We start from the raw sequence: 288,358 nt of genomic DNA on the forward strand, positions 1-288,358 counted from the left end.
TCAAAATCTGTCAGATATTGTCCAAATCATTTTTTATTTAATTTCTAGACATGTGAAATGCATGAACTAGTGCAAAAAAGTCTAACAAAATTGGTTTGATTTTTTTTAGTACCTTTCAGTTTTTTTTAGTTTTCACATAAGGTCCGGGGTCAGGACAAAAGACAGATTTTTGACAAATTTCAAAATATGTCAGATATTGTCCAAATTATTTTTTATTTCACGTCTAGACATGTGAAATGCATGAACTAGTGCAAAAAACTGTAACAAAATTGGTTTGATTTTTTTTTGTACTTTTCAGTTTTTCTTAGTTTTCACATAAGGTCCGGGGTCAGGATAAAAGACAGAATTTTGACAAATTTCAAAATCTCTCAGATATTGTCCAAATCATTTTTTATTTCACGTCTAGACATGTGAAATGCATGAACTAGTGCAAAAAAGTCTAACAAAATTGGTTTGATTTTTTTTTTGTACTTTTCAGTTTTTCTTAGTTTTCACATAAGGTCCGGGGTCAGGACAAAAGACAGATTTTTGACAAATTTCAAAATCTGTCAGATATTGTCCAAATCATTTTTTATTTAATTTCTAGACATGTGAAATGCATGAACTAGGGCAAAAAAGTGTAAAAAAATTGGTTTGATTTTTTTTTAGTCCCTTGCAGTTTTTCTTAGTTTTCACATAAGGTCCGGGGTCAGGACAAAAGACAGAATTTTGACAAATTTCAAAATATGTCAGATATTGTCCAAATCATTTTTTATTTCACTTATAGACATGTGAAATGCATGAACTAGGGCAAAAAAGTGTAAAAAAATTGGTTTGATTTTTTTTAGTACCTTTCAGTTTTTTTTAGTTTTCACATAAGGTCCGGGGTCAGGACAAAAGACAGATTTTTGACAAATTTCAAAATATGTCAGATATTGTCCAAATCATTTTTTATTTCACTTCTAGACATGTGAAATGCATGACCTAGGGCAAGAAAGTGTGAAAAAATTGGTTTGATTTTTTTTTAGTACCTTGCAGATTTTCTTAGTTTTCACATAAGGTCCGGGGTCAGGACAAAAGACAGATTTTTGACAAATTTCAAAATATGTCAGATATTGTCCAAATCATTTTTTATTTCACTTCTAGACATGTGAAATGCATGAACTAGGGCAAAAAAGTGTAAAAAAATTGGTTTGATTTTTTTTAGTACCTTTCAGTTTTTTTTAGTTTTCACATAAGGTCCGGGGTCAGGACAAAAGATAGATTTTTGACAAATTTCAAAATATGTCAGATATTGTCCAAATTATTTTTTATTTCACGTCTAGACATGTGAAATGCATGAACTAGTGCAAAAAAGTGTAACAAAATTGGTTTGATTTTTTTTTAGTACTTTTCAGTTTTTCTTAGTTTTCACATAAGGTCCGGGGTCAGGACAAAAGACAGATTTTTGACAAATTTCAAAATATGTCAGATATTGTCCAAATTATTTTTTATTTCACGTCTAGACATGTGAAATGCATGAACTAGTGCAAAAAAGTGTAAAAAAATTGGTTTGATTTTTTTTAGTACCTTTCAGTTTTTTTTAGTTTTCACATAAGGTCCGGGGTCAGGACAAAAGACAGATTTTTGACAAATTTCAAAATATGTCAGATATTGTCCAAATTATTTTTTATTTCACGTCTAGACATGTGAAATGCATGAACTAGTGCAAAAAACTGTAACAAAATTGGTTTGATTTTTTTTTGTACTTTTCAGTTTTTCTTAGTTTTCACATAAGGTCCGGGGTCAGGATAAAAGACAGAATTTTGACAAATTTCAAAATCTCTCAGATATTGTCCAAATTATTTTTTATTTCACTTCTAGACATGTGAAATGCATGAACTAGGGCAAAAAAAGTGAAAAAAAATTGGTCTGATTTTTTTTAGTACTTTTCAGTTTTTCTTAGTTTTCACGTAAGGTCCGGGGTCAGGACAAAAGACAGATTTTTGACAAATTTCAAAATATGTCAGATATTGTCCAAATCATTTTTTATTTCATTTCTAGACATGTGAAATGCATGAACTAGGGCAAAAAAGTGTAACAAAATTGGTTTGATTTTTTTTAGTACTTTTCAGTTTTTCTTAGTTTTCACATAAGGTCCGGGGTCAGGACAAAAGACAGATTTTTGACAAATTTCAAAATCTGTCAGATATTGTCCAAATCATTTTTTTTTTCACTTCTAGACATGTGAAATGCATGAACTAGGGCAAAAAAGTGTAAAAAAATTGGTTTGATTTTTTTAGTACCTTTCAGTTTTTCTTAGTTTTCACATAAGGTCCGGGGTCAGGACAAAAGACAGATTTTTGATAAATTTCAAAATCTGTCAGATATTGTCCAAATTATTTTTTATTTCACTTCTAGACATGTGAAATGCATGAACTAGGGCAAAAAAAGTGAAAAAAAATTGGATTGATTTTTTGTAGTACCTTTCAGTTTTTCTTAGTTTTCACATAAGGTCCGGGGTCAGGACAAAAGACAGATTTTTGACAAATTTCAAAATCTGTCAGATATTGTCCAAATCATTTTTTATTTCATTTCTAGACATGTGAAATGCATGAACTAGTGCAAAAAAGTGTGAAAAAATTGGTTTGATTTTTTTTTAGTACTTTTCAGTTTTTCTTAGTTTTCACATAAGGTCCGGGGTCAGGACAAAAGACAGATTTTTGACAAATTTCAAAATCTGTCAGATATTATCCAAATCATTTTTTATTTCATTTCTAGACATGTGAAATGCATGAACTAGTGCAAAAAAGTGTAACAAATTGGTTTGATTTTTTTTAGTACTTTTCAGATTTTCTTAGTTTTCACATAAGGTCCGGGGTCAGGATAAAAGACAGATTTTTGACAAATTTCAAAATCTCTCAGATATTGTCCAAATCATTTTTTATTTCATTTCTAGACATGTGAAATGCATGAACTAGGGCAAAAAAAGTGAAAAAAAATTGGTCTGATTTTTTTTAGTACTTTTCAGTTTTTCTTAGTTTTCACGTAAGGTCCGGGGTCAGGACAAAAGACAGATTTTTGACAAATTTCAAAATATGTCAGATATTGTCCAAATCATTTTTTATTTCATTTCTAGACATGTGAAATGCATGAACTAGGGCAAAAAAGTGTAAAAAAATTGGTTTGATTTTTTTTAGTACTTTTCAGTTTTTCTTAGTTTTCACATAAGGTCCGGGGTCAGGACAAAAGACAGATTTTTGACAAATTTCAAAATCTGTCAGATATTGTCCAAATCATTTTTTATTTCACTTCTAGACATGTGAAATGCATGAACCAGGGCAAAAAAGTGTAAAAAAATTGGTTTGATTTTTTTTAGTACCTTTCAGTTTTTCTTAGTTTTCACATAAGGTCCGGGGTCAGGACAAAAGACAGATTTTTGACAAATTTCAAAATCTCTCAGATATTGTCCAAATTATTTTTTATTTCACTTATAGACATGTGAAATGCATGAACTAGGGCAAAAAAGTGTAAAAAAAATGGTTTGATTTTTTTTTAGTACCTTGCAGTTTTTTTTAGTTTTCACATAAGGTCCGGGGTCAGGACAAAAGACAGATTTTTGACAAATTTCAAAATATGTCAGATATTGTCCAAATTATTTTTTATTTCACGTCTAGACATGTGAAATGCATGAACTAGTGCAAAAAAGTGTAACAAAATTGGTTTGATTTTTTTTTGTACTTTTTAGTTTTTCTTAGTTTTCACATAAGGTCCGGGGTCAGGATAAAAGACAGATTTTTGACAAATTTCAAAATCTGTCAGATATTGTCCAAATCATTTTTTATTTCATTTCTAGACATGTGAAATGCATGAACTAGTGCAAAAAAGTGTGAAAAAATTGGTTTGATTTTTTTTTAGTACTTTTCAGTTTTTCTTAGTTTTCACATAAGGTCCGGGGTCAGGACAAAAGACAGATTTTTGACAAATTTCAAAATCTGTCAGATATTGTCCAAATCATTTTTTATTTCACTTCTAGACATGTGAAATGCATGAACCAGGGCAAAAAAGTGTAAAAAAATTGGTTTGATTTTTTTTAGTACCTTTCAGTTTTTCTTTGTTTTCACATAAGGTCCGGGGTCAGGACAAAAGACAGATTTTTGACAAATTTCAAAATCTCTCAGATATTGTCCAAATTATTTTTTATTTCACTTATAGACATGTGAAATGCATGAACAAGGGCAAAAAAGTGTAAAAAAAATGGTTTGATTTTTTTTTAGTACCTTGCAGTTTTTTTTAGTTTTCACATAAGGTCCGGGGTCAGGACAAAAGACAGATTTTTGACAAATTTCAAAATATGTCAGATATTGTCCAAATTATTTTTTATTTCACGTCTAGACATGTGAAATGCATGAACTAGTGCAAAAAAGTGTAACAAAATTGGTTTGATTTTTTTTAGTACTTTTCAGTTTTTCTTAGTTTTCACATAAGGTCCGGGGTCAGGATAAAAGACAGATTTTTGACAAATTTCAAAATCTGTCAGATATTGTCCAAATCATTTTTTATTTCATTTCTAGACATGTGAAATGCATGAACTAGTGCAAAAAAGTGTGAAAAAATTGGTTTGATTTTTTTTTAGTACTTTTCAGTTTTTCTTAGTTTTCACATAAGGTCCGGGGTCAGGACAAAAGACAGATTTTTGACAAATTTCAAAATCTGTCAGATATTGTCCAAATCATTTCTTATTTCATTTCTAGACATGTGAAATGCATGAACTAGGGCAAAAAAAGTTAAAAAAAATTGGTTTGATTTTTTTTAGTACTTTTCAGTTTTTCTTAGTTTTCACATAAGGTCCGGGGTCAGGACAAAAGACAGATTTTTGACAAATTTCAAAATCTGTCAGATATTATCCAAATCATTTTTTATTTCATTTCTAGACATGTGAAATGCATGAACTAGGGCAAAAAAAGTGAAAAAAAATTGGTCTGATTTTTTTTAGTACTTTTCAGTTTTTCTTAGTTTTCCGGGGTCAGGACAAAAGACAGATTTTTGACAAATTTCAAAATCTGTCAGATATTGTCCAAATCATTTTTTATTTCACTTCTAGACATGTGAAATGCATGAACTAGGGCAAAAAAAGTGAAAAGAAATTGGTCTGATTTTTTTTTAGTACTTTTCAGTTTTTCTTAGTTTTCACATAAGGTCCGGGGTCAGGACAAAAGACAGATTTTTTACAAATTTCAAAATCTGTCAGATATTGTCCAAATCATTTTTTATTTCATTTCTAGACATGTGAAATGCATGAACTAAGGCAAAAAAAGTGAAAAAAAATTGGTCTGATTTTTTTTAGTACTTTTCAGTTTTTCTTAGTTTTCACATAAGGTCCGGGGTCAGGACAAAAGACAGATTTTTGACAAATTTCAAAATCTGTCAGATATTGTCCAAATCATTTTTTATTTCACTTCTAGACATGTGAAATGCATGAACCAGGGCAAAAAAGTGTAAAAAAATTGGTTTGATTTTTTTTAGTACCTTTCAGTTTTTTTTAGTTTTCACATAAGGTCCGGGGTCAGGACAAAAGACAGATTTTTGACAAATTTCAAAATCTCTCAGATATTGTCCAAATTATTTTTTATTTCACTTATAGACATGTGAAATGCATGAACTAGGGCAAAAAAGTGTAAAAAAATTGGTTTGATTTTTTTTAGTACCTTTCAGTTTTTTTTAGTTTTCACATAAGGTCCGGGGTCAGGACAAAAGACAGATTTTTGACAAATTTCAAAATATGTCAGATATTGTCCAAATCATTTTTTATTTCACTTCTAGACATGTGAAATGCATGACCTAGGGCAAGAAAGTGTGAAAAAATTGGTTTGATTTTTTTTTAGTACCTTGCAGATTTTCTTAGTTTTCACATAAGGTCCGGGGTCAGGACAAAAGACAGATTTTTGACAAATTTCAAAATATGTCAGATATTGTCCAAATCATTTTTTATTTCACTTCTAGACATGTGAAATGCATGAACTAGGGCAAAAAAGTGTAAAAAAATTGGTTTGATTTTTTTTAGTACCTTTCAGTTTTTTTTAGTTTTCACATAAGGTCCGGGGTCAGGACAAAAGATAGATTTTTGACAAATTTCAAAATATGTCAGATATTGTCCAAATTATTTTTTATTTCACGTCTAGACATGTGAAATGCATGAACTAGTGCAAAAAAGTGTAACAAAATTGGTTTGATTTTTTTTTAGTACTTTTCAGTTTTTCTTAGTTTTCACATAAGGTCCGGGGTCAGGACAAAAGACAGATTTTTGACAAATTTCAAAATATGTCAGATATTGTCCAAATTATTTTTTATTTCACGTCTAGACATGTGAAATGCATGAACTAGTGCAAAAAAGTGTAAAAAAATTGGTTTGATTTTTTTTAGTACCTTTCAGTTTTTTTTAGTTTTCACATAAGGTCCGGGGTCAGGACAAAAGACAGATTTTTGACAAATTTCAAAATATGTCAGATATTGTCCAAATTATTTTTTATTTCACGTCTAGACATGTGAAATGCATGAACTAGTGCAAAAAACTGTAACAAAATTGGTTTGATTTTTTTTTGTACTTTTCAGTTTTTCTTAGTTTTCACATAAGGTCCGGGGTCAGGATAAAAGACAGAATTTTGACAAATTTCAAAATCTCTCAGATATTGTCCAAATTATTTTTTATTTCACTTCTAGACATGTGAAATGCATGAACTAGGGCAAAAAAAGTGAAAAAAAATTGGTCTGATTTTTTTTAGTACTTTTCAGTTTTTCTTAGTTTTCACATAAGGTCCGGGGTCAGGACAAAAGACAGAATTTTTACAAATTTCAAAATATGTCAGATATTGTCCAAATCATTTTTTATTTCACTTCTAGACATGTGAAATGCATGAACTAGGGCAAAAAAGTGTAAAAAAATTGGTTTGATTTTTTTTAGTCCCTTGCAGTTTTTCTTAGTTTTCACATAAGGTCCGGGGTCAGGACAAAAGACAGAATTTTGACAAATTTCAAAATATGTCAGATATTGTCCAAATCATTTTTTATTTCACGTCTAGACATGTGAAATGCATGAACTAGTGCAAAAAAGTCTAACAAAATTGGTTTGATTTTTTTTTTGTACTTTTCAGTTTTTCTTAGTTTTCACATAAGGTCCGGGGTCAGGACAAAAGACAGATTTTTGACAAATTTCAAAATCTGTCAGATATTGTCCAAATCATTTTTTATTTCACTTCTAGACATGTGAAATGCATGAACTAGGGCAAAAAAGTGTAAAAATATTGGTTTGATTTTTTTTAGTACCTTTCAGTTTTTCTTAGTTTTCACATAAGGTCCGGGGTCAGGACAAAATACAGATTTCTGACAAATATCAAAATCTGTCAGATATTGTCCAAATCATTTTTTATTTAATTTCTAGACATGTGAAATGCATGAACTAGGGCAAGAAAGTGTGAAAAAATTGGTTTGATTTTTTTTTAGTACTTTTCAGTTTTTCTTAGTTTTCACATAAGGTCCGGGGTCAGGACAAAAGACAGATTTTTGACAAATTTCAAAATATGTCAGATATTGTCCAAATTATTTTTTATTTCACGTCTAGACATGTGAAATGCATGAACTAGTGCAAAAAAGTGTAACAAAATTGGTTTGATTTTTTTTTAGTACTTTTCAGTTTTTCTTAGTTTTCACATAAGGTCCGGGGTCAGGATAAAAGACAGATTTTTGACAAATTTCAAAATCTCTCAGATATTGTCCAAATTATTTTTTATTTCACTTCTAGACATGTGAAATGCATGAACTAGGGCAAAAAAAGTGAAAAAAAATTGGTCTGAATTTTTTTAGTACTTTTCAGTTTTTCTTAGTTTTCACATAAGGTCCGGGGTCAGGACAAAAGACAGAATTTTTAAAAATTTCAAATTATGTCAGATATTGTCCAAATCATTTTTTATTTCACTTATAGACATGTGAAATGCATGAACTAGGGCAAAAAAGTGTAAAAAAAATGGTTTGATTTTTTTTAGTACCTTTCAGTTTTTTTTAGTTTTCACATAAGGTCCGGGGTCAGGACAAAAGACAGATTTTTGACAAATTTCAAAATATGTCAGATATTTCACGTCTAGACATGTGAAATGCATGAACTAGTGCAAAAAAGTGTAACAAAATTGGTTTGATTTTTTTTTAGTACTTTTCAGTTTTTCTTAGTTTTCACATAAGGTCCGGGGTCATGACAAAAGACAGATTTTTGAAAAATTTCAAAATATGTCAGATATTGTCCAAATTATTTTTTATTTCACGTCTAGACATGTGAAATGCATGAACTAGTGCAAAAAAGTGTAACAAAATTGGTTTGATTTTTTTTTAGTACTTTTCAGTTTTTCTTAGTTTTCACATAAGGTCCGGGGTCAGGACAAAATACAGATTTCTGACAAATTTCAAAATCTGTCAGATATTGTCCAAATCATTTTTTATTTAATTTCTAGACATTGTGAAATGCATGAACTAGGGCAAGAAAGTGTGAAAAAATTGGTTTGATTTTTTTTTAGTACCTTGCAGTTTTTCTTAGTTTTCACATAAGGTCCGGGGTCAGGACAAAAGACAGATTTTTGACAAATTTCAAAATATGTCAGATATTGTCCAAATTATTTTTTATTTCACGTCTAGACATGTGAAATGCATGAACTAGTGCAAAAAAGTGTAACAAAATTGGTTTGATTTTTTTTTAGTACTTTTCAGTTTTTCTTAGTTTTCACATAAGGTCCGGGGTCAGGATAAAAGACAGATTTTTGACAAATTTCAAAATATGTCAGATATTGTCCAAATCATTTTTTATTTCACTTATAGACATGTGAAATGCATGAACTAGGGCAAAAAAGTGTAAAAAAATTGGTTTGATTTTTTTTAGTACCTTTCAGTTTTTTTTAGTTTTCACATAAGGTCCGGGGTCAGGACAAAAGACAGATTTTTGACAAATTTCAAAATATGTCAGATATTGTCCAAATTATTTTTTATTTCACGTCTAGACATGTGAAATGCATGAACTAGTGCAAAAAAGTGTAACAAAATTGGTTTGATTTTTTTTTAGTACTTTTCAGTTTTTCTTAGTTTTCACATAAGGTCCGGGGTCAGGACAAAAGACAGATTTTTGACAAATTTCAAAATCTGTCAGATATTGTCCAAATCATTTTTTATTTCACTTCTAGACATGTGAAATGCATGAACTAGGGCAAAAAAAGTGAATAAAAATTGGTCTGATTTTTTTTAGTACTTTTCATTTTTTCTTAGTTTTCACATAAGGTCCGGAGTGATCGGGGTCAGGACAAAAGACAGAATTTTGACAAATTTCAAAATATGTCAGATATTGTCCAAATCATTTTTTATTTCACTTATAGACATGTGAAATGCATGAACTAGGGCAACAAAGTGTAAAAAAATTGGTTTGATTTTTTTTAGTACTTTTCAGTTTTTCTTAGTTTTCACATAAGGTCCGGGGTCAGGACAAAAGACAGAATTTTGACAAATTTCAAAATATGTCAGATATTGTCCAAATCATTTTTTATTTCACTTATAGACATGTGAAATGCATGAACTAGGGCAAAAAAGTGTAAAAAAATTGGTTTGATTTTTTTTAGTACCTTTCAGTTTTTTTTAGTTTTCACATAAGGTCCGGGGTCAGGACAAAAGACAGATTTTTGACAAATTTCAAAATATGTCAGATATTGTCCAAATTATTTTTTATTTCACGTCTAGACATGTGAAATGCATGAACTAGTGCAAAAAAGTGTAACAAAATTGGTTTGATTTTTTTTTAGTACTTTTCAGTTTTTCTTAGTTTTCACATAAGGTCCGGGGTCAGGACAAAAGACAGAATTTTGACAAATTTCAAAATATGTCAGATATTGTCCAAATCATTTTTTATTTCACGTCTAGACATGTGAAATGCATGAACTAGTGCAAAAAAGTGTAACAAAATTGGTTTGATTTTTTTTTAGTACTTTTCAGTTTTTCTTAGTTTTCACATAAGGTCCGGGGTCAGGACAAAAGACAGATTTTTGACAAATTTCAAAATCTGTCAGATATTGTCCAAATCATTTTTTATTTCACTTCTAGACATGTGAAATGCATGAACTAGGGCAAAAAAAGTAAAAAAAAATTGGTCTGATTTTTTTTAGTACTTTTCAGTTTTTCTTAGTTTTCACATAAGGTCCGGGGTCAGGACAAAAGACAGAATTTTGACAAATTTCAAAATATGTCAGATATTGTCCAAATCATTTTTTATTTCACTTCTAGACATGTGAAATGCATGAACTAGGGCAAAAAAGTGTAAAAATATTGGTTTGATTTTTTTTAGTACCTTTCAGTTTTTCTTAGTTTTCACATAAGGTCCGGGGTCAGGACAAAATACAGATTTCTGACAAATATCAAAATCTGTCAGATATTGTCCAAATCATTTTTTATTTAATTTCTAGACATGTGAAATGCATGAACTAGGGCAAGAAAGTTTGAAAAAATTGGTTTGATTTTTTTTTAGTACCTTGCAGTTTTTCTTAGTTTTCACATAAGGTCCGGGGTCAGGACATAAGACAGATTTTTGACAAATTTCAAAATATGTCAGATATTGTCCAAATCATTTTTTATTTCACTTCTAGACATGTGAAATGCATGAACTAGGGCAAAAAAGTGTAAAAAAATTGGTTTGATTTTTTTTTAGTACCTTGCAGTTTTTCTTAGTTTTCACATAAGGTCCGGGGTCAGGACAAAAGACAGAATTTTGACAAATTTCAAAATATGTCAGATATTGTCCAAATCATTTTTTATTTCACTTATAGACATGTGAAATGCATGAACTAGGGCAAAAAAGTGTAAAAAAATTGGTTTGATTTTTTTTAGTACCTTTCAGTTTTTTTTAGTTTTCACATAAGGTCCGGGGTCAGGACAAAAGACAGATTTTTGACAAATTTCAAAATATGTCAGATATTGTCCAAATCATTTTTTATTTCACGTCTAGACATGTGAAATGCATGAACTAGTGCAAAAAAGTGTAACAAAATTGGTTTGATTTTTTTTTAGTACTTTTCAGTTTTTCTTAGTTTTCACATAAGGTCCGGGGTCAGGACAAAAGACAGATTTTTGACAAATTTCAAAATCTGTCAGATATTGTCCAAATCATTTTTTATTTCACTTCTAGACATGTGAAATGCATGAACTAGGGCAAAAAAGTGTAAAAATATTGGTTTGATTTTTTTTAGTACCTTTCAGTTTTTCTTAGTTTTCACATAAGGTCCGGGGTCAGGACAAAATACAGATTTCTGACAAATTTCAAAATCTGTCAGATATTGTCCAAATCATTTTTTATTTAATTTCTAGACATTGTGAAATGCATGAACTAGGGCAAGAAAGTGTGAAAAAATTGGTTTGATTTTTTTTTAGTACCTTGCAGTTTTTCTTAGTTTTCACATAAGGTCCGGGGTCAGGACAAAAGACAGATTTTTGACAAATTTCTAAATATGTCAGATATTGTCCAAATCATTTTTTATTTCACTTCTAGACATGTGAAATGCATGAACTAGGGCAAAAAAGTGTAAAAAAATTGGTTTGATTTTTTTTTAGTACCTTGCAGTTTTTCTTAGTTTTCACATAAGGTCCGGGGTCAGGACAAAAGACAGATTTTTGACAAATTTCAAAATATGTCAGATATTGTCCAAATCATTTTTTATTTCACTTCTAGACATGTGAAATGCATGAACTAGGGCAAAAAAGTGTAAAAAAATTGGTTTGATTTTTTTTTAGTACCTTGCAGTTTTTCTTAGTTTTCACATAAGGTCCGGGGTCAGGACAAAAGACAGAATTTTGACAAATTTCAAAATATGTCAGATATTGTCCAAATCATTTTTTATTTCACTTATAGACATGTGAAATGCATGAACTAGGTCAAAAAAGTGTAAAAAAATTGGTTTGATTTTTTTTTAGTACCTTGCAGTTTTTCTTAGTTTTCACATAAGGTCCGGGGTCAGGACAAAAGACAGATTTTTGACAAATTTCAAAATATGCCAGATATTGTCCAAATTATTTTTTATTTCACTTCTAGACATGTGAAATGCATGAACTAGTGCAAAAAAGTGTAACAAAATTGATTTGATTTTTTTTAGTACTTTTCAGTTTTTCTTAGTTTTCACATAAGGTCCGGGGTCAGGATAAAAGACAGATTTTTGACAAATTTCAAAATTCTCTGAGATATTGTCCAAATTATTTTTTATTTCACTTCTAGACATGTGAAATGCATGAACTAGTGCAAAAAAGTGTAACAAAATTGATTTGAATTTTTTTTAGTACTTTTCAGTTTTTCTTAGTTTTCACATAAGGTCCGGGGTCAGGACAAAAGACAGATTTTTGACAAATTTCAAAATATGTCAGATATTGTCCAAATTATTTTTTATTTCACGTCTAGACATGTGAAATGCATGAACTAGTGCAAAAAATTGTAACAAAATTGGTTTGATTTTTTTTTAGTACTTTTCAGTTTTTCTTAGTTTTCACATAAGGTCCGGGGTCAGGACAAAAGACAGATTTTTGACAAATTTCAAAATATATCAGATATTGTCCAAATCATTTTTTATTTCACTTATAGACATGTGAAATGTATGAACTAGGGCAAAAAAGTGTGAAAAAATTGGTTTGATTTTTTTTTAGTACCTTGCAGTTTTTCTTAGTTTTCACATAAGGTCCGGGGTCAGGACAAAAGACAGATTTTTGACAAATTTCAAAATTTGTCAGATATTGTCCAAATTATTTTTTATTTCACTTCTAGACATGTGAAATGCATGAACTAGTGCAAAAAAGTGTAACAAAATTGATTTGATTTTTTTTTAGTACTTTTCAGTTTTTCTTAGTTTTCACATAAGGTCCGGGGTCAGGATAAAAGACAGATTTTTGACAAATTTCAAAATCTCTCAGATATTGTCCAAATTATTTTTTATTTCACTTCTAGACATGTGAAATGCATGAACTACGGCAAAAAAAGTGAAAAAAAAATTGGTCTGATTTTTTTTAGTACTTTTCAGTTTTTCTTAGTTTTCACATAAGGTCCGGGGTCAGGACAAAAGACAGATTTTTGACAAATTTCAAAATATGTCAGATATTGTCCAAATCATTTTTTATTTCACTTATAGACATGTGAAATGCATGAACTAGTGCAAAAAAGTGTAACAAAATTGATTTGATTTTTTTTAGTACTTTTCAGTTTTTCTTAGTTTTCACATAAGGTCCAGGGTCAGGACAAAAGACAGATTTTTGACAAATTTCAAAATCTGTCAGATATTGTCCAAATCATTTTTTATTTCATTTCTAGACATGTGAAATACATGAACTAGGGCAAAAAAAGTGAAAAAAAATTGGTCTGATTTTTTTTAGTACTTTTCAGTTTTTCTTAGTTTTCACATAAGGTCCGGGGTCAGGACAAAAGACAGATTTTTGACAAATTTCAAAATATGTCAGATATTGTCCAAATTATTTTTTATTTCACGTCTAGACATGTGAAATGTATGAACTAGGGCAAAAAAGTGTAAAAAAATTGGTTTGATTTTTTTTTAGTACCTTGCAGTTTTTCTTAGTTTTCACATAAGGTCCGGGGTCAGGACAAAAGACAGATTTTTGACAAATTTCAAAATATGTCAGATATTGTCCAAATTATTTTTTATTTCACTTCTAGACATGTGAAATGCATGAACTAGTGCAAAAAAGTGTAACAAAATTGATTTGATTTTTTTTTAGTACTTTTCAGTTTTTCTTAGTTTTCACATAAGGTCCGGGGTCAGGATAAAAGACAGATTTTTGACAAATTTCAAAATCTCTCAGATATTGTCCAAATTATTTTTTATTTCACTTCTAGACATGTGAAATGCATGAACTACGGCAAAAAAAGTGAAAAAAAAATTGGTCTGATTTTTTTTAGTACTTTTCAGTTTTTCTTAGTTTTCACATAAGGTCCGGGGTCAGGACAAAAGACAGATTTTTGACAAATTTCAAAATATGTCAGATATTGTCCAAATCATTTTTTATTTCACTTATAGACATGTGAAATGCATGAACTAGTGCAAAAAAGTGTAACAAAATTGATTTGATTTTTTTTAGTACTTTTCAGTTTTTCTTAGTTTTCACATAAGGTCCAGGGTCAGGACAAAAGACAGATTTTTGACAAATTTCAAAATCTGTCAGATATTGTCCAAATCATTTTTTATTTCATTTCTAGACATGTGAAATACATGAACTAGGGCAAAAAAAGTGAAAAAAAATTGGTCTGATTTTTTTTAGTACTTTTCAGTTTTTCTTAGTTTTCACATAAGGTCCGGGGTCAGGACAAAAGACAGATTTTTGACAAATTTCAAAATATGTCAGATATTGTCCAAATTATTTTTTATTTCACGTCTAGACATGTGAAATGCATGAACTAGTGCAAAAAAGTGTAACAAAATTGGTTTGATTTTTTTTTAGTACTTTTCAGTTTTTCTTAGTTTTCACATAAGGTCCGGGGTCAGGACAAAAGACAGATTTTTGACAAATTTCAAAATATGTCAGATATTGTCCAAATTATTTTTTATTTCACGTCTAGACATGTGAAATGCATGAACTAGTGCAAAAAAGTGTAACAAAATTGGTTTGATTTTTTTTTAGTACTTTTCAGTTTTTCTTAGTTTTCACATAAGGTCCGGGGTCAGGACAAAAGACAGATTTTTGACAAATTTCAAAATCTGTCAGATATTGTCCAAATCATTTTTTATTTCACTTCTAGACATGTGAAATGCATGAAATAGGGCAAAAAAAGTGAAAAAAAATTGGACTGATTTTTTTTAGTACTTTTCAGTTTTTCTTAGTTTTCACATAAGGTCCGGGGTCAGGACAAAAGACAGATTTTTGACAAATTTCAAAATATGTCAGATATTGTCCAAATTATTTTTTATTTCACGTCTAGACATGTGAAATGCATGAACTAGGGCAAAAAAGTTTAAAAAAATTGGTTTGATTTTTTTTTAGTACCTTGCAGTTTTTCTTAGTTTTCACATAAGGTCCGGGGTCAGGACAAAAGACAGATTTTTGACAAATTTCAAAATATGTCAGATATTGTCCAAATTATTTTTTATTTCACTTCTAGACATGTGAAATGCATGAACTAGTGCAAAAAAGTGTAACAAAATTGATTTGATTTTTTTTTAGTACTTTTCAGTTTTTCTTAGTTTTCACATAAGGTCCGGGGTCAGGATAAAAGACAGATTTTTGACAAATTTCAAAATCTCTCAGATATTGTCCAAATTATTTTTTATTTCACTTCTAGACATGTGAAATGCATGAACTAAGGCAAAAAAAGTGGAAAAAAATTGGTCTGATTTTTTTTAGTACTTTTCAGTTTTTCTTAGTTTTCACGTAAGGTCCGGGGTCAGGACAAAAGACAGATTTTTGACAAATTTCAAAATCTGTCAGATATTGTCCAAATGATTTTTATTTCACTTCTAGACATGTGAAATGCATGAACTAGGGCAAAAAAGTGTAAAAAATTTGGTTTGATTTTTTTTTAGTACCTTTCAGTTTTCCTTAGTTTTCACATAAGGTCCGGGGTCAGGACAAAAGACAGATTTTTGACAAATTTCAAAATCTGTCAGATATTGTCCAAATCATTTTTTATTTAATTTCTAGACATGTGAAATGCATGAACTAGGGCAAGAAAGTGTGAAAAAATTGGTTTGATTTTTTTTTAGTACCTTGCAGTTTTTCTTAGTTTTCACATAAGGTCTGGGGTCAGGACAAAAGACAGATTTTTGACAAATTTCAAAATATGTCAGATATTGTCCAAATTATTTTTTATTTCACGTCTAGACATGTGAAATGCATGAACTAGTGCAAAAAAGTGTAACAAAATTGATTTGATTTTTTTTTAGTACTTTTCAGTTTTTCTTAGTTTTCACATAAGGTCCGGGGTCAGGACAAAAGACAGATTTTTGACAAATTTCAAAATCTGTCAGATATTGTCCAAATTATTTTTTATTTCACGTCTAGACATGTGAAATGCATGAACTAGTGCAAAAAAGTGTAACAAAATTGATTTGATTTTTTTTTAGTACTTTTCAGTTTTTCTTAGTTTTCACATAAGGTCCGGGGTCAGGACAAAAGACAGATTTTTGACAAATTTCAAAATCTGTCAGATATTGTCCAAATCATTTTTTATTTCACGTCTAGACATGTGAAATGCATGAACTAGGGCAAAAAAGTGTAAAAAAATTGGTTTGATTTTTTTAGTAGCTTTCAGTTTTTCTTAGTTTTCACATAAGGTCCGGGGTCAGGACAAAAGACAGATTTTTGACAAATTTCAAAATATGTCAGATAATGTCCAAATTATTTTTTATTTCACGTCTAGACATGTGAAATGCATGAACTAGTGCAAAAAAGTGTAACAAAATTGGTTTGATTTTTTTTTAGTACTTTTCAGTTTTTCTTAGTTTTCACATAAGGTCCGGGGTCAGGACAAAAGACAGATTTTTGACAAATTTCAAAATATGTCAGATATTGTCCAAATTATTTTTTATTTCACGTCTAGACATGTGAAATGCACGAACAAGTGCAAAAAAGTGTAACAAAATTGGTTTGATTTTTTTTAGTACCTTTCAGTTTTTCTTAGTTTTCTCACAAGGTCCGGGGTCAGGACAAAAGACAGATTTTTGACAAATTTCAAAATATGTCAGATATTGTCCAAATTATTTTTTATTTCACGTCTAGACATGTGAAATGCATGAACAAGTGCAAAAAAGTGTAACAAAATTGGTTTGATTTTTTTTAGTACCTTTCAGTTTTTCTTAGTTTTCACATAAGGTCCGGGGTCAGGACAAAAGACAGATTTTTGACAAATTTCAAAATATGTCAGATATTGTCCAAATTATTTTCTATTTCACGTCTAGACATGTGAAATGCACGAACAAGTGCAAAAAAGTGTAACAAAATTGGTTTGATTTTTTTTAGTACCTTTCAGTTTTTCTTAGTTTTCTCACAAGGTCCGGGGTCAGGACAAAAGACAGATTTTTGACAAATTTCAAAATATGTCAGATATTGTCCAAATTATTTTTTATTTCACGTCTAGACATGTGAAATGCATGAACAAGTGCAAAAAAGTGTAACAAAATTGGTTTGATTTTTTTTAGTACCTTTCAGTTTTTCTTAGTTTTCACATAAGGTCCGGGGTCAGGACAAAAGACAGATTTTTGACAAATTTCAAAATATGTCAGATATTGTCCAAATTATTTTCTATTTCACGTCTAGACATGTGAAATGCACGAACAAGTGCAAAAAAGTGTAACAAAATTGGTTTGATTTTTTTTAGTACCTTTCAGTTTTTCTTAGTTTTCACACAAGGTCCGGGGTCAGGACAAAAGACAGATTTTTGACAAATTTCAAAATATGTCAGATATTGTCCAAATTATTTTTTATTTCACTTCTAGACATGTGAAATGCATGAACTAGGGCAAAAAAAGTGAAAACAAATTGGTCTGATTTTTTTTTAGTACTTTTCAGTTTTTCTTAGTTTTCACATAAGGTCCGGGGTCAGGATAAAAGACAGATTTTTGACAAATTTCAAAATCTCTCAGATATTGTCCAAATTATTTTTTATTTCACTTCTAGACATGTGAAATGCATGAACTAAGGCAAAAAAAGTGAAAAAAAATTGGTCTGATTTTTTTTAGTACTTTTCAGTTTTTCTTAGTTTTCACGTAAGGTCCGGGGTCAGGACAAAAGACAGATTTTTGACAAATTTCAAAATCTGTCAGATATTGTCCAAATCATTTTTTATTTCACTTCTAGACATGTGAAATGCATGAACTAGGGCAAAAAAGTGTAAAAAAATTGGTTTGATTTTTTTAGTACCTTTCAGTTTTTCTTAGTTTTCACATAAGGTCCGGGGTCAGGACAAAAGACAGATTTTTGACAAATTTCAAAATCTGTCAGATATTGTCCAAATCATTTTTTATTTCATTTCTAGACATGTGAAATGCATGAACTATTGCAAAAAAGTGTAACAAAATTGGTTTGATTTTTTTTAGTACTTTTCAGTTTTTCTTAGTTTTCACATAAGGTCCGGGGTCAGGATAAAAGACAGATTTTTGACAAATTTCAAAATCTCTCAGATATTGTCCAAATTATTTTTTATTTCACTTCTAGACATGTGAAATGCATGAACTAAGGCAAAAAAAGTGGAAAAAAATTGGTCTGATTTTTTTTAGTACTTTTCAGTTTTTCTTAGTTTTCACGTAAGGTCCGGGGTCAGGACAAAAGACAGATTTTTGACAAATTTCAAAATCTGTCAGATATTGTCCAAATGATTTTTATTTCACTTCTAGACATGTGAAATGCATGAACTAGGGCAAAAAAGTGTAAAAAATTTGGTTTGATTTTTTTTTAGTACCTTTCAGTTTTCCTTAGTTTTCACATAAGGTCCGGGGTCAGGACAAAAGACAGATTTTTGACAAATTTCAAAATCTGTCAGATATTGTCCAAATCATTTTTTATTTAATTTCTAGACATGTGAAATGCATGAACTAGGGCAAGAAAGTGTGAAAAAATTGGTTTGATTTTTTTTTAGTACCTTGCAGTTTTTCTTAGTTTTCACATAAGGTCTGGGGTCAGGACAAAAGACAGATTTTTGACAAATTTCAAAATATGTCAGATATTGTCCAAATTATTTTTTATTTCACGTCTAGACATGTGAAATGCATGAACTAGTGCAAAAAAGTGTAACAAAATTGATTTGATTTTTTTTTAGTACCTTGCAGTTTTTCTTAGTTTTCACATAAGGTCCGGGGTCAGGACAAAAGACAGAATTTTGACAAATTTCAAAATATGTCAGATATTGTCCAAATTATTTTTTATTTCACGTCTAGACATGTGAAATGCATGAACAAGTGCAAAAAAGTGTAACAAAATTGGTTTGATTTTTTTTAGTACCTTTCAGTTTTTCTTAGTTTTCACATAAGGTCCGGGGTCAGGACAAAAGACAGATTTTTGACAAATTTCAAAATATGTCAGATATTGTCCAAATTATTTTCTATTTCACGTCTAGACATGTGAAATGCACGAACAAGTGCAAAAAAGTGTAACAAAATTGGTTTGATTTTTTTTAGTACCTTTCAGTTTTTCTTAGTTTTCACACAAGGTCCGGGGTCAGGACAAAAGACAGATTTTTGACAAATTTCAAAATATGTCAGATATTGTCCAAATTATTTTTTATTTCACTTCTAGACATGTGAAATGCATGAACTAGGGCAAAAAAAGTGAAAACAAATTGGTCTGATTTTTTTTTAGTACTTTTCAGTTTTTCTTAGTTTTCACATAAGGTCCGGGGTCAGGATAAAAGACAGATTTTTGACAAATTTCAAAATCTCTCAGATATTGTCCAAATTATTTTTTATTTCACTTCTAGACATGTGAAATGCATGAACTAAGGCAAAAAAAGTGAAAAAAAATTGGTCTGATTTTTTTTAGTACTTTTCAGTTTTTCTTAGTTTTCACGTAAGGTCCGGGGTCAGGACAAAAGACAGATTTTTGACAAATTTCAAAATCTGTCAGATATTGTCCAAATCATTTTTTATTTCACTTCTAGACATGTGAAATGCATGAACTAGGGCAAAAAAGTGTAAAAAAATTGGTTTGATTTTTTTAGTACCTTTCAGTTTTTCTTAGTTTTCACATAAGGTCCGGGGTCAGGACAAAAGACAGATTTTTGACAAATTTCAAAATCTGTCAGATATTGTCCAAATCATTTTTTATTTCATTTCTAGACATGTGAAATGCATGAACTATTGCAAAAAAGTGTAACAAAATTGGTTTGATTTTTTTTAGTACTTTTCAGTTTTTCTTAGTTTTCACATAAGGTCCGGGGTCAGGATAAAAGACAGATTTTTGACAAATTTCAAAATCTCTCAGATATTGTCCAAATTATTTTTTATTTCACTTCTAGACATGTGAAATGCATGAACTAAGGCAAAAAAAGTGGAAAAAAATTGGTCTGATTTTTTTTAGTACTTTTCAGTTTTTCTTAGTTTTCACGTAAGGTCCGGGGTCAGGACAAAAGACAGATTTTTGACAAATTTCAAAATCTGTCAGATATTGTCCAAATGATTTTTATTTCACTTCTAGACATGTGAAATGCATGAACTAGGGCAAAAAAGTGTAAAAAATTTGGTTTGATTTTTTTTTAGTACCTTTCAGTTTTCCTTAGTTTTCACATAAGGTCCGGGGTCAGGACAAAAGACAGATTTTTGACAAATTTCAAAATCTGTCAGATATTGTCCAAATCATTTTTTATTTAATTTCTAGACATGTGAAATGCATGAACTAGGGCAAGAAAGTGTGAAAAAATTGGTTTGATTTTTTTTTAGTACCTTGCAGTTTTTCTTAGTTTTCACATAAGGTCTGGGGTCAGGACAAAAGACAGATTTTTGACAAATTTCAAAATATGTCAGATATTGTCCAAATTATTTTTTATTTCACGTCTAGACATGTGAAATGCATGAACTAGTGCAAAAAAGTGTAACAAAATTGATTTGATTTTTTTTTAGTACTTTTCAGTTTTTCTTAGTTTTCACATAAGGTCCGGGGTCAGGACAAAAGACAGATTTTTGACAAATTTCAAAATCTGTCAGATATTGTCCAAATCATTTTTTATTTCACGTCTAGACATGTGAAATGCATGAACTAGGGCAAAAAAGTGTAAAAAAATTGGTTTGATTTTTTTAGTAGCTTTCAGTTTTTCTTAGTTTTCACATAAGGTCCGGGGTCAGGACAAAAGACAGATTTTTGACAAATTTCAAAATATGTCAGATATTGTCCAAATTATTTTTTATTTCACGTCTAGACATGTGAAATGCATGAACTAGTGCAAAAAAGTGTAACAAAATTGGTTTGATTTTTTTTTAGTACTTTTCAGTTTTTCTTAGTTTTCACATAAGGTCCGGGGTCAGGACAAAAGACAGATTTTTGACAAATTTCTAAATCTGTCAGATATTGTCCAAATTATTTTTTATTTCACTTCTAGACATGTGAAATGCATGAACTAAGGCAAAAAAAGTGAAAAAAAATTGGTCTGATTTTTTTTAGTACTTTTCAGTTTTTCTTAGTTTTCACGTAAGGTCCGGGGTCAGGACAAAAGACAGATTTTTGACAAATTTCAAAATCTGTCAGATATTGTCCAAATCATTTTTTATTTCACTTCTAGACATGTGAAATGCATGAACTAGGGCAAAAAAGTGTAAAAAAATTGGTTTGATTTTTTTAGTACCTTTCAGTTTTTCTTAGTTTTCACATAAGGTCCGGGGTCAGGACAAAAGACAGATTTTTGACAAATTTCAAAATCTGTCAGATATTGTCCAAATCATTTTTTATTTCATTTCTAGACATGTGAAATGCATGAACTATTGCAAAAAAGTGTAACAAAATTGGTTTGATTTTTTTTAGTACTTTTCAGTTTTTCTTAGTTTTCACATAAGGTCCGGGGTCAGGATAAAAGACAGATTTTTGACAAATTTCAAAATCTCTCAGATATTGTCCAAATTATTTTTTATTTCACTTCTAGACATGTGAAATGCATGAACTAAGGCAAAAAAAGTGGAAAAAAATTGGTCTGATTTTTTTTAGTACTTTTCAGTTTTTCTTAGTTTTCACGTAAGGTCCGGGGTCAGGACAAAAGACAGATTTTTGACAAATTTCAAAATCTGTCAGATATTGTCCAAATGATTTTTATTTCACTTCTAGACATGTGAAATGCATGAACTAGGGCAAAAAAGTGTAAAAAATTTGGTTTGATTTTTTTTTAGTACCTTTCAGTTTTCCTTAGTTTTCACATAAGGTCCGGGGTCAGGACAAAAGACAGATTTTTGACAAATTTCAAAATCTGTCAGATATTGTCCAAATCATTTTTTATTTAATTTCTAGACATGTGAAATGCATGAACTAGGGCAAGAAAGTGTGAAAAAATTGGTTTGATTTTTTTTTAGTACCTTGCAGTTTTTCTTAGTTTTCACATAAGGTCTGGGGTCAGGACAAAAGACAGATTTTTGACAAATTTCAAAATATGTCAGATATTGTCCAAATTATTTTTTATTTCACGTCTAGACATGTGAAATGCATGAACTAGTGCAAAAAAGTGTAACAAAATTGATTTGATTTTTTTTTAGTACTTTTCAGTTTTTCTTAGTTTTCACATAAGGTCCGGGGTCAGGACAAAAGACAGATTTTTGACAAATTTCAAAATCTGTCAGATATTGTCCAAATTATTTTTTATTTCACGTCTAGACATGTGAAATGCATGAACTGGTGCAAAAAAGTGTAACAAAATTGATTTGATTTTTTTTTAGTACTTTTCAGTTTTTCTTAGTTTTCACATAAGGTCCGGGGTCAGGACAAAAGACAGATTTTTGACAAATTTCAAAATCTGTCAGATATTGTCCAAATCATTTTTTATTTCACGTCTAGACATGTGAAATGCATGAACTAGGGCAAAAAAGTGTAAAAAAATTGGTTTGATTTTTTTAGTAGCTTTCAGTTTTTCTTAGTTTTCACATAAGGTCCGGGGTCAGGACAAAAGACAGATTTTTGACAAATTTCAAAATATGTCAGATATTGTCCAAATGATTTTTATTTCACTTCTAGACATGTGAAATGCATGAACTAGGGCAAAAAAGTGTAAAAAATTTGGTTTGATTTTTTTTTAGTACCTTTCAGTTTTCCTTAGTTTTCACATAAGGTCCGGGGTCAGGACAAAAGACAGATTTTTGACAAATTTCAAAATCTGTCAGATATTGTCCAAATCATTTTTTATTTCACTTCTAGACATGTGAAATGCATGAACTAGGGCAAAAAAAGTGAAAAAAAATTGGTCTGATTTTTTTTAGTACTTTTCAGTTTTTCTTAGTTTTCACATAAGGTCCGGGGTCAGGACAAAAGACAGAATTTTGACAAATTTCAAAATATGTCAGATATTGTCCAAATCATTTTTTATTTCACTTCTAGACATGTGAAATGCATGAACTAGGGCAAAAAAGTGTAAAAATATTGGTTTGATTTTTTTTAGTACCTTTCAGTTTTTCTTAGTTTTCACATAAGGTCCGGGGTCAGGACAAAATACAGATTTCTGACAAATATCAAAATCTGTCAGATATTGTCCAAATCATTTTTTATTTAATTTCTAGACATGTGAAATGCATGAACTAGGGCAAGAAAGTTTGAAAAAATTGGTTTGATTTTTTTTTAGTACCTTGCAGTTTTTCTTAGTTTTCACATAAGGTCCGGGGTCAGGACATAAGACAGATTTTTGACAAATTTCAAAATATGTCAGATATTGTCCAAATCATTTTTTATTTCACTTCTAGACATGTGAAATGCATGAACTAGGGCAAAAAAGTGTAAAAAAATTGGTTTGATTTTTTTTTAGTACCTTGCAGTTTTTCTTAGTTTTCACATAAGGTCCGGGGTCAGGACAAAAGACAGAATTTTGACAAATTTCAAAATATGTCAGATATTGTCCAAATCATTTTTTATTTCACTTATAGACATGTGAAATGCATGAACTAGGGCAAAAAAGTGTAAAAAAATTGGTTTGATTTTTTTTAGTACCTTTCAGTTTTTTTTAGTTTTCACATAAGGTCAAGGGTCAGGACAAAAGACAGATTTTTGACAAATTTCAAAATATGTCAGATATTGTCCAAATCATTTTTTATTTCACGTCTAGACATGTGAAATGCATGAACTAGTGCAAAAAAGTGTAACAAAATTGGTTTGATTTTTTTTTAGTACTTTTCAGTTTTTCTTAGTTTTCACATAAGGTCCGGGGTCAGGACAAAAGACAGATTTTTGACAAATTTCAAAATCTGTCAGATATTGTCCAAATCATTTTTTATTTCACTTCTAGACATGTGAAATGCATGAACTAGGGCAAAAAAGTGTAAAAATATTGGTTTGATTTTTTTTAGTACCTTTCAGTTTTTCTTAGTTTTCACATAAGGTCCGGGGTCAGGACAAAATACAGATTTCTGACAAATTTCAAAATCTGTCAGATATTGTCCAAATCATTTTTTATTTAATTTCTAGACATTGTGAAATGCATGAACTAGGGCAAGAAAGTGTGAAAAAATTGGTTTGATTTTTTTTTAGTACCTTGCAGTTTTTCTTAGTTTTCACATAAGGTCCGGGGTCAGGACAAAAGACAGATTTTTGACAAATTTCTAAATATGTCAGATATTGTCCAAATCATTTTTTATTTCACTTCTAGACATGTGAAATGCATGAACTAGGGCAAAAAAGTGTAAAAAAATTGGTTTGATTTTTTTTTAGTACCTTGCAGTTTTTCTTAGTTTTCACATAAGGTCCGGGGTCAGGACAAAAGACAGATTTTTGACAAATTTCAAAATATGTCAGATATTGTCCAAATCATTTTTTATTTCACTTCTAGACATGTGAAATGCATGAACTAGGGCAAAAAAGTGTAAAAAAATTGGTTTGATTTTTTTTTAGTACCTTGCAGTTTTTCTTAGTTTTCACATAAGGTCCGGGGTCAGGACAAAAGACAGAATTTTGACAAATTTCAAAATATGTCAGATATTGTCCAAATCATTTTTTATTTCACTTATAGACATGTGAAATGCATGAACTAGGTCAAAAAAGTGTAAAAAAATTGGTTTGATTTTTTTTTAGTACCTTGCAGTTTTTCTTAGTTTTCACATAAGGTCCGGGGTCAGGACAAAAGACAGATTTTTGACAAATTTCAAAATATGCCAGATATTGTCCAAATTATTTTTTATTTCACTTCTAGACATGTGAAATGCATGAACTAGTGCAAAAAAGTGTAACAAAATTGATTTGATTTTTTTTAGTACTTTTCAGTTTTTCTTAGTTTTCACATAAGGTCCGGGGTCAGGATAAAAGACAGATTTTTGACAAATTTCAAAATTCTCTGAGATATTGTCCAAATTATTTTTTATTTCACTTCTAGACATGTGAAATGCATGAACTAGTGCAAAAAAGTGTAACAAAATTGATTTGAATTTTTTTTAGTACTTTTCAGTTTTTCTTAGTTTTCACATAAGGTCCGGGGTCAGGACAAAAGACAGATTTTTGACAAATTTCAAAATATGTCAGATATTGTCCAAATTATTTTTTATTTCACGTCTAGACATGTGAAATGCATGAACTAGTGCAAAAAATTGTAACAAAATTGGTTTGATTTTTTTTTAGTACTTTTCAGTTTTTCTTAGTTTTCACATAAGGTCCGGGGTCAGGACAAAAGACAGATTTTTGACAAATTTCAAAATATATCAGATATTGTCCAAATCATTTTTTATTTCACTTATAGACATGTGAAATGTATGAACTAGGGCAAAAAAGTGTAAAAAAATTGGTTTGATTTTTTTTTAGTACCTTGCAGTTTTTCTTAGTTTTCACATAAGGTCCGGGGTCAGGACAAAAGACAGATTTTTGACAAATTTCAAAATATGTCAGATATTGTCCAAATTATTTTTTATTTCACTTCTAGACATGTGAAATGCATGAACTAGTGCAAAAAAGTGTAACAAAATTGATTTGATTTTTTTTTAGTACTTTTCAGTTTTTCTTAGTTTTCACATAAGGTCCGGGGTCAGGATAAAAGACAGATTTTTGACAAATTTCAAAATCTCTCAGATATTGTCCAAATTATTTTTTATTTCACTTCTAGACATGTGAAATGCATGAACTACGGCAAAAAAAGTGAAAAAAAAATTGGTCTGATTTTTTTTAGTACTTTTCAGTTTTTCTTAGTTTTCACATAAGGTCCGGGGTCAGGACAAAAGACAGATTTTTGACAAATTTCAAAATATGTCAGATATTGTCCAAATCATTTTTTATTTCACTTATAGACATGTGAAATGCATGAACTAGTGCAAAAAAGTGTAACAAAATTGATTTGATTTTTTTTAGTACTTTTCAGTTTTTCTTAGTTTTCACATAAGGTCCAGGGTCAGGACAAAAGACAGATTTTTGACAAATTTCAAAATCTGTCAGATATTGTCCAAATCATTTTTTATTTCATTTCTAGACATGTGAAATACATGAACTAGGGCAAAAAAAGTGAAAAAAAATTGGTCTGATTTTTTTTAGTACTTTTCAGTTTTTCTTAGTTTTCACATAAGGTCCGGGGTCAGGACAAAAGACAGATTTTTGACAAATTTCAAAATATGTCAGATATTGTCCAAATTATTTTTTATTTCACGTCTAGACATGTGAAATGCATGAACTAGTGCAAAAAAGTGTAACAAAATTGGTTTGATTTTTTTTTAGTACTTTTCAGTTTTTCTTAGTTTTCACATAAGGTCCGGGGTCAGGACAAAAGACAGATTTTTGACAAATTTCAAAATATGTCAGATATTGTCCAAATTATTTTTTATTTCACGTCTAGACATGTGAAATGCATGAACTAGTGCAAAAAAGTGTAACAAAATTGGTTTGATTTTTTTTTAGTACTTTTCAGTTTTTCTTAGTTTTCACATAAGGTCCGGGGTCAGGACAAAAGACAGATTTTTGACAAATTTCAAAATCTGTCAGATATTGTCCAAATCATTTTTTATTTCACTTCTAGACATGTGAAATGCATGAACTAGGGCAAAAAAAGTGAAAAAAAATTGGACTGATTTTTTTTAGTACTTTTCAGTTTTTCTTAGTTTTCACATAAGGTCCGGGGTCAGGACAAAAGACAGATTTTTGACAAATTTCAAAATATGTCAGATATTGTCCAAATTATTTTTTATTTCACGTCTAGACATGTGAAATGCATGAACTAGGGCAAAAAAGTTTAAAAAAATTGGTTTGATTTTTTTTTAGTACCTTGCAGTTTTTCTTAGTTTTCACATAAGGTCCGGGGTCAGGACAAAAGACAGATTTTTGACAAATTTCAAAATATGTCAGATATTGTCCAAATTATTTTTTATTTCACTTCTAGACATGTGAAATGCATGAACTAGTGCAAAAAAGTGTAACAAAATTGATTTGATTTTTTTTTAGTACTTTTCAGTTTTTCTTAGTTTTCACATAAGGTCCGGGGTCAGGATAAAAGACAGATTTTTGACAAATTTCAAAATCTGTCAGATATTGTCCAAATTATTTTTTATTTCACTTCTAGACATGTGAAATGCATGAACTACGGCAAAAAAAGTGAAAAAAAAATTGGTCTGATTTTTTTTAGTACTTTTCAGTTTTTCTTAGTTTTCACATAAGGTCCGGGGTCAGGACAAAAGACAGATTTTTGACAAATTTCAAAATATGTCAGATATTGTCCAAATCATTTTTTATTTCACTTATAGACATGTGAAATGCATGAACTAGTGCAAAAAAGTGTAACAAAATTGATTTGATTTTTTTTTAGTACTTTTCAGTTTTTCTTAGTTTTCACATAAGGTCCGGGGTCAGGATAAAAGACAGATTTTTGACAAATTTCAAAATCTCTCAGATATTGTCCAAATTATTTTTTATTTCACTTCTAGACATGTGAAATGCATGAACTACGGCAAAAAAAGTGAAAAAAAAGTTGGTCTGATTTTTTTTAGTACTTTTCAGTTTTTCTTAGTTTTCACATAAGGTCCGGGGTCAGGACAAAAGACAGATTTTTGACAAATTTCAAAATATGTCAGATATTGTCCAAATCATTTTTTATTTCACTTATAGACATGTGAAATGCATGAACTAGTGAAAAAAGTGTAACAAAATTGATTTGATTTTTTTTTAGTACTTTTCAGTTTTTCTTAGTTTTCACATAAGGTCCGGGGTCAGGACAAAAGACAGATTTTTGACAAATTTCAAAATATGTCAGATATTGTCCAAATTATTTTTTATTTCACGTCTAGACATGTGAAATGCATGAACTAGTGCAAAAAAGTGTAACAAAATTGGTTTGATTTTTTTTTAGTACTTTTCAGTTTTTCTTAGTTTTCACATAAGGTCCGGGGTCAGGACAAAAGACAGATTTTTGACAAATTTCAAAATATGTCAGATATTGTCCAAATTATTTTTTATTTCACGTCTAGACATGTGAAATGCATGAACTAGTGCAAAAAAGTGTAACAAAATTGGTTTGATTTTTTTTTAGTACTTTTCAGTTTTTCTTAGTTTTCACATAAGGTCCGGGGTCAGGACAAAAGACAGATTTTTGACAAATTTCAAAATCTGTCAGATATTGTCCAAATCATTTTTTATTTCACTTCTAGACATGTGAAATGCATGAACTAGGGCAAAGAAAGTGAAAAAAAATTGGACTGATTTTTTTTTGTACTTTTCAGTTTTTCTTAGTTTTCACATAAGGTCCGGGGTCAGGACAAAAGACAGATTTTTGACAAATTTCAAAATCTGTCAGATATTGTCCAAATCATTTTTTATTTAATTTCTAGACATGTGAAATGCATGAACTAGGGCAAGAAAGTGTGAAAAAATTGGTTTGATTTTTTTTTAGTACTTTTCAGTTTTTCTTAGTTTTCACATAAGGTCCGGGGTCAGGACAAAAGACAGATTTTTGACAAATTTCAAAATATGTCAGATATTGTCCAAATTATTTTTTATTTCACGTCTAGACATGTGAAATGCATGAACTAGTGCAAAAAAAGTGTAACAAAATTGGTTTGATTTTTTTTTAGTACTTTTCAGTTTTTCTTAGTTTTCACATAAGGTCCGGGGTCAGGACAAAAGACAGATTTTTTACAAATTTCAAAATATGTCAGATATTGTCCAAATTATTTTTTATTTCACGTCTAGACATGTGAAATGCATGAACTAGTGCAAAAAAAGTGTAACAAAATTGGTTTGATTTTTTTTTAGTACTTTTCAGTTTTTCTTAGTTTTCACATAAGGTCCGGGGTCAGGACAAAAGACAGATTTTTTACAAATTTCAAAATATGTCAGATATTGTCCAAGTCATTTTTTATTTCACTTCTAGACATGTGAAATGCATGAACTAGGGCAAAAAAGTGTAAAAAAATTGGTTTGATTTTTTTTAGTACCTTACAGTTTTTCTTAGTTTTCACATAAGGTCCGGGGGGTCAGGACAAAAGACAGATTTTTGACAAATTTCAAAATATGTCAGATATTGTCCAAATTATTTTTTATTTCACTTCTAGACATGTGAAATGCATGAACTAGGGCAAAAAAAGTGAAAAAAAATTGGTCTGATTTTTTTTTAGTACCTTGCAGTTTTTCTTAGTTTTCACATAAGGTCCGGGGTCAGGACAAAAGACAGATTTTTGACAAATTTCAAAATATGTCAGATATTGTCCAAATCATTTTTTATTTCACGTCTAGACATGTGAAATGCATGAACTAGTGCAAAAAAGTGTAAAAAAATTGGTTTGATTTTTTTTAGTACCTTTCAGTTTTTCTTAGTTTTCACATAAGGTCCGGGGTCAGCACAAAAGACAGATTTTTGACAAATTTCAAAATCTGTCAGATATTGTCCAAATTATTTTTTATTTCACTTCTAGACATGTGAAATGCATGAACTAGGGCAAAAAAAGTGAAAAAAAATTGGTCTGATTTTTTTTTAGTACCTTGCAGTTTTTCTTAGTTTTTCTTAGTTTCTTACATAAGGTCCGGGGTTAGGACAAAAGACAGATTTTTGACAAATTTCAAAATATGTCAGATATTGTCCAAATCATTTTTTATTTCACTTCTAGACATGTGAAATGCATGAACTAGGGCAAAAAAGTGTAAAAAAATTGGTTTGATTTTTTTTAGTACCTTTCAGTTTTTCTTAGTTTTCACACAAGGTCCGGGGTCAGGACAAAAGACAGATTTTTGACAAATTTCAAAATCTGTCAGATATTGTCCAAATCATTTTTTATTTAATTTCTAGACATGTGAAATGCATGAACTAGGGCAAAAAAAGTGAAAAAAAATTGGTCTGATTTTTTTTAGTACCTTTCAGTTTTTCTTAGTTTTCACACAAGGTCCGGGGTCAGGACAAAAGACAGATTTTTGACAAATTTCAAAATATGTCAGATATTGTCCAAATCATTTTTTATTTAATTTCTAGACATGTGAAATGCATGAACTAGGGCAAAAAAAGTGAAAAAAAATTGGTCTGATTTTTTTTAGTACGTTTCAGTTTTTCAAAAAAAAGTACTTTTCAGTTTTTCTTAGTTTTCAGGTCAGGACAAAAGACAGATTTTTGACAAATTTCAAAATATGTCAGATATTGTCCAAATTATTTTTTATTTCACGTCTAGACATGTGAAATGCATGAACTAGTGCAAAAAAGTGTAACAAAATTGGTTTGATTTTTTTTTAGTACTTTTCAGTTTTTCTTAGTTTTCACATAAGGTCCGGGGTCAGGACAAAAGACAGATTTTTGACAAATTTCAAAATCTGTCAGATATTGTCCAAATCATTTTTTATTTCACGTCTAGACATGTGAAATGCATGAACTAGGGCAAAAAAGTGTAAAAAAAATTGGTTTGATTTTTTTTAGTACTTTTCAGTTTTTCTTAGTTTTCACATAAGGTCCGGGGTCAGGACAAAAGACAGATTTTTGATAAATTTCAAAATCTGTCAGATATTGTCCAAATTATTTTTTATTTCACTTATAGACATGTGAAATGCATGAACTAGTGCAAAAAAGTGTAACAAAATTGGTTTGATTTTTTTTAGTACTTTTCAGTTTTTCTTAGTTTTCACATAAGGTCCGGGGTCAGGACAAAAGACAGATTTTTGACAAATTTCAAAATCTGTCAGATATTGTCCAAATCATTTTTTATTTCACTTATAGACATGTGAAATGCATGAACTAGGGCAAAAAAGTGTAAAAAAAAATGGTTTGATTTTTTTTAGTACTTTTCAGTTTTTCTTAGTTTTCACATAAGGTCCGGGGTCAGGACAAAAGACAGATTTTTGACAAATTTCAAAATATGTCAGATATTGTCCAAATTATTTTTTATTTCACGTCTAGACATGTGAAATGCATGAACTAGTGCAAAAAAGTGTAACAAAATTGGTTTGATTTTTTTTTAGTACTTTTCAGTTTTTCTTAGTTTTCACATAAGGTCCGGGGTCAGGACAAAAGACAGATTTTTGACAAATTTCAAAATCTGTCAGATATTGTCCAAATCATTTTTTATTTCACTTCTAGACATGTGAAATGCATGAACTAGGGCAAAAAAGTGTAAAAAAATTGGTTTGATTTTTTTTTAGTACTTTTCAGTTTTTCTTAGTTTTCACATAAGGTCCGGGGTCAGGATAAAAGACAGATTTTTGACAAATTTCAAAATCTGTCAGATATTGTCCAAATCATTTTTTATTTCACTTCTAGACATGTGAAATGCATGAACTAAGGCAAAAAAAGTGGAAAAAAATTGGTCTGATTTTTTTTAGTACTTTTCAGTTTTTCTTAGTTTTCACGTAAGGTCCGGGGTCAGGACAAAAGACAGATTTTTGACAAATTTCAAAATCTGTCAGATATTGTCCAAATGATTTTTATTTCACTTCTAGACATGTGAAATGCATGAACTAGGGCAAAAAAGTGTAAAAAATTTGGTTTGATTTTTTTTAGTACCTTTCAGTTTTCCTTAGTTTTCACATAAGGTCCGGGGTCAGGACAAAAGACAGATTTTTGACAAATTTCAAAATCTGTCAGATATTGTCCAAATCATTTTTTATTTAATTTCTAGACATGTGAAATGCATGAACTAGGGCAAGAAAGTGTGAAAAAATTGGTTTGATTTTTTTTTAGTACCTTGCAGTTTTTCTTAGTTTTCACATAAGGTCTGGGGTCAGGACAAAAGACAGATTTTTGACAAATTTCAAAATATGTCAGATATTGTCCAAATTATTTTTTATTTCACGTCTAGACATGTGAAATGCATGAACTAGTGCAAAAAAGTGTAACAAAAATGGTTTGATTTTTTTAGTAGCTTTCAGTTTTTCTTAGTTTTCACATAAGGTCCGGGGTCAGGACAAAAGGCAGATTTTTGACAAATTTCAAAATCTGTCAGATATTGTCCAAATCATTTTTTATTTCACTTCTAGACATGTGAAATGCATGAACTAGGGCAAAAAAGTGTAAAAAAAATTGGTTTGATTTTTTTTAGTACTTTTCAGTTTTTCTTAGTTTTCACATAAGGTCCGGGGTCAGGACAAAAGACAGATTTTTGATAAATTTCAAAATCTGTCAGATATTGTCCAAATTATTTTTTATTTCACTTATAGACATGTGAAATGCATGAACTAGTGCAAAAAAGTGTAACAAAATTGGTTTGATTTTTTTTAGTACTTTTCAGTTTTTCTTAGTTTTCACATAAGGTCCGGGGTCAGGACAAAAGACAGATTTTTGACAAATTTCAAAATCTGTCAGATATTGTCCAAATCATTTTTTATTTCACTTATAGACATGTGAAATGCATGAACTAGGGCAAAAAAGTGTAAAAAAAAATGGTTTGATTTTTTTTAGTACTTTTCAGTTTTTCTTAGTTTTCACATAAGGTCCGGGGTCAGGACAAAAGACAGATTTTTGATAAATTTCAAAATCTGTCAGATATTGTCCAAATCATTTTTTATTTAATTTCTAGACATGTGAAATGCATGAACTAGGGCAAGAAAGTGTGAAAAAATTGGTTTGATTTTTTTTTAGTACCTTGCAGTTTTTCTTAGTTTTCACATAAGGTCTGGGGTCAGGACAAAAGACAGATTTTTGACAAATTTCAAAATATGTCAGATATTGTCCAAATTATTTTTTATTTCACGTCTAGACATGTGAAATGCATGAACTAGTGCAAAAAAGTGTAACAAAATTGGTTTGATTTTTTTTAGTACTTTTCAGTTTTTCTTAGTTTTCACATAAGGTCCGGGGTCAGGACAAAAGGCAGATTTTTGACAAATTTCAAAATATGTCAGATATTGTCCAAATTATTTTTTATTTCACGTCTAGACATGTGAAATGCATGAACTAGTGCAAAAAAGTGTAACAAAATTGGTTTGATTTTTTTTTAGTACTTTTCAGTTTTTCTTAGTTTTCACATAAGGTCCGGGGTCAGGACAAAAGACAGATTTTTGACAAATTTCAAAATCTGTCAGATATTGTCCAAATGATTTTTATTTCACTTCTAGACATGTGAAATGCATGAACTAGGGCAAAAAAGTGTAAAAAATTTGGTTTGATTTTTTTTTAGTACCTTTCAGTTTTCCTTAGTTTTCACATAAGGTCCGGGGTCAGGACAAAAGACAGATTTTTGACAAATTTCAAAATCTGTCAGATATTGTCCAAATCATTTTTTATTTAATTTCTAGACATGTGAAATGCATGAACTAGGGCAAGAAAGTGTGAAAAAATTGGTTTGATTTTTTTTTAGTACCTTGCAGTTTTTCTTAGTTTTCACATAAGGTCCGGGGTCAGGACAAAAGACAGATTTTTGACAAATTTCAAAATCTGTCAGATATTGTCCAAATTATTTTTTATTTCACGTCTAGACATGTGAAATGCATGAACTAGTGCAAAAAAGTGTAACAAAATTGATTTGATTTTTTTTTAGTACTTTTCAGTTTTTCTTAGTTTTCACATAAGGTCCGGGGTCAGGACAAAAGACAGATTTTTGACAAATTTCAAAATCTGTCAGATATTGTCCAAATCATTTTTTATTTCACGTCTAGACATGTGAAATGCATGAACTAGGGCAAAAAAGTGTAAAAAAAATTGGTTTGATTTTTTTTAGTACTTTTCAGTTTTTCTTAGTTTTCACATAAGGTCCGGGGTCAGGACAAAAGACAGATTTTTGACAAATTTCAAAATCTGTCAGATATTGTCCAAATGATTTTTTATTTCACTTCTAAACATGTGAAATGCATGAACTAGGGCAAAAAAGTGTAAAAAAATCGGTTTGATTTTTTTTAGTACCTTGCAGTTTTTCTTAGTTTTCACATAAGGTCCGGGGTCAGGACAAAAGACAGATTTTTGACAAATTTCAAAATATGTCAGATATTGTCCAAATTATTTTTTATTTCACTTCTAGACATGTGAAATGCATGAACTAGGGCAAAAAAGTGTAAAAAAAATTGGTTTGATTTTTTTTAGTACTTTTCAGTTTTTCTTAGTTTTCACATAAGGTCCGGGGTCAGGACAAAAGACAGATTTTTGACAAATTTCAAAATCTGTCAGATATTGTCCAAATGATTTTTTATTTCACTTCTAAACATGTGAAATGCATGAACTAGGGCAAAAAAGTGTAAAAAAATCGGTTTGATTTTTTTTAGTACCTTGCAGTTTTTCTTAGTTTTCACATAAGGTCCGGGGTCAGGACAAAAGACAGATTTTTGACAAATTTCAAAATATGTCAGATATTGTCCAAATTATTTTTTATTTCACTTATAGACATGTGAAATGCATGAACTAGTGCAAAAAAGTGTAACAAAATTGGTTTGATTTTTTTTAGTACTTTTCAGTTTTTCTTAGTTTTCACATAAGGTCCGGGGTCAGGACAAAAGGCAGATTTTTGACAAATTTCAAAATCTGTCAGATATTGTCCAAATCATTTTTTATTTCACTTCTAGACATGTGAAATGCATGAACTAGGGCAAAAAAGTGTAAAAAAAATTGGTTTGATTTTTTTTAGTACTTTTCAGTTTTTCTTAGTTTTCACATAAGGTCCGGGGTCAGGACAAAAGACAGATTTTTGATAAATTTCAAAATCTGTCAGATATTGTCCAAATTATTTTTTATTTCACTTATAGACATGTGAAATGCATGAACTAGTGCAAAAAAGTGTAACAAAATTGGTTTGATTTTTTTTAGTACTTTTCAGTTTTTCTTAGTTTTCACATAAGGTCCGGGGTCAGGACAAAAGACAGATTTTTGACAAATTTCAAAATCTGTCAGATATTGTCCAAATCATTTTTTATTTCACTTATAGACATGTGAAATGCATGAACTAGGGCAAAAAAGTGTAAAAAAAAATGGTTTGATTTTTTTTAGTACTTTTCAGTTTTTCTTAGTTTTCACATAAGGTCCGGGGTCAGGACAAAAGACAGATTTTTGATAAATTTCAAAATCTGTCAGATATTGTCCAAATCATTTTTTATTTAATTTCTAGACATGTGAAATGCATGAACTAGGGCAAGAAAGTGTGAAAAAATTGGTTTGATTTTTTTTTAGTACCTTGCAGTTTTTCTTAGTTTTCACATAAGGTCTGGGGTCAGGACAAAAGACAGATTTTTGACAAATTTCAAAATATGTCAGATATTGTCCAAATTATTTTTTATTTCACGTCTAGACATGTGAAATGCATGAACTAGTGCAAAAAAGTGTAACAAAATTGGTTTGATTTTTTTTAGTACTTTTCAGTTTTTCTTAGTTTTCACATAAGGTCCGGGGTCAGGACAAAAGGCAGATTTTTGACAAATTTCAAAATATGTCAGATATTGTCCAAATTATTTTTTATTTCACGTCTAGACATGTGAAATGCATGAACTAGTGCAAAAAAGTGTAACAAAATTGGTTTGATTTTTTTTTAGTACTTTTCAGTTTTTTTTAGTTTTCACATAAGGTCCGGGGTCAGGACAAAAGACAGATTTTTGACAAATTTCAAAATCTGTCAGATATTGTCCAAATGATTTTTATTTCACTTCTAGACATGTGAAATGCATGAACTAGGGCAAAAAAGTGTAAAAAATTTGGTTTGATTTTTTTTTAGTACCTTTCAGTTTTCCTTAGTTTTCACATAAGGTCCGGGGTCAGGACAAAAGACAGATTTTTGACAAATTTCAAAATCTGTCAGATATTGTCCAAATCATTTTTTATTTAATTTCTAGACATGTGAAATGCATGAACTAGGGCAAGAAAGTGTGAAAAAATTGGTTTGATTTTTTTTTAGTACCTTGCAGTTTTTCTTAGTTTTCACATAAGGTCTGGGGTCAGGACAAAAGACAGATTTTTGACAAATTTCAAAATATGTCAGATATTGTCCAAATTATTTTTTATTTCACGTCTAGACATGTGAAATGCATGAACTAGTGCAAAAAAGTGTAACAAAATTGATTTGATTTTTTTTTAGTACTTTTCAGTTTTTCTTAGTTTTCACATAAGGTCCGGGGTCAGGACAAAAGACAGATTTTTGACAAATTTCAAAATCTGTCAGATATTGTCCAAATCATTTTTTATTTCACGTCTAGACATGTGAAATGCATGAACTAGGGCAAAAAAGTGTAAAAAAATTGGTTTGATTTTTTTAGTAGCTTTCAGTTTTTCTTAGTTTTCACATAAGGTCCGGGGTCAGGACAAAAGACAGATTTTTGACAAATTTCAAAATATGTCAGATATTGTCCAAATTATTTTTTATTTCACGTCTAGACATGTGAAATGCATGAACTAGTGCAAAAAAGTGTAACAAAATTGGTTTGATTTTTTTTTAGTACTTTTCAGTTTTTCTTAGTTTTCACATAAGGTCCGGGGTCAGGACAAAAGACAGATTTTTGACAAATTTCAAAATCTGTCAGATATTGTCCAAATCATTTTTTATTTCACTTCTAGACATGTGAAATGCATGAACTAGGGCAAAAAAGTGTAAAAAAAATTGGTTTGATTTTTTTTAGTACTTTTCAGTTTTTCTTAGTTTTCACATAAGGTCCGGGGTCAGGACAAAAGACAGATTTTTGATAAATTTCAAAATCTGTCAGATATTGTCCAAATTATTTTTTATTTCACTTATAGACATGTGAAATGCATGAACTAGTGCAAAAAAGTGTAACAAAATTGGTTTGATTTTTTTTAGTACTTTTCAGTTTTTCTTAGTTTTCACATAAGGTCCGGGGTCAGGACAAAAGACAGATTTTTGACAAATTTCAAAATCTGTCAGATATTGTCCAAATCATTTTTTATTTCACTTATAGACATGTGAAATGCATGAACTAGGGCAAAAAAGTGTAAAAAAAAATGGTTTGATTTTTTTTAGTACTTTTCAGTTTTTCTTAGTTTTCACATAAGGTCCGGGGTCAGGACAAAAGACAGATTTTTGATAAATTTCAAAATCTGTCAGATATTGTCCAAATCATTTTTTATTTAATTTCTAGACATGTGAAATGCATGAACTAGGGCAAGAAAGTGTGAAAAAATTGGTTTGATTTTTTTTAGTACCTTGCAGTTTTTCTTAGTTTTCACATAAGGTCTGGGGTCAGGACAAAAGACAGATTTTTGACAAATTTCAAAATATGTCAGATATTGTCCAAATTATTTTTTATTTCACGTCTAGACATGTGAAATGCATGAACTAGTGCAAAAAAGTGTAACAAAATTGGTTTGATTTTTTTTAGTACTTTTCAGTTTTTCTTAGTTTTCACATAAGGTCCAGGGTCAGGACAAAAGGCAGATTTTTGACAAATTTCAAAATATGTCAGATATTGTCCAAATTATTTTTTATTTCATTTCTAGACATGTGAAATGCATGAACTAGTGCAAAAAAGTGTAACAAAATTGGTTTGATTTTTTTTAGTACTTTTCAGTTTTTCTTAGTTTTCACATAAGGTCCGGGGTCAGGATAAAAGACAGATTTTTGACAAATTTCAAAATCTGTCAGATATTGTCCAAATTATTTTTTATTTCACGTCTAGACATGTGAAATGCATGAACTAGTGCAAAAAAGTGTAACAAAATTGGTTTGATTTTTTTTTAGTACTTTTCAGTTTTTCTTAGTTTTCACATAAGGTCCGGGGTCAGGACAAAAGACAGATTTTTGACAAATTTCAAAATCTGTCAGATATTGTCCAAATCATTTTTTATTTCACTTCTAGACATGTGAAATGCATGAACTAGGGCAAAAAAGTGTAAAAAAATTGGTTTGATTTTTTTAGTACCTTTCAGTTTTTCTTAGTTTTCACATAAGGTCCGGGGTCAGGACAAAAGACAGATTTTTGACAAATTTCAAAATCTGTCAGATATCGTCCAAATTATTTTTTATTTCACGTCTAGACATGTGAAATGCATGAACTAGTGCAAAAAAGTGTAACAAAATTGGTTTGATTTTTTTTTAGTACTTTTCAGTTTTTCTTAGTTTTCACATAAGGTCCGGGGTCATGACAAAAGACAGATTTTTGACAAATTTCAAAATCTGTCAGATATTGTCCAAATCATTTTTTATTTCACTTCTAGACATGTGAAATGCATGAACTAGGGCAAAAAAGTGTAAAAAAATTGGTTTGATTTTTTTAGTACCTTTCAGTTTTTCTTAGTTTTCACATAAGGTCCGGGGTCAGGACAAAAGACAGATTTTTGACAAATTTCAAAATCTGTCAGATATTGTCCAAATCATTTTTTATTTCATTTCTAGACATGTGAAATGCATGAACTATTGCAAAAAAGTGTAACAAAATTGGTTTGATTTTTTTTAGTACTTTTCAGTTTTTCTTAGTTTTCACATAAGGTCCGGGGTCAGGATAAAAGACAGATTTTTGACAAATTTCAAAATCTCTCAGATATTGTCCAAATTATTTTTTATTTCACGTCTAGACATGTGAAATGCATGAACAAGTGCAAAAAAGTGTAACAAAATTGGTTTGATTTTTTTTAGTACCTTTCAGTTTTTCTTAGTTTTCACACAAGGTCCGGGGTCAGGACAAAAGACAGATTTTTGACAAATTTCAAAATATGTCAGATATTGTCCAAATTATTTTTTATTTCACTTCTAGACATGTGAAATGCATGAACTAGGGCAAAAAAAAGTGAAAACAAATTGGTCTGATTTTTTTTTAGTACTTTTCAGTTTTTCTTAGTTTTCACATAAGGTCCGGGGTCAGGATAAAAGACAGATTTTTGACAAATTTCAAAATCTCTCAGATATTGTCCAAATTATTTTTTATTTCACTTCTAGACATGTGAAATGCATGAACTAAGGCAAAAAAAGTGAAAAAAAATTGGTCTGATTTTTTTTAGTACTTTTCATTTTTTCTTAGTTTTCACGTAAGGTCCGGGGTCAGGACAAAAGACAGATTTTTGACAAATTTCAAAATCTGTCAGATATTGTCCAAATCATTTTTTATTTCACTTCTAGACATGTGAAATGCATGAACTAGGGCAAAAAAGTGTAAAAAAATTGGTTTGATTTTTTTAGTACCTTTCAGTTTTTCTTAGTTTTCACATAAGGTCCGGGGTCAGGACAAAAGACAGATTTTTGACAAATTTCAAAATCTGTCAGATATTGTCCAAATCATTTTTTATTTCATTTCTAGACATGTGAAATGCATGAACTATTGCAAAAAAGTGTAACAAAATTGGTTTGATTTTTTTTAGTACTTTTCAGTTTTTCTTAGTTTTCACATAAGGTCCGGGGTCAGGATAAAAGACAGATTTTTGACAAATTTCAAAATCTCTCAGATATTGTCCAAATTATTTTTTATTTCACGTCTAGACATGTGAAATGCATGAACAAGTGCAAAAAAGTGTAACAAAATTGGTTTGATTTTTTTTAGTACCTTTCAGTTTTTCTTAGTTTTCACATAAGGTCCGGGGTCAGGACAAAAGACAGATTTTTGACAAATTTCAAAATATGTCAGATATTGTCCAAATTATTTTCTATTTCACGTCTAGACATGTGAAATGCACGAACAAGTGCAAAAAAGTGTAACAAAATTGGTTTGATTTTTTTTAGTACCTTTCAGTTTTTCTTAGTTTTCTCACAAGGTCCGGGGTCAGGACAAAAGACAGATTTTTGACAAATTTCAAAATATGTCAGATATTGTCCAAATTATTTTTTATTTCACTTCTAGACATGTGAAATGCATGAACTAGGGCAAAAAAAGTGAAAACAAATTGGTCTGATTTTTTTTTAGTACTTTTCAGTTTTTCTTAGTTTTCACATAAGGTCCGGGGTCAGGATAAAAGACAGATTTTTGACAAATTTCAAAATCTCTCAGATATTGTCCAAATTATTTTTTATTTCACTTCTAGACATGTGAAATGCATGAACTAAGGCAAAAAAAGTGAAAAAAAATTGGTCTGATTTTTTTTAGTACTTTTCAGTTTTTCTTAGTTTTCACGTAAGGTCCGGGGTCAGGACAAAAGACAGATTTTTGACAAATTTCAAAATCTGTCAGATATTGTCCAAATGATTTTTATTTCACTTCTAGACATGTGAAATGCATGAACTAGGGCAAAAAAGTGTAAAAAATTTGGTTTGATTTTTTTTTAGTACCTTTCAGTTTTCCTTAGTTTTCACATAAGGTCCGGGGTCAGGACAAAAGACAGATTTTTGACAAATTTCAAAATCTGTCAGATATTGTCCAAATCATTTTTTATTTAATTTCTAGACATGTGAAATGCATGAACTAGGGCAAGAAAGTGTGAAAAAATTGGTTTGATTTTTTTTTAGTACCTTGCAGTTTTTCTTAGTTTTCACATAAGGTCTGGGGTCAGGACAAAAGACAGATTTTTGACAAATTTCAAAATATGTCAGATATTGTCCAAATTATTTTTTATTTCACGTCTAGACATGTGAAATGCATGAACTAGTGCAAAAAAGTGTAACAAAATTGATTTGATTTTTTTTTAGTACTTTTCAGTTTTTCTTAGTTTTCACATAAGGTCCGGGGTCAGGACAAAAGACAGATTTTTGACAAATTTCAAAATCTGTCAGATATTGTCCAAATTATTTTTTATTTCACGTCTAGACATGTGAAATGCATGAACTAGTGCAAAAAAGTGTAACAAAATTGATTTGATTTTTTTTTAGTACTTTTCAGTTTTTCTTAGTTTTCACATAAGGTCCGGGGTCAGGACAAAAGACAGATTTTTGACAAATTTCAAAATCTGTCAGATATTGTCCAAATCATTTTTTATTTCACGTCTAGACATGTGAAATGCATGAACTAGGGCAAAAAAGTGTAAAAAAATTGGTTTGATTTTTTTAGTAGCTTTCAGTTTTTCTTAGTTTTCACATAAGGTCCGGGGTCAGGACAAAAGACAGATTTTTGACAAATTTCAAAATATGTCAGATATTGTCCAAATTATTTTTTATTTCACGTCTAGACATGTGAAATGCATGAACTAGTGCAAAAAAGTGTAACAAAATTGGTTTGATTTTTTTTTAGTACTTTTCAGTTTTTCTTAGTTTTCACATAAGGTCCGGGGTCAGGACAAAAGACAGATTTTTGACAAATTTCTAAATCTGTCAGATATTGTCCAAATTATTTTTTATTTCACTTCTAGACATGTGAAATGCATGAACTAAGGCAAAAAAAGTGAAAAAAAATTGGTCTGATTTTTTTTAGTACTTTTCAGTTTTTCTTAGTTTTCACGTAAGGTCCGGGGTCAGGACAAAAGACAGATTTTTGACAAATTTCAAAATCTGTCAGATATTGTCCAAATCATTTTTTATTTCACTTCTAGACATGTGAAATGCATGAACTAGGGCAAAAAAGTGTAAAAAAATTGGTTTGATTTTTTTAGTACCTTTCAGTTTTTCTTAGTTTTCACATAAGGTCCGGGGTCAGGACAAAAGACAGATTTTTGACAAATTTCAAAATCTGTCAGATATTGTCCAAATCATTTTTTATTTCATTTCTAGACATGTGAAATGCATGAACTATTGCAAAAAAGTGTAACAAAATTGGTTTGATTTTTTTTAGTACTTTTCAGTTTTTCTTAGTTTTCACATAAGGTCCGGGGTCAGGATAAAAGACAGATTTTTGACAAATTTCAAAATCTCTCAGATATTGTCCAAATTATTTTTTATTTCACTTCTAGACATGTGAAATGCATGAACTAAGGCAAAAAAAGTGGAAAAAAATTGGTCTGATTTTTTTTAGTACTTTTCAGTTTTTCTTAGTTTTCACGTAAGGTCCGGGGTCAGGACAAAAGACAGATTTTTGACAAATTTCAAAATCTGTCAGATATTGTCCAAATGATTTTTATTTCACTTCTAGACATGTGAAATGCATGAACTAGGGCAAAAAAGTGTAAAAAATTTGGTTTGATTTTTTTTTAGTACCTTTCAGTTTTCCTTAGTTTTCACATAAGGTCCGGGGTCAGGACAAAAGACAGATTTTTGACAAATTTCAAAATCTGTCAGATATTGTCCAAATCATTTTTTATTTAATTTCTAGACATGTGAAATGCATGAACTAGGGCAAGAAAGTGTGAAAAAATTGGTTTGATTTTTTTTTAGTACCTTGCAGTTTTTCTTAGTTTTCACATAAGGTCTGGGGTCAGGACAAAAGACAGATTTTTGACAAATTTCAAAATATGTCAGATATTGTCCAAATTATTTTTTATTTCACGTCTAGACATGTGAAATGCATGAACTAGTGCAAAAAAGTGTAACAAAATTGATTTGATTTTTTTTTAGTACTTTTCAGTTTTTCTTAGTTTTCACATAAGGTCCGGGGTCAGGACAAAAGACAGATTTTTGACAAATTTCAAAATCTGTCAGATATTGTCCAAATTATTTTTTATTTCACGTCTAGACATGTGAAATGCATGAACTAGTGCAAAAAAGTGTAACAAAATTGATTTGATTTTTTTTTAGTACTTTTCAGTTTTTCTTAGTTTTCACATAAGGTCCGGGGTCAGGACAAAAGACAGATTTTTGACAAATTTCAAAATCTGTCAGATATTGTCCAAATCATTTTTTATTTCACGTCTAGACATGTGAAATGCATGAACTAGGGCAAAAAAGTGTAAAAAAATTGGTTTGATTTTTTTAGTAGCTTTCAGTTTTTCTTAGTTTTCACATAAGGTCCGGGGTCAGGACAAAAGACAGATTTTTGACAAATTTCAAAATATGTCAGATATTGTCCAAATGATTTTTATTTCACTTCTAGACATGTGAAATGCATGAACTAGGGCAAAAAAGTGTAAAAAATTTGGTTTGATTTTTTTTTAGTACCTTTCAGTTTTCCTTAGTTTTCACATAAGGTCAGGGGTCAGGACAAAAGACAGATTTTTGACAAATTTCAAAATCTGTCAGATATTGTCCAAATCATTTTTTATTTAATTTCTAGACATGTGAAATGCATGAACTAGGGCAAGAAAGTGTGAAAAAATTGGTTTGATTTTTTTTTAGTACCTTGCAGTTTTTCTTAGTTTTCACATAAGGTCTGGGGTCAGGACAAAAGACAGATTTTTGACAAATTTCAAAATATGTCAGATATTGTCCAAATTATTTTTTATTTCACGTCTAGACATGTGAAATGCATGAACTAGTGCAAAAAAGTGTAACAAAATTGATTTGATTTTTTTTTAGTACTTTTCAGTTTTTCTTAGTTTTCACATAAGGTCCGGGGTCAGGACAAAAGACAGATTTTTGACAAATTTCAAAATCTGTCAGATATTGTCCAAATTATTTTTTATTTCACGTCTAGACATGTGAAATGCATGAACTAGTGCAAAAAAGTGTAACAAAATTGATTTGATTTTTTTTTAGTACTTTTCAGTTTTTCTTAGTTTTCACATAAGGTCCGGGGTCAGGACAAAAGACAGATTTTTGACAAATTTCAAAATCTGTCAGATATTGTCCAAATCATTTTTTATTTCACGTCTAGACATGTGAAATGCATGAACTAGGGCAAAAAAGTGTAAAAAAATTGGTTTGATTTTTTTAGTAGCTTTCAGTTTTTCTTAGTTTTCACATAAGGTCCGGGGTCAGGACAAAAGACAGATTTTTGACAAATTTCAAAATATGTCAGATATTGTCCAAATTATTTTTTATTTCACGTCTAGACATGTGAAATGCATGAACTAGTGCAAAAAAGTGTAACAAAATTGGTTTGATTTTTTTTTAGTACTTTTCAGTTTTTCTTAGTTTTCACATAAGGTCCGGGGTCAGGACAAAAGACAGATTTTTGACAAATTTCTAAATCTGTCAGATATTGTCCAAATTATTTTTTATTTCACTTCTAGACATGTGAAATGCATGAACTAGGGCAAAAAAGTGTAAAAAAATTGGTTTGATTTTTTTAGTACCTTTCAGTTTTTCTTAGTTTTCACATAAGGTCCGGGGTCAGGACAAAAGACAGATTTTTGACAAATTTCAAAATATGTCAGATATTGTCCAAATTATTTTTTATTTCACGTCTAGACATGTGAAATGCATGAACTAGTGCAAAAAAGTGTAACAAAATTGGTTTGATTTTTTTTTAGTACTTTTCAGTTTTTCTTAGTTTTCACATAAGGTCCGGGGTCATGACAAAAGACAGATTTTTGACAAATTTCAAAATATGTCAGATATTGTCCAAATTATTTTTTACTTCACGTCTAGACATGTGAAATGCATGAACTAGTGCAAAAAAGTGTAACAAAATTGGTTTGATTTTTTTTTAGTACCTTTCAGTTTTTCTTAGTTTTCACATAAGGTCCGGGGTCAGGACAAAAGACAGATTTTTGACAAATTTCAAAATATGTCAGATATTGTCCAAATTATTTTTTATTTCACGTCTAGACATGTGAAATGCATGAACTAGTGCAAAAAAGTGTAACAAAATTGGTTTGATTTTTTTTTAGTACTTTTCAGTTTTTCTTAGTTTTCACATAAGGTCCGGGGTCAGGACAAAAGACAGATTTTTGACAAATTTCAAAATATGTCAGATATTGTCCAAATCATTTTTTATTTCACTTATAGACATGTGAAATGCATGAACTAGGGCAAAAAAGTGTAAAAAAATTGGTTTGATTTTTTTAGTACCTTTCAGTTTTTCTTAGTTTTCACATAAGGTCCGGGGTCAGGACAAAAGACAGATTTTTGACAAATTTCAAAATCTGTCAGATATTGTCCAAATGATTTTTATTTCACTTCTAGACATGTGAAATGCATGAACTAGGGCAAAAAAGTGTAAAAAATTTGGTTTGATTTTTTTTTAGTACCTTTCAGTTTTCCTTAGTTTTCACATAAGGTCCGGGGTCAGGACAAAAGACAGATTTTTGACAAATTTCAAAATCTGTCAGATATTGTCCAAATCATTTTTTATTTAATTTCTAGACATGTGAAATGCATGAACTAGGGCAAGAAAGTGTGAAAAAATTGGTTTGATTTTTTTTTAGTACCTTGCAGTTTTTCTTAGTTTTCACATAAGGTCTGGGGTCAGGACAAAAGACAGATTTTTGACAAATTTCAAAATATGTCAGATATTGTCCAAATTATTTTTTATTTCACGTCTAGACATGTGAAATGCATGAACTAGTGCAAAAAAGTGTAACAAAATTGATTTGATTTTTTTTTAGTACTTTTCAGTTTTTCTTAGTTTTCACATAAGGTCCGGGGTCAGGACAAAAGACAGATTTTTGACAAATTTCAAAATCTGTCAGATATTGTCCAAATTATTTTTTATTTCACGTCTAGACATGTGAAATGCATGAACTAGTGCAAAAAAGTGTAACAAAATTGATTTGATTTTTTTTTAGTACTTTTCAGTTTTTCTTAGTTTTCACATAAGGTCCGGGGTCAGGACAAAAGACAGATTTTTGACAAATTTCAAAATCTGTCAGATATTGTCCAAATCATTTTTTATTTCACGTCTAGACATGTGAAATGCATGAACTAGGGCAAAAAAGTGTAAAAAAATTGGTTTGATTTTTTTAGTAGCTTTCAGTTTTTCTTAGTTTTCACATAAGGTCCGGGGTCAGGACAAAAGACAGATTTTTGACAAATTTCAAAATCTGTCAGATATTGTCCAAATCATTTTTTATTTCATTTCTAGACATGTGAAATGCATGAACTAGGGCAAAAAAGTGTAAAAAAATTGGTTTGATTTTTTTTAGTACCTTTCAGTTTTTCTTAGTTTTCACATAAGGTCCGGGGTCAGGACAAAAGACAGATTTTTGACAAATTTCAAAATATGTCAAGTATTGTCCAAGTCATTTTTTATTTCACTTCTAGACATGTAAAATGCATGAACTAGGGCAAAAAAGTGTAAATAAATTGGTTTGATTTTTTTTAGTACCTTTCAGTTTTTCTTAGTTTTCACATAAGGTCCGGGGTCAGGACAAAAGACAGATTTTTGACAAATTTCAAAATCTGTCAGATATTGTCCAAATTATTTTTTATTTCACTTCTAGACATGTGAAATGCATGAACTAGGGCAAAAAAGTGTTAAAAAATTGGTTTGATTTTTTTTAGTACCTTTCAGTTTTTCTTAGTTTTCACACAAGGTCCGGGGTCAGGACAAAAGACAGATTTTTGACAAATTTCAAAATCTGTCAGATATTGTCCAAATCATTTTTTATTTAATTTCTAGACATGTGAAATGCATGAACTAGGGCAAAAAAAGTGAAAAAAAATTGGTTTGATTTTTTTTTAGTACCTTGCAGTTTTTCTTAGTTTTCACATAAGGTCTGGGGTCAGGACAAAAGACAGATTTTTGACAAATTTCAAAATATGTCAGATATTGTCCAAATTATTTTTTATTTCACGTCTAGACATGTGAAATGCATGAACTAGTGCAAAAAAGTGTAACAAAATTGATTTGATTTTTTTTTAGTACTTTTCAGTTTTTCTTAGTTTTCACATAAGGTCCGGGGTCAGGACAAAAGACAGATTTTTGACAAATTTCAAAATCTGTCAGATATTGTCCAAATTATTTTTTATTTCACGTCTAGACATGTGAAATGCATGAACTAGTGCAAAAAAGTGTAACAAAATTGATTTGATTTTTTTTTAGTACTTTTCAGTTTTTCTTAGTTTTCACATAAGGTCCGGGGTCAGGACAAAAGACAGATTTTTGACAAATTTCAAAATCTGTCAGATATTGTCCAAATCATTTTTTATTTCACGTCTAGACATGTGAAATGCATGAACTAGGGCAAAAAAGTGTAAAAAAATTGGTTTGATTTTTTTAGTAGCTTTCAGTTTTTCTTAGTTTTCACATAAGGTCCGGGGTCAGGACAAAAGACAGATTTTTGACAAATTTCAAAATCTGTCAGATATTGTCCAAATCATTTTTTATTTCATTTCTAGACATGTGAAATGCATGAACTAGGGCAAAAAAGTGTAAAAAAATTGGTTTGATTTTTTTTAGTACCTTTCAGTTTTTCTTAGTTTTCACATAAGGTCCGGGGTCAGGACAAAAGACAGATTTTTGACAAATTTCAAAATATGTCAAGTATTGTCCAAGTCATTTTTTATTTCACTTCTAGACATGTAAAATGCATGAACTAGGGCAAAAAAGTGTAAATAAATTGGTTTGATTTTTTTTAGTACCTTTCAGTTTTTCTTAGTTTTCACATAAGGTCCGGGGTCAGGACAAAAGACAGATTTTTGACAAATTTCAAAATCTGTCAGATATTGTCCAAATTATTTTTTATTTCACTTCTAGACATGTGAAATGCATGAACTAGGGCAAAAAAGTGTTAAAAAATTGGTTTGATTTTTTTTAGTACCTTTCAGTTTTTCTTAGTTTTCACACAAGGTCCGGGGTCAGGACAAAAGACAGATTTTTGACAAATTTCAAAATCTGTCAGATATTGTCCAAATCATTTTTTATTTAATTTCTAGACATGTGAAATGCATGAACTAGGGCAAAAAAAGTGAAAAAAAATTGGTTTGATTTTTTTTTAGTACCTTGCAGTTTTTCTTAGTTTTCACATAAGGTCCGGGGTCAGGACAAAAGACAGATTTTTGACAAATTTCAAAATCTGTCAGATATTGTCCAAATTATTTTTTATTTCACTTCTAGACATGTGAAATGCATGAACTAGGGCAAAAAAGTGTAAAAAAATTGGTTTGATTTTTTTTAGTACTTTTCAGTTTTTCTTAGTTTTCACATAAGGTCCGGGGTCAGGACAAAATACAGATTTCTGACAAATTTCAAAATCTGTCAGATATTGTCCAAATCATTTTTTATTTAATTTCTAGACATGTGAAATGCATGAACTAGGGCAAGAAAGTGTGAAAAAATTGGTTTGATTTTTTTTTAGTACCTTGCAGTTTTTCTTAGTTTTCACATAAGGTCCGGGGTCAGGACAAAAGACAGATTTTTGACAAATTTCAAAATATGTCAGATATTGTCCAAATAATTTTTTATTTCACTTCTAGACATGTGAAATGCATGAACTAGGGCAAAAAAGGGAAAAAAAATCGGTCTGATTTTTTTTTAGTACCTTGCAGTTTTTCTTAGTTTTCACATAAGGTCCGGGGTCAGGACAAAAGACAGATTTTTGACAAATTTCAAAATATGTCAAATATTGTCCAAATCATTTTTTATTTCACGTCTAGACATGTGAAATGCATGAACTAGGGCAAAAAAAGTGAAAAAAAATTGGTCTGATTTTTTTTAGTACTTTTCAGTTTTTCTTAGTTTTCACATAAGGTCCGGGGTCAGGACAAAAGACAGATATTTGACAAATTTCAAAATCTGTCAGATATTGTTCAAATCATTTTTTATTTCATTTCTAGACATGTGAAATGCATGAACTAGGGCAAAAAAAGTGAAAAAAAATTGGTCTGATTTTTTTTAGTACTTTTCAGTTTTTCTTAGTTTTCACGTAAGGTCCGGGGTCAGGACAAAAGACAGATTTTTGACAAATTTCAAAATCTGTCAGATATTGTCCAAATGATTTTTTATTTCACTTCTAGACATGTGAAATGCATGAACTAGGGCAAAAAAGTGTAAAAAAATCGGTTTGATTTTTTTTAGTACCTTGCAGTTTTTCTTAGTTTTCACATAAGGTCCGGGGTCAGGACAAAAGACAGATTTTTGACAAATTTCAAAATATGTCAGATATTGTCCAAATTATTTTTTATTTCACTTCTAGACATGTGAAATGCATGAACTAGGGCAAAAAAGTGTTAAAAAATTGGTTTGATTTTTTTTAGTACCTTTCAGTTTTTCTTAGTTTTCACACAAGGTCCGGGGTCAGGACAAAAGACAGATTTTTGACAAATTTCAAAATCTGTCAGATATTGTCCAAATCATTTTTTATTTAATTTCTAGACATGTGAAATGCATGAACTAGGGCAAGAAAGTGTGAAAAAATTGGTTTGATTTTTTTTTAGTACCTTGCAGTTTTTCTTAGTTTTCACATAAGGTCCGGGGTCAGGACAAAAGACAGATTTTTGACAAATTTCAAAATATGTCAGATATTGTCCAAATAATTTTTTATTTCACTTCTAGACATGTGAAATGCATGAACTAGGGCAAAAAAGGGAAAAAAAATCGGTCTGATTTTTTTTTAGTACCTTGCAGTTTTTCTTAGTTTTCACATAAGGTCCGGGGTCAGGACAAAAGACAGATTTTTGACAAATTTCAAAATATGTCAAATATTGTCCAAATCATTTTTTATTTCACGTCTAGACATGTGAAATGCATGAACTAGGGCAAAAAAAGTGAAAAAAAATTGGTCTGATTTTTTTTAGTACTTTTCAGTTTTTCTTAGTTTTCACATAAGGTCCGGGGTCAGGACAAAAGACAGATATTTGACAAATTTCAAAATCTGTCAGATATTGTTCAAATCATTTTTTATTTCATTTCTAGACATGTGAAATGCATGAACTAGGGCAAAAAAAGTGAAAAAAAATTGGTCTGATTTTTTTTAGTACTTTTCAGTTTTTCTTAGTTTTCACGTAAGGTCCGGGGTCAGGACAAAAGACAGATTTTTGACAAATTTCAAAATCTGTCAGATATTGTCCAAATGATTTTTTATTTCACTTCTAGACATGTGAAATGCATGAACTAGGGCAAAAAAGTGTAAAAAAATCGGTTTGATTTTTTTTAGTACCTTGCAGTTTTTCTTAGTTTTCACATAAGGTCCGGGGTCAGGACAAAAGACAGATTTTTGACAAATTTCAAAATATGTCAGATATTGTCCAAATTATTTTTTATTTCACTTATAGACATGTGAAATGCATGAACTAGTGCAAAAAAGTGTAACAAAATTGGTTTGATTTTTTTTAGTACTTTTCAGTTTTTCTTAGTTTTCACATAAGGTCCGGGGTCAGGACAAAAGACAGATTTTTGACAAATTTCAAAATCTGTCAGATATTGTCCAAATCATTTTTTATTTCACTTCTAGACATGTGAAATGCATGAACTAGGGCAAAAAAGTGTAAAAAAAATTGGTTTGATTTTTTTTAGTACTTTTCAGTTTTTCTTAGTTTTCACATAAGGTCCGGGGTCAGGACAAAAGACAGATTTTTGATAAATTTCAAAATCTGTCAGATATTGTCCAAATAATTTTTTATTTCACTTCTAGACATGTGAAATGCATGAACTAGGGCAAAAAAAGTGAAAAAAAATTGGTCTGATTTTTTTTAGTACTTTTCAGTTTTTCTTAGTTTTCACATAAGGTCCGGGGTCAGGACAAAAGACAGATTTTTGACAAATTTCAAAATCTGTCAGATATTGTCCAAATCATTTTTTATTTCATTTCTAGACATGTGAAATGCATGAACTAGGGCAAAAAAGTGTAAAAAAATTGGTTTGATTTTTTTTAGTACCTTTCAGTTTTTCTTAGTTTTCACATAAGGTCCGGGGTCAGGACAAAAGACAGATTTTTGACAAATTTCAAAATATGTCAAGTATTGTCCAAGTCATTTTTTATTTCACTTCTAGACATGTAAAATGCATGAACTAGGGCAAAAAAGTGTAAATAAATTGGTTTGATTTTTTTTAGTACCTTTCAGTTTTTCTTAGTTTTCACATAAGGTCCGGGGTCAGGACAAAAGACAGATTTTTGACAAATTTCAAAATCTGTCAGATATTGTCCAAATTATTTTTTATTTCACTTCTAGACATGTGAAATGCATGAACTAGGGCAAAAAAGTGTTAAAAAATTGGTTTGATTTTTTTTAGTACCTTTCAGTTTTTCTTAGTTTTCACACAAGGTCCGGGGTCAGGACAAAAGACAGATTTTTGACAAATTTTCAAAATCTGTCAGATATTGTCCAAATCATTTTTTATTTAATTTCTAGACATGTGAAATGCATGAACTAGGGCAAAAAAAGTGAAAAAAAATTGGTTTGATTTTTTTTTAGTACCTTGCAGTTTTTCTTAGTTTTCACATAAGGTCCGGGGTCAGGACAAAAGACAGATTTTTGACAAATTTCAAAATCTGTCAGATATTGTCCAAATTATTTTTTATTTCACTTCTAGACATGTGAAATGCATGAACTAGGGCAAAAAAGTGTAAAAAAATTGGTTTGATTTTTTTTAGTACTTTTCAGTTTTTCTTAGTTTTCACATAAGGTCCGGGGTCAGGACAAAATACAGATTTCTGACAAATTTCAAAATCTGTCAGATATTGTCCAAATCATTTTTTATTTAATTTCTAGACATGTGAAATGCATGAACTAGGGCAAGAAAGTGTGAAAAAATTGGTTTGATTTTTTTTTAGTACCTTGCAGTTTTTCTTAGTTTTCACATAAGGTCCGGGGTCAGGACAAAAGACAGATTTTTGACAAATTTCAAAATATGTCAGATATTGTCCAAATAATTTTTTATTTCACTTCTAGACATGTGAAATGCATGAACTAGGGCAAAAAAGGGAAAAAAAATCGGTCTGATTTTTTTTTAGTACCTTGCAGTTTTTCTTAGTTTTCACATAAGGTCCGGGGTCAGGACAAAAGACAGATTTTTGACAAATTTCAAAATATGTCAAATATTGTCCAAATCATTTTTTATTTCACGTCTAGACATGTGAAATGCATGAACTAGGGCAAAAAAAGTGAAAAAAAATTGGTCTGATTTTTTTTAGTACTTTTCAGTTTTTCTTAGTTTTCACATAAGGTCCGGGGTCAGGACAAAAGACAGATATTTGACAAATTTCAAAATCTGTCAGATATTGTTCAAATCATTTTTTATTTCATTTCTAGACATGTGAAATGCATGAACTAGGGCAAAAAAAGTGAAAAAAAATTGGTCTGATTTTTTTTAGTACTTTTCAGTTTTTCTTAGTTTTCACGTAAGGTCCGGGGTCAGGACAAAAGACAGATTTTTGACAAATTTCAAAATCTGTCAGATATTGTCCAAATGATTTTTTATTTCACTTCTAGACATGTGAAATGCATGAACTAGGGCAAAAAAGTGTAAAAAAATCGGTTTGATTTTTTTCGTACCTTGCAGTTTTTCTTAGTTTTCACATAAGGTCCGGGGTCAGGACAAAAGACAGATTTTTGACAAATTTCAAAATATGTCAGATATTGTCCAAATGATTTTTTATTTCACTTATAGACATGTGAAATGCATGAACTAGTGCAAAAAAGTGTAACAAAATTGGTTTGATTTTTTTTAGTACTTTTCAGTTTTTCTTAGTTTTCACATAAGGTCCGGGGTCAGGACAAAAGACAGATTTTTGACAAATTTCAAAATCTGTCAGATATTGTCCAAATCATTTTTTATTTCACTTCTAGATATGTGAAATGCATGAACTAGGGCAAAAAAGTGTAAAAAAAATTGGTTTGATTTTTTTTAGTACTTTTCAGTTTTTCTTAGTTTTCACATAAGGTCCGGGGTCAGGACAAAAGACAGATTTTTGATAAATTTCAAAATCTGTCAGATATTGTCCAAATAATTTTTTATTTCACTTCTAGACATGTGAAATGCATGAACTAGGGCAAAAAAAGTGAAAAAAAATTGGTCTGATTTTTTTTAGTACTTTTCAGTTTTTCTTAGTTTTCACATAAGGTCCGGGGTCAGGACAAAAGACAGATTTTTGACAAATTTCAAAATCTGTCAGATATTGTCCAAATCATTTTTTATTTCATTTCTAGACATGTGAAATGCATGAACTAGGGCAAAAAAGTGTAAAATAATTGGTTTGATTTTTTTTAGTACCTTTCAGTTTTTCTTAGTTTTCACATAAGGTACGGGGTCAGGACAAAAGACAGATTTTTGACAAATTTCAAAATCTGTCAGATATTGTCCAAATAATTTTTTATTTCACTTCTAGACATGTGAAATGCATGAACTAGGGCAAAAAAAGTGAAAAAAAATTGGTCTGATTTTTTTTAGTACTTTTCAGTTTTTCTTAGTTTTCACATAAGGTCCGGGGTCAGGACAAAAGACAGATTTTTGACAAATTTCAAAATCTGTCAGATATTGTCCAAATCATTTTTTATTTCATTTCTAGACATGTGAAATGCATGAACTAGGGCAAAAAAGTGTAAAATAATTGGTTTGATTTTTTTTAGTACCTTTCAGTTTTTCTTAGTTTTCACATAAGGTACGGGGTCAGGACAAAAGACAGATTTTTGACAAATTTCAAAATCTGTCAGATATTGTCCAAATAATTTTTTATTTCACTTCTAGACATGTGAAATGCATGAACTAGGGCAAAAAAGGGAAAAAAAATCGGTCTGATTTTTTTTTAGTACCTTGCAGTTTTTCTTAGTTTTCACATAAGGTCCGGGGTCAGGACAAAAGACAGATTTTTGACAAATTTCAAAATATGTCAAATATTGTCCAAATCATTTTTTATTTCACGTCTAGACATGTGAAATGCATGAACTAGGGCAAAAAAAGTGAAAAAAAATTGGTCTGATTTTTTTTAGTACTTTTCAGTTTTTCTTAGTTTTCACATAAGGTCCGGGGTCAGGACAAAAGACAGATATTTGACAAATTTCAAAATCTGTCAGATATTGTTCAAATCATTTTTTATTTCATTTCTAGACATGTGAAATGCATGAACTAGGGCAAAAAAAGTGAAAAAAAATTGGTCTGATTTTTTTTAGTACTTTTCAGTTTTTCTTAGTTTTCACGTAAGGTCCGGGGTCAGGACAAAAGACAGATTTTTGACAAATTTCAAAATCTGTCAGATATTGTCCAAATGATTTTTTATTTCACTTCTAGACATGTGAAATGCATGAACTAGGGCAAAAAAGTGTAAAAAAATCGGTTTGATTTTTTTTAGTACCTTGCAGTTTTTCTTAGTTTTCACATAAGGTCCGGGGTCAGGACAAAAGACAGATTTTTGACAAATTTCAAAATATGTCAGATATTGTCCAAATGATTTTTTATTTCACTTATAGACATGTGAAATGCATGAACTAGTGCAAAAAAGTGTAACAAAATTGGTTTGATTTTTTTTAGTACTTTTCAGTTTTTCTTAGTTTTCACATAAGGTCCGGGGTCAGGACAAAAGACAGATTTTTGACAAATTTCAAAATCTGTCAGATATTGTCCAAATCATTTTTTATTTCACTTCTAGATATGTGAAATGCATGAACTAGGGCAAAAAAGTGTAAAAAAAATTGGTTTGATTTTTTTTAGTACTTTTCAGTTTTTCTTAGTTTTCACATAAGGTCCGGGGTCAGGACAAAAGACAGATTTTTGATAAATTTCAAAATCTGTCAGATATTGTCCAAATAATTTTTTATTTCACTTCTAGACATGTGAAATGCATGAACTAGGGCAAAAAAAGTGAAAAAAAATTGGTCTGATTTTTTTTAGTACTTTTCAGTTTTTCTTAGTTTTCACATAAGGTCCGGGGTCAGGACAAAAGACAGATTTTTGACAAATTTCAAAATCTGTCAGATATTGTCCAAATCATTTTTTATTTCATTTCTAGACATGTGAAATGCATGAACTAGGGCAAAAAAGTGTAAAATAATTGGTTTGATTTTTTTTAGTACCTTTCAGTTTTTCTTAGTTTTCACATAAGGTACGGGGTCAGGACAAAAGACAGATTTTTGACAAATTTCAAAATCTGTCAGATATTGTCCAAATTATTTTTTATTTCACTTCTAGACATGTGAAATGCATGACCTAGGGCAAAAAAAGTGAAAAAAAATTGGTCTGATTTTTTTTAGTACTTTTCAGTTTTTCTTATTTTTCACGTAAGGTCCGGGGTCAGGACAAAAGACAGATTTTTGACAAATTTCAAAATCTGTCAGATATTGTCCAAATGATTTTTTATTTCACTTCTAGACATGTGAAATGCATGAACTAGGGCAAAAAAGTGTAAAAAAATTGGTTTGATTTTTTTTAGTACTTTTCAGTTTTTCTTATTTTTCACGTAAGGTCCGGGGTCAGGACAAAAGACAGATTTTTGACAAATTTCAAAATCTGTCAGATATTGTCCAATTTTTTTTTTATTTCACTTCTAGACATGTGAAATGCATGAACTAGGGCAAAAAAGTGTAAAAAAATTGGTTTGATTTTTTTCAGTACCTTTCAGTTTTTCTTAGTTTTCACATAAGGTCTGGGGTCAAGACAAAAGACAGATTTTTGACAAATTTCAAAATATGTCAGATATTGTCCAAATCATTTTTTATTTCACTTATAGACATGTGAAATGCATGAACTAGGGCAAAAAAAGTGAAAAAAAATTGGTCTGATTTTTTTTAGTACTTTTCAGTTTTTCTTAGTTTTCACATAAGGTCCGGGGTCAGGACAAAAGACAGATTTTTGACAAATTTCAAAATATGTCAGATATTGTCCAAATCATTTTTTATTTCATTTCTAGACATGTGAAATGCATGAACTAGGGCAAAAAAAGTGAAAAAAAATTGGTCTGATTTTTTTTAGTACTTTTCAGTTTTTCTTAGTTTTCACATAAGGTCCGGGGTCAGGACAAAAGACAGATTTTTGACAAATTTCAAAATCTGTCAGATATTGTCCAAATCATTTTTATTTCATTTCTAGACATGTGAAATGCATGAACTAGGGCAAAAAAGTGTGAAAAAATTGGTTTGATTTTTTTTTAGTACCTTGCAGTTTTTCTTAGTTTTCACATAAGGTCCGGGGTCAGGACAAAAGACAGATTTTTGACAAATTTCAAAATATGTCAGATATTGTCCAAATCATTTTTTATTTCATTTCTAGACATGTGAAATGCATGAACTAGGGTAAAAAAGTGTAAAAAAATTGGTTTGATTTTTTTCAGTACCTTTCAGTTTTTCTTAGTTTTCACATAAGGTCCGGGGTCAAGACAAAAGACAGATTTTTGACAAATTTCAAAATATGTCAGATATTGTCCAAATCATTTTTTATTTCACTTATAGACATGTGAAATGCATGAACTAGGGCAAAAAAGTGTAAAAAAATTGGTTTGATTTTTTTTAGTACCTTGCAGTTTTTCTTAGATTTCACATAAGGTCCGGGGTCAGGACAAAAGACAGATTTTTGACAAATTTCAAAATATGTCAGATATTGTCCAAATCATTTTTTATTTCATTTCTAGACATGTGAAATGCATGAACTAGGGCAAAAAAGGTGAAAAAAAATTGGTCTGATTTTTTTTAGTACATTTCAGTTTTTCTTAGTTTTCACATAAGGTCCGGGGTCAGGACAAAAGACAGATTTTTGACAAATTTCAAAATCTGTCAGATATTGTCCAAATCATTTTTTATTTCACTTCTAGACATGTGAAATGCATGAACTAGGGCAAAAAAGTGTAACAAAATTGGTTTGATTTTTTTTTAGTACCTTTCAGTTTTTCTTAGTTTTCACACACAAGGTCCGGGGTCAGGACAAAAGACAGATTTTTGACAAATTTCAAAATATGTCAGATATTGTCCAAATCATTTTTTATTTCACTTATAGACATGTGAAATGCATGAACTAGGGCAAAAAAGTGTAAAAAAATTGGTTTGATTTTTTTTAGTACCTTGCAGTTTTTCTTAGTTTTCACATAAGGTCCGGGGTCAGGACAAAAGACAGATTTTTGACAAATTTCAAAATATGTCAGATATTGTCCAAATCATTTTTTATTTCACTTCTAGACATGTGAAATGCATGAACTAGGGCAAAAAAGTGTAAAAAATAAATTGGTTTGATTTTTTTTAGTACCTTTCAGTTTTTCTTAGTTTTCACATAAGGTCCGGGGTCAGGACAAAAGACAGATTTTTGACAAATTTCAAAATATGTCAGATATTGTCCAAATCATTTTTTATTTCATTTCTAGACATGTGAAATGCATGAACTAGGGCAAAAAAGGTGAAAAAAAATTGGTCTGATTTTTTTTAGTACATTTCAGTTTTTCTTAGTTTTCACATAAGGTCCGGGGTCAGGACAAAAGACAGATTTTTGACAAATTTCAAAATCTGTCAAATATTGTCCAAATCATTTTTTATTTCACTTCTAGACATGTGAAATGCATGAACTAGGGCAAAAAAGTGTAACAAAATTGGTTTGATTTTTTTTTAGTACCTTTCAGTTTTTCTTAGTTTTCACACACAAGGTCCGGGGTCAGGACAAAAGACAGATTTTTGACAAATTTCAAAATATGTCAGATATTGTCCAAATCATTTTTTATTTCACTTATAGACATGTGAAATGCATGAACTAGGGCAAAAAAGTGTAACAAAATTGGTTTGATTTTTTTTAGTACCTTTCTGTTTTTCTTAGTTTTCTCACAAGGTCCGGGGTCAGGACAAAAGACAGATTTTTGACAAATTTCAAAATATGTCAGATATTGTCCAAATCATTTTTTATTTCACTTCTAGACATGTGAAATGCATGAACTAGGGCAAAAAAGTGTAAAAAAATTGGTTTGATTTTTTTTTAGTACCTTGCAGTTTTTCTTAGTTTTCACATAAGGTCCGGGGTCAGGACAAAAGACAGATTTTTGACAAATTTCAAAATCTGTCAGATATTGTCCAAATCATTTTTTATTTCATTTCTAGACATGTGAAATGCATGAACTAGGGCAAAAAAAGTGAAAAAAAATTGGTCTGATTTTTTTTAGTACTTTTCAGTTTTTCTTAGTTTTCACATAAGGTCCGGGGTCAGGACAAAAGACAGATTTTTGTCAAATTTCAAAATCTGTCAGATATTGTCCAAATCATTTTTTATTTCATTTCTAGACATGTGAAATGCATGAACTAGGGCAAAAAAAGTGAAAAAAAATTGGTCTGATTTTTTTTAGTACTTTTCAGTTTTTCTTAGTTTTCACATAAGGTCCGGGGTCAGGACAAAATACAGATTTCTGACAAATTTCAAAATATGTCAGATATTGTCCAAATCATTTTTTATTTCACTTCTAGACATGTGAAATGCATGAACTAGGGCAAAAAAGTGTAAAAAAATTGGTTTGATTTTTTTTTAGTACCTTGCAGTTTTTCTTAGTTTTCACATAAGGTCCGGGGTCAGGACAAAAGACAGATTTTTGACAAATTTCAAAATATGTCAGATATTGTCCAAATTATTTTTTATTTCACGTCTAGACATGTGAAATGCATGAACTAGGGCAAAAAAAGTGAAAAGAAATTGGTCTGATTTTTTTTTTAGTACCTTGCAGTTTTTCTTAGTTTTCACATAAGGTCCGGGGTCAGGACAAAAGACAGATTTTTGACAAATTTCAAAATATGTCAGATATTGTCCAAATTATTTTTTATTTCACTTCTAGACATGTGAAATGCATGAACTAGGGCAAAAAAAGTGAAAAAAAATTGGTCTGATTTTTTTTAGTACTTTTCAGTTTTTCTTAGTTTTCCGGGGTCAGGACAAAAGACAGATTTTTGACAAATTTCAAAATCTGTCAGATATTGTCCAAATCATTTTTTATTTCACTTCTAGACATGTGAAATGCATGAACTAGGGCAAAAAAAGTGAAAAGAAATTGGTCTGATTTTTTTTTAGTACCTTGCAGTTTTTCTTAGTTTTCACATAAGGTCCGGGGTCAGGACAAAAGACAGATTTTTGACAAATTTCAAAATATGTCAGATATTGTCCAAATTATTTTTTATTTCACTTCTAGACATGTGAAATGCATGAACTAGGGCAAAAAAGTGTAACAAAATTGGTTTGATTTTTTTTAGTACCTTTCTGTTTTTCTTAGTTTTCTCACAAGGTCAGGACAAAAGACAGATTTTTGACAAATTTCAAAATATGTCAGATATTGTCCAAATCATTTTTTATTTCACTTCTAGACATGTGAAATGCATGAACTAGGGCAAAAAAGTGTAAAAAAATTGGTTTGATTTTTTTTTAGTACCTTGCAGTTTTTCTTAGTTTTCACATAAGGTCCGGGGTCAGGACAAAAGACAGATTTTTGACAAATTTCAAAATCTGTCAGATATTGTCCAAATCATTTTTTATTTCATTTCTAGACATGTGAAATGCATGAACTAGGGCAAAAAAAGTGAAAAAAAATTGGTCTGATTTTTTTTAGTACTTTTCAGTTTTTCTTAGTTTTCACATAAGGTCCGGGGTCAGGACAAAAGACAGATTTTTTTTAGTACCTTTCTGTTTTTCTTAGTTTTCTCACAAGGTCAGGACAAAAGACAGATTTTTGACAAATTTCAAAATATGTCAGATATTGTCCAAATCATTTTTTATTTCACTTCTAGACATGTGAAATGCATGAACTAGGGCAAAAAAGTGTAAAAAAATTGGTTTGATTTTTTTTTAGTACCTTGCAGTTTTTCTTAGTTTTCACATAAGGTCCGGGGTCAGGACAAAAGACAGATTTTTGACAAATTTCAAAATATGTCAGATATTGTCCAAATCATTTTTTATTTCATTTCTAGACATGTGAAATGCATGAACTAGGGCAAAAAAAGTGAAAAAAAATTGGTCTGATTTTTTTTAGTACTTTTCAGTTTTTCTTAGTTTTCCGGGGTCAGGACAAAAGACAGATTTTTGACAAATTTCAAAATCTCTCAGATATTGTCCAAATTATTTTTTATTTCACTTCTAGACATGTGAAATGCATGAACTAGGGCAAAAAAGTGTGAAAAATTGGTTTGATTTTTTTTAGTACTTTTCAGTTTTTCTTAGTTTTCACATAAGGTCCGGGGTCAGGACAAAAGACAGATTTTTGACAAATTTCAAAATCTGTCAGATATTGTCCAAATCATTTTTTATTTAATTTCTAGACATGTGAAATGCATGAACTAGTGCAAAAAAGTGTAACAAAATTCGTTTGATTTTTTTTAGTACTTTTCAGTTTTTCTTAGTTTTCACATAAGGTCCGGGGTCAGGATAAAAGACAGATTTTTGACAAATTTCAAAATATGTCAGATATTGTCCAAATCATTTTTTATTTCACTTCTAGACATGTGAAATGCATGAACTAGGGCAAAAAAGTGTAAAAAAATTGGTTTGATTTTTTTTTAGTCCCTTGCAGTTTTTCTTAGTTTTCACATAAGGTCCGGGGTCAGGACAAAAGACAGATTTTTGACAAATTTCAAAATATGTCAGATATTGTCCAAATCATTTTTTATTTCATTTCTAGACATGTGAAATGCATGAACTAGTGCAAAAAAGTGTAACAAAATTCGTTTGATTTTTTTTAGTACTTTTCAGTTTTTCTTAGTTTTCACATAAGGTCCGGGGTCAGGATAAAAGACAGATTTTTGACAAATTTCAAAATATGTCAGATATTGTCCAAATCATTTTTTATTTCACTTCTAGACATGTGAAATGCATGAACTAGGGCAAAAAAGTGTAAAAAAATTGGTTTGATTTTTTTTTAGTACCTTGCAGTTTTTCTTAGTTTTCACATAAGGTCCGGGGTCAGGACAAAAGACAGATTTTTGACAAATTTCAAAATCTGTCAGATATTGTCCAAATCATTTTTTATTTCATTTCTAGACATGTGAAATGCATGAACTAGGGCAAAAAAAGTGAAAAAAAATTGGTCTGATTTTTTTTAGTACTTTTCAGTTTTTCTTAGTTTTCACATAAGGTCCGGGGTCAGGACAAAAGACAGATTTTTGTCAAATTTCAAAATCTGTCAGATATTGTCCAAATGATTTTTTATTTCACTTATAGACATGTGAAATGCATGAACTAGTGCAAAAAAGTGTAACAAAATTGGTTTGATTTTTTTTAGTACTTTTCAGTTTTTCTTAGTTTTCACATAAGGTCCGGGGTCAGGACAAAAGACAGATTTTTGACAAATTTCAAAATCTGTCAGATATTGTCCAAATCATTTTTTATTTCACTTCTAGATATGTGAAATGCATGAACTAGGGCAAAAAAGTGTAAAAAAAATTGGTTTGATTTTTTTTAGTACTTTTCAGTTTTTCTTAGTTTTCACATAAGGTCCGGGGTCAGGACAAAAGACAGATTTTTGATAAATTTCAAAATCTGTCAGATATTGTCCAAATAATTTTTTATTTCACTTCTAGACATGTGAAATGCATGAACTAGGGCAAAAAAAGTGAAAAAAAATTGGTCTGATTTTTTTTAGTACTTTTCAGTTTTTCTTAGTTTTCACATAAGGTCCGGGGTCAGGACAAAAGACAGATTTTTGACAAATTTCAAAATCTGTCAGATATTGTCCAAATCATTTTTTATTTCATTTCTAGACATGTGAAATGCATGAACTAGGGCAAAAAAGTGTAAAATAATTGGTTTGATTTTTTTTAGTACCTTTCAGTTTTTCTTAGTTTTCACATAAGGTACGGGGTCAGGACAAAAGACAGATTTTTGACAAATTTCAAAATCTGTCAGATATTGTCCAAATAATTTTTTATTTCACTTCTAGACATGTGAAATGCATGAACTAGGGCAAAAAAAGTGAAAAAAAATTGGTCTGATTTTTTTTAGTACTTTTCAGTTTTTCTTAGTTTTCACATAAGGTCCGGGGTCAGGACAAAAGACAGATTTTTGACAAATTTCAAAATCTGTCAGATATTGTCCAAATCATTTTTTATTTCATTTCTAGACATGTGAAATGCATGAACTAGGGCAAAAAAGTGTAAAATAATTGGTTTGATTTTTTTTAGTACCTTTCAGTTTTTCTTAGTTTTCACATAAGGTACGGGGTCAGGACAAAAGACAGATTTTTGACAAATTTCAAAATCTGTCAGATATTGTCCAAATAATTTTTTATTTCACTTCTAGACATGTGAAATGCATGAACTAGGGCAAAAAAGGGAAAAAAAATCGGTCTGATTTTTTTTTAGTACCTTGCAGTTTTTCTTAGTTTTCACATAAGGTCCGGGGTCAGGACAAAAGACAGATTTTTGACAAATTTCAAAATATGTCAAATATTGTCCAAATCATTTTTTATTTCACGTCTAGACATGTGAAATGCATGAACTAGGGCAAAAAAAGTGAAAAAAAATTGGTCTGATTTTTTTTAGTACTTTTCAGTTTTTCTTAGTTTTCACATAAGGTCCGGGGTCAGGACAAAAGACAGATATTTGACAAATTTCAAAATCTGTCAGATATTGTTCAAATCATTTTTTATTTCATTTCTAGACATGTGAAATGCATGAACTAGGGCAAAAAAAGTGAAAAAAAATTGGTCTGATTTTTTTTAGTACTTTTCAGTTTTTCTTAGTTTTCACGTAAGGTCCGGGGTCAGGACAAAAGACAGATTTTTGACAAATTTCAAAATCTGTCAGATATTGTCCAAATGATTTTTTATTTCACTTCTAGACATGTGAAATGCATGAACTAGGGCAAAAAAGTGTAAAAAAATCGGTTTGATTTTTTTTAGTACCTTGCAGTTTTTCTTAGTTTTCACATAAGGTCCGGGGTCAGGACAAAAGACAGATTTTTGACAAATTTCAAAATATGTCAGATATTGTCCAAATGATTTTTTATTTCACTTATAGACATGTGAAATGCATGAACTAGTGCAAAAAAGTGTAACAAAATTGGTTTGATTTTTTTTAGTACTTTTCAGTTTTTCTTAGTTTTCACATAAGGTCCGGGGTCAGGACAAAAGACAGATTTTTGACAAATTTCAAAATCTGTCAGATATTGTCCAAATCATTTTTTATTTCACTTCTAGATATGTGAAATGCATGAACTAGGGCAAAAAAGTGTAAAAAAAATTGGTTTGATTTTTTTTAGTACTTTTCAGTTTTTCTTAGTTTTCACATAAGGTCCGGGGTCAGGACAAAAGACAGATTTTTGATAAATTTCAAAATCTGTCAGATATTGTCCAAATAATTTTTTATTTCACTTCTAGACATGTGAAATGCATGAACTAGGGCAAAAAAAGTGAAAAAAAATTGGTCTGATTTTTTTTAGTACTTTTCAGTTTTTCTTAGTTTTCACATAAGGTCCGGGGTCAGGACAAAAGACAGATTTTTGACAAATTTCAAAATCTGTCAGATATTGTCCAAATCATTTTTTATTTCATTTCTAGACATGTGAAATGCATGAACTAGGGCAAAAAAGTGTAAAATAATTGGTTTGATTTTTTTTAGTACCTTTCAGTTTTTCTTAGTTTTCACATAAGGTACGGGGTCAGGACAAAAGACAGATTTTTGACAAATTTCAAAATCTGTCAGATATTGTCCAAATTATTTTTTATTTCACTTCTAGACATGTGAAATGCATGACCTAGGGCAAAAAAAGTGAAAAAAAATTGGTCTGATTTTTTTTAGTACTTTTCAGTTTTTCTTATTTTTCACGTAAGGTCCGGGGTCAGGACAAAAGACAGATTTTTGACAAATTTCAAAATCTGTCAGATATTGTCCAAATGATTTTTTATTTCACTTCTAGACATGTGAAATGCATGAACTAGGGCAAAAAAGTGTAAAAAAATTGGTTTGATTTTTTTTAGTACTTTTCAGTTTTTCTTATTTTTCACGTAAGGTCCGGGGTCAGGACAAAAGACAGATTTTTGACAAATTTCAAAATCTGTCAGATATTGTCCAATTTTTTTTTTATTTCACTTCTAGACATGTGAAATGCATGAACTAGGGCAAAAAAGTGTAAAAAAATTGGTTTGATTTTTTTCAGTACCTTTCAGTTTTTCTTAGTTTTCACATAAGGTCTGGGGTCAAGACAAAAGACAGATTTTTGACAAATTTCAAAATATGTCAGATATTGTCCAAATCATTTTTTATTTCACTTATAGACATGTGAAATGCATGAACTAGGGCAAAAAAAGTGAAAAAAAATTGGTCTGATTTTTTTTAGTACTTTTCAGTTTTTCTTAGTTTTCACATAAGGTCCGGGGTCAGGACAAAAGACAGATTTTTGACAAATTTCAAAATATGTCAGATATTGTCCAAATCATTTTTTATTTCATTTCTAGACATGTGAAATGCATGAACTAGGGCAAAAAAAGTGAAAAAAAATTGGTCTGATTTTTTTTAGTACTTTTCAGTTTTTCTTAGTTTTCACATAAGGTCCGGGGTCAGGACAAAAGACAGATTTTTGACAAATTTCAAAATCTGTCAGATATTGTCCAAATCATTTTTATTTCATTTCTAGACATGTGAAATGCATGAACTAGGGCAAAAAAGTGTGAAAAAATTGGTTTGATTTTTTTTTAGTACCTTGCAGTTTTTCTTAGTTTTCACATAAGGTCCGGGGTCAGGACAAAAGACAGATTTTTGACAAATTTCAAAATATGTCAGATATTGTCCAAATCATTTTTTATTTCATTTCTAGACATGTGAAATGCATGAACTAGGGTAAAAAAGTGTAAAAAAATTGGTTTGATTTTTTTCAGTACCTTTCAGTTTTTCTTAGTTTTCACATAAGGTCCGGGGTCAAGACAAAAGACAGATTTTTGACAAATTTCAAAATATGTCAGATATTGTCCAAATCATTTTTTATTTCACTTATAGACATGTGAAATGCATGAACTAGGGCAAAAAAGTGTAAAAAAATTGGTTTGATTTTTTTTAGTACCTTGCAGTTTTTCTTAGATTTCACATAAGGTCCGGGGTCAGGACAAAAGACAGATTTTTGACAAATTTCAAAATATGTCAGATATTGTCCAAATCATTTTTTATTTCATTTCTAGACATGTGAAATGCATGAACTAGGGCAAAAAAGGTGAAAAAAAATTGGTCTGATTTTTTTTAGTACATTTCAGTTTTTCTTAGTTTTCACATAAGGTCCGGGGTCAGGACAAAAGACAGATTTTTGACAAATTTCAAAATCTGTCAGATATTGTCCAAATCATTTTTTATTTCACTTCTAGACATGTGAAATGCATGAACTAGGGCAAAAAAGTGTAACAAAATTGGTTTGATTTTTTTTTAGTACCTTTCAGTTTTTCTTAGTTTTCACACACAAGGTCCGGGGTCAGGACAAAAGACAGATTTTTGACAAATTTCAAAATATGTCAGATATTGTCCAAATCATTTTTTATTTCACTTATAGACATGTGAAATGCATGAACTAGGGCAAAAAAGTGTAAAAAAATTGGTTTGATTTTTTTTAGTACCTTGCAGTTTTTCTTAGTTTTCACATAAGGTCCGGGGTCAGGACAAAAGACAGATTTTTGACAAATTTCAAAATATGTCAGATATTGTCCAAATCATTTTTTATTTCACTTCTAGACATGTGAAATGCATGAACTAGGGCAAAAAAGTGTAAAAAATAAATTGGTTTGATTTTTTTTAGTACCTTTCAGTTTTTCTTAGTTTTCACATAAGGTCCGGGGTCAGGACAAAAGACAGATTTTTGACAAATTTCAAAATATGTCAGATATTGTCCAAATCATTTTTTATTTCATTTCTAGACATGTGAAATGCATGAACTAGGGCAAAAAAGGTGAAAAAAAATTGGTCTGATTTTTTTTAGTACATTTCAGTTTTTCTTAGTTTTCACATAAGGTCCGGGGTCAGGACAAAAGACAGATTTTTGACAAATTTCAAAATCTGTCAGATATTGTCCAAATCATTTTTTATTTCACTTCTAGACATGTGAAATGCATGAACTAGGGCAAAAAAGTGTAACAAAATTGGTTTGATTTTTTTTTAGTACCTTTCAGTTTTTCTTAGTTTTCACACACAAGGTCCGGGGTCAGGACAAAAGACAGATTTTTGACAAATTTCAAAATATGTCAGATATTGTCCAAATCATTTTTTATTTCACTTATAGACATGTGAAATGCATGAACTAGGGCAAAAAAGTGTAAAAAAATTGGTTTGATTTTTTTTAGTACCTTGCAGTTTTTCTTAGTTTTCGCATAAGGTCCGGGGTCAGGACAAAAGGCAGATTTTTGACAAATTTCAAAATATGTCAGATATTGTCCAAATTATTTTTTATTTCACTTCTAGACATGTGAAATGCATGAACTAGGGCAAAAAAGTGTAACAAAATTGGTTTGATTTTTTTTAGTACCTTTCAGTTTTTCTTAGTTTTCACACAAGGTCCGGGGTCAGGACAAAAGACAGATTTTTGACAAATTTTTAAAAATGTCAGATATTGTCCAAATTATTTTTTATTTCACGTCTAGACATGTGAAATGCATGAACAAGTGCAAAAAAGTGTAACAAAATTGGTTTGATTTTTTTTTAGTACCTTTCAGTTTTTCTTAGTTTTCACATAAGGTCTGGGGTCAAGACAAAAGACAGATTTTTGACAAATTTCAAAATATGTCAGATATTGTCCAAATCATTTTTTATTTCACTTATAGACATGTGAAATGCATGAACTAGGGCAAAAAAAGTGAAAAAAAATTGGTCTGATTTTTTTTAGTACTTTTCAGTTTTTCTTAGTTTTCACATAAGGTCCGGGGTCAGGACAAAAGACAGATTTTTGACAAATTTCAAAATATGTCAGATATTGTCCAAATCATTTTTTATTTCATTTCTAGACATGTGAAATGCATGAACTAGGGCAAAAAAAGTGAAAAAAAATTGGTCTGATTTTTTTTAGTACTTTTCAGTTTTTCTTAGTTTTCACATAAGGTCCGGGGTCAGGACAAAAGACAGATTTTTGACAAATTTCAAAATCTGTCAGATATTGTCCAAATCATTTTTATTTCATTTCTAGACATGTGAAATGCATGAACTAGGGCAAAAAAGTGTGAAAAAATTGGTTTGATTTTTTTTTAGTACCTTGCAGTTTTTCTTAGTTTTCACATAAGGTCCGGGGTCAGGACAAAAGACAGATTTTTGACAAATTTCAAAATATGTCAGATATTGTCCAAATCATTTTTTATTTCATTTCTAGACATGTGAAATGCATGAACTAGGGCAAAAAAGTGTAAAAAAAAATTGGTTTGATTTTTTTTAGTACCTTTCAGTTTTTCTTAGTTTTCACATAAGGTCCGGGGTCATGACAAAAGACAGATTTTTGACAAATTTCAAAATATGTCAGATATTGTCCAAATCATTTTTTATTTCATTTCTAGACATGTGAAATGCATGAACTAGGGCAAAAAAAGTGAAAACAAATTGGTCTGATTTTTTTTAGTACTTTTCAGTTTTTCTTAGTTTTCACATAAGGTCCGGGGTCAGGACAAAAGACAGATTTTTGACAAATTTCAAAATATGTCAGATATTGTCCAAATTATTTTTTATTTCACGTCTAGACATGTGAAATGCACGAACTAGTGCAAAAAAGTGTAACAAAATTGGTTTGATTTTTTTTAGTACCTTTCAGTTTTTCTTAGTTTTCACACAAGGTCCGGGGTCAGGACAAAAGACAGATTTTTGACAAATTTCAAAATATGTCAGATATTGTCCAAATTATTTTTTATTTCACGTCTAGACATGTGAAATGCACGAACAAGTGCAAAAAAGTGTAAAAAAATTGGTTTGATTTTTTTTAGTACCTTTCAGTTTTTCTTAGTTTTCACACAAGGTCCGGGGTCAGGACAAAAGACAGATTTTTGACAAATTTCAAAATATGTCAGATATTGTCCAAATTATTTTTTATTTCACGTCTAGACATGTGAAATGCATGAACAAGTGCAAAAAAGTGTAACAAAATTGGTTTGATTTTTTTTAGTACCTTTCAGTTTTTCTTAGTTTTCACATAAGGTCCGGGGTCAGGACAAAAGGCAGATTTTTGACAAATTTCAAAATATGTCAGATATTGTCCAAATTATTTTTTATTTCACTTCTAGACATGTGAAATGCACGAACTAGTGCAAAAAAGTGTAACAAAATTGGTTTGATTTTTTTTAGTACCTTTCAGTTTTTCTTAGTTTTCACACAAGGTCCGGGGTCAGGACAAAAGACAGATTTTTGACAAATTTCAAAATATGTCAGATATTGTCCAAATTATTTTTTATTTCACGTCTAGACATGTGAAATGCACGAACAAGTGCAAAAAAGTGTAACAAAATTGGTTTGATTTTTTTAGTACCTTTCAGTTTTTCTTAGTTTTCTCACAAGGTCCGGGGTCAGGACAAAAGACAGATTTTTGACAAATTTCAAAATATGTCAGATATTGTCCAAATTATTTTTTATTTCACGTCTAGACATGTGAAATGCACGAACAAGTGCAAAAAAGTGTAAAAAAATTGGTTTGATTTTTTTTAGTACCTTTCAGTTTTTCTTAGTTTTCACACAAGGTCCGGGGTCAGGACAAAAGACAGATTTTTGACAAATTTCAAAATATGTCAGATATTGTCCAAATTATTTTTTATTTCACGTCTAGACATGTGAAATGCATGAACAAGTGCAAAAAAGTGTAACAAAATTGGTTTGATTTTTTTTAGTACCTTTCAGTTTTTCTTAGTTTTCACATAAGGTCCGGGGTCAGGACAAAAGGCAGATTTTTGACAAATTTCAAAATATGTCAGATATTGTCCAAATTATTTTTTATTTCACTTCTAGACATGTGAAATGCATGAACTAGGGCAAAAAAGTGTAACAAAATTGGTTTGATTTTTTTTAGTACCTTTCAGTTTTTCTTAGTTTTCACACAAGGTCCGGGGTCAGGACAAAAGACAGATTTTTGACAAATTTTTAAAAATGTCAGATATTGTCCAAATTATTTTTTATTTCACGTCTAGACATGTGAAATGCATGAACAAGTGCAAAAAAGTGTAACAAAATTGGTTTGATTTTTTTTAGTACCTTTCAGTTTTTCTTAGTTTTCACATAAGGTCCGGGGTCAGGACAAAAGACAGATTTTTGACAAATTTCAAAATCTGTCAGATATTGTCCAATTTTTTTTTTATTTCACTTCTAGACATGTGAAATGCATGAACTAGGGCAAAAAAGTGTAAAAAAATTGGTTTCTTTTTTTTCAGTACCTTTCAGTTTTTCTTAGTTTTCACATAAGGTCTGGGGTCAAGACAAAAGACAGATTTTTGACAAATTTCAAAATATGTCAGATATTGTCCAAATCATTTTTTATTTCACTTATAGACATGTGAAATGCATGAACTAGGGCAAAAAAGTGTAAAAAAAATTGGTTTGATTTTTTTTAGTACTTTTCAGTTTTTCTTAGTTTTCACATAAGGTCCGGGGTCAGGACAAAAGACAGATTTTTGATAAATTTCAAAATCTGTCAGATATTGTCCAAATCATTTTTTATTTCACTTCTAGACATGTGAAATGCATGAACTAGGGCAAAAAAAGTGAAAAAAAATTGGTCTGATTTTTTTTAGTACTTTTCAGTTTTTCTTAGTTTTCACATAAGGTCCGGGGTCAGGACAAAAGACAGATTTTTGACAAATTTCAAAATATGTCAGATATTGTCCAAATCATTTTTTATTTCAATTCTAGACATGTGAAATGCATGAACTAGGGCAAAAAAAGTGAAAAAAAATTGGTCTGATTTTTTTTAGTACTTTTCAGTTTTTCTTAGTTTTCACATAAGGTCCGGGGTCAGGACAAAAGACAGATTTTTGACAAATTTCAAAATCTGTCAGATATTGTCCAAATCATTTTTATTTCATTTCTAGACATGTGAAATGCATGAACTAGGGCAAAAAAGTGTGAAAAAATTGGTTTGATTTTTTTTTAGTACCTTGCAGTTTTTCTTAGTTTTCACATAAGGTCCGGGGTCAGGACAAAAGACAGATTTTTGACAAATTTCAAAATATGTCAGATATTGTCCAAATCATTTTTTATTTCATTTCTAGACATGTGAAATGCATGAACTAGGGTAAAAAAGTGTAAAAAAATTGGTTTGATTTTTTTCAGTACCTTTCAGTTTTTCTTAGTTTTCACATAAGGTCCGGGGTCAAGACAAAAGACAGATTTTTGACAAATTTCAAAATATGTCAGATATTGTCCAAATCATTTTTTATTTCACTTATAGACATGTGAAATGCATGAACTAGGGCAAAAAAGTGTAAAAAAATTGGTTTGATTTTTTTTAGTACCTTGCAGTTTTTCTTAGATTTCACATAAGGTCCGGGGTCAGGACAAAAGACAGATTTTTGACAAATTTCAAAATATGTCAGATATTGTCCAAATCATTTTTTATTTCATTTCTAGACATGTGAAATGCATGAACTAGGGCAAAAAAGGTGAAAAAAAATTGGTCTGATTTTTTTTAGTACATTTCAGGTTTTCTTAGTTTTCACATAAGGTCCGGGGTCAGGACAAAAGACAGATTTTTGACAAATTTCAAAATCTGTCAGATATTGTCCAAATCATTTTTTATTTCACTTCTAGACATGTGAAATGCATGAACTAGGGCAAAAAAGTGTAACAAAATTGGTTTGATTTTTTTTTAGTACCTTTCAGTTTTTCTTAGTTTTCACACACAAGGTCCGGAGTCAGGACAAAAGACAGATTTTTGACAAATTTCAAAATATGTCAGATATTGTCCAAATCATTTTTTATTTCACTTATAGACATGTGAAATGCATGAACTAGGGCAAAAAAGTGTAAAAAAATTGGTTTGATTTTTTTTAGTACCTTGCAGTTTTTCTTAGTTTTCACATAAGGTCCGGGGTCAGGACAAAAGACAGATTTTTGACAAATTTCAAAATATGTCAGATATTGTCCAAATCATTTTTTATTTCACGTCTAGACATGTGAAATGCATGAACAAGTGCAAAAAAGTGTAACAAAATTGGTTTGATTTTTTTTAGTACCTTGCAGTTTTTCTTAGTTTTCACATAAGGTCCGGGGTCAGGACAAAAGACAGATTTTTGACAAATTTCAAAATCTATCAGATATTGTCCAAATCATTTTTTATTTCATTTCTAGACATGTGAAATGCATGAACTAGGGTAAAAAAGTGTAAAAAAATTGGTTTGATTTTTTTCAGTACCTTTCAGTTTTTACTTAGTTTTCACATAAGGTCCGGGGTCAAGACAAAAGACAGATTTTTGACAAATTTCAAAATATGTCAGATATTGTCCAAATCATTTTTTATTTCACTTATAGACATGTGAAATGCATGAACTAGGGCAAAAAAGTGTAAAAAAATTGGTTTGATTTTTTTTAGTACCTTGCAGTTTTTCTTAGTTTTCACATAAGGTCCGGGGTCAGGACAAAAGACAGATTTTTGACAAATTTCAAAATATGTCAGATATTGTCCAAATCATTTTTTATTTCACGTCTAGACATGTGAAATGCATGAACAAGTGCAAAAAAGTGTAACAAAATTGGTTTGATTTTTTTTAGTACCTTGCAGTTTTTCTTAGTTTTCACATAAGGTCCGGGGTCAGGACAAAAGACAGATTTTTGACAAATTTCAAAATCTATCAGATATTGTCCAAATCATTTTTTATTTCATTTCTAGACATGTGAAATGCATGAACTAGGGCAAAAAAAGTGAAAAAAAATTGGTCTGATTTTTTTTAGTACTTTTCAGTTTTTTTTAGTTTTCACGTAAGGTCCTGGGTCAGGACAAAAGACAGATTTTTGACAAATTTCAAAATCTGTCAGATATTGTCCAAATGATTTTTTATTTCACTTCTAGACATGTGAAATGCATGAACTAGGGCAAAAAAGTGTAAAAAAATTGGTTTGATTTTTTTTAGTACCTTTCAGTTTTTCTTAGTTTTCACATAAGGTCCGGGGTCAGGAAAAAAGACAGATTTTTGACAAGTTTCAAAATCTCTCAGATATTGTCCAAATTATTTTTTATTTCACTTCTAGACATGTGAAATGCATGAACTAGGGCAAGAAAGTGTGAAAAAATTGGTTTGATTTTTTTTTAGTACCTTGCAGTTTTTCTTAGTTTTCACATAAGGTCCGGGGTCAGGACAAAAGACAGATTTTTGACAAATTTCAAAATATGTCAGATATTGTCCAAATCATTTTTTATTTCATTTCTAGACATGTGAAATGCATGAACTAGGGTAAAAAAGTGTAAAAAAATTGGTTTGATTTTTTTCAGTACCTTTCAGTTTTTCTTAGTTTTCACATAAGGTCCGGGGTCAAGACAAAAGACAGATTTTTGACAAATTTCAAAATATGTCAGATATTGTCCAAATCATTTTTTATTTCACTTATAGACATGTGAAATGCATGAACTAGGGCAAAAAAGTGTAAAAAAATTGGTTTGATTTTTTTTAGTACCTTGCAGTTTTTCTTAGATTTCACATAAGGTCCGGGGTCAGGACAAAAGACAGATTTTTGACAAATTTCAAAATATGTCAGATATTGTCCAAATCATTTTTTATTTCATTTCTAGACATGTGAAATGCATGAACTAGGGCAAAAAAGGTGAAAAAAAATTGGTCTGATTTTTTTTAGTACATTTCAGGTTTTCTTAGTTTTCACATAAGGTCCGGGGTCAGGACAAAAGACAGATTTTTGACAAATTTCAAAATCTGTCAGATATTGTCCAAATCATTTTTTATTTCACTTCTAGACATGTGAAATGCATGAACTAGGGCAAAAAAGTGTAACAAAATTGGTTTGATTTTTTTTTAGTACCTTTCAGTTTTTCTTAGTTTTCACACACAAGGTCCGGGGTCAGGACAAAAGACAGATTTTTGACAAATTTCAAAATATGTCAGATATTGTCCAAATCATTTTTTATTTCACTTATAGACATGTGAAATGCATGAACTAGGGCAAAAAAGTGTAAAAAAATTGGTTTGATTTTTTTTAGTACCTTGCAGTTTTTCTTAGTTTTCACATAAGGTCCGGGGTCAGGACAAAAGACAGATTTTTGACAAATTTCAAAATATGTCAGATATTGTCCAAATCATTTTTTATTTCACGTCTAGACATGTGAAATGCATGAACAAGTGCAAAAAAGTGTAACAAAATTGGTTTGATTTTTTTTAGTACCTTGCAGTTTTTCTTAGTTTTCACATAAGGTCCGGGGTCAGGACAAAAGACAGATTTTTGACAAATTTCAAAATCTATCAGATATTGTCCAAATCATTTTTTATTTCATTTCTAGACATGTGAAATGCATGAACTAGGGTAAAAAAGTGTAAAAAAATTGGTTTGATTTTTTTCAGTACCTTTCAGTTTTTACTTAGTTTTCACATAAGGTCCGGGGTCAAGACAAAAGACAGATTTTTGACAAATTTCAAAATATGTCAGATATTGTCCAAATCATTTTTTATTTCACTTATAGACATGTGAAATGCATGAACTAGGGCAAAAAAGTGTAAAAAAATTGGTTTGATTTTTTTTAGTACCTTGCAGTTTTTCTTAGTTTTCACATAAGGTCCGGGGTCAGGACAAAAGACAGATTTTTGACAAATTTCAAAATATGTCAGATATTGTCCAAATCATTTTTTATTTCACGTCTAGACATGTGAAATGCATGAACAAGTGCAAAAAAGTGTAACAAAATTGGTTTGATTTTTTTTAGTACCTTGCAGTTTTTCTTAGTTTTCACATAAGGTCCGGGGTCAGGACAAAAGACAGATTTTTGACAAATTTCAAAATCTATCAGATATTGTCCAAATCATTTTTTATTTCATTTCTAGACATGTGAAATGCATGAACTAGGGCAAAAAAAGTGAAAAAAAATTGGTCTGATTTTTTTTAGTACTTTTCAGTTTTTTTTAGTTTTCACGTAAGGTCCTGGGTCAGGACAAAAGACAGATTTTTGACAAATTTCAAAATCTGTCAGATATTGTCCAAATGATTTTTTATTTCACTTCTAGACATGTGAAATGCATGAACTAGGGCAAAAAAGTGTAAAAAAATTGGTTTGATTTTTTTTAGTACCTTTCAGTTTTTCTTAGTTTTCACATAAGGTCCGGGGTCAGGAAAAAAGACAGATTTTTGACAAATTTCAAAATCTCTCAGATATTGTCCAAATTATTTTTTATTTCACTTCTAGACATGTGAAATGCATGAACTAGGGCAAGAAAGTGTGAAAAAATTGGTTTGATTTTTTTTTAGTACCTTGCAGTTTTTCTTCGTTTTCACATAAGGTCCGGGGTCAGGACAAAAGACAGATTTTTGACAAATTTCAAAATCTGTCAGATATTGTCCAAATCATTTTTTATTTCATTTCTAGACATGTGAAATGCATGAACTAGGGTAAAAAAGTGTAAAAAAATTGGTTTGATTTTTTTCAGTACCTTTCAGTTTTTACTTAGTTTTCACATAAGGTCCGGGGTCAAGACAAAAGACAGATTTTTGACAAATTTCAAAATATGTCAGATATTGTCCAAATCATTTTTTATTTCACTTATAGACATGTGAAATGCATGAACTAGGGCAAAAAAGTGTAAAAAAATTGGTTTGATTTTTTTTAGTACCTTGCAGTTTTTCTTAGTTTTCACATAAGGTCCGGGGTCAGGACAAAAGACAGATTTTTGACAAATTTCAAAATATGTCAGATATTGTCCAAATTATTTTTTATTTCACTTCTAGACATGTGAAATGATTGAACTAGGGCAAAAAAAGTAAAAAAAAATTGGTCTGATTTTTTTTAGTACCTTTCAGTTTTTCTTAGTTTTCACATAAGGTCTGGGGTCAGGACAAAAGACAGATTTTTGACAAATTTCAAAATATGTCAGATATTGTCCAAATCATTTTTTATTTCATTTCTAGACATGTGAAATGCACGAACTAGTGCAAAAAAGTGTAACAAAATTGGTTTGATTTTTTTTAGTACCTTTCAGTTTTTCTTAGTTTTCACACAAGGTCCGGGGTCAGGACAAAAGACAGATTTTTGACAAATTTCAAAATATGTCAGATATTGTCCAAATCATTTTTTATTTCACTTCTAGACATGTGAAATGCATGAACTAGGGCAAAAAAGTGTAAAAAAATTGGTTTGATTTTTTTTTAGTACCTTGCAGTTTTTCTTAGTTTTCACATAAGGTCCGGGGTCAGGACAAAAGACAGATTTTTGACAAATTTCAAAATATGTCAGATATTGTCCAAATTATTTTTTATTTCACTTCTAGACATGTGAAATGCATGAACTAGGGCAAAAAAAGTGAAAAAAAATTGGTCTGATTTTTTTTAGTACTTTTCAGTTTTTCTTAGTTTTCACATAAGGTCCGGGGTCAGGACAAAAGACAGATTTTTGTCAAATTTCAAAATCTGTCAGATATTGTCCAAATCATTTTTTATTTCATTTCTAGACATGTGAAATGCATGAACTAGGGCAAAAAAAGTGAAAAAAAATTGGTCTGATTTTTTTTAGTACTTTTCAGTTTTTCTTAGTTTTCACATAAGGTCCGGGGTCAGGACAAAATACAGATTTCTGACAAATTTCAAAATCTGTCAGATATTGTCCAAATCATTTTTTATTTAATTTCTAGACATGTGAAATGCATGACCTAGGGCAAGAAAGTGTGAAAAAATTGGTTTGATTTTTTTTTAGTACCTTGCAGTTTTTCTTAGTTTTCACATAAGGTCCGGGGTCAGGACAAAAGACAGAATTTTGACAAATTTCAAAATCTGTCAGATATTGTCCAAATCATTTTTTATTTCACTTCTAGACATGTGAAATGCATGAACTAGGGCAAAAAAAGTGAAAAGAAATTGGTCTGATTTTTTTTTAGTACCTTTCAGTTTTTCTTAGTTTTCACATAAGGTCCGGGGTCAGGACAAAAGACAGATTTTTGACAAATTTCAAAATATGTCAGATATTGTCCAAATCATTTTTTATTTCACTTATAGACATGTGAAATGTATGAACTAGGGCAAAAAAGTGTAAAAAAATTGGTTTGATTTTTTTTTAGTACCTTGCAGTTTTTCTTAGTTTTCACATAAGGTCCGGGGTCAGGACAAAAGACAGATTTTTGACAAATTTCAAAATATGTCAGATATTGTCCAAATTATTTTTTATTTCACTTCTAGACATGTGAAATGCATGAACTAGTGCAAAAAAGTGTAACAAAATTGATTTGATTTTTTTTTAGTACTTTTCAGTTTTTCTTAGTTTTCACATAAGGTCCGGGGTCAGGACAAAAGACAGATTTTTGACAAATTTCAAAATCTGTCAGATATTGTCCAAATCATTTTTTATTTCATTTCTAGACATGTGAAATGCATGAACTAGTGCAAACAAGTGTAACAAAATTGGTTTGATTTTTTTTTTAGTACCTTGCAGTTTTTCTTAGTTTTCACATAAGGTCCGGGGTCAGGACAAAAGACAGATTTTTGACAAATTTCAAAATATGTCAGATATTGTCCAAATCATTTTTTATTTCACTTATAGACATGTGAAATGTATGAACTAGGGCAAAAAAGTGTAAAAAAATTGGTTTGATTTTTTTTTAGTCCCTTGCAGTTTTTCTTAGTTTTCACATAAGGTCCGGGGTCAGGACAAAAGACAGATTTTTGACAAATTTCAAAATCTGTCAGATATTGTCCAAATCATTTTTTATTTAATTTCTAGACATGTGAAATGCATGAACTAGTGCAAAAAAGTGTAACAAAATTCGTTTGATTTTTTTTAGTACTTTTCAGTTTTTCTTAGTTTTCACATAAGGTCCGGGGTCAGGATAAAAGACAGATTTTTGACAAATTTCAAAATATGTCAGATATTGTCCAAATCATTTTTTATTTCACGTCTAGACATGTGAAATGCACAAACAAGTGCAAAAAAGTGTAACAAAATTGGTTTGATTTTTTTTAGTACCTTTCAGTTTTTCTTAGTTTTCTCACAAGGTCCGGGGTCAGGACAAAAGACAGATTTTTGACAAATTTCAAAATATGTCAGATATTGTCCAAATTATTTTTTATTTCACGTCTAGACATGTGAAATGCACGAACTAGTGCAAAAAAGTGTAACAAAATTGGTTTGATTTTTTTTATTACCTTTCAGTTTTTCTTAGTTTTCACACAAGGTCCGGGGTCAGGACAAAAGACAGATTTTTGACAAATTTCAAAATATGTCAGATATTGTCCAAATTATTTTTTATTTCACGTCTAGACATGTGAAATGCATGAACTAGGGCAAAAGAAGTGAAAAAAAATTGGTCTGATTTTTTTTAGTACCTTGCAGTTTTTCTTAGTTTTCACAGAAGGTCCGGGGTCAGGACAAAAGACAGATTTCTGACAAATTTCATAATATGTCAGATATTGTCCAAATTATTTTTTATTTCACTTCTAGACATGTGAAATGCATGAACTAGGGCAAAAAAGTGTAAAAAAATTGGTTTGATTTCTTTTAGTACCTTTCAGTTTTTCTTAGTTTTCATATAAGGTCCGGGGTCAGGACAAAAGACAGATTTTTGACAAATTTCAAAAAATGTCAGATTTTGGCTTAAATGATTTTTTATTTCACTTCTAGACATGTGAAATGCATGAACTAGGGCAAAAAAGTTTAAAAAAATTGGTTTGATTTTTTTTAGTACCTTTCAGTTTATCTTAGTTTTCACATAAGGTCCGGGGTCAGGACAAAAGACAGATTTCTGACAAATTTCATAATATGTCAGATATTGTCCAAATTATTTTTTATTTCACTTCTAGACATGTGAAATGCATGAACTAGGGCAAAAAAGTGTCAAAAAATTGGTTTGATTTTTTTTAGTACCTTTCAGTTTTTCTTAGTTTTCACATAAGGTCCGGGGTCAGGACAAAAGACAGATTTCTGACAAATTTCAAAATATGTCAGATATTGTCCAAATTATTTTTTATTTCACTTATAGACATGTGAAATGCATGAACTAGGGCAAAAAAGTGTCAAAAAATTGGTTTGATTTTTTTTAGTACCTTTCAGTTTTTCTTAGTTTTCACATAAGGTCCGGGTTCAGGACAAAAGACAGATTTTTGACAAATTTCAAAAAATGTCAGATATTGGCTTAAATTATTTTTTATTTCACTTCTAGACATGTGAAATGCATGAACTAGGGCAAAAAAGTTTAAAAAAATTGGTTTGATTTTTTTTAGTACCTTTCAGTTTTTCTTAGTTTTCACATAAGGTCCGGGGTCAGGACAAAAGACAGATTTCTGACAAATTTCATAATATGTCAGATATTGTCCAAATTATTTTTTATTTCACGTCTAGACATGTGAAATGCATGAACTAGGGCAAAAGAAGTGAAAAAAAATTGGTCTGATTTTTTTTAGTACATTTCAGTTTTTCTTAGTTTTCACATAAGGTCCGGGGTCAGGACAAAAGACAGATTTTTGACAAATTTCAAAATCTGTCAGATATTGTCCAAATCATTTTTTATTTCACTTCTAGACATGTGAAATGCATGAACTAGGGCAAAAAAGTGTAACAAAATTGGTTTGATTTTTTTTAGTACCTTTCAGTTTTTCTTAGTTTTCACATAAGGTCCGGGGTCAGGACAAAAGACAGATTTTTGACAAATTTCAAAATATGTCAGATATTGTCCAAATCATTTTTTATTTCATTTCTAGACATGTGAAATGCATGAACTAGGGCAAAAAAGTGTCAAAAAATTGGTTTGATTTTTTTTAGTACCTTTCAGTTTTTCTTAGTTTTCACATAAGGTCCGGGTTCAGGACAAAAGACAGATTTTTGACAAATTTCAAAAAATGTCAGATATTGGCTTAAATTATTTTTTATTTCACTTCTAGACATGTGAAATGCATGAACTAGGGCAAAAAAGTTTAAAAAAATTGGTTTGATTTTTTTTAGTACCTTTCAGTTTTTCTTAGTTTTCACATAAGGTCCGGGGTCAGGACAAAAGACAGATTTCTGACAAATTTCATAATATGTCAGATATTGTCCAAATTATTTTTTATTTCACTTCTAGACATGTGAAATGCATGAACTAGGGCAAAAAAGTGTCAAAAAATTGGTTTGATTTTTTTTAGTACCTTTCAGTTTTTCTTAGTTTTCACATAAGGTCCGGGTTCAGGACAAAAGACAGATTTTTGACAAATTTCAAAAAATGTCAGATATTGGCTTAAATTATTTTTTATTTCACTTCTAGACATGTGAAATGCATGAACTAGGGCAAAAAAGTTTAAAAAAATTGGTTTGATTTTTTTTAGTACCTTTCAGTTTTTCTTAGTTTTCACATAAGGTCCGGGGTCAGGACAAAAGACAGATTTCTGACAAATTTCATAATATGTCAGATATTGTCCAAATTATTTTTTATTTCACTTCTAGACATGTGAAATGCATGAACTAGGGCAAAAAAGTGTAAAAAAATTGGTTTGATTTCTTTTAGTACCTTTCAGTTTTTCTTAGTTTTCATATAAGGTCCGGGGTCAGGACAAAAGACAGATTTTTGACAAATTTCAAAAAATGTCAGATTTTGGCTTAAATGATTTTTTATTTCACTTCTAGACATGTGAAATGCATGAACTAGGGCAAAAAAGTTTAAAAAAATTGGTTTGATTTTTTTTAGTACCTTTCAGTTTATCTTAGTTTTCACATAAGGTCCGGGGTCAGGACAAAAGACAGATTTCTGACAAATTTCATAATATGTCAGATATTGTCCAAATTATTTTTTATTTCACTTCTAGACATGTGAAATGCATGAACTAGGGCAAAAAAGTGTCAAAAAATTGGTTTGATTTTTTTTAGTACCTTTCAGTTTTTCTTAGTTTTCACATAAGGTCCGGGTTCAGGACAAAAGACAGATTTTTGACAAATTTCAAAAAATGTCAGATATTGGCTTAAATTATTTTTTATTTCACTTCTAGACATGTGAAATGCATGAACTAGGGCAAAAAAGTTTAAAAAAATTGGTTTGATTTTTTTTAGTACCTTTCAGTTTTTCTTAGTTTTCACATAAGGTCCGGGGTCAGGACAAAAGACAGATTTCTGACAAATTTCATAATATGTCAGATATTGTCCAAATTATTTTTTATTTCACGTCTAGACATGTGAAATGCATGAACTAGGGCAAAAGAAGTGAAAAAAAATTGGTCTGATTTTTTTTAGTACATTTCAGTTTTTCTTAGTTTTCACATAAGGTCCGGGGTCAGGACAAAAGACAGATTTTTGACAAATTTCAAAATCTGTCAGATATTGTCCAAATCATTTTTTATTTCACTTCTAGACATGTGAAATGCATGAACTAGGGCAAAAAAGTGTAACAAAATTGGTTTGATTTTTTTTTAGTACCTTTCAGTTTTTCTTAGTTTTCACACAAGGTCCGGGGTCAGGACAAAAGACAGATTTTTGACAAATTTCAAAATATGTCAGATATTGTCCAAATCATTTTTTATTTCACTTCTAGACATGTGAAATGCATGAACTAGGGCAAAAAAGTGTAAAAAAAAATTGGTTTGATTTTTTTAGTACCTTTCAGTTTTTCTTAGTTTTCACATAAGGTCCGGGGTCAGGACAAAAGACAGATTTTTGACAAATTTCAAAATATGTCAGATATTGTCCAAATCATTTTTTATTTCATTTCTAGACATGTGAAATGCATGAACTAGGGCAAAAAAAGTGAAAACAAATTGGTCTGATTTTTTTTAGTACTTTTCAGTTTTTCTTAGTTTTCACATAAGGTCCGGGGTCAGGACAAAAGACAGATTTTTGACAAATTTCAAAATATGTCAGATATTGTCCAAATTATTTTTTATTTCACGTCTAGACATGTGAAATGCACGAACTAGTGCAAAAAAGTGTAACAAAATTGGTTTGATTTTTTTTAGTACCTTTCAGTTTTTCTTAGTTTTCACACAAGGTCCGGGGTCAGGACAAAAGACAGATTTTTGACAAATTTCAAAATATGTCAGATATTGTCCAAATTATTTTTTATTTCACGTCTAGACATGTGAAATGCACGAACAAGTGCAAAAAAGTGTAACAAAATTGGTTTGATTTTTTTAGTACCTTTCAGTTTTTCTTAGTTTTCTCACAAGGTCCGGGGTCAGGACAAAAGACAGATTTTTGACAAATTTCAAAATATGTCAGATATTGTCCAAATTATTTTTTATTTCAGTTCTAGACATGTGAAATGCATGAACTAGGGCAAAAAAAGTGAAAAAAAATTGGTCTGATTTTTTTTAGTACCTTGCAGTTTTTCTTAGTTTTCACACAAGGTCCGGGGTCAGGACAAAAGACAGTTTTTTGACAAATTTCAAAATATGTCAGATATTGTCCAAATTATTTTTTATTTCACTTCTAGACATGTGAAATGCATGAACTAGGGCAAAAAAGTGTAACAAAATTGGTTTGATTTTTTTTAGTACCTTTCAGTTTTTCTTAGTTTTCACACAAGGTCCGGGGTCAGGACAAAAGACAGTTTTTTGACAAATTTCAAAATATGTCAGATATTGTCCAAATTATTTTTTATTTCACTTCTAGACATGTGAAATGCATGAACTAGGGCAAAAAAGTGTAACAAAATTGGTTTGATTTTTTTTAGTACCTTTCTGTTTTTCTTAGTTTTCTCACAAGGTCCGGGGTCAGGACAAAAGACAGATTTTTGACAAATTTCAAAATATGTCAGATATTGTCCAAATCATTTTTTATTTCACTTCTAGACATGTGAAATGCATGAACTAGGGCAAAAAAGTGTAAAAAAATTGGTTTGATTTTTTTTTAGTACCTTGCAGTTTTTCTTAGTTTTCACATAAGGTCCGGGGTCAGGACAAAAGACAGATTTTTGACAAATTTCAAAATATGTCAGATATTGTCCAAATTATTTTTTATTTCACTTCTAGACATGTGAAATGCATGAACTAGGGCAAAAAAAGTGAAAAAAAATTGGTCTGATTTTTTTTAGTACTTTTCAGTTTTTCTTAGTTTTCACATAAGGTCCGGGGTCAGGACAAAAGACAGATTTTTGTCAAATTTCAAAATCTGTCAGATATTGTCCAAATCATTTTTTATTTCATTTCTAGACATGTGAAATGCATGAACTAGGGCAAAAAAAGTGAAAAAAAATTGGTCTGATTTTTTTTAGTACTTTTCAGTTTTTCTTAGTTTTCACATAAGGTCCGGGGTCAGGACAAAATACAGATTTCTGACAAATTTCAAAATCTGTCAGATATTGTCCAAATCATTTTTTATTTAATTTCTAGACATGTGAAATGCATGACCTAGGGCAAGAAAGTGTGAAAAAATTGGTTTGATTTTTTTTTAGTACCTTGCAGTTTTTCTTAGTTTTCACATAAGGTCCGGGGTCAGGACAAAAGACAGAATTTTGACAAATTTCAAAATCTGTCAGATATTGTCCAAATTATTTTTTATTTCACTTCTAGACATGTGAAATGCATGAACTAGGGCAAAAAAGTGTAAAAAAATTGGTTTGATTTCTTTTAGTACCTTTCAGTTTTTCTTAGTTTTCATATAAGGTCCGGGGTCAGGACAAAAGACAGATTTTTGACAAATTTCAAAAAATGTCAGATTTTGGCTTAAATGATTTTTTATTTCACTTCTAGACATGTGAAATGCATGAACTAGGGCAAAAAAGTTTAAAAAAATTGGTTTGATTTTTTTTAGTACCTTTCAGTTTATCTTAGTTTTCACATAAGGTCCGGGGTCAGGACAAAAGACAGATTTCTGACAAATTTCATAATATGTCAGATATTGTCCAAATTATTTTTTATTTCACTTCTAGACATGTGAAATGCATGAACTAGGGCAAAAAAGTGTCAAAAAATTGGTTTGATTTTTTTTAGTACCTTTCAGTTTTTCTTAGTTTTCACATAAGGTCCGGGTTCAGGACAAAAGACAGATTTTTGACAAATTTCAAAAAATGTCAGATATTGGCTTAAATTATTTTTTATTTCACTTCTAGACATGTGAAATGCATGAACTAGGGCAAAAAAGTTTAAAAAAATTGGTTTGATTTTTTTTAGTACCTTTCAGTTTTTCTTAGTTTTCACATAAGGTCCGGGGTCAGGACAAAAGACAGATTTCTGACAAATTTCATAATATGTCAGATATTGTCCAAATTATTTTTTATTTCACTTCTAGACATGTGAAATGCATGAACTAGGGCAAAAAAGTGTCAAAAAATTGGTTTGATTTCTTTTAGTACCTTTCAGTTTTTCTTAGTTTTCATATAAGGTCCGGGGTCAGGACAAAAGACAGATTTTTGACAAATTTCAAAAAATGTCAGATTTTGGCTTAAATGATTTTTTATTTCACTTCTAGACATGTGAAATGCATGAACTAGGGCAAAAAAGTTTAAAAAAATTGGTTTGATTTTTTTTAGTACCTTTCAGTTTATCTTAGTTTTCACATAAGGTCCGGGGTCAGGACAAAAGACAGATTTCTGACAAATTTCATAATATGTCAGATATTGTCCAAATTATTTTTTATTTCACTTCTAGACATGTGAAATGCATGAACTAGGGCAAAAAAGTGTCAAAAAATTGGTTTGATTTTTTTTAGTACCTTTCAGTTTTTCTTAGTTTTCACATAAGGTCCGGGTTCAGGACAAAAGACAGATTTTTGACAAATTTCAAAAAATGTCAGATATTGGCTTAAATTATTTTTTATTTCACTTCTAGACATGTGAAATGCATGAACTAGGGCAAAAAAGTTTAAAAAAATTGGTTTGATTTTTTTTAGTACCTTTCAGTTTTTCTTAGTTTTCACATAAGGTCCGGGGTCAGGACAAAAGACAGATTTCTGACAAATTTCATAATATGTCAGATATTGTCCAAATTATTTTTTATTTCACGTCTAGACATGTGAAATGCATGAACTAGGGCAAAAGAAGTGAAAAAAAATTGGTCTGATTTTTTTTAGTACATTTCAGTTTTTCTTAGTTTTCACATAAGGTCCGGGGTCAGGACAAAAGACAGATTTTTGTCAAATTTCAAAATCTGTCAGATATTGTCCAAATCATTTTTTATTTCATTTCTAGACATGTGAAATGCATGAACTAGGGCAAAAAAAGTGAAAAAAAATTGGTCTGATTTTTTTTAGTACTTTTCAGTTTTTCTTAGTTTTCACATAAGGTCCGGGGTCAGGACAAAATACAGATTTCTGACAAATTTCAAAATCTGTCAGATATTGTCCAAATCATTTTTTATTTAATTTCTAGACATGTGAAATGCATGACCTAGGGCAAGAAAGTGTGAAAAAATTGGTTTGATTTTTTTTTAGTACCTTGCAGTTTTTCTTAGTTTTCACATAAGGTCCGGGGTCAGGACAAAAGACAGAATTTTGACAAATTTCAAAATCTGTCAGATATTGTCCAAATTATTTTTTATTTCACTTCTAGACATGTGAAATGCATGAACTAGGGCAAAAAAGTGTAAAAAAATTGGTTTGATTTCTTTTAGTACCTTTCAGTTTTTCTTAGTTTTCATATAAGGTCCGGGGTCAGGACAAAAGACAGATTTTTGACAAATTTCAAAAAATGTCAGATTTTGGCTTAAATGATTTTTTATTTCACTTCTAGACATGTGAAATGCATGAACTAGGGCAAAAAAGTTTAAAAAAATTGGTTTGATTTTTTTTAGTACCTTTCAGTTTATCTTAGTTTTCACATAAGGTCCGGGGTCAGGACAAAAGACAGATTTCTGACAAATTTCATAATATGTCAGATATTGTCCAAATTATTTTTTATTTCACTTCTAGACATGTGAAATGCATGAACTAGGGCAAAAAAGTGTCAAAAAATTGGTTTGATTTTTTTTAGTACCTTTCAGTTTTTCTTAGTTTTCACATAAGGTCCGGGTTCAGGACAAAAGACAGATTTTTGACAAATTTCAAAAAATGTCAGATATTGGCTTAAATTATTTTTTATTTCACTTCTAGACATGTGAAATGCATGAACTAGGGCAAAAAAGTTTAAAAAAATTGGTTTGATTTTTTTTAGTACCTTTCAGTTTTTCTTAGTTTTCACATAAGGTCCGGGGTCAGGACAAAAGACAGATTTCTGACAAATTTCATAATATGTCAGATATTGTCCAAATTATTTTTTATTTCACTTCTAGACATGTGAAATGCATGAACTAGGGCAAAAAAGTGTAAAAAAATTGGTTTGATTTCTTTTAGTACCTTTCAGTTTTTCTTAGTTTTCATATAAGGTCCGGGGTCAGGACAAAAGACAGATTTTTGACAAATTTCAAAAAATGTCAGATTTTGGCTTAAATGATTTTTTATTTCACTTCTAGACATGTGAAATGCATGAACTAGGGCAAAAAAGTTTAAAAAAATTGGTTTGATTTTTTTTAGTACCTTTCAGTTTATCTTAGTTTTCACATAAGGTCCGGGGTCAGGACAAAAGACAGATTTCTGACAAATTTCATAATATGTCAGATATTGTCCAAATTATTTTTTATTTCACTTCTAGACATGTGAAATGCATGAACTAGGGCAAAAAAGTGTCAAAAAATTGGTTTGATTTTTTTTAGTACCTTTCAGTTTTTCTTAGTTTTCACATAAGGTCCGGGTTCAGGACAAAAGACAGATTTTTGACAAATTTCAAAAAATGTCAGATATTGGCTTAAATTATTTTTTATTTCACTTCTAGACATGTGAAATGCATGAACTAGGGCAAAAAAGTTTAAAAAAATTGGTTTGATTTTTTTTAGTACCTTTCAGTTTTTCTTAGTTTTCACATAAGGTCCGGGGTCAGGACAAAAGACAGATTTCTGACAAATTTCATAATATGTCAGATATTGTCCAAATTATTTTTTATTTCACGTCTAGACATGTGAAATGCATGAACTAGGGCAAAAGAAGTGAAAAAAAATTGGTCTGATTTTTTTTAGTACATTTCAGTTTTTCTTAGTTTTCACATAAGGTCCGGGGTCAGGACAAAAGACAGATTTTTGACAAATTTCAAAATCTGTCAGATATTGTCCAAATCATTTTTTATTTCACTTCTAGACATGTGAAATGCATGAACTAGGGCAAAAAAGTGTAACAAAATTGGTTTGATTTTTTTTTAGTACCTTTCAGTTTTTCTTAGTTTTCACACAAGGTCCGGGGTCAGGACAAAAGACAGATTTTTGACAAATTTCAAAATATGTCAGATATTGTCCAAATCATTTTTTATTTCACTTCTAGACATGTGAAATGCATGAACTAGGGCAAAAAAAGTGAAAAGAAATTGGTCTGATTTTTTTTTAGTACCTTTCAGTTTTTCTTAGTTTTCACATAAGGTCCGGGGTCAGGACAAAAGACAGATTTTTGACAAATTTCAAAATATGTCAGATATTGTCCAAATCATTTTTTATTTCACTTATAGACATGTGAAATGTATGAACTAGGGCAAAAAAGTGTAAAAAAATTGGTTTGATTTTTTTTTAGTACCTTGCAGTTTTTCTTAGTTTTCACATAAGGTCCGGGGTCAGGACAAAAGACAGATTTTTGACAAATTTCAAAATATGTCAGATATTGTCCAAATTATTTTTTATTTCACTTCTAGACATGTGAAATGCATGAACTAGTGCAAAAAAGTGTAACAAAATTGATTTGATTTTTTTTTAGTACTTTTCAGTTTTTCTTAGTTTTCACATAAGGTCCGGGGTCAGGACAAAAGACAGATTTTTGACAAATTTCAAAATCTGTCAGATATTGTCCAAATCATTTTTTATTTCATTTCTAGACATGTGAAATGCATGAACTAGTGCAAACAAGTGTAACAAAATTGGTTTGATTTTTTTTTTAGTACCTTGCAGTTTTTCTTAGTTTTCACATAAGGTCCGGGGTCAGGACAAAAGACAGATTTTTGACAAATTTCAAAATATGTCAGATATTGTCCAAATCATTTTTTATTTCACTTATAGACATGTGAAATGTATGAACTAGGGCAAAAAAGTGTAAAAAAATTGGTTTGATTTTTTTTTAGTCCCTTGCAGTTTTTCTTAGTTTTCACATAAGGTCCGGGGTCAGGACAAAAGACAGATTTTTGACAAATTTCAAAATCTGTCAGATATTGTCCAAATCATTTTTTATTTAATTTCTAGACATGTGAAATGCATGAACTAGTGCAAAAAAGTGTAACAAAATTCGTTTGATTTTTTTTAGTACTTTTCAGTTTTTCTTAGTTTTCACATAAGGTCCGGGGTCAGGATAAAAGATAGATTTTTGACAAATTTCAAAATATGTCAGATATTGTCCAAATCATTTTTTATTTCACTTCTAGACATGTGAAATGCATGAACTAGGGCAAAAAAGTGTAAAAAAATTGGTTTGATTTTTTTTTAGTACCTTGCAGTTTTTCTTAGTTTTCACATAAGGTCCGGGGTCAGGACAAAAGACAGATTTTTGACAAATTTCAAAATCTGTCAGATATTGTCCAAATCATTTTTTATTTCATTTCTAGACATGTGAAATGCATGAACTAGGGCAAAAAAAGTGAAAAAAAATTGGTCTGATTTTTTTTAGTACTTTTCAGTTTTTCTTAGTTTTCACATAAGGTCCGGGGTCAGGACAAAAGACAGATTTTTGTCAAATTTCAAAATCTGTCAGATATTGTCCAAATCATTTTTTATTTCATTTCTAGACATGTGAAATGCATGAACTAGGGCAAAAAAAGTGAAAAAAAATTGGTCTGATTTTTTTTAGTACTTTTCAGTTTTTCTTAGTTTTCACATAAGGTCCGGGGTCAGGACAAAATACAGATTTCTGACAAATTTCAAAATCTGTCAGATATTGTCCAAATCATTTTTTATTTAATTTCTAGACATGTGAAATGCATGACCTAGGGCAAGAAAGTGTGAAAAAATTGGTTTGATTTTTTTTTAGTACCTTGCAGTTTTTCTTAGTTTTCACATAAGGTCCGGGGTCAGGACAAAAGACAGATTTTTGACAAATTTCAAAATATGTCAGATATTGTCCAAATCATTTTTTATTTCACTTCTAGACATGTGAAATGCATGAACTAGGGCAAAAAAGTGTAAAAAAATTGGTTTGATTTTTTTTTAGTACCTTGCAGTTTTTCTTAGTTTTCACATAAGGTCCGGGGTCAGGACAAAAGACAGAATTTTGACAAATTTCAAAATCTGTCAGATATTGTCCAAATCATTTTTTATTTCACTTCTAGACATGTGAAATGCATGAACTAGGGCAAAAAAAGTGAAAAGAAATTGGTCTGATTTTTTTTTAGTACCTTTCAGTTTTTCTTAGTTTTCACATAAGGTCCGGGGTCAGGACAAAAGACAGATTTTTGACAAATTTCAAAATATGTCAGATATTGTCCAAATCATTTTTTATTTCACTTATAGACATGTGAAATGTATGAACTAGGGCAAAAAAGTGTAAAAAAATTGGTTTGATTTTTTTTTAGTACCTTGCAGTTTTTCTTAGTTTTCACATAAGGTCCGGGGTCAGGACAAAAGACAGATTTTTGACAAATTTCAAAATATGTCAGATATTGTCCAAATTATTTTTTATTTCACTTCTAGACATGTGAAATGCATGAACTAGGGCAAAAAAGTGTAAAAAAATTGGTTTGATTTTTTTTAGTACCTTGCAGTTTTTCTTAGTTTTCACATAAGGTCCGGGGTCAGGACAAAAGACAGATTTTTGACAAATTTCAAAATCTCTCAGATATTGTCCAAATTATTTTTTATTTCACTTCTAGACATGTGAAATGCATGAACTAGGGCAAAAAAGTGTGAAAAATTGGTTTGATTTTTTTTAGTACTTTTCAGTTTTTCTTAGTTTTCACATAAGGTCCGGGGTCAGGACAAAAGACAGATTTTTGACAAATTTCAAAATCTGTCAGATATTGTCCAAATCATTTTTTATTTAATTTCTAGACATGTGAAATGCATGAACTAGTGCAAAAAAGTGTAACAAAATTCGTTTGATTTTTTTTAGTACTTTTCAGTTTTTCTTAGTTTTCACATAAGGTCCGGGGTCAGGATAAAAGACAGATTTTTGACAAATTTCAAAATATGTCAGATATTGTCCAAATCATTTTTTATTTCACTTCTAGACATGTGAAATGCATGAACTAGGGCAAAAAAGTGTAAAAAAATTGGTTTGATTTTTTTTTAGTCCCTTGCAGTTTTTCTTAGTTTTCACATAAGGTCCGGGGTCAGGACAAAAGACAGATTTTTGACAAATTTCAAAATCTGTCAGATATTGTCCAAATCATTTTTTATTTCATTTCTAGACATGTGAAATGCATGAACTAGTGCAAAAAAGTGTAACAAAATTCGTTTGATTTTTTTTAGTACTTTTCAGTTTTTCTTAGTTTTCACATAAGGTCCGGGGTCAGGATAAAAGACAGATTTTTGACAAATTTCAAAATCTGTCAGATATTGTCCAAATCATTTTTTATTTAATTTCTAGACATGTGAAATGCATGACCTAGGGCAAGAAAGTGTGAAAAAATTGGTTTGATTTTTTTTTAGTACCTTGCAATTTTTCTTAGTTTTCACATAAGGTCCGGGGTCAGGACAAAAGACAGATTTTTGACAAATTTCAAAATATGTCAGATATTGTCCAAATCATTTTTTATTTCACTTCTAGACATGTGAAATGCATGAACTAGGGCAAAAAAGTGTAACAAAATTGGTTTGATTTTTTTTAGTACCTTTCAGTTTTTCTTAGTTTTCACACAAGGTCCGGGGTCAGGACAAAAGACAGTTTTTTGACAAATTTCAAAATATGTCAGATATTGTCCAAATTATTTTTTATTTCACGTCTAGACATGTGAAATGCACGAACAAGTGCAAAAAAGTATAACAAAATTGGTTTAATTTTTTTTAGTACCTTTCAGTTTTTCTTAGTTTTCTCACAAGGTCCGGGGTCAGGACAAAAGACAGATTTTTGACAAATTTCAAAATATGTCAGATATTGTCCAAATTATTTTTTATTTCACTTCTAGACATGTGAAATGCATGAACTAGGGCAAAAAAAGTGAAAAAAAATTGGTCTGATTTTTTTTAGTACCTTTCAGTTTTTCTTAGTTTTCACACAAGGTCCGGGGTCAGGACAAAAGACAGATTTTTGACAAATTTCAAAATATGTCAGATATTGTCCAAATTATTTTTTATTTCACGTCTAGACATGTGAAATGCACGAACAAGTGCAAAAAAGTGTAACAGAATTGGTCTGATTTTTTTTAGTACTTTTCAGTTTTTCTTAGTTTTCTCACAAGGTCCGGGGTCAGGACAAAAGACAGATTTTTGACAAATTTCAAAATATGTCAGATATTGTCCAAATTATTTTTTATTTCACGTCTAGACATGTGAAATGCACGAACTAGGGCAAAAAAAGTGAAAAAAAATTGGTCTGATTTTTTTTAGTACCTTGCAGTTTTTCTTAGTTTTCACACAAGGTCCGGGGTCAGGACAAAAGACAGTTTTTTGACAAATTTCAAAATATGTCAGATATTGTCCAAATTATTTTTTATTTCACTTCTAGACATGTGAAATGCATGAACTAGGGCAAAAAAGTGTAACAAAATTGGTTTGATTTTTTTTAGTACCTTTCAGTTTTTCTTAGTTTTCACACAAGGTCCGGGGTCAGGACAAAAGACAGTTTTTTGACAAATTTCAAAATATGTCAGATATTGTCCAAATTATTTTTTATTTCACTTCTAGACATGTGAAATGCATGAACTAGGGCAAAAAAGTGTCACAAAATTGGTTTGATTTTTTTTAGTACCTTTCTGTTTTTCTTAGTTTTCTCACAAGGTCCGGGGTCAGGACAAAAGACAGATTTTTGACAAATTTCAAAATATGTCAGATATTGTCCAAATCATTTTTTATTTCACTTCTAGACATGTGAAATGCATGAACTAGGGCAAAAAAGTGTAAAAAAATTGGTTTGATTTTTTTTTAGTACCTTGCAGTTTTTCTTAGTTTTCACATAAGGTCCGGGGTCAGGACAAAAGACAGATTTTTGACAAATTTCAAAATCTGTCAGATATTGTCCAAATCATTTTTTATTTCATTTCTAGACATGTGAAATGCATGAACTAGGGCAAAAAAAGTGAAAAAAAATTGGTCTGATTTTTTTTAGTACTTTTCAGTTTTTCTTAGTTTTCACATAAGGTCCGGGGTCAGGACAAAAGACAGATTTTTGTCAAATTTCAAAATCTGTCAGATATTGTCCAAATCATTTTTTATTTCATTTCTAGACATGTGAAATGCATGAACTAGGGCAAAAAAAGTGAAAAAAATTGGTCTGATTTTTTTTAGTACTTTTCAGTTTTTCTTAGTTTTCACATAAGGTCCGGGGTCAGGACAAAATACAGATTTCTGACAAATTTCAAAATATGTCAGATATTGTCCAAATCATTTTTTATTTCACTTCTAGACATGTGAAATGCATGAACTAGGGCAAAAAAGTGTAAAAAAATTGGTTTGATTTTTTTTTAGTACCTTGCAGTTTTTCTTAGTTTTCACATAAGGTCCGGGGTCAGGACAAAAGACAGATTTTTGTCAAATTTCAAAATCTGTCAGATATTGTCCAAATCATTTTTTATTTCATTTCTAGACATGTGAAATGCATGAACTAGGGCAAAAAAAGTGAAAAAAAATTGGTCTGATTTTTTTTAGTACTTTTCAGTTTTTCTTAGTTTTCACATAAGGTCCGGGGTCAGGACAAAATACAGATTTCTGACAAATTTCAAAATCTGTCAGATATTGTCCAAATCATTTTTTATTTAATTTCTAGACATGTGAAATGCATGACCTAGGGCAAGAAAGTGTGAAAAAATTGGTTTGATTTTTTTTTAGTACCTTGCAGTTTTTCTTAGTTTTCACATAAGGTCCGGGGTCAGGACAAAAGACAGAATTTTGACAAATTTCAAAATCTGTCAGATATTGTCCAAATCATTTTTTATTTCACTTCTAGACATGTGAAATGCATGAACTAGGGCAAAAAAAGTGAAAAGAAATTGGTCTGATTTTTTTTTAGTACCTTTCAGTTTTTCTTAGTTTTCACATAAGGTCCGGGGTCAGGACAAAAGACAGATTTTTGACAAATTTCAAAATATGTCAGATATTGTCCAAATCATTTTTTATTTCACTTATAGACATGTGAAATGTATGAACTAGGGCAAAAAAGTGTAAAAAAATTGGTTTGATTTTTTTTTAGTACCTTGCAGTTTTTCTTAGTTTTCACATAAGGTCCGGGGTCAGGACAAAAGACAGATTTTTGACAAATTTCAAAATATGTCAGATATTGTCCAAATTATTTTTTATTTCACTTCTAGACATGTGAAATGCATGAACTAGTGCAAAAAAGTGTAACAAAATTGATTTGATTTTTTTTTAGTACTTTTCAGTTTTTCTTAGTTTTCACATAAGGTCCGGGGTCAGGACAAAAGACAGATTTTTGACAAATTTCAAAATCTGTCAGATATTGTCCAAATCATTTTTTATTTCATTTCTAGACATGTGAAATGCATGAACTAGTGCAAACAAGTGTAACAAAATTGGTTTGATTTTTTTTTTAGTACCTTGCAGTTTTTCTTAGTTTTCACATAAGGTCCGGGGTCAGGACAAAAGACAGATTTTTGACAAATTTCAAAATATGTCAGATATTGTCCAAATCATTTTTTATTTCACTTATAGACATGTGAAATGTATGAACTAGGGCAAAAAAGTGTAAAAAAATTGGTTTGATTTTTTTTTAGTCCCTTGCAGTTTTTCTTAGTTTTCACATAAGGTCCGGGGTCAGGACAAAAGACAGATTTTTGACAAATTTCAAAATCTGTCAGATATTGTCCAAATCATTTTTTATTTAATTTCTAGACATGTGAAATGCATGAACTAGTGCAAAAAAGTGTAACAAAATTCGTTTGATTTTTTTTAGTACTTTTCAGTTTTTCTTAGTTTTCACATAAGGTCCGGGGTCAGGATAAAAGACAGATTTTTGACAAATTTCAAAATATGTCAGATATTGTCCAAATCATTTTTTATTTCACTTCTAGACATGTGAAATGCATGAACTAGGGCAAAAAAGTGTAAAAAAATTGGTTTGATTTTTTTTTAGTACCTTGCAGTTTTTCTTAGTTTTCACATAAGGTCCGGGGTCAGGACAAAAGACAGATTTTTGACAAATTTCAAAATCTGTCAGATATTGTCCAAATCATTTTTTATTTCATTTCTAGACATGTGAAATGCATGAACTAGGGCAAAAAAAGTGAAAAAAAATTGGTCTGATTTTTTTTAGTACTTTTCAGTTTTTCTTAGTTTTCACATAAGGTCCGGGGTCAGGACAAAAGACAGATTTTTGTCAAATTTCAAAATCTGTCAGATATTGTCCAAATCATTTTTTATTTCATTTCTAGACATGTGAAATGCATGAACTAGGGCAAAAAAAGTGAAAAAAAAATTGGTCTGATTTTTTTTAGTACTTTTCAGTTTTTCTTAGTTTTCACATAAGGTCCGGGGTCAGGACAAAATACAGATTTCTGACAAATTTCAAAATCTGTCAGATATTGTCCAAATCATTTTTTATTTAATTTCTAGACATGTGAAATGCATGACCTAGGGCAAGAAAGTGTGAAAAAATTTGTTTGATTTTTTTTTAGTACCTTGCAGTTTTTCTTAGTTTTCACATAAGGTCCGGGGTCAGGACAAAAGACAGATTTTTGACAAATTTCAAAATATGTCAGATATTGTCCAAATCATTTTTTATTTCACTTCTAGACATGTGAAATGCATGAACTAGGGCAAAAAAGTGTAAAAAAATTGGTTTGATTTTTTTTTAGTACCTTGCAGTTTTTCTTAGTTTTCACATAAGGTCCGGGGTCAGGACAAAAGACAGAATTTTGACAAATTTCAAAATCTGTCAGATATTGTCCAAATCATTTTTTATTTCACTTCTAGACATGTGAAATGCATGAACTAGGGCAAAAAAAGTGAAAAGAAATTGGTCTGATTTTTTTTTAGTACCTTTCAGTTTTTCTTAGTTTTCACATAAGGTCCGGGGTCAGGACAAAAGACAGATTTTTGACAAATTTCAAAATATGTCAGATATTGTCCAAATCATTTTTTATTTCACTTATAGACATGTGAAATGTATGAACTAGGGCAAAAAAGTGTAAAAAAATTGGTTTGATTTTTTTTTAGTACCTTGCAGTTTTTCTTAGTTTTCACATAAGGTCCGGGGTCAGGACAAAAGACAGATTTTTGACAAATTTCAAAATATGTCAGATATTGTCCAAATTATTTTTTATTTCACTTCTAGACATGTGAAATGCATGAACTAGGGCAAAAAAGTGTAAAAAAATTGGTTTGATTTTTTTTAGTACCTTGCAGTTTTTCTTAGTTTTCACATAAGGTCCGGGGTCAGGACAAAAGACAGATTTTTGACAAATTTCAAAATCTCTCAGATATTGTCCAAATTATTTTTTATTTCACTTCTAGACATGTGAAATGCATGAACTAGGGCAAAAAAGTGTGAAAAATTGGTTTGATTTTTTTTAGTACTTTTCAGTTTTTCTTAGTTTTCACATAAGGTCCGGGGTCAGGACAAAAGACAGATTTTTGACAAATTTCAAAATCTGTCAGATATTGTCCAAATCATTTTTTATTTAATTTCTAGACATGTGAAATGCATGAACTAGTGCAAAAAAGTGTAACAAAATTCGTTTGATTTTTTTTAGTACTTTTCAGTTTTTCTTAGTTTTCACATAAGGTCCGGGGTCAGGATAAAAGACAGATTTTTGACAAATTTCAAAATATGTCAGATATTGTCCAAATCATTTTTTATTTCACTTCTAGACATGTGAAATGCATGAACTAGGGCAAAAAAGTGTAAAAAAATTGGTTTGATTTTTTTTTAGTCCCTTGCAGTTTTTCTTAGTTTTCACATAAGGTCCGGGGTCAGGACAAAAGACAGATTTTTGACAAATTTCAAAATCTGTCAGATATTGTCCAAATCATTTTTTATTTCATTTCTAGACATGTGAAATGCATGAACTAGTGCAAAAAAGTGTAACAAAATTCGTTTGATTTTTTTTAGTACTTTTCAGTTTTTCTTAGTTTTCACATAAGGTCCGGGGTCAGGATAAAAGACAGATTTTTGACAAATTTCAAAATATGTCAGATATTGTCCAAATCATTTTTTATTTCACTTCTAGACATGTGAAATGCATGAACTAGGGCAAAAAAGTGTAAAAAAATTGGTTTGATTTTTTTTTAGTACCTTGCAGTTTTTCTTAGTTTTCACATAAGGTCCGGGGTCAGGACAAAAGACAGATTTTTGACAAATTTCAAAATCTGTCAGATATTGTCCAAATCATTTTTTATTTCATTTCTAGACATGTGAAATGCATGAACTAGGGCAAAAAAAGTGAAAAAAAATTGGTCTGATTTTTTTTAGTACTTTTCAGTTTTTCTTAGTTTTCACATAAGGTCCGGGGTCAGGACAAAAGACAGATTTTTGTCAAATTTCAAAATCTGTCAGATATTGTCCAAATCATTTTTTATTTCATTTCTAGACATGTGAAATGCATGAACTAGGGCAAAAAAAGTGAAAAAAAATTGGTCTGATTTTTTTTAGTACTTTTCAGTTTTTCTTAGTTTTCACATAAGGTCCGGGGTCAGGACAAAATACAGATTTCTGACAAATTTCAAAATCTGTCAGATATTGTCCAAATCATTTTTTATTTAATTTCTAGACATGTGAAATGCATGACCTAGGGCAAGAAAGTGTGAAAAAATTGGTTTGATTTTTTTTTAGTACCTTGCAATTTTTCTTAGTTTTCACATAAGGTCCGGGGTCAGGACAAAAGACAGATTTTTGACAAATTTCAAAATATGTCAGATATTGTCCAAATCATTTTTTATTTCACTTCTAGACATGTGAAATGCATGAACTAGGGCAAAAAAGTGTAAAAAAATTGGTTTGATTTTTTTTTAGTACCTTGCAGTTTTTCTTAGTTTTCACATAAGGTCCGGGGTCAGGACAAAAGACAGAATTTTGACAAATTTCAAAATCTGTCAGATATTGTCCAAATCATTTTTTATTTCACTTCTAGACATGTGAAATGCATAAACTAGGGCAAAAAAAGTGAAAAGAAATTGGTCTGATTTTTTTTTAATACCTTTCAGTTTTTCTTAGTTTTCACATAAGGTCCGGGGTCAGGACAAAAGACAGATTTTTGACAAATTTCAAAATATGTCAGATATTGTCCAAATTATTTTTTATTTCACTTCTAGACATGTGAAATGCATGAACTAGGGCAAAAAAAGTGAAAAGAAATTGGTCTGATTTTTTTTAGTACTTTTCAGTTTTTCTTAGTTTTCACATAAGGTCCGGGGTCAGGACAAAAGACAGATTTTTGACAAATTTCAAAATATGTCAGATATTGTCCAAATTATTTTTTATTTCACTTCTAGACATGTGAAATGCATGAACTAGGGCAAAAAAGTGTAAAAAAATTGGTTTGATTTTTTTTAGTATCTTTCAGTTTTTCTTAGTTTTCACATAAGGTCCGGGGTCAGGACAAAAGACAGATTTTTGACAAATTTCAAAATATGTCAGATATTGTCCAAATTATTTTTTATTTCACTTCTAGACATGTGAAATGCATGAACTAGGGCAAAAAAAGTGAAAAAAAATTGGTCTGATTTTTTTTAGTACTTTTCAGTTTTTCTTAGTTTTCACATAAGGTCCGGGGTCAGGACAAAAGTCAGATTTTTGACAAATTTCAAAATATGTCAGATATTGTCCAAATTATTTTTTATTTCACTTCTAGACATGTGAAATGCATGAACTAGGGCAAAAAAAGTGAAAAAAAATTGGTCTGATTTTTTTTAGTACTTTTCAGTTTTTCTTAGTTTTCACATAAGGTCCGGGGTCAGGACAAAAGACAGATTTTTGACAAATTTCAAAATATGTCAGATATTGTCCAAATTATTTTTTATTTCACGTCTAGACATGTGAAATGCACGAACAAGTGCAAAAAAGTGTAACAAAATTGGTTTGATTTTTTTTAGTACCTTTCAGTTTTTCTTAGTTTTCACACAAGGTCCGGGGTCAGGACAAAAGACAGTTTTTTGACAAATTTCAAAATATGTCAGATATTGTCCAAATTATTTTTTATTTCACTTCTAGACATGTGAAATGCATGAACTAGGGCAAAAAAGTGTAACAAAATTGGTTTGATTTTTTTTAGTACCTTTCAGTTTTTCTTAGTTTTCACACAAGGTCCGGGGTCAGGACAAAAGACAGTTTTTTGACAAATTTCAAAATATGTCAGATATTGTCCAAATTATTTTTTATTTCACGTCTAGACATGTGAAATGCACGAACAAGTGCAAAAAAGTATAACAAAATTGGTTTAATTTTTTTTAGTACCTTTCAGTTTTTCTTAGTTTTCTCACAAGGTCCGGGGTCAGGACAAAAGACAGATTTTTGACAAATTTCAAAATATGTCAGATATTGTCCAAATTATTTTTTATTTCACTTCTAGACATGTGAAATGCATGAACTAGGGCAAAAAAAGTGAAAAAAAATTGGTCTGATTTTTTTTAGTACCTTTCAGTTTTTCTTAGTTTTCACACAAGGTCCGGGGTCAGGACAAAAGACAGATTTTTGACAAATTTCAAAATATGTCAGATATTGTCCAAATTATTTTTTATTTCACGTCTAGACATGTGAAATGCACGAACAAGTGCAAAAAAGTGTAACAGAATTGGTCTGATTTTTTTTAGTACTTTTCAGTTTTTCTTAGTTTTCTCACAAGGTCCGGGGTCAGGACAAAAGACAGATTTTTGACAAATTTCAAAATATGTCAGATATTGTCCAAATTATTTTTTATTTCACGTCTAGACATGTGAAATGCACGAACTAGGGCAAAAAAAGTGAAAAAAAATTGGTCTGATTTTTTTTAGTACCTTGCAGTTTTTCTTAGTTTTCACACAAGGTCCGGGGTCAGGACAAAAGACAGTTTTTTGACAAATTTCAAAATATGTCAGATATTGTCCAAATTATTTTTTATTTCACTTCTAGACATGTGAAATGCATGAACTAGGGCAAAAAAGTGTAACAAAATTGGTTTTATTTTTTTTAGTACCTTTCAGTTTTTCTTAGTTTTCACACAAGGTCCGGGGTCAGGACAAAAGACAGTTTTTTGACAAATTTCAAAATATGTCAGATATTGTCCAAATTATTTTTTATTTCACGTCTAGACATGTGAAATGCACGAACAAGTGCAAAAAAGTATAACAAAATTGGTTTAATTTTTTTTAGTACCTTTCAGTTTTTCTTAGTTTTCTCACAAGGTCCGGGGTCAGGACAAAAGACAGATTTTTGACAAATTTCAAAATATGTCAGATATTGTCCAAATTATTTTTTATTTCACTTCTAGACATGTGAAATGCATGAACTAGGGCAAAAAAAGTGAAAAAAAATTGGTCTGATTTTTTTTAGTACCTTTCAGTTTTTCTTAGTTTTCACACAAGGTCCGGGGTCAGGACAAAAGACAGATTTTTGACAAATTTCAAAATATGTCAGATATTGTCCAAATTATTTTTTATTTCACGTCTAGACATGTGAAATGCACGAACAAGTGCAAAAAAGTGTAACAGAATTGGTCTGATTTTTTTTAGTACTTTTCAGTTTTTCTTAGTTTTCTCACAAGGTCCGGGGTCAGGACAAAAGACAGATTTTTGACAAATTTCAAAATATGTCAGATATTGTCCAAATTATTTTTTATTTCACGTCTAGACATGTGAAATGCACGAACTAGGGCAAAAAAAGTGAAAAAAAATTGGTCTGATTTTTTTTAGTACCTTGCAGTTTTTCTTAGTTTTCACACAAGGTCCGGGGTCAGGACAAAAGACAGTTTTTTGACAAATTTCAAAATATGTCAGATATTGTCCAAATTATTTTTTATTTCACTTCTAGACATGTGAAATGCATGAACTAGGGCAAAAAAGTGTAACAAAATTGGTTTTATTTTTTTTAGTACCTTTCAGTTTTTCTTAGTTTTCACACAAGGTCCGGGGTCAGGACAAAAGACAGTTTTTTGACAAATTTCAAAATATGTCAGATATTGTCCAAATTATTTTTTATTTCACTTCTAGACATGTGAAATGCATGAACTAGGGCAAAAAAGTGTAACAAAATTGGTTTGATTTTTTTTAGTACCTTTCTGTTTTTCTTAGTTTTCTCACAAGGTCCGGGGTCAGGACAAAAGACAGATTTTTGACAAATTTCAAAATATGTCAGATATTGTCCAAATCATTTTTTATTTCACTTCTAGACATGTGAAATGCATGAACTAGGGCAAAAAAGTGTAAAAAAATTGGTTTGATTTTTTTTTAGTACCTTGCAGTTTTTCTTAGTTTTCACATAAGGTCCGGGGTCAGGACAAAAGACAGATTTTTGACAAATTTCAAAATCTGTCAGATATTGTCCAAATCATTTTTTATTTCATTTCTAGACATGTGAAATGCATGAACTAGGGCAAAAAAAGTGAAAAAAAATTGGTCTGATTTTTTTTAGTACTTTTCAGTTTTTCTTAGTTTTCACATAAGGTCCGGGGTCAGGACAAAAGACAGATTTTTGTCAAATTTCAAAATCTGTCAGATATTGTCCAAATCATTTTTTATTTCATTTCTAGACATGTGAAATGCATGAACTAGGGCAAAAAAAGTGAAAAAAAATTGGTCTGATTTTTTTTAGTACTTTTCAGTTTTTCTTAGTTTTCACATAAGGTCCGGGGTCAGGACAAAATACAGATTTCTGACAAATTTCAAAATATGTCAGATATTGTCCAAATCATTTTTTATTTCACTTCTAGACATGTGAAATGCATGAACTAGGGCAAAAAAGTGTAAAAAAATTGGTTTGATTTTTTTTTAGTACCTTGCAGTTTTTCTTAGTTTTCACATAAGGTCCGGGGTCAGGACAAAAGACAGATTTTTGACAAATTTCAAAATATGTCAGATATTGTCCAAATTATTTTTTATTTCACGTCTAGACATGTGAAATGCATGAACTAGGGCAAAAAAAGTGAAAAGAAATTGGTCTGATTTTTTTTTTAGTACCTTGCAGTTTTTCTTAGTTTTCACATAAGGTCCGGGGTCAGGACAAAAGACAGATTTTTGACAAATTTCAAAATATGTCAGATATTGTCCAAATTATTTTTTATTTCACTTCTAGACATGTGAAATGCATGAACTAGGGCAAAAAAAGTGAAAAAAAATTGGTCTGATTTTTTTTAGTACTTTTCAGTTTTTCTTAGTTTTCCGGGGTCAGGACAAAAGACAGATTTTTGACAAATTTCAAAATCTGTCAGATATTGTCCAAATCATTTTTTATTTCACTTCTAGACATGTGAAATGCATGAACTAGGGCAAAAAAAGTGAAAAGAAATTGGTCTGATTTTTTTTTAGTACCTTGCAGTTTTTCTTAGTTTTCACATAAGGTCCGGGGTCAGGACAAAAGACAGATTTTTGACAAATTTCAAAATATGTCAGATATTGTCCAAATTATTTTTTATTTCACTTCTAGACATGTGAAATGCATGAACTAGGGCAAAAAAGTGTAACAAAATTGGTTTGATTTTTTTTAGTACCTTTCTGTTTTTCTTAGTTTTCTCACAAGGTCAGGACAAAAGACAGATTTTTGACAAATTTCAAAATATGTCAGATATTGTCCAAATCATTTTTTATTTCACTTCTAGACATGTGAAATGCATGAACTAGGGCAAAAAAGTGTAAAAAAATTGGTTTGATTTTTTTTTAGTACCTTGCAGTTTTTCTTAGTTTTCACATAAGGTCCGGGGTCAGGACAAAAGACAGATTTTTGACAAATTTCAAAATCTGTCAGATATTGTCCAAATCATTTTTTATTTCATTTCTAGACATGTGAAATGCATGAACTAGGGCAAAAAAAGTGAAAAAAAATTGGTCTGATTTTTTTTAGTACTTTTCAGTTTTTCTTAGTTTTCACATAAGGTCCGGGGTCAGGACAAAAGACAGATTTTTTTTAGTACCTTTCTGTTTTTCTTAGTTTTCTCACAAGGTCAGGACAAAAGACAGATTTTTGACAAATTTCAAAATATGTCAGATATTGTCCAAATCATTTTTTATTTCACTTCTAGACATGTGAAATGCATGAACTAGGGCAAAAAAGTGTAAAAAAATTGGTTTGATTTTTTTTTAGTACCTTGCAGTTTTTCTTAGTTTTCACATAAGGTCCGGGGTCAGGACAAAAGACAGATTTTTGACAAATTTCAAAATATGTCAGATATTGTCCAAATCATTTTTTATTTCATTTCTAGACATGTGAAATGCATGAACTAGGGCAAAAAAAGTGAAAAAAAATTGGTCTGATTTTTTTTAGTACTTTTCAGTTTTTCTTAGTTTTCACATAAGGTCCGGGGTCAGGACAAAAGACAGATTTTTGTCAAATTTCAAAATCTGTCAGATATTGTCCAAATCATTTTTTATTTCATTTCTAGACATGTGAAATGCATGAACTAGGGCAAAAAAAGTGAAAAAAAATTGGTCTGATTTTTTTTAGTACTTTTCAGTTTTTCTTAGTTTTCACATAAGGTCCGGGGTCAGGACAAAAGACAGATTTTTGTCAAATTTCAAAATCTGTCAGATATTGTCCAAATCATTTTTTATTTCATTTCTAGACATGTGAAATGCATGAACTAGGGCAAAAAAAGTGAAAAAAAATTGGTCTGATTTTTTTTAGTACTTTTCAGTTTTTCTTAGTTTTCACATAAGGTCCGGGGTCAGGACAAAATACAGATTTCTGACAAATTTCAAAATCTGTCAGATATTGTCCAAATCATTTTTTATTTAATTTCTAGACATGTGAAATGCATGACCTAGGGCAAGAAAGTGTGAAAAAATTGGTTTGATTTTTTTTTAGTACCTTGCAGTTTTTCTTAGTTTTCACATAAGGTCCGGGGTCAGGACAAAAGACAGATTTTTGACAAATTTCAAAATATGTCAGATATTGTCCAAATCATTTTTTATTTCACTTCTAGACATGTGAAATGCATGAACTAGGGCAAAAAAGTGTAAAAAAATTGGTTTGATTTTTTTTTAGTACCTTGCAGTTTTTCTTAGTTTTCACATAAGGTCCGGGGTCAGGACAAAAGACAGAATTTTGACAAATTTCAAAATCTGTCAGATATTGTCCAAATCATTTTTTATTTCACTTCTAGACATGTGAAATGCATGAACTAGGGCAAAAAAAGTGAAAAGAAATTGGTCTGATTTTTTTTTAGTACCTTTCAGTTTTTCTTAGTTTTCACATAAGGTCCGGGGTCAGGACAAAAGACAGATTTTTGACAAATTTCAAAATATGTCAGATATTGTCCAAATCATTTTTTATTTCACTTATAGACATGTGAAATGTATGAACTAGGGCAAAAAAGTGTAAAAAAATTGGTTTGATTTTTTTTTAGTACCTTGCAGTTTTTCTTAGTTTTCACATAAGGTCCGGGGTCAGGACAAAAGACAGATTTTTGACAAATTTCAAAATATGTCAGATATTGTCCAAATTATTTTTTATTTCACTTCTAGACATGTGAAATGCATGAACTAGGGCAAAAAAGTGTAAAAAAATTGGTTTGATTTTTTTTAGTACCTTGCAGTTTTTCTTAGTTTTCACATAAGGTCCGGGGTCAGGACAAAAGACAGATTTTTGACAAATTTCAAAATCTCTCAGATATTGTCCAAATTATTTTTTATTTCACTTCTAGACATGTGAAATGCATGAACTAGGGCAAAAAAGTGTGAAAAATTGGTTTGATTTTTTTTAGTACTTTTCAGTTTTTCTTAGTTTTCACATAAGGTCCGGGGTCAGGACAAAAGACAGATTTTTGACAAATTTCAAAATCTGTCAGATATTGTCCAAATCATTTTTTATTTAATTTCTAGACATGTGAAATGCATGAACTAGTGCAAAAAAGTGTAACAAAATTCGTTTGATTTTTTTTAGTACTTTTCAGTTTTTCTTAGTTTTCACATAAGGTCCGGGGTCAGGATAAAAGACAGATTTTTGACAAATTTCAAAATATGTCAGATATTGTCCAAATCATTTTTTATTTCACTTCTAGACATGTGAAATGCATGAACTAGGGCAAAAAAGTGTAAAAAAATTGGTTTGATTTTTTTTTAGTCCCTTGCAGTTTTTCTTAGTTTTCACATAAGGTCCGGGGTCAGGACAAAAGACAGATTTTTGACAAATTTCAAAATCTGTCAGATATTGTCCAAATCATTTTTTATTTCATTTCTAGACATGTGAAATGCATGAACTAGTGCAAAAAAGTGTAACAAAATTCGTTTGATTTTTTTTAGTACTTTTCAGTTTTTCTTAGTTTTCACATAAGGTCCGGGGTCAGGATAAAAGACAGATTTTTGACAAATTTCAAAATATGTCAGATATTGTCCAAATCATTTTTTATTTCACTTCTAGACATGTGAAATGCATGAACTAGGGCAAAAAAGTGTAAAAAAATTGGTTTGATTTTTTTTTAGTACCTTGCAGTTTTTCTTAGTTTTCACATAAGGTCCGGGGTCAGGACAAAAGACAGATTTTTGACAAATTTCAAAATCTGTCAGATATTGTCCAAATCATTTTTTATTTCATTTCTAGACATGTGAAATGCATGAACTAGGGCAAAAAAAGTGAAAAAAAATTGGTCTGATTTTTTTTAGTACTTTTCAGTTTTTCTTAGTTTTCACATAAGGTCCGGGGTCAGGACAAAAGACAGATTTTTGTCAAATTTCAAAATCTGTCAGATATTGTCCAAATCATTTTTTATTTCATTTCTAGACATGTGAAATGCATGAACTAGGGCAAAAAAAGTGAAAAAAAATTGGTCTGATTTTTTTTAGTACTTTTCAGTTTTTCTTAGTTTTCACATAAGGTCCGGGGTCAGGACAAAAGACAGAATTTTGACAAATTTCAAAATCTGTCAGATATTGTCCAAATCATTTTTTATTTCACTTCTAGACATGTGAAATGCATGAACTAGGGCAAAAAAAGTGAAAAGAAATTGGTCTGATTTTTTTTTAGTACCTTTCAGTTTTTCTTAGTTTTCACATAAGGTCCGGGGTCAGGACAAAAGACAGATTTTTGACAAATTTCAAAATATGTCAGATATTGTCCAAATTATTTTTTATTTCACTTCTAGACATGTGAAATGCATGAACTAGGGCAAAAAAAGTGAAAAGAAATTGGTCTGATTTTTTTTAGTACTTTTCAGTTTTTCTTAGTTTTCACATAAGGTCCGGGGTCAGGACAAAAGACAGATTTTTGACAAATTTCAAAATATGTCAGATATTGTCCAAATTATTTTTCATTTCACGTCTAGACATGTGAAATGCACGAACAAGTGCAAAAAAGTGTAACAAAATTGGTTTGGTTTTTTTTAGTACCTTTCAGTTTTTCTTAGTTTTCACATAAGGTCCGGGGTCGGGACAAAAGACAGATTTTTGACAAATTTCAAAATATGTCAGATATTGTCCAAATTATTTTTTATTTCACGTCTAGACATGTGAAATGCATGAACTAGGGCAAAAAAAGTGAAAAAAAATTGGTCTGATTTTTTTTAGTACTTTTCAGTTTTTCATAGTTTTCACATAAGGTCCGGGGTCAGGACAAAAGACAGATTTTTGACAAATTTCAAAATATGTCAGATATTGTCCAAATTATTTTTTATTTCACGTCTAGACATGTGAAATGCACGAACAAGTGCAAAAAAGTGTAACAAAATTGGTTTGGTTTTTTTTAGTACCTTTCAGTTTTTCTTAGTTTTCTCACAAGGTCCGGGGTCAGGACAAAAGACAGATTTTTGACAAATTTCAAAATATGTCAGATATTGTCCAAATTATTTTTTATTTCACTTCTAGACATGTGAAATGCATGAACTAGGGCAAAAAAAGTGAAAAAAAATTGGTCTGATTTTTTTTAGTACCTTTCAGTTTTTCTTAGTTTTCACACAAGGTCCGGGGTCAGGACAAAAGACAGATTTTTGACAAATTTCAAAATATGTCAGATATTGTCCAAATTATTTTTTATTTCACTTCTAGACATGTGAAATGCATGAACTAGGGCAAAAAAAGTGAAAAAAAATTGGTCTGATTTTTTTTAGTACCTTTCAGTTTTTCTTAGTTTTCACACAAGGTCCGGGGTCAGGACAAAAGACAGATTTTTGACAAATTTCAAAATATGTCAGATATTGTCCAAATTATTTTTTATTTCACTTCTAGACATGTGAAATGCATGAACTAGGGCAAAAAAAGTGAAAAAAAATTGGTCTGATTTTTTTTAGTACTTTTCAGTTTTTCTTAGTTTTCCGGGGTCAGGACAAAAGACAGATTTTTGACAAATTTCAAAATCTGTCAGATATTGTCCAAATCATTTTTTATTTCACTTCTAGACATGTGAAATGCATGAACTAGGGCAAAAAAAGTGAAAAGAAATTGGTCTGATTTTTTTTTAGTACCTTGCAGTTTTTCTTAGTTTTCACATAAGGTCCGGGGTCAGGACAAAAGACAGATTTTTGACAAATTTCAAAATATGTCAGATATTGTCCAAATTATTTTTTATTTCACTTCTAGACATGTGAAATGCATGAACTAGGGCAAAAAAGTGTAACAAAATTGGTTTGATTTTTTTTAGTACCTTTCAGCTTTTCTTAGTTTTCACACAAGGTCCGGGGTCAGGACAAAAGACAGTTTTTTGACAAATTTCAAAATATGTCAGATATTGTCCAAATTATTTTTTATTTCACTTCTAGACATGTGAAATGCATGAACTAGGGCAAAAAAAGTGAAAAAAAATTGGTCTGATTTTTTTTAGTACTTTTCAGTTTTTCTTAGTTTTCACACAAGGTCCGGGGTCAGGACAAAAGACAGATTTTTGACAAATTTCAAAATATGTCAGATATTGTCCAAATTATTTTTTATTTCACGTCTAGACATGTGAAATGCACGAACTAGGGCAAAAAAAGTGAAAAAAAATTGGTCTGATTTTTTTTAGTACTTTTCAGTTTTTCATAGTTTTCACATAAGGTCCGGGGTCAGGACAAAAGACAGATTTTTGACAAATTTCAAAATATGTCAGATATTGTCCAAATTATTTTTTATTTCACGTCTAGACATGTGAAATGCACGAACAAGTGCAAAAAAGTGTAACAAAATTGGTTTGGTTTTTTTTAAGACCTTTCAGTTTTTCTTAGTTTTCTCAGAAGGTCCGGGGTCAGGACAAAAGATAGATTTTTGACAAATTTCAAAATATGTCAGATATTGTCCAAATTATTTTTTATTTCACTTCTAGACATGTGAAATGCATGAACTAGGGCAAAAAAAGTGAAAAAAAATTGGTCTGATTTTTTTTAGTACTTTTCAGTTTTTCTTAGTTTTCCGGGGTCAGGACAAAAGACAGATTTTTGACAAATTTCAAAATCTGTCAGATATTGTCCAAATCATTTTTTATTTCACTTCTAGACATGTGAAATGCATGAACTAGGGCAAAAAAGTGTAACAAAATTGGTTTGATTTTTTTTAGTACCTTTCAGTTTTTCTTAGTTTTCCCACAAGGTCCGGGGTCAGGACAAAAGACAGTTTTTTGACAAATTTCAAAATATGTCAGATATTGTCCAAATTATTTTTTATTTCACTTCTAGACATGTGAAATGCATGAACTAGGGCAAAAAAGTGTAACAAAATTGGTTTGATTTTTTTTAGTACCTTTCTGTTTTTCTTAGTTTTCTCACAAGGTCCGGGGTCAGGACAAAAGACAGATTTTTGACAAATTTCAAAATATGTCAGATATTGTCCAAATCATTTTTTATTTCACTTCTAGACATGTGAAATGCATGAACTAGGGCAAAAAAGTGTAAAAAAATTGGTTTGATTTTTTTTTAGTACCTTGCAGTTTTTCTTAGTTTTCACATAAGGTCCGGGGTCAGGACAAAAGACAGATTTTTGACAAATTTCAAAATCTGTCAGATATTGTCCAAATCATTTTTTATTTCATTTCTAGACATGTGAAATGCATGAACTAGGGCAAAAAAAGTGAAAAAAAATTGGTCTGATTTTTTTTAGTACTTTTCAGTTTTTCTTAGTTTTCACATAAGGTCCGGGGTCAGGACAAAAGACAGATTTTTGTCAAATTTCAAAATCTGTCAGATATTGTCCAAATCATTTTTTATTTCATTTCTAGACATGTGAAATGCATGAACTAGGGCAAAAAAAGTGAAAAAAAATTGGTCTGATTTTTTTTAGTACTTTTCAGTTTTTCTTAGTTTTCACATAAGGTCCGGGGTCAGGACAAAATACAGATTTCTGACAAATTTCAAAATCTGTCAGATATTGTCCAAATCATTTTTTATTTAATTTCTAGACATGTGAAATGCATGACCTAGGGCAAGAAAGTGTGAAAAAATTGGTTTGATTTTTTTTTAGTACCTTGCAGTTTTTCTTAGTTTTCACATAAGGTCCGGGGTCAGGACAAAAGACAGATTTTTGACAAATTTCAAAATATGTCAGATATTGTCCAAATCATTTTTTATTTCACTTCTAGACATGTGAAATGCATGAACTAGGGTAAAAAAAGTGTAAAAAAATTGGTTTGATTTTTTTTTAGTACCTTGCAGTTTTTCTTAGTTTTCACATAAGGTCCGGGGTCAGGACAAAAGACAGATTTTTGACAAATTTCAAAATATGTCAGATATTGTCCAAATCATTTTTTATTTCACTTCTAGACATGTGAAATGCATGAACTAGGGTAAAAAAAGTGTAAAAAAATTGGTTTGATTTTTTTTTAGTACCTTGCAGTTTTTCTTAGTTTTCACATAAGGTCCGGGGTCAGGACAAAAGACAGAATTTTGACAAATTTCAAAATCTGTCAGATATTGTCCAAATCATTTTTTATTTCACTTCTAGACATGTGAAATGCATGAACTAGGGCAAAAAAAGTGAAAAGAAATTGGTCTGATTTTTTTTTAGTACCTTTCAGTTTTTCTTAGTTTTCACATAAGGTCCGGGGTCAGGACAAAAGACAGATTTTTGACAAATTTCAAAATCTCTCAGATATTGTCCAAATTATTTTTTATTTCACTTCTAGACATGTGAAATGCATGAACTAGGGCAAAAAAGTGTGAAAAATTGGTTTGATTTTTTTTAGTACTTTTCAGTTTTTCTTAGTTTTCACATAAGGTCCGGGGTCAGGACAAAAGACAGATTTTTGACAAATTTCAAAATCTGTCAGATATTGTCCAAATCATTTTTTATTTAATTTCTAGACATGTGAAATGCATGAACTAGTGCAAAAAAGTGTAACAAAATTCGTTTGATTTTTTTTAGTACTTTTCAGTTTTTCTTAGTTTTCACATAAGGTCCGGGGTCAGGATAAAAGACAGATTTTTGACAAATTTCAAAATATGTCAGATATTGTCCAAATCATTTTTTATTTCACTTCTAGACATGTGAAATGCATGAACTAGGGCAAAAAAGTGTAAAAAAATTGGTTTGATTTTTTTTTAGTCCCTTGCAGTTTTTCTTAGTTTTCACATAAGGTCCGGGGTCAGGACAAAAGACAGATTTTTGACAAATTTCAAAATCTGTCAGATATTGTCCAAATCATTTTTTATTTCATTTCTAGACATGTGAAATGCATGAACTAGTGCAAAAAAGTGTAACAAAATTCGTTTGATTTTTTTTAGTACTTTTCAGTTTTTCTTAGTTTTCACATAAGGTCCGGGGTCAGGATAAAAGACAGATTTTTGACAAATTTCAAAATATGTCAGATATTGTCCAAATCATTTTTTATTTCACTTCTAGACATGTGAAATGCATGAACTAGGGCAAAAAAGTGTAAAAAAATTGGTTTGATTTTTTTTTAGTACCTTGCAGTTTTTCTTAGTTTTCACATAAGGTCCGGGGTCAGGACAAAAGACAGATTTTTGACAAATTTCAAAATCTGTCAGATATTGTCCAAATCATTTTTTATTTCATTTCTAGACATGTGAAATGCATGAACTAGGGCAAAAAAAGTGAAAAAAAATTGGTCTGATTTTTTTTAGTACTTTTCAGTTTTTCTTAGTTTTCACATAAGGTCCGGGGTCAGGACAAAAGACAGATTTTTGTCAAATTTCAAAATCTGTCAGATATTGTCCAAATCATTTTTTATTTCATTTCTAGACATGTGAAATGCATGAACTAGGGCAAAAAAAGTGAAAAAAAATTGGTCTGATTTTTTTTAGTACTTTTCAGTTTTTCTTAGTTTTCACATAAGGTCCGGGGTCAGGACAAAAGACAGATTTTTGTCAAATTTCAAAATCTGTCAGATATTGTCCAAATCATTTTTTATTTCATTTCTAGACATGTGAAATGCATGAACTAGGGCAAAAAAAGTGAAAAAAAATTGGTCTGATTTTTTTTAGTACTTTTCAGTTTTTCTTAGTTTTCACATAAGGTCCGGGGTCAGGACAAAATACAGATTTCTGACAAATTTCAAAATCTGTCAGATATTGTCCAAATCATTTTTTATTTAATTTCTAGACATGTGAAATGCATGACCTAGGGCAAGAAAGTGTGAAAAAATTGGTTTGATTTTTTTTTAGTACCTTGCAGTTTTTCTTAGTTTTCACATAAGGTCCGGGGTCAGGACAAAAGACAGATTTTTGACAAATTTCAAAATATGTCAGATATTGTCCAAATCATTTTTTATTTCACTTCTAGACATGTGAAATGCATGAACTAGGGCAAAAAAAGTGAAAAAAAATTGGTCTGATTTTTTTTAGTACTTTTCAGTTTTTCTTAGTTTTCCGGGGTCAGGACAAAAGACAGATTTTTGACAAATTTCAAAATCTGTCAGATATTGTCCAAATCGTTTTTTATTTCACTTCTAGACATGTGAAATGCATGAACTAGGGCAAAAAAGTGTAAAAAAATTGGTTTGATTTTTTTTAGTATCTTTCAGTTTTTCTTAGTTTTCACATAAGGTCCGGGGTCAGGACAAAAGACAGATTTTTGACAAATTTCAAAATATGTCAGATATTGTCCAAATTATTTTTTATTTCACTTCTAGACATGTGAAATGCATGAACTAGGGCAAAAAAAGTGAAAAAAAATTGGTCTGATTTTTTTTAGTACTTTTCAGTTTTTCTTAGTTTTCACATAAGGTCCGGGGTCAGGACAAAAGTCAGATTTTTGACAAATTTCAAAATCTGTCAGATATTGTCCAAATCATTTTTTATTTCACTTCTAGACATGTGAAATGCATGAACTAGGGCAAAAAAGTGTAACAAAATTGGTTTGATTTTTTTTAGTACCTTTCAGTTTTTCTTAGTTTTCACACAAGGTCCGGGGTCAGGACAAAAGACAGATTTTTGACAAATTTCAAAATATGTAAGATATTGTCCAAATTATTTTTTATTTCACTTCTAGACATGTGAAATGCATGAACTAGGGCAAAAAAGTGTAACAAAATTGGTTTGATTTTTTTTAGTACCTTTCAGTTTTTCTTAGTTTTCACACAAGGTCCGGGGTCAGGACAAAAGACAGTTTTTTGACAAATTTCAAAATATGTCAGATATTGTCCAAATTATTTTTTATTTCACTTCTAGACATGTGAAATGCATGAACTAGGGCAAAAAAAGTGAAAAAAAATTGGTCTGATTTTTTTTAGTACTTTTCAGTTTTTCTTAGTTTTCACATAAGGTCCGGGGTCAGGACAAAAGACAGATTTTTGACAAATTTCAAAATATGTCAGATATTGTCCAAATTATTTTTTATTTCACGTCTAGACATGTGAAATGCACGAACAAGTGCAAAAAAGTGTAACAAAATTGGTTTGATTTTTTTTAGTACCTTTCAGTTTTTCTTAGTTTTCACACAAGGTCCGGGGTCAGGACAAAAGACAGTTTTTTGACAAATTTCAAAATATGTCAGATATTGTCCAAATTATTTTTTATTTCACTTCTAGACATGTGAAATGCATGAACTAGGGCAAAAAAGTGTAACAAAATTGGTTTGATTTTTTTTAGTACCTTTCAGTTTTTCTTAGTTTTCACACAAGGTCCGGGGTCAGGACAAAAGACAGTTTTTTGACAAATTTCAAAATATGTCAGATATTGTCCAAATTATTTTTTATTTCACGTCTAGACATGTGAAATGCACGAACAAGTGCAAAAAAGTGTAACAAAATTGGTTTAATTTTTTTTAGTACCTTTCAGTTTTTCTTAGTTTTCTCACAAGGTCCGGGGTCAGGACAAAAGACAGATTTTTGACAAATTTCAAAATATGTCAGATATTGTCCAAATTATTTTTTATTTCACTTCTAGACATGTGAAATGCATGAACTAGGGCAAAAAAAGTGAAAAAAAATTGGTCTGATTTTTTTTAGTACCTTTCAGTTTTTCTTAGTTTTCACACAAGGTCCGGGGTCAGGACAAAAGACAGATTTTTGACAAATTTCAAAATATGTCAGATATTGTCCAAATTATTTTTTATTTCACTTCTAGACATGTGAAATGCATGAACTAGGGCAAAAAAAGTGAAAAAAAATTGGTCTGATTTTTTTTAGTACTTTTCAGTTTTTCTTAGTTTTCACACAAGGTCCGGGGTCAGGACAAAAGACAGATTTTTGACAAATTTCAAAATATGTCAGATATTGTCCAAATTATTTTTTATTTCACGTCTAGACATGTGAAATGCACGAACAAGTGCAAAAAAGTGTAACAGAATTGGTCTGATTTTTTTTAGTACTTTTCAGTTTTTCTTAGTTTTCTCACAAGGTCCGGGGTCAGGACAAAAGACAGATTTTTGACAAATTTCAAAATATGTCAGATATTGTCCAAATTATTTTTTATTTCACGTCTAGACATGTGAAATGCACGAACTAGGGCAAAAAAAGTGAAAAAAAATTGGTCTGATTTTTTTTAGTACTTTTCAGTTTTTCATAGTTTTCACATAAGGTCCGGGGTCAGGACAAAAGACAGATTTTTGACAAATTTCAAAATATGTCAGATATTGTCCAAATTATTTTTTATTTCACGTCTAGACATGTGAAATGCACGAACAAGTGCAAAAAAGTGTAACAAAATTGGTTTGGTTTTTTTTAAGACCTTTCAGTTTTTCTTAGTTTTCTCAGAAGGTCCGGGGTCAGGACAAAAGATAGATTTTTGACAAATTTCAAAATATGTCAGATATTGCCCAAATTATTTTTTATTTCACTTCTAGACATGTGAAATGCATGAACTAGGGCAAAAAAAGTGAAAAAAAATTGGTCTGATTTTTTTTAGTACTTTTCAGTTTTTCTTAGTTTTCCGGGGTCAGGACAAAAGACAGATTTTTGACAAATTTCAAAATCTGTCAGATATTGTCCAAATCATTTTTTATTTCACTTCTAGACATGTGAAATGCATGAACTAGGGCAAAAAAAGTGAAAAGAAATTGGTCTGATTTTTTTTTAGTACCTTGCAGTTTTTCTTAGTTTTCACATAAGGTCCGGGGTCAGGACAAAAGACAGATTTTTGACAAATTTCAAAATATGTCAGATATTGTCCAAATTATTTTTTATTTCACTTCTAGACATGTGAAATGCATGAACTAGGGCAAAAAAGTGTAACAAAATTGGTTTGATTTTTTTTAGTATCTTTCAGTTTTTCTTAGTTTTCACATAAGGTCCGGGGTCAGGACAAAAGACAGATTTTTGACAAATTTCAAAATCTGTCAGATATTGTCCAAATCATTTTTTATTTCACTGCTAGACATGTGAAATGCATGAACTAGGGCAAAAAAAGTGAAAGAAATTGGTCTGATTTTTTTTTAGTACCTTGCAGTTTTTCTTAGTTTTCACATAAGGTCCGGGGTCAGGACAAAAGACAGATTTTTGACAAATTTCAAAATATGTCAGATATTGTCCAAATTATTTTTTATTTCACGTCTAGACATGTGAAATGCATGAACTAGGGCAAAAAAAGTGAAAAGAAATTGGTCTGATTTTTTTTTTAGTACCTTGCAGTTTTTCTTAGTTTTCACATAAGGTCCGGGGTCAGGACAAAAGACAGATTTTTGACAAATTTCAAAATATGTCAGATATTGTCCAAATTATTTTTTATTTCACTTCTAGACATGTGAAATGCATGAACTAGGGCAAAAAAAGTGAAAAAAAATTGGTCTGATTTTTTTTAGTACTTTTCAGTTTTTCTTAGTTTTCCGGGGTCAGGACAAAAGACAGATTTTTGACAAATTTCAAAATCTGTCAGATATTGTCCAAATCATTTTTTATTTCACTTCTAGACATGTGAAATGCATGAACTAGGGCAAAAAAAGTGAAAAGAAATTGGTCTGATTTTTTTTTAGTACCTTGCAGTTTTTCTTAGTTTTCACATAAGGTCCGGGGTCAGGACAAAAGACAGATTTTTGACAAATTTCAAAATATGTCAGATATTGTCCAAATTATTTTTTATTTCACTTCTAGACATGTGAAATGCATGAACTAGGGCAAAAAAGTGTAACAAAATTGGTTTGATTTTTTTTAGTACCTTTCAGTTTTTCTTAGTTTTCACACAAGGTCCGGGGTCAGGACAAAAGACAGTTTTTTGACAAATTTCAAAATATGTCAGATATTGTCCAAATTATTTTTTATTTCACTTCTAGACATGTGAAATGCATGAACTAGGGCAAAAAAGTGTAACAAAATTGGTTTGATTTTTTTTAGTACCTTTCTGTTTTTCTTAGTTTTCTCACAAGGTCCGGGGTCAGGACAAAAGACAGATTTTTGACAAATTTCAAAATATGTCAGATATTGTCCAAATTATTTTTTATTTCACGTCTAGACATGTGAAATGCACGAACAAGTGCAAAAAAGTGTAACAAAATTGGTTTGATTTTTTTTAGTACCTTTCAGTTTTTCTTAGTTTTCTCACAAGGTCCGGGGTCAGGACAAAAGACAGATTTTTGACAAATTTCAAAATATGTCAGATATTGTCCAAATTATTTTTTATTTCACGTCTAGACATGTGAAATGCACGAACAAGTGCAAAAAAGTGTAACAAAATTGGTTTAATATTTTTTAGTACCTTTCAGTTTTTCTTAGTTTTCTCACAAGGTCCGGGGTCAGGACAAAAGACAGATTTTTGACAAATTTCAAAATATGTCAGATATTGTCCAAATTATTTTTTATTTCACTTCTAGACATGTGAAATGCATGAACTAGGGCAAAAAAAGTGAAAAAAAATTGGTCTGATTTTTTTTAGTACTTTTCAGTTTTTCTTAGTTTTCACATAAGGTCCGGGGTCAGGACAAAAGACAGATTTTTGACAAATTTCAAAATATGTCAGATATTGTCCAAATTATTTTTTATTTCACGTCTAGACATGTGAAATGCACGAACAAATGCAAAAAAGTGTAACAAAATTGGTTTGGTTTTTTTTAATACCTTTCAGTTTTTCTTAGTTTTCTCACAAGGTCCGGGGTCAGGACAAAAGATAGATTTTTGACAAATTTCAAAATATGTCAGATATTGTCCAAATTATTTTTTATTTCACGTCTAGACATGTGAAATTCATGAACTAGGGCAAAAAAGTGTAAAAAAATTGGTTTGATTTTTTTTAGTACCTTTCAGTTTTTTTTAGTTTTCACATAAGGTCCGGGGTCAGGACAAAAGACAGATTTTTGACAAATTTCAAAATATGTCAGATATTGTCCAAATTATTTTTTATTTCACGTCTAGACATGTGAAATGCATGAACTAGTGCAAAAAAGTGTAACAAAATTGGTTTGATTTTGTTTTAGTACTTTTCAGTTTTTCTTAGTTTTCACATAAGGTCCGGGGTCAGGACAAAAGACAGATTTTTGACAAATTTCAAAATCTGTCAGATATTGTCCAAATCATTTTTTATTTCACTTCTAGACATGTTAAATGCATGAACTAGGGCAAAAAAGTGTAACAAAATTGGTTTGATATTTTTTAGTACCTTTCAGTTTTTCTTAGTTTTCACACAAGGTCCGGGGTCAGGACAAAAGACAGATTTTTGACAAATTTCAAAATATGTCAGATATTGTCCAAATTATTTTTTATTTCACGTCTAGACATGTGAAATGCATGAACTAGTGCAAAAAAGTGAAAAGAAATTGGTCTGATTTTTTTTTAGTACTTTTCAGTTTTTCTTAGTTTTCACATAAGGTCCGGGGTCAGGACAAAAGACAGATTTTTGACAAATTTCAAAATCTGTCAGATATTGTCCAAATCATTTTTTATTTCACTTCTGGACATGTTAAATGCATGAACTAGGGCAAAAAAGTGTAACAAAATTGGTTTGATTTTTTTTAGTACCTTTCAGTTTTTCTTAGTTTTCACATGAGGTCCGGGGTCAGGACAAAAGATAGATTTTTGACAAATTTCAAAATCTGTCAGATATTGTCCAAATCATTTTTTATTTCACGTCTAGACATGTGAAATGCATGAACTAGTGCAAAAAAGTGTAACAAAATTGGTTTGATTTTTTTTTAGTACTTTTCAGTTTTTCTTAGTTTTCACATAAGGTCCGGGGTCAGGACAAAAGACAGATTTTTGACAAATTTCAAAATATGTCAGATATTGTCCAAATTATTTTTTATTTCACTTCTAGACATGTGAAATGCATGAACTAGGGCAAAAAAGTGTAAAAAAATTGGTTTGATTTTTTTTAGTATCTTTCAGTTTTTCTTAGTTTTCACATAAGGTCCGGGGTCAGGACAAAAGACAGATTTTTGACAAATTTCAAAATATGTCAGATATTGTCCAAATTATTTTTTATTTCACTTCTAGACATGTAAATTGCATGAACTAGGGCAAAAAAAGTGAAAAAAAATTGGTCTGATTTTTTTTAGTACTTTTCAATTTTTCTTAGTTTTCACATAAGGTCCGGGGTCAGGACAAAAGTCAGATTTTTGACAAATTTCAAAATCTGTCAGATATTGTCCAAATCATTTTTTATTTCACTTCTAGACATGTGAAATGCACGAACAAGTGCAAAAAAGTGTAACAAAATTGGTTGAATTTTTTTTAGTACCTTTCAGTTTTTCTTAGTTTTCTCACAAGGTCCGGGGTCAGGACAAAAGACAGATTTTTGACAAATTTCAAAATATGTCAGATATTGTCCAAATTATTTTTTATTTCACTTCTAGACATGTGAAATGCATGAACTAGGGCAAAAAAAGTGAAAAAAAATTGGTCTGATTTTTTTTAGTACCTTTCAGTTTTTCTTAGTTTTCACACAAGGTCCGGGGTCAGGACAAAAGACAGATTTTTGACAAATTTCAAAATATGTCAGATATTGTCCAAATTATTTTTTATTTCACTTCTAGACATGTGAAATGCATGAACTAGGGCAAAAAAAGTGAAAAAAAATTGGTCTGATTTTTTTTAGTACTTTTCAGTTTTTCTTAGTTTTCACACAAGGTCCGGGGTCAGGACAAAAGACAGATTTTTGACAAATTTCAAAATATGTCAGATATTGTCCAAATTATTTTTTATTTCACGTCTAGACATGTGAAATGCACGAACAAGTGCAAAAAAGTGTAACAGAATTGGTCTGATTTTTTTTAGTACTTTTCAGTTTTTCTTAGTTTTCTCACAAGGTCCGGGGTCAGGACAAAAGACAGATTTTTGACAAATTTCAAAATATGTCAGATATTGTCCAAATTATTTTTTATTTCACGTCTAGACATGTGAAATGCACGAACTAGGGCAAAAAAAGTGAAAAAAAATTGGTCTGATTTTTTTTAGTACTTTTCAGTTTTTCATAGTTTTCACATAAGGTCCGGGGTCAGGACAAAAGACAGATTTTTGACAAATTTCAAAATATGTCAGATATTGTCCAAATTATTTTTTATTTCACGTCTAGACATGTGAAATGCACGAACAAGTGCAAAAAAGTGTAACAAAATTGGTTTGGTTTTTTTTAAGACCTTTCAGTTTTTCTTAGTTTTCTCAGAAGGTCCGGGGTCAGGACAAAAGATAGATTTTTGACAAATTTCAAAATATGTCAGATATTGTCCAAATTATTTTTTATTTCACTTCTAGACATGTGAAATGCATGAACTAGGGCAAAAAAAGTGAAAAAAAATTGGTCTGATTTTTTTTAGTACTTTTCAGTTTTTCTTAGTTTTCCGGGGTCAGGACAAAAGACAGATTTTTGACAAATTTCAAAATCTGTCAGATATTGTCCAAATCATTTTTTATTTCACTTCTAGACATGTGAAATGCATGAACTAGGGCAAAAAAAGTGAAAAGAAATTGGTCTGATTTTTTTTTAGTACCTTGCAGTTTTTCTTAGTTTTCACATAAGGTCCGGGGTCAGGACAAAAGACAGATTTTTGACAAATTTCAAAATATGTCAGATATTGTCCAAATTATTTTTTATTTCACTTCTAGACATGTGAAATGCATGAACTAGGGCAAAAAAGTGTAACAAAATTGGTTTGATTTTTTTTAGTATCTTTCAGTTTTTCTTAGTTTTCACATAAGGTCCGGGGTCAGGACAAAAGACAGATTTTTGACAAATTTCAAAATCTGTCAGATATTGTCCAAATCATTTTTTATTTCACTGCTAGACATGTGAAATGCATGAACTAGGGCAAAAAAAGTGAAAGAAATTGGTCTGATTTTTTTTTAGTACCTTGCAGTTTTTCTTAGTTTTCACATAAGGTCCGGGGTCAGGACAAAAGACAGATTTTTGACAAATTTCAAAATATGTCAGATATTGTCCAAATTATTTTTTATTTCACGTCTAGACATGTGAAATGCATGAACTAGGGCAAAAAAAGTGAAAAGAAATTGGTCTGATTTTTTTTTTAGTACCTTGCAGTTTTTCTTAGTTTTCACATAAGGTCCGGGGTCAGGACAAAAGACAGATTTTTGACAAATTTCAAAATATGTCAGATATTGTCCAAATTATTTTTTATTTCACTTCTAGACATGTGAAATGCATGAACTAGGGCAAAAAAAGTGAAAAAAAATTGGTCTGATTTTTTTTAGTACTTTTCAGTTTTTCTTAGTTTTCCGGGGTCAGGACAAAAGACAGATTTTTGACAAATTTCAAAATCTGTCAGATATTGTCCAAATCATTTTTTATTTCACTTCTAGACATGTGAAATGCATGAACTAGGGCAAAAAAAGTGAAAAGAAATTGGTCTGATTTTTTTTTAGTACCTTGCAGTTTTTCTTAGTTTTCACATAAGGTCCGGGGTCAGGACAAAAGACAGATTTTTGACAAATTTCAAAATATGTCAGATATTGTCCAAATTATTTTTTATTTCACTTCTAGACATGTGAAATGCATGAACTAGGGCAAAAAAGTGTAACAAAATTGGTTTGATTTTTTTTAGTACCTTTCAGTTTTTCTTAGTTTTCACACAAGGTCCGGGGTCAGGACAAAAGACAGTTTTTTGACAAATTTCAAAATATGTCAGATATTGTCCAAATTATTTTTTATTTCACTTCTAGACATGTGAAATGCATGAACTAGGGCAAAAAAGTGTAACAAAATTGGTTTGATTTTTTTTAGTACCTTTCTGTTTTTCTTAGTTTTCTCACAAGGTCCGGGGTCAGGACAAAAGACAGATTTTTGACAAATTTCAAAATATGTCAGATATTGTCCAAATTATTTTTTATTTCACGTCTAGACATGTGAAATGCACGAACAAGTGCAAAAAAGTGTAACAAAATTGGTTTGATTTTTTTTAGTACCTTTCAGTTTTTCTTAGTTTTCTCACAAGGTCCGGGGTCAGGACAAAAGACAGATTTTTGACAAATTTCAAAATATGTCAGATATTGTCCAAATTATTTTTTATTTCACGTCTAGACATGTGAAATGCACGAACAAGTGCAAAAAAGTGTAACAAAATTGGTTTAATTTTTTTTAGTACCTTTCAGTTTTTCTTAGTTTTCTCACAAGGTCCGGGGTCAGGACAAAAGACAGATTTTTGACAAATTTCAAAATATGTCAGATATTGTCCAAATTATTTTTTATTTCACTTCTAGACATGTGAAATGCATGAACTAGGGCAAAAAAAGTGAAAAAAAATTGGTCTGATTTTTTTTAGTACTTTTCAGTTTTTCTTAGTTTTCACATAAGGTCCGGGGTCAGGACAAAAGACAGATTTTTGACAAATTTCAAAATATGTCAGATATTGTCCAAATTATTTTTTATTTCACGTCTAGACATGTGAAATGCACGAACAAATGCAAAAAAGTGTAACAAAATTGGTTTGGTTTTTTTTAATACCTTTCAGTTTTTCTTAGTTTTCTCACAAGGTCCGGGGTCAGGACAAAAGATAGATTTTTGACAAATTTCAAAATATGTCAGATATTGTCCAAATTATTTTTTATTTCACGTCTAGACATGTGAAATTCATGAACTAGGGCAAAAAAGTGTAAAAAAATTGGTTTGATTTTTTTTAGTACCTTTCAGTTTTTTTTAGTTTTCACATAAGGTCCGGGGTCAGGACAAAAGACAGATTTTTGACAAATTTCAAAATATGTCAGATATTGTCCAAATTATTTTTTATTTCACGTCTAGACATGTGAAATGCATGAACTAGTGCAAAAAAGTGTAACAAAATTGGTTTGATTTTGTTTTAGTACTTTTCAGTTTTTCTTAGTTTTCACATAAGGTCCGGGGTCAGGACAAAAGACAGATTTTTGACAAATTTCAAAATCTGTCAGATATTGTCCAAATCATTTTTTATTTCACTTCTAGACATGTTAAATGCATGAACTAGGGCAAAAAAGTGTAACAAAATTGGTTTGATATTTTTTAGTACCTTTCAGTTTTTCTTAGTTTTCACACAAGGTCCGGGGTCAGGACAAAAGACAGATTTTTGACAAATTTCAAAATATGTCAGATATTGTCCAAATTATTTTTTATTTCACGTCTAGACATGTGAAATGCATGAACTAGTGCAAAAAAGTGTAACAAAATTGGTTTGATTTTTTTTTAGTACTTTTCAGTTTTTCTTAGTTTTCACATAAGGTCCGGGGTCAGGACAAAAGACAGATTTTTGACAAATTTCAAAATCTGTCAGATATTGTCCAAATCATTTTTTATTTCACTTCTGGACATGTGAAATGCATGAACTAGGGCAAAAAAGTGTAAAAAAATTGGTTTGATTTTTTTTAGTACCTTTCAGTTTTTCTTAGTTTTCACATGAGGTCCGGGGTCAGGACAAAAGATAGATTTTTGACAAATTTCAAAATCTGTCAGATATTGTCCAAATCATTTTTTATTTCACGTCTAGACATGTGAAATGCATGAACTAGTGCAAAAAAGTGTAACAAAATTGGTTTGATTTTTTTTTAGTACTTTTCAGTTTTTCTTAGTTTTCACATAAGGTCCGGGGTCAGGACAAAAGACAGATTTTTGACAAATTTCAAAATATGTCAGATATTGTCCAAATTATTTTTTATTTCACTTCTAGACATGTGAAATGCATGAACTAGGGCAAAAAAGTGTAAAAAAATTGGTTTGATTTTTTTTAGTATCTTTCAGTTTTTCTTAGTTTTCACATAAGGTCCGGGGTCAGGACAAAAGACAGATTTTTGACAAATTTCAAAATATGTCAGATATTGTCCAAATTATTTTTTATTTCACTTCTAGACATGTGAAATGCATGAACTAGGGCAAAAAAAGTGAAAAAAAATTGGTCTGATTTTTTTTAGTACTTTTCAATTTTTCTTAGTTTTCACATAAGGTCCGGGGTCAGGACAAAAGTCAGATTTTTGACAAATTTCAAAATCTGTCAGATATTGTCCAAATCATTTTTTATTTCACTTCTAGACATGTGAAATGCATGAACTAGGGCAAAAAAGTGTAACAAAATTGGTTTGATTTTTTTTAGTACCTTTCAGTTTTTCTTAGTTTTCACACAAGGTCCGGGGTCAGGACAAAAGACAGTTTTTTGACAAATTTCAAAATATGTCAGATATTGTCCAAATTATTTTTTATTTCACTTCTAGACATGTGAAATGCATGAACTAGGGCAAAAAAAGTGAAAAAAAATTGGTCTGATTTTTTTTAGTACTTTTCAGTTTTTCTTAGTTTTCACATAAGGTCCGGGGTCAGGACAAAAGACAGATTTTTGACAAATTTCAAAATATGTCAGATATTGTCCAAATTATTTTTTATTTCACTTCTAGACATGTGAAATGCATGAACTAGGGCAAAAAAAGTGAAAAAAAATTGGTCTGATTTTTTTTAGTACTTTTCAGTTTTTCTTAGTTTTCACACAAGGTCCGGGGTCAGGACAAAAGACAGATTTTTGACAAATTTCAAAATATGTCAGATATTGTCCAAATTATTTTTTATTTCACGTCTAGACATGTGAAATGCACGAACAAGTGCAAAAAAGTGTAACAGAATTGGTCTGATTTTTTTTAGTACTTTTCAGTTTTTCTTAGTTTTCTCACAAGGTCCGGGGTCAGGACAAAAGACAGATTTTTGACAAATTTCAAAATATGTCAGATATTGTCCAAATTATTTTTTATTTCACGTCTAGACATGTGAAATGCACGAACTAGGGCAAAAAAAGTGAAAAAAAATTGGTCTGATTTTTTTTAGTACTTTTCAGTTTTTCATAGTTTTCACATAAGGTCCGGGGTCAGGACAAAAGACAGATTTTTGACAAATTTCAAAATATGTCAGATATTGTCCAAATTATTTTTTATTTCACGTCTAGACATGTGAAATGCACGAACAAGTGCAAAAAAGTGTAACAAAATTGGTTTGGTTTTTTTTAAGACCTTTCAGTTTTTCTTAGTTTTCTCAGAAGGTCCGGGGTCAGGACAAAAGATAGATTTTTGACAAATTTCAAAATATGTCAGATATTGTCCAAATTATTTTTTATTTCACTTCTAGACATGTGAAATGCATGAACTAGGGCAAAAAAAGTGAAAAAAAATTGGTCTGATTTTTTTTAGTACTTTTTAGTTTTTCTTAGTTTTCCGGGGTCAGGACAAAAGACAGATTTTTGACAAATTTCAAAATCTGTCAGATATTGTCCAAATCATTTTTTATTTCACTTCTAGACATGTGAAATGCATGAACTAGGGCAAAAAAAGTGAAAAGAAATTGGTCTGATTTTTTTTTAGTACCTTGCAGTTTTTCTTAGTTTTCACATAAGGTCCGGGGTCAGGACAAAAGACAGATTTTTGACAAATTTCAAAATATGTCAGATATTGTCCAAATTATTTTTTATTTCACTTCTAGACATGTGAAATGCATGAACTAGGGCAAAAAAGTGTAACAAAATTGGTTTGATTTTTTTTAGTACCTTTCAGTTTTTCTTAGTTTTCACATAAGGTCCGGGGTCAGGACAAAAGACAGATTTTTGACAAATTTCAAAATCTGTCAGATATTGTCCAAATCATTTTTTATTTCACTGCTAGACATGTGAAATGCATGAACTAGGGCAAAAAAAGTGAAAAAAAATTGGTCTGATTTTTTTTAGTACTTTTCAGTTTTTCTTAGTTTTCACATAAGGTCCGGGGTCAGGACAAAAGACAGATTTTTGACAAATTTCAAAATATGTCAGATATTGTCCAAATTATTTTTTATTTCACTTCTAGACATGTGAAATGCATGAACTAGGGCAAAAAAAGTGAAAAAAAATTGGTCTGATTTTTTTTAGTACTTTTCAGTTTTTCTTAGTTTTCACACAAGGTCCGGGGTCAGGACAAAAGACAGATTTTTGACAAATTTCAAAATATGTCAGATATTGTCCAAATTATTTTTTATTTCACGTCTAGACATGTGAAATGCACGAACAAGTGCAAAAAAGTGTAACAGAATTGGTCTGATTTTTTTTAGTACTTTTCAGTTTTTCTTAGTTTTCTCACAAGGTCCGGGGTCAGGACAAAAGACAGATTTTTGACAAATTTCAAAATATGTCAGATATTGTCCAAATTATTTTTTATTTCACGTCTAGACATGTGAAATGCACGAACTAGGGCAAAAAAAGTGAAAAAAAATTGGTCTGATTTTTTTTAGTACTTTTCAGTTTTTCATAGTTTTCACATAAGGTCCGGGGTCAGGACAAAAGACAGATTTTTGACAAATTTCAAAATATGTCAGATATTGTCCAAATTATTTTTTATTTCACGTCTAGACATGTGAAATGCACGAACAAGTGCAAAAAAGTGTAACAAAATTGGTTTGGTTTTTTTTAAGACCTTTCAGTTTTTCTTAGTTTTCTCAGAAGGTCCGGGGTCAGGACAAAAGATAGATTTTTGACAAATTTCAAAATATGTCAGATATTGTCCAAATTATTTTTTATTTCACTTCTAGACATGTGAAATGCATGAACTAGGGCAAAAAAAGTGAAAAAAAATTGGTCTGATTTTTTTTAGTACTTTTTAGTTTTTCTTAGTTTTCCGGGGTCAGGACAAAAGACAGATTTTTGACAAATTTCAAAATCTGTCAGATATTGTCCAAATCATTTTTTATTTCACTTCTAGACATGTGAAATGCATGAACTAGGGCAAAAAAAGTGAAAAGAAATTGGTCTGATTTTTTTTTAGTACCTTGCAGTTTTTCTTAGTTTTCACATAAGGTCCGGGGTCAGGACAAAAGACAGATTTTTGACAAATTTCAAAATATGTCAGATATTGTCCAAATTATTTTTTATTTCACTTCTAGACATGTGAAATGCATGAACTAGGGCAAAAAAGTGTAACAAAATTGGTTTGATTTTTTTTAGTATCTTTCAGTTTTTCTTAGTTTTCACATAAGGTCCGGGGTCAGGACAAAAGACAGATTTTTGACAAATTTCAAAATCTGTCAGATATTGTCCAAATCATTTTTTATTTCACTGCTAGACATGTGAAATGCATGAACTAGGGCAAAAAAAGTGAAAAAAAATTGGTCTGATTTTTTTTAGTACTTTTCAGTTTTTCTTAGTTTTCACATAAGGTCCGGGGTCAGGACAAAAGACAGATTTTTGACAAATTTCAAAATATGTCAGATATTGTCCAAATTATTTTTTATTTCACTTCTAGACATGTGAAATGCATGAACTAGGGCAAAAAAAGTGAAAAAAAATTGGTCTGATTTTTTTTAGTACTTTTCAGTTTTTCTTAGTTTTCACACAAGGTCCGGGGTCAGGACAAAAGACAGATTTTTGACAAATTTCAAAATATGTCAGATATTGTCCAAATTATTTTTTATTTCACGTCTAGACATGTGAAATGCACGAACAAGTGCAAAAAAGTGTAACAGAATTGGTCTGATTTTTTTTAGTACTTTTCAGTTTTTCTTAGTTTTCTCACAAGGTCCGGGGTCAGGACAAAAGACAGATTTTTGACAAATTTCAAAATATGTCAGATATTGTCCAAATTATTTTTTATTTCACGTCTAGACATGTGAAATGCACGAACTAGGGCAAAAAAAGTGAAAAAAAATTGGTCTGATTTTTTTTAGTACTTTTCAGTTTTTCATAGTTTTCACATAAGGTCCGGGGTCAGGACAAAAGACAGATTTTTGACAAATTTCAAAATATGTCAGATATTGTCCAAATTATTTTTTATTTCACGTCTAGACATGTGAAATGCACGAACAAGTGCAAAAAAGTGTAACAAAATTGGTTTGGTTTTTTTTAAGACCTTTCAGTTTTTCTTAGTTTTCTCAGAAGGTCCGGGGTCAGGACAAAAGATAGATTTTTGACAAATTTCAAAATATGTCAGATATTGTCCAAATTATTTTTTATTTCACTTCTAGACATGTGAAATGCATGAACTAGGGCAAAAAAAGTGAAAAAAAATTGGTCTGATTTTTTTTAGTACTTTTTAGTTTTTCTTAGTTTTCCGGGGTCAGGACAAAAGACAGATTTTTGACAAATTTCAAAATCTGTCAGATATTGTCCAAATCATTTTTTATTTCACTTCTAGACATGTGAAATGCATGAACTAGGGCAAAAAAAGTGAAAAGAAATTGGTCTGATTTTTTTTTAGTACCTTGCAGTTTTTCTTAGTTTTCACATAAGGTCCGGGGTCAGGACAAAAGACAGATTTTTGACAAATTTCAAAATATGTCAGATATTGTCCAAATTATTTTTTATTTCACTTCTAGACATGTGAAATGCATGAACTAGGGCAAAAAAGTGTAACAAAATTGGTTTGATTTTTTTTAGTATCTTTCAGTTTTTCTTAGTTTTCACATAAGGTCCGGGGTCAGGACAAAAGACAGATTTTTGACAAATTTCAAAATCTGTCAGATATTGTCCAAATCATTTTTTATTTCACTGCTAGACATGTGAAATGCATGAACTAGGGCAAAAAAAGTGAAAGAAATTGGTCTGATTTTTTTTTAGTACCTTGCAGTTTTTCTTAGTTTTCACATAAGGTCCGGGGTCAGGACAAAAGACAGATTTTTGACAAATTTCAAAATATGTCAGATATTGTCCAAATCATTTTTTATTTCACGTCTAGACATGTGAAATGCATGAACTAGTGCAAAAAAGTGTAACAAAATTGGTTTGATTTTTTTTAGTACCTTTCAGTTTTTCTTAGTTTTCACATAAGGTCCGGGGTCAGCACAAAAGACAGTTTTTTGACAAATTTCAAAATCTGTCAGATATTGTCCAAGTCATTTTTTATTTCACTTCTAGACATGTGAAATGCATGAACTAGTGCAAAAAAGTGTAACAAAATTGATTTGTTTTTTTTTTAGTACTTTTCAGTTTTTCTTAGTTTTCACATAAGGTCCGGGGTCAGGACAAAAGACAGATTTTTGACAAATTTCAAAATCTGTCAGATATTGTCCAAATCATTTTTTATTTCATTTCTAGACATGTGAAATGCATGAACTAGGGCAAAAAAAGTGAAAAAAAAATTGGTCTGATTTTTTTTAGTACTTTTCAGTTTTTCTTAGTTTTCACATAAGGTCCGGGGTCAGGACAAAAGACAGATTTTTGGCAAATTTCAAAATCTGTCAGATATTGTCCAAATTATTTTCTATTTCACGTCTAGACATGTGAAATGCATGAACTAGTGCAAAAAAGTGTAAAAAAATTGGTTTGATTTTTTTTAGTACCTTTCAGTTTTTCTTAGTTTTCACATAAGGTCCGGGGTCAGCACAAAAGACAGATTTTTGACAAATTTCAAAATCTGTCAGATATTGTCCAAGTCATTTTTTATTTCACTTCTAGACATGTGAAATGCATGAACTAGGGCAAAAAAGTGTAAAAAAATTGGTTTGATTTTTTTTAGTACCTTACAGTTTTTCTTAGTTTTCACATAAGGTCCGGGGGGTCAGGACAAAAGACAGATTTTTGAAAAATTTCAAAATATGTCAGATATTGTCCAAATTATTTTTTATTTCACTTCTAGACATGTGAAATGCATGAACTAGGGCAAAAAAAGTGAAAAAAAATTGGTCTGATTTTTTTTTAGTACCTTGCAGTTTTTCTTAGTTTTCACATAAGGTCCGGGGTTAGGACAAAAGACAGATTTTTGACAAATTTCAAAATATGTCAGATATTGTCCAAATCATTTTTTATTTCACTTCTAGACATGTGAAATGCATGAACTAGGGCAAAAAAGTGTAAAAAAATTGGTTTGATTTTTTTTAGTACCTTTCAGTTTTTCTTAGATTTCACAAAAGGTCCGGGGTCAGGACAAAAGACAGAATTTTGACAAATTTCAAAATATGTCAGATACTGTCCAAATCATTTTTTATTTCACTTATAGACATGTGAAATGCATGAACTAGGGCAAAAAAGTGTAAAAAAATTGGTTTGATTTTTTTTAGTGCCTTGCAGTTTTTCTTAGTTTTCACATAAGGTCCGGGGTCAGGACAAAAGACAGAATTTTGACAAATTTCAAAATATGTCAGATATTGTCCAAATTATTTTTTATTTCACGTCTAGACATGTGAAATGCATGAACTAGTGCAAAAAAGTGTAACACAATTGGTTTGATTTTTTTTTAGTACTTTTCAGTTTTTCTTAGTTTTCACATAAGGTCCGGGGTCAGGACAAAAGACAGATTTTTGACAAATTTCAAAATCTGTCAGATATTGTCCAAATCATTTTTTATTTCACTTCTAGACATGTGAAATGCATGAACTAGGGCAAAAAAGTGTGAAAAAATTGGTTTGATTTTTTTTAGTACCTTGCAGTTTTTCTTAGTTTTCACATAAGGTCCGGGGTCAGGACAAAAGACAGATTTTTGACAAATTTCAAAATATGTCAGATATTGTCCAAATCATTTTTTATTTCACTTATAGACATGTGAAATGTATGAACTAGGGCAAAAAAGTGTAAAAAAATTGGTTTGATTTTTTTTAGTACCTTGCAGTTTTTCTTAGTTTTCACATAAGGTCCGGGGTCAGGACAAAAGACAGATTTTTGACAAATTTCAAAATATGTCAGATATTGTCCAAATTATTTTTTATTTCACGTCTAGACATGTGAAATGCATGAACTAGTGCAAAAAAGTGTAACACAATTGGTTTGATTTTTTTTTAGTACTTTTCAGTTTTTCTTAGTTTTCACATAAGGTCCGGGGTCAGGACAAAAGACAGATTTTTGACAAATTTCAAAATTTGTCAGATATTGTCCAAATCATTTTTTATTTCACTTCTAGACATGTGAAATGCATGAACTAGGGCAAAAAAGTGTGAAAAAATTGGTTTGATTTTTTTTAGTACCTTGCAGTTTTTCTTAGTTTTCACATAAGGTCCGGGGTCAGGACTAAAGACAGATTTTTGACAAATTTCAAAATATGTCAGATATTGCCAAAATCATTTTTTATTTCACTTATAGACATGTGAAATGTATGAACTAGGGCAAAAAAGTGTAAAAAAATTGGTTTGATTTTTTTTTAGTACCTTGCAGTTTTTCTTAGTTTTCACATAAGGTCCGGGGTCAGGACAAAAGACAGATTTTTGACAAATTTCAAAATATGCCAGATATTGTCCAAATTATTTTTTATTTCACTTCTAGACATGTGAAATGCATGAACTAGGGCAAAAAAGTGTGAAAAAATTGGTTTGATTTTTTTTAGTACCTTGCAGTTTTTCTTAGTTTTCACATAAGGTCCGGGGTCAGGACAAAAGACAGATTTTTGACAAATTTCAAAATATGTCAGATATTGCCAAAATCATTTTTTATTTCACTTATAGACATGTGAAATGTATGAACTAGGGCAAAAAAGTGTAAAAAAATTGGTTTGATTTTTTTTTAGTACCTTGCAGTTTTTCTTAGTTTTCACATAAGGTCCGGGGTCAGGACAAAAGACAGATTTTTGACAAATTTCAAAATCTGTCAGATATTGTCCAAATCATTTTTTATTTCATTTCTAGACATGTGAAATACATGAACTAGGGCAAAAAAAGTGAAAAAAAATTGGTCTGATTTTTTTTAGTACTTTTCAGTTTTTCTTAGTTTTCACATAAGGTCCGGGGTCAGGACAAAAGACAGATTTTTGACAAATTTCAAAATATGCCAGATATTGTCCAAATTATTTTTTATTTCACTTCTAGACATGTGAAATGCATGAACTAGGGCAAAAAAGTGTGAAAAAATTGGTTTGATTTTTTTTAGTACCTTGCAGTTTTTCTTAGTTTTCACATAAGGTCCGGGGTCAGGACAAAAGACAGATTTTTGACAAATTTCAAAATATGTCAGATATTGTCCAAATTATTTTTTATTTCACGTCTAGACATGTGAAATGCATGAACTAGTGCAAAAAAGTGTAACACAATTGGTTTGATTTTTTTTTAGTACTTTTCAGTTTTTCTTAGTTTTCACATAAGGTCCGGGGTCAGGACAAAAGACAGATTTTTGACAAATTTCAAAATTTGTCAGATATTGTCCAAATCATTTTTTATTTCACTTCTAGACATGTGAAATGCATGAACTAGGGCAAAAAAGTGTGAAAAAATTGGTTTGATTTTTTTTAGTACCTTGCAGTTTTTCTTAGTTTTCACATAAGGTCCGGGGTCAGGACTAAAGACAGATTTTTGACAAATTTCAAAATCTGTCAGATATTGTCCAAATCATTTTTTATTTAATTTCTAGACATGTGAAATGCATGAACTAGGGCAAAAAAGTGTAACAAAATTGGTTTGATTTTTTTTAGTACCTTTCAGTTTTTCTTAGTTTTCACACAAGGTCCGGAGTCAGGACAAAAGACAGTTTTTTGACAAATTTCAAAATATGTCAGATATTGTCCAAATTATTTTTTATTTCACTTCTAGACATGTGAAATGCATGAACTAGGGCAAAAAAGTGTAACAAAATTGGTTTGATTTTTTTTAGTACCTTTCTGTTTTTCTTAGTTTTCTCACAAGGTCCGGGGTCAGGACAAAAGACAGATTTTTGACAAATTTCAAAATATGTCAGATATTGTCCAAATCATTTTTTATTTCACTTCTAGACATGTGAAATGCATGAACTAGGGCAAAAAAGTGTAAAAAAATTGGTTTGATTTTTTTTTAGTACCTTGCAGTTTTTCTTAGTTTTCACATAAGGTCCGGGGTCAGGACAAAAGACAGATTTTTGACAAATTTCAAAATCTGTCAGATATTGTCCAAATCATTTTTTATTTCATTTCTAGACATGTGAAATGCATGAACTAGGGCAAAAAAAGTGAAAAAAAATTGGTCTGATTTTTTTTAGTACTTTTCAGTTTTTCTTAGTTTTCACATAAGGTCCGGGGTCAGGACAAAAGACAGATTTTTGTCAAATTTCAAAATCTGTCAGATATTGTCCAAATCATTTTTTATTTCATTTCTAGACATGTGAAATGCATGAACTAGGGCAAAAAAAGTGAAAAAAAATTGGTCTGATTTTTTTTAGTACTTTTCAGTTTTTCTTAGTTTTCACATAAGGTCCGGGGTCAGGACAAAATACAGATTTCTGACAAATTTCAAAATATGTCAGATATTGTCCAAATCATTTTTTATTTCACTTCTAGACATGTGAAATGCATGAACTAGGGCAAAAAAGTGTAAAAAAATTGGTTTGATTTTTTTTTAGTACCTTGCAGTTTTTCTTAGTTTTCACATAAGGTCCGGGGTCAGGACAAAAGACAGATTTTTGACAAATTTCAAAATATGTCAGATATTGTCCAAATTATTTTTTATTTCACGTCTAGACATGTGAAATGCATGAACTAGGGCAAAAAAAGTGAAAAGAAATTGGTCTGATTTTTTTTTTAGTACCTTGCAGTTTTTCTTAGTTTTCACATAAGGTCCGGGGTCAGGACAAAAGACAGATTTTTGACAAATTTCAAAATATGTCAGATATTGTCCAAATTATTTTTTATTTCACTTCTAGACATGTGAAATGCATGAACTAGGGCAAAAAAAGTGAAAAAAAATTGGTCTGATTTTTTTTAGTACTTTTCAGTTTTTCTTAGTTTTCCGGGGTCAGGACAAAAGACAGATTTTTGACAAATTTCAAAATCTGTCAGATATTGTCCAAATCATTTTTTATTTCACTTCTAGACATGTGAAATGCATGAACTAGGGCAAAAAAAGTGAAAAGAAATTGGTCTGATTTTTTTTTAGTACCTTGCAGTTTTTCTTAGTTTTCACATAAGGTCCGGGGTCAGGACAAAAGACAGATTTTTGACAAATTTCAAAATATGTCAGATATTGTCCAAATTATTTTTTATTTCACTTCTAGACATGTGAAATGCATGAACTAGGGCAAAAAAGTGTAACAAAATTGGTTTGATTTTTTTTAGTACCTTTCAGTTTTTCTTAGTTTTCACACAAGGTCCGGGGTCAGGACAAAAGACAGTTTTTTGACAAATTTCAAAATATGTCAGATATTGTCCAAATTATTTTTTATTTCACTTCTAGACATGTGAAATGCATGAACTAGGGCAAAAAAGTGTAACAAAATTGGTTTGATTTTTTTTAGTACCTTTCTGTTTTTCTTAGTTTTCTCACAAGGTCCGGGGTCAGGACAAAAGACAGATTTTTGACAAATTTCAAAATATGTCAGATATTGTCCAAATCATTTTTTATTTCACTTCTAGACATGTGAAATGCATGAACTAGGGCAAAAAAGTGTAAAAAAATTGGTTTGATTTTTTTTTAGTACCTTGCAGTTTTTCTTAGTTTTCACATAAGGTCCGGGGTCAGGACAAAAGACAGATTTTTGACAAATTTCAAAATCTGTCAGATATTGTCCAAATCATTTTTTATTTCATTTCTAGACATGTGAAATGCATGAACTAGGGCAAAAAAAGTGAAAAAAAATTGGTCTGATTTTTTTTAGTACTTTTCAGTTTTTCTTAGTTTTCACATAAGGTCCGGGGTCAGGACAAAAGACAGATTTTTGTCAAATTTCAAAATCTGTCAGATATTGTCCAAATCATTTTTTATTTCATTTCTAGACATGTGAAATGCATGAACTAGGGCAAAAAAAGTGAAAAAAAATTGGTCTGATTTTTTTTAGTACTTTTCAGTTTTTCTTAGTTTTCACATAAGGTCCGGGGTCAGGACAAAATACAGATTTCTGACAAATTTCAAAATATGTCAGATATTGTCCAAATCATTTTTTATTTCACTTCTAGACATGTGAAATGCATGAACTAGGGCAAAAAAGTGTAAAAAAATTGGTTTGATTTTTTTTTAGTACCTTGCAGTTTTTCTTAGTTTTCACATAAGGTCCGGGGTCAGGACAAAAGACAGATTTTTGACAAATTTCAAAATATGTCAGATATTGCCAAAATCATTTTTTATTTCACTTATAGACATGTGAAATGTATGAACTAGGGCAAAAAAGTGTAAAAAAATTGGTTTGATTTTTTTTTAGTACCTTGCAGTTTTTCTTAGTTTTCACATAAGGTCCGGGGTCAGGACAAAAGACAGATTTTTGACAAATTTCAAAATCTGTCAGATATTGTCCAAATCATTTTTTATTTCATTTCTAGACATGTGAAATACATGAACTAGGGCAAAAAAAGTGAAAAAAAATTGGTCTGATTTTTTTTAGTACTTTTCAGTTTTTCTTAGTTTTCACATAAGGTCCGGGGTCAGGACAAAAGACAGATTTTTGACAAATTTCAAAATATGCCAGATATTGTCCAAATTATTTTTTATTTCACTTCTAGACATGTGAAATGCATGAACTAGGGCAAAAAAGTGTGAAAAAATTGGTTTGATTTTTTTTAGTACCTTGCAGTTTTTCTTAGTTTTCACATAAGGTCCGGGGTCAGGACAAAAGACAGATTTTTGACAAATTTCAAAATATGTCAGATATTGTCCAAATTATTTTTTATTTCACGTCTAGACATGTGAAATGCATGAACTAGTGCAAAAAAGTGTAACACAATTGGTTTGATTTTTTTTTAGTACTTTTCAGTTTTTCTTAGTTTTCACATAAGGTCCGGGGTCAGGACAAAAGACAGATTTTTGACAAATTTCAAAATTTGTCAGATATTGTCCAAATCATTTTTTATTTCACTTCTAGACATGTGAAATGCATGAACTAGGGCAAAAAAGTGTGAAAAAATTGGTTTGATTTTTTTTAGTACCTTGCAGTTTTTCTTAGTTTTCACATAAGGTCCGGGGTCAGGACTAAAGACAGATTTTTGACAAATTTCAAAATCTGTCAGATATTGTCCAAATCATTTTTTATTTAATTTCTAGACATGTGAAATGCATGAACTAGGGCAAAAAAGTGTAACAAAATTGGTTTGATTTTTTTTAGTACCTTTCAGTTTTTCTTAGTTTTCACACAAGGTCCGGGGTCAGGACAAAAGACAGTTTTTTGACAAATTTCAAAATATGTCAGATATTGTCCAAATTATTTTTTATTTCACTTCTAGACATGTGAAATGCATGAACTAGGGCAAAAAAGTGTAACAAAATTGGTTTGATTTTTTTTTAGTACCTTGCAGTTTTTCTTAGTTTTCACATAAGGTCCGGGGTCAGGACAAAAGACAGATTTTTGACAAATTTCAAAATCTGTCAGATATTGTCCAAATCATTTTTTATTTCATTTCTAGACATGTGAAATACATGAACTAGGGCAAAAAAAGTGAAAAAAAATTGGTCTGATTTTTTTTAGTACTTTTCAGTTTTTCTTAGTTTTCACATAAGGTCCGGGGTCAGGACAAAAGACAGATTTTTGACAAATTTCAAAATATGCCAGATATTGTCCAAATTATTTTTTATTTCACTTCTAGACATGTGAAATGCATGAACTAGGGCAAAAAAGTGTGAAAAAATTGGTTTGATTTTTTTTAGTACCTTGCAGTTTTTCTTAGTTTTCACATAAGGTCCGGGGTCAGGACAAAAGACAGATTTTTGACAAATTTCAAAATATGTCAGATATTGTCCAAATTATTTTTTATTTCACGTCTAGACATGTGAAATGCATGAACTAGTGCAAAAAAGTGTAACACAATTGGTTTGATTTTTTTTTAGTACTTTTCAGTTTTTCTTAGTTTTCACATAAGGTCCGGGGTCAGGACAAAAGACAGATTTTTGACAAATTTCAAAATTTGTCAGATATTGTCCAAATCATTTTTTATTTCACTTCTAGACATGTGAAATGCATGAACTAGGGCAAAAAAGTGTGAAAAAATTGGTTTGATTTTTTTTAGTACCTTGCAGTTTTTCTTAGTTTTCACATAAGGTCCGGGGTCAGGACTAAAGACAGATTTTTGACAAATTTCAAAATCTGTCAGATATTGTCCAAATCATTTTTTATTTAATTTCTAGACATGTGAAATGCATGAACTAGGGCAAAAAAGTGTAACAAAATTGGTTTGATTTTTTTTAGTACCTTTCAGTTTTTCTTAGTTTTCACACAAGGTCCGGGGTCAGGACAAAAGACAGTTTTTTGACAAATTTCAAAATATGTCAGATATTGTCCAAATTATTTTTTATTTCACTTCTAGACATGTGAAATGCATGAACTAGGGCAAAAAAGTGTAACAAAATTGGTTTGATTTTTTTTAGTACCTTTCTGTTTTTCTTAGTTTTCTCACAAGGTCCGGGGTCAGGACAAAAGACAGATTTTTGACAAATTTCAAAATATGTCAGATATTGTCCAAATCATTTTTTATTTCACTTCTAGACATGTGAAATGCATGAACTAGGGCAAAAAAGTGTAAAAAAATTGGTTTGATTTTTTTTTAGTACCTTGCAGTTTTTCTTAGTTTTCACATAAGGTCCGGGGTCAGGACAAAAGACAGATTTTTGACAAATTTCAAAATCTGTCAGATATTGTCCAAATCATTTTTTATTTCATTTCTAGACATGTGAAATGCATGAACTAGGGCAAAAAAAGTGAAAAAAAATTGGTCTGATTTTTTTTAGTACTTTTCAGTTTTTCTTAGTTTTCACATAAGGTCCGGGGTCAGGACAAAAGACAGATTTTTGTCAAATTTCAAAATCTGTCAGATATTGTCCAAATCATTTTTTATTTCATTTCTAGACATGTGAAATGCATGAACTAGGGCAAAAAAAGTGAAAAAAAATTGGTCTGATTTTTTTTAGTACTTTTCAGTTTTTCTTAGTTTTCACATAAGGTCCGGGGTCAGGACAAAATACAGATTTCTGACAAATTTCAAAATATGTCAGATATTGTCCAAATCATTTTTTATTTCACTTCTAGACATGTGAAATGCATGAACTAGGGCAAAAAAGTGTAAAAAAATTGGTTTGATTTTTTTTTAGTACCTTGCAGTTTTTCTTAGTTTTCACATAAGGTCCGGGGTCAGGACAAAAGACAGATTTTTGACAAATTTCAAAATATGTCAGATATTGTCCAAATTATTTTTTATTTCACGTCTAGACATGTGAAATGCATGAACTAGGGCAAAAAAAGTGAAAAGAAATTGGTCTGATTTTTTTTTTAGTACCTTGCAGTTTTTCTTAGTTTTCACATAAGGTCCGGGGTCAGGACAAAAGACAGATTTTTGACAAATTTCAAAATATGTCAGATATTGTCCAAATTATTTTTTATTTCACTTCTAGACATGTGAAATGCATGAACTAGGGCAAAAAAAGTGAAAAAAAATTGGTCTGATTTTTTTTAGTACTTTTCAGTTTTTCTTAGTTTTCCGGGGTCAGGACAAAAGACAGATTTTTGACAAATTTCAAAATCTGTCAGATATTGTCCAAATCATTTTTTATTTCACTTCTAGACATGTGAAATGCATGAACTAGGGCAAAAAAAGTGAAAAGAAATTGGTCTGATTTTTTTTTAGTACCTTGCAGTTTTTCTTAGTTTTCACATAAGGTCCGGGGTCAGGACAAAAGACAGATTTTTGACAAATTTCAAAATATGTCAGATATTGTCCAAATTATTTTTTATTTCACTTCTAGACATGTGAAATGCATGAACTAGGGCAAAAAAGTGTAACAAAATTGGTTTGATTTTTTTTAGTACCTTTCAGTTTTTCTTAGTTTTCACACAAGGTCCGGGGTCAGGACAAAAGACAGTTTTTTGACAAATTTCAAAATATGTCAGATATTGTCCAAATTATTTTTTATTTCACTTCTAGACATGTGAAATGCATGAACTAGGGCAAAAAAGTGTAACAAAATTGGTTTGATTTTTTTTAGTACCTTTCTGTTTTTCTTAGTTTTCTCACAAGGTCCGGGGTCAGGACAAAAGACAGATTTTTGACAAATTTCAAAATATGTCAGATATTGTCCAAATCATTTTTTATTTCACTTCTAGACATGTGAAATGCATGAACTAGGGCAAAAAAGTGTAAAAAAATTGGTTTGATTTTTTTTTAGTACCTTGCAGTTTTTCTTAGTTTTCACATAAGGTCCGGGGTCAGGACAAAAGACAGATTTTTGACAAATTTCAAAATCTGTCAGATATTGTCCAAATCATTTTTTATTTCATTTCTAGACATGTGAAATGCATGAACTAGGGCAAAAAAAGTGAAAAAAAATTGGTCTGATTTTTTTTAGTACTTTTCAGTTTTTCTTAGTTTTCACATAAGGTCCGGGGTCAGGACAAAAGACAGATTTTTGTCAAATTTCAAAATCTGTCAGATATTGTCCAAATCATTTTTTATTTCATTTCTAGACATGTGAAATGCATGAACTAGGGCAAAAAAAGTGAAAAAAAATTGGTCTGATTTTTTTTAGTACTTTTCAGTTTTTCTTAGTTTTCACATAAGGTCCGGGGTCAGGACAAAATACAGATTTCTGACAAATTTCAAAATATGTCAGATATTGTCCAAATCATTTTTTATTTCACTTCTAGACATGTGAAATGCATGAACTAGGGCAAAAAAGTGTAAAAAAATTGGTTTGATTTTTTTTTAGTACCTTGCAGTTTTTCTTAGTTTTCACATAAGGTCCGGGGTCAGGACAAAAGACAGATTTTTGACAAATTTCAAAATATGTCAGATATTGTCCAAATTATTTTTTATTTCACGTCTAGACATGTGAAATGCATGAACTAGGGCAAAAAAAGTGAAAAGAAATTGGTCTGATTTTTTTTTTAGTACCTTGCAGTTTTTCTTAGTTTTCACATAAGGTCCGGGGTCAGGACAAAAGACAGATTTTTGACAAATTTCAAAATATGTCAGATATTGTCCAAATTATTTTTTATTTCACTTCTAGACATGTGAAATGCATGAACTAGGGCAAAAAAAGTGAAAAAAAATTGGTCTGATTTTTTTTAGTACTTTTCAGTTTTTCTTAGTTTTCCGGGGTCAGGACAAAAGACAGATTTTTGACAAATTTCAAAATCTGTCAGATATTGTCCAAATCATTTTTTATTTCACTTCTAGACATGTGAAATGCATGAACTAGGGCAAAAAAAGTGAAAAGAAATTGGTCTGATTTTTTTTTAGTACCTTGCAGTTTTTCTTAGTTTTCACATAAGGTCCGGGGTCAGGACAAAAGACAGATTTTTGACAAATTTCAAAATATGTCAGATATTGTCCAAATTATTTTTTATTTCACTTCTAGACATGTGAAATGCATGAACTAGGGCAAAAAAGTGTAACAAAATTGGTTTGATTTTTTTTAGTACCTTTCTGTTTTTCTTAGTTTTCTCACAAGGTCAGGACAAAAGACAGATTTTTGACAAATTTCAAAATATGTCAGATATTGTCCAAATCATTTTTTATTTCACTTCTAGACATGTGAAATGCATGAACTAGGGCAAAAAAGTGTAAAAAAATTGGTTTGATTTTTTTTTAGTACCTTGCAGTTTTTCTTAGTTTTCACATAAGGTCCGGGGTCAGGACAAAAGACAGATTTTTGACAAATTTCAAAATCTGTCAGATATTGTCCAAATCATTTTTTATTTCATTTCTAGACATGTGAAATGCATGAACTAGGGCAAAAAAAGTGAAAAAAAATTGGTCTGATTTTTTTTAGTACTTTTCAGTTTTTCTTAGTTTTCACATAAGGTCCGGGGTCAGGACAAAAGACAGATTTTTTTTAGTACCTTTCTGTTTTTCTTAGTTTTCTCACAAGGTCAGGACAAAAGACAGATTTTTGACAAATTTCAAAATATGTCAGATATTGTCCAAATCATTTTTTATTTCACTTCTAGACATGTGAAATGCATGAACTAGGGCAAAAAAGTGTAAAAAAATTGGTTTGATTTTTTTTTAGTACCTTGCAGTTTTTCTTAGTTTTCACATAAGGTCCGGGGTCAGGACAAAAGACAGATTTTTGACAAATTTCAAAATATGTCAGATATTGTCCAAATCATTTTTTATTTCATTTCTAGACATGTGAAATGCATGAACTAGGGCAAAAAAAGTGAAAAAAAATTGGTCTGATTTTTTTTAGTACTTTTCAGTTTTTCTTAGTTTTCACATAAGGTCCGGGGTCAGGACAAAAGACAGATTTTTGTCAAATTTCAAAATCTGTCAGATATTGTCCAAATCATTTTTTATTTCATTTCTAGACATGTGAAATGCATGAACTAGGGCAAAAAAAGTGAAAAAAAATTGGTCTGATTTTTTTTAGTACTTTTCAGTTTTTCTTAGTTTTCACATAAGGTCCGGGGTCAGGACAAAAGACAGATTTTTGTCAAATTTCAAAATCTGTCAGATATTGTCCAAATCATTTTTTATTTCATTTCTAGACATGTGAAATGCATGAACTAGGGCAAAAAAAGTGAAAAAAAATTGGTCTGATTTTTTTTAGTACTTTTCAGTTTTTCTTAGTTTTCACATAAGGTCCGGGGTCAGGACAAAATACAGATTTCTGACAAATTTCAAAATATGTCAGATATTGTCCAAATCATTTTTTATTTCACTTCTAGACATGTGAAATGCATGAACTAGGGCAAAAAAGTGTAAAAAAATTGGTTTGATTTTTTTTTAGTACCTTGCAGTTTTTCTTAGTTTTCACATAAGGTCCGGGGTCAGGACAAAAGACAGATTTTTGACAAATTTCAAAATATGTCAGATATTGTCCAAATTATTTTTTATTTCACGTCTAGACATGTGAAATGCATGAACTAGGGCAAAAAAAGTGAAAAGAAATTGGTCTGATTTTTTTTTTAGTACCTTGCAGTTTTTCTTAGTTTTCACATAAGGTCCGGGGTCAGGACAAAAGACAGATTTTTGACAAATTTCAAAATATGTCAGATATTGTCCAAATTATTTTTTATTTCACTTCTAGACATGTGAAATGCATGAACTAGGGCAAAAAAAGTGAAAAAAAATTGGTCTGATTTTTTTTAGTACTTTTCAGTTTTTCTTAGTTTTCCGGGGTCAGGACAAAAGACAGATTTTTGACAAATTTCAAAATCTGTCAGATATTGTCCAAATCATTTTTTATTTCACTTCTAGACATGTGAAATGCATGAACTAGGGCAAAAAAAGTGAAAAGAAATTGGTCTGATTTTTTTTTAGTACCTTGCAGTTTTTCTTAGTTTTCACATAAGGTCCGGGGTCAGGACAAAAGACAGATTTTTGACAAATTTCAAAATATGTCAGATATTGTCCAAATTATTTTTTATTTCACTTCTAGACATGTGAAATGCATGAACTAGGGCAAAAAAGTGTAACAAAATTGGTTTGATTTTTTTTAGTACCTTTCAGTTTTTCTTAGTTTTCACACAAGGTCCGGGGTCAGGACAAAAGACAGTTTTTTGACAAATTTCAAAATATGTCAGATATTGTCCAAATTATTTTTTATTTCACTTCTAGACATGTGAAATGCATGAACTAGGGCAAAAAAGTGTAACAAAATTGGTTTGATTTTTTTTAGTACCTTTCTGTTTTTCTTAGTTTTCTCACAAGGTCCGGGGTCAGGACAAAAGACAGATTTTTGACAAATTTCAAAATATGTCAGATATTGTCCAAATCATTTTTTATTTCACTTCTAGACATGTGAAATGCATGAACTAGGGCAAAAAAGTGTAAAAAAATTGGTTTGATTTTTTTTTAGTACCTTGCAGTTTTTCTTAGTTTTCACATAAGGTCCGGGGTCAGGACAAAAGACAGATTTTTGACAAATTTCAAAATCTGTCAGATATTGTCCAAATCATTTTTTATTTCATTTCTAGACATGTGAAATGCATGAACTAGGGCAAAAAAAGTGAAAAAAAATTGGTCTGATTTTTTTTAGTACTTTTCAGTTTTTCTTAGTTTTCACATAAGGTCCGGGGTCAGGACAAAAGACAGATTTTTGTCAAATTTCAAAATCTGTCAGATATTGTCCAAATCATTTTTTATTTCATTTCTAGACATGTGAAATGCATGAACTAGGGCAAAAAAAGTGAAAAAAAATTGGTCTGATTTTTTTTAGTACTTTTCAGTTTTTCTTAGTTTTCACATAAGGTCCGGGGTCAGGACAAAATACAGATTTCTGACAAATTTCAAAATATGTCAGATATTGTCCAAATCATTTTTTATTTCACTTCTAGACATGTGAAATGCATGAACTAGGGCAAAAAAGTGTAAAAAAATTGGTTTGATTTTTTTTTAGTACCTTGCAGTTTTTCTTAGTTTTCACATAAGGTCCGGGGTCAGGACAAAAGACAGATTTTTGACAAATTTCAAAATATGTCAGATATTGTCCAAATTATTTTTTATTTCACGTCTAGACATGTGAAATGCATGAACTAGGGCAAAAAAAGTGAAAAGAAATTGGTCTGATTTTTTTTTTAGTACCTTGCAGTTTTTCTTAGTTTTCACATAAGGTCCGGGGTCAGGACAAAAGACAGATTTTTGACAAATTTCAAAATATGTCAGATATTGTCCAAATTATTTTTTATTTCACTTCTAGACATGTGAAATGCATGAACTAGGGCAAAAAAAGTGAAAAAAAATTGGTCTGATTTTTTTTAGTACTTTTCAGTTTTTCTTAGTTTTCCGGGGTCAGGACAAAAGACAGATTTTTGACAAATTTCAAAATCTGTCAGATATTGTCCAAATCATTTTTTATTTCACTTCTAGACATGTGAAATGCATGAACTAGGGCAAAAAAAGTGAAAAGAAATTGGTCTGATTTTTTTTTAGTACCTTGCAGTTTTTCTTAGTTTTCACATAAGGTCCGGGGTCAGGACAAAAGACAGATTTTTGACAAATTTCAAAATATGTCAGATATTGTCCAAATTATTTTTTATTTCACTTCTAGACATGTGAAATGCATGAACTAGGGCAAAAAAGTGTAACAAAATTGGTTTGATTTTTTTTAGTACCTTTCTGTTTTTCTTAGTTTTCTCACAAGGTCAGGACAAAAGACAGATTTTTGACAAATTTCAAAATATGTCAGATATTGTCCAAATCATTTTTTATTTCACTTCTAGACATGTGAAATGCATGAACTAGGGCAAAAAAGTGTAAAAAAATTGGTTTGATTTTTTTTTAGTACCTTGCAGTTTTTCTTAGTTTTCACATAAGGTCCGGGGTCAGGACAAAAGACAGATTTTTGACAAATTTCAAAATCTGTCAGATATTGTCCAAATCATTTTTTATTTCATTTCTAGACATGTGAAATGCATGAACTAGGGCAAAAAAAGTGAAAAAAAATTGGTCTGATTTTTTTTAGTACTTTTCAGTTTTTCTTAGTTTTCACATAAGGTCCGGGGTCAGGACAAAAGACAGATTTTTTTTAGTACCTTTCTGTTTTTCTTAGTTTTCTCACAAGGTCAGGACAAAAGACAGATTTTTGACAAATTTCAAAATATGTCAGATATTGTCCAAATCATTTTTTATTTCACTTCTAGACATGTGAAATGCATGAACTAGGGCAAAAAAGTGTAAAAAAATTGGTTTGATTTTTTTTTAGTACCTTGCAGTTTTTCTTAGTTTTCACATAAGGTCCGGGGTCAGGACAAAAGACAGATTTTTGACAAATTTCAAAATATGTCAGATATTGTCCAAATCATTTTTTATTTCATTTCTAGACATGTGAAATGCATGAACTAGGGCAAAAAAAGTGAAAAAAAATTGGTCTGATTTTTTTTAGTACTTTTCAGTTTTTCTTAGTTTTCACATAAGGTCCGGGGTCAGGACAAAAGACAGATTTTTGTCAAATTTCAAAATCTGTCAGATATTGTCCAAATCATTTTTTATTTCATTTCTAGACATGTGAAATGCATGAACTAGGGCAAAAAAAGTGAAAAAAAATTGGTCTGATTTTTTTTAGTACTTTTCAGTTTTTCTTAGTTTTCACATAAGGTCCGGGGTCAGGACAAAAGACAGATTTTTTTTAGTACCTTTCTGTTTTTCTTAGTTTTCTCACAAGGTCAGGACAAAAGACAGATTTTTGACAAATTTCAAAATATGTCAGATATTGTCCAAATCATTTTTTATTTCACTTCTAGACATGTGAAATGCATGAACTAGGGCAAAAAAGTGTAAAAAAATTGGTTTGATTTTTTTTTAGTACCTTGCAGTTTTTCTTAGTTTTCACATAAGGTCCGGGGTCAGGACAAAAGACAGAATTTTGACAAATTTCAAAATCTGTCAGATATTGTCCAAATCATTTTTTATTTCACTTCTAGACATGTGAAATGCATGAACTAGGGCAAAAAAAGTGAAAAGAAATTGGTCTGATTTTTTTTTAGTACCTTTCAGTTTTTCTTAGTTTTCACATAAGGTCCGGGGTCAGGACAAAAGACAGATTTTTGACAAATTTCAAAATATGTCAGATATTGTCCAAATCATTTTTTATTTCACTTATAGACATGTGAAATGTATGAACTAGGGCAAAAAAGTGTAAAAAAATTGGTTTGATTTTTTTTTAGTACCTTGCAGTTTTTCTTAGTTTTCACATAAGGTCCGGGGTCAGGACAAAAGACAGATTTTTGACAAATTTCAAAATATGTCAGATATTGTCCAAATTATTTTTTATTTCACTTCTAGACATGGGAAATGCATGAACTAGGGCAAAAAAGTGTAAAAAAATTGGTTTGATTTTTTTTAGTACCTTGCAGTTTTTCTTAGTTTTCACATAAGGTCCGGGGTCAGGACAAAAGACAGATTTTTGACAAATTTCAAAATCTCTCAGATATTGTCCAAATTATTTTTTATTTCACTTCTAGACATGTGAAATGCATGAACTAGGGCAAAAAAGTGTGAAAAATTGGTTTGATTTTTTTTAGTACTTTTCAGTTTTTCTTAGTTTTCACATAAGGTCCGGGGTCAGGACAAAAGACAGATTTTTGACAAATTTCAAAATCTGTCAGATATTGTCCAAATCATTTTTTATTTAATTTCTAGACATGTGAAATGCATGAACTAGTGCAAAAAAGTGTAACAAAATTCGTTTGATTTTTTTTAGTACTTTTCAGTTTTTCTTAGTTTTCACATAAGGTCCGGGGTCAGGATAAAAGACAGATTTTTGACAAATTTCAAAATATGTCAGATATTGTCCAAATCATTTTTTATTTCACTTCTAGACATGTGAAATGCATGAACTAGGGCAAAAAAGTGTAAAAAAATTGGTTTGATTTTTTTTTAGTCCCTTGCAGTTTTTCTTAGTTTTCACATAAGGTCCGGGGTCAGGACAAAAGACAGATTTTTGACAAATTTCAAAATCTGTCAGATATTGTCCAAATCATTTTTTATTTCATTTCTAGACATGTGAAATGCATGAACTAGTGCAAAAAAGTGTAACAAAATTCGTTTGATTTTTTTTAGTACTTTTCAGTTTTTCTTAGTTTTCACATAAGGTCCGGGGTCAGGATAAAAGACAGATTTTTGACAAATTTCAAAATATGTCAGATATTGTCCAAATCATTTTTTATTTCACTTCTAGACATGTGAAATGCATGAACTAGGGCAAAAAAAGTGAAAAAAAATTGGTCTGATTTTTTTTAGTACTTTTCAGTTTTTCATAGTTTTCACATAAGGTCCGGGGTCAGGACAAAAGACAGATTTTTGACAAATTTCAAAATATGTCAGATATTGTCCAAATTATTTTTCATTTCACGTCTAGACATGTGAAATGCACGAACAAGTGCAAAAAAGTGTAACAAAATTGGTTTGGTTTTTTTTAGTACCTTTCAGTTTTTCTTAGTTTTCACATAAGGTCCGGGGTCGGGACAAAAGACAGATTTTTGACAAATTTCAAAATATGTCAGATATTGTCCAAATTATTTTTTATTTCACGTCTAGACATGTGAAATGCATGAACTAGGGCAAAAAAAGTGAAAAAAAATTGGTCTGATTTTTTTTAGTACTTTTCAGTTTTTCATAGTTTTCACATAAGGTCCGGGGTCAGGACAAAAGACAGATTTTTGACAAATTTCAAAATATGTCAGATATTGTCCAAATTATTTTTTATTTCACGTCTAGACATGTGAAATGCACGAACAAGTGCAAAAAAGTGTAACAAAATTGGTTTGGTTTTTTTTAGTACCTTTCAGTTTTTCTTAGTTTTCTCACAAGGTCCGGGGTCAGGACAAAAGACAGATTTTTGACAAATTTCAAAATATGTCAGATATTGTCCAAATTATTTTTTATTTCACTTCTAGACATGTGAAATGCATGAACTAGGGCAAAAAAAGTGAAAAAAAATTGGTCTGATTTTTTTTAGTACCTTTCAGTTTTTCTTAGTTTTCACACAAGGTCCGGGGTCAGGACAAAAGACAGATTTTTGACAAATTTCAAAATATGTCAGATATTGTCCAAATTATTTTTTATTTCACTTCTAGACATGTGAAATGCATGAACTAGGGCAAAAAAAGTGAAAAAAAATTGGTCTGATTTTTTTTAGTACCTTTCAGTTTTTCTTAGTTTTCACACAAGGTCCGGGGTCAGGACAAAAGACAGATTTTTGACAAATTTCAAAATATGTCAGATATTGTCCAAATTATTTTTTATTTCACTTCTAGACATGTGAAATGCATGAACTAGGGCAAAAAAAGTGAAAAAAAATTGGTCTGATTTTTTTTAGTACTTTTCAGTTTTTCATAGTTTTCACATAAGGTCCGGGGTCAGGACAAAAGACAGATTTTTGACAAATTTCAAAATATGTCAGATATTGTCCAAATTATTTTTTATTTCACGTCTAGACATGTGAAATGCACGAACAAGTGCAAAAAAGTGTAACAAAATTGGTTTGGTTTTTTTTAAGACCTTTCAGTTTTTCTTAGTTTTCTCAGAAGGTCCGGGGTCAGGACAAAAGATAGATTTTTGACAAATTTCAAAATATGTCAGATATTGTCCAAATTATTTTTTATTTCACTTCTAGACATGTGAAATGCATGAACTAGGGCAAAAAAAGTGAAAAAAAATTGGTCTGATTTTTTTTAGTACTTTTTAGTTTTTCTTAGTTTTCCGGGGTCAGGACAAAAGACAGATTTTTGACAAATTTCAAAATCTGTCAGATATTGTCCAAATCATTTTTTATTTCACTTCTAGACATGTGAAATGCATGAACTAGGGCAAAAAAAGTGAAAAGAAATTGGTCTGATTTTTTTTTAGTACCTTGCAGTTTTTCTTAGTTTTCACATAAGGTCCGGGGTCAGGACAAAAGACAGATTTTTGACAAATTTCAAAATATGTCAGATATTGTCCAAATTATTTTTTATTTCACTTCTAGACATGTGAAATGCATGAACTAGGGCAAAAAAGTGTAACAAAATTGGTTTGATTTTTTTTAGTATCTTTCAGTTTTTCTTAGTTTTCACATAAGGTCCGGGGTCAGGACAAAAGACAGATTTTTGACAAATTTCAAAATCTGTCAGATATTGTCCAAATCATTTTTTATTTCACTGCTAGACATGTGAAATGCATGAACTAGGGCAAAAAAAGTGAAAGAAATTGGTCTGATTTTTTTTTAGTACCTTGCAGTTTTTCTTAGTTTTCACATAAGGTCCGGGGTCAGGACAAAAGACAGATTTTTGACAAATTTCAAAATATGTCAGATATTGTCCAAATCATTTTTTATTTCACGTCTAGACATGTGAAATGCATGAACTAGTGCAAAAAAGTGTAACAAAATTGGTTTGATTTTTTTTAGTACCTTTCAGTTTTTCTTAGTTTTCACATAAGGTCCGGGGTCAGCACAAAAGACAGTTTTTTGACAAATTTCAAAATCTGTCAGATATTGTCCAAGTCATTTTTTATTTCACTTCTAGACATGTGAAATGCATGAACTAGTGCAAAAAAGTGTAACAAAATTGATTTGTTTTTTTTTTAGTACTTTTCAGTTTTTCTTAGTTTTCACATAAGGTCCGGGGTCAGGACAAAAGACAGATTTTTGACAAATTTCAAAATCTGTCAGATATTGTCCAAATCATTTTTTATTTCATTTCTAGACATGTGAAATGCATGAACTAGGGCAAAAAAAGTGAAAAAAAAATTGGTCTGATTTTTTTTAGTACTTTTCAGTTTTTCTTAGTTTTCACATAAGGTCCGGGGTCAGGACAAAAGACAGATTTTTGACAAATTTCAAAATCTGTCAGATATTGTCCAAATTATTTTTTATTTCACGTCTAGACATGTGAAATGCATGAACTAGTGCAAAAAAGTGTAAAAAAATTGGTTTGATTTTTTTTAGTACCTTTCAGTTTTTCTTAGTTTTCACATAAGGTCCGGGGTCAGCACAAAAGACAGATTTTTGACAAATTTCAAAATCTGTCAGATATTGTCCAAGTCATTTTTTATTTCACTTCTAGACATGTGAAATGCATGAACTAGGGCAAAAAAGTGTAAAAAAATTGGTTTGATTTTTTTTAGTACCTTACAGTTTTTCTTAGTTTTCACATAAGGTCCGGGGGGTCAGGACAAAAGACAGATTTTTGAAAAATTTCAAAATATGTCAGATATTGTCCAAATTATTTTTTATTTCACTTCTAGACATGTGAAATGCATGAACTAGGGCAAAAAAAGTGAAAAAAAATTGGTCTGATTTTTTTTTAGTACCTTGCAGTTTTTCTTAGTTTTCACATAAGGTCCGGGGTTAGGACAAAAGACAGATTTTTGACAAATTTCAAAATATGTCAGATATTGTCCAAATCATTTTTTATTTCACTTCTAGACATGTGAAATGCATGAACTAGGGCAAAAAAGTGTAAAAAAATTGGTTTGATTTTTTTTAGTACCTTTCAGTTTTTCTTAGATTTCACAAAAGGTCCGGGGTCAGGACAAAAGACAGAATTTTGACAAATTTCAAAATATGTCAGATATTGTCCAAATCATTTTTTATTTCACTTATAGACATGTGAAATGCATGAACTAGGGCAAAAAAGTGTAAAAAAATTGGTTTGATTTTTTTTAGTGCCTTGCAGTTTTTCTTAGTTTTCACATAAGGTCCGGGGTCAGGACAAAAGACAGAATTTTGACAAATTTCTAAATATGTCAGATATTGTCCAAATTATTTTTTATTTCACGTCTAGACATGTGAAATGCATGAACTAGTGCAAAAAAGTGTAACACAATTGGTTTGATTTTTTTTTAGTACTTTTCAGTTTTTCTTAGTTTTCACATAAGGTCCGGGGTCAGGACAAAAGACAGATTTTTGACAAATTTCAAAATCTGTCAGATATTGTCCAAATCATTTTTTATTTCACTTCTAGACATGTGAAATGCATGAACTAGGGCAAAAAAGTGTGAAAAAATTGGTTTGATTTTTTTTAGTACCTTGCAGTTTTTCTTAGTTTTCACATAAGGTCCGGGGTCAGGACAAAAGACAGATTTTTGACAAATTTCAAAATATGTCAGATATTGTCCAAATCATTTTTTATTTCACTTCTAGACATGTGAAATGCATGAACTAGGGCAAAAAAGTGTAAAAAAATTGGTTTGATTTTTTTTAGTACCTTTCAGTTTTTCTTAGATTTCACAAAAGGTCCGGGGTCAGGACAAAAGACAGAATTTTGACAAATTTCAAAATATGTCAGATATTGTCCAAATCATTTTTTATTTCACTTATAGACATGTGAAATGCATGAACTAGGGCAAAAAAGTGTAAAAAAATTGGTTTGATTTTTTTTAGTGCCTTGCAGTTTTTCTTAGTTTTCACATAAGGTCCGGGGTCAGGACAAAAGACAGAATTTTGACAAATTTCAAAATATGTCAGATATTGTCCAAATTATTTTTTATTTCACGTCTAGACATGTGAAATGCATGAACTAGTGCAAAAAAGTGTAACACAATTGGTTTGATTTTTTTTTAGTACTTTTCAGTTTTTCTTAGTTTTCACATAAGGTCCGGGGTCAGGACAAAAGACAGATTTTTGACAAATTTCAAAATCTGTCAGATATTGTCCAAATCATTTTTTATTTCACTTCTAGACATGTGAAATGCATGAACTAGGGCAAAAAAGTGTGAAAAAATTGGTTTGATTTTTTTTAGTACCTTGCAGTTTTTCTTAGTTTTCACATAAGGTCCGGGGTCAGGACAAAAGACAGATTTTTGACAAATTTCAAAATATGTCAGATATTGTCCAAATCATTTTTTATTTCACTTATAGACATGTGAAATGTATGAACTAGGGCAAAAAAGTGTAAAAAAATTGGTTTGATTTTTTTTAGTACCTTGCAGTTTTTCTTAGTTTTCACATAAGGTCCGGGGTCAGGACAAAAGACAGATTTTTGACAAATTTCAAAATATGTCAGATATTGTCCAAATTATTTTTTATTTCACTTCTAGACATGTGAAATGCATGAACTAGTGCAAAAAAGTGTAACAAAATTGATTTGATTTTTTTTTAGTACTTTTCAGTTTTTCTTAGTTTTCACATAAGGTCCGGGGTCAGGATAAAAGACAGATTTTTGACAAATTTCAAAATCTCTCAGATATTGTCCAAATTATTTTTTATTTCACTTCTAGACATGTGAAATGCTTGAACTAGGGCAAAAAAAGTGAAAAAAAATTGGTCTGATTTTTTTTAGTACTTTTCAGTTTTTCTTAGTTTTCACATAAGGTCCGGGGTCAGGACAAAAGACAGATTTTTGACAAATTTCAAAATATGTCAGATATTGTCCAAATCATTTTTTATTTCACTTATAGACATGTGAAATGCATGAACTAGGGCAAAAAAGTGTAAAAAAATTGGTTTGATTTTTTTTAGTACCTTGCAGTTTTTCTTAGTTTTCACATAAGGTCCGGGGTCAGGACAAAAGACAGATTTTTGACAAATTTCAAAATATGTCAGATATTGTCCAAATCATTTTTTATTTCATTTCTAGACATGTGAAATGCATGAACTAGTGCAAAAAAGTGTAACAAAATTGATTTGATTTTTTTTAGTACTTTTCAGTTTTTCTTAGTTTTCACATAAGGTCCGGGGTCAGGACAAAAGACAGATTTTTGACAAATTTCAAAATCTGTCAGATATTGTCCAAATCATTTTTTATTTAATTTCTAGACATGTGAAATGCATGAACTAGGGCAAGAAAGTGAAAAAAAATTGGTCTGATTTTTTTTAGTACTTTTCAGTTTTTCTTAGTTTTCACATAAGGTCCGGGGTCAGGACAAAAGACAGATTTTTGACAAATTTCAAAATATGTCAGATATTGTCCAAATTATTTTTTATTTCACGTCTAGACATGTGAAATGCATGAACTAGTGCAAAAAAGTGTAACACAATTGGTTTGATTTTTTTTTAGTACTTTTCAGTTTTTCTTAGTTTTCACATAAGGTCCGGGGTCAGGACAAAAGACAGATTTTTGACAAATTTCAAAATCTGTCAGATATTGTCCAAATCATTTTTTATTTCACTTCTAGACATGTGAAATGCATGAACTAGGGCAAAAAAGTGTGAAAAAATTGGTTTGATTTTTTTTAGTACCTTGCAGTTTTTCTTAGTTTTCACATAAGGTCCGGGGTCAGGACTAAAGACAGATTTTTGACAAATTTCAAAATATGTCAGATATTGCCAAAATCATTTTTTATTTCACTTATAGACATGTGAAATGTATGAACTAGGGCAAAAAAGTGTAAAAAAATTGGTTTGATTTTTTTTTAGTACCTTGCAGTTTTTCTTAGTTTTCACATAAGGTCCGGGGTCAGGACAAAAGACAGATTTTTGACAAATTTCAAAATATGCCAGATATTGTCCAAATTATTTTTTATTTCACTTCTAGACATGTGAAATGCATGAACTAGGGCAAAAAAGTGTGAAAAAATTGGTTTGATTTTTTTTAGTACCTTGCAGTTTTTCTTAGTTTTCACATAAGGTCCGGGGTCAGGACAAAAGACAGATTTTTGACAAATTTCAAAATATGTCAGATATTGTCCAAATCATTTTTTATTTCACTTATAGACATGTGAAATGTATGAACTAGGGCAAAAAAGTGTAAAAAAATTGGTTTGATTTTTTTTTAGTACCTTGCAGTTTTTCTTAGTTTTCACATAAGGTCCGGGGTCAGGACAAAAGACAGATTTTTGACAAATTTCAAAATATGCCAGATATTGTCCAAATCATTTTTTATTTCATTTCTAGACATGTGAAATACATGAACTAGGGCAAAAAAAGTGAAAAAAAATTGGTCTGATTTTTTTTAGTACTTTTCAGTTTTTCTTAGTTTTCACATAAGGTCCGGGGTCAGGACAAAAGACAGATTTTTGACAAATTTCAAAATATGCCAGATATTGTCCAAATTATTTTTTATTTCACTTCTAGACATGTGAAATGCATGAACTAGGGCAAAAAAGTGTGAAAAAATTGGTTTGATTTTTTTTAGTACCTTGCAGTTTTTCTTAGTTTTCACATAAGGTCCGGGGTCAGGACAAAAGACAGATTTTTGACAAATTTAAAAATATGTCAGATATTGTCCAAATCATTTTTTATTTCATTTCTAGACATGTGAAATGCATGAACTAGTGCAAAAAAGTGTAACAAAATTGATTTGATTTTTTTTAGTACTTTTCAGTTTTTCTTAGTTTTCACATAAGGTCCGGGGTCAGGACAAAAGACAGATTTTTGACAAATTTCAAAATATGTCAGATATTGTCCAAATTATTTTTTATTTCACGTCTAGACATGTGAAATGCATGAACTAGTGCAAAAAAGTGTAACACAATTGGTTTGATTTTTTTTTAGTACTTTTCAGTTTTTCTTAGTTTTCACATAAGGTCCGGGGTCAGGACAAAAGACAGATTTTTGACAAATTTCAAAATCTGTCAGATATTGTCCAAATCATTTTTTATTTCACTTCTAGACATGTGAAATGCATGAACTAGGGCAAAAAAGTGTGAAAAAATTGGTTTGATTTTTTTTAGTACCTTGCAGTTTTTCTTAGTTTTCACATAAGGTCCGGGGTCAGGACTAAAGACAGATTTTTGACAAATTTCAAAATATGTCAGATATTGCCAAAATCATTTTTTATTTCACTTATAGACATGTGAAATGTATGAACTAGGGCAAAAAAGTGTAAAAAAATTGGTTTGATTTTTTTTTAGTACCTTGCAGTTTTTCTTAGTTTTCACATAAGGTCCGGGGTCAGGACAAAAGACAGATTTTTGACAAATTTCAAAATATGCCAGATATTGTCCAAATTATTTTTTATTTCACTTCTAGACATGTGAAATGCATGAACTAGGGCAAAAAAGTGTGAAAAAATTGGTTTGATTTTTTTTAGTACCTTGCAGTTTTTCTTAGTTTTCACATAAGGTCCGGGGTCAGGACAAAAGACAGATTTTTGACAAATTTCAAAATATGTCAGATATTGTCCAAATCATTTTTTATTTCACTTATAGACATGTGAAATGTATGAACTAGGGCAAAAAAGTGTAAAAAAATTGGTTTGATTTTTTTTAGTACCTTGCAGTTTTTCTTAGTTTTCACATAAGGTCCGGGGTCAGGACAAAAGACAGATTTTTGACAAATTTCAAAATATGTCAGATATTGTCCAAATTATTTTTTATTTCACTTCTAGACATGTGAAATGCATGAACTAGTGCAAAAAAGTGTAACAAAATTGATTTGATTTTTTTTTAGTACTTTTCAGTTTTTCTTAGTTTTCACATAAGGTCCGGGGTCAGGATAAAAGACAGATTTTTGACAAATTTCAAAATCTCTCAGATATTGTCCAAATTATTTTTTATTTCACTTCTAGACATGTGAAATGCTTGAACTAGGGCAAAAAAAGTGAAAAAAAATTGGTCTGATTTTTTTTAGTACTTTTCAGTTTTTCTTAGTTTTCACATAAGGTCCGGGGTCAGGACAAAAGACAGATTTTTGACAAATTTCAAAATATGTCAGATATTGTCCAAATCATTTTTTATTTCACTTATAGACATGTGAAATGCATGAACTAGGGCAAAAAAGTGTAAAAAAATTGGTTTGATTTTTTTTAGTACCTTGCAGTTTTTCTTAGTTTTCACATAAGGTCCGGGGTCAGGACAAAAGACAGATTTTTGACAAATTTCAAAATATGTCAGATATTGTCCAAATCATTTTTTATTTCATTTCTAGACATGTGAAATGCATGAACTAGTGCAAAAAAGTGTAACAAAATTGATTTGATTTTTTTTAGTACTTTTCAGTTTTTCTTAGTTTTCACATAAGGTCCGGGGTCAGGACAAAAGACAGATTTTTGACAAATTTCAAAATCTGTCAGATATTGTCCAAATCATTTTTTATTTAATTTCTAGACATGTGAAATGCATGAACTAGGGCAAGAAAGTGAAAAAAAATTGGTCTGATTTTTTTTAGTACTTTTCAGTTTTTCTTAGTTTTCACATAAGGTCCGGGGTCAGGACAAAAGACAGATTTTTGACAAATTTCAAAATATGTCAGATATTGTCCAAATTATTTTTTATTTCACGTCTAGACATGTGAAATGTATGAACTAGGGCAAAAAAGTGTAAAAAAATTGGTTTGATTTTTTTTTAGTACCTTGCAGTTTTTCTTAGTTTTCACATAAGGTCCGGGGTCAGGACAAAAGACAGATTTTTGACAAATTTCAAAATATGCCAGATATTGTCCAAATTATTTTTTATTTCACTTCTAGACATGTGAAATGCATGAACTAGGGCAAAAAAGTGTGAAAAAATTGGTTTGATTTTTTTTAGTACCTTGCAGTTTTTCTTAGTTTTCACATAAGGTCCGGGGTCAGGACAAAAGACAGATTTTTGACAAATTTCAAAATATGTCAGATATTGTCCAAATCATTTTTTATTTCACTTATAGACATGTGAAATGTATGAACTAGGGCAAAAAAGTGTAAAAAAATTGGTTTGATTTTTTTTTAGTACCTTGCAGTTTTTCTTAGTTTTCACATAAGGTCCGGGGTCAGGACAAAAGACAGATTTTTGACAAATTTCAAAATATGCCAGATATTGTCCAAATCATTTTTTATTTCATTTCTAGACATGTGAAATACATGAACTAGGGCAAAAAAAGTGAAAAAAAATTGGTCTGATTTTTTTTAGTACTTTTCAGTTTTTCTTAGTTTTCACATAAGGTCCGGGGTCAGGACAAAAGACAGATTTTTGACAAATTTCAAAATATGCCAGATATTGTCCAAATTATTTTTTATTTCACTTCTAGACATGTGAAATGCATGAACTAGGGCAAAAAAGTGTGAAAAAATTGGTTTGATTTTTTTTAGTACCTTGCAGTTTTTCTTAGTTTTCACATAAGGTCCGGGGTCAGGACAAAAGACAGATTTTTGACAAATTTAAAAATATGTCAGATATTGTCCAAATCATTTTTTATTTCATTTCTAGACATGTGAAATGCATGAACTAGTGCAAAAAAGTGTAACACAATTGGTTTGATTTTTTTTTAGTACTTTTCAGTTTTTCTTAGTTTTCACATAAGGTCCGGGGTCAGGACAAAAGACAGATTTTTGACAAATTTCAAAATCTGTCAGATATTGTCCAAATCATTTTTTATTTCACTTCTAGACATGTGAAATGCATGAACTAGGGCAAAAAAGTGTGAAAAAATTGGTTTGATTTTTTTTAGTACCTTGCAGTTTTTCTTAGTTTTCACATAAGGTCCGGGGTCAGGACTAAAGACAGATTTTTGACAAATTTCAAAATATGTCAGATATTGCCAAAATCATTTTTTATTTCACTTATAGACATGTGAAATGTATGAACTAGGGCAAAAAAGTGTAAAAAAATTGGTTTGATTTTTTTTTAGTACCTTGCAGTTTTTCTTAGTTTTCACATAAGGTCCGGGGTCAGGACAAAAGACAGATTTTTGACAAATTTCAAAATATGCCAGATATTGTCCAAATTATTTTTTATTTCACTTCTAGACATGTGAAATGCATGAACTAGGGCAAAAAAGTGTGAAAAAATTGGTTTGATTTTTTTTAGTACCTTGCAGTTTTTCTTAGTTTTCACATAAGGTCCGGGGTCAGGACAAAAGACAGATTTTTGACAAATTTCAAAATATGTCAGATATTGTCCAAATCATTTTTTATTTCACTTATAGACATGTGAAATGTATGAACTAGGGCAAAAAAGTGTAAAAAAATTGGTTTGATTTTTTTTAGTACCTTGCAGTTTTTCTTAGTTTTCACATAAGGTCCGGGGTCAGGACAAAAGACAGATTTTTGACAAATTTCAAAATATGTCAGATATTGTCCAAATTATTTTTTATTTCACTTCTAGACATGTGAAATGCATGAACTAGTGCAAAAAAGTGTAACAAAATTGATTTGATTTTTTTTTAGTACTTTTCAGTTTTTCTTAGTTTTCACATAAGGTCCGGGGTCAGGATAAAGACAGATTTTTGACAAATTTCAAAATCTCTCAGATATTGTCCAAATTATTTTTTATTTCACTTCTAGACATGTGAAATGCTTGAACTAGGGCAAAAAAAGTGAAAAAAAATTGGTCTGATTTTTTTTAGTACTTTTCAGTTTTTCTTAGTTTTCACATAAGGTCCGGGGTCAGGACAAAAGACAGATTTTTGACAAATTTCAAAATATGTCAGATATTGTCCAAATCATTTTTTATTTCACTTATAGACATGTGAAATGCATGAACTAGGGCAAAAAAGTGTAAAAAAATTGGTTTGATTTTTTTTAGTACCTTGCAGTTTTTCTTAGTTTTCACATAAGGTCCGGGGTCAGGACAAAAGACAGATTTTTGACAAATTTCAAAATATGTCAGATATTGTCCAAATCATTTTTTATTTCATTTCTAGACATGTGAAATGCATGAACTAGTGCAAAAAAGTGTAACAAAATTGATTTGATTTTTTTTAGTACTTTTCAGTTTTTCTTAGTTTTCACATAAGGTCCGGGGTCAGGACAAAAGACAGATTTTTGACAAATTTCAAAATCTGTCAGATATTGTCCAAATCATTTTTTATTTAATTTCTAGACATGTGAAATGCATGAACTAGGGCAAGAAAGTGAAAAAAAATTGGTCTGATTTTTTTTAGTACTTTTCAGTTTTTCTTAGTTTTCACATAAGGTCCGGGGTCAGGACAAAAGACAGATTTTTGACAAATTTCAAAATATGTCAGATATTGTCCAAATTATTTTTTATTTCACGTCTAGACATGTGAAATGCATGAACTAGTGCAAAAAAGTGTAACACAATTGGTTTGATTTTTTTTTAGTACTTTTCAGTTTTTCTTAGTTTTCACATAAGGTCAGGGGTCAGGACAAAAGACAGATTTTTGACAAATTTCAAAATCTGTCAGATATTGTCCAAATCATTTTTTATTTCACTTCTAGACATGTGAAATGCATGAACTAGGGCAAAAAAGTGTGAAAAAATTGGTTTGATTTTTTTTAGTACCTTGCAGTTTTTCTTAGTTTTCACATAAGGTCCGGGGTCAGGACTAAAGACAGATTTTTGACAAATTTCAAAATATGTCAGATATTGCCAAAATCATTTTTTATTTCACTTATAGACATGTGAAATGTATGAACTAGGGCAAAAAAGTGTAAAAAAATTGGTTTGATTTTTTTTTAGTACCTTGCAGTTTTTCTTAGTTTTCACATAAGGTCCGGGGTCAGGACAAAAGACAGATTTTTGACAAATTTCAAAATATGCCAGATATTGTCCAAATTATTTTTTATTTCACTTCTAGACATGTGAAATGCATGAACTAGGGCAAAAAAGTGTGAAAAAATTGGTTTGATTTTTTTTAGTACCTTGCAGTTTTTCTTAGTTTTCACATAAGGTCCGGGGTCAGGACAAAAGACAGATTTTTGACAAATTTCAAAATATGTCAGATATTGTCCAAATCATTTTTTATTTCACTTATAGACATGTGAAATGTATGAACTAGGGCAAAAAAGTGTAAAAAAATTGGTTTGATTTTTTTTTAGTACCTTGCAGTTTTTCTTAGTTTTCACATAAGGTCCGGGGTCAGGACAAAAGACAGATTTTTGACAAATTTCAAAATATGCCAGATATTGTCCAAATCATTTTTTATTTCATTTCTAGACATGTGAAATACATGAACTAGGGCAAAAAAAGTGAAAAAAAATTGGTCTGATTTTTTTTAGTACTTTTCAGTTTTTCTTAGTTTTCACATAAGGTCCGGGGTCAGGACAAAAGACAGATTTTTGACAAATTTCAAAATATGCCAGATATTGTCCAAATTATTTTTTATTTCACTTCTAGACATGTGAAATGCATGAACTAGGGCAAAAAAGTGTGAAAAAATTGGTTTGATTTTTTTTAGTACCTTGCAGTTTTTCTTAGTTTTCACATAAGGTCCGGGGTCAGGACAAAAGACAGATTTTTGACAAATTTAAAAATATGTCAGATATTGTCCAAATCATTTTTTATTTCATTTCTAGACATGTGAAATGCATGAACTAGTGCAAAAAAGTGTAACAAAATTGATTTGATTTTTTTTAGTACTTTTCAGTTTTTCTTAGTTTTCACATAAGGTCCGGGGTCAGGACAAAAGACAGATTTTTGACAAATTTCAAAATATGTCAGATATTGTCCAAATTATTTTTTATTTCACGTCTAGACATGTGAAATGCATGAACTAGTGCAAAAAAGTGTAACACAATTGGTTTGATTTTTTTTTAGTACTTTTCAGTTTTTCTTAGTTTTCACATAAGGTCCGGGGTCAGGACAAAAGACAGATTTTTGACAAATTTCAAAATCTGTCAGATATTGTCCAAATCATTTTTTATTTCACTTCTAGACATGTGAAATGCATGAACTAGGGCAAAAAAGTGTGAAAAAATTGGTTTGATTTTTTTTAGTACCTTGCAGTTTTTCTTAGTTTTCACATAAGGTCCGGGGTCAGGACTAAAGACAGATTTTTGACAAATTTCAAAATATGTCAGATATTGCCAAAATCATTTTTTATTTCACTTATAGACATGTGAAATGTATGAACTAGGGCAAAAAAGTGTAAAAAAATTGGTTTGATTTTTTTTTAGTACCTTGCAGTTTTTCTTAGTTTTCACATAAGGTCCGGGGTCAGGACAAAAGACAGATTTTTGACAAATTTCAAAATATGCCAGATATTGTCCAAATTATTTTTTATTTCACTTCTAGACATGTGAAATGCATGAACTAGGGCAAAAAAGTGTGAAAAAATTGGTTTGATTTTTTTTAGTACCTTGCAGTTTTTCTTAGTTTTCACATAAGGTCCGGGGTCAGGACAAAAGACAGATTTTTGACAAATTTCAAAATATGTCAGATATTGTCCAAATCATTTTTTATTTCACTTATAGACATGTGAAATGTATGAACTAGGGCAAAAAAGTGTAAAAAAATTGGTTTGATTTTTTTTAGTACCTTGCAGTTTTTCTTAGTTTTCACATAAGGTCCGGGGTCAGGACAAAAGACAGATTTTTGACAAATTTCAAAATATGCCAGATATTGTCCAAATCATTTTTTATTTCATTTCTAGACATGTGAAATACATGAACTAGGGCAAAAAAAGTGAAAAAAAATTGGTCTGATTTTTTTTAGTACTTTTCAGTTTTTCTTAGTTTTCACATAAGGTCCGGGGTCAGGACAAAAGACAGATTTTTGACAAATTTCAAAATATGCCAGATATTGTCCAAATTATTTTTTATTTCACTTCTAGACATGTGAAATGCATGAACTAGGGCAAAAAAGTGTGAAAAAATTGGTTTGATTTTTTTTAGTACCTTGCAGTTTTTCTTAGTTTTCACATAAGGTCCGGGGTCAGGACAAAAGACAGATTTTTGACAAATTTCAAAATATGTCAGATATTGTCCAAATTATTTTTTATTTCACGTCTAGACATGTGAAATGCATGAACTAGTGCAAAAAAGTGTAACACAATTGGTTTGATTTTTTTTTAGTACTTTTCAGTTTTTCTTAGTTTTCACATAAGGTCCGGGGTCAGGACAAAAGACAGATTTTTGACAAATTTCAAAATTTGTCAGATATTGTCCAAATCATTTTTTATTTCACTTCTAGACATGTGAAATGCATGAACTAGGGCAAAAAAGTGTGAAAAAATTGGTTTGATTTTTTTTAGTACCTTGCAGTTTTTCTTAGTTTTCACATAAGGTCCGGGGTCAGGACTAAAGACAGATTTTTGACAAATTTCAAAATATGTCAGATATTGCCAAAATCATTTTTTATTTCACTTATAGACATGTGAAATGTATGAACTAGGGCAAAAAAGTGTAAAAAAATTGGTTTGATTTTTTTTTTAGTACCTTGCAGTTTTTCTTAGTTTTCACATAAGGTCCGGGGTCAGGACAAAAGACAGATTTTTGACAAATTTCAAAATCTGTCAGATATTGTCCAAATCATTTTTTATTTCATTTCTAGACATGTGAAATACATGAACTAGGGCAAAAAAAGTGAAAAAAAATTGGTCTGATTTTTTTTAGTACTTTTCAGTTTTTCTTAGTTTTCACATAAGGTCCGGGGTCAGGACAAAAGACAGATTTTTGACAAATTTCAAAATATGCCAGATATTGTCCAAATTATTTTTTATTTCACTTCTAGACATGTGAAATGCATGAACTAGGGCAAAAAAGTGTGAAAAAATTGGTTTGATTTTTTTTAGTACCTTGCAGTTTTTCTTAGTTTTCACATAAGGTCCGGGGTCAGGACAAAAGACAGATTTTTGACAAATTTCAAAATATGTCAGATATTGTCCAAATTATTTTTTATTTCACGTCTAGACATGTGAAATGCATGAACTAGTGCAAAAAAGTGTAACACAATTGGTTTGATTTTTTTTTAGTACTTTTCAGTTTTTCTTAGTTTTCACATAAGGTCCGGGGTCAGGACAAAAGACAGATTTTTGACAAATTTCAAAATTTGTCAGATATTGTCCAAATCATTTTTTATTTCACTTCTAGACATGTGAAATGCATGAACTAGGGCAAAAAAGTGTGAAAAAATTGGTTTGATTTTTTTTAGTACCTTGCAGTTTTTCTTAGTTTTCACATAAGGTCCGGGGTCAGGACTAAAGACAGATTTTTGACAAATTTCAAAATATGTCAGATATTGCCAAAATCATTTTTTATTTCACTTATAGACATGTGAAATGTATGAACTAGGGCAAAAAAGTGTAAAAAAATAGGTTTGATTTTTTTTTAGTACCTTGCAGTTTTTCTTAGTTTTCACATAAGGTCCGGGGTCAGGACAAAAGACAGATTTTTGACAAATTTCAAAATATGCCAGATATTGTCCAAATTATTTTTTATTTCACTTCTAGACATGTGAAATGCATGAACTATGGCAAAAAAGTGTGAAAAAATTGGTTTGATTTTTTTTAGTACCTTGCAGTTTTTCTTAGTTTTCACATAAGGTCCGGGGTCAGGACAAAAGACAGATTTTTGACAAATTTCAAAATATGTCAGATATTGTCCAAATCATTTTTTATTTCACTTATAGACATGTGAAATGTATGAACTAGGGCAAAAAAGTGTAAAAAAATTGGTTTGATTTTTTTTTAGTACCTTGCAGTTTTTCTTAGTTTTCACATAAGGTCCGGGGTCAGGACAAAAGACAGATTTTTGACAAATTTCAAAATATGCCAGATATTGTCCAAATCATTTTTTATTTCATTTCTAGACATGTGAAATACATGAACTAGGGCAAAAAAAGTGAAAAAAAATTGGTCTGATTTTTTTTAGTACTTTTCAGTTTTTCTTAGTTTTCACATAAGGTCCGGGGTCAGGACAAAAGACAGATTTTTGACAAATTTCAAAATCTGTCAGATATTGTCCAAATCATTTTTTATTTAATTTCTAGACATGTGAAATGCATGAACTAGGGCAAGAAAGTGAAAAAAAATTGGTCTGATTTTTTTTAGTACTTTTCAGTTTTTCTTAGTTTTCACATAAGGTCCGGGGTCAGGACAAAAGACAGATTTTTGACAAATTTCAAAATATGTCAGATATTGTCCAAATTATTTTTTATTTCACGTCTAGACATGTGAAATGCATGAACTAGTGCAAAAAAGTGTAACAAAATTGATTTGATTTTTTTTTAGTACTTTTCAGTTTTTCTTAGTTTTCACATAAGGTCCGGGGTCAGGACAAAAGACAGATTTTTGACAAATTTCAAAATATGTCAGATATTGTCCAAATTATTTTTTATTTCACTTCTAGACATGTGAAATGCATGAACTAGTGCAAAAAAGTGTAAAAAAATTGGTTTGATTTTTTTTTTAGTACTTTTCAGTTTTTCTTAGTTTTCACATAAGGTCCGGGGTCAGGACAAAAGACAGATTTTTGACAAATTTCAAAATCTGTCAGATATTGTCCAAATCATTTTTTATTTAATTTCTAGACATGTGAAATGCATGAACTAGGGCAAGAAAGTGAAAAAAAATTGGTCTGATTTTTTTTAGTACTTTTCAGTTTTTCTTAGTTTTCACATAAGGTCCGGGGTCAGGACAAAAGACAGATTTTTGACAAATTTCAAAATATGTCAGATATTGTCCAAATTATTTTTTATTTCACGTCTAGACATGTGAAATGCATGAACTAGTGCAAAAAAGTGTAACACAATTGGTTTGATTTTTTTTTAGTACTTTTCAGTTTTTCTTAGTTTTCACATAAGGTCCGGGGTCAGGACAAAAGACAGATTTTTGACAAATTTCAAAATCTGTCAGATATTGTCCAAATCATTTTTTATTTAACTTCTAGACATGTGAAATGCATGAACTAGGGCAAAAAAGTGTGAAAAAATTGGTTTGATTTTTTTTAGTACCTTGCAGTTTTTCTTAGTTTTCACATAAGGTCCGGGGTCAGGACAAAAGACAGATTTTTGACAAATTTCAAAATATGCCAGATATTGTCCAAATTATTTTTTATTTCACTTCTAGACATGTGAAATGCATGAACTAGGGCAAAAAAGTGTGAAAAAATTGGTTTGATTTTTTTTAGTACCTTGCAGTTTTTCTTAGTTTTCACATAAGGTCCGGGGTCAGGACAAAAGACAGATTTTTGACAAATTTCAAAATATGTCAGATATTGTCCAAATCATTTTTTATTTCACTTATAGACATGTGAAATGTATGAACTAGGGCAAAAAAGTGTAAAAAAATTGGTTTGATTTTTTTTTAGTACCTTGCAGTTTTTCTTAGTTTTCACATAAGGTCCGGGGTCAGGACAAAAGACAGATTTTTGACAAATTTCAAAATATGTCAGATATTGTCCAAATTATTTTTTATTTCACGTCTAGACATGTGAAATGCATGAACTAGTGCAAAAAAGTGTAACAAAATTGATTTGATTTTTTTTTAGTACTTTTCAGTTTTTCTTAGTTTTCACATAAGGTCCGGGGTCAGGACAAAAGACAGATTTTTGACAAATTTCAAAATATGTCAGATATTGTCCAAATTATTTTTTATTTCACTTCTAGACATGTGAAATGCATGAACTAGTGCAAAAAAGTGTAACAAAATTGATTTGATTTTTTTTTAGTACTTTTCAGTTTTTCTTAGTTTTCACATAAGGTCCGGGGTCAGGACAAAAGACAGATTTTTGACAAATTTCAAAATCTGTCAGATATTGTCCAAATCATTTTTTATTTAATTTCTAGACATGTGAAATGCATGAACTAGGGCAAGAAAGTGAAAAAAAATTGGTCTGATTTTTTTTAGTACTTTTCAGTTTTTCTTAGTTTTCACATAAGGTCCGGGGTCAGGACAAAAGACAGATTTTTGACAAATTTCAAAATATGTCAGATATTGTCCAAATTATTTTTTATTTCACGTCTAGACATGTGAAATGCATGAACTAGTGCAAAAAAGTGTAACACAATTGGTTTGATTTTTTTTAGTACTTTTCAGTTTTTCTTAGTTTTCACATAAGGTCCGGGGTCAGGACAAAAGACAGATTTTTGACAAATTTCAAAATCTGTCAGATATTGTCCAAATCATTTTTTATTTCACTTCTAGACATGTGAAATGCATGAACTAGGGCAAAAAAGTGTGAAAAAATTGGTTTGATTTTTTTTAGTACCTTGCAGTTTTTCTTAGTTTTCACATAAGGTCCGGGGTCAGGACTAAAGACAGATTTTTGACAAATTTCAAAATATGTCAGATATTGCCAAAATCATTTTTTATTTCACTTATAGACATGTGAAATGTATGAACTAGGGCAAAAAAGTGTAAAAAAATTGGTTTGATTTTTTTTTAGTACCTTGCAGTTTTTCTTAGTTTTCACATAAGGTCCGGGGTCAGGACAAAAGACAGATTTTTGACAAATTTCAAAATATGTCAGATATTGTCCAAATCATTTTTTATTTCACTTATAGACATGTGAAATGTATGAACTAGGGCAAAAAAGTGTAAAAAAATTGGTTTGATTTTTTTTTAGTACCTTGCAGTTTTTCTTAGTTTTCACATAAGGTCCGGGGTCAGGACAAAAGACAGATTTTTGACAAATTTCAAAATCTGTCAGATATTGTCCAAATCATTTTTTATTTAATTTCTAGACATGTGAAATGCATGAACTAGGGCAAGAAAGTGAAAAAAAATTGGTCTGATTTTTTTTAGTACTTTTCAGTTTTTCTTAGTTTTCACATAAGGTCCGGGGTCAGGACAAAAGACAGATTTTTGACAAATTTCAAAATATGTCAGATATTGTCCAAATTATTTTTTATTTCACGTCTAGACATGTGAAATGCATGAACTAGTGCAAAAAAGTGTAACACAATTGGTTTGATTTTTTTTAGTACTTTTCAGTTTTTCTTAGTTTTCACATAAGGTCCGGGGTCAGGACAAAAGACAGATTTTTGACAAATTTCAAAATCTGTCAGATATTGTCCAAATCATTTTTTATTTCACTTCTAGACATGTGAAATGCATGAACTAGGGCAAAAAAGTGTGAAAAAATTGGTTTGATTTTTTTTAGTACCTTGCAGTTTTTCTTAGTTTTCACATAAGGTCCGGGGTCAGGACTAAAGACAGATTTTTGACAAATTTCAAAATATGTCAGATATTGCCAAAATCATTTTTTATTTCACTTATAGACATGTGAAATGTATGAACTAGGGCAAAAAAGTGTAAAAAAATTGGTTTGATTTTTTTTTAGTACCTTGCAGTTTTTCTTAGTTTTCACATAAGGTCCGGGGTCAGGACAAAAGACAGATTTTTGACAAATTTCAAAATATGTCAGATATTGTCCAAATCATTTTTTATTTCACTTATAGACATGTGAAATGTATGAACTAGGGCAAAAAAGTGTAAAAAAATTGGTTTGATTTTTTTTTAGTACCTTGCAGTTTTTCTTAGTTTTCACATAAGGTCCGGGGTCAGGACAAAAGACAGATTTTTGACAAATTTCAAAATATGCCAGATATTGTCCAAATTATTTTTTATTTCACTTCTAGACATGTGAAATGCATGAACTAGTGCAAAAAAGTGTAAAAAAATTGGTTTGATTTTTTTTTAGTACCTTGCAGTTTTTCTTAGTTTTCACATAAGGTCCGGGGTCAGGACAAAAGACAGATTTTTGACAAATTTCAAAATATGCCAGATATTGTCCAAATTATTTTTTATTTCACTTCTAGACATGTGAAATGCATGAACTAGTGCAAAAAAGTGTAACAAAATTGGTTTGATTTTTTTTTAGTACTTTTCAGTTTTTCTTAGTTTTCACATAAGGTCCGGGGTCAGGACAAAAGACAGATTTTTGACAAATTTCAAAATCTGTCAGATATTGTCCAAATCATTTTTTATTTCACTTCTAGACATGTGAAATGCATGAACTAGGGCAAAAAAGTGTGAAAAAATTGGTTTGATTTTTTTTAGTACCTTGCAGTTTTTCTTAGTTTTCACATAAGGTCCGGGGTCAGGACAAAAGACAGATTTTTGACAAATTTCAAAATATATCAGATATTGTCCAAATCATTTTTTATTTCACTTATAGACATGTGAAATGTATGAACTAGGGCAAAAAAGTGTAAAAAAATTGGTTTGATTTTTTTTAGTACCTTGCAGTTTTTCTTAGTTTTCACATAAGGTCCGGGGTCAGGACAAAAGACAGATTTTTGACAAATTTCAAAATATGTCAGATATTGTCCAAATCATTTTTTATTTCACTTCTAGACATGTGAAATGCATGAACTAGTGCAAAAAAGTGTAACAAAATTGATTTGATTTTTTTTTAGTACTTTTCAGTTTTTCTTAGTTTTCACATAAGGTCCGGGGTCAGGACAAAAGACAGATTTTTGACAAATTTCAAAATATGTCAGATATTGTCCAAATTATTTTTTATTTCACTTCTAGACATGTGAAATGCATGAACTAGTGCAAAAAAGTGTAAAAAAATTGGTTTGATTTTTTTTTTAGTACTTTTCAGTTTTTCTTAGTTTTCACATAAGGTCCGGGGTCAGGACAAAAGACAGATTTTTGACAAATTTCAAAATCTGTCAGATATTGTCCAAATCATTTTTTATTTAATTTCTAGACATGTGAAATGCATGAACTAGGGCAAGAAAGTGAAAAAAAATTGGTCTGATTTTTTTTAGTACTTTTCAGTTTTTCTTAGTTTTCACATAAGGTCCGGGGTCAGGACAAAAGACAGATTTTTGACAAATTTCAAAATATGTCAGATATTGTCCAAATTATTTTTTATTTCACGTCTAGACATGTGAAATGCATGAACTAGTGCAAAAAAGTGTAACACAATTGGTTTGATTTTTTTTTAGTACTTTTCAGTTTTTCTTAGTTTTCACATAAGGTCCGGGGTCAGGACAAAAGACAGATTTTTGACAAATTTCAAAATCTGTCAGATATTGTCCAAATCATTTTTTATTTAACTTCTAGACATGTGAAATGCATGAACTAGGGCAAAAAAGTGTGAAAAAATTGGTTTGATTTTTTTTAGTACCTTGCAGTTTTTCTTAGTTTTCACATAAGGTCCGGGGTCAGGACAAAAGACAGATTTTTGACAAATTTCAAAATATGCCAGATATTGTCCAAATTATTTTTTATTTCACTTCTAGACATGTGAAATGCATGAACTAGGGCAAAAAAGTGTGAAAAAATTGGTTTGATTTTTTTTAGTACCTTGCAGTTTTTCTTAGTTTTCACATAAGGTCCGGGGTCAGGACAAAAGACAGATTTTTGACAAATTTCAAAATATGTCAGATATTGTCCAAATCATTTTTTATTTCACTTATAGACATGTGAAATGTATGAACTAGGGCAAAAAAGTGTAAAAAAATTGGTTTGATTTTTTTTTAGTACCTTGCAGTTTTTCTTAGTTTTCACATAAGGTCCGGGGTCAGGACAAAAGACAGATTTTTGACAAATTTCAAAATATGTCAGATATTGTCCAAATTATTTTTTATTTCACGTCTAGACATGTGAAATGCATGAACTAGTGCAAAAAAGTGTAACAAAATTGATTTGATTTTTTTTTAGTACTTTTCAGTTTTTCTTAGTTTTCACATAAGGTCCGGGGTCAGGACAAAAGACAGATTTTTGACAAATTTCAAAATATGTCAGATATTGTCCAAATTATTTTTTATTTCACTTCTAGACATGTGAAATGCATGAACTAGTGCAAAAAAGTGTAACAAAATTGATTTGATTTTTTTTTAGTACTTTTCAGTTTTTCTTAGTTTTCACATAAGGTCCGGGGTCAGGACAAAAGACAGATTTTTGACAAATTTCAAAATCTGTCAGATATTGTCCAAATCATTTTTTATTTAATTTCTAGACATGTGAAATGCATGAACTAGGGCAAGAAAGTGAAAAAAAATTGGTCTGATTTTTTTTAGTACTTTTCAGTTTTTCTTAGTTTTCACATAAGGTCCGGGGTCAGGACAAAAGACAGATTTTTGACAAATTTCAAAATATGTCAGATATTGTCCAAATTATTTTTTATTTCACGTCTAGACATGTGAAATGCATGAACTAGTGCAAAAAAGTGTAACACAATTGGTTTGATTTTTTTTAGTACTTTTCAGTTTTTCTTAGTTTTCACATAAGGTCCGGGGTCAGGACAAAAGACAGATTTTTGACAAATTTCAAAATCTGTCAGATATTGTCCAAATCATTTTTTATTTCACTTCTAGACATGTGAAATGCATGAACTAGGGCAAAAAAGTGTGAAAAAATTGGTTTGATTTTTTTTAGTACCTTGCAGTTTTTCTTAGTTTTCACATAAGGTCCGGGGTCAGGACTAAAGACAGATTTTTGACAAATTTCAAAATATGTCAGATATTGCCAAAATCATTTTTTATTTCACTTATAGACATGTGAAATGTATGAACTAGGGCAAAAAAGTGTAAAAAAATTGGTTTGATTTTTTTTTAGTACCTTGCAGTTTTTCTTAGTTTTCACATAAGGTCCGGGGTCAGGACAAAAGACAGATTTTTGACAAATTTCAAAATATGTCAGATATTGTCCAAATCATTTTTTATTTCACTTATAGACATGTGAAATGTATGAACTAGGGCAAAAAAGTGTAAAAAAATTGGTTTGATTTTTTTTTAGTACCTTGCAGTTTTTCTTAGTTTTCACATAAGGTCCGGGGTCAGGACAAAAGACAGATTTTTGACAAATTTCAAAATCTGTCAGATATTGTCCAAATCATTTTTTATTTAATTTCTAGACATGTGAAATGCATGAACTAGGGCAAGAAAGTGAAAAAAAATTGGTCTGATTTTTTTTAGTACTTTTCAGTTTTTCTTAGTTTTCACATAAGGTCCGGGGTCAGGACAAAAGACAGATTTTTGACAAATTTCAAAATATGTCAGATATTGTCCAAATTATTTTTTATTTCACGTCTAGACATGTGAAATGCATGAACTAGTGCAAAAAAGTGTAACACAATTGGTTTGATTTTTTTTAGTACTTTTCAGTTTTTCTTAGTTTTCACATAAGGTCCGGGGTCAGGACAAAAGACAGATTTTTGACAAATTTCAAAATCTGTCAGATATTGTCCAAATCATTTTTTATTTCACTTCTAGACATGTGAAATGCATGAACTAGGGCAAAAAAGTGTGAAAAAATTGGTTTGATTTTTTTTAGTACCTTGCAGTTTTTCTTAGTTTTCACATAAGGTCCGGGGTCAGGACTAAAGACAGATTTTTGACAAATTTCAAAATATGTCAGATATTGCCAAAATCATTTTTTATTTCACTTATAGACATGTGAAATGTATGAACTAGGGCAAAAAAGTGTAAAAAAATTGGTTTGATTTTTTTTTAGTACCTTGCAGTTTTTCTTAGTTTTCACATAAGGTCCGGGGTCAGGACAAAAGACAGATTTTTGACAAATTTCAAAATATGTCAGATATTGTCCAAATCATTTTTTATTTCACTTATAGACATGTGAAATGTATGAACTAGGGCAAAAAAGTGTAAAAAAATTGGTTTGATTTTTTTTTAGTACCTTGCAGTTTTTCTTAGTTTTCACATAAGGTCCGGGGTCAGGACAAAAGACAGATTTTTGACAAATTTCAAAATATGCCAGATATTGTCCAAATTATTTTTTATTTCACTTCTAGACATGTGAAATGCATGAACTAGTGCAAAAAAGTGTAAAAAAATTGGTTTGATTTTTTTTTAGTACCTTGCAGTTTTTCTTAGTTTTCACATAAGGTCCGGGGTCAGGACAAAAGACAGATTTTTGACAAATTTCAAAATATGCCAGATATTGTCCAAATTATTTTTTATTTCACTTCTAGACATGTGAAATGCATGAACTAGTGCAAAAAAGTGTAACAAAATTGGTTTGATTTTTTTTTAGTACTTTTCAGTTTTTCTTAGTTTTCACATAAGGTCCGGGGTCAGGACAAAAGACAGATTTTTGACAAATTTCAAAATCTGTCAGATATTGTCCAAATCATTTTTTATTTCACTTCTAGACATGTGAAATGCATGAACTAGGGCAAAAAAGTGTGAAAAAATTGGTTTGATTTTTTTTAGTACCTTGCAGTTTTTCTTAGTTTTCACATAAGGTCCGGGGTCAGGACAAAAGACAGATTTTTGACAAATTTCAAAATATATCAGATATTGTCCAAATCATTTTTTATTTCACTTATAGACATGTGAAATGTATGAACTAGGGCAAAAAAGTGTAAAAAAATTGGTTTGATTTTTTTTAGTACCTTGCAGTTTTTCTTAGTTTTCACATAAGGTCCGGGGTCAGGACAAAAGACAGATTTTTGACAAATTTCAAAATATGTCAGATATTGTCCAAATCATTTTTTATTTCACTTCTAGACATGTGAAATGCATGAACTAGTGCAAAAAAGTGTAACAAAATTGATTTGATTTTTTTTTAGTACTTTTCAGTTTTTCTTAGTTTTCACATAAGGTCCGGGGTCAGGACAAAAGACAGATTTTTGACAAATTTCAAAATATGTCAGATATTGTCCAAATCATTTTTTATTTCACTTATAGACATGTGAAATGTATGAACTAGGGCAAAAAAGTGTAAAAAAATTGGTTTGATTTTTTTTAGTACCTTGCAGTTTTTCTTAGTTTTCACATAAGGTCCGGGGTCAGGACAAAAGACAGATTTTTGACAAATTTCAAAATATGTCAGATATTGTCCAAATTATTTTTTATTTCACTTCTAGACATGTGAAATGCATGAACTAGTGCAAAAAAGTGTAACAAAATTGATTTGATTTTTTTTTAGTACTTTTCAGTTTTTCTTAGTTTTCACATAAGGTCCGGGGTCAGGATAAAGACAGATTTTTGACAAATTTCAAAATCTCTCAGATATTGTCCAAATTATTTTTTATTTCACTTCTAGACATGTGAAATGCTTGAACTAGGGCAAAAAAAGTGAAAAAAAATTGGTCTGATTTTTTTTAGTACTTTTCAGTTTTTCTTAGTTTTCACATAAGGTCCGGGGTCAGGACAAAAGACAGATTTTTGACAAATTTCAAAATATGTCAGATATTGTCCAAATCATTTTTTATTTCACTTATAGACATGTGAAATGCATGAACTAGGGCAAAAAAGTGTAAAAAAATTGGTTTGATTTTTTTTAGTACCTTGCAGTTTTTCTTAGTTTTCACATAAGGTCCGGGGTCAGGACAAAAGACAGATTTTTGACAAATTTCAAAATATGTCAGATATTGTCCAAATCATTTTTTATTTCATTTCTAGACATGTGAAATGCATGAACTAGTGCAAAAAAGTGTAACAAAATTGATTTGATTTTTTTTAGTACTTTTCAGTTTTTCTTAGTTTTCACATAAGGTCCGGGGTCAGGACAAAAGACAGATTTTTGACAAATTTCAAAATCTGTCAGATATTGTCCAAATCATTTTTTATTTAATTTCTAGACATGTGAAATGCATGAACTAGGGCAAGAAAGTGAAAAAAAATTGGTCTGATTTTTTTTAGTACTTTTCAGTTTTTCTTAGTTTTCACATAAGGTCCGGGGTCAGGACAAAAGACAGATTTTTGACAAATTTCAAAATATGTCAGATATTGTCCAAATTATTTTTTATTTCACGTCTAGACATGTGAAATGCATGAACTAGTGCAAAAAAGTGTAACACAATTGGTTTGATTTTTTTTTAGTACTTTTCAGTTTTTCTTAGTTTTCACATAAGGTCAGGGGTCAGGACAAAAGACAGATTTTTGACAAATTTCAAAATCTGTCAGATATTGTCCAAATCATTTTTTATTTCACTTCTAGACATGTGAAATGCATGAACTAGGGCAAAAAAGTGTGAAAAAATTGGTTTGATTTTTTTTAGTACCTTGCAGTTTTTCTTAGTTTTCACATAAGGTCCGGGGTCAGGACTAAAGACAGATTTTTGACAAATTTCAAAATATGTCAGATATTGCCAAAATCATTTTTTATTTCACTTATAGACATGTGAAATGTATGAACTAGGGCAAAAAAGTGTAAAAAAATTGGTTTGATTTTTTTTTAGTACCTTGCAGTTTTTCTTAGTTTTCACATAAGGTCCGGGGTCAGGACAAAAGACAGATTTTTGACAAATTTCAAAATATGCCAGATATTGTCCAAATTATTTTTTATTTCACTTCTAGACATGTGAAATGCATGAACTAGGGCAAAAAAGTGTGAAAAAATTGGTTTGATTTTTTTTAGTACCTTGCAGTTTTTCTTAGTTTTCACATAAGGTCCGGGGTCAGGACAAAAGACAGATTTTTGACAAATTTCAAAATATGTCAGATATTGTCCAAATCATTTTTTATTTCACTTATAGACATGTGAAATGTATGAACTAGGGCAAAAAAGTGTAAAAAAATTGGTTTGATTTTTTTTTAGTACCTTGCAGTTTTTCTTAGTTTTCACATAAGGTCCGGGGTCAGGACAAAAGACAGATTTTTGACAAATTTCAAAATATGCCAGATATTGTCCAAATCATTTTTTATTTCATTTCTAGACATGTGAAATACATGAACTAGGGCAAAAAAAGTGAAAAAAAATTGGTCTGATTTTTTTTAGTACTTTTCAGTTTTTCTTAGTTTTCACATAAGGTCCGGGGTCAGGACAAAAGACAGATTTTTGACAAATTTCAAAATATGCCAGATATTGTCCAAATTATTTTTTATTTCACTTCTAGACATGTGAAATGCATGAACTAGGGCAAAAAAGTGTGAAAAAATTGGTTTGATTTTTTTTAGTACCTTGCAGTTTTTCTTAGTTTTCACATAAGGTCCGGGGTCAGGACAAAAGACAGATTTTTGACAAATTTAAAAATATGTCAGATATTGTCCAAATCATTTTTTATTTCATTTCTAGACATGTGAAATGCATGAACTAGTGCAAAAAAGTGTAACAAAATTGATTTGATTTTTTTTAGTACTTTTCAGTTTTTCTTAGTTTTCACATAAGGTCCGGGGTCAGGACAAAAGACAGATTTTTGACAAATTTCAAAATATGTCAGATATTGTCCAAATTATTTTTTATTTCACGTCTAGACATGTGAAATGCATGAACTAGTGCAAAAAAGTGTAACACAATTGGTTTGATTTTTTTTTAGTACTTTTCAGTTTTTCTTAGTTTTCACATAAGGTCCGGGGTCAGGACAAAAGACAGATTTTTGACAAATTTCAAAATCTGTCAGATATTGTCCAAATCATTTTTTATTTCACTTCTAGACATGTGAAATGCATGAACTAGGGCAAAAAAGTGTGAAAAAATTGGTTTGATTTTTTTTAGTACCTTGCAGTTTTTCTTAGTTTTCACATAAGGTCCGGGGTCAGGACTAAAGACAGATTTTTGACAAATTTCAAAATATGTCAGATATTGCCAAAATCATTTTTTATTTCACTTATAGACATGTGAAATGTATGAACTAGGGCAAAAAAGTGTAAAAAAATTGGTTTGATTTTTTTTTAGTACCTTGCAGTTTTTCTTAGTTTTCACATAAGGTCCGGGGTCAGGACAAAAGACAGATTTTTGACAAATTTCAAAATATGCCAGATATTGTCCAAATTATTTTTTATTTCACTTCTAGACATGTGAAATGCATGAACTAGGGCAAAAAAGTGTGAAAAAATTGGTTTGATTTTTTTTAGTACCTTGCAGTTTTTCTTAGTTTTCACATAAGGTCCGGGGTCAGGACAAAAGACAGATTTTTGACAAATTTCAAAATATGTCAGATATTGTCCAAATCATTTTTTATTTCACTTATAGACATGTGAAATGTATGAACTAGGGCAAAAAAGTGTAAAAAAATTGGTTTGATTTTTTTTTAGTACCTTGCAGTTTTTCTTAGTTTTCACATAAGGTCCGGGGTCAGGACAAAAGACAGATTTTTGACAAATTTCAAAATATGCCAGATATTGTCCAAATCATTTTTTATTTCATTTCTAGACATGTGAAATACATGAACTAGGGCAAAAAAAGTGAAAAAAAATTGGTCTGATTTTTTTTAGTACTTTTCAGTTTTTCTTAGTTTTCACATAAGGTCCGGGGTCAGGACAAAAGACAGATTTTTGACAAATTTCAAAATATGCCAGATATTGTCCAAATTATTTTTTATTTCACTTCTAGACATGTGAAATGCATGAACTAGGGCAAAAAAGTGTGAAAAAATTGGTTTGATTTTTTTTAGTACCTTGCAGTTTTTCTTAGTTTTCACATAAGGTCCGGGGTCAGGACAAAAGACAGATTTTTGACAAATTTCAAAATATGTCAGATATTGTCCAAATTATTTTTTATTTCACGTCTAGACATGTGAAATGCATGAACTAGTGCAAAAAAGTGTAACACAATTGGTTTGATTTTTTTTTAGTACTTTTCAGTTTTTCTTAGTTTTCACATAAGGTCCGGGGTCAGGACAAAAGACAGATTTTTGACAAATTTCAAAATTTGTCAGATATTGTCCAAATCATTTTTTATTTCACTTCTAGACATGTGAAATGCATGAACTAGGGCAAAAAAGTGTGAAAAAATTGGTTTGATTTTTTTTAGTACCTTGCAGTTTTTCTTAGTTTTCACATAAGGTCCGGGGTCAGGACTAAAGACAGATTTTTGACAAATTTCAAAATATGTCAGATATTGCCAAAATCATTTTTTATTTCACTTATAGACATGTGAAATGTATGAACTAGGGCAAAAAAGTGTAAAAAAATTGGTTTGATTTTTTTTTAGTACCTTGCAGTTTTTCTTAGTTTTCACATAAGGTCCGGGGTCAGGACAAAAGACAGATTTTTGACAAATTTCAAAATATGCCAGATATTGTCCAAATTATTTTTTATTTCACTTCTAGACATGTGAAATGCATGAACTATGGCAAAAAAGTGTGAAAAAATTGGTTTGATTTTTTTTAGTACCTTGCAGTTTTTCTTAGTTTTCACATAAGGTCCGGGGTCAGGACAAAAGACAGATTTTTGACAAATTTCAAAATATGTCAGATATTGTCCAAATCATTTTTTATTTCACTTATAGACATGTGAAATGTATGAACTAGGGCAAAAAAGTGTAAAAAAATTGGTTTGATTTTTTTTTAGTACCTTGCAGTTTTTCTTAGTTTTCACATAAGGTCCGGGGTCAGGACAAAAGACAGATTTTTGACAAATTTCAAAATATGCCAGATATTGTCCAAATCATTTTTTATTTCATTTCTAGACATGTGAAATACATGAACTAGGGCAAAAAAAGTGAAAAAAAATTGGTCTGATTTTTTTTAGTACTTTTCAGTTTTTCTTAGTTTTCACATAAGGTCCGGGGTCAGGACAAAAGACAGATTTTTGACAAATTTCAAAATCTGTCAGATATTGTCCAAATCATTTTTTATTTAATTTCTAGACATGTGAAATGCATGAACTAGGGCAAGAAAGTGAAAAAAAATTGGTCTGATTTTTTTTAGTACTTTTCAGTTTTTCTTAGTTTTCACATAAGGTCCGGGGTCAGGACAAAAGACAGATTTTTGACAAATTTCAAAATATGTCAGATATTGTCCAAATTATTTTTTATTTCACTTCTAGACATGTGAAATGCATGAACTAGTGCAAAAAAGTGTAACAAAATTGGTTTGATTTTTTTTTAGTACTTTTCAGTTTTTCTTAGTTTTCACATAAGGTCCGGGGTCAGGACAAAAGACAGATTTTTGACAAATTTCAAAATCTGTCAGATATTGTCCAAATCATTTTTTATTTCACTTCTAGACATGTGAAATGCATGAACTAGGGCAAAAAAGTGTGAAAAAATTGGTTTGATTTTTTTTAGTACCTTGCAGTTTTTCTTAGTTTTCACATAAGGTCCGGGGTCAGGACAAAAGACAGATTTTTGACAAATTTCAAAATATATCAGATATTGTCCAAATCATTTTTTATTTCACTTATAGACATGTGAAATGTATGAACTAGGGCAAAAAAGTGTAAAAAAATTGGTTTGATTTTTTTTAGTACCTTGCAGTTTTTCTTAGTTTTCACATAAGGTCCGGGGTCAGGACAAAAGACAGATTTTTGACAAATTTCAAAATATGTCAGATATTGTCCAAATCATTTTTTATTTCACTTCTAGACATGTGAAATGCATGAACTAGTGCAAAAAAGTGTAACAAAATTGATTTGATTTTTTTTTAGTACTTTTCAGTTTTTCTTAGTTTTCACATAAGGTCCGGGGTCAGGACAAAAGACAGATTTTTGACAAATTTCAAAATATGTCAGATATTGTCCAAATCATTTTTTATTTCACTTATAGACATGTGAAATGTATGAACTAGGGCAAAAAAGTGTAAAAAAATTGGTTTGATTTTTTTTAGTACCTTGCAGTTTTTCTTAGTTTTCACATAAGGTCCGGGGTCAGGACAAAAGACAGATTTTTGACAAATTTCAAAATATGTCAGATATTGTCCAAATCATTTTTTATTTCATTTCTAGACATGTGAAATGCATGAACTAGTGCAAAAAAGTGTAACAAAATTGATTTGATTTTTTTTAGTACTTTTCAGTTTTTCTTAGTTTTCACATAAGGTCCGGGGTCAGGACAAAAGACAGATTTTTGACAAATTTCAAAATCTGTCAGATATTGTCCAAATCATTTTTTATTTAATTTCTAGACATGTGAAATGCATGAACTAGGGCAAGAAAGTGAAAAAAAATTGGTCTGATTTTTTTTAGTACTTTTCAGTTTTTCTTAGTTTTCACATAAGGTCCGGGGTCAGGACAAAAGACAGATTTTTGACAAATTTCAAAATATGTCAGATATTGTCCAAATTATTTTTTATTTCACGTCTAGACATGTGAAATGCATGAACTAGTGCAAAAAAGTGTAACACAATTGGTTTGATTTTTTTTTAGTACTTTTCAGTTTTTCTTAGTTTTCACATAAGGTCAGGGGTCAGGACAAAAGACAGATTTTTGACAAATTTCAAAATCTGTCAGATATTGTCCAAATCATTTTTTATTTCACTTCTAGACATGTGAAATGCATGAACTAGGGCAAAAAAGTGTGAAAAAATTGGTTTGATTTTTTTTAGTACCTTGCAGTTTTTCTTAGTTTTCACATAAGGTCCGGGGTCAGGACTAAAGACAGATTTTTGACAAATTTCAAAATATGTCAGATATTGCCAAAATCATTTTTTATTTCACTTATAGACATGTGAAATGTATGAACTAGGGCAAAAAAGTGTAAAAAAATTGGTTTGATTTTTTTTTAGTACCTTGCAGTTTTTCTTAGTTTTCACATAAGGTCCGGGGTCAGGACAAAAGACAGATTTTTGACAAATTTCAAAATATGCCAGATATTGTCCAAATTATTTTTTATTTCACTTCTAGACATGTGAAATGCATGAACTAGGGCAAAAAAGTGTGAAAAAATTGGTTTGATTTTTTTTAGTACCTTGCAGTTTTTCTTAGTTTTCACATAAGGTCCGGGGTCAGGACAAAAGACAGATTTTTGACAAATTTCAAAATATGTCAGATATTGTCCAAATCATTTTTTATTTCACTTATAGACATGTGAAATGTATGAACTAGGGCAAAAAAGTGTAAAAAAATTGGTTTGATTTTTTTTTAGTACCTTGCAGTTTTTCTTAGTTTTCACATAAGGTCCGGGGTCAGGACAAAAGACAGATTTTTGACAAATTTCAAAATATGCCAGATATTGTCCAAATCATTTTTTATTTCATTTCTAGACATGTGAAATACATGAACTAGGGCAAAAAAAGTGAAAAAAAATTGGTCTGATTTTTTTTAGTACTTTTCAGTTTTTCTTAGTTTTCACATAAGGTCCGGGGTCAGGACAAAAGACAGATTTTTGACAAATTTCAAAATATGCCAGATATTGTCCAAATTATTTTTTATTTCACTTCTAGACATGTGAAATGCATGAACTAGGGCAAAAAAGTGTGAAAAAATTGGTTTGATTTTTTTTAGTACCTTGCAGTTTTTCTTAGTTTTCACATAAGGTCCGGGGTCAGGACAAAAGACAGATTTTTGACAAATTTAAAAATATGTCAGATATTGTCCAAATCATTTTTTATTTCATTTCTAGACATGTGAAATGCATGAACTAGTGCAAAAAAGTGTAACAAAATTGATTTGATTTTTTTTAGTACTTTTCAGTTTTTCTTAGTTTTCACATAAGGTCCGGGGTCAGGACAAAAGACAGATTTTTGACAAATTTCAAAATATGTCAGATATTGTCCAAATTATTTTTTATTTCACGTCTAGACATGTGAAATGCATGAACTAGTGCAAAAAAGTGTAACACAATTGGTTTGATTTTTTTTTAGTACTTTTCAGTTTTTCTTAGTTTTCACATAAGGTCCGGGGTCAGGACAAAAGACAGATTTTTGACAAATTTCAAAATCTGTCAGATATTGTCCAAATCATTTTTTATTTCACTTCTAGACATGTGAAATGCATGAACTAGGGCAAAAAAGTGTGAAAAAATTGGTTTGATTTTTTTTAGTACCTTGCAGTTTTTCTTAGTTTTCACATAAGGTCCGGGGTCAGGACTAAAGACAGATTTTTGACAAATTTCAAAATATGTCAGATATTGCCAAAATCATTTTTTATTTCACTTATAGACATGTGAAATGTATGAACTAGGGCAAAAAAGTGTAAAAAAATTGGTTTGATTTTTTTTTAGTACCTTGCAGTTTTTCTTAGTTTTCACATAAGGTCCGGGGTCAGGACAAAAGACAGATTTTTGACAAATTTCAAAATATGCCAGATATTGTCCAAATTATTTTTTATTTCACTTCTAGACATGTGAAATGCATGAACTAGGGCAAAAAAGTGTGAAAAAATTGGTTTGATTTTTTTTAGTACCTTGCAGTTTTTCTTAGTTTTCACATAAGGTCCGGGGTCAGGACAAAAGACAGATTTTTGACAAATTTCAAAATATGTCAGATATTGTCCAAATCATTTTTTATTTCACTTATAGACATGTGAAATGTATGAACTAGGGCAAAAAAGTGTAAAAAAATTGGTTTGATTTTTTTTTAGTACCTTGCAGTTTTTCTTAGTTTTCACATAAGGTCCGGGGTCAGGACAAAAGACAGATTTTTGACAAATTTCAAAATATGCCAGATATTGTCCAAATCATTTTTTATTTCATTTCTAGACATGTGAAATACATGAACTAGGGCAAAAAAAGTGAAAAAAAATTGGTCTGATTTTTTTTAGTACTTTTCAGTTTTTCTTAGTTTTCACATAAGGTCCGGGGTCAGGACAAAAGACAGATTTTTGACAAATTTCAAAATATGCCAGATATTGTCCAAATTATTTTTTATTTCACTTCTAGACATGTGAAATGCATGAACTAGGGCAAAAAAGTGTGAAAAAATTGGTTTGATTTTTTTTAGTACCTTGCAGTTTTTCTTAGTTTTCACATAAGGTCCGGGGTCAGGACAAAAGACAGATTTTTGACAAATTTCAAAATATGTCAGATATTGTCCAAATTATTTTTTATTTCACGTCTAGACATGTGAAATGCATGAACTAGTGCAAAAAAGTGTAACACAATTGGTTTGATTTTTTTTTAGTACTTTTCAGTTTTTCTTAGTTTTCACATAAGGTCCGGGGTCAGGACAAAAGACAGATTTTTGACAAATTTCAAAATTTGTCAGATATTGTCCAAATCATTTTTTATTTCACTTCTAGACATGTGAAATGCATGAACTAGGGCAAAAAAGTGTGAAAAAATTGGTTTGATTTTTTTTAGTACCTTGCAGTTTTTCTTAGTTTTCACATAAGGTCCGGGGTCAGGACTAAAGACAGATTTTTGACAAATTTCAAAATATGTCAGATATTGCCAAAATCATTTTTTATTTCACTTATAGACATGTGAAATGTATGAACTAGGGCAAAAAAGTGTAAAAAAATTGGTTTGATTTTTTTTTAGTACCTTGCAGTTTTTCTTAGTTTTCACATAAGGTCCGGGGTCAGGACAAAAGACAGATTTTTGACAAATTTCAAAATATGCCAGATATTGTCCAAATTATTTTTTATTTCACTTCTAGACATGTGAAATGCATGAACTATGGCAAAAAAGTGTGAAAAAATTGGTTTGATTTTTTTTAGTACCTTGCAGTTTTTCTTAGTTTTCACATAAGGTCCGGGGTCAGGACAAAAGACAGATTTTTGACAAATTTCAAAATATGTCAGATATTGTCCAAATCATTTTTTATTTCACTTATAGACATGTGAAATGTATGAACTAGGGCAAAAAAGTGTAAAAAAATTGGTTTGATTTTTTTTTAGTACCTTGCAGTTTTTCTTAGTTTTCACATAAGGTCCGGGGTCAGGACAAAAGACAGATTTTTGACAAATTTCAAAATATGCCAGATATTGTCCAAATCATTTTTTATTTCATTTCTAGACATGTGAAATACATGAACTAGGGCAAAAAAAGTGAAAAAAAATTGGTCTGATTTTTTTTAGTACTTTTCAGTTTTTCTTAGTTTTCACATAAGGTCCGGGGTCAGGACAAAAGACAGATTTTTGACAAATTTCAAAATCTGTCAGATATTGTCCAAATCATTTTTTATTTAATTTCTAGACATGTGAAATGCATGAACTAGGGCAAGAAAGTGAAAAAAAATTGGTCTGATTTTTTTTAGTACTTTTCAGTTTTTCTTAGTTTTCACATAAGGTCCGGGGTCAGGACAAAAGACAGATTTTTGACAAATTTCAAAATATGTCAGATATTGTCCAAATTATTTTTTATTTCACGTCTAGACATGTGAAATGCATGAACTAGTGCAAAAAAGTGTAACAAAATTGATTTGATTTTTTTTTAGTACTTTTCAGTTTTTCTTAGTTTTCACATAAGGTCCGGGGTCAGGACAAAAGACAGATTTTTGACAAATTTCAAAATATGTCAGATATTGTCCAAATTATTTTTTATTTCACTTCTAGACATGTGAAATGCATGAACTAGTGCAAAAAAGTGTAAAAAAATTGGTTTGATTTTTTTTTTAGTACTTTTCAGTTTTTCTTAGTTTTCACATAAGGTCCGGGGTCAGGACAAAAGACAGATTTTTGACAAATTTCAAAATCTGTCAGATATTGTCCAAATCATTTTTTATTTAATTTCTAGACATGTGAAATGCATGAACTAGGGCAAGAAAGTGAAAAAAAATTGGTCTGATTTTTTTTAGTACTTTTCAGTTTTTCTTAGTTTTCACATAAGGTCCGGGGTCAGGACAAAAGACAGATTTTTGACAAATTTCAAAATATGTCAGATATTGTCCAAATTATTTTTTATTTCACGTCTAGACATGTGAAATGCATGAACTAGTGCAAAAAAGTGTAACACAATTGGTTTGATTTTTTTTTAGTACTTTTCAGTTTTTCTTAGTTTTCACATAAGGTCCGGGGTCAGGACAAAAGACAGATTTTTGACAAATTTCAAAATCTGTCAGATATTGTCCAAATCATTTTTTATTTAACTTCTAGACATGTGAAATGCATGAACTAGGGCAAAAAAGTGTGAAAAAATTGGTTTGATTTTTTTTAGTACCTTGCAGTTTTTCTTAGTTTTCACATAAGGTCCGGGGTCAGGACTAAAGACAGATTTTTGACAAATTTCAAAATATGTCAGATATTGCCAAAATCATTTTTTATTTCACTTATAGACATGTGAAATGTATGAACTAGGGCAAAAAAGTGTAAAAAAATTGGTTTGATTTTTTTTTAGTACCTTGCAGTTTTTCTTAGTTTTCACATAAGGTCCGGGGTCAGGACAAAAGACAGATTTTTGACAAATTTCAAAATATGCCAGATATTGTCCAAATTATTTTTTATTTCACTTCTAGACATGTGAAATGCATGAACTAGGGCAAAAAAGTGTGAAAAAATTGGTTTGATTTTTTTTAGTACCTTGCAGTTTTTCTTAGTTTTCACATAAGGTCCGGGGTCAGGACAAAAGACAGATTTTTGACAAATTTCAAAATATGTCAGATATTGTCCAAATCATTTTTTATTTCACTTATAGACATGTGAAATGTATGAACTAGGGCAAAAAAGTGTAAAAAAATTGGTTTGATTTTTTTTTAGTACCTTGCAGTTTTTCTTAGTTTTCACATAAGGTCCGGGGTCAGGACAAAAGACAGATTTTTGACAAATTTCAAAATATGTCAGATATTGTCCAAATTATTTTTTATTTCACGTCTAGACATGTGAAATGCATGAACTAGTGCAAAAAAGTGTAACAAAATTGATTTGATTTTTTTTTAGTACTTTTCAGTTTTTCTTAGTTTTCACATAAGGTCCGGGGTCAGGACAAAAGACAGATTTTTGACAAATTTCAAAATATGTCAGATATTGTCCAAATTATTTTTTATTTCACTTCTAGACATGTGAAATGCATGAACTAGTGCAAAAAAGTGTAACAAAATTGATTTGATTTTTTTTTAGTACTTTTCAGTTTTTCTTAGTTTTCACATAAGGTCCGGGGTCAGGACAAAAGACAGATTTTTGACAAATTTCAAAATCTGTCAGATATTGTCCAAATCATTTTTTATTTAATTTCTAGACATGTGAAATGCATGAACTAGGGCAAGAAAGTGAAAAAAAATTGGTCTGATTTTTTTTAGTACTTTTCAGTTTTTCTTAGTTTTCACATAAGGTCCGGGGTCAGGACAAAAGACAGATTTTTGACAAATTTCAAAATATGTCAGATATTGTCCAAATTATTTTTTATTTCACGTCTAGACATGTGAAATGCATGAACTAGTGCAAAAAAGTGTAACACAATTGGTTTGATTTTTTTTAGTACTTTTCAGTTTTTCTTAGTTTTCACATAAGGTCCGGGGTCAGGACAAAAGACAGATTTTTGACAAATTTCAAAATCTGTCAGATATTGTCCAAATCATTTTTTATTTCACTTCTAGACATGTGAAATGCATGAACTAGGGCAAAAAAGTGTGAAAAAATTGGTTTGATTTTTTTTAGTACCTTGCAGTTTTTCTTAGTTTTCACATAAGGTCCGGGGTCAGGACTAAAGACAGATTTTTGACAAATTTCAAAATATGTCAGATATTGCCAAAATCATTTTTTATTTCACTTATAGACATGTGAAATGTATGAACTAGGGCAAAAAAGTGTAAAAAAATTGGTTTGATTTTTTTTTAGTACCTTGCAGTTTTTCTTAGTTTTCACATAAGGTCCGGGGTCAGGACAAAAGACAGATTTTTGACAAATTTCAAAATATGTCAGATATTGTCCAAATCATTTTTTATTTCACTTATAGACATGTGAAATGTATGAACTAGGGCAAAAAAGTGTAAAAAAATTGGTTTGATTTTTTTTTAGTACCTTGCAGTTTTTCTTAGTTTTCACATAAGGTCCGGGGTCAGGACAAAAGACAGATTTTTGACAAATTTCAAAATCTGTCAGATATTGTCCAAATCATTTTTTATTTAATTTCTAGACATGTGAAATGCATGAACTAGGGCAAGAAAGTGAAAAAAAATTGGTCTGATTTTTTTTAGTACTTTTCAGTTTTTCTTAGTTTTCACATAAGGTCCGGGGTCAGGACAAAAGACAGATTTTTGACAAATTTCAAAATATGTCAGATATTGTCCAAATTATTTTTTATTTCACGTCTAGACATGTGAAATGCATGAACTAGTGCAAAAAAGTGTAACACAATTGGTTTGATTTTTTTTAGTACTTTTCAGTTTTTCTTAGTTTTCACATAAGGTCCGGGGTCAGGACAAAAGACAGATTTTTGACAAATTTCAAAATCTGTCAGATATTGTCCAAATCATTTTTTATTTCACTTATAGACATGTGAAATGTATGAACTAGGGCAAAAAAGTGTAAAAAAATTGGTTTGATTTTTTTTTAGTACCTTGCAGTTTTTCTTAGTTTTCACATAAGGTCCGGGGTCAGGACAAAAGACAGATTTTTGACAAATTTCAAAATATGCCAGATATTGTCCAAATTATTTTTTATTTCACTTCTAGACATGTGAAATGCATGAACTAGTGCAAAAAAGTGTAAAAAAATTGGTTTGATTTTTTTTTAGTACCTTGCAGTTTTTCTTAGTTTTCACATAAGGTCCGGGGTCAGGACAAAAGACAGATTTTTGACAAATTTCAAAATATGCCAGATATTGTCCAAATTATTTTTTATTTCACTTCTAGACATGTGAAATGCATGAACTAGTGCAAAAAAGTGTAACAAAATTGGTTTGATTTTTTTTTAGTACTTTTCAGTTTTTCTTAGTTTTCACATAAGGTCCGGGGTCAGGACAAAAGACAGATTTTTGACAAATTTCAAAATCTGTCAGATATTGTCCAAATCATTTTTTATTTCACTTCTAGACATGTGAAATGCATGAACTAGGGCAAAAAAGTGTGAAAAAATTGGTTTGATTTTTTTTAGTACCTTGCAGTTTTTCTTAGTTTTCACATAAGGTCCGGGGTCAGGACAAAAGACAGATTTTTGACAAATTTCAAAATATATCAGATATTGTCCAAATCATTTTTTATTTCACTTATAGACATGTGAAATGTATGAACTAGGGCAAAAAAGTGTAAAAAAATTGGTTTGATTTTTTTTAGTACCTTGCAGTTTTTCTTAGTTTTCACATAAGGTCCGGGGTCAGGACAAAAGACAGATTTTTGACAAATTTCAAAATATGTCAGATATTGTCCAAATCATTTTTTATTTCACTTCTAGACATGTGAAATGCATGAACTAGTGCAAAAAAGTGTAACAAAATTGATTTGATTTTTTTTTAGTACTTTTCAGTTTTTCTTAGTTTTCACATAAGGTCCGGGGTCAGGACAAAAGACAGATTTTTGACAAATTTCAAAATCTGTCAGATATTGTCCAAATCATTTTTTATTTCATTTCTAGACATGTGAAATACATGAACTAGGGCAAAAAAAGTGAAAAAAAATTGGTCTGATTTTTTTTAGTACTTTTCAGTTTTTCTTAGTTTTCACATAAGGTCCGGGGTCAGGACAAAAGACAGATTTTTGACAAATTTCAAAATCTGTCAGATATTGTCCAAATCATTTTTTATTTAATTTCTAGACATGTGAAATGCATGAACTAGGGCAAGAAAGTGAAAAAAAATTGGTCTGATTTTTTTTAGTACTTTTCAGTTTTTCTTAGTTTTCACATAAGGTCCGGGGTCAGGACAAAAGACAGATTTTTGACAAATTTCAAAATATGTCAGATATTGTCCAAATTATTTTTTATTTCACGTCTAGACATGTGAAATGCATGAACTAGTGCAAAAAAGTGTAACACAATTGGTTTGATTTTTTTTTAGTACTTTTCAGTTTTTCTTAGTTTTCACATAAGGTCCGGGGTCAGGACAAAAGACAGATTTTTGACAAATTTCAAAATCTGTCAGATATTGTCCAAATCATTTTTTATTTCACTTCTAGACATGTGAAATGCATGAACTAGGGCAAAAAAGTGTGAAAAAATTGGTTTGATTTTTTTTAGTACCTTGCAGTTTTTCTTAGTTTTCACATAAGGTCCGGGGTCAGGACTAAAGACAGATTTTTGACAAATTTCAAAATATGTCAGATATTGCCAAAATCATTTTTTATTTCACTTATAGACATGTGAAATGTATGAACTAGGGCAAAAAAGTGTAAAAAAATTGATTTGATTTTTTTTAGTACTTTTCAGTTTTTCTTAGTTTTCACATAAGGTCCGGGGTCAGGACAAAAGACAGATTTTTGACAAATTTCAAAATATGTCAGATATTGTCCAAATTATTTTTTATTTCACGTCTAGACATGTGAAATGCATGAACTAGTGCAAAAAAGTGTAACACAATTGGTTTGATTTTTTTTTAGTACCTTGCAGTTTTTCTTAGTTTTCACATAAGGTCCGGGGTCAGGACAAAAGACAGATTTTTGACAAATTTCAAAATATGCCAGATATTGTCCAAATTATTTTTTATTTCACTTCTAGACATGTGAAATGCATGAACTAGTGCAAAAAAGTGTAACAAAATTGGTTTGATTTTTTTTTAGTACTTTTCAGTTTTTCTTAGTTTTCACATAAGGTCCGGGGTCAGGACAAAAGACAGATTTTTGACAAATTTCAAAATCTGTCAGATATTGTCCAAATCATTTTTTATTTCATTTCTAGACATGTGAAATGCATGAACTAGGGCAAAAAAAGTGAAAAAAAAATTGGTCTGATTTTTTTTAGTACTTTTCAGTTTTTCTTAGTTTTCACATAAGGTCCGGGGTCAGGACAAAAGACAGATTTTTGACAAATTTCAAAATATGCCAGATATTGTCCAAATTATTTTTTATTTCACTTCTAGACATGTGAAATGCATGAACTAGTGCAAAAAAGTGTAACAAAATTGATTTGATTTTTTTTAGTACTTTTCAGTTTTTCTTAGTTTTCACATAAGGTCCGGGGTCAGGATAAAAGACAGATTTTTGACAAATTTCAAAATTCTCTGAGATATTGTCCAAATTATTTTTTATTTCACTTCTAGACATGTGAAATGCATGAACTAGTGCAAAAAAGTGTAACAAAATTGATTTGATTTTTTTTTAGTACTTTTCAGTTTTTCTTAGTTTTCACATAAGGTCCGGGGTCAGGACAAAAGACAGATTTTTGACAAATTTCAAAATATGTCAGATATTGTCCAAATAATTTTTTATTTCACGTCTAGACATGTGAAATGCATGAACTAGTGCAAAAAAGTGTAACAAAATTGATTTGATTTTTTTTTAGTACTTTTCAGTTTTTCTTAGTTTTCACATAAGGTCCGGGGTCAGGACAAAAGACAGATTTTTGCCAAATTTCAAAATCTGTCAGATATTGTCCAAATCATTTTTTATTTCATTTCTAGACATGTGAAATGCATGAACTAGGGCAAAAAAAGTGAAAAAAAATTGGACTGATTTTTTTTAGTACTTTTCAGTTTTTCTTAGTTTTCACATAAGGTCCGGGGTCAGGACAAAAGACAGATTTTTGACAAATTTCAAAATCTGTCAGATATTGTCCAAATCATTTTTTATTTAATTTCTAGACATGTGAAATGCATGAACTAGGGCAAGAAAGTGAAAAAAAATTGGTCTGATTTTTTTTAGTACTTTTCAGTTTTTCTTAGTTTTCACATAAGGTCCGGGGTCAGGACAAAAGACAGATTTTTGACAAATTTCAAAATATGTCAGATATTGTCCAAATTATTTTTTATTTCACGTCTAGACATGTGAAATGCATGAACTAGTGCAAAAAAGTGTAACAAAATTGGTTTGATTTTTTTTTAGTACTTTTCAGTTTTTCTTAGTTTTCACATAAGGTCCGGGGTCAGGACAAAAGACAGATTTTTGACAAATTTCAAAATCTGTCAGATATTGTCCAAATCATTTTTTATTTCACTTCTAGACATGTGAAATGCATGAACTAGGGCAAAAAAGTGTGAAAAAATTGGTTTGATTTTTTTTAGTACCTTGCAGTTTTTCTTAGTTTTCACATAAGGTCCGGGGTCAGGACAAAAGACAGATTTTTGACAAATTTCAAAATATATCAGATATTGTCCAAATCATTTTTTATTTCACTTATAGACATGTGAAATGTATGAACTAGGGCAAAAAAGTGTAAAAAAATTGGTTTGATTTTTTTTTAGTACCTTGCAGTTTTTCTTAGTTTTCACATAAGGTCCGGGGTCAGGACAAAAGACAGATTTTTGACAAATTTCAAAATCTCTCAGATATTGTCCAAATTATTTTTTATTTCACTTCTAGACATGTGAAATGCATGAACTAGGGCAAAAAAAGTGAAAAAAAATTGGTCTGATTTTTTTTAGTACTTTTCAGTTTTTCTTAGTTTTCACATAAGGTCCGGGGTCAGGACAAAAGACAGATTTTTGACAAATTTCAAAATATGTCAGATATTGTCCAAATCATTTTTTATTTCACTTATAGACATGTGAAATGCATGAACTAGTGCAAAAAAGTGTAACAAAATTGATTTGATTTTTTTTTAGTACTTTTCAGTTTTTCTTAGTTTTCACATAAGGTCCGGGGTCAGGACAAAAGACAGATTTTTGACAAATTTCAAAATCTGTCAGATATTGTCCAAATCATTTTTTATTTAATTTCTAGACATGTGAAATGCATGAACTAGGGCAAGAAAGTGAAAAAAAATTGGTCTGATTTTTTTTAGTACTTTTCAGTTTTTCTTAGTTTTCACATAAGGTCCGGGGTCAGGACAAAAGACAGATTTTTGACAAATTTCAAAATATGTCAGATATTGTCCAAATTATTTTTTATTTCACGTCTAGACATGTGAAATGCATGAACTAGTGCAAAAAAGTGTAACAAAATTGATTTGATTTTTTTTTAGTACTTTTCAGTTTTTCTTAGTTTTCACATAAGGTCCGGGGTCAGGACAAAAGACAGATTTTTGACAAATTTCAAAATCTGTCAGATATTGTCCAAATCATTTTTTATTTAATTTCTAGACATGTGAAATGCATGAACTAGGGCAAGAAAGTGAAAAAAAATTGGTCTGATTTTTTTTAGTACTTTTCAGTTTTTCTTAGTTTTCACATAAGGTCCGGGGTCAGGACAAAAGACAGATTTTTGACAAATTTCAAAATATGTCAGATATTGTCCAAATTATTTTTTATTTCACGTCTAGACATGTGAAATGCATGAACTAGTGCAAAAAAGTGTAACACAATTGGTTTGATTTTTTTTTAGTACTTTTCAGTTTTTCTTAGTTTTCACATAAGGTCCGGGGTCAGGACAAAAGACAGATTTTTGACAAATTTCAAAATCTGTCAGATATTGTCCAAATCATTTTTTATTTCACTTCTAGACATGTGAAATGCATGAACTAGGGCAAAAAAGTGTGAAAAAATTGGTTTGATTTTTTTTAGTACCTTGCAGTTTTTCTTAGTTTTCACATAAGGTCCGGGGTCAGGACTAAAGACAGATTTTTGACAAATTTCAAAATATGTCAGATATTGCCAAAATCATTTTTTATTTCACTTATAGACATGTGAAATGTATGAACTAGGGCAAAAAAGTGTAAAAAAATTGGTTTGATTTTTTTTTAGTACCTTGGAGTTTTTCTTAGTTTTCACATAAGGTCCGGGGTCAGGACAAAAGACAGATTTTTGACAAATTTCAAAATATGCCAGATATTGTCCAAATTATTTTTTATTTCACTTCTAGACATGTGAAATGCATGAACTAGGGCAAAAAAGTGTGAAAAAATTGGTTTGATTTTTTTTAGTACCTTGCAGTTTTTCTTAGTTTTCACATAAGGTCCGGGGTCAGGACAAAAGACAGATTTTTGACAAATTTCAAAATATGTCAGATATTGTCCAAATCATTTTTTATTTAATTTCTAGACATGTGAAATGCATGAACTAGGGCAAGAAAGTGAAAAAAAATTGGTCTGATTTTTTTTAGTACTTTTCAGTTTTTCTTAGTTTTCACATAAGGTCCGGGGTCAGGACAAAAGACAGATTTTTGACAAATTTCAAAATATGTCAGATATTGTCCAAATTATTTTTTATTTCACGTCTAGACATGTGAAATGCATGAACTAGTGCAAAAAAGTGTAACACAATTGGTTTGATTTTTTTTTAGTACTTTTCAGTTTTTCTTAGTTTTCACATAAGGTCCGGGGTCAGGACAAAAGACAGATTTTTGACAAATTTCAAAATCTGTCAGATATTGTCCAAATCATTTTTTATTTCACTTCTAGACATGTGAAATGCATGAACTAGGGCAAAAAAGTGTGAAAAAATTGGTTTGATTTTTTTTAGTACCTTGCAGTTTTTCTTAGTTTTCACATAAGGTCCGGGGTCAGGACTAAAGACAGATTTTTGACAAATTTCAAAATATGTCAGATATTGCCAAAATCATTTTTTATTTCACTTATAGACATGTGAAATGTATGAACTAGGGCAAAAAAGTGTAAAAAAATTGGTTTGATTTTTTTTTAGTACCTTGCAGTTTTTCTTAGTTTTCACATAAGGTCCGGGGTCAGGACAAAAGACAGATTTTTGACAAATTTCAAAATATGCCAGATATTGTCCAAATTATTTTTTATTTCACTTCTAGACATGTGAAATGCATGAACTAGGGCAAAAAAGTGTGAAAAAATTGGTTTGATTTTTTTTAGTACCTTGCAGTTTTTCTTAGTTTTCACATAAGGTCCGGGGTCAGGACAAAAGACAGATTTTTGACAAATTTCAAAATATGCCAGATATTGTCCAAATCATTTTTTATTTCATTTCTAGACATGTGAAATACATGAACTAGGGCAAAAAAAGTGAAAAAAAATTGGTCTGATTTTTTTTAGTACTTTTCAGTTTTTCTTAGTTTTCACATAAGGTCCGGGGTCAGGACAAAAGACAGATTTTTGACAAATTTCAAAATCTGTCAGATATTGTCCAAATCATTTTTTATTTAATTTCTAGACATGTGAAATGCATGAACTAGGGCAAGAAAGTGAAAAAAAATTGGTCTGATTTTTTTTAGTACTTTTCAGTTTTTCTTAGTTTTCACATAAGGTCCGGGGTCAAGACAAAAGACAGATTTTTGAAAATTTCAAAATATGTCAGATATTGTCCAAATTATTTTTTATTTCACGTCTAGACATGTGAAATGCATGAACTAGTGCAAAAAAGTGTAACAAAATTGATTTGATTTTTTTTTAGTACTTTTCAGTTTTTCTTAGTTTTCACATAAGGTCCGGGGTCAGGACAAAAGACAGATTTTTGACAAATTTCAAAATATGTCAGATATTGTCCAAATAATTTTTTATTTCACTTCTAGACATGTGAAATGCATGAACTAGTGCAAAAAAGTGTAACAACATTGATTTGATTTTTTTTTAGTACTTTTCAGTTTTTCTTAGTTTTCACATAAGGTCCGGGGTCAGGACAAAAGACAGATTTTTGACAAATTTCAAAATCTGTCAGATATTGTCCAAATCATTTTTTATTTCATTTCTAGACATGTGAAATACATGAACTAGGGCAAAAAAAGTGAAAAAAAATTGGTCTGATTTTTTTTAGTACTTTTCAGTTTTTCTTAGTTTTCACATAAGGTCCGGGGTCAGGACAAAAGACAGATTTTTGACAAATTTCAAAATATGTCAGATATTGTCCAAATCATTTTTTATTTCACTTCTAGACATGTGAAATGTATGAACTAGGGCAAAAAAGTGTAAAAAAATTGGTTTGATTTTTTTTTAGTACCTTGTAGTTTTTCTTAGTTTTCACATAAGGTCCGGGGTCAGGACAAAAGACAGATTTTTGACAAATTTCAAAATATGTCAGATATTGTCCAAATTATTTTTTATTTCACGTCTAGACATGTGAAATGCATGAACTAGTGCAAAAAAGTGTAACACAATTGGTTTGATTTTTTTTTAGTACTTTTCAGTTTTTCTTAGTTTTCACATAAGGTCCGGGGTCAGGACAAAAGACAGATTTTTGACAAATTTCAAAATCTGTCAGATATTGTCCAAATCATTTTTTATTTCATTTCTAGACATGTGAAATACATGAACTAGGGCAAAAAAAGTGAAAAAAAATTGGTCTGATTTTTTTTAGTACTTTTCAGTTTTTCTTAGTTTTCACATAAGGTCCGGGGTCAGGACAAAAGACAGATTTTTGACAAATTTCAAAATATGTCAGATATTGTCCAAATTATTTTTTATTTCACGTCTAGACATGTGAAATGCATGAACTAGTGCAAAAAAGTGTAACACAATTGGTTTGATTTTTTTTTAGTACTTTTCAGTTTTTCTTAGTTTTCACATAAGGTCCGGGGTCAGGACAAAAGACAGATTTTTGACAAATTTCAAAATCTGTCAGATATTGTCCAAATCATTTTTTATTTCACTTCTAGACATGTGAAATGCATGAACTAGGGCAAAAAAGTGTGAAAAAATTGGTTTGATTTTTTTTAGTACCTTGCAGTTTTTCTTAGTTTTCACATAAGGTCCGGGGTCAGGACTAAAGACAGATTTTTGACAAATTTCAAAATATGTCAGATATTGCCAAAATCATTTTTTATTTCACTTATAGACATGTGAAATGTATGAACTAGGGCAAAAAAGTGTAAAAAAATTGGTTTGATTTTTTTTTAGTACCTTGCAGTTTTTCTTAGTTTTCACATAAGGTCCGGGGTCAGGACAAAAGACAGATTTTTGACAAATTTCAAAATATGCCAGATATTGTCCAAATTATTTTTTATTTCACTTCTAGACATGTGAAATGCATGAACTAGGGCAAAAAAGTGTGAAAAAATTGGTTTGATTTTTTTTAGTACCTTGCAGTTTTTCTTAGTTTTCACATAAGGTCCGGGGTCAGGACAAAAGACAGATTTTTGACAAATTTCAAAATATGCCAGATATTGTCCAAATCATTTTTTATTTCATTTCTAGACATGTGAAATACATGAACTAGGGCAAAAAAAGTGAAAAAAAATTGGTCTGATTTTTTTTAGTACTTTTCAGTTTTTCTTAGTTTTCACATAAGGTCCGGGGTCAGGACAAAAGACAGATTTTTGACAAATTTCAAAATCTGTCAGATATTGTCCAAATCATTTTTTATTTAATTTCTAGACATGTGAAATGCATGAACTAGGGCAAGAAAGTGAAAAAAAATTGGTCTGATTTTTTTTAGTACTTTTCAGTTTTTCTTAGTTTTCACATAAGGTCCGGGGTCAAGACAAAAGACAGATTTTTGAAAATTTCAAAATATGTCAGATATTGTCCAAATTATTTTTTATTTCACGTCTAGACATGTGAAATGCATGAACTAGTGCAAAAAAGTGTAACAAAATTGATTTGATTTTTTTTTAGTACTTTTCAGTTTTTCTTAGTTTTCACATAAGGTCCGGGGTCAGGACAAAAGACAGATTTTTGACAAATTTCAAAATATGTCAGATATTGTCCAAATTATTTTTTATTTCACTTCTAGACATGTGAAATGCATGAACTAGTGCAAAAAAGTGTAACAACATTGATTTGATTTTTTTTTAGTACTTTTCAGTTTTTCTTAGTTTTCACATAAGGTCCGGGGTCAGGACAAAAGACAGATTTTTGACAAATTTCAAAATCTGTCAGATATTGTCCAAATCATTTTTTATTTCATTTCTAGACATGTGAAATACATGAACTAGGGCAAAAAAAGTGAAAAAAAATTGGTCTGATTTTTTTTAGTACTTTTCAGTTTTTCTTAGTTTTCACATAAGGTCCGGGGTCAGGACAAAAGACAGATTTTTGACAAATTTCAAAATATGTCAGATATTGTCCAAATCATTTTTTATTTCACTTCTAGACATGTGAAATGTATGAACTAGGGCAAAAAAGTGTAAAAAAATTGGTTTGATTTTTTTTTAGTACCTTGTAGTTTTTCTTAGTTTTCACATAAGGTCCGGGGTCAGGACAAAAGACAGATTTTTGACAAATTTCAAAATATGTCAGATATTGTCCAAATTATTTTTTATTTCACGTCTAGACATGTGAAATGCATGAACTAGTGCAAAAAAGTGTAACACAATTGGTTTGATTTTTTTTTAGTACTTTTCAGTTTTTCTTAGTTTTCACATAAGGTCCGGGGTCAGGACAAAAGACAGATTTTTGACAAATTTCAAAATCTGTCAGATATTGTCCAAATCATTTTTTATTTCATTTCTAGACATGTGAAATACATGAACTAGGGCAAAAAAAGTGAAAAAAAATTGGTCTGATTTTTTTTAGTACTTTTCAGTTTTTCTTAGTTTTCACATAAGGTCCGGGGTCAGGACAAAAGACAGATTTTTGACAAATTTCAAAATATGTCAGATATTGTCCAAATTATTTTTTATTTCACGTCTAGACATGTGAAATGCATGAACTAGTGCAAAAAAGTGTAACAAAATTGGTTTGATTTTTTTTTAGTACTTTTCAGTTTTTCTTAGTTTTCACATAAGGTCAGGGGTCAGGACAAAATACAGATTTCTGACAAATTTCAAAATCTGTCAGATATTGTCCAAATCATTTTTTATTTAATTTCTAGACATGTGAAATGCATGAACTAGGGCAAGAAAGTGTGAAAAAATTGGTTTGATTTTTTTTTAGTACTTTTCAGTTTTTCTTAGTTTTCACATAAGGTCCGGGGTCAGGACAAAAGACAGATTTTTGACAAATTTCAAAATATGTCAGATATTGTCCAAATTATTTTTTATTTCACGTCTAGACATGTGAAATGCATGAACTAGTGCAAAAAAAGTGTAACAAAATTGGTTTGATTTTTTTTTAGTACTTTTCAGTTTTTCTTAGTTTTCACATAAGGTCCGGGGTCAGGACAAAAGACAGATTTTTGACAAATTTCAAAATATGTCAGATATTGTCCAAATTATTTTTTATTTCACTTCTAGACATGTGAAATGCATGAACTAGGGCAAAAAAGGGAAAAAAAATTGGTCTGATTTTTTTTTAGTACCTTGCAGTTTTTCTTAGTTTTCACATAAGGTCCGGGGTCAGGACAAAAGACAGATTTTTGACAAATTTCAAAATATGTCAGATATTGTCCAAATCATTTTTTATTTCACTTCTAGACATGTGAAATGCATGAACTAGGGCAAAAAAGTGTAAAAAAATTGGTTTGATTTTTTTTAGTACCTTTCAGTTTTTTTTAGTTTTCACATAAGGTCCGGGGTCAGGACAAAAGACAGATTTTTGACAAATTTCAAAATATGTCAGATATTGTCCAAATTATTTTTTATTTCACTTCTAGACATGTGAAATGCATGAACTAGTGCAAAAAAGTGTAACAAAATTGATTTGATTTTTTTTTAGTACTTTTCAGTTTTTCTTAGTTTTCACATAAGGTCCGGGGTCAGGATAAAAGACAGATTTTTGACAAATTTCAAAATCTCTCAGATATTGTCCAAATTATTTTTTATTTCACTTCTAGACATGTGAAATGCATGAACTAGGGCAAAAAAAGTGAAAAAAAAATTGGTCTGATTTTTTTTAGTACTTTTCAGTTTTTCTTAGTTTTCACATAAGGTCCGGGGTCAGGACAAAAGACAGATTTTTGACAAATTTCAAAATATGTCAGATATTGTCCAAATCTTTTTTTATTTCACTTATAGACATGTGAAATGCATGAACTAGTGCAAAAAAGTGTAACAAAATTGATTTGATTTTTTTTTAGTACTTTTCAGTTTTTCTTAGTTTTCACATAAGGTCCGGGGTCAGGACAAAAGACAGATTTTTGACAAATTTCAAAATCTGTCAGATATTGTCCAAATCATTTTTTATTTCATTTCTAGACATGTGAAATACATGAACTAGGGCAAAAAAAGTGAAAAAAAATTGGTCTGATTTTTTTTAGTACTTTTCAGTTTTTCTTAGTTTTCACATAAGGTCCGGGGTCAGGACAAAAGACAGATTTTTGACAAATTTCAAAATATGTCAGATATTGTCCAAATTATTTTTTATTTCACGTCTAGACATGTGAAATGCATGAACTAGTGCAAAAAAGTGTAACAAAATTGGTTTGATTTTTTTTTAGTACTTTTCAGTTTTTCTTAGTTTTCACATAAGGTCCGGGGTCAGGACAAAATACAGATTTCTGACAAATTTCAAAATCTGTCAGATATTGTCCAAATCATTTTTTATTTAATTTCTAGACATGTGAAATGCATGAACTAGGGCAAGAAAGTGTGAAAAAATTGGTTTGATTTTTTTTTAGTACTTTTCAGTTTTTCTTAGTTTTCACATAAGGTCCGGGATCAGGACAAAAGACAGATTTTTGACAAATTTCAAAATATGTCAGATATTGTCCAAATTATTTTTTATTTCACGTCTAGACATGTGAAATGCATGAACTAGTGCAAAAAAAGTGTAACAAAATTGGTTTGATTTTTTTTTAGTACTTTTCAGTTTTTCTTAGTTTTCACATAAGGTCCGGGGTCAGGACAAAAGACAGATTTTTGACAAATTTCAAAATATGTCAGATATTGTCCAAATTATTTTTTATTTCACTTCTAGACATGTGAAATGCATGAACTAGGGCAAAAAAGGGAAAAAAAATTGGTCTGATTTTTTTTTAGTACCTTGCAGTTTTTCTTAGTTTTCACATAAGGTCCGGGGTCAGGACAAAAGACAGATTTTTGACAAATTTCAAAATATGTCAGATATTGTCCAAATCATTTTTTATTTCACTTCTAGACATGTGAAATGCATGAACTAGGGCAAAAAAGTGTAAAAAAATTGGTTTGATTTTTTTTAGTACCTTTCAGTTTTTTTTAGTTTTCACATAAGGTCCGGGGTCAGGACAAAAGACAGATTTTTGACAAATTTCAAAATATGTCAGATATTGTCCAAATCATTTTTTATTTCACTTATAGACATGTGAAATGCATGAACTAGGGCAAAAAAGTGTAAAAAAATTGGTTTGATTTTTTTTAGTACCTTTCAGTTTTTTTTAGTTTTCACATAAGGTCCGGGGTCAGGACAAAAGACAGATTTTTGACAAATTTCAAAATATGTCAGATATTGTCCAAATTATTTTTTATTTCACGTCTAGACATGTGAAATGCATGAACTAGTGCAAAAAAGTGTAACAAAATTGGTTTGATTTTTTTTTAGTACTTTTCAGTTTTTCTTAGTTTTCACATAAGGTCCGGGGTCAGGACAAAATACAGATTTCTGATAAATTTCAAAATCTGTCAGATATTGTCCAAATCATTTTTTATTTAATTTCTAGACATGTGAAATGCATGAACTAGGGCAAGAAAGTGTGAAAAAATTGGTTTGATTTTTTTTTTTAGTACTTTTCAGTTTTTCTTAGTTTTCACATAAGGTCCGGGGTCAGGACAAAAGACAGATTTTTGACAAATTTCAAAATATGTCAGATATTGTCCAAATTATTTTTTATTTCACGTCTAGACATGTGAAATGCATGAACTAGTGCAAAAAAAGTGTAACAAAATTGGTTTGATTTTTTTTTAGTACTTTTCAGTTTTTCTTAGTTTTCACATAAGGTCCGGGGTCAGGACAAAAGACAGAATTTTGACAAATTTCAAAATATGTCAGATATTGTCCAAATCATTTTTTATTTCACTTATAGACATGTGAAATGCATGAACTAGGGCAAAAAAGTTTAAAAAAATTGGTTTGATTTTTTTTTAGTACCTTGCATTTTTTTTTAGTTTTCACATAAGGTCCGGGGTCAGGACAAAAGACAGATTTTTGACAAATTTCAAAATATGTCAGATATTGTCCAAATTATTTTTTATTTCACTTATAGACATGTGAAATGCATGAACTAGGGCAAAAAAGGGAAAAAAAATTGGTCTGATTTTTTTTTAGTACCTTTCAGTTTTTCTTAGTTTTCACACAAGGTCCGGGGTCAGGACAAAAGACAGATTTTTGACAAATTTCAAAATATGTCAGATATTGTCCAAATCATTTTTTATTTCACTTCTAGACATGTGAAATGCATGAACTAGGGCAAAAAAGTGTAAAAAAATTGGTTTGATTTTTTTTAGTACCTTTCAGTTTTTCTTAGTTTTCACACAAGGTCCGGGGTCAGGACAAAAGACAGATTTTTGACAAATTTCAAAATATGTCAGATATTGTCCAAATTATTTTTTATTTCACTTATAGACATGTGAAATGCATGAACTAGGGCAAAAAAGTGTAAAAAAATTGGTTTGATTTTTTTTAGTACCTTTCAGTTTTTTTTAGTTTTCACATAAGGTCCGGGGTCAGGACAAAAGACAGATTTTTGACAAATTTCAAAATATGTCAGATATTGTCCAAATCATTTTTTATTTCACTTATAGACATGTGAAATGCATGAACTAGGGCAAAAAAGTGTAAAAAAATTGGTTTGATTTTTTTTAGTACCTTTCAGTTTTTTTTAGTTTTCACATAAGGTCCGGGGTCAGGACAAAAGACAGATTTTCGACAAATTTCAAAATATGTCAGATATTGTCCAAATAATTTTTTATTTCACTTCTAGACATGTGAAATGCATGAACTAGGGCAAAAAAGTGTAAAAATATTGGTTTGATTTTTTTTAGTACCTTTCAGTTTTTCTTAGTTTTCACATAAGGTCCGGGGTCAGGACAAAAGACAGATTTTTGAAAAATTTCAAAATCTGTCAGATATTGTCCAAATCATTTTTTATTTAATTTCTAGACATGTGAAATGCATGAACTAGGGCAAAAAAAGTGAAAAAAAATTGGTCTGATTTTTTTTAGTACTTTTCAGTTTTTCTTAGTTTTCACATAAGGTCCGGGGTCAGGACAAAAGACAGATTTTTGACAAATTTCAAAATATGTCAGATATTGTCCAAATTATTTTTTATTTCACGTCTAGACATGTGAAATGCATGAACTAGTGCAAAAAAGTGTAACAAAATTGGTTTGATTTTTTTTTAGTACTTTTCAGTTTTTCTTAGTTTTCACATAAGGTCCGGGGTCAGGACAAAAGACAGATTTTTGACAAATTTCAAAATCTGTCAGATATTGTCCAAATAATTTTTTATTTCACTTCTAGACATGTGAAATGCATGAACTAGGGCAAAAAAGTGTAAAAATATTGGTTTGATTTTTTTTAGTACCTTTCAGTTTTTCTTAGTTTTCACATAAGGTCCGGGGTCAGGACAAAAGACAGATTTTTGAAAAATTTCAAAATCTGTCAGATATTGTCCAAATCATTTTTTATTTAATTTCTAGACATGTGAAATGCATGAACTAGGGCAAAAAAAGTGAAAAAAAATTGGTCTGATTTTTTTTAGTACTTTTCAGTTTTTCTTAGTTTTCACATAAGGTCCGGGGTCAGGACAAAAGACAGATTTTTGACAAATTTCAAAATATGTCAGATATTGTCCAAATTATTTTTTATTTCACGTCTAGACATGTGAAATGCATGAACTAGTGCAAAAAAGTGTAACAAAATTGGTTTGATTTTTTTTTAGTACTTTTCAGTTTTTCTTAGTTTTCACATAAGGTCCGGGGTCAGGACAAAATACAGATTTCTGACAAATTTCAAAATCTGTCAGATATTGTCCAAATCATTTTTTATTTAATTTCTAGACATGTGAAATGCATGAACTAGGGCAAGAAAGTGTGAAAAAATTGGTTTGATTTTTTTTTAGTACTTTTCAGTTTTTCTTAGTTTTCACATAAGGTCCGGGGTCAGGACAAAAGACAGATTTTTGACAAATTTCAAAATATGTCAGATATTGTCCAAATTATTTTTTATTTCACGTCTAGACATGTGAAATGCATGAACTAGTGCAAAAAAGTGTAACACAATTGGTTTGATTTTTTTTTAGTACTTTTCAGTTTTTCTTAGTTTTCACATAAGGTCCGGGGTCAGGACAAAAGACAGATTTTTGACAAATTTCAAAATCTGTCAGATATTGTCCAAATCATTTTTTATTTCACTTCTAGACATGTGAAATGCATGAACTAGGGCAAAAAAGTGTGAAAAAATTGGTTTGATTTTTTTTAGTACCTTGCAGTTTTTCTTAGTTTTCACATAAGGTCCGGGGTCAGGACTAAAGACAGATTTTTGACAAATTTCAAAATATGTCAGATATTGCCAAAATCATTTTTTATTTCACTTATAGACATGTGAAATGTATGAACTAGGGCAAAAAAGTGTAAAAAAATTGGTTTGATTTTTTTTTAGTACCTTGGAGTTTTTCTTAGTTTTCACATAAGGTCCGGGGTCAGGACAAAAGACAGATTTTTGACAAATTTCAAAATATGCCAGATATTGTCCAAATTATTTTTTATTTCACTTCTAGACATGTGAAATGCATGAACTAGGGCAAAAAAGTGTGAAAAAATTGGTTTGATTTTTTTTAGTACCTTGCAGTTTTTCTTAGTTTTCACATAAGGTCCGGGGTCAGGACAAAAGACAGATTTTTGACAAATTTCAAAATATGTCAGATATTGTCCAAATCATTTTTTATTTCACTTATAGACATGTGAAATGTATGAACTAGGGCAAAAAAGTGTAAAAAAATTGGTTTGATTTTTTTTTAGTACCTTGCAGTTTTTCTTAGTTTTCACATAAGGTCCGGGGTCAGGACAAAAGACAGATTTTTGACAAATTTCAAAATCTGTCAGATATTGTCCAAATCATTTTTTATTTAATTTCTAGACATGTGAAATGCATGAACTAGGGCAAGAAAGTGAAAAAAAATTGGTCTGATTTTTTTTAGTACTTTTCAGTTTTTCTTAGTTTTCACATAAGGTCCGGGGTCAGGACAAAAGACAGATTTTTGACAAATTTCAAAATATGTCAGATATTGTCCAAATTATTTTTTATTTCACGTCTAGACATGTGAAATGCATGAACTAGTGCAAAAAAGTGTAACAAAATTGATTTGATTTTTTTTTTGTACTTTTCAGTTTTTCTTAGTTTTCACATAAGGTCCGGGGTCAGGACAAAAGACAGATTTTTGACAAATTTCAAAATATGTCAGATATTGTCCAAATTATTTTTTATTTCACTTCTAGACATGTGAAATGCATGAACTAGTGCAAAAAAGTGTAACAAAATTGATTTGATTTTTTTTTAGTACTTTTCAGTTTTTCTTAGTTTTCACATAAGGTCCGGGGTCAGGACAAAAGACAGATTTTTGACAAATTTCAAAATCTGTCAGATATTGTCCAAATCATTTTTTATTTAATTTCTAGACATGTGAAATGCATGAACTAGGGCAAGAAAGTGAAAAAAAATTGGTCTGATTTTTTTTAGTACTTTTCAGTTTTTCTTAGTTTTCACATAAGGTCCGGGGTCAGGACAAAAGACAGATTTTTGACAAATTTCAAAATATGTCAGATATTGTCCAAATTATTTTTTATTTCACGTCTAGACATGTGAAATGCATGAACTAGTGCAAAAAAGTGTAACACAATTGGTTTGATTTTTTTTTAGTACTTTTCAGTTTTTCTTAGTTTTCACATAAGGTCCGGGGTCAGGACAAAAGACAGATTTTTGACAAATTTCAAAATCTGTCAGATATTGTCCAAATCATTTTTTATTTCACTTCTAGACATGTGAAATGCATGAACTAGGGCAAAAAAGTGTGAAAAAATTGGTTTGATTTTTTTTAGTACCTTGCAGTTTTTCTTAGTTTTCACATAAGGTCCGGGGTCAGGACTAAAGACAGATTTTTGACAAATTTCAAAATATGTCAGATATTGCCAAAATCATTTTTTATTTCACTTATAGACATGTGAAATACATGAACTAGGGCAAAAAAAGTGAAAAAAAATTGGTCTGATTTTTTTTAGTACTTTTCAGTTTTTCTTAGTTTTCACATAAGGTCCGGGGTCAGGACAAAAGACAGATTTTTGACAAATTTCAAAATCTGTCAGATATTGTCCAAATCATTTTTTATTTAATTTCTAGACATGTGAAATGCATGAACTAGGGCAAGAAAGTGAAAAAAAATTGGTCTGATTTTTTTTTAGTACTTTTCAGTTTTTCTTAGTTTTCACATAAGGTCCGGGGTCAAGACAAAAGACAGATTTTTGAAAATTTCAAAATATGTCAGATATTGTCCAAATTATTTTTTATTTCACGTCTAGACATGTGAAATGCAATGAACTAGTGCAAAAAAGTGTAACAAAATTGATTTGATTTTTTTTTAGTACTTTTCAGTTTTTCTTAGTTTTCACATAAGGTCCGGGGTCAGGACAAAAGACAGATTTTTGACAAATTTCAAAATATGTCAGATATTGTCCAAATTATTTTTTATTTCACTTCTAGACATGTGAAATGCATGAACTAGTGCAAAAAAGTGTAACAAAATTGATTTGATTTTTTTTTAGTACTTTTCAGTTTTTCTTAGTTTTCACATAAGGTCCGGGGTCAGGACAAAAGACAGATTTTTGACAAATTTCAAAATCTGTCAGATATTGTCCAAATCATTTTTTATTTCATTTCTAGACATGTGAAATACATGAACTAGGGCAAAAAAAGTGAAAAAAAAATTGGTCTGATTTTTTTTAGTACTTTTCAGTTTTTCTTAGTTTTCACATAAGGTCCGGGGTCAGGACAAAAGACAGATTTTTGACAAATTTCAAAATATGTCAGATATTGTCCAAATCATTTTTTATTTCACTTCTAGACATGTGAAATGTATGAACTAGGGCAAAAAAGTGTAAAAAAATTGGTTTGATTTTTTTTTAGTACCTTGTAGTTTTTCTTAGTTTTCACATAAGGTCCGGGGTCAGGACAAAAGACAGATTTTTGACAAATTTCAAAATATGTCAGATATTGTCCAAATTATTTTTTTATTTCACGTCTAGACATGTGAAATGCATGAACTAGTGCAAAAAAGTGTAACACAATTGGTTTGATTTTTTTTTAGTACTTTTCAGTTTTTCTTAGTTTTCACATAAGGTCCGGGGTCAGGACAAAAGACAGATTTTTGACAAATTTCAAAATCTGTCAGATATTGTCCAAATCATTTTTTATTTCATTTCTAGACATGTGAAATACATGAACTAGGGCAAAAAAAGTGAAAAAAAATTGGTCTGATTTTTTTTAGTACTTTTCAGTTTTTCTTAGTTTTCACATAAGGTCCGGGGTCAGGACAAAAGACAGATTTTTGACAAATTTCAAAATATGTCAGATATTGTCCAAATTATTTTTTATTTCACGTCTAGACATGTGAAATGCATGAACTAGTGCAAAAAAGTGTAACAAAATTGGTTTGATTTTTTTTTAGTACTTTTCAGTTTTTCTTAGTTTTCACATAAGGTCCGGGGTCAGGACAAAATACAGATTTCTGACAAATTTCAAAATCTGTCAGATATTGTCCAAATCATTTTTTATTTAATTTCTAGACATGTGAAATGCATGAACTAGGGCAAGAAAGTGTGAAAAAATTGGTTTGATTTTTTTTTAGTACTTTTCAGTTTTTCTTAGTTTTCACGTAAGGTCCGGGGTCAGGACAAAAGACAGATTTTTGACAAATTTCAAAATATGTCAGATATTGTCCAAATTATTTTTTATTTCACTTCTAGACATGTGAAATGCATGAACTAGTGCAAAAAAAGTGTAACAAAATTGGTTTGATTTTTTTTTAGTACTTTTCAGTTTTTCTTAGTTTTCACATAAGGTCCGGGGTCAGGACAAAAGACAGATTTTTGACAAATTTCAAAATATGTCAGATATTGTCCAAATTATTTTTTATTTCACTTCTAGACATGTGAAATGCATGAACTAGGGCAAAAAAGTGTAAAAAAATTGGTTTGATTTTTTTTAGTACCTTTAAGTTTTTTTTAGTTTTCACATAAGGTCCGGGGTCAGGACAAAAGACAGATTTTTGACAAATTTCAAAATATGTCAGATATTGTCCAAATTATTTTTTATTTCACTTCTAGACATGTGAAATGCATGAACTAGTGCAAAAAAGTGTAACAAAATTGATTTGATTTTTTTTTAGTACTTTTCAGTTTTTCTTAGTTTTCACATAAGGTCCGGGGTCAGGATAAAAGACAGATTTTTGACAAATTTCAAAATCTCTCAGATATTGTCCAAATTATTTTTTATTTCACTTCTAGACATGTGAAATGCATGAACTAGGGCAAAAAAAGTGAAAAAAAAATTGGTCTGATTTTTTTTAGTACTTTTCAGTTTTTCTTAGTTTTCACATAAGGTCCGGGGTCAGGACAAAAGACAGATTTTTGACAAATTTCAAAATATGTCAGATATTGTCCAAATCTTTTTTTATTTCACTTATAGACATGTGAAATGCATGAACTAGTGCAAAAAAGTGTAACAAAATTGATTTGATTTTTTTTTAGTACTTTTCAGTTTTTCTTAGTTTTCACATAAGGTCCGGGGTCAGGACAAAAGACAGATTTTTGACAAATTTCAAAATCTGTCAGATATTGTCCAAATCATTTTTTATTTCATTTCTAGACATGTGAAATACATGAACTAGGGCAAAAAAAGTGAAAAAAAATTGGTCTGATTTTTTTTAGTACTTTTCAGTTTTTCTTAGTTTTCACATAAGGTCCGGGGTCAGGACAAAAGACAGATTTTTGACAAATTTCAAAATATGTCAGATATTGTCCAAATTATTTTTTATTTCACGTCTAGACATGTGAAATGCATGAACTAGTGCAAAAAAGTGTAACAAAATTGGTTTGATTTTTTTTTAGTACTTTTCAGTTTTTCTTAGTTTTCACATAAGGTCCGGGGTCAGGACAAAATACAGATTTCTGACAAATTTCAAAATCTGTCAGATATTGTCCAAATCATTTTTTATTTAATTTCTAGACATGTGAAATGCATGAACTAGGGCAAGAAAGTGTGAAAAAATTGGTTTGATTTTTTTTTAGTACTTTTCAGTTTTTCTTAGTTTTCACATAAGGTCCGGGATCAGGACAAAAGACAGATTTTTGACAAATTTCAAAATATGTCAGATATTGTCCAAATTATTTTTTATTTCACGTCTAGACATGTGAAATGCATGAACTAGTGCAAAAAAAGTGTAACAAAATTGGTTTGATTTTTTTTTAGTACTTTTCAGTTTTTCTTAGTTTTCACATAAGGTCCGGGGTCAGGACAAAAGACAGATTTTTGACAAATTTCAAAATATGTCAGATATTGTCCAAATTATTTTTTATTTCACTTCTAGACATGTGAAATGCATGAACTAGGGCAAAAAAGGGAAAAAAAATTGGTCTGATTTTTTTTTAGTACCTTGCAGTTTTTCTTAGTTTTCACATAAGATCCGGGGTCAGGACAAAAGACAGATTTTTGACAAATTTCAAAATATGTCAGATATTGTCCAAATCATTTTTTTATTTCACTTCTAGACATGTGAAATGCATGAACTAGGGCAAAAAAGTGTAAAAAAATTGGTTTGATTTTTTTTAGTACCTTTCAGTTTTTCTTAGTTTTCACACAAGGTCCGGGGTCAGGACAAAAGACAGATTTTTGACAAATTTCAAAATATGTCAGATATTGTCCAAATTATTTTTTATTTCACTTATAGACATGTGAAATGCATGAACTAGGGCAAAAAAGTGTAAAAAAATTGGTTTGATTTTTTTTAGTACCTTTCAGTTTTTTTTAGTTTTCACATAAGGTCCGGGGTCAGGACAAAAGACAGATTTTTGACAAATTTCAAAATATGTCAGATATTGTCCAAATCATTTTTTATTTCACTTATAGACATGTGAAATGCATGAACTAGGGCAAAAAAGTGTAAAAAAATTGGTTTGATTTTTTTTAGTACCTTTCAGTTTTTTTTAGTTTTCACATAAGGTCCGGGGTCAGGACAAAAGACAGATTTTCGACAAATTTCAAAATATGTCAGATATTGTCCAAATAATTTTTTATTTCACTTCTAGACATGTGAAATGCATGAACTAGGGCAAAAAAGTGTAAAAATATTGGTTTGATTTTTTTTAGTACCTTTCAGTTTTTCTTAGTTTTCACATAAGGTCCGGGGTCAGGACAAAAGACAGATTTTTGAAAAATTTCAAAATCTGTCAGATATTGTCCAAATCATTTTTTATTTAATTTCTAGACATGTGAAATGCATGAACTAGGGCAAAAAAAGTGAAAAAAAATTGGTCTGATTTTTTTTAGTACTTTTCAGTTTTTCTTAGTTTTCACATAAGGTCCGGGGTCAGGACAAAAGACAGATTTTTGACAAATTTCAAAATATGTCAGATATTGTCCAAATTATTTTTTATTTCACGTCTAGACATGTGAAATGCATGAACTAGTGCAAAAAAGTGTAACAAAATTGGTTTGATTTTTTTTTAGTACTTTTCAGTTTTTCTTAGTTTTCACATAAGGTCCGGGGTCAGGACAAAAGACAGATTTTTGACAAATTTCAAAATCTGTCAGATATTGTCCAAATAATTTTTTATTTCACTTCTAGACATGTGAAATGCATGAACTAGGGCAAAAAAGTGTAAAAATATTGGTTTGATTTTTTTTAGTACCTTTCAGTTTTTCTTAGTTTTCACATAAGGTCCGGGGTCAGGACAAAAGACAGATTTTTGAAAAATTTCAAAATCTGTCAGATATTGTCCAAATCATTTTTTATTTAATTTCTAGACATGTGAAATGCATGAACTAGGGCAAAAAAAGTGAAAAAAAATTGGTCTGATTTTTTTTAGTACTTTTCAGTTTTTCTTAGTTTTCACATAAGGTCCGGGGTCAGGACAAAAGACAGATTTTTGACAAATTTCAAAATATGTCAGATATTGTCCAAATTATTTTTTATTTCACGTCTAGACATGTGAAATGCATGAACTAGTGCAAAAAAGTGTAACAAAATTGGTTTGATTTTTTTTTAGTACTTTTCAGTTTTTCTTAGTTTTCACATAAGGTCCGGGGTCAGGACAAAATACAGATTTCTGACAAATTTCAAAATCTGTCAGATATTGTCCAAATCATTTTTTATTTAATTTCTAGACATGTGAAATGCATGAACTAGGGCAAGAAAGTGTGAAAAAATTGGTTTGATTTTTTTTTAGTACTTTTCAGTTTTTCTTAGTTTTCACATAAGGTCCGGGGTCAGGACAAAAGACAGATTTTTGACAAATTTCAAAATATGTCAGATATTGTCCAAATTATTTTTTATTTCACGTCTAGACATGTGAAATGCATGAACTAGTGCAAAAAAAGTGTAACAAAATTGGTTTGATTTTTTTTTAGTACTTTTCAGTTTTTCTTAGTTTTCACATAAGGTCCGGGGTCAGGACAAAAGACAGATTTTTGACAAATTTCAAAATATGTCAGATATTGTCCAAATTATTTTTTATTTCACTTCTAGACATGTGAAATGCATGAACTAGGGCAAAAAAGGGAAAAAAAATTGGTCTGATTTTTTTTTAGTACCTTGCAGTTTTTCTTAGTTTTCACATAAGGTCCGGGGTCAGGACAAAAGACAGATTTTTGACAAATTTCAAAATATGTCAGATATTGTCCAAATCATTTTTTATTTCACTTCTAGACATGTGAAATGCATGAACTAGGGCAAAAAAGTGTAAAAAAATTGGTTTGATTTTTTTTAGTACCTTTCAGTTTTTTTTAGTTTTCACATAAGGTCCGGGGTCAGGACAAAAGACAGATTTTTGACAAATTTCAAAATATGTCAGATATTGTCCAAATCATTTTTTATTTCACTTATAGACATGTGAAATGCATGAACTAGGGCAAAAAAGTGTAAAAAAATTGGTTTGATTTTTTTTAGTACCTTTCAGTTTTTTTTAGTTTTCACATAAGGTCCGGGGTCAGGACAAAAGACAGATTTTTGACAAATTTCAAAATATGTCAGATATTGTCCAAATTATTTTTTATTTCACGTCTAGACATGTGAAATGCATGAACTAGTGCAAAAAAGTGTAACAAAATTGGTTTGATTTTTTTTTAGTACTTTTCAGTTTTTCTTAGTTTTCACATAAGGTCCGGGGTCAGGACAAAATACAGATTTCTGATAAATTTCAAAATCTGTCAGATATTGTCCAAATCATTTTTTATTTAATTTCTAGACATGTGAAATGCATGAACTAGGGCAAGAAAGTGTGAAAAAATTGGTTTGATTTTTTTTTTTAGTACTTTTCAGTTTTTCTTAGTTTTCACATAAGGTCCGGGGTCAGGACAAAAGACAGATTTTTGACAAATTTCAAAATATGTCAGATATTGTCCAAATTATTTTTTATTTCACGTCTAGACATGTGAAATGCATGAACTAGTGCAAAAAAAGTGTAACAAAATTGGTTTGATTTTTTTTTAGTACTTTTCAGTTTTTCTTAGTTTTCACATAAGGTCCGGGGTCAGGACAAAAGACAGAATTTTGACAAATTTCAAAATATGTCAGATATTGTCCAAATCATTTTTTATTTCACTTATAGACATGTGAAATGCATGAACTAGGGCAAAAAAGTTTAAAAAAATTGGTTTGATTTTTTTTTAGTACCTTGCATTTTTTTTTAGTTTTCACATAAGGTCCGGGGTCAGGACAAAAGACAGATTTTTGACAAATTTCAAAATATGTCAGATATTGTCCAAATTATTTTTTATTTCACTTATAGACATGTGAAATGCATGAACTAGGGCAAAAAAGGGAAAAAAAATTGGTCTGATTTTTTTTTAGTACCTTTCAGTTTTTCTTAGTTTTCACACAAGGTCCGGGGTCAGGACAAAAGACAGATTTTTGACAAATTTCAAAATATGTCAGATATTGTCCAAATCATTTTTTATTTCACTTCTAGACATGTGAAATGCATGAACTAGGGCAAAAAAGTGTAAAAAAATTGGTTTGATTTTTTTTAGTACCTTTCAGTTTTTCTTAGTTTTCACACAAGGTCCGGGGTCAGGACAAAAGACAGATTTTTGACAAATTTCAAAATATGTCAGATATTGTCCAAATTATTTTTTATTTCACTTATAGACATGTGAAATGCATGAACTAGGGCAAAAAAGTGTAAAAAAATTGGTTTGATTTTTTTTAGTACCTTTCAGTTTTTTTTAGTTTTCACATAAGGTCCGGGGTCAGGACAAAAGACAGATTTTTGACAAATTTCAAAATATGTCAGATATTGTCCAAATCATTTTTTATTTCACTTATAGACATGTGAAATGCATGAACTAGGGCAAAAAAGTGTAAAAAAATTGGTTTGATTTTTTTTAGTACCTTTCAGTTTTTTTTAGTTTTCACATAAGGTCCGGGGTCAGGACAAAAGACAGATTTTCGACAAATTTCAAAATATGTCAGATATTGTCCAAATTATTTTTTATTTCACGTGTAGACATGTGAAATGCATGAACTAGTGCAAAAAAGTGTAACAAAATTGGTTTGATTTTTTTTTAGTACTTTTCAGTTTTTCTTAGTTTTCACATAAGGTCCGGGGTCAGGACAAAAGACAGATTTTTGACAAATTTCAAAATCTGTCAGATATTGTCCAAATAATTTTTTATTTCACTTCTAGACATGTGAAATGCATGAACTAGGGCAAAAAAGTGTAAAAATATTGGTTTGATTTTTTTTAGTACCTTTCAGTTTTTCTTAGTTTTCACATAAGGTCCGGGGTCAGGACAAAAGACAGATTTTTGAAAAATTTCAAAATCTGTCAGATATTGTCCAAATCATTTTTTATTTAATTTCTAGACATGTGAAATGCATGAACTAGGGCAAAAAAAGTGAAAAAAAATTGGTCTGATTTTTTTTAGTACTTTTCAGTTTTTCTTAGTTTTCACATAAGGTCCGGGGTCAGGACAAAATACAGATTTCTGATAAATTTCAAAATCTGTCAGATATTGTCCAAATCATTTTTTATTTAATTTCTAGACATGTGAAATGCATGAACTAGGGCAAGAAAGTGTGAAAAAATTGGTTTGATTTTTTTTTAGTACTTTTCAGTTTTTCTTAGTTTTCACATAAGGTCCGGGGTCAGGACAAAAGACAGATTTTTGACAAATTTCAAAATATGTCAGATATTGTCCAAATTATTTTTTATTTCACGTCTAGACATGTGAAATGCATGAACTAGTGCAAAAAAGTGTAACAAAATTGGTTTGATTTTTTTTTAGTACTTTTCAGTTTTTCTTAGTTTTCACATAAGGTCCGGGGTCAGGACAAAAGACAGAATTTTGACAAATTTCAAAATATGTCAGATATTGTCCAAATCATTTTTTATTTCACTTATAGACATGTGAAATGCATGAACTAGGGCAAAAAAGTGTAAAAAAATTGGTTTGATTTTTTTTTAGTACCTTGCATTTTTTTTTAGTTTTCACATAAGGTCCGGGGTCAGGACAAAAGACAGATTTTTGACAAATTTCAAAATATGTCAGATATTGTCCAAATTATTTTTTATTTCACGTCTAGACATGTGAAATGCATGAACTAGGGCAAAAAAGTGTAAAAAAATTGGTTTGATTTTTTTTAGTACCTTGCAGTTTTTCTTAGTTTTCACATAAGGTCCGGGGTCAGGACAAAAGACAGAATTTTGACAAATTTCAAAATATGTCAGATATTGTCCAAATCATTTTTTATTTCACTTCTAGACATGTGAAATGCATGAACTAGGGCAAAAAAGTGTAAAAAAATTGGTTTGATTTTTTTTTAGAACCTTGCAGTTTTTCTTAGTTTTCACATAAGGTCCGGGGTCAGGACAAAAGACAGAATTTTGACAAATTTCAAAATTTGTCAGATATTGTCCAAATCATTTTTTATTTCACGTCTAGACATGTGAAATGCATGAACTAGGGCAAAAAAGTGTAAAAAAATTGGTTTGATTTTTTTTAGTACCTTTCAGTTTTTCTTAGTTTTCACATAAGGTCCGGGGTCAGGACAAAAGACAGATTTTTGACAAATTTCAAAATATGTCAGATATTGTCCAAATTATTTTTTATTTCACGTCTAGACATGTGAAATGCATGAACTAGGGCAAAAAAGTGTAAAAAAATTGGTTTGATTTTTTTTAGTACCTTGCAGTTTTTCTTAGTTTTCACATAAGGTCCGGGGTCAGGACAAAAGACAGAATTTTGACAAATTTCAAAATATGTCAGATATTGTCCAAATCATTTTTTATTTCACTTCTAGACATGTGAAATGCATGAACTAGGGCAAAAAAGTGTAAAAAAATTGGTTTGATTTTTTTTTAGAACCTTGCAGTTTTTCTTAGTTTTCACATAAGGTCCGGGGTCAGGACAAAAGACAGAATTTTGACAAATTTCAAAATTTGTCAGATATTGTCCAAATCATTTTTTATTTCACGTCTAGACATGTGAAATGCATGAACTAGTGCAAAAAAGTGTAACAAAATTGGTTTGATTTTTTTTTAGTACTTTTCAGTTTTTCTTAGTTTTCACATAAGGTCCGGGGTCAGGACAAAAGACAGATTTTTGACAAATTTCAAAATCTGTCAGATATTGTCCAAATAATTTTTTATTTCACTTGTAGACATGTGAAATGCATGAACTAGGGCAAAAAAGTGTAAAAATATTGGTTTGATTTTTTTTAGTACCTTTCAGTTTTTCTTAGTTTTCACATAAGGTCCGGGGTCAGGACAAAAGACAGATTTTTGACAAATTTCAAAATATGTCAGATATTGTCCAAATCATTTTTTATTTCACGTCTAGACATGTGAAATGCATGAACTAGTGCAAAAAAGTGTAACAAAATTGGTTTGATTTTTTTTAGTACCTTTCAGTTTTTCTTAGTTTTCACATAAGGTCCGGGGTCAGCACAAAAGACAGATTTTTGACAAATTTCAAAATCTGTCAGATATTGTCCAAGTCATTTTTTATTTCACTTCTAGACATGTGAAATGCATGAACTAGGGCAAAAAAGTGTAAAAAAATTGGTTTGATTTTTTTTAGTACCTTACAGTTTTTCTTAGTTTTCACATAAGGTCCGGGGGGTCAGGACAAAAGACAGATTTTTGAAAAATTTCAAAATATGTCAGATATTGTCCAAATTATTTTTTATTTCACTTCTAGACATGTGAAATGCATGAACTAGGGCAAAAAAAGTGAAAAAAAATTGGTCTGATTTTTTTTTAGTACCTTGCAGTTTTTCTTAGTTTTCACATAAGGTCCGGGGTTAGGACAAAAGACAGATTTTTGACAAATTTCAAAATATGTCAGATATTGTCCAAATCATTTTTTATTTCACTTCTAGACATGTGAAATGCATGAACTAGGGCAAAAAAGTGTAAAAAAATTGGTTTGATTTTTTTTAGTACCTTTCAGTTTTTCTTAGTTTTCACAAAAGGTCCGGGGTCAGGACAAAAGACAGAATTTTGACAAATTTCAAAATATGTCAGATATTGTCCAAATCATTTTTTATTTCACTTATAGACATGTGAAATGCATGAACTAGGGCAAAAAAGTGTAACAAAATTGGTTTGATTTTTTTTAGTACCTTTCAGTTTTTTTTAGTTTTCACATAAGGTCCGGGGTCAGGACAAAAGACAGATTTTTGACAAATTTCAAAATATGTCAGATATTGTCCAAATTATTTTTTATTTCACGTCTAGACATGTGAAATGCATGAACTAGGGCAAAAAAAGTGAAAAAAAATTGGTCTGATTTTTTTTAGTACCTTTCAGTTTTTCTTAGTTTTCTCACAAGGTCCGGGGTCAGGACAAAAGACAGATTTTTGACAAATTTCAAAATATGTCAGATATTGTCCAAATCATTTTTTATTTCACTTATAGACATGTGAAATGCATGAACTAGGGCAAAAAAGTTTAAAAAAATTGGTTTGATTTTTTTTTAGTACCTTGCATTTTTTTTTAGTTTTCACATAAGGTCCGGGGTCAGGACAAAAGACAGATTTTTGACAAATTTCAAAATATGTCAGATATTGTCCAAATTATTTTTTATTTCACGTCTAGACATGTGAAATGCATGAACTAGGGCAAAAAAGTGTAAAAAAATTGGTTTGATTTTTTTTAGTACCTTGCAGTTTTTCTTAGTTTTCACATAAGGTCCGGGGTCAGCACAAAAGACAGATTTTTGACAAATTTCAAAATCTGTCAGATATTGTCCAAGTCATTTTTTATTTCACTTCTAGACATGTGAAATGCATGAACTAGGGCAAAAAAGTGTAAAAAAATTGGTTTGATTTTTTTTAGTACCTTACAGTTTTTCTTAGTTTTCACATAAGGTCCGGGGGGTCAGGACAAAAGACAGATTTTTGAAAAATTTCAAAATATGTCAGATATTGTCCAAATTATTTTTTATTTCACTTCTAGACATGTGAAATGCATGAACTAGGGCAAAAAAGGGAAAAAAAATTGGTCTGATTTTTTTTTAGTACCTTGCAGTTTTTCTTAGTTTTCACATAAGGTCCGGGGTCAGGACAAAAGACAGATTTTTGACAAATTTCAAAATATGTCAGATATTGTCCAAATCATTTTTTATTTCACTTCTAGACATGTGAAATGCATGAACTAGGGCAAAAAAGTGTAAAAAAATTGGTTTGATTTTTTTTAGTACCTTTCAGTTTTTCTTAGTTTTCACACAAGGTCCGGGGTCAGGACAAAAGACAGATTTTTGACAAATTTCAAAATATGTCAGATATTGTCCAAATTATTTTTTATTTCACTTATAGACATGTGAAATGCATGAACTAGGGCAAAAAAGTGTAAAAAAATTGGTTTGATTTTTTTTAGTACCTTTCAGTTTTTTTTAGTTTTCACATAAGGTCCGGGGTCAGGACAAAAGACAGATTTTTGACAAATTTCAAAATATGTCAGATATTGTCCAAATCATTTTTTATTTCACTTATAGACATGTGAAATGCATGAACTAGGGCAAAAAAGTGTAAAAAAATTGGTTTGATTTTTTTTAGTACCTTTCAGTTTTTTTTAGTTTTCACATAAGGTCCGGGGTCAGGACAAAAGACAGATTTTTGACAAATTTCAAAATATGTCAGATATTGTCCAAATTATTTTTTATTTCACGTCTAGACATGTGAAATGCATGAACTAGTGCAAAAAAGTGTAACAAAATTGGTTTGATTTTTTTTTAGTACTTTTCAGTTTTTCTTAGTTTTCACATAAGGTCCGGGGTCAGGACAAAAGACAGATTTTTGACAAATTTCAAAATCTGTCAGATATTGTCCAAATAATTTTTTATTTCACTTCTAGACATGTGAAATGCATGAACTAGGGCAAAAAAGTGTAAAAATATTGGTTTGATTTTTTTTAGTACCTTTCAGTTTTTCTTAGTTTTCACATAAGGTCCGGGGTCAGGACAAAAGACAGATTTTTGAAAAATTTCAAAATCTGTCAGATATTGTCCAAATCATTTTTTATTTAATTTCTAGACATGTGAAATGCATGAACTAGGGCAAAAAAAGTGAAAAAAAATTGGTCTGATTTTTTTTAGTACTTTTCAGTTTTTCTTAGTTTTCACATAAGGTCCGGGGTCAGGACAAAATACAGATTTCTGACAAATTTAAAAATCTGTCAGATATTGTCCAAATCATTTTTTATTTAATTTCTAGACATGTGAAATGCATGAACTAGGGCAAGAAAGTGTGAAAAAATTTGTTTGATTTTTTTTTTGTACTTTTCAGTTTTTCTTAGTTTTCACATAAGGTCCGGGGTCAGGACAAAAGACAGATTTTTGACAAATTTCAAAATATGTCAGATATTGTCCAAATTATTTTTTATTTCACGTCTAGACATGTGAAATGCATGAACTAGGGCAAAAAAGTGTAAAAAAATTGGTTTGATTTTTTTTTAGTACCTTGCAGTTTTTCTTAGTTTTCACATAAGGTCCGGGGTCAGGACAAAAGACAGATTTTTGACAAATTTCAAAATATGTCAGATATTGTCCAAATCATTTTTTATTTCACGTCTAGACATGTGAAATGCATGAACTAGTGCAAAAAAGTGTAACAAAATTGGTTTGATTTTTTTTAGTACCTTTCAGTTTTTCTTAGTTTTCACATAAGGTCCGGGGTCAGCACAAAAGACAGATTTTTGACAAATTTCAAAATCTGTCAGATATTGTCCAAGTCATTTTTTATTTCACTTCTAGACATGTGAAATGCATGAACTAGGGCAAAAAAGTGTAAAAAAATTGGTTTGATTTTTTTTAGTACCTTACAGTTTTTCTTAGTTTTCACATAAGGTCCGGGGGGTCAGGACAAAAGACAGATTTTTGAAAAATTTCAAAATATGTCAGATATTGTCCAAATTATTTTTTATTTCACTTCTAGACATGTGAAATGCATGAACTAGTGCAAAAAAGTGTAACAAAATTGGTTTGATTTTTTTTAGTACTTTTCAGTTTTTCTTAGTTTTCACATAAGGTCCGGGGTCAGGACAAAAGACAGATTTTTGACAAATTTCAAAATCTGTCAGATATTGTCCAAATAATTTTTTATTTCACTTCTAGACATGTGAAATGCATGAACTAGGGCAAAAAAGTGTAAAAATATTGGTTTGATTTTTTTTAGTACCTTTCAGTTTTTCTTAGTTTTCACATAAGGTCCGGGGTCAGGACAAAAGACAGATTTTTGACAAATTTCAAAATATGTCAGATATTGTCCAAATCATTTTTTATTTAATTTCTAGACATGTGAAATGCATGAACTAGGGCAAAAAAAGTGAAAAAAAATTGGTCTGATTTTTTTTAGTACTTTTCAGTTTTTCTTAGTTTTCACATAAGGTCCGGGGTCAGGACAAAATACAGATTTCTGACAAATTTAAAAATCTGTCAGATATTGTCCAAATCATTTTTTATTTAATTTCTAGACATGTGAAATGCATGAACTAGGGCAAGAAAGTGTGAAAAAATTTGTTTGATTTTTTTTTTTGTACTTTTCAGTTTTTCTTAGTTTTCACATAAGGTCCGGGGTCAGGACAAAAGACAGATTTTTGACAAATTTCAAAATATGTCAGATATTGTCCAAATTATTTTTTATTTCACGTCTAGACATGTGAAATGCATGAACTAGGGCAAAAAAGTGTAAAAAAATTGGTTTGATTTTTTTTTAGTACCTTGCAGTTTTTCTTAGTTTTCACATAAGGTCCGGGGTCAGGACAAAAGACAGATTTTTGACAAATTTCAAAATATGTCAGATATTGTCCAAATCATTTTTTATTTCACGTCTAGACATGTGAAATGCATGAACTAGTGCAAAAAAGTGTAACAAAATTGGTTTGATTTTTTTTAGTACCTTTCAGTTTTTCTTAGTTTTCACATAAGGTCCGGGGTCAGCACAAAAGACAGATTTTTGACAAATTTCAAAATCTGTCAGATATTGTCCAAGTCATTTTTTATTTCACTTCTAGACATGTGAAATGCATGAACTAGGGCAAAAAAGTGTAAAAAAATTGGTTTGATTTTTTTTAGTACCTTACAGTTTTTCTTAGTTTTCACATAAGGTCCGGGGGGTCAGGACAAAAGACAGATTTTTGAAAAATTTCAAAATATGTCAGATATTGTCCAAATTATTTTTTATTTCACTTCTAGACATGTGAAATGCATGAACTAGGGCAAAAAAAGTGAAAAAAAATTGGTCTGATTTTTTTTTAGTACCTTGCAGTTTTTCTTAGTTTTCACATAAGGTCCGGGGTTAGGACAAAAGACAGATTTTTGACAAATTTCAAAATATGTCAGATATTGTCCAAATCATTTTTTATTTCACTTCTAGACATGTGAAATGCATGAACTAGGGCAAAAAAGTGTAAAAAAATTGGTTTGATTTTTTTTAGTACCTTTCAGTTTTTCTTAGTTTTCACAAAAGGTCCGGGGTCAGGACAAAAGACAGAATTTTGACAAATTTCAAAATATGTCAGATATTGTCCAAATCATTTTTTATTTCACTTATAGACATGTGAAATGCATGAACTAGGGCAAAAAAGTGTAACAAAATTGGTTTGATTTTTTTTAGTACCTTTCAGTTTTTTTTAGTTTTCACATAAGGTCCGGGGTCAGGACAAAAGACAGATTTTTGACAAATTTCAAAATATGTCAGATATTGTCCAAATTATTTTTTATTTCACTTCTAGACATGTGAAATGCATGAACTAGGGCAAAAAAAGTGAAAAAAAATTGGTCTGATTTTTTTTAGTACCTTTCAGTTTTTCTTAGTTTTCTCACAAGGTCCGGGGTCAGGACAAAAGACAGATTTTTGACAAATTTCAAAATATGTCAGATATTGTCCAAATTATTTTTTATTTCACGTCTAGACATGTGAAATGCATGAACTAGGGCAAAAAAGTGTAACAAAAATGGTTTGATTTTTTTTAGTACCTTTCAGTTTTTCTTAGTTTTCACACAAGGTCCGGGGTCAGGACAAAAGACAGATTTTTGACAAATTTCAAAATATGTCAGATATTGTCCAAATTATTTTTTATTTCACTTCTAGACATGTGAAATGCATGAACTAGGGCAAAAAAAGTGAAAAAAAATTGGTCTGATTTTTTTTAGTACTTTTCAGTTTTTCTTAGTTTTCACATAAGGTCCGGGGTCAGGACAAAAGACAGATTTTTGAAAAATTTCAAAATCTGTCAGATATTGTCCAAATCATTTTTTATTTAATTTCTAGACATGTGAAATGCATGAACTAGGGCAAAAAAAGTGAAAAAAAATTGGTCTGATTTTTTTTAGTACTTTTCAGTTTTTCTTAGTTTTCACATAAGGTCCGGGGTCAGGACAAAATACAGATTTCTGACAAATTTAAAAATCTGTCAGATATTGTCCAAATCATTTTTTATTTAATTTCTAGACATGTGAAATGCATGAACTAGGGCAAGAAAGTGTGAAAAAATTTGTTTGATTTTTTTTTTGTACTTTTCAGTTTTTCTTAGTTTTCACATAAGGTCCGGGGTCAGGACAAAAGACAGATTTTTGACAAATTTCAAAATATGTCAGATATTGTCCAAATTATTTTTTATTTCACGTCTAGACATGTGAAATGCATGAACTAGGGCAAAAAAGTGTAAAAAAATTGGTTTGATTTTTTTTTAGTACCTTGCAGTTTTTCTTAGTTTTCACATAAGGTCCGGGGTCAGGACAAAAGACAGATTTTTGACAAATTTCAAAATATGTCAGATATTGTCCAAATCATTTTTTATTTCACGTCTAGACATGTGAAATGCATGAACTAGTGCAAAAAAGTGTAACAAAATTGGTTTGATTTTTTTTAGTACCTTTCAGTTTTTCTTAGTTTTCACATAAGGTCCGGGGTCAGCACAAAAGACAGATTTTTGACAAATTTCAAAATCTGTCAGATATTGTCCAAGTCATTTTTTATTTCACTTCTAGACATGTGAAATGCATGAACTAGGGCAAAAAAGTGTAAAAAAATTGGTTTGATTTTTTTTAGTACCTTACAGTTTTTCTTAGTTTTCACATAAGGTCCGGGGGGTCAGGACAAAAGACAGATTTTTGAAAAATTTCAAAATATGTCAGATATTGTCCAAATTATTTTTTATTTCACTTCTAGACATGTGAAATGCATGAACTAGTGCAAAAAAGTGTAACAAAATTGGTTTGATTTTTTTTAGTACTTTTCAGTTTTTCTTAGTTTTCACATAAGGTCCGGGGTCAGGACAAAAGACAGATTTTTGACAAATTTCAAAATCTGTCAGATATTGTCCAAATAATTTTTTATTTCACTTCTAGACATGTGAAATGCATGAACTAGGGCAAAAAAGTGTAAAAATATTGGTTTGATTTTTTTTAGTACCTTTCAGTTTTTCTTAGTTTTCACATAAGGTCCGGGGTCAGGACAAAAGACAGATTTTTGACAAATTTCAAAATATGTCAGATATTGTCCAAATCATTTTTTATTTAATTTCTAGACATGTGAAATGCATGAACTAGGGCAAAAAAAGTGAAAAAAAATTGGTCTGATTTTTTTTAGTACTTTTCAGTTTTTCTTAGTTTTCACATAAGGTCCGGGGTCAGGACAAAATACAGATTTCTGACAAATTTAAAAATCTGTCAGATATTGTCCAAATCATTTTTTATTTAATTTCTAGACATGTGAAATGCATGAACTAGGGCAAGAAAGTGTGAAAAAATTAGTTTGATTTTTTTTTTGTACTTTTCAGTTTTTCTTAGTTTTCACATAAGGTCCGGGGTCAGGACAAAAGACAGATTTTTGACAAATTTCAAAATATGTCAGATATTGTCCAAATTATTTTTTATTTCACGTCTAGACATGTGAAATGCATGAACTAGGGCAAAAAAGTGTAAAAAAATTGGTTTGATTTTTTTTTAGTACCTTGCAGTTTTTCTTAGTTTTCACATAAGGTCCGGGGTCAGGACAAAAGACAGATTTTTGACAAATTTCAAAATATGTCAGATATTGTCCAAATCATTTTTTATTTCACGTCTAGACATGTGAAATGCATGAACTAGTGCAAAAAAGTGTAACAAAATTGGTTTGATTTTTTTTAGTACCTTTCAGTTTTTCTTAGTTTTCACATAAGGTCCGGGGTCAGCACAAAAGACAGATTTTTGACAAATTTCAAAATCTGTCAGATATTGTCCAAGTCATTTTTTATTTCACTTCTAGACATGTGAAATGCATGAACTAGGGCAAAAAAGTGTAAAAAAATTGGTTTGATTTTTTTTAGTACCTTACAGTTTTTCTTAGTTTTCACATAAGGTCCGGGGGGTCAGGACAAAAGACAGATTTTTGAAAAATTTCAAAATATGTCAGATATTGTCCAAATTATTTTTTATTTCACTTCTAGACATGTGAAATGCATGAACTAGGGCAAAAAAAGTGAAAAAAAATTGGTCTGATTTTTTTTTAGTACCTTGCAGTTTTTCTTAGTTTTCACATAAGGTCCGGGGTTAGGACAAAAGACAGATTTTTGACAAATTTCAAAATATGTCAGATATTGTCCAAATCATTTTTTATTTCACTTCTAGACATGTGAAATGCATGAACTAGGGCAAAAAAGTGTAAAAAAATTGGTTTGATTTTTTTTAGTACCTTTCAGTTTTTCTTAGTTTTCACAAAAGGTCCGGGGTCAGGACAAAAGACAGAATTTTGACAAATTTCAAAATATGTCAGATATTGTCCAAATCATTTTTTATTTCACTTATAGACATGTGAAATGCATGAACTAGGGCAAAAAAGTGTAACAAAATTGGTTTGATTTTTTTTAGTACCTTTCAGTTTTTTTTAGTTTTCACATAAGGTCCGGGGTCAGGACAAAAGACAGATTTTTGACAAATTTCAAAATATGTCAGATATTGTCCAAATTATTTTTTATTTCACTTCTAGACATGTGAAATGCATGAACTAGGGCAAAAAAAGTGAAAAAAAATTGGTCTGATTTTTTTTAGTACCTTTCAGTTTTTCTTAGTTTTCTCACAAGGTCCGGGGTCAGGACAAAAGACAGATTTTTGACAAATTTCAAAATATGTCAGATATTGTCCAAATTATTTTTTATTTCACGTCTAGACATGTGAAATGCATGAACTAGGGCAAAAAAGTGTAACAAAAATGGTTTGATTTTTTTTAGTACCTTTCAGTTTTTCTTAGTTTTCACACAAGGTCCGGGGTCAGGACAAAAGACAGATTTTTGACAAATTTCAAAATATGTCAGATATTGTCCAAATTATTTTTTATTTCACTTCTAGACATGTGAAATGCATGAACTAGGGCAAAAAAAGTGAAAAAAAATTGGTCTGATTTTTTTTAGTACTTTTCAGTTTTTCTTAGTTTTCACATAAGGTCCGGGGTCAGGACAAAAGACAGATTTTTGACAAATTTCAAAATCTGTCAGATATTGTCCAAATCATTTTTTATTTCACTTCTAGACATGTGAAATGCATGAACTAGGGCAAAAAAGTGTAACAAAATTGGTTTGATTTTTTTTAGTACCTTTCAGTTTTTCTTAGTTTTCACACAAGGTCCGGGGTCAGGACAAAAGACAGAATTTTGACAAATTTCAAAATATGTCAGATATTGTCCAAATCATTTTTTATTTCACTTATAGACATGTGAAATGCATGAACTAGGGCAAAAAAGTTTAAAAAAATTGGTTTGATTTTTTTTAGTACCTTGCATTTTTTTTTAGTTTTCACATAAGGTCCGGGGTCAGGACAAAAGACAGATTTTTGACAAATTTCAAAATATGTCAGATATTGTCCAAATTATTTTTTATTTCACGTCTAGACATGTGAAATGCATGAACTAGGGCAAAAAAGTGTAAAAAAATTGGTTTGATTTTTTTTAGTACCTTGCAGTTTTTCTTAGTTTTCACATAAGGTCCGGGGTCAGCACAAAAGACAGATTTTTGACAAATTTCAAAATCTGTCAGATATTGTCCAAGTCATTTTTTATTTCACTTCTAGACATGTGAAATGCATGAACTAGGGCAAAAAAGTGTAAAAAAATTGGTTTGATTTTTTTTAGTACCTTACAGTTTTTCTTAGTTTTCACATAAGGTCCGGGGGGTCAGGACAAAAGACAGATTTTTGAAAAATTTCAAAATATGTCAGATATTGTCCAAATTATTTTTTATTTCACTTCTAGACATGTGAAATGCATGAACTAGGGCAAAAAAGGGAAAAAAAATTGGTCTGATTTTTTTTTAGTACCTTGCAGTTTTTCTTAGTTTTCACATAAGGTCCGGGGTCAGGACAAAAGACAGATTTTTGACAAATTTCAAAATATGTCAGATATTGTCCAAATCATTTTTTATTTCACTTCTAGACATGTGAAATGCATGAACTAGGGCAAAAAAGTGTAAAAAAATTGGTTTGATTTTTTTTAGTACCTTTCAGTTTTTCTTAGTTTTCACACAAGGTCCGGGGTCAGGACAAAAGACAGATTTCTGACAAATTTAAAAATCTGTCAGATATTGTCCAAATCATTTTTTATTTCACGTCTAGACATGTGAAATGCATGAACTAGTGCAAAAAAGTGTAACAAAATTGGTTTGATTTTTTTTAGTACCTTTCAGTTTTTCTTAGTTTTCACATAAGGTCCGGGGTCAGCACAAAAGACAGATTTTTGACAAATTTCAAAATCTGTCAGATATTGTCCAAGTCATTTTTTATTTCACTTCTAGACATGTGAAATGCATGAACTAGGGCAAAAAAGTGTAAAAAAATTGGTTTGATTTTTTTTAGTACCTTACAGTTTTTCTTAGTTTTCACATAAGGTCCGGGGGGTCAGGACAAAAGACAGATTTTTGAAAAATTTCAAAATATGTCAGATATTGTCCAAATTATTTTTTATTTCACTTCTAGACATGTGAAATGCATGAACTAGTGCAAAAAAGTGTAACAAAATTGGTTTGATTTTTTTTAGTACTTTTCAGTTTTTCTTAGTTTTCACATAAGGTCCGGGGTCAGGACAAAAGACAGATTTTTGACAAATTTCAAAATCTGTCAGATATTGTCCAAATAATTTTTTATTTCACTTCTAGACATGTGAAATGCATGAACTAGGGCAAAAAAGTGTAAAAATATTGGTTTGATTTTTTTTAGTACCTTTCAGTTTTTCTTAGTTTTCACATAAGGTCCGGGGTCAGGACAAAAGACAGATTTTTGACAAATTTCAAAATATGTCAGATATTGTCCAAATCATTTTTTATTTAATTTCTAGACATGTGAAATGCATGAACTAGGGCAAAAAAAGTGAAAAAAAATTGGTCTGATTTTTTTTAGTACTTTTCAGTTTTTCTTAGTTTTCACATAAGGTCCGGGGTCAGGACAAAATACAGATTTCTGACAAATTTAAAAATCTGTCAGATATTGTCCAAATCATTTTTTATTTAATTTCTAGACATGTGAAATGCATGAACTAGGGCAAGAAAGTGTGAAAAAATTTGTTTGATTTTTTTTTTGTACTTTTCAGTTTTTCTTAGTTTTCACATAAGGTCCGGGGTCAGGACAAAAGACAGATTTTTGACAAATTTCAAAATATGTCAGATATTGTCCAAATTATTTTTTATTTCACGTCTAGACATGTGAAATGCATGAACTAGGGCAAAAAAGTGTAAAAAAATTGGTTTGATTTTTTTTTAGTACCTTGCAGTTTTTCTTAGTTTTCACATAAGGTCCGGGGTCAGGACAAAAGACAGATTTTTGACAAATTTCAAAATATGTCAGATATTGTCCAAATCATTTTTTATTTCACGTCTAGACATGTGAAATGCATGAACTAGTGCAAAAAAGTGTAACAAAATTGGTTTGATTTTTTTTAGTACCTTTCAGTTTTTCTTAGTTTTCACATAAGGTCCGGGGTCAGCACAAAAGACAGATTTTTGACAAATTTCAAAATCTGTCAGATATTGTCCAAGTCATTTTTTATTTCACTTCTAGACATGTGAAATGCATGAACTAGGGCAAAAAAGTGTAAAAAAATTGGTTTGATTTTTTTTAGTACCTTACAGTTTTTCTTAGTTTTCACATAAGGTCCGGGGGGTCAGGACAAAAGACAGATTTTTGAAAAATTTCAAAATATGTCAGATATTGTCCAAATTATTTTTTATTTCACTTCTAGACATGTGAAATGCATGAACTAGGGCAAAAAAAGTGAAAAAAAATTGGTCTGATTTTTTTTTAGTACCTTGCAGTTTTTCTTAGTTTTCACATAAGGTCCGGGGTTAGGACAAAAGACAGATTTTTGACAAATTTCAAAATATGTCAGATATTGTCCAAATCATTTTTTATTTCACTTCTAGACATGTGAAATGCATGAACTAGGGCAAAAAAGTGTAAAAAAATTGGTTTGATTTTTTTTAGTACCTTTCAGTTTTTCTTAGTTTTCACAAAAGGTCCGGGGTCAGGACAAAAGACAGAATTTTGACAAATTTCAAAATATGTCAGATATTGTCCAAATCATTTTTTATTTCACTTATAGACATGTGAAATGCATGAACTAGGGCAAAAAAGTGTAACAAAATTGGTTTGATTTTTTTTAGTACCTTTCAGTTTTTTTTAGTTTTCACATAAGGTCCGGGGTCAGGACAAAAGACAGATTTTTGACAAATTTCAAAATATGTCAGATATTGTCCAAATTATTTTTTATTTCACGTCTAGACATGTGAAATGCATGAACTAGTGCAAAAAAGTCTAACAAAATTGGTTTGATTTTTTTTTAGTACTTTTCAGTTTTTCTTAGTTTTCACATAAGGTCCGGGGTCAGGATAAAAGACAGATTTTTGACAAATTTCCAAATCTCTCAGATATTGTCCAAATTATTTTTATTTCACTTCTAGACATGTGAAATGCATGAACTAGGGCAAAAAAAGTGAAAAAAAATTGGTCTGATTTTTTTTAGTACTTTTCAGTTTTTCTTAGTTTTCACATAAGGTCCGGGGTCAGGACAAAAGACAGAATTTTTACAAATTTCAAAATATGTCAGATATTGTCCAAATCATTTTTTATTTCACTTCTAGACATGTGAAATGCATGAACTAGTGCAAAAAAGTCTAACAAAATTGGTTTGATTTTTTTTTTGTACTTTTCAGTTTTTCTTAGTTTTCACATAAGGTCCGGGGTCAGGATAAAAGACAGATTTTTGACAAATTTCAAAATCTCTCAGATATTGTCCAAATTATTTTTTATTTCACTTCTAGACATGTGAAATGCATGAACTAGGGCAAAAAAAGTGAAAAAAAATTGGTCTGATTTTTTTTAGTACTTTTCAGTTTTTCTTAGTTTTCACATAAGGTCCGGGGTCAGGACAAAAGACAGATTTTTGACAAATTTCAAAATATGTCAGATATTGTCCAAATCATTTTTTATTTCATTTCTAGACATGTGAAATGCATGAACTAGGGCAAAAAAAGTGAAAAAAAATTGGTCTGATTTTTTTTAGTACTTTTCAGTTTTTCTTAGTTTTCACATAAGGTCCGGGGTCAGGACAAAATACAGATTTCTGACAAATTTCAAAATCTGTCAGATATTGTCCAAATCATTTTTTATTTCACTTATAGACATGTGAAATGCATGAACTAGGGCAAAAAAGTGTAAAAAAATTGGTTTGATTTTTTTTTAGTACCTTGCAGTTTTTCTTAGTTTTCACATAAGGTCCGGGGTCAGGACAAAAGACAGAATTTTGACAAATTTCAAAATATGTCAGATATTGTCCAAATTATTTTTTATTTCACGTCTAGACATGTGAAATGCATGAACTAGTGCAAAAAAGTCTAACAAAATTGGTTTGATTTTTTTTTTGTACTTTTCAGTTTTTCTTAGTTTTCACATAAGGTCCGGGGTCAGGACAAAAGACAGATTTTTGACAAATTTCAAAATATGTCAGATATTGTCCAAATCATTTTTTATTTCACTTATAGACATGTGAAATGCATGAACTAGGGCAAAAAAGTGTAAAAAAATTGGTTTGATTTTTTTTAGTACCTTTCAGTTTTTTTTAGTTTTCACATAAGGTCCGGGGTCAGGACAAAAGACAGATTTTTGACAAATTTCAAAATATGTCAGATATTGTCAAAATTATTTTTTATTTCACGTCTAGACATGTGAAATGCATGAACTAGTGCAAAAAATCTAACAAAATTGGTCTGATTTTTTTTAGTACTTTTCAGTTTTTCTTAGTTTTCACATAAGGTCCGGGGTCAGGACAAAAGACAGATTTTTGACAAATTTCAAAATCTGTCAGATATTGTCCAAATCATTTTTTATTTAATTTCTAGACATGTGAAATGCATGAACTAGTGCAAAAAAGTGTAACAAAATTGGTTTGATTTTTTTTAGTACTTTTCAGTTTTTCTTAGTTTTCACATAAGGTCCGGGGTCAGGATAAAAGACAGATTTTTGACAAATTTCAAAATCTCTCAGATATTGTCCAAATCATTTTTTATTTCACTTCTAGACATGTGAAATGCATGAACTTGTGCAAAAAAGTGTAAAAATATTGGTTTGATTTTTTTTAGTACCTTTCAGTTTTTCTTAGTTTTCACATAAGGTCCGGGGTCAGGACAAAAGACAGATTTTTGACAAATTTCAAAATCTGTCAGATATTGTCCAAATCATTTTTTATTTCATTTCTAGACATGTGAAATGCATGAACTAGGGCAAAAAAAGTTTAAAAAAATTGGTTTGATTTTTTTTAGTACCTTTCAGTTTTTCTTAGTTTTCACATAAGGTCCGGGGTCAGGACAAAAGACAGATTTTTGACAAATTTCAAAATCTGTCAGATATTGTCCAAATCATTTTTTATTTCATTTCTAGACATGTGAAATGCATGAACTAGGGCAAAAAAAGTGAAAAAAAATTGGTCTGATTTTTTTTAGTACTTTTCAGTTTTTCTTAGTTTTCACATAAGGTCCGGGGTCAGGACAAAAGACAGATTTTTGACAAATTTCAAAATCTGTCAGATATTATCCAAATCATTTTTTATTTCATTTCTAGACATGTGAAATGCATGAACTAGTGCAAAAAAGTGTAACAAATTGGTTTGATTTTTTTAGTACTTTTCAGATTTTCTTAGTTTTCACATAAGGTCCGGGGTCAGGATAAAAGACAGATTTTTGACAAATTTCAAAATCTCTCAGATATTGTCCAAATCATTTTTTATTTCATTTCTAGACATGTGAAATGCATGAACTAGGGCAAAAAAAGTGAAAAAAAAATTGGTCTGATTTTTTTAAGTACTTTTCAGTTTTTCTTAGTTTTCACGTAAGATCCGGGGTCAGGACAAAAGACAGATTTTTGACAAATTTCAAAATATGTCAGATATTGTCCAAATCATTTTTTATTTCATTTCTAGACATGTGAAATGCATGAACTAGGGCAAAAAAGTGTAAAAAAATTGGTTTGATTTTTTTTTAGTGCCTTGCAGTTTTTCTTAGTTTTCACATAAGGTCCGGGGTCAGGACAAAAGACAGAATTTTGACAAATTTCAAAATATGTCAGATATTGTCCAAATCATTTTTTATTTCACTTATAGACATGTGAAATGCATGAACTAGGGCAAAAAATTGTAAAAAAATTGGTTTGATTTTTTTTAGTACCTTTCAGGTTTTTTTAGTTTTCACATAAGGTCCGGGGTCAGGACAAAAGACAGATTTTTGACAAATTTCAAAATCTCTCAGATATTGTCCAAATTATTTTTTATTTCACTTCTAGACATGTGAAATGCATGAACTAGGGCAAAAAAAGTGAAAAATAATTGGTCTGATTTTTTTTAGTACTTTTCAGTTTTTCTTAGTTTTCACATAAGGTCCGGGGTCAGGACAAAAGACAGATTTTTGACAAATTTCAAAATCTGTCAGATATTATCCAAATCATTTTTTATTTCATTTCTAGACATGTGAAATGCATGAACTAGTGCAAAAAAGTGTAACAAATTGGTTTGATTTTTTTAGTACTTTTCAGATTTTCTTAGTTTTCACATAAGGTCCGGGGTCAGGATAAAAGACAGATTTTTGACAAATTTCAAAATCTCTCAGATATTGTCCAAATCATTTTTTATTTCATTTCTAGACATGTGAAATGCATGAACTAGGGCAAAAAAAGTGAAAAAAAATTGGTCTGATTTTTTTAAGTACTTTTCAGTTTTTCTTAGTTTTCACGTAAGATCCGGGGTCAGGACAAAAGACAGATTTTTGACAAATTTCAAAATATGTCAGATATTGTCCAAATCATTTTTTATTTCATTTCTAGACATGTGAAATGCATGAACTAGGGCAAAAAAGTGTAAAAAAATTGGTTTGATTTTTTTTTAGTGCCTTGCAGTTTTTCTTAGTTTTCACATAAGGTCCGGGGTCAGGACAAAAGACAGAATTTTGACAAATTTCAAAATATGTCAGATATTGTCCAAATCATTTTTTATTTCACTTCTAGACATGTGAAATGCATGAACTAGGGCAAAAAATTGTAAAAAAATTGGTTTGATTTTTTTTAGTACCTTTCAGTTTTTTTTAGTTTTCACATAAGGTCCGGGGTCAGGACAAAAGACAGATTTTTGACAAATTTCAAAATCTCTCAGATATTGTCCAAATTATTTTTTATTTCACTTCTAGACATGTGAAATGCATGAACTAGGGCAAAAAAAGTGAAAAAAAATTGGTCTGATTTTTTTTAGTACTTTTCAGTTTTTCTTAGTTTTCACATAAGGTCCGGGGTCAGGACAAAAGACAGATTTTTGACAAATTTCAAAATCTGTCAGATATTGTCCAAATCATTTTTTATTTCACTTCTAGACATGTGAAATGCATGAACCAGGGCAAAAAAGTGTAAAAAAATTGGTTTGATTTTTTTTAGTACCTTTCAGTTTTTCTTAGTTTTCACATAAGGTCCGGGGTCAGGACAAAAGACAGATTTTTGACAAATTTCAAAATCTGTCAGATATTGTCCAAATCATTTTTTTATTTCATTTCTAGACATGTGAAATGCATGAACTAGTGCAAAAAAGTGTGAAAAAATTGGTTTGATTTTTTTTAGTACTTTTCAGTTTTTCTTAGTTTTCACATAAGGTCCGGGGTCAGGACAAAAGACAGATTTTTGACAAATTTCAAAATATGTCAGATATTGTCCAAATCATTTTTTATTTCACTTATAGACATGTGAAATGCATGAACTAGGGCAAAAAAGTGTAAAAAAATTGGTTTGATTTTTTTTTAGTGCCTTGCAGTTTTTCTTAGTTTTCACATAAGGTCCGGGGTCAGGACAAAAGACAGAATTTTGACAAATTTCAAAATATGTCAGATATTGTCCAAATCATTTTTTATTTCACTTATAGACATGTGAAATGCATGAACTAGGGCAAAAAATTGTAAAAAAATTGGTTTGATTTTTTTTAGTACCTTTCAGTTTTTTTTAGTTTTCACATAAGGTCCGGGGTCAGGACAAAAGACAGATTTTTGACAAATTTCAAAATCTGTCAGATATTGTCCAAATTATTTTTTATTTCACGTCTAGACATGTGAAATGCATGAACTAGTACAAAAAAGTTTAAAAAAATTGATTTGATTTTTTTTAGTACTTTTCAGTTTTTCTTAGTTTTCACATAAGGTCCGGGGTCAGGACAAAAGACAGATTTTTGACAAATTTCAAAATCTGTCAGATATTGTCCAAATCATTTTTTATTTCATTTCTAGACATGTGAAATGCATGAACTAGGGCAAAAAAAGTGAAAAAAAATTGGTCTGATTTTTTTTAGTACTTTTCAGTTTTTCTTAGTTTTCACATAAGGTCCGGGGTCAGGACAAAAGACAGATTTTTGACAAATTTCAAAATCTCTCAGATATTGTCCAAATTATTTTTTATTTCACTTCTAGACATGTGAAATGCATGAACTAGGGCAAAAAAGTGTAAAAAAATTGGTTTGATTTTTTTTTAGTGCCTTGCAGTTTTTCTTAGTTTTCACATAAGGTCAGGGGTCAGGACAAAAGACAGAATTTTGACAAATTTCAAAATATGTCAGATATTGTCCAAATCATTTTTTATTTCACTTATAGACATGTGAAATGCATGAACTAGGGCAAAAAATTGTAAAAAAATTGGTTTGATTTTTTTTAGTACCTTTCAGTTTTTTTTAGTTTTCACATAAGGTCCGGGGTCAGGACAAAAGACAGATTTTTGACAAATTTCAAAATCTGTCAGATATTGTCCAAATTATTTTTTATTTCACGTCTAGACATGTGAAATGCATGAACTAGTACAAAAAAGTTTAAAAAAATTGATTTGATTTTTTTTAGTACTTTTCAGTTTTTCTTAGTTTTCACATAAGGTCCGGGGTCAGGACAAAAGACAGATTTTTGACAAATTTCAAAATATGTCAGATATTGTCCAAATAATTTTTTATTTCACGTCTAGACATGTGAAATGCATGAACTAGTGCAAAAAAGTGTAACAAAATTGATTTGATTTTTTTTTAGTACTTTTCAGTTTTTCTTAGTTTTCACATAAGGTCCGGGGTCAGGACAAAAGACAGATTTTTGACAAATTTCAAAATCTGTCAGATATTGTCCAAATCATTTTTTATTTCATTTCTAGACATGTGAAATGCATGAACTAGGGCAAAAAAAGTGAAAAAAAATTGGACTGATTTTTTTTAGTACTTTTCAGTTTTTCTTAGTTTTCACATAAGGTCCGGGGTCAGGACAAAAGACAGATTTTTGACAAATTTAAAAATCTGTCAGATATTGTCCAAATCATTTTTTATTTAATTTTTAGACATGTGAAATGCATGAACTAGGGCAAGAAAGTGAAAAAAAATTGGTCTGATTTTTTTTAGTACTTTTCAGTTTTTCTTAGTTTTCACATAAGGTCCGGGGTCAGGACAAAAGACAGATTTTTGACAAATTTCAAAATATGTCAGATATTGTCCAAATTATTTTTTATTTCACGTCTAGACATGTGAAATGCATGAACTAGTGCAAAAAAGTGTAACAAAATTGGTTTGATTTTTTTTTAGTACTTTTCAGTTTTTCTTAGTTTTCACATAAGGTCCGGGGTCAGGACAAAAGACAGATTTTTGACAAATTTCAAAATATGTCAGATATTGTCCAAATTATTTTTTATTTCACTTCTAGACATGTGAAATGCATGAACTAGTGCAAAAAAGTGTAACAAAATTGATTTGATTTTTTTTAGTACTTTTCAGTTTTTCTTAGTTTTCACATAAGGTCCGGGGTCAGGACAAAATACAGATTTCTGACAAATTTCAAAATATGTCAGATATTGTCCAAATAATTTTTTATTTCACGTCTAGACATGTGAAATGCATGAACTAGTGCAAAAAAGTGTAACAAAATTGATTTGATTTTTTTTAGTACTTTTCAGTTTTTCTTAGTTTTCACATAAGGTCCGGGGTCAGGACAAAAGACAGATCTTTAACAAATTTCAAAATATGTCAGATATTGTCCAAATTATTTTTTATTTCACGTCTAGACATGTGAAATGCATGAACTAGTGCAAAAAAGTGTAACAAAATTGGTTTGATTTTTTTTAGTACTTTTCAGTTTTTCTTAGTTTTCACATAAGGTCCGGGGTCAGGACAAAAGACAGATTTTTGACAAATTTCAAAATATGTCAGATATTGTCCAAATCATTTTTTATTTCACTTATAGACATGTGAAATGCATGAACTAGGGCAAAAAAGTGTAAAAAAATTGGTTTGATTTTTTTTAGTACCTTTCAGTTTTTTTTAGTTTTCACATAAAACAAAAGACAGGACAAAAGACAGATTTTTGACAAATTTCAAAATCTGTCAGATATTGTCCAAATTATTTTTTATTTCACGTCTAGACATGTGAAATGCATGAACTAGGGCAAAAAAAGTGAAAAAAAATTGGTCTGATTTTTTTTAGTACTTTTCAGTTTTTCTTAGTTTTCACATAAGGTCCGGGGTCAGGATAAAAGACAGATTTTTGACAAATTTCAAAATCTGTCAGATATTGTCCAAATTATTTTTTATTTCACTTATAGACATGTGAAATGCATGAACTAGGGCAAAAAAAGTGAAAAAAAATTGGTCTGATTTTTTTTAGTACTTTTCAGTTTTTCTTAGTTTTCACATAAGGTCCGGGGTCAGGACAAAAGACAGATTTTTGACAAATTTCAAAATTCTCTGAGATATTGTCCAAATTATTTTTTATTTCACTTCTAGACATGTGAAATGCATGAACTAGTGCAAAAAAGTGTAACAAAATTGATTTGATTTTTTTTTAGTACTTTTCAGTTTTTCTTAGTTTTCACATAAGGTCCGGGGTCAGGACAAAAGACAGATTTTTGACAAATTTCAAAATCTGTCAGATATTGTCCAAATCATTTTTTATTTCATTTCTAGACATGTGAAATGCATGAACTAGGGCAAAAAAAGTGAAAAAAAAATTGGTCTGATTTTTTTTAGTACTTTTCAGTTTTTCTTAGTTTTCACATAAGGTCCGGGGTCAGGACAAAAGACAGATTTTTGACAAATTTCAAAATATGTCAGATATTGTCCAAATAATTTTTTATTTCACGTCTAGACATGTGAAATGCATGAACTAGTGCAAAAAAGTGTAACAAAATTGATTTGATTTTTTTTTAGTACTTTTCAGTTTTTCTTAGTTTTCACATAAGGTCCGGGGTCAGGACAAAAGACAGATTTTTGACAAATTTCAAAATCTGTCAGATATTGTCCAAATCATTTTTTATTTCATTTCTAGACATGTGAAATGCATGAACTAGGGCAAAAAAAGTGAAAAAAAATTGGACTGATTTTTTTTAGTACTTTTCAGTTTTTCTTAGTTTTCACATAAGGTCCGGGGTCAGGACAAAAGACAGATTTTTGACAAATTTAAAAATCTGTCAGATATTGTCCAAATCATTTTTTATTTAATTTTTAGACATGTGAAATGCATGAACTAGGGCAAGAAAGTGAAAAAAAATTGGTCTGATTTTTTTTAGTACTTTTCAGTTTTTCTTAGTTTTCACATAAGGTCCGGGGTCAGGACAAAAGACAGATTTTTGACAAATTTCAAAATATGTCAGATATTGTCCAAATTATTTTTTATTTCACGTCTAGACATGTGAAATGCATGAACTAGTGCAAAAAAGTGTAACAAAATTGGTTTGATTTTTTTTTAGTACTTTTCAGTTTTTCTTAGTTTTCACATAAGGTCCGGGGTCAGGACAAAAGACAGATTTTTGACAAATTTCAAAATCTGTCAGATATTGTCCAAATTATTTTTTATTTCACTTCTAGACATGTGAAATGCATGAACTAGTGCAAAAAAGTGTAACAAAATTGATTTGATTTTTTTTAGTACTTTTCAGTTTTTCTTAGTTTTCACATAAGGTCCGGGGTCAGGATAAAAGACAGATTTTTGACAAATTTCAAAATCTGTCAGATATTGTCCAAATTATTTTTTATTTCACTTCTAGACATGTGAAATGCATGAACTAGGGCAAAAAAAGTGAAAAAAAATTGGTCTGATTTTTTTTAGTACTTTTCAGTTTTTCTTAGTTTTCACATAAGGTCCGGGGTCAGGACAAAAGACAGATTTTTGACAAATTTCAAAATATGTCAGATATTGTCCAAATCATTTTTTATTTCACTTATAGACATGTGAAATGCATGAACTAGGGCAAAAAAGTGTAAAAAAATTGGTTTGATTTTTTTTTAGAACCTTGCAGTTTTTCTTAGTTTTCACATAAGGTCCGGGGTCAGGACAAAAGACAGAATTTTGACAAATTTCAAAATATGTCAGATATTGTCCAAATCATTTTTTATTTCACTTATAGACATGTGAAATGCATGAACTAGGGCAAAAAAGTGTAAAAAAATTGGTTTGATTTTTTTTAGTACCTTTCAGTTTTTTTTAGTTTTCACATAAGGTCCGGGGTCAGGACAAAAGACAGATTTTTGACAAATTTCAAAATATGTCAGATATTGTCCAAATTATTTTTTATTTCACGTCTAGACATGTGAAATGCATGAACTAGTGCAAAAAAGTGTAACAAAATTGGTTTGATTTTTTTTTAGTACTTTTCAGTTTTTCTTAGTTTTCACATAAGGTCCGGGGTCAGGACAAAAGACAGATTTTTGACAAATTTCAAAATATGTCAGATATTGTCCAAATTATTTTTTATTTCACGTCTAGACATGTGAAATGCATGAACTAGTGCAAAAAAGTCTAACAAAATTGGTCTGATTTTTTTTAAGTACTTTTCAGTTTTTCTTAGTTTTCACATAAGGTCCGGGGTCAGGACAAAAGACAGATTTTTGACAAATTTCAAAATATGTCAGATATTGTCCAAATTATTTTTTATTTCACGTCTAGACATGTGAAATGCATGAACTAGTGCAAAAAAGTCTAACAAAATTGGTCTGATTTTTTTTAGTACTTTTCAGTTTTTCTTAGTTTTCACATAAGGTCCGGGGTCAGGACAAAAGACAGATTTTTGACAAATTTCAAAATCTGTCAGATATTGTCCAAATCATTTTTTATTTCACTTCTAGACATGTGAAATGCATGAACTAGGGCAAAAAAGTGTAAAAAAATTGGTTTGATTTTTTTTAGTACCTTGCAGTTTTTCTTAGTTTTCACATAAGGTCCGGGGTCAGGACAAAAGACAGAATTTTGACAAATTTCAAAATATGTCAGATATTGTCCAAATTATTTTTTATTTCACGTCTAGACATGTGAAATGCATGAACTAGTGCAAAAAAGTGTAACAAAATTGGTTTGATTTTTTTTTAGTACTTTTCAGTTTTTCTTAGTTTTCACATAAGGTCCGGGGTCAGGACAAAAGACAGATTTTTGACAAATTTCAAAATCTGTCAGATATTGTCCAAATTATTTTTTATTTCACGTCTAGACATGTGAAATGCATGAACTAGTGCAAAAAAGTCTAACAAAATTGGTCTGATTTTTTTTAAGTACTTTTCAGTTTTTCTTAGTTTTCACATAAGGTCCGGGGTCAGGACAAAAGACAGATTTTTGACAAATTTCAAAATATGTCAGATATTGTCCAAATTATTTTTTATTTCACGTCTAGACATGTGAAATGCATGAACTAGTGCAAAAAAGTCTAACAAAATTGGTCTGATTTTTTTTAGTACTTTTCAGTTTTTCTTAGTTTTCACATAAGGTCCGGGGTCAGGACAAAAGACAGATTTTTGACAAATTTCAAAATCTGTCAGATATTGTCCAAATCATTTTTTATTTCACTTCTAGACATGTGAAATGCATGAACTAGGGCAAAAAAGTGTAAAAAAATTGGTTTGATTTTTTTTAGTACTTTTCAGTTTTTCTTAGTTTTCACATAAGGTCCGGGGTCAGGACAAAATACAGATTTCTGACAAATTTCAAAATCTGTCAGATATTGTCCAAATCATTTTTTATTTCATTTCTAGACATGTGAAATGCATGAACTAGTGCAAAAAAGTGTAACAAAATTGGTTTGATTTTTTTTTTGTACTTTTCAGTTTTTCTTAGTTTTCACATAAGGTCCGGGGTCAGGACAAAAGACAGAATTTTGACAAATTTCAAAATATGTCAGATATTGTCCAAATCATTTTTTATTTCACTTATAGACATGTGAAATGCATGAACTAGGGCAAAAAAGTGTGAAAAAATTGGTTTGATTTTTTTTTAGTACCCTGCAGTTTTTCTTAGTTTTCACATAAGGTCCGGGGTCAGGACAAAAGACAGATTTTTGACAAATTTCAAAATCTGTCAGATATTGTCCAAATTATTTTTTATTTCACTTCTAGACATGTGAAATGCATGAACTAGGGCAAGAAAGTGTGAAAAAATTGGTTTGATTTTTTTTTAGTACCTTGCAGTTTTTCTTAGTTTTCACATAAGGTCCGGGGTCAGGACAAAAGACAGATTTTTGACAAATTTCAAAATATGTCAGATATTGTCCAAATTATTTTTTATTTCACGTCTAGACATGTGAAATGCATGAACTAGTGCAAAAAAGTGTAACACAATTGGTTTGATTTTTTTTTAGTACTTTTCAGTTTTTCTTAGTTTTCACATAAGGTCCGGGGTCAGGACAAAAGACAGATTTTTGACGAATTTCAAAATCTGTCAGATATTGTCCAAATCATTTTTTATTTCACTTCTAGACATGTGAAATGCATGAACTAGGGCAAAAAAAGTGAAAAAAAATTGGTCTGATTTTTTTTAGTACTTTTCAGTTTTTCTTAGTTTTCACATAAGGTCCGGGGTCAGGACAAAAGACAGATTTTTGACAAATTTCAAAATCTGTCAGATATTGTCCAAATCATTTTTTATTTCACTTCTAGACATGTGAAATGCATGAACTAGGGCAAAAAAAGTGAAAAAAAATTGGTCTGATTTTTTTTAGTACTTTTCAGTTTTTCTTAGTTTTCACATAAGGTCCGGGGTCAGGACAAAAGACAGATTTTTGACAAATTTCAAAATCTGTCAGATTTTGTCCAAATCATTTTTTATTTCACTTCTAGACATGTGAAATGCATGAACTAGGGCAAAAAAAGTGAAAAAAAATTGGTCTGATTTTTTTTAGTACTTTTCAGTTTTTCTTAGTTTTCACATAAGGTCCGGGGTCAGGACAAAAGACAGATTTTTGACAAATTTCAAAATCTGTCAGATATTGTCCAAATCATTTTTTATTTCACTTCTAGACATGTGAAATGCATGAACCAGGGCAAAAAAGTGTAAAAAAATTGGTTTGATTTTTTTTAGTACCTTTCAGTTTTTCTTAGTTTTCACATAAGGTCCGGGGTCAGGACAAAAGACAGATTTTTGACAAATTTCAAAATCTGTCAGATATTGTCCAAATCATTTTTTATTTCATTTCTAGACATGTGAAATGCATGAACTAGTGCAAAAAAGTGTAACAAAATTGGTTTGATTTTTTTTAGTACTTTTCAGTTTTTCTTAGTTTTCACATAAGGTCCGGGGTCAGGATAAAAGACAGATTTTTGACAAATTTCAAAATCTCTCAGATATTGTCCAAATTATTTTTTATTTCACTTATAGACATGTGAAATGCATGAACCAGGGCAAAAAAGTGTAAAAAAATTGGTTTGATTTTTTTTAGTACCTTTCAGTTTTTCTTAGTTTTCACATAAGGTCCGGGGTCAGGACAAAAGACAGATTTTTGACAAATTTAAAAATCTGTCAGATATTGTCCAAATCATTTTTTATTTCATTTCTAGACATGTGAAATGCATGAACTAGTGCAAAAAAGTGTAACAAAATTGGTTTGATTTTTTTTAGTACTTTTCAGTTTTTCTTAGTTTTCACATAAGGTCCGGGGTCAGGATAAAAGACAGATTTTTGACAAATTTCAAAATCTCTCAGATATTGTCCAAATTATTTTTTATTTCACTTATAGACATGTGAAATGCATGAACTAGGGCAAAAAAGTGTAAAAAAAAATGGTTTGATTTTTTTTAGTACCTTGCAGTTTTTTTTAGTTTTCACATAAGGTCCGGGGTCAGGACAAAAGACAGATTTTTGACAAATTTCAAAATATGTCAGATATTGTCCAAATTATTTTTTATTTCACGTCTAGACATGTGAAATGCATGAACTAGTGCAAAAAAGTGTAACAAAATTGGTTTGATTTGTTTTTAGTACTTTTCAGTTTTGCTTAGTTTTCACATAAGGTCCGGGGTCAGGATAAAAGACAGATTTTTGACAAATTTCAAAATCTGTCAGATATTGTCCAAATCATTTTTTATTTCATTTCTAGACATGTGAAATGCATGAACTAGTGCAAAAAAGTGTGAAAAAATTGGTTTGATTTTTTTTTAGTACTTTTCAGTTTTTCTTAGTTTTCACATAAGGTCCGGGGTCAGGACAAAAGACAGATTTTTTACAAATTTAAAAATCTGTCAGATATTGTCCAAATCATTTTTTATTTCATTTCTAGACATGTGAAATGCATGAACTAGTGCAAAAAAGTGTAACAAAATTGGTTTGATTTTTTTTAGTACTTTTCAGTTTTTCTTAGTTTTCACATAAGGTCCGGGGTCAGGATAAAAGACAGATTTTTGACAAATTTCAAAATCTCTCAGATATTGTCCAAATTATTTTTTATTTCACTTATAGACATGTGAAATGCATGAACTAGGGCAAAAAAGTGTAAAAAAAAATGGTTTGATTTTTTTTAGTACCTTGCAGTTTTTTTTAGTTTTCACATAAGGTCCGGGGTCAGGACAAAAGACAGATTTTTGACAAATTTCAAAATATGTCAGATATTGTCCAAATTATTTTTTATTTCACGTCTAGACATGTGAAATGCATGAACTAGTGCAAAAAAGTGTAACAAAATTGGTTTGATTTGTTTTTAGTACTTTTCAGTTTTGCTTAGTTTTCACATAAGGTCCGGGGTCAGGATAAAAGACAGATTTTTGACAAATTTCAAAATCTGTCAGATATTGTCCAAATCATTTTTTATTTCATTTCTAGACATGTGAAATGCATGAACTAGTGCAAAAAAGTGTGAAAAAATTGGTTTGATTTTTTTTTAGTACTTTTCAGTTTTTCTTAGTTTTCACATAAGGTCCGGGGTCAGGACAAAAGACAGATTTTTTACAAATTTCAAAATCTGTCAGATATTGTCCAAATCATTTTTTATTTCATTTCTAGACATGTGAAATGCATGAACTAAGGCAAAAAAAGTGAAAAAAAATTGGTCTGATTTTTTTTAGTACTTTTCAGTTTTTCTTAGTTTTCACGTAAGGTCCGGGGTCAGGACAAAAGACAGATTTTTGACAAATTTCAAAATATGTCAGATATTGTCCAAATCATTTTTTATTTCATTTCTAGACATGTGAAATGCATGAACTAGGGCAAAAAAGTGTAAAAAAATTGGTTTGATTTTTTTAGTACCTTGCAGTTTTTCTTAGTTTTCACATAAGGTCCGGGGTCAGGACAAAATACAGATTTCTGACAAATTTCAAAATCTGTCAGATATTGTCCAAATCATTTTTTATTTCATTTCTAGACATGTGAAATGCATGAACTAGTGCAAAAAAGTGTAACAAAATTGGTTTGATTTTTTTTTTGTACTTTTCAGTTTTTCTTAGTTTTCACATAAGGTCCGGGGTCAGGACAAAAGACAGAATTTTGACAAATTTCAAAATATGTCAGATATTGTCCAAATCATTTTTTATTTCACTTATAGACATGTGAAATGCATGAACTAGGGCAAAAAAGTGTGAAAAAATTGGTTTGATTTTTTTTTAGTACCCTGCAGTTTTTCTTAGTTTTCACATAAGGTCCGGGGTCAGGACAAAAGACAGATTTTTGACAAATTTCAAAATCTGTCAGATATTGTCCAAATTATTTTTTATTTCACTTCTAGACATGTGAAATGCATGAACTAGGGCAAGAAAGTGTGAAAAAATTGGTTTGATTTTTTTTTAGTACCTTGCAGTTTTTCTTAGTTTTCACATAAGGTCCGGGGTCAGGACAAAAGACAGATTTTTGACAAATTTCAAAATATGTCAGATATTGTCCAAATTATTTTTTATTTCACGTCTAGACATGTGAAATGCATGAACTAGTGCAAAAAAGTGTAACACAATTGGTTTGATTTTTTTTTAGTACTTTTCAGTTTTTCTTAGTTTTCACATAAGGTCCGGGGTCAGGACAAAAGACAGATTTTTGACGAATTTCAAAATCTGTCAGATATTGTCCAAATCATTTTTTATTTCACTTCTAGACATGTGAAATGCATGAACTAGGGCAAAAAAAGTGAAAAAAAATTGGTCTGATTTTTTTTAGTACTTTTCAGTTTTTCTTAGTTTTCACATAAGGTCCGGGGTCAGGACAAAAGACAGATTTTTGACAAATTTCAAAATCTGTCAGATATTGTCCAAATCATTTTTTATTTCACTTCTAGACATGTGAAATGCATGAACTAGGGCAAAAAAAGTGAAAAAAAATTGGTCTGATTTTTTTTAGTACTTTTCAGTTTTTCTTAGTTTTCACATAAGGTCCGGGGTCAGGACAAAAGACAGATTTTTGACAAATTTCAAAATCTGTCAGATTTTGTCCAAATCATTTTTTATTTCACTTCTAGACATGTGAAATGCATGAACTAGGGCAAAAAAAGTGAAAAAAAATTGGTCTGATTTTTTTTAGTACTTTTCAGTTTTTCTTAGTTTTCACATAAGGTCCGGGGTCAGGACAAAAGACAGATTTTTGACAAATTTCAAAATCTGTCAGATATTGTCCAAATCATTTTTTATTTCACTTCTAGACATGTGAAATGCATGAACCAGGGCAAAAAAGTGTAAAAAAATTGGTTTGATTTTTTTTAGTACCTTTCAGTTTTTCTTAGTTTTCACATAAGGTCCGGGGTCAGGACAAAAGACAGATTTTTGACAAATTTCAAAATCTGTCAGATATTGTCCAAATCATTTTTTATTTCATTTCTAGACATGTGAAATGCATGAACTAGTGCAAAAAAGTGTAACAAAATTGGTTTGATTTTTTTTAGTACTTTTCAGTTTTTCTTAGTTTTCACATAAGGTCCGGGGTCAGGATAAAAGACAGATTTTTGACAAATTTCAAAATCTCTCAGATATTGTCCAAATTATTTTTTATTTCACTTATAGACATGTGAAATGCATGAACCAGGGCAAAAAAGTGTAAAAAAATTGGTTTGATTTTTTTTAGTACCTTTCAGTTTTTCTTAGTTTTCACATAAGGTCCGGGGTCAGGACAAAAGACAGATTTTTGACAAATTTAAAAATCTGTCAGATATTGTCCAAATCATTTTTTATTTCATTTCTAGACATGTGAAATGCATGAACTAGTGCAAAAAAGTGTAACAAAATTGGTTTGATTTTTTTTAGTACTTTTCAGTTTTTCTTAGTTTTCACATAAGGTCCGGGGTCAGGATAAAAGACAGATTTTTGACAAATTTCAAAATCTCTCAGATATTGTCCAAATAATTTTTTATTTCACTTATAGACATGTGAAATGCATGAACTAGGGCAAAAAAGTGTAAAAAAAAATGGTTTGATTTTTTTTAGTACCTTGCAGTTTTTTTTAGTTTTCACATAAGGTCCGGGGTCAGGACAAAAGACAGATTTTTGACAAATTTCAAAATATGTCAGATATTGTCCAAATTATTTTTTATTTCACGTCTAGACATGTGAAATGCATGAACTAGTGCAAAAAAGTGTAACAAAATTGGTTTGATTTGTTTTTAGTACTTTTCAGTTTTGCTTAGTTTTCACATAAGGTCCGGGGTCAGGATAAAAGACAGATTTTTGACAAATTTCAAAATCTGTCAGATATTGTCCAAATCATTTTTTATTTCATTTCTAGACATGTGAAATGCATGAACTAGTGCAAAAAAGTGTGAAAAAATTGGTTTGATTTTTTTTTAGTACTTTTCAGTTTTTCTTAGTTTTCACATAAGGTCCGGGGTCAGGACAAAAGACAGATTTTTTACAAATTTCAAAATCTGTCAGATATTGTCCAAATCATTTTTTATTTCATTTCTAGACATGTGAAATGCATGAACTAAGGCAAAAAAAGTGAAAAAAAATTGGTCTGATTTTTTTTAGTACTTTTCAGTTTTTCTTAGTTTTCACGTAAGGTCCGGGGTCAGGACAAAAGACAGATTTTTGACAAATTTCAAAATATGTCAGATATTGTCCAAATCATTTTTTATTTCATTTCTAGACATGTGAAATGCATGAACTAGGGCAAAAAAGTGTAAAAAAATTGGTTTGATTTTTTTAGTACCTTGCAGTTTTTCTTAGTTTTCACATAAGGTCCGGGGTCAGGACAAAAGACAGATTTTTGACAAATTTCAAAATCTGTCAGATATTGTCCAAATCATTTTTTATTTCATTTCTAGACATGTGAAATGCATGAACTAGTGCAAAAAAGTGTAACAAAATTGGTTTGATTTTTTTTAGTACTTTTCAGTTTTTCTTAGTTTTCACATAAGGTCCGGGGTCAGGATAAAAGACAGATTTTTGACAAATTTCAAAATCTGTCAGATATTGTCCAAATTATTTTTTATTTCACTTATAGACATGTGAAATGCATGAACTAGGGCAAAAAAGTGTAAAAAAAATGGTTTGATTTTTTTTAGTACCTTGCAGTTTTTTTTAGTTTTCACATAAGGTCCGGGGTCAGGATAAAAGACAGATTTTTGACAAATTTCAAAATCTGTCAGATATTGTCCAAATCATTTTTTATTTCATTTCTAGACATGTGAAATGCATGAACTAGTGCAAAAAAGTGTGAAAAAATTGGTTTGATTTTTTTTTAGTACTTTTCAGTTTTTCTTAGTTTTCACATAAGGTCCGGGGTCAGGACAAAAGACAGATTTTTGACAAATTTCAAAATCTGTCAGATATTGTCCAAATCATTTTTTATTTCATTTCTAGACATGTGAAATGCATGAACTAGTGCAAAAAAGTGTAACAAAATTGGTTTGATTTTTTTTAGTACTTTTCAGTTTTTCTTAGTTTTCACATAAGGTCCGGGGTCAGGATAAAAGACAGATTTTTGACAAATTTCAAAATCTCTCAGATATTGTCCAAATTATTTTTTATTTCACTTATAGACATGTGAAATGCATGAACTAGGGCAAAAAAGTGTAAAAAAAATGGTTTGATTTTTTTTAGTACCTTGCAGTTTTTCTTAGTTTTCACATAAGGTCCGGGGTCAGGACAAAAGACAGATTTTTGACAAATTTCAAAATCTGTCAGATATTGTCCAAATTATTTTTTATTTCACTTCTAGACATGTGAAATGCATGAACTAGGGCAAGAAAGTGTGAAAAAATTGGTTTGATTTTTTTTTAGTACCTTGCAGTTTTTCTTAGTTTTCACATAAGGTCCGGGGTCAGGACAAAAGACAGATTTTTGACAAATTTCAAAATATGTCAGATATTGTCCAAATTATTTTTTATTTCACGTCTAGACATGTGAAATGCATGAACTAGTGCAAAAAAGTGTAACACAATTGGTTTGATTTTTTTTTAGTACTTTTCAGTTTTTCTTAGTTTTCACATAAGGTCCGGGGTCAGGACAAAAGACAGATTTTTGACGAATTTCAAAATCTGTCAGATATTGTCCAAATCATTTTTTATTTCACTTCTAGACATGTGAAATGCATGAACTAGGGCAAAAAAAGTGAAAAAAAATTGGTCTGATTTTTTTTAGTACTTTTCAGTTTTTCTTAGTTTTCACATAAGGTCCGGGGTCAGGACAAAAGACAGATTTTTGACAAATTTCAAAATCTGTCAGATATTGTCCAAATCATTTTTTATTTCACTTCTAGACATGTGAAATGCATGAACTAGGGCAAAAAAAGTGAAAAAAAATTGGTCTGATTTTTTTTAGTACTTTTCAGTTTTTCTTAGTTTTCACATAAGGTCCGGGGTCAGGACAAAAGACAGATTTTTGACAAATTTCAAAATCTGTCAGATTTTGTCCAAATCATTTTTTATTTCACTTCTAGACATGTGAAATGCATGAACTAGGGCAAAAAAAGTGAAAAAAAATTGGTCTGATTTTTTTTAGTACTTTTCAGTTTTTCTTAGTTTTCACATAAGGTCCGGGGTCAGGACAAAAGACAGATTTTTGACAAATTTCAAAATCTGTCAGATATTGTCCAAATCATTTTTTATTTCACTTCTAGACATGTGAAATGCATGAACCAGGGCAAAAAAGTGTAAAAAAATTGGTTTGATTTTTTTTAGTACCTTTCAGTTTTTCTTAGTTTTCACATAAGGTCCGGGGTCAGGACAAAAGACAGATTTTTGACAAATTTCAAAATCTGTCAGATATTGTCCAAATCATTTTTTATTTCATTTCTAGACATGTGAAATGCATGAACTAGTGCAAAAAAGTGTAACAAAATTGGTTTGATTTTTTTTAGTACTTTTCAGTTTTTCTTAGTTTTCACATAAGGTCCGGGGTCAGGATAAAAGACAGATTTTTGACAAATTTCAAAATCTCTCAGATATTGTCCAAATTATTTTTTATTTCACTTATAGACATGTGAAATGCATGAACCAGGGCAAAAAAGTGTAAAAAAATTGGTTTGATTTTTTTTAGTACCTTTCAGTTTTTCTTAGTTTTCACATAAGGTCCGGGGTCAGGACAAAAGACAGATTTTTGACAAATTTAAAAATCTGTCAGATATTGTCCAAATCATTTTTTATTTCATTTCTAGACATGTGAAATGCATGAACTAGTGCAAAAAAGTGTAACAAAATTGGTTTGATTTTTTTTAGTACTTTTCAGTTTTTCTTAGTTTTCACATAAGGTCCGGGGTCAGGATAAAAGACAGATTTTTGACAAATTTCAAAATCTCTCAGATATTGTCCAAATAATTTTTTATTTCACTTATAGACATGTGAAATGCATGAACTAGGGCAAAAAAGTGTAAAAAAAAATGGTTTGATTTTTTTTAGTACCTTGCAGTTTTTTTTAGTTTTCACATAAGGTCCGGGGTCAGGACAAAAGACAGATTTTTGACAAATTTCAAAATATGTCAGATATTGTCCAAATTATTTTTTATTTCACGTCTAGACATGTGAAATGCATGAACTAGTGCAAAAAAGTGTAACAAAATTGGTTTGATTTGTTTTTAGTACTTTTCAGTTTTGCTTAGTTTTCACATAAGGTCCGGGGTCAGGATAAAAGACAGATTTTTGACAAATTTCAAAATCTGTCAGATATTGTCCAAATCATTTTTTATTTCATTTCTAGACATGTGAAATGCATGAACTAGTGCAAAAAAGTGTGAAAAAATTGGTTTGATTTTTTTTTAGTACTTTTCAGTTTTTCTTAGTTTTCACATAAGGTCCGGGGTCAGGACAAAAGACAGATTTTTTACAAATTTCAAAATCTGTCAGATATTGTCCAAATCATTTTTTATTTCATTTCTAGACATGTGAAATGCATGAACTAAGGCAAAAAAAGTGAAAAAAAATTGGTCTGATTTTTTTTAGTACTTTTCAGTTTTTCTTAGTTTTCACGTAAGGTCCGGGGTCAGGACAAAAGACAGATTTTTGACAAATTTCAAAATATGTCAGATATTGTCCAAATCATTTTTTATTTCATTTCTAGACATGTGAAATGCATGAACTAGGGCAAAAAAGTGTAAAAAAATTGGTTTGATTTTTTTAGTACCTTGCAGTTTTTCTTAGTTTTCACATAAGGTCCGGGGTCAGGACAAAAGACAGATTTTTGACAAATTTCAAAATCTGTCAGATATTGTCCAAATCATTTTTTATTTCATTTCTAGACATGTGAAATGCATGAACTAGTGCAAAAAAGTGTAACAAAATTGGTTTGATTTTTTTTAGTACTTTTCAGTTTTTCTTAGTTTTCACATAAGGTCCGGGGTCAGGATAAAAGACAGATTTTTGACAAATTTCAAAATCTGTCAGATATTGTCCAAATTATTTTTTATTTCACTTATAGACATGTGAAATGCATGAACTAGGGCAAAAAAGTGTAAAAAAAATGGTTTGATTTTTTTTAGTACCTTGCAGTTTTTTTTAGTTTTCACATAAGGTCCGGGGTCAGGATAAAAGACAGATTTTTGACAAATTTCAAAATCTGTCAGATATTGTCCAAATCATTTTTTATTTCATTTCTAGACATGTGAAATGCATGAACTAGTGCAAAAAAGTGTGAAAAAATTGGTTTGATTTTTTTTTAGTACTTTTCAGTTTTTCTTAGTTTTCACATAAGGTCCGGGGTCAGGACAAAAGACAGATTTTTGACAAATTTCAAAATCTGTCAGATATTGTCCAAATCATTTTTTATTTCATTTCTAGACATGTGAAATGCATGAACTAGTGCAAAAAAGTGTAACAAAATTGGTTTGATTTTTTTTAGTACTTTTCAGTTTTTCTTAGTTTTCACATAAGGTCCGGGGTCAGGATAAAAGACAGATTTTTGACAAATTTCAAAATCTCTCAGATATTGTCCAAATTATTTTTTATTTCACTTATAGACATGTGAAATGCATGAACTAGGGCAAAAAAGTGTAAAAAAAATGGTTTGATTTTTTTTAGTACCTTGCAGTTTTTCTTAGTTTTCACATAAGGTCCGGGGTCAGGACAAAAGACAGATTTTTGACAAATTTCAAAATCTGTCAGATATTGTCCAAATTATTTTTTATTTCACGTCTAGACATGTGAAATGCATGAACTAGTGCAAAAAAGTGTAACAAAATTGGTTTGATTTTTTTTAGTACTTTTCAGTTTTTCTTAGTTTTCACATAAGGTCCGGGGTCAGGATAAAAGACAGATTTTTGACAAATTTCAAAATCTGTCAGATATTGTCCAAATCATTTTTTATTTCATTTCTAGACATGTGAAATGCATGAACTAGTGCAAAAAAGTGTGAAAAAATTGGTTTGATTTTTTTTTAGTACTTTTCAGTTTTTCTTAGTTTTCACATAAGGTCCGGGGTCAGGACAAAAGACAGATTTTTGACAAATTTCAAAATCTGTCAGATATTGTCCAAATCATTTTTTATTTCATTTCTAGACATGTGAAATGCATGAACTAGGGCAAAAAAAGTAAAAAAAAATTGGTTTGATTTTTTTTAGTACCTTGCAGTTTTTTTTAGTTTTCACATAAGGTCCGGGGTCAGGACAAAAGACAGATTTTTGACAAATTTCAAAATCTGTCAGATATTGTCCAAATCATTTTTTATTTAATTTCTAGACATGTGAAATGCATGAACTAGGGCAAAAAAAGTGAAAAAAAATTGGTCTGATTTTTTTTAGTACTTTTCAGTTTTTCTTAGTTTTCACATAAGGTCCGGGGTCAGGACAAAATACAGATTTCTGACAAATTTAAAAATCTGTCAGATATTGTCCAAATCATTTTTTATTTAATTTCTAGACATGTGAAATGCATGAACTAGGGCAAGAAAGTGTGAAAAAATTTGTTTGATTTTTTTTTTGTACTTTTCAGTTTTTCTTAGTTTTCACATAAGGTCCGGGGTCAGGACAAAAGACAGATTTTTGACAAATTTCAAAATCTGTCAGATATTGTCCAAATCATTTTTTATTTAATTTCTAGACATGTGAAATGCATGAACTAGGGCAAAAAAAGTGAAAAAAAATTGGTCTGATTTTTTTTAGTACTTTTCAGTTTTTCTTAGTTTTCACATAAGGTCCGGGGTCAGGACAAAAGACAGATTTTTGACAAATTTCAAAATATGTCAGATATTGTCCAAATTATTTTTTATTTCACGTCTAGACATGTGAAATGCATGAACTAGTGCAAAAAAGTGTAACAAAATTGGTTTGATTTTTTTTAGTACCTTTCAGTTTTTCTTAGTTTTCACATAAGGTCCGGGGTCAGCACAAAAGACAGATTTTTGACAAATTTCAAAATCTGTCAGATATTGTCCAAGTCATTTTTTATTTCACTTCTAGACATGTGAAATGCATGAACTAGGGCAAAAAATTGTAACAAAATTGGTTTGATTTTTTTAGTACCTTTCAGTTTTTCTTAGTTTTCACACAAGGTCCGGGGTCAGGACAAAAGACAGATTTTTGACAAATTTCAAAATATGTCAGATATTGTCCAAATTATTTTTTTATTTCACTTCTAGACATGTGAAATGCATGAACTAGGGCAAAAAAGTGTAAAAAAATTGGTTTGATTTTTTTTAGTACCTTACAGTTTTTCTTAGTTTTCACATAAGGTCCGGGGGGTCAGGACAAAAGACAGATTTTTGAAAAATTTCAAAATATGTCAGATATTGTCCAAATTATTTTTTATTTCACTTCTAGACATGTGAAATGCATGAACTAGGGCAAAAAAAGTGAAAAAAAATTGGTCTGATTTTTTTTTAGTACCTTGCAGTTTTTCTTAGTTTTCACATAAGGTCCGGGGTTAGGACAAAAGACAGATTTTTGACAAATTTCAAAATATGTCAGATATTGTCCAAATCATTTTTTTATTTCACTTCTAGACATGTGAAATGCATGAACTAGGGCAAAAAAGTGTAAAAAAATTGGTTTGATTTTTTTTAGTACCTTTCAGTTTTTCTTAGTTTTCACAAAAGGACCGGGGTCAGGACAAAAGACAGATTTTTGACAAATTTCAAAATATGTCAGATATTGTCCAAATTATTTTTTATTTCACGTCTAGACATGTGAAATGCATGAACTAGTGCAAAAAAGTGTAGAAAAATTGGTTTGATTTTTTTTAGTACTTTTCAGTTTTTCTTAGTTTTCATATATGGTCCGGGGTCAGGACAAAAGACAGATTTTTGACAAATTTCAAAATCTGTCAGATATTGTCCAAATAATTTTTTATTTCACTTCTAGACATGTGAAATGCATGAACTAGGGCAAAAAAGTGTAAAAATATTGGTTTGATTTTTTTTAGTACCTTTCAGTTTTTCTTAGTTTTCACATAAGGTCCGGGGTCAGGACAAAAGACAGATTTTTGACAAATTTCAAAATCTGTCAGATATTGTCCAAATCATTTTTTATTTAATTTCTAGACATGTGAAATGCATGAACTAGGGCAAAAAAAGTGAAAAAAAATTGGTCTGATTTTTTTTAGTACTTTTCAGTTTTTCTTAGTTTTCACATAAGGTCCGGGGTCAGGATAAAAGACAGATTTTTGACAAATTTCAAAATCTGTCAGATATTATGCAAATTATTTTTTATTTCACTTCTAGACATGTGAAATGCATGAACTAGGGCAAAAAAAGTGAAAAAAAATTGGTCTGATTTTTTTTAGTACTTTTCAGTTTTTCTTAGTTTTCACATAAGGTCCGGGGTCAGGACAAAAGACAGAATTTTTACAAATTTCAAAATATGTCAGATATTGTCCAAATCATTTTTTATTTCACTTCTAGACATGTGAAATGCATGAACTAGGGCAAAAAAGTGTAAAAAAATTGGTTTGATTTTTTTTTAGTACCTTGCAGTTTTTCTTAGTTTTCACATAAGGTCCGGGGTCAGGATAAAAGACAGATTTCTGACAAATTTAAAAATCTCTCAGATATTGTCCAAATCATTTTTTATTTAATTTCTAGACATGTGAAATGCATGAACTAGTGCAAAAAAGTGTAACAAAATTGGTTTGATTTTTTTTAGTACCTTTCAGTTTTTCTTAGTTTTCACATAAGGTCCGGGGTCAGCACAAAAGACAGATTTTTGACAAATTTCAAAATCTGTCAGATATTGTCCAAGTCATTTTTTATTTCACTTCTAGACATGTGAAATGCATGAACTAGGGCAAGAAAGTGAAAAAAAATTGGTCTGATTTTTTTTAGTACTTTTCAGTTTTTCTTAGTTTTCACATAAGGTCCGGGGTCAGGACAAAAGACAGATTTTTGACAAATTTCAAAATCTGTCAGATATTGTCCAAGTCATTTTTTATTTCATTTCTAGACATGTGAAATGCATGAACTAGGGCAAAAAAGTGTAAAAAAATTGGTTTTATTTTTTTTAGTACCTTTAAGTTTTTCTTAGTTTTCACATAAGGTCCGGGGTCAGGACAGAAGACAGATTTTTGACAAATTTCAAAATATGTCAGATATTGTCCAAATTATTTTTTATTTCACGTCTAGACATGTGAAATGCATGAACTAGTGCAAAAAAGTGTAACAAAATTGATTTGATTTTTTTTAGTACTTTTCAGTTTTTCTTAGTTTTCACATAAGGTCCGGGGTCAGGACAAAAGACAGATTTCTGACAAATTTCAAAATCTGTCAGATATTGTCCAAATCATTTTTATTTAATTTCTAGACATGTGAAATGCATGAACTAGGGCAAGAAAGTGTGAAAAAATTGGTTTGATTTTTTTTTAGTACCTTGCAGTTTTTCTTAGTTTTCACATAAGGTCCGGGGTCAGGATAAAGGACAGATTTTTGACAAATTTCAAAATATGTCAGATATTGTCCAAATTATTTTTTATTTCACGTCTAGACATGTGAAATGCATGAACTAGTGCAAAAAAGTGTAACAAAATTGATTTGATTTTTTTTTAGTACTTTTCAGTTTTTCTTAGTTTTCACATAAGGTCCGGGGTCAGGACAAAAGACAGATTTCTGACAAATTTCAAAATCTGTCAGATATTGTCCAAATCATTTTTTATTTAATTTCTAGACATGTGAAATGCATGAACTAGGGCAAGAAAGTGTTAAAAAATTGGTTTGATTTTTTTTTAGTACTTTTCAGTTTTTCTTATTTTTCACGTAAGGTCCGGGGTCAGGACAAAAGACAGATTTTTGACAAATTTCAAAATCTGTCAGATATTGTCCAAATGATTTTTTATTTCACTTCTAGACATGTGAAATGCATGAACTAGGGCAAAAAAGTGTAAAAAAATTGGTTTGATTTTTTTTAGTACCTTTCAGTTTTTCTTAGTTTTCACATAAGGTCCGGGGTCAGGACAAAAGACAGATTTTTGACAAATTTCAAAATATGTCAGATATTGTCCAAATTATTTTTTATTTCACTTCTAGACATGTGAAATGCATGAACTAGGGCAAAAAAGTGTAAAAAAATTGGTTTGATTTTTTTTTAGTACCTTGCAGTTTTTCTTAGTTTTCACATAAGGTCCGGGGTCAGGACAAAAGACAGAATTTTGACAAATTTCAAAATATGTCAGATATTGTCCAAATCATTTTTTATTTCACTTATAGACATGTGAAATGCATGAACTAGGGCAAAAAAGTGTAAAAAAATTGGTTTGATTTTTTTTAGTACCTTTCAGTTTTTTTTAGTTTTCACATAAGGTCCGGGGTCAGGACAAAAGACAGATTTTTGACAAATTTCAAAATATGTCAGATATTGTCCAAATTATTTTTTATTTCACGTCTAGACATGTGAAATGCATGAACTAGTGCAAAAAAGTGTAACAAAATTGGTTTGATTTTTTTTTAGTACTTTTCAGTTTTTCTTAGTTTTCACATAAGGTCCGGGGTCAGGACAAAAGACAGATTTCTGACAAATTTCAAAATATATCAGATATTGTCCAAATCATTTTTTATTTCACTTATAGACATGTGAAATGTATGAACTAGGGCAAAAAAGTGTAAAAAAATTGGTTTGATTTTTTTTAGTACCTTGCAGTTTTTCTTAGTTTTCACATAAGGTCCGGGGTCAGGACAAAAGACAGATTTTTGACAAATTTCAAAATATGTCAGATATTGTCCAAATCATTTTTTATTTCACTTATAGACATGTGAAATGCATGAACTAGTGCAAAAAAGTGTAACAAAATTGATTTGATTTTTTTTTAGTACTTTTCAGTTTTTCTTAGTTTTCACATAAGGTCCGGGGTCAGGACAAAAGACAGATTTTTGACAAATTTCAAAATCTGTCAGATATTGTCCAAATCATTTTTTATTTCATTTCTAGACATGTGAAATGCATGAACTAGGGCAAAAAAAGTAAAAAAAAATTGGTTTGATTTTTTTTAGTACTTTTCAGTTTTTCTTAGTTTTCACATAAGGTCCGGGGTCAGGACAAAAGACAGATTTTTGACAAATTTCAAAATATGTCAGATATTGTCCAAATCATTTTTTATTTCACTTATAGACATGTGAAATGTATGAACTAGGGCAAAAAAGTGTAAAAAAATTGGTTTGATTTTTTTTAGTACCTTGCAGTTTTTCTTAGTTTTCACATAAGGTCCGGGGTCAGGACAAAAGACAGATTTTTGACAAATTTCAAAATATGTCAGATATTGTCCAAATCATTTTTTATTTCACTTATAGACATGTGAAATGCATGAACTAGTGCAAAAAAGTGTAACAAAATTGATTTGATTTTTTTTTAGTACTTTTCAGTTTTTCTTAGTTTTCACATAAGGTCCGGGGTCAGGACAAAAGACAGATTTTTGACAAATTTCAAAATCTGTCAGATATTGTCCAAATCATTTTTTATTTCATTTCTAGACATGTGAAATGCATGAACTAGGGCAAAAAAAGTAAAAAAAAATTGGTTTGATTTTTTTTAGTACTTTTCAGTTTTTCTTAGTTTTCACATAAGGTCCGGGGTCAGGACAAAAGACAGATTTTTGACAAATTTCAAAATATGTCAGATATTGTCCAAATCATTTTTTATTTCACTTATAGACATGTGAAATGCATGAACTAGGGCAAAAAAGTGTAAAAAAATTGGTTTGATTTTTTTTTAGTGCCTTGCAGTTTTTCTTAGTTTTCACATAAGGTCCGGGGTCAGGACAGAAGACAGATTTTTGACAAATTTCAAAATATGTCAGATATTGTCCAAATTATTTTTTATTTCACTTCTAGACATGTGAAATGCATGAACTAGGGCAAAAAAGTGTAAAAAAATTGGTTTGATTTTTTTTTAGTACCTTGCAGTTTTTCTTAGTTTTCACATAAGGTCCGGGGTCAGGACAAAAGACAGAATTTGACAAATTTCAAAATATGTCAGATATTGTCCAAATCATTTTTTATTTCATTTCTAGACATGTGAAATGCATGAACTAGGGCAAGAAAGTGTTAAAAAATTGGTTTGATTTTTTTTAGTACTTTTCAGTTTTTCTTATTTTTCACGTAAGGTCCGGGGTCAGGACAAAAGACAGATTTTTGACAAATTTCAAAATATGTCAGATATTGTCCAAATTATTTTTTATTTCACGTCTAGACATGTGAAATGCATGAACTAGTGCAAAAAAGTGTAACAAAATTGGTTTGATTTTTTTTTAGTACTTTTCAGTTTTTCTTAGTTTTCACATAAGGTCCGGGGTCAGGACAAAAGACAGATTTCTGACAAATTTCAAAATATATCAGATATTGTCCAAATCATTTTTTATTTCACTTATAGACATGTGAAATGTATGAACTAGGGCAAAAAAGTGTAAAAAAATTGGTTTGATTTTTTTTAGTACCTTGCAGTTTTTCTTAGTTTTCACATAAGGTCCGGGGTCAGGACAAAAGACAGATTTTTGACAAATTTCAAAATATGTCAGATATTGTCCAAATCATTTTTTATTTCACTTATAGACATGTGAAATGCATGAACTAGTGCAAAAAAGTGTAACAAAATTGATTTGATTTTTTTTAGTACTTTTCAGTTTTTCTTAGTTTTCACATAAGGTCCGGGGTCAGGACAAAAGACAGATTTTTGACAAATTTCAAAATCTGTCAGATATTGTCCAAATCATTTTTTATTTCATTTCTAGACATGTGAAATGCATGAACTAGGGCAAAAAAAGTAAAAAAAAATTGGTTTGATTTTTTTAGTACTTTTCAGTTTTTCTTAGTTTTCACATAAGGTCCGGGGTCAGGACAAAAGACAGATTTTTGACAAATTTCAAAATATGTCAGATATTGTCCAAATCATTTTTTATTTCACTTATAGACATGTGAAATGCATGAACTAGGGCAAAAAAGTGTAAAAAAATTGGTTTGATTTTTTTTTAGTGCCTTGCAGTTTTTCTTAGTTTTCACATAAGGTCCGGGGTCAGGACAGAAGACAGATTTTTGACAAATTTCAAAATATGTCAGATATTGTCCAAATTATTTTTTATTTCACTTCTAGACATGTGAAATGCATGAACTAGGGCAAAAAAGTGTAAAAAAATTGGTTTGATTTTTTTTTAGTACCTTGCAGTTTTTCTTAGTTTTCACATAAGGTCCGGGGTCAGGACAAAAGACAGAATTTGACAAATTTCAAAATATGTCAGATATTGTCCAAATCATTTTTTATTTCATTTCTAGACATGTGAAATGCATGAACTAGGGCAAAAAAGTGTAAAAAAATTGGTTTTATTTTTTTTAGTACCTTTAAGTTTTTCTTAGTTTTCACATAAGGTCCGGGGTCAGGACAGAAGACAGATTTTTGACAAATTTCAAAATATGTCAGATATTGTCCAAATTATTTTTTATTTCACGTCTAGACATGTGAAATGCATGAACTAGTGCAAAAAAGTGTAACAAAATTGATTTGATTTTTTTTAGTACTTTTCAGTTTTTCTTAGTTTTCACATAAGGTCCGGGGTCAGGACAAAAGACAGATCTTTGACAAATTTCAAAATATGTCAGATATTGTCCAAATTATTTTTTATTTCACGTCTAGACATGTGAAATGCATGAACTAGTGCAAAAAAGTGTAACAAAATTGGTTTGATTTTTTTTAGTACTTTTCAGTTTTTCTTAGTTTTCACATAAGGTCCGGGGTCAGGACAAAAGACAGATTTTTGACAAATTTCAAAATCTGTCAGATATTGTCCAAATCATTTTTTATTTCATTTCTAGACATGTGAAATGCATGAACTAGGGCAAAAAAGTGTAAAAAAATTGGTTTGATTTTTTTTTAGTACCTTGCAGTTTTTCTTAGTTTTCACATAAGGTCCGGGGTCAGGATAAAAGACAGAATTTGACAAATTTCAAAATATGTCAGATATTGTCCAAATCATTTTTTATTTCACTTCTAGACATGTGAAATGCATGAACTACGGCAAAAAAGTGTAAAAAAATTGGTTTGATTTTTTTTTAGTACCTTGCAGTTTTTCTTAGTTTTCACATAAGGTCCGGGGTCAGGACAAAAGACAGAATTTTGACAAATTTCAAAATATGTCAGATATTGTCCAAATCATTTTTTATTTCACTTATAGACATGTGAAATGCATGAACTAGGGCAAAAAAGTGTAAAAAAATTGGTTTGATTTTTTTTAGTACCTTTCAGTTTTTTTTAGTTTTCACATAAGGTCCGGGGTCAGGACAAAAGACAGATTTTTGACAAATTTCAAAATATGTCAGATATTGTCCAAATTATTTTTTATTTCACGTCTAGACATGTGAAATGCATGAACTAGTGCAAAAAAGTGTAACAAAATTGGTTTGATTTTTTTTTAGTACTTTTCAGTTTTTCTTAGTTTTCACATAAGGTCCGGGGTCAGGACAAAAGACAGATTTTTGACAAATTTCAAAATCTGTCAGATATTGTCCAAATCATTTTTTATTTAATTTCTAGACATGTGAAATGCATGAACTAGTGCAAAAAAGTGTAACAAAATTCGTTTGATTTTTTTTAGTACTTTTCAGTTTTTCTTAGTTTTCACATGAGGTCCGGGGTCAGGACAAAAGACAGATTTCTGACAAATTTCAAAATCTGTCAGATATTGTCCAAATCATTTTTATTTAATTTCTAGACATGTGAAATGCATGAACTAGGGCAAGAAAGTGTGAAAAAATTGGTTTGATTTTTTTTTAGTACCTTGCAGTTTTTCTTAGTTTTCACATAAGGTCCGGGGTCAGGATAAAGGACAGATTTTTGACAAATTTCAAAATATGTCAGATATTGTCCAAATTATTTTTTATTTCACGTCTAGACATGTGAAATGCATGAACTAGTGCAAAAAAGTGTAACAAAATTGATTTGATTTTTTTTTAGTACTTTTCAGTTTTTCTTAGTTTTCACATAAGGTCCGGGGTCAGGACAAAAGACAGATTTCTGACAAATTTCAAAATCTGTCAGATATTGTCCAAATCATTTTTTATTTAATTTCTAGACATGTGAAATGCATGAACTAGGGCAAGAAAGTGTTAAAAAATTGGTTTGATTTTTTTTAGTACTTTTCAGTTTTTCTTATTTTTCACGTAAGGTCCGGGGTCAGGACAAAAGACAGATTTTTTACAAATTTCAAAATCTGTCAGATATTGTCCAAATCATTTTTTATTTCATTTCTAGACATGTGAAATGCATGAACTAAGGCAAAAAAAGTGAAAAAAAATTGGTCTGATTTTTTTTAGTACTTTTCAGTTTTTCTTAGTTTTCACGTAAGGTCCGGGGTCAGGACAAAAGACAGATTTTTGACAAATTTCAAAATATGTCAGATATTGTCCAAATCATTTTTTATTTCATTTCTAGACATGTGAAATGCATGAACTAGGGCAAAAAAGTGTAAAAAAATTGGTTTGATTTTTTTAGTACCTTGCAGTTTTTCTTAGTTTTCACATAAGGTCCGGGGTCAGGACAAAAGACAGATTTTTGACAAATTTCAAAATCTGTCAGATATTGTCCAAATCATTTTTTATTTCATTTCTAGACATGTGAAATGCATGAACTAGTGCAAAAAAGTGTAACAAAATTGGTTTGATTTTTTTTAGTACTTTTCAGTTTTTCTTAGTTTTCACATAAGGTCCGGGGTCAGGATAAAAGACAGATTTTTGACAAATTTCAAAATCTGTCAGATATTGTCCAAATTATTTTTTATTTCACTTATAGACATGTGAAATGCATGAACTAGGGCAAAAAAGTGTAAAAAAAATGGTTTGATTTTTTTTAGTACCTTGCAGTTTTTTTTAGTTTTCACATAAGGTCCGGGGTCAGGATAAAAGACAGATTTTTGACAAATTTCAAAATCTGTCAGATATTGTCCAAATCATTTTTTATTTCATTTCTAGACATGTGAAATGCATGAACTAGTGCAAAAAAGTGTGAAAAAATTGGTTTGATTTTTTTTTAGTACTTTTCAGTTTTTCTTAGTTTTCACATAAGGTCCGGGGTCAGGACAAAAGACAGATTTTTGACAAATTTCAAAATCTGTCAGATATTGTCCAAATCATTTTTTATTTCATTTCTAGACATGTGAAATGCATGAACTAGTGCAAAAAAGTGTAACAAAATTGGTTTGATTTTTTTTAGTACTTTTCAGTTTTTCTTAGTTTTCACATAAGGTCCGGGGTCAGGATAAAAGACAGATTTTTGACAAATTTCAAAATCTCTCAGATATTGTCCAAATTATTTTTTATTTCACTTATAGACATGTGAAATGCATGAACTAGGGCAAAAAAGTGTAAAAAAAATGGTTTGATTTTTTTTTTAGTACCTTGCAGTTTTTTTTAGTTTTCACATAAGGTCCGGGGTCAGGACAAAAGACAGATTTTTGACAAATTTCAAAATCTGTCAGATATTGTCCAAATCATTTTTTATTTCACTTCTAGACATGTGAAATGCATGAACCAGGGCAAAAAAGTGTAAAAAAATTGGTTTGATTTTTTTTTAGTACCTTTCAGTTTTTCTTAGTTTTCACATAAGGTCCGGGGTCAGGACAAAAGACAGATTTTTGACAAATTTCAAAATCTGTCAGATATTGTCCAAATCATTTTTTATTTCATTTCTAGACATGTGAAATGCATGAACTAGTGCAAAAAAGTGTAACAAAATTGGTTTGATTTTTTTTAGTACTTTTCAGTTTTTCTTAGTTTTCACATAAGGTCCGGGGTCAGGATAAAAGACAGATTTTTGACAAATTTCAAAATCTGTCAGATATTGTCCAAATCATTTTTTATTTCATTTCTAGACATGTGAAATGCATGAACTAGTGCAAAAAAGTGTAACAAAATTGGTTTGATTTTTTTTAGTACTTTTCAGTTTTTCTTAGTTTTCACATAAGGTCCGGGGTCAGGATAAAAGACAGATTTTTGACAAATTTCAAAATCTCTCAGATATTGTCCAAATTATTTTTTATTTCACTTATAGACATGTGAAATGCATGAACTAGGGCAAAAAAGTGTAAAAAAAATGGTTTGATTTTTTTTAGTACCTTGCAGTTTTTCTTAGTTTTCACATAAGGTCCGGGGTCAGGACAAAAGACAGATTTTTGACAAATTTCAAAATCTGTCAGATATTGTCCAAATCATTTTTTATTTAATTTCTAGACATGTGAAATGCATGAACTAGGGCAAAAAAAGTGAAAAAAAATTGGTCTGATTTTTTTTAGTACTTTTCAGTTTTTCTTAGTTTTCACATAAGGTCCGGGGTCAGGACAAAATACAGATTTCTGACAAATTTAAAAATCTGTCAGATATTGTCCAAATCATTTTTTATTTAATTTCTAGACATGTGAAATGCATGAACTAGGGCAAGAAAGTGTGAAAAAATTTGTTTGATTTTTTTTTTGTACTTTTCAGTTTTTCTTAGTTTTCACATAAGGTCCGGGGTCAGGACAAAAGACAGATTTTTGACAAATTTCAAAATCTGTCAGATATTGTCCAAATCATTTTTTATTTAATTTCTAGACATGTGAAATGCATGAACTAGGGCAAAAAAAGTGAAAAAAAATTGGTCTGATTTTTTTTAGTACTTTTCAGTTTTTCTTAGTTTTCACATAAGGTCCGGGGTCAGGACAAAAGACAGATTTTTGACAAATTTCAAAATATGTCAGATATTGTCCAAATTATTTTTTATTTCACGTCTAGACATGTGAAATGCATGAACTAGTGCAAAAAAGTGTAACAAAATTGGTTTGATTTTTTTTAGTACCTTTCAGTTTTTCTTAGTTTTCACATAAGGTCCGGAGTCAGCACAAAAGACAGATTTTTGACAAATTTCAAAATCTGTCAGATATTGTCCAAGTCATTTTTTATTTCACTTCTAGACATGTGAAATGCATGAACTAGGGCAAAAAATTGTAACAAAATTGGTTTGATTTTTTTAGTACCTTTCAGTTTTTCTTAGTTTTCACACAAGGTCCGGGGTCAGGACAAAAGACAGATTTTTGACAAATTTCAAAATATGTCAGATATTGTCCAAATTATTTTTTTATTTCACTTCTAGACATGTGAAATGCATGAACTAGGGCAAAAAAGTGTAAAAAAATTGGTTTGATTTTTTTTAGTACCTTACAGTTTTTCTTAGTTTTCACATAAGGTCCGGGGGGTCAGGACAAAAGACAGATTTTTGAAAAATTTCAAAATATGTCAGATATTGTCCAAATTATTTTTTATTTCACTTCTAGACATGTGAAATGCATGAACTAGGGCAAAAAAAGTGAAAAAAAATTGGTCTGATTTTTTTTTAGTACCTTGCAGTTTTTCTTAGTTTTCACATAAGGTCCGGGGTTAGGACAAAAGACAGATTTTTGACAAATTTCAAAATATGTCAGATATTGTCCAAATTATTTTTTATTTCACGTCTAGACATGTGAAATGCATGAACTAGTGCAAAAAAGTGTAGAAAAATTGGTTTGATTTTTTTTAGTACTTTTCAGTTTTTCTTAGTTTTCATATATGGTCCGGGGTCAGGACAAAAGACAGATTTTTGACAAATTTCAAAATCTGTCAGATATTGTCCAAATCATTTTTTATTTCACTTATAGACATGTGAAATGCATGAACTAGGGCAAAAAAGTGTAAAAAAATTGGTTTGATTTTTTTTTAGTGCCTTGCAGTTTTTCTTAGTTTTCACATAAGGTCCGGGGTCAGGACAGAAGACAGATTTTTGACAAATTTCAAAATATGTCAGATATTGTCCAAATTATTTTTTATTTCACTTCTAGACATGTGAAATGCATGAACTAGGGCAAAAAAGTGTAAAAAAATTGGTTTGATTTTTTTTTAGTACCTTGCAGTTTTTCTTAGTTTTCACATAAGGTCCGGGGTCAGGACAAAAGACAGAATTTGACAAATTTCAAAATATGTCAGATATTGTCCAAATCATTTTTTATTTCATTTCTAGACATGTGAAATGCATGAACTAGGGCAAGAAAGTGTTAAAAAATTGGTTTGATTTTTTTTAGTACTTTTCAGTTTTTCTTATTTTTCACGTAAGGTCCGGGGTCAGGACAAAAGACAGATTTTTGACAAATTTCAAAATATGTCAGATATTGTCCAAATTATTTTTTATTTCACGTCTAGACATGTGAAATGCATGAACTAGTGCAAAAAAGTGTAACAAAATTGGTTTGATTTTTTTTTAGTACTTTTCAGTTTTTCTTAGTTTTCACATAAGGTCCGGGGTCAGGACAAAAGACAGATTTCTGACAAATTTCAAAATATATCAGATATTGTCCAAATCATTTTTTATTTCACTTATAGACATGTGAAATGTATGAACTAGGGCAAAAAAGTGTAAAAAAATTGGTTTGATTTTTTTTAGTACCTTGCAGTTTTTCTTAGTTTTCACATAAGGTCCGGGGTCAGGACAAAAGACAGATTTTTGACAAATTTCAAAATATGTCAGATATTGTCCAAATCATTTTTTATTTCACTTATAGACATGTGAAATGCATGAACTAGTGCAAAAAAGTGTAACAAAATTGATTTGATTTTTTTTTAGTACTTTTCAGTTTTTCTTAGTTTTCACATAAGGTCCGGGGTCAGGACAAAAGACAGATTTTTGACAAATTTCAAAATCTGTCAGATATTGTCCAAATCATTTTTTATTTCATTTCTAGACATGTGAAATGCATGAACTAGGGCAAAAAAAGTAAAAAAAAATTGGTTTGATTTTTTTAGTACTTTTCAGTTTTTCTTAGTTTTCACATAAGGTCCGGGGTCAGGACAAAAGACAGATTTTTGACAAATTTCAAAATATGTCAGATATTGTCCAAATCATTTTTTATTTCACTTATAGACATGTGAAATGCATGAACTAGGGCAAAAAAGTGTAAAAAAATTGGTTTGATTTTTTTTTAGTGCCTTGCAGTTTTTCTTAGTTTTCACATAAGGTCCGGGGTCAGGACAGAAGACAGATTTTTGACAAATTTCAAAATATGTCAGATATTGTCCAAATTATTTTTTATTTCACTTCTAGACATGTGAAATGCATGAACTAGGGCAAAAAAGTGTAAAAAAATTGGTTTGATTTTTTTTTAGTACCTTGCAGTTTTTCTTAGTTTTCACATAAGGTCCGGGGTCAGGACAAAAGACAGAATTTGACAAATTTCAAAATATGTCAGATATTGTCCAAATCATTTTTTATTTCATTTCTAGACATGTGAAATGCATGAACTAGGGCAAAAAAGTGTAAAAAAATTGGTTTTATTTTTTTTAGTACCTTTAAGTTTTTCTTAGTTTTCACATAAGGTCCGGGGTCAGGACAGAAGACAGATTTTTGACAAATTTCAAAATATGTCAGATATTGTCCAAATTATTTTTTATTTCACGTCTAGACATGTGAAATGCATGAACTAGTGCAAAAAAGTGTAACAAAATTGATTTGATTTTTTTTAGTACTTTTCAGTTTTTCTTAGTTTTCACATAAGGTCCGGGGTCAGGACAAAAGACAGATCTTTGACAAATTTCAAAATATGTCAGATATTGTCCAAATTATTTTTTATTTCACGTCTAGACATGTGAAATGCATGAACTAGTGCAAAAAAGTGTAACAAAATTGGTTTGATTTTTTTTAGTACTTTTCAGTTTTTCTTAGTTTTCACATAAGGTCCGGGGTCAGGACAAAAGACAGATTTTTGACAAATTTCAAAATCTGTCAGATATTGTCCAAATCATTTTTTATTTCATTTCTAGACATGTGAAATGCATGAACTAGGGCAAAAAAGTGTAAAAAAATTGGTTTGATTTTTTTTTAGTACCTTGCAGTTTTTCTTAGTTTTCACATAAGGTCCGGGGTCAGGATAAAAGACAGAATTTGACAAATTTCAAAATATGTCAGATATTGTCCAAATCATTTTTTATTTCACTTCTAGACATGTGAAATGCATGAACTACGGCAAAAAAGTGTAAAAAAATTGGTTTGATTTTTTTTTAGTACCTTGCAGTTTTTCTTAGTTTTCACATAAGGTCCGGGGTCAGGACAAAAGACAGAATTTTGACAAATTTCAAAATATGTCAGATATTGTCCAAATCATTTTTTATTTCACTTATAGACATGTGAAATGCATGAACTAGGGCAAAAAAGTGTAAAAAAATTGGTTTGATTTTTTTTAGTACCTTTCAGTTTTTTTTAGTTTTCACATAAGGTCCGGGGTCAGGACAAAAGACAGATTTTTGACAAATTTCAAAATATGTCAGATATTGTCCAAATTATTTTTTATTTCACGTCTAGACATGTGAAATGCATGAACTAGTGCAAAAAAGTGTAACAAAATTGGTTTGATTTTTTTTTAGTACTTTTCAGTTTTTCTTAGTTTTCACATAAGGTCCGGGGTCAGGACAAAAGACAGATTTTTGACAAATTTCAAAATCTGTCAGATATTGTCCAAATCATTTTTTATTTAATTTCTAGACATGTGAAATGCATGAACTAGTGCAAAAAAGTGTAACAAAATTCGTTTGATTTTTTTTAGTACTTTTCAGTTTTTCTTAGTTTTCACATGAGGTCCGGGGTCAGGACAAAAGACAGATTTCTGACAAATTTCAAAATCTGTCAGATATTGTCCAAATCATTTTTATTTAATTTCTAGACATGTGAAATGCATGAACTAGGGCAAGAAAGTGTGAAAAAATTGGTTTGATTTTTTTTTAGTACCTTGCAGTTTTTCTTAGTTTTCACATAAGGTCCGGGGTCAGGATAAAGGACAGATTTTTGACAAATTTCAAAATATGTCAGATATTGTCCAAATTATTTTTTATTTCACGTCTAGACATGTGAAATGCATGAACTAGTGCAAAAAAGTGTAACAAAATTGATTTGATTTTTTTTTAGTACTTTTCAGTTTTTCTTAGTTTTCACATAAGGTCCGGGGTCAGGACAAAAGACAGATTTCTGACAAATTTCAAAATATGTCAGATATTGTCCAAATCATTTTTTATTTAATTTCTAGACATGTGAAATGCATGAACTAGGGCAAAAAAGTGTAAAAATATTGGTTTGATTTTTTTTAGTACCTTTCAGTTTTTCTTAGTTTTCACATAAGGTCCGGGGTCAGGACAAAATACAGATTTCTGACAAATTTCAAAATATGTCAGATATTGTCCAAATCATTTTTTATTTCACTTCTAGACATGTGAAATGCATGAACTAGGGCAAAAAAGTGTAAAAAAATTGGTTTGATTTTTTTTTAGTACCTTGCAGTTTTTCTTAGTTTTCACATAAGGTCCGGGGTCAGGACAAAAGACAGAATTTTGACAAATTTCAAAATATGTCAGATATTGTCCAAATCATTTTTTATTTCACTTCTAGACATGTGAAATGCATGAACTAGGGCAAAAAAAGTGAAAAAAAATTGGTCTGATTTTTTTTTAGTACCTTGCAGTTTTTCTTTGTTTTCACATAAGGTCCGGGGTCAGGACAAAAGACAGATTTTTGACAACTTTCAAAATATGTCAGATATTGTCCAAATTATTTTTTATTTCACTTCTAGACATGTGAAATGCATGAACTAGGGCAAAAAAAGTGAAAAAAAAATTGGTCTGATTTTTTTTAGTACTTTTCAGTTTTTCTTAGTTTTCACAAAAGGTCCGGGGTCAGGACAAAAGACAGATTTTTGACAAATTTCAAAATATGTCAGATATTGTCCAAATTATTTTTTATTTCACTTCTAGACATGTGAAATGCACGAACAAGTGAAAAAAAGTGTAACAAAATTGTTTTTTTTTTTTTTAGTACCTTTCAGTTTTTCTTAGTTTTCTCACAAGGTCCGGGGTCAGGACAAAAGACAGATTTTTGACAACTTTCAAAATATGTCAGATATTGTCCAAATTATTTTTTATTTCACTTCTAGACATGTGAAATGCATGAACTAGGGCAAAAAAAGTGTAAAAAAATTGGTCTGATTTTTTTTAGTACTTTTCAGTTTTTCTTAGTTTTCACATAAGGTCCGGGGTCAGGACAAAAGACAGATTTTTGACAAATTTCAAAATATGTCAGATATTATCCAAATTATTTTTTATTTCACTTCTAGACATGTGAAATGCACGAACAAGTGCAAAAAAGTGTAACAAAATTGGTTTGATTTTTTTTTAGTACCTTTCAGTTTTTCTTAGTTTTCTCACAAGGTCCGGGGTCAGGACAAAAGACAGATTTTTGACAAATTTCAAATTATGTCAGATATTGTCCAAATTATTTTTTATTTCACGTCTAGACATGTGAAATGCACGAACAAGTGCAAAAAAGTGTAACAAAATTGGTCTGATTTTTTTTTGTACTTTTCAGTTTTTCTTAGTTTTCACATAAGGTCCGGGGTCAGGACAAAAGACAGATTTTTGACAAATTTCAAAATCTGTCAGATATTGTCCAAATCATTTTTTATTTCATTTCTAGACATGTGAAATGCATGAACTAGTGCAAAAAAGTGTAACAAAATTGGTTTGATTTTTTTTAGTACTTTTCAGTTTTTCTTAGTTTTCACATAAGGTCCGGGGTCAGGATAAAAGACAGATTTTTGACAAATTTCAAAATCTGTCAGATATTGTCCAAATCATTTTTTATTTCATTTCTAGACATGTGAAATGCATGAACTAGTGCAAAAAAGTGTAACAAAATTGGTTTGATTTTTTTTAGTACTTTTCAGTTTTTCTTAGTTTTCACATAAGGTCCGGGGTCAGGATAAAAGACAGATTTTTGACAAATTTCAAAATCTCTCAGATATTGTCCAAATTATTTTTTATTTCACTTATAGACATGTGAAATGCATGAACTAGGGCAAAAAAGTGTAAAAAAAATGGTTTGATTTTTTTTAGTACCTTGCAGTTTTTCTTAGTTTTCACATAAGGTCCGGGGTCAGGACAAAAGACAGATTTTTGACAAATTTCAAAATCTGTCAGATATTGTCCAAATTATTTTTTATTTCACGTCTAGACATGTGAAATGCATGAACTAGTGCAAAAAAGTGTAACAAAATTGGTTTGATTTTTTTTAGTACTTTTCAGTTTTTCTTAGTTTTCACATAAGGTCCGGGGTCAGGATAAAAGACAGATTTTTGACAAATTTCAAAATCTGTCAGATATTGTCCAAATCATTTTTTATTTCATTTCTAGACATGTGAAATGCATGAACTAGTGCAAAAAAGTGTGAAAAAATTGGTTTGATTTTTTTTTAGTACTTTTCAGTTTTTCTTAGTTTTCACATAAGGTCCGGGGTCAGGACAAAAGACAGATTTTTGACAAATTTCAAAATCTGTCAGATATTGTCCAAATCATTTTTTATTTCATTTCTAGACATGTGAAATGCATGAACTAGGGCAAAAAAAGTAAAAAAAAATTGGTTTGATTTTTTTTAGTACCTTGCAGTTTTTTTTAGTTTTCACATAAGGTCCGGGGTCAGGACAAAAGACAGATTTTTGACAAATTTCAAAATCTGTCAGATATTGTCCAAATCATTTTTTATTTAATTTCTAGACATGTGAAATGCATGAACTAGGGCAAAAAAAGTGAAAAAAAATTGGTCTGATTTTTTTTTAGTACTTTTCAGTTTTTCTTAGTTTTCACATAAGGTCCGGGGTCAGGACAAAATACAGATTTCTGACAAATTTAAAAATCTGTCAGATATTGTCCAAATCATTTTTTATTTAATTTCTAGACATGTGAAATGCATGAACTAGGGCAAGAAAGTGTGAAAAAATTTGTTTGATTTTTTTTTTGTACTTTTCAGTTTTTCTTAGTTTTCACATAAGGTCCGGGGTCAGGACAAAAGACAGATTTTTGACAAATTTCAAAATCTGTCAGATATTGTCCAAATCATTTTTTATTTAATTTCTAGACATGTGAAATGCATGAACTAGGGCAAAAAAAGTGAAAAAAAATTGGTCTGATTTTTTTTAGTACTTTTCAGTTTTTCTTAGTTTTCACATAAGGTCCGGGGTCAGGACAAAAGACAGATTTTTGACAAATTTCAAAATATGTCAGATATTGTCCAAATTATTTTTTATTTCACGTCTAGACATGTGAAATGCATGAACTAGTGCAAAAAAGTGTAACAAAATTGGTTTGATTTTTTTTAGTACCTTTCAGTTTTTCTTAGTTTTCACATAAGGTCCAGGGTCAGCACAAAAGACAGATTTTTGACAAATTTCAAAATCTGTCAGATATTGTCCAAGTCATTTTTTATTTCACTTCTAGACATGTGAAATGCATGAACTAGGGCAAAAAATTGTAACAAAATTGGTTTGATTTTTTTAGTACCTTTCAGTTTTTCTTAGTTTTCACACAAGGTCCGGGGTCAGGACAAAAGACAGATTTTTGACAAATTTCAAAATATGTCAGATATTGTCCAAATTATTTTTTTATTTCACTTCTAGACATGTGAAATGCATGAACTAGGGCAAAAAAGTGTAAAAAAATTGGTTTGATTTTTTTTAGTACCTTACAGTTTTTCTTAGTTTTCACATAAGGTCCGGGGGGTCAGGACAAAAGACAGATTTTTGAAAAATTTCAAAATATGTCAGATATTGTCCAAATTATTTTTTATTTCACTTCTAGACATGTGAAATGCATGAACTAGGGCAAAAAAAGTGAAAAAAAATTGGTCTGATTTTTTTTTAGTACCTTGCAGTTTTTCTTAGTTTTCACATAAGGTCCGGGGTTAGGACAAAAGACAGATTTTTGACAAATTTCAAAATATGTCAGATATTGTCCAAATCATTTTTTTATTTCACTTCTAGACATGTGAAATGCATGAACTAGGGCAAAAAAGTGTAAAAAAATTGGTTTGATTTTTTTTAGTACCTTTCAGTTTTTCTTAGTTTTCACAAAAGGACCGGGGTCAGGACAAAAGACAGATTTTTGACAAATTTCAAAATATGTCAGATATTGTCCAAATTATTTTTTATTTCACGTCTAGACATGTGAAATGCATGAACTAGTGCAAAAAAGTGTAACAAAATTGGTTTGATTTTTTTTAGTACTTTTCAGTTTTTCTTAGTTTTCATATATGGTCCGGGGTCAGGACAAAAGACAGATTTTTGACAAATTTCAAAATCTGTCAGATATTGTCCAAATAATTTTTTATTTCACTTCTAGACATGTGAAATGCATGAACTAGGGCAAAAAAGTGTAAAAATATTGGTTTGATTTTTTTTAGTACCTTTCAGTTTTTCTTAGTTTTCACATAAGGTCCGGGGTCAGGACAAAAGACAGATTTTTGACAAATTTCAAAATCTGTCAGATATTGTCCAAATCATTTTTTATTTAATTTCTAGACATGTGAAATGCATGAACTAGGGCAAAAAAAGTGAAAAAAAATTGGTCTGATTTTTTTTAGTACTTTTCAGTTTTTCTTAGTTTTCACATAAGGTCCGGGGTCAGGATAAAAGACAGATTTTTGACAAATTTCAAAATCTGTCAGATATTATCCAAATTATTTTTTATTTCACTTCTAGACATGTGAAATGCATGAACTAGGGCAAAAAAAGTGAAAAAAAATTGGTCTGATTTTTTTTAGTACTTTTCAGTTTTTCTTAGTTTACACATAAGGTCCGGGGTCAGGACAAAAGACAGAATTTTTACAAATTTCAAAATATGTCAGATATTGTCCAAATCATTTTTTATTTCACTTCTAGACATGTGAAATGCATGAACTAGGGCAAAAAAGTGTAAAAAAATTGGTTTGATTTTTTTTTAGTACCTTGCAGTTTTTCTTAGTTTTCACATAAGGTCCGGGGTCAGGATAAAAGACAGATTTCTGACAAATTTAAAAATCTCTCAGATATTGTCCAAATCATTTTTTATTTAATTTCTAGACATGTGAAATGCATGAACTAGTGCAAAAAAGTGTAACAAAATTGGTTTGATTTTTTTTAGTACCTTTCAGTTTTTCTTAGTTTTCACATAAGGTCCGGGGTCAGCACAAAAGACAGATTTTTGACAAATTTCAAAATCTGTCAGATATTGTCCAAGTCATTTTTTATTTCACTTCTAGACATGTGAAATGCATGAACTAGGGCAAAAAAGTGTAAAAAAATTGGTTTGATTTTTTTTAGTACCTTACAGTTTTTCTTAGTTTTCACATAAGGTCCGGGGGGTCAGGACAAAAGACAGATTTTTGAAAAATTTCAAAATATGTCAGATATTGTCCAAATTATTTTTTATTTCACTTCTAGACATGTGAAATGCATGAACTAGGGCAAAAAAAGTGAAAAAAAATTGGTCTGATTTTTTTTAGTACCTTTCAGTTTATCTTAGTTTTCACATAAGGTCCGGGGTCAGGACAAAAGACAGATTTTTGACAAATTTCAAAATATGTCAGATATTGTCCAAATTATTTTTTATTTCACTTCTAGACATGTGAAATGCATGAACTAGGGCAAAAAAAGTGAAAAAAAATTGGTCTGATTTTTTTAGTACTTTTCAGTTTTTCTTAGTTTTCACATAAGGTCCGGGGTCAGGACAAAAGACAGATTTTTGACAAATTTCAAAATCTGTCAGATATTGTCCAAATCATTTTTTATTTCACTTCTAGACATGTGAAATGCATGAACTAGGGCAAAAAAGTGTAACAAAATTGGTTTGATTTTTTTAGTACCTTTCAGTTTTTCTTAGTTTTCACACAAGGTCCGGGGTCAGGACAAAAGACAGATTTTTGACAAATTTCAAAATATGTCAGATATTGTCCAAATTATTTTTTTATTTCACTTCTAGACATGTGAAATGCATGAACTAGGGCAAAAAAGTGTAAAAAAATTGGTTTGATTTTTTTTAGTACCTTACAGTTTTTCTTAGTTTTCACATAAGGTCCGGGGGGTCAGGACAAAAGACAGATTTTTGAAAAATTTCAAAATATGTCAGATATTGTCCAAATTATTTTTTATTTCACTTCTAGACATGTGAAATGCATGAACTAGGGCAAAAAAAGTGAAAAAAAATTGGTCTGATTTTTTTTTAGTACCTTGCAGTTTTTCTTAGTTTTCACATAAGGTCCGGGGTTAGGACAAAAGACAGATATTTGACAAATTTCAAAATATGTCAGATATTGTCCAAATCATTTTTTATTTCACTTCTAGACATGTGAAATGCATGAACTAGGGCAAAAAAGTGTAAAAAAATTGGTTTGATTTTTTTTAGTACCTTTCAGTTTTTCTTAGTTTTCACAAAAGGTCCGGGGTCAGGACAAAAGACAGATTTTTGACAAATTTCAAAATCTGTCAGATATTGTCCAAATAATTTTTTATTTCACTTCTAGACATGTGAAATGCATGAACTAGGGCAAAAAAGTGTAAAAATATTGGTTTGATTTTTTTTAGTACCTTTCAGTTTTTCTTAGTTTTCACATAAGGTCCGGGGTCAGGACAAAAGACAGATTTTTGACAAATTTCAAAATCTGTCAGATATTGTCCAAATCATTTTTTATTTAATTTCTAGACATGTGAAATGCATGAACTAGGGCAAAAAAAGTGAAAAAAAATTGGTCTGATTTTTTTTAGTACTTTTCAGTTTTTCTTAGTTTTCACATAAGGTCCGGGGTCAGGACAAAATACAGATTTCTGACAAATTTAAAAATCTGTCAGATATTGTCCAAATCATTTTTTATTTAATTTCTAGACATGTGAAATGCATGAACTAGGGCAAGAAAGTGTGAAAAAATTTGTTTGATTTTTTTTTTGTACTTTTCAGTTTTTCTTAGTTTTCACATAAGGTCCGGGGTCAGGACAAAAGACAGATTTTTGACAAATTTCAAAATCTGTCAGATATTGTCCAAATCATTTTTTATTTAATTTCTAGACATGTGAAATGCATGAACTAGGGCAAAAAAAGTGAAAAAAAAATTGGTCTGATTTTTTGTAGTACTTTTCAGTTTTTCTTAGTTTTCACATAAGGTCCGGGGTCAGGACAAAAGACAGATTTTTGACAAATTTCAAAATATGTCAGATATTGTCCAAATTATTTTTTATTTCACGTCTAGACATGTGAAATGCATGAACTAGTGCAAAAAAGTGTAACAAAATTGGTTTGATTTTTTTTAGTACTTTTCAGTTTTTCTTAGTTTTCATATAAGGTCCGGGGTCAGGACAAAAGACAGATTTTTGACAAATTTCAAAATCTGTCAGATATTGTCCAAATAATTTTTTATTTCACTTCTAGACATGTGAAATGCATGAACTAGGGCAAAAAAGTGTAAAAATATTGGTTTGATTTTTTTTAGTACCTTTCAGTTTTTCTTAGTTTTCACAAAAGGTCCGGGGTCAGGACAAAAGACAGATTTTTGACAAATTTCAAAATCTGTCAGATATTGTCCAAATAATTTTTTATTTCACTTCTAGACATGTGAAATGCATGAACTAGGGCAAAAAAGTGTAAAAATATTGGTTTGATTTTTTTTAGTACCTTTCAGTTTTTCTTAGTTTTCACATAAGGTCCGGGGTCAGGACAAAAGACAGATTTTTGACAAATTTCAAAATCTGTCAGATATTGTCCAAATAATTTTTTATTTAATTTCTAGACATGTGAAATGCATGAACTAGGGCAAAAAAAGTGAAAAAAAATTGGTCTGATTTTTTTTAGTACTTTTCAGTTTTTCTTAGTTTTCACATAAGGTCCGGGGTCAGGACAAAAGACAGATTTTTGACAAATTTCAAAATATGTCAGATATTGTCCAAATTATTTTTTATTTCACGTCTAGACATGTGAAATGCATGAACTAGTGCAAAAAAGTGTAACAAAATTGGTTTGATTTTTTTTTTGTACTTTTCAGTTTTTCTTAGTTTTCACATAAGGTCCGGGGTCAGGACAAAAGACAGATTTTTGACAAATTTCAAAATATGTCAGATATTGTCCAAATCATTTTTTATTTCACTTATAGACATGTGAAATGCATGAACTAGGGCAAAAAAGTGTAAAAAAATTGGTTTGATTTTTTTTAGTACCTTTCAGTTTTTTTTAGTTTTCACATAAGGTCCGGGGTCAGGACAAAAGACAGATTTTTGACAAATTTCAAAATATGTCAGATATTGTCAAAATTATTTTTTATTTCACGTCTAGACATGTGAAATGCATGAACTAGTGCAAAAAAGTGTAACAAAATTGATTTGATTTTTTTTTAGTACTTTTCAGTTTTTCTTAGTTTTCACATAAGGTCCGGGGTCAGGACAAAAGACAGATTTTTGACAAATTTCAAAATATATCAGATATTGTCCAAATCATTTTTTATTTAATTTCTAGACATGTGAAATGCATGAACTAGGGCAAGAAAGTGAAAAAAAATTGGTCTGATTTTTTTTAGTACTTTTCAGTTTTTCTTAGTTTTCACATAAGGTCCGGGGTCAGGACAAAAGACAGATTTTTGACAAATTTCAAAATATGTCAGATATTGTCCAAATTATTTTTTATTTCACGTCTAGACATGTGAAATGCATGAACTAGTGCAAAAAAGTGTAACAAAATTGATTTGATTTTTTTTTAGTACTTTTCAGTTTTTCTTAGTTTTCACATAAGGTCCGGGGTCAGGACAAAAGACAGATTTTTGACAAATTTCAAAATCTCTCAGATATTGTCCAAATTATTTTTTATTTCACTTCTAGACATGTGAAATGCATGAACTAGGGCAAAAAAAGTGAAAAAAAATTGGTCTGATTTTTTTTAGTACTTTTCAGTTTTTCTTAGTTTTCACATAAGGTCCGGGGTCAGGACAAAAGACAGAATTTTTACAAATTTCAAAATATGTCAGATATTGTCCAAATTATTTTTTATTTCACGTCTAGACATGTGAAATGCATGAACTAGTGCAAAAAAGTGTAACAAAATTGGTTTGATTTTTTTTTTGTACTTTTCAGTTTTTCTTAGTTTTCACATAAGGTCCGGGGTCAGGACAAAAGACAGATTTTTGACAAATTTCAAAATATGTCAGATATTGTCCAAATCATTTTTTATTTCACTTATAGACATGTGAAATGCATGAACTAGGGCAAAAAAGTGTAAAAAAATTGGTTTGATTTTTTTTAGTACCTTTCAGTTTTTTTTAGTTTTCACATAAGGTCCGGGGTCAGGACAAAAGACAGATTTTTGACAAATTTCAAAATATGTCAGATATTGTCAAAATTATTTTTTATTTCACGTCTAGACATGTGAAATGCATGAACTAGTGCAAAAAAGTGTAACAAAATTGATTTGATTTTTTTTTAGTACTTTTCAGTTTTTCTTAGTTTTCACATAAGGTCCGGGGTCAGGACAAAAGACAGATTTTTGACAAATTTCAAAATATATCAGATATTGTCCAAATCATTTTTTATTTAATTTCTAGACATGTGAAATGCATGAACTAGGGCAAGAAAGTGAAAAAAAATTGGTCTGATTTTTTTTAGTACTTTTCAGTTTTTCTTAGTTTTCACATAAGGTCCGGGGTCAGGACAAAAGACAGATTTTTGACAAATTTCAAAATATGTCAGATATTGTCCAAATTATTTTTTATTTCACGTCTAGACATGTGAAATGCATGAACTAGTGCAAAAAAGTGTAACAAAATTGATTTGATTTTTTTTTAGTACTTTTCAGTTTTTCTTAGTTTTCACATAAGGTCCGGGGTCAGGACAAAAGACAGATTTTTGACAAATTTCAAAATCTCTCAGATATTGTCCAAATTATTTTTTATTTCACTTCTAGACATGTGAAATGCATGAACTAGGGCAAAAAAAGTGAAAAAAAATTGGTCTGATTTTTTTTAGTACTTTTCAGTTTTTCTTAGTTTTCACATAAGGTCCGGGGTCAGGACAAAAGACAGAATTTTTACAAATTTCAAAATATGTCAGATATTGTCCAAATTATTTTTTATTTCACGTCTAGACATGTGAAATGCATGAACTAGTGCAAAAAAGTGTAACAAAATTGATTTGATTTTTTTTTAGTACTTTTCAGTTTTTCTTAGTTTTCACATAAGGTCCGGGGTCAGGACAAAAGACAGATTTTTGACAAATTTCAAAATCTGTCAGATATTGTCCAAATCATTTTTTATTTCATTTCTAGACATGTGAAATACATGAACTAGGGCAAGAAAGTGAAAAAAAATTGGTCTGATTTTTTGTAGTACTTTTCAGTTTTTCTTAGTTTTCACATAAGGTCCGGGGTCAGGACAAAAGACAGATTTTTGACAAATTTCAAAATATGTCAGATATTGTCCAAATTATTTTTTATTTCAGGTCTAGACATGTGAAATGCATGAACTAGTGCAAAAAAGTGTAACAAAATTGATTTGATTTTTTTTTAGTACTTTTCAGTTTTTCTTAGTTTTCACATAAGGTCCGGGGTCAGGACAAAAGACAGATTTTTGACAAATTTCAAAATATATCAGATATTGTCCAAATCATTTTTTATTTCACTTATAGACATGTGAAATGTATGAACTAGGGCAAAAAAGTGTAAAAAAATTGGTTTGATTTTTTTTTAGTACCTTGCAGTTTTTCTTAGTTTTCACATAAGGTCCGGGGTCAGGACAAAAGACAGATTTTTGACAAATTTCAAAATATGTCAGATATTGTCCAAATTATTTTTTATTTCACTTCTAGACATGTGAAATGCATGAACTAGGGCAAGAAAGTGAAAAAAAATTGGTCTGATTTTTTGTAGTACTTTTCAGTTTTTCTTAGTTTTCACATAAGGTCCGGGGTCAGGACAAAAGACAGATTTTTGACAAATTTCAAAATATGTCAGATGTTGTCCAAATTATTTTTTATTTCACGTCTAGACATGTGAAATGCATGAACTAGTGCAAAAAAGTGTAACAAAATTGATTTGATTTTTTTTTAGTACTTTTCAGTTTTTCTTAGTTTTCACATAAGGTCCGGGGTCAGGACAAAAGACAGATTTTTGACAAATTTCAAAATATATCAGATATTGTCCAAATCATTTTTTATTTAATTTCTAGACATGTGAAATGCATGAACTAGTGCAAAAAAGTGTAACAAAATTGATTTGATTTTTTTTTAGTACTTTTCAGTTTTTCTTAGTTTTCACATAAGGTCCGGGGTCAGGACAAAAGACAGATTTTTGACAAATTTCAAAATATATCAGATATTGTCCAAATCATTTTTTATTTCACTTATAGACATGTGAAATGTATGAACTAGGGCAAAAAAGTGTAAAAAAATTGGTTTGATTTTTTTTTAGTACCTTGCAGTTTTTCTTAGTTTTCACATAAGGTCCGGGGTCAGGACAAAAGACAGATTTTTGACAAATTTCAAAATATGTCAGATATTGTCCAAATTATTTTTTATTTCACTTCTAGACATGTGAAATGCATGAACTAGGGCAAGAAAGTGAAAAAAAATTGGTCTGATTTTTTGTAGTACTTTTCAGTTTTTCTTAGTTTTCACATAAGGTCCGGGGTCAGGACAAAAGACAGATTTTTGACAAATTTCAAAATATGTCAGATATTGTCCAAATTATTTTTTATTTCACGTCTAGACATGTGAAATGCATGAACTAGTGCAAAAAAGTGTAACAAAATTGATTTGATTTTTTTTTAGTACTTTTCAGTTTTTCTTAGTTTTCACATAAGGTCCGGGGTCAGGACAAAAGACAGATTTTTGACAAATTTCAAAATATGTCAGATATTGTCCAAATTATTTTTTATTTCACTTCTAGACATGTGAAATGCATGAACTAGTGCAAAAAAGTGTAACAAAATTGATTTGATTTTTTTTTAGTACTTTTCAGTTTTTCTTAGTTTTCACATAAGGTCCGGGGTCAGGACAGAAGACAGATTTTTGACAAATTTCAAAATATGTCAGATATTGTCCAAATTATTTTTTATTTCACTTCTAGACATGTGAAATGCATGAACTAGTGCAAAAAAGTGTAACAAAATTGATTTGATTTTTTTTTAGTACTTTTCAGTTTTTCTTAGTTTTCACATAAGGTCCGGGGTCAGGACAAAAGACAGATTTTTGACAAATTTCAAAATCTGTCAGATATTGTCCAAATCATTTTTTATTTCATTTCTAGACATGTGAAATACATGAACTAGGGCAAGAAAGTGAAAAAAAATTGGTCTGATTTTTTGTAGTACTTTTCAGTTTTTCTTAGTTTTCACATAAGGTCCGGGGTCAGGACAAAAGACAGATTTTTGACAAATTTCAAAATATGTCAGATATTGTCCAAATTATTTTTTATTTCAGGTCTAGACATGTGAAATGCATGAACTAGTGCAAAAAAGTGTAACAAAATTGATTTGATTTTTTTTTAGTACTTTTCAGTTTTTCTTAGTTTTCACATAAGGTCCGGGGTCAGGACAAAAGACAGATTTTTGACAAATTTCAAAATATATCAGATATTGTCCAAATCATTTTTTATTTCACTTATAGACATGTGAAATGTATGAACTAGGGCAAAAAAGTGTAAAAAAATTGGTTTGATTTTTTTTTAGTACCTTGCAGTTTTTCTTAGTTTTCACATAAGGTCCGGGGTCAGGACAAAAGACAGATTTTTGACAAATTTCAAAATATGTCAGATATTGTCCAAATTATTTTTTATTTCACTTCTAGACATGTGAAATGCATGAACTAGGGCAAGAAAGTGAAAAAAAATTGGTCTGATTTTTTGTAGTACTTTTCAGTTTTTCTTAGTTTTCACATAAGGTCCGGGGTCAGGACAAAAGACAGATTTTTGACAAATTTCAAAATATATCAGATATTGTCCAAATCATTTTTTATTTAATTTCTAGACATGTGAAATGCATGAACTAGTGCAAAAAAGTGTAACAAAATTGATTTGATTTTTTTTTAGTACTTTTCAGTTTTTCTTAGTTTTCACATAAGGTCCGGGGTCAGGACAAAAGACAGATTTTTGACAAATTTCAAAATATGTCAGATATTGTCCAAATTATTTTTTATTTCACGTCTAGACATGTGAAATGCATGAACTAGTGCAAAAAAGTGTAACAAAATTGGTTTGATTTTTTTTTAGTACTTTTCAGGTTTTCTTAGTTTTCACATAAGGTCCGGGGTCAGGACAAAAGACAGATTTTTGACAAATTTCAAAATATGTCAGATATTGTCCAAATCATTTTTTATTTCACTTATAGACATGTGAAATGCATGAACTAGTGCAAAAAAGTGTAACAAAATTGATTTGATTTTTTTTTAGTACTTTTCAGTTTTTCTTAGTTTTCACATAAGGTCCGGGGTCAGGACAAAAGACAGATTTTTGACAAATTTCAAAATATGTCAGATATTGTCCAAATTATTTTTTATTTCACGTCTAGACATGTGAAATGCATGAACTAGTGCAAAAAAGTGTAACAAAATTGGTTTGATTTTTTTTTAGTACTTTTCAGTTTTTCTTAGTTTTCACATAAGGTCCGGGGTCAGGACAAAAGACAGATTTTTGACAAATTTCAAAATATGTCAGATATTGTCCAAATTATTTTTTATTTCACGTCTAGACATGTGAAATGCATGAACTAGTGCAAAAAAGTGTAACAAAATTGGTTTGATTTTTTTTTAGTACTTTTCAGTTTTTCTTAGTTTTCACATAAGGTCCGGGGTCAGGACAAAAGACAGATTTTTGACAAATTTCAAAATATGTCAGATATTGTCCAAATCATTTTTTATTTCACTTATAGACATGTGAAATGCATGAACTAGTGCAAAAAAGTGTAACAAAATTGATTTGATTTTTTTTTAGTACTTTTCAGTTTTTCTTAGTTTTCACATAAGGTCCGGGGTCAGGACAAAAGACAGATTTTTGACAAATTTCAAAATCTGTCAGATATTGTCCAAATCATTTTTTATTTCATTTCTAGACATGTGAAATACATGAACTAGGGCAAAAAAAGTGAAAAAAAATTGGTCTGATTTTTTTTAGTACTTTTCAGTTTTTCTTAGTTTTCACATAAGGTCCGGGGTCAGGACAAAAGACAGATTTTTGACAAATTTCAAAATATGTCAGATATTGTCCAAATCATTTTTTATTTCACGTCTAGACATGTGAAATGCATGAACTAGTGCAAAAAAGTGTAACAAAATTGGTTTGATTTTTTTTAGTACCTTTCAGTTTTTCTTAGTTTTCACATAAGGTCCGGGGTCAGGACAAAAGACAGATTTTTGACAAATTTCAAAATCTGTCAGATATTGTCCAAATTATTTTTTATTTCACTTCTAGACATGTGAAATGCATGAACTAGGGCAAAAAAGTGTAAAAAAATTGGTTTGATTTTTTTTTAGTCCCTTGCAGTTTTTCTTAGTTTTCACATAAGGTCCGGGGTCAGGACAAAAGACAGATTTTTGACAAATTTCAAAATATGTCAGATATTGTCCAAATCATTTTTTATTTCACTTCTAGACATGTGAAATGCATGAACTAGGGCAAAAAAGTGTAAAAAAATTGGTTTGATTTTTTTTTAGTACCTTGCAGTTTTTCTTAGTTTTCACATAAGGTCCGGGATCAGGACAAAAGACAGAATTTTGACAAATTTCAAAATATGTCAGATATTGTCCAAATCATTTTTTATTTCACTTATAGACATGTGAAATGCATGAACTAGGGCAAAAAAGTGTAAAAAAATTGGTTTGATTTTTTTTAGTACCTTTCAGTTTTTTTTAGTTTTCACATAAGGTCCGGGGTCAGGACAAAAGACAGATTTTTGACAAATTTCAAAATCTGTCAGATATTGTCCAAATGATTTTTTATTTCACTTATAGACATGTGAAATGCATGAACTAGGGCAAAAAAGTGTAAAAAAATTGGTTTGATTTTTTTTAGTACCTTTCAGTTTTTTTTAGTTTTCACATAAGGTCCGGGGTCAGGACAAAAGACAGATTTTTGACAAATTTCAAAATATGTCAGATATTGTCCAAATTATTTTTTATTTCACGTCTAGACATGTGAAATGCATGAACTAGTGCAAAAAAGTGTAACAAAATTGGTTTGATTTTTTTTTAGTACTTTTCAGTTTTTCTTAGTTTTCACATAAGGTCCGGGGTCAGGACAAAAGACAGATTTTTGACAAATTTCAAAATCTGTCAGATATTGACCAAATCATTTTTTATTTAATTTCTAGACATGTGAAATGCATGAACTAGTGCAAAAAAGTGTAACAAAATTCGTTTGATTTTTTTTAGTACTTTTCAGTTTTTCTTAGTTTTCACATGAGGTCCGGGGTCAGGACAAAAGACAGATTTCTGACAAATTTCAAAATCTGTCAGATATTGTCCAAATCATTTTTTATTTAATTTCTAGACATGTGAAATGCATGAACTAGGGCAAGAAAGTGTGAAAAAATTGGTTTGATTTTTTTTTAGTACCTTGCAGTTTTTCTTAGTTTTCACATAAGGTCCGGGGTCAGGATAAAGGACAGATTTTTGACAAATTTCAAAATATGTCAGATATTGTCCAAATTATTTTTTATTTCACGTCTAGACATGTGAAATGCATGAACTAGTGCAAAAAAGTGTAACAAAATTGATTTGATTTTTTTTTAGTACTTTTCAGTTTTTCTTAGTTTTCACATAAGGTCTGGGGTCAGGACAAAAGACAGATTTTTGACAAATTTCAAAATCTGTCAGATATTGTCCAAATTATTTTTTATTTCACTTCTAGACATGTGAAATGCATGAACTAGGGCAAAAAAGTGTAAAAAAATTGGTTTGATTTTTTTTTAGTCCCTTGCAGTTTTTCTTAGTTTTCACATAAGGTCCGGGGTCAGGACAAAAGACAGATTTTTGACAAATTTCAAAATATGTCAGATATTGTCCAAATCATTTTTTATTTCACTTCTAGACATGTGAAATGCATGAACTAGGGCAAAAAAGTGTAAAAAAATTGGTTTGATTTTTTTTTAGTACCTTGCAGTTTTTCTTAGTTTTCACATAAGGTCCGGGATCAGGACAAAAGACAGAATTTTGACAAATTTCAAAATATGTCAGATATTGTCCAAATCATTTTTTATTTCACTTATAGACATGTGAAATGCATGAACTAGGGCAAAAAAGTGTAAAAAAATTGGTTTGATTTTTTTTAGTACCTTTCAGTTTTTTTTAGTTTTCACATAAGGTCCGGGGTCAGGACAAAAGACAGATTTTTGACAAATTTCAAAATATGTCAGATATTGTCCAAATTATTTTTTTATTTCACGTCTAGACATGTGAAATGCATGAACTAGTGCAAAAAAGTGTAACAAAATTGGTTTGATTTTTTTTAGTACTTTTCAGTTTTTCTTAGTTTTCACATAAGGTCCGGGGTCAGGATAAAAGACAGATTTTTGACAAATTTCAAAATCTCTCAGATATTGTCCAAATCATTTTTTATTTCACTTCTAGACATGTGAAATGCATGAACTAGTGCAAAAAAGTGTAAAAATATTGGTTTGATTTTTTTTAGTCCCTTGCAGTTTTTCTTAGTTTTCACATAAGGTCCGGGGTCAGGACAAAAGACAGATTTTTGACAAATTTCAAAATCTGTCAGATATTGTCCAAATTATTTTTTATTTCACTTCTAGACATGTGAAATGCATGAACTAGGGCAAAAAAGTGTAAAAAAATTGGTTTGATTTTTTTTTAGTCCCTTGCAGTTTTTCTTAGTTTTCACATAAGGTCCGGGGTCAGGACAAAAGACAGATTTTTGACAAATTTCAAAATATGTCAGATATTGTCCAAATCATTTTTTATTTCACTTCTAGACATGTGAAATGCATGAACTAGGGCAAAAAAGTGTAAAAAAATTGGTTTGATTTTTTTTTAGTACCTTGCAGTTTTTCTTAGTTTTCACATAAGGTCCGGGGTCAGGACAAAAGACAGAATTTTGACAAATTTCAAAATATGTCAGATATTGTCCAAATCATTTTTTATTTCACTTATAGACATGTGAAATGCATGAACTAGGGCAAAAAAGTGTAAAAAAATTGGTTTGATTTTTTGTAGTACCTTTCAGTTTTTTTTAGTTTTCACATAAGGTCCGGGGTCAGGACAAAAGACAGATTTTTGACAAATTTCAAAATATGTCAGATATTGTCCAAATTATTTTTTATTTCACGTCTAGACATGTGAAATGCATGAACTAGTGCAAAAAAGTGTAACAAAATTGGTTTGATTTTTTTTAGTACTTTTCAGTTTTTCTTAGTTTTCACATAAGGTCCGGGGTCAGGATAAAAGACAGATTTTTGACAAATTTCAAAATCTCTCAGATATTGTCCAAATCATTTTTTATTTCACTTCTAGACATGTGAAATGCATGAACTAGTGCAAAAAAGTGTAAAAATATTGGTTTGATTTTTTTTAGTACCTTTCAGTTTTTCTTAGTTTTCACATAAGGTCCGGGGTCAGGACAAAAGACAGATTTTTGACAAATTTCAAAATCTGTCAGATATTGTCCAAATCATTTTTTATTTCATTTCTAGACATGTGAAATGCATGAACTAGGGCAAAAAAAGTGAAAAAAAATTGGTCTGATTTTTTTTAGTACTTTTCAGTTTTTCTTAGTTTTCACATAAGGTCCGGGGTCAGGACAAAAGACAGATTTTTGACAAATTTCAAAATCTGTCAGATATTGTCCAAATTATTTTTTATTTCACTTCTAGACATGTGAAATGCATGAACTAGGGCAAAAAAAGTGAAAAAAAATTGGTCTGATTTTTTTTAGTACTTTTCAGTTTTTCTTAGTTTTCACATAAGGTCCGGGGTCAGGACAAAAGACAGATTTTTATCAAATTTCAAAATCTGTCAGATATTGTCCAAATCATTTTTTATTACATTTCTAGACATGTGAAATGCATGAACTAGGGCAAAAAAAGTGAAAAAAAATTGGTCTGATTTTTTTTAGTACTTTTCAGTTTTTCTTAGTTTTCACATAAGGTCCGGGGTCAGGATAAAAGACAGATTTTTGACAAATTTCAAAATCTCTCAGATATTGTCCAAATTATTTTTTATTTCACTTCTAGACATGTGAAATGCATGAACTAGGGCAAAAAAAGTGAAAAAAAATTGGTCTGATTTTTTTTAGTACTTTTCAGTTTTTCTTAGTTTTCACATAAGGTCCGGGGTCAGGACAAAAGACAGAATTTTTACAAATTTCAAAATATGTCAGATATTGTCCAAATCATTTTTTATTTCACTTCTAGACATGTGAAATGCATGAACTAGGGCAAAAAAGTGTAAAAAAATTGGTTTGATTTTTTTTTAGTCCCTTGCAGTTTTTCTTAGTTTTCACATAAGGTCCGGGGTCAGGACAAAAGACAGAATTTTGACAAATTTCAAAATATGTCAGATATTGTCCAAATCATTTTTTATTTCACTTATAGACATGTGAAATGCATGAACTAGGGCAAAAAAGTGTAAAAAAATTGGTTTGATTTTTTTTAGTACCTTTCAGTTTTTTTTAGTTTTCACATAAGGTCCGGGGTCAGGACAAAAGACAGATTTTTGACAAATTTCAAAATCTCTCAGATATTGTCCAAATCATTTTTTATTTCACTTCTAGACATGTGAAATGCATGAACTAGTGCAAAAAAGTGTAAAAATATTGGTTTGATTTTTTTTAGTACCTTTCAGTTTTTCTTAGTTTTCACATAAGGTCCGGGGTCAGGACAAAAGACAGATTTTTGTCAAATTTCAAAATCTGTCAGATATTGTCCAAATCATTTTTTATTTCATTTCTAGACATGTGAAATGCATGAACTAGGGCAAAAAAAGTGAAAAAAAATTGGTCTGATTTTTTTTAGTACTTTTCAGTTTTTCTTAGTTTTCACATAAGGTCCGGGGTCAGGACAAAATACAGATTTCTGACAAATTTCAAAATCTGTCAGATATTGTCCAAATCATTTTTTATTTAATTTCTAGACATGTGAAATGCATGACCTAGGGCAAGAAAGTGTGAAAAAATTGGTTTGATTTTTTTTTAGTACCTTGCAGTTTTTCTTAGTTTTCACATAAGGTCCGGGGTCAGGACAAAAGACAGATTTTTGACAAATTTCAAAATATGTCAGATATTGTCCAAATCATTTTTTATTTCACGTCTAGACATGTGAAATGCATGAACTAGTGCAAAAAAGTGTAACAAAATTGGTTTGATTTTTTTTTAGTACTTTTCAGTTTTTCTTAGTTTTCACATAAGGTCCGGGGGTCAGGACAAAAGACAGATTTTTGACAAATTTCAAAATCTGTCAGATATTGTCCAAATCATTTTTTATTTCATTTCTAGACATGTGAAATGCATGAACTAGGGCAAAAAAAGTGAAAAAAAATTGGTCTGATTTTTTTTAGTACTTTTCAGTTTTTCTTAGTTTTCACATAAGGTCCGGGGTCAGGACAAAAGACAGATTTTTGACAAATTTCAAAATATGTCAGATATTGTCCAAATCATTTTTTATTTCACTTCTAGACATGTGAAATGCATGAACTAGGGCAAAAAAGTGTAAAAAAATTGGTTTGATTTTTTTTTAGTACCTTGCAGTTTTTCTTAGTTTTCACATAAGGTCCGGGGTCAGGACAAAAGACAGAATTTTGACAAATTTCAAAATATGTCAGATATTGTCCAAATCATTTTTTATTTCACTTATAGACATGTGAAATGCATGAACTAGGGCAAAAAAGTGTAAAAAAATTGGTTTGATTTTTTTTAGTACCTTTCAGTTTTTCTTAGTTTTCACATAAGGTCCGGGGTCAGGACAAAAGACAGATTTTTGACAAATTTCAAAATCTGTCAGATATTGTCCAAATCATTTTTTATTTCATTTCTAGACATGTGAAATGCATGAACTAGGGCAAAAAAAGTGAAAAAAAATTGGTCTTTTTTTTTTTAGTACTTTTCAGTTTTTCTTAGTTTTCACATAAGGTCCGGGGTCAGGACAAAAGACAGATTTTTGTCAAATTTCAAAATCTGTCAGATATTGTCCAAATCATTTTTTATTTCATTTCTAGACATGTGAAATGCATGAACTAGGGCAAAAAAAGTGAAAAAAAATTGGTCTGATTTTTTTTAGTACTTTTCAGTTTTTCTTAGTTTTCACATAAGGTCCGGGGTCAGGACAAAATACAGATTTCTGACAAATTTCAAAATCTGTCAGATATTGTCCAAATCATTTTTTATTTAATTTCTAGACATGTGAAATGCATGACCTAGGGCAAGAAAGTGTGAAAAAATTGGTTTGATTTTTTTTTAGTACCTTGCAGTTTTTCTTAGTTTTCACATAAGGTCCGGGGTCAGGACAAAAGACAGATTTTTGACAAATTTCAAAATATGTCAGATATTGTCCAAATCATTTTTTATTTCATTTCTAGACATGTGAAATGCATGAACTAGGGCAAAAAAAGTGAAAAAAAATTGGTCTTTTTTTTTTTAGTACTTTTCAGTTTTTCTTAGTTTTCACATAAGGTCCGGGGTCAGGACAAAAGACAGATTTTTGTCAAATTTCAAAATATGTCAGATATTGTCCAAATCATTTTTTATTTCACTTATAGACATGTGAAATGCATGAACTAGGGCAAAAAAGTGTAAAAAAATTGGTTTGATTTTTTTTAGTACCTTTCAGTTTTTTTTAGTTTTCACATAAGGTCCGGGGTCAGGACAAAAGATAGATTTTTGACAAATTTCAAAATATGTCAGATATTGTCCAAATCATTTTTTATTTCACTTATAGACATGTGAAATGCATGAACTAGGGCAAAAAAGTGTAAAAAAATTGGTTTGATTTTTTTTAGTACCTTTCAGTTTTTTTTAGTTTTCACATAAGGTCCGGGGTCAGGACAAAAGACAGATTTTTGACAAATTTCAAAATCTGTCAGATATTGTCCAAATCATTTTTTATTTCATTTCTAGACATGTGAAATACATGAACTAGGGCAAAAAAAGTGAAAAAAAATTGGTCTGATTTTTTTTAGTACTTTTCAGTTTTTCTTAGTTTTCACATAAGGTCCGGGGTCAGGACAAAAGACAGATTTTTGACAAATTTCAAAATATGTCAGATATTGTCCAAATTATTTTTTATTTCACGTCTAGACATGTGAAATGCATGAACTAGTGCAAAAAAGTGTAACAAAATTGGTTTGATTTTTTTTTAGTACTTTTCAGTTTTTCTTAGTTTTCACATAAGGTCCGGGGTCAGGACAAAAGACAGATTTTTGACAAATTTCAAAATATGTCAGATATTGTCCAAATTATTTTTTATTTCACGTCTAGACATGTGAAATGCATGAACTAGTGCAAAAAAGTGTAACAAAATTGGTTTGATTTTTTTTTAGTACTTTTCAGTTTTTCTTAGTTTTCACATAAGGTCCGGGGTCAGGACAAAAGACAGATTTTTGACAAATTTCAAAATCTGTCAGATATTGTCCAAATCATTTTTTATTTCACGTCTAGACATGTGAAATGCATGAACTAGGGCAAAAAAGTGTAAAAAAATTGGTTTGATTTTTTTTTAGTACCTTGCAGTTTTTCTTAGTTTTCACATAAGATCCGGGGTCAGGACAAAAGACAGATTTTTGACAAATTTCAAAATCTGTCAGATATTGTCCAAATTATTTTTTATTTCACTTCTAGACATGTGAAATGCATGAACTAGTGCAAAAAAGTGTAACAAAATTGATTTGATTTTTTTTTAGTACTTTTCAGTTTTTCTTAGTTTTCACATAAGGTCCGGGGTCAGGATAAAAGACAGATTTTTGACAAATTTCAAAATATGTCAGATATTGTCCAAATTATTTTTTATTTCACTTCTAGACATGTGAAATGCATGAACTAGTGCAAAAAAGTGTAACAAAATTGATTTGATTTTTTTTTAGTACTTTTCAGTTTTTCTTAGTTTTCACATAAGGTCCGGGGTCAGGATAAAAGACAGATTTTTGACAAATTTCAAAATCTCTCAGATATTGTCCAAATTATTTTTTATTTCACTTCTAGACATGTGAAATGCATGAACTAGGGCAAAAAAAGTGAAAAAAAAATTGGTCTGATTTTTTTTAGTACTTTTCAGTTTTTCTTAGTTTTCACATAAGGTCCGGGGTCAGGACAAAAGACAGATTTTTGACAAATTTCAAAATATGTCAGATATTGTCCAAATCATTTTTTATTTCACTTATAGACATGTGAAATGCATGAACTAGTGCAAAAAAGTGTAACAAAATTGATTTGATTTTTTTTTAGTACTTTTCAGTTTTTCTTAGTTTTCACATAAGGTCCGGGGTCAGGACAAAAGACAGATTTTTGACAAATTTCAAAATATGTCAGATATTGTCCAAATTATTTTTTATTTCACGTCTAGACATGTGAAATGCATGAACTAGTGCAAAAAAGTGTAACAAAATTGGTTTGATTTTTTTTTAGTACTTTTCAGTTTTTCTTAGTTTTCACATAAGGTCCGGGGTCAGGACAAAAGACAGATTTTTGACAAATTTCAAAATATGTCAGATATTGTCCAAATTATTTTTTATTTCACGTCTAGACATGTGAAATGCATGAACTAGTGCAAAAAAGTGTAACAAAATTGATTTGATTTTTTTTTAGTACTTTTCAGTTTTTCTTAGTTTTCACATAAGGTCCGGGGTCAGGACAAAAGACAGATTTTTGACAAATTTCAAAATCTGTCAGATATTGTCCAAATCATTTTTTATTTCATTTCTAGACATGTGAAATACATGAACTAGGGCAAAAAAAGTGAAAAAAAATTGGTCTGATTTTTTTTAGTACTTTTCAGTTTTTCTTAGTTTTCACATAAGGTCCGGGGTCAGGACAAAAGACAGATTTTTGACAAATTTCAAAATATGTCAGATATTGTCCAAATCATTTTTTATTTCACGTCTAGACATGTGAAATGCATGAACTAGTGCAAAAAAGTGTAACAAAATTGGTTTGATTTTTTTTAGTACCTTTCAGTTTTTCTTAGTTTTCACATAAGGTCCGGGGTCAGCACAAAAGACAGATTTTTGACAAATTTCAAAATCTGTCAGATATTGTCCAAGTCATTTTTTATTTCACTTCTAGACATGTGAAATGCATGAACTAGGGCAAAAAAAGTGAAAAAAAATTGGTCTTTTTTTTTTTAGTACCTTGCAGTTTTTCTTAGTTTTCACATAAGGTCCGGGGTCAGGACAAAAGACAGATTTTTGTCAAATTTCAAAATATGTCAGATATTGTCCAAATCATTTTTTATTTCACTTATAGACATGTGAAATGCATGAACTAGGGCAAAAAAGTGTAAAAAAATTGGTTTGATTTTTTTAAGTACCTTTCAGTTTTTTTTAGTTTTCACATAAGGTCCGGGGTCAGGACAAAAGATAGATTTTTGACAAATTTCAAAATATGTCAGATATTGTCCAAATCATTTTTTATTTCACTTATAGACATGTGAAATGCATGAACTAGGGCAAAAAAGTGTAAAAAAATTGGTTTGATTTTTTTTAGTACCTTTCAGTTTTTTTTAGTTTTCACATAAGGTCCGGGGTCAGGACAAAAGATAGATTTTTGACAAATTTCAAAATATGTCAGATATTGTCCAAATCATTTTTTATTTCACGTCTAGACATGTGAAATGCATGAACTAGGGCAAAAAAGTGTAAAAAAATTGGTTTGATTTTTTTTTAGTCCCTTGCAGTTTTTCTTAGTTTTCACATAAGGTCCGGGGTCAGGACAAAAGATAGATTTTTGACAAATTTCAAAATATGTCAGATATTGTCCAAATCATTTTTTATTTCACTTATAGACATGTGAAATGCATGAACTAGGGCAAAAAAAGTGAAAAAAAATTGGTCTGATTTTTTTTAGTACTTTTCAGTTTTTCTTAGTTTTCACATAAGGTCCGGGGTCAGGACAAAAGACAGATTTTTGTCAAATTTCAAAATATGTCAGATATTGTCCAAATCATTTTTTATTTCACTTATAGACATGTGAAATGCATGAACTAGGGCAAAAAAGTGTAAAAAAATTGGTTTGATTTTTTTTAGTACCTTTCAGTTTTTTTTAGTTTTCACATAAGGTCCGGGGTCAGGACAAAAGATAGATTTTTGACAAATTTCAAAATATGTCAGATATTGTCCAAATCATTTTTTATTTCACTTATAGACATGTGAAATGCATGAACTAGGGCAAAAAAGTGTAAAAAAATTGGTTTGATTTTTTTTAGTACCTTTCAGTTTTTTTTAGTTTTCACATAAGGTCCGGGGTCAGGACAAAAGATAGATTTTTGACAAATTTCAAAATATGTCAGATATTGTCCAAATCATTTTTTATTTCACGTCTAGACATGTGAAATGCATGAACTAGGGCAAAAAAGTGTAAAAAAATTGGTTTGATTTTTTTTTAGTCCCTTGCAGTTTTTCTTAGTTTTCACATAAGGTCCGGGGTCAGGACAAAAGATAGATTTTTGACAAATTTCAAAATATGTCAGATATTGTCCAAATTATTTTTTATTTCACGTCTAGACATGTGAAATGCATGAACTAGTGCAAAAAAGTGTAACAAAATTGGTTTGATTTTTTTTTAGTACTTTTCAGTTTTTCTTAGTTTTCACATAAGGTCCGGGGTCAGGACAAAAGACAGATTTTTGACAAATTTCAAAATATGTCAGATATTGTCCAAATTATTTTTTATTTCACGTCTAGACATGTGAAATGCATGAACTAGTGCAAAAAAGTGTAACAAAATTGGTTTGATTTTTTTTTAGTACTTTTCAGTTTTTCTTAGTTTTCACATAAGGTCCGGGGTCAGGACAAAAGACAGATTTTTGACAAATTTCAAAATATGTCAGATATTGTCCAAATCATTTTTTATTTCACTTATAGACATGTGAAATGCATGAACTAGTGCAAAAAAGTGTAACAAAATTGATTTGATTTTTTTTTAGTACTTTTCAGTTTTTCTTAGTTTTCACATAAGGTCCGGGGTCAGGACAAAAGACAGATTTTTGACAAATTTCAAAATATGTCAGATATTGTCCAAATTATTTTTTATTTCACGTCTAGACATGTGAAATGCATGAACTAGTGCAAAAAAGTGTAACAAAATTGGTTTGATTTTTTTTTAGTACTTTTCAGTTTTTCTTAGTTTTCACATAAGGTCCGGGGTCAGGACAAAAGACAGATTTTTGACAAATTTCAAAATATGTCAGATATTGTCCAAATTATTTTTTATTTCACGTCTAGACATGTGAAATGCATGAACTAGTGCAAAAAAGTGTAACAAAATTGGTTTGATTTTTTTTTAGTACTTTTCAGTTTTTCTTAGTTTTCACATAAGGTCCGGGGTCAGGACAAAAGACAGATTTTTGACAAATTTCAAAATATGTCAGATATTGTCCAAATCATTTTTTATTTCACTTATAGACATGTGAAATGCATGAACTAGTGCAAAAAAGTGTAACAAAATTGATTTGATTTTTTTTTAGTACTTTTCAGTTTTTCTTAGTTTTCACATAAGGTCCGGGGTCAGGACAAAAGACAGATTTTTGACAAATTTCAAAATCTGTCAGATATTGTCCAAATCATTTTTTATTTCATTTCTAGACATGTGAAATACATGAACTAGGGCAAAAAAAGTGAAAAAAAATTGGTCTGATTTTTTTTAGTACTTTTCAGTTTTTCTTAGTTTTCACATAAGGTCCGGGGTCAGGACAAAATACAGATTTCTGACAAATTTCAAAATATGTCAGATATTGTCCAAATTATTTTTTATTTCACGTCTAGACATGTGAAATGCATGAACTAGTGCAAAAAAAGTGTAACAAAATTGATTTGATTTTTTTTTAGTACTTTTCAGTTTTTCTTAGTTTTCACATAAGGTCCGGGGTCAGGACAAAAGACAGATTTTTGACAAATTTCAAAATCTGTCAGATATTGTCCAAATCATTTTTTATTTCATTTCTAGACATGTGAAATACATGAACTAGGGCAAAAAAAGTGAAAAAAAATTGGTCTGATTTTTTTTAGTACTTTTCAGTTTTTCTTAGTTTTCACATAAGGTCCGGGGTCAGGACAAAAGACAGATTTTTGACAAATTTCAAAATATGTCAGATATTGTCCAAATCATTTTTTATTTCACGTCTAGACATGTGAAATGCATGAACTAGTGCAAAAAAGTGTAACAAAATTGGTTTGATTTTTTTTAGTACCTTTCAGTTTTTCTTAGTTTTCACATAAGGTCCGGGGTCAGCACAAAAGACAGATTTTTGACAAATTTCAAAATCTGTCAGATATTGTCCAAGTCATTTTTTATTTCACTTCTAGACATGTGAAATGCATGAACTAGGGCAAAAAAAGTGAAAAAAAATTGGTCTTTTTTTTTTTAGTACCTTGCAGTTTTTCTTAGTTTTCACATAAGGTCCGGGGTCAGGACAAAAGACAGATTTTTGTCAAATTTCAAAATATGTCAGATATTGTCCAAATCATTTTTTATTTCACTTATAGACATGTGAAATGCATGAACTAGGGCAAAAAAGTGTAAAAAAATTGGTTTGATTTTTTTAAGTACCTTTCAGTTTTTTTTAGTTTTCACATAAGGTCCGGGGTCAGGACAAAAGATAGATTTTTGACAAATTTCAAAATATGTCAGATATTGTCCAAATCATTTTTTATTTCACTTATAGACATGTGAAATGCATGAACTAGGGCAAAAAAGTGTAAAAAAATTGGTTTGATTTTTTTTAGTACCTTTCAGTTTTTTTTAGTTTTCACATAAGGTCCGGGGTCAGGACAAAAGATAGATTTTTGACAAATTTCAAAATATGTCAGATATTGTCCAAATCATTTTTTATTTCACGTCTAGACATGTGAAATGCATGAACTAGGGCAAAAAAGTGTAAAAAAATTGGTTTGATTTTTTTTTAGTCCCTTGCAGTTTTTCTTAGTTTTCACATAAGGTCCGGGGTCAGGACAAAAGATAGATTTTTGACAAATTTCAAAATATGTCAGATATTGTCCAAATCATTTTTTATTTCACTTATAGACATGTGAAATGCATGAACTAGGGCAAAAAAAGTGAAAAAAAATTGGTCTGATTTTTTTTAGTACTTTTCAGTTTTTCTTAGTTTTCACATAAGGTCCGGGGTCAGGACAAAAGACAGATTTTTGTCAAATTTCAAAATATGTCAGATATTGTCCAAATCATTTTTTATTTCACTTATAGACATGTGAAATGCATGAACTAGGGCAAAAAAGTGTAAAAAAATTGGTTTGATTTTTTTTAGTACCTTTCAGTTTTTTTTAGTTTTCACATAAGGTCCGGGGTCAGGACAAAAGATAGATTTTTGACAAATTTCAAAATATGTCAGATATTGTCCAAATCATTTTTTATTTCACTTATAGACATGTGAAATGCATGAACTAGGGCAAAAAAGTGTAAAAAAATTGGTTTGATTTTTTTTAGTACCTTTCAGTTTTTTTTAGTTTTCACATAAGGTCCGGGGTCAGGACAAAAGATAGATTTTTGACAAATTTCAAAATATGTCAGATATTGTCCAAATCATTTTTTATTTCACGTCTAGACATGTGAAATGCATGAACTAGGGCAAAAAAGTGTAAAAAAATTGGTTTGATTTTTTTTTAGTCCCTTGCAGTTTTTCTTAGTTTTCACATAAGGTCCGGGGTCAGGACAAAAGATAGATTTTTGACAAATTTCAAAATATGTCAGATATTGTCCAAATTATTTTTTATTTCACGTCTAGACATGTGAAATGCATGAACTAGTGCAAAAAAGTGTAACAAAATTGGTTTGATTTTTTTTTAGTACTTTTCAGTTTTTCTTAGTTTTCACATAAGGTCCGGGGTCAGGACAAAAGACAGATTTTTGACAAATTTCAAAATATGTCAGATATTGTCCAAATTATTTTTTATTTCACGTCTAGACATGTGAAATGCATGAACTAGTGCAAAAAAGTGTAACAAAATTGGTTTGATTTTTTTTTAGTACTTTTCAGTTTTTCTTAGTTTTCACATAAGGTCCGGGGTCAGGACAAAAGACAGATTTTTGACAAATTTCAAAATATGTCAGATATTGTCCAAATCATTTTTTATTTCACTTATAGACATGTGAAATGCATGAACTAGTGCAAAAAAGTGTAACAAAATTGATTTGATTTTTTTTTAGTACTTTTCAGTTTTTCTTAGTTTTCACATAAGGTCCGGGGTCAGGACAAAAGACAGATTTTTGACAAATTTCAAAATATGTCAGATATTGTCCAAATTATTTTTTATTTCACGTCTAGACATGTGAAATGCATGAACTAGTGCAAAAAAGTGTAACAAAATTGGTTTGATTTTTTTTTAGTACTTTTCAGTTTTTCTTAGTTTTCACATAAGGTCCGGGGTCAGGACAAAAGACAGATTTTTGACAAATTTCAAAATATGTCAGATATTGTCCAAATTATTTTTTATTTCACGTCTAGACATGTGAAATGCATGAACTAGTGCAAAAAAGTGTAACAAAATTGGTTTGATTTTTTTTTAGTACTTTTCAGTTTTTCTTAGTTTTCACATAAGGTCCGGGGTCAGGACAAAAGACAGATTTTTGACAAATTTCAAAATATGTCAGATATTGTCCAAATCATTTTTTATTTCACTTATAGACATGTGAAATGCATGAACTAGTGCAAAAAAGTGTAACAAAATTGATTTGATTTTTTTTTAGTACTTTTCAGTTTTTCTTAGTTTTCACATAAGGTCCGGGGTCAGGACAAAAGACAGATTTTTGACAAATTTCAAAATCTGTCAGATATTGTCCAAATCATTTTTTATTTCATTTCTAGACATGTGAAATACATGAACTAGGGCAAAAAAAGTGAAAAAAAATTGGTCTGATTTTTTTTAGTACTTTTCAGTTTTTCTTAGTTTTCACATAAGGTCCGGGGTCAGGACAAAATACAGATTTCTGACAAATTTCAAAATATGTCAGATATTGTCCAAATTATTTTTTATTTCACGTCTAGACATGTGAAATGCATGAACTAGTGCAAAAAAAGTGTAACAAAATTGGTTTGATTTTTTTTTAGTACTTTTCAGTTTTTCTTAGTTTTCACATAAGGTCCGGGGTCAGGACAAAAGACAGATTTTTTACAAATTTCAAAATATGTCAGATATTGTCCAAGTCATTTTTTATTTCACTTCTAGACATGTGAAATGCATGAACTAGGGCAAAAAAGTGTAAAAAAATTGGTTTGATTTTTTTTAGTACCTTACAGTTTTTCTTAGTTTTCACATAAGGTCCGGGGGGTCAGGACAAAAGACAGATTTTTGTCAAATTTCAAAATATGTCAGATATTGTCCAAATCATTTTTTATTTCACTTATAGACATGTGAAATGCATGAACTAGGGCAAAAAAGTGTAAAAAAATTGGTTTGATTTTTTTTAGTACCTTTCAGTTTTTTTTAGTTTTCACATAAGGTCCGGGGTCAGGACAAAAGATAGATTTTTGACAAATTTCAAAATATGTCAGATATTGTCCAAATCATTTTTTATTTCACTTATAGACATGTGAAATGCATGAACTAGGGCAAAAAAGTGTAAAAAAATTGGTTTGATTTTTTTTAGTACCTTTCAGTTTTTTTTAGTTTTCACATAAGGTCCGGGGTTAGGACAAAAGATAGATTTTTGACAAATTTCAAAATATGTCAGATATTGTCCAAATCATTTTTTATTTCACTTATAGACATGTGAAATGCATGAACTAGGGCAAAAAAAGTGAAAAAA

Source organism: Alosa pseudoharengus, unplaced genomic scaffold (assembly GCF_046254945.1).
Source record: "Alosa pseudoharengus isolate Yale_2024_CS ecotype anadromous, Long Island Sound unplaced genomic scaffold, YU_APseudo_1.1 YU_APseudo_1.1_scf_38, whole genome shotgun sequence".
NCBI lineage: Eukaryota > Metazoa > Chordata > Actinopteri > Clupeiformes > Clupeidae > Alosa > Alosa pseudoharengus.